Here is a 259478-nt window from a genome sequence, read left to right as displayed (position 1 = left end):
GTAGCTTCCACTACTGTGATCTTAGCTGGCTGTACAGTCAGCTCTTCTGCAGCACACAGAAGGGTGGGACAGCCCAGGAATGGCCTTTATCTGCGGCTTATCGCCGATCAGCACAGCATGGGGAGCAGCCTTCACCAGGCTCATGCGTTTGCTTTATCTGTCTCTGTTCTGCTTTCCTATTGCTGCTGCTCTGTGCAATTGTAAATGTTTTTTCAAGGCATTTTTATGAACGTTGATGTAAACCAGTTTTATTGCCCTTGAGTAACACTGGCACGTACCTCATTCTCACCCGCTGCTCTTGCAGTGCTTGCACTGCCGGTGCTGCTCCCACCCCAGGAGCCCCTGCACACTTCCACCTTCCTGACTCTTTTGTACCCACATGTTCAAACTTTGTATTTTCTTATCATCGAAGCTGCGCTGCCCTGCCCCACTGATCCTGTGCTGCATCTGCTTGGATCACCACTGTGGGTGTCCTCTCCCGTTAGAAGCCACAGGCACAAAGCAGTTGAACCTCTTTAATTCAGACACACACTTTTCTCCTTTTTTTTTTTTTTTGTAAGTTCCCTTTGGGAAGAGCCAAACCCGATGAGAGCTGATCTGCAGGCTGTCCTGGTGCTCGGGGAGCAGCTCTCACCCTCCTGGCTTCCCTCTCCCCTCATCAATCATTTCTAGGGCCTTTTTCCCAGATGCTCACAGCTCACATTGCTGCACAGGGCGCCAAGAGATTCCGAGATAGGAATGTTTGTGTGCTGCAGCAGCAGGTCTGGGCACAGGCAGGCACAGCTGCTGGTGTTTAAAGAGGACAGATAAGAGCAGCCTCCTCAACCCTCTGTCTTTTGTAGAGGAGAGGGAATGGTTTGGTGAAGGGAAATGTAGGTGCCTGAAGGTAGGCCTGGCTGGGACCCTCAGCCCTGGCACGTGAAAGACAAGTTCTGGATGTATTTTTACATTTCCTTTAACCTGTTATCTGCTGGTAGATCTCAGCATGGTGTGACGGGGCTGGAGACTCTTCTCCAAGGCAACTTCGAGGCTGCTGCCCAAAGCAGACAGGCTGTGGCCGCCCCATGCTGCTGAGTGCCCACAGCCACGGGGGGAGGTGCTGCCTGATGGAGAGGAGCAGTGTCACACAGTGGGTGCACGGCTGTGTCTGGTTCCCATCTGTAAAATATTTGCAGGACACATTCATACCTGTGTGCATTTGTGTTCATATGTTTATATTATTTTTTATTCATGTTTAAATACTATTATTTCTGTTGCTAGTTTTCTAAGGGCAGGTTTGTCTCAGTCCCACCCCACCCGAATCTAAGATAACATTCCAGTAGATTCATTTGGCTTTAAATCCTCTCTCAATGGAATGCTGAGGTCTGTGTCAGCCATCTCGTGTGTTGGGCAGCCCAGCACCACTGAATGAAGCCAATGGAAATACCTGCTGAGTGTCTTTCCACTGCTTTCAACTTCAATAAAACCCATCAGATCCCAGTGAGGGGTTTCTGACAGCGGGTTCGGTGGAAAGGAGTTTTTGTTTCTGGCAGCAGAGCCGGCACGGAGCTGCAGGGCAGAGCTGGGCTGGGAGCAGCAGTGGCGGAGGGCCGGGCGCTCAGCAGGGCTGGGCTTTGATCCGCAGCCATGTCCGCTGCCGGGGCTCGGGAGCGCAGCCAGCACTACACAAAGGTGTTCCCTGCAGCCAGCCTTGGCAGCGCCGCTGAGCGTGGGCTCAAAACAGCACTGCGAGGAGGAATGGCAGAGTGCACAAATGGCTCTGCAGGCGCCGTGCGGCTCCCAGTGAAAGTCAGCCTCAGCACAGCTGAAACGTGCATGTGCTGGGCCAGCAGGGAATGTTTGCCCGTCGCTCTGCTCTAGTGCGAGATTGCTTCAAGCAGATCAGAAGTTCGTTGGCATCTCCTCTCCACAATGCTTCCTGCTGCATGGAACTTACCAGAAATCTACTGCTTAGAAACACAGAAAATGCATTTTCCTGCAAGCATTTTTGTGCTTGTTTCATTTGACTGCTGCTACTTTTCACGATTACTGTAGGCCAGTAAATGTGAGTACAGCACTACCTCGTTCAGAGCATTTCCTTCCGTTTCTTCATCGAAGGCAGAGCAAACGAGAGATTTCTTTGTTAGAGCCCTGGGAAGTGCCGAGGGGATGGAGGGGATCAGCACAGCAGTGCTGCGCCCTGAAAGCTCTCCTGCAGCACTGGGAGAGCGGCGCTGCGGGGCTGCGGGGCTGCGGGGCTGCGGGGCTTTCCTCGACCTTCCTGAAAGCTCCTTATGGTGCAGGCGATGATTCATTTCCAGAATTGAGAAACCTGCGCACCCCCGCAGGCCGCAACAGCGCTCTGTGAGCCGCAGCGCCGCGTCACGCCGCACCTCCGCGCGCCCCCTGCAGGCCGGCTGCTGAAGCACAGCCGCGGAGGCGGCAACCCGAGGGCGCGCGGAGTTCGCTGATTTCCGATGGGAGCAGCTCGGAGCTTTCGGTCGGCTGCACGGCGCTGATGGCAGTTCCTCTTTTCGAACCTCTTTGCTGTTACTGCGATTCAGTGCTGTCTGATATCTCAACGTTAGCCTTGTGAAAAATATATCTCTTTTATTACTTTTTTTTTTCCTTAAAAAATATGAGTCTAGCTAATAATATTTTGGGGAAAATTTTTTTTTCTTCCATTGTTTTTTTTTTTAGCAGCACATTTTAGTAATGGAAAAGGCAACCGTGAAACCCATTTTAAGCTGCATTCTTGCATGTGGCCTTCCTTGTTTGCTTCAGTTGTTTGATTTCTCAGGAATAGTGACACCAGAGGAGCAGGGGGCAGAGCTGCTGTGTGACAGGGTGACATTTTGCCTGACTCGAATCTGATTGCAAAGCAAAATGCAGGGAATTGTGTGCTGCCTGCAGAGCAACGGCCCTGAGACGCACCCAGCCTGCGTCAGCCATGCGGTGCTGTGTGGCAGATCCTGCTCTGCTGCTCCGTGTGCTGAGAACCGAAGGCTGAAACACAGTCTGTAAGTCTCAAATGTGTCATTTCACTGCTTTTTCTTCCTCTGCCTACTCACATGGTGTCGATGTGTTCCGTGAGGCTGGGGCAGCTACAGAAAGGATGGAACCTTCCTCCGTCCTGAGTCCCATCCCACCACAGAGCTGTTGTTGTTCCCACAGGAAATCAGAGGATGTACCTCAGCTGCTTGGATTTGAGCCTTCGGATAGAGGGTGTGAGCCTGGGCCTTCCAGCAGGTCAGGGAGAGCAGCCCTAACAGCTGAAATTCATGTTTCAAGAGCTATTACTTTGCACATTGCCATTCACTGCCTGATGGACACTTTGGCTTTTATTGAACAAAATTAGATAGAGCCCTCCTCTAAATCTGGGGGTTGCCTGAATATGATTAATTTCTTCTTCAGCAACCCAAGGGCACACGTCTTCAGATTAACCCAATTTGAGCTTTTAATCACGTCAGGTTTGTTTAAGCTGAACTGTCACATCAACCACTTGGACGTACAGCCCTCACATCGAACACTCTGCGAAAGACTTCCTCCCATCCTTTCTTGTTCCCATAGGTGTCACTCTCGAGTTTAATAAGAACCTGGGCAGGCTTTCCTTCTTCCCTTGTAGCTCATCCAGATCACCTGATGAAGTAGGATGTGCTGTTTTCTTTGGGGCTGTACTGAAGAACATCCCCAAACTGTGAATGTGTATCTCATTTCTTTCACAGAAGTTTGAATATTTGTACAATATCAATACATTAAATCATCTACTGGACACAGGTTCTTTTTGCACTGCAGAAAAGTGAAGTTTTATTAGAGGCACTGTGGTCAGCAGAAAGCAGAGCACCGATGGCACTGCAGACCGTATGGGGATCACAGTGATCGTGAAGAACAACAGAAAGGAAGAAGCAGAAAACTTTGGGAGTCCTGGCAGGGATTCACAGTCACTGCATGATGATGTGTGCAGATGGAGCTGTGCTCCACGCAGGCTCACAGCCTGAGCTGTTTGTTATCCCTGCACCGGGGGCTGCGCAGGTGGCAGCAGGCGGATCGGAGCAGAGCATCGGTGGCATCTCAGCACACTCTTGTCTGCCCTGTGGGAGGAAATAAACGATTACTCTGTTTAATGAGGACATGGAGAGTCTGATGACTGCACAGGTTTATCCATTATTTAAGGGTCCATCCACATGAGCAAGAGCGTGGGCACAAAGCTAGCCAATATGTGTAGATGGAGTTATGGCAGTCTGAAGTTAAGAGACTTGATTGTCAATGGTTTAACCTCTTGTAATTGTGAATGTGGAAGCCATAGCACAATGTTTAGTGTTAACCAGCAAACAGCAGTGAAGTACAAAATATGAAAGCTGTGGGCACAGGAAAAATGAGGATCCTTTTTAGAAGCTGTTTCTTACCTGACTTGTCTCCACCAGATTGTCCGTGAGAGTAGGAAGTGGAAGAATAGGAGTGCGAGGTTCGTCCTCCTCCTTGGGGCATCCTGTAAGGGAAGGGAATGGTGATCAAGGGAACGAGAAATGAATTCCTAACCTGGCACGCTGTGGCATGGTGTGCAATCCGTGTCACAGTGAGATTTTCCCTGGATCTTAGAAATATCTCTTTCTGTCTTTTCATTTCATTCCCTTCTAGCTGCAAGTTATGAGAAGGCCAGAGAAGCATAAACTACAGAGTGCTGTAGGAGTGCAGTTCTCTCACAGCAGCTGAGCATGCCCAGCTGTGGGCAGAGGTCACGACTTGGTCTTGTGCAGTGGTTCCTCTCACAGAATCCACTTTATAAATGGGCTGAAAGGAGCTGGGAAACTGAAATAATTGTAAATGTAATTGATTTGCTTACTGAGCATCCGATATTTGCATTTCAATGAAGATGCTGTGAAAAAATGTTATATCTGGGGTTCAACCGCGGGCTGATAAAACACTGTGCTCTGTCCTCTGCAAGTTTCAGCACAGAAAACATTGCACTCTAATGTATGCCTTATTAACAAACAGAATACATACGCAAGGTCTTGCTGTCCCTCATTGAGCAGCGCCCGGTACTGAGCAATCTCCTGCTCCAGGCGGGTCTTGATGCCCAGCAGCATCTTGTACTCCTGGCTCTGGCCCTCCATCTCGCAGCGGATGTTGCCCAGCTCCTCCTCTACGGCGTTAATCTGCCCCTGGATTTGCTGCAGCAGGCAGCCGTAGCGAGATTCCGTCTCGGCCAAGGAGTTTTCCAGCGAGTCTTTCTGGAGGTGGAAGGCAGGGGGTCAGGACAGAGCTGTGCCCAGGAGGCAGTTTGCCATCCCGAGGAGCCCAGGCTCCGTGCTGCCCCGCGTACCGTGCTGAGCTGCGCCTGCAGCTCGATCTCCAGGTTCTGCATCTCGCGCTTCAGCTCGGTGAGCTGGTGGCTGCTGGTCTGGATGTCCTGGCTGCTGGAGGTGACCTGTCGATTGACTTCTTCGATCTGCGGGAGCAAAGCAGAGCCTTGTGAGCGGGGATCTGCTGCCTGAGAGCGAGGGCGGCAGAGAGCTGCGCTGTGCCGAGGAAGGGGAGCGCGCTGCGGCACTGCTGCGTACCTTGACTTCATACCACTGCTCAACCTCCCGGCGGTTCTTCTCAATGATCTGCTCGTACTCATTTCTCAGGTCATTGAGAATCTTGGTCAAGTCTTCTCCGGGAGCAGCGTTGACCTCCACGCTCACATCGCCTCCAGTCTGAGACTGCAGCTGTCGTAATTCCTGCAGGGTGCGAGGAGAGAAGGCAGGGGCACAGCTCAGTGCTGCTGTTGAGGACAGCAGGTGAAGCAGTGCTGAGATTCCATGGTGATCTTTTGAATGTGGAACTGGAAGTGGATGTTACTCTGATAGGAATGTGCTGATGCTGAGAGATATTACTAAACAGTGCAATCTAATGAGCTCCTGGCTCTAAAAGTCTGTTTTTTTCCTTTTCATCTGCAGCATATCATCTAATGTGGTTGTTTTACTTTTTTGTTATCATAGCCATAAAGATATGCTGCTGTGATTGCAGTTCCGTTCACACCTGTACGTATAACAGCCAGTCTAAACCTATGCTGCCCAAGATAATTTCATTAGATATAAGTAGTGTTTGGTACTGCATAAATAAGTTGATCATACCTCCTCATGGTTTCTCTTGAGGGCAATCAGCTCCTCCTTCAGGGACTCCAGCTCCGATTCCAGTGAGGAGCGTGTGTAGGTCAGCTCATCCAGGAGATTTCTCAGACCATTCACATCAGACTCCACGGTCTGACGGATGGCCAGTTCATTCTCATACCTTTCAGTGCAGAAAAGAGAAGCATGAATTTCGCTACAACCTGTAGGCCTGGTCATTCCACTTGGGAAGGTGCATCATCTCCCACATTAATGAATCTCATAAAATTCATGACAGGGAAGACATGCATGGAGAGCTACTCACTTCATTCGGAAGTCATCAGCAGTCATCTTGCTGTTATCGATGTCCAGAAGCATCCTGTTGTTGTCCACAGTGGCAGAAATGATCTGCAAAAGAAGAGGTTGGAGAGGAGTCAGTCAGTGCTCGAGGTGCAGGAGAAGAAGAAAGGAACCAGAGCTCTGAGAGGGCTTTTGTGAGGATTTTAGGCTCGTTTGCTGCAGCATCACAGGGACAGTGGGAGGCCGTTTGATGTGCAGTGCCAACAGGACTGGTGTGTGCTAGGTTTTGTTTTCCTCAAACATTTTGACCCAGTAATATTTGGTGGGGGGAAGAATAGAAGAACATTTGTGCTGTGAGGTCATCAGCACTTTTGACTTCGATTTTCAGGGCAGCGCTGGTGCGGGAGATGGAGCGGCGGCGCGGGGCTGCCCTACCTGGTTTTGGAGCTGCTCGATGGTCTGGTAGTAGGAGCTGTAGTCCTTGGAGGCGCTGGGAGCTTGCTTCCTGTACCACTCGCGGATGTGGAGCTCGAGCTGGGCGTTGTCCTCCTCCAGCCTTCGCACCTTGTCCAGGTAGGAGGCCAGGCGGTCGTTGAGGTTCTGCATGGTGATCTTCTCGTTGCCGCTCAGCAGCGCGTCCCCCCCGGCGCCGAAGCTTCCCGCAAAGCCGCCCCCGAAGCCTCCTCCCAGGCCCCCGCAGAAGCCCCCGGCGAGGCTGCCGGCGCTCATGCCCCCGCCGTAGCCGATGCCGCACGCTGCCCCCGCGGAGCTGCCGCCGATCACGGAGGAGGCGTAGCGCCGGCACGAGGCGGAGGAGCTCCTGCCGCCGGCCCCGGCGCAGATGCCTCCCCCGCCTGCGCTGCGGTACGAGGTGCTGGATGTCCTCTTGATGCTGCAGCTCATGGTGAGAGGTGGATGTGGCGACAGAAGCCGAGCCTGCTGCGAGCCCGATGCAGAAGTGGAAGCGCTGCCTCCTGCCCTCGCCGGGGCCTCTTTATACCTCACCGGGTGGGTGTCACCTCCAGGCAGTGCCGCTTCCCATGGGGTTTGCCAGCCACAGCGCTCATGCCAAAAGTGATGTGCTAAGGGGAATTTCTTTTGGGACCTGGGACGGCCCTCCCCATAGGTATTGTGTTTGCAATGCTGATTCACACAAAGCGCGCTCTATAATTTGGGGTGGGTGGCTGTGTGTTAGATTTTGTTTCAGATAGCGTGTTGCTGGCTACTTCATGAGTGAAACTTATTTTAATAGCTCCTCTTTGATCCTTGCCATTTTTTTTGTCCTGAGCAGGGGTGCTGAAGGCACCGCTGTGTTACCGTTCAATTTTAGAGTTGGAGAAATATGAATTCAGGTCCCTTAATTTTGCTTTTTTTTTTTTTTTGGAAACAACATCTCTGAGGTTTAGCTGCTGTCCTGCAGTGAAAGCTCATCTTGTGCAGCGTCTTCATGGTGTTTATTGGTAAATCTCAGTAGAACTGCTGAGGAGGCGGAGTTCCTGCTTCACCAAACTGGTTCCATCTGCAGGAAATAACCTGACGTTTTGCACAGAGCAGAGGATGTGCAAGAATGTCATTTTTAAAGCTGTGCTTTTTAATTTTTTGTCTTTTATGTTAGCTGGTTTCCAGGCTATTCTAAGCAGAAGGGGAGGTGTGGAGTTTACACCACTGAGTGTCCTGGGAGAGGACAGTACGCGGCTGCAGCTTTTCACCTTAGCAAACAGAAGGCTGAAACTTGCTGCTATGGAAGGAGATGCTGCTGCCATTTAAAATAAAGACAGTTCTGTTGTCCACAGGGAAGGACGTTGTCTGGCATTGAGTGCTGGAAATGAGGGAAAGCGCTTTGTCCATGGAAGCAAAATGGTTTGGAAGGTGCCTCTTGCCGTGGGAGTTTGATGGCGGAGGAGGCAGCTGTGAGGTTGGCCTTGGTCTGTTATGGGAGGCATTTATTCTTCACATAATGGACTCAGCTGTGACCCCTTCAATCCCCAGTGCCTTCTGGCTTTGGTGCAGTGGCACAATCACAGCATTTGTTGGAGAACAGGGCGGGAAGAACCCTTCTTTGCAAATGGGATTTTGCCATTAAATCGCTTCTGGAGAGCATACATTTTAAGCCTGAGAGGCAGGAGGCTCTGTACGGGAGAGGGAAACTGATGGAATTCATCTCTACCAGTTCTCCTTGTGGGTTTCTTCACTGATGGTCCTCCTTGCTTCAGGTTGTGGCTGGGGCAACATTCTGTCTCTTGGCCAAACCAGTTCTGAAGCCCATAAAATCACTGGTGTGTGCAATAATTGACTGAGAGTCACAGAAAGCCGTTCACCCTCCTCTTGGTACCACTACATGTTTCATAGATATGCTGGAGATAATTTGATACTTTGATCTTTGTAATTAGGGTTGTTCATTTATTAGTAGCTCTCTAATTATCTGCACGTCAGAACCAGTTGCTTTGCATATCTGGGACTGAGTCATCATTATTAAAAAAGAAAAATGATTTTCTCACAGGGTGTGATTCCTTACTCATATTTTCCCCATTAGATTGTTGAAATGCTCTTTTATTCTTCCTTATGAGATGTTTATTGCTGATTGGCATTGATGCCAGAGGTGTTGATTTTATATCTGCTTCTCGGTATTGTTGCATCATAACATCTGACCCAACAATTCCAAACATTTCCCAATGCTGCAGTTTCATGCCACTGACAGAGACCTTTCCTATGGCTCACCGTCCCTCTTTTCCTTTTTTTTTCCTAACACGGTCATGGCTGTGACTGTATCACAAAGATTTACATTTCAGTCCTGTTCTCCAGCTCCTTTCCGTGTCCCACTCCGTTTTGGTCCCACGTGCCGTGGCTCTGCTTTGGGCTGAGGGAGCTGCAGGGCTGTGTTGGAGGCACACAGATGCTCAGCACTCCTAAAAGCACCATTTCCTGGGCTGCCATCGGCATTCAGAGCCCTGCAGTGGCAGGAGGAGGTCGGCCTGTGGCTGCTGTGAGTGGCACAGGGGCTCCTCAGCTCCATGAGGAGACAGTGAGATGCTGACATCGCTTCTTCCCCCGGGGGACTTTTTGCTCACAATCAGAAAAGTTGATCTGAAGTAGCAGTGTTTTGAAAACTTTCTAATTGCTGTTTACTGACTGGTGAAATTGGGCTCAGAGCCACAAACAGATGCTCTGAATTGGCAAAAGAATCAAAATATTCAGTGGTTTTCACAGAAACCATGATGCCATCACTGGATGTGTGTCTTTGGTCTCACAAGGGGAGAGGACGGCCTCCGAAGCGCCTCCTGACAATTAATTGTTCTGCAATGAAAGAGTGCCCTCGTCTTGGTCTGAAGCGCGCTTCTCTGATCTGCTTCAGCAGGAACTCCATCACAGTGACCCAAACAGAAACTCCATACTGCCAAAGCCCTTTTTATTCCCTGCAGCTCTCTGCAGAGCAATACACGTCTCGTATCGCTCCTCGAGCAGCCGTGGCTGTGCTGCAGTGAGAGCCGGAGCAGCCGTTGGGAGGCAGGTGGGCCCAGCCCTGCTGACAGCACTGCAGCGCGTGCTGCTTTCTGCACAGCTCTGTGTGCTCCATCATCTTCCCTGGGATGACTCCTGCTCCGCACCGGGGAGCTCAGCGCCCACCGCGCCAGTGGCCGCACGCAGAGGGTGTCAATGGGAGAACTCAGCCGTGATGTCGTTCTGCTGGCAGTGGCAGTTTATGGGATGGCCATTCCTTTCAGAACATTTCTCACAGCTTCGGTTTTCCAGATGTAGCTGGAAGCTGCCATCTGTTTCACAGCCCCCACACTCTTACAAACTGATCCCGAAACGCTCTGTGCTCCCTAAAGCACTGCGGTGTGGCAGGCTGTAGCTTTGGTCATTGCAATGCTTCTCTGTGCTGCTGGAGGTTTAGAGCCAAACAGAACAGCCTTGCAGTGCTTATTGATACGCATGAACTGGGGCTCAGGTCTCTGTAGCCCTTCCTGAGAAAGATGTCTGTGTAACATCACTGTCTGTGTTGAGTGCAGTTGAGACCTGAGTGAGTTCTGGTAGCCTTTGGAAAGGAAACTCATGTTTGCATTTGCTTTGCATCGCTCTCTCTATTGTTAGAACCTTAAATGAACCCTTTTTCTTTGGAATGGGGCTTTTCTTCATACAAATTCCTGATGCTGGCCTGAAAAAAGTCAGTTTGGCAACCCAGCTTTTGGAGATGAGCAAGGCGTATCTCCTCATTGCAGATGCTGTGAGCTGCAATTATGTTACTGTGATGGCCGAGCCCAGCCACATAGCTACCGAAACAGCACCTAGCCTAAATAACTGCTGAGTTGGTTGGGATGGGCAGGCTTTTTGTTTTGTTACCCTATGGAAACAGTGGCGCAGCCTTCAGTGAAATGGCAGGGCTGGTGGGTGGAGGGGGGAGCAGGAGTGCTCTGAACGGGCTGAAAGCTGCCTCTGGGGAGCTGAAGGGCAGTTATGGATTGAAAAGGGAGCTGCTGCGTCCTTCAGAAAGCAGAACGTGTATAAAGCATCTGTTCTAACATTGCCCTTTCATCCCCAGTTGTATTGCACTCTTTTATCTTCTGAGAGAAACAGAATCATAAAGAAAATACCGTTTGTGGGGGAAACGTGTCTGTGATTCCTTGGAAGGTGCTGTGTCAACCAATGGGTGATACAGACAAAAAAGACTTCTTGGCATTATATTAGTATTTAAGTTGGAATTTCAGCTGTAAAATGTGAGAATGTTTTTGCTCGTGAAACTAAATGAAACAGGAGCATTGCCTTGTTGCCTGCATTTCCTAGCAGAAGTTAGGAATCATAACTTTCTGCACAGTTAAAGGTGTGGAAATGCTTAACGTCATGAAACCCCATCGTACTGCAGCAACCTGGACTGAGTCACACCTTCCCTGGGAACTGTACCTATAATGAACCAGGTAAAGCCAAAGATGAATGGATTCTGATGTGTCAGAGCAGTGGCAATGAGCACAGCTTGGCGCAGTCACGGTTACTTAATCTTCAGAGGTTACCCATCATTTTCCTTCTCCTTTCCTTAGCTCAGTGATGTCACCTGGGCACAGTGGCCATTTTCTTACAGAATGTGTTGTTCTTAGTGTATGTACAGACCATGGCAGGACAGCCTGTATTTTGTTGGATGACTTGATGATACGTGTTCAAAGTTTGTTGAATTAAATTCCTTAGACATTTTTATTTGCATCAAAGAAGTGAAGTTTTATTAATGACAGCATTATCAGCAGAATTCAAGCTTTTAAACAAAGATCCAGTTGACAAGTTGAGTAAGGCCAGCATTGCAGAAGGGAAGGCGAGGCCAGCGATGAGCGCTGCTCTGCACTGCATCGCATCGGCTGCACTGCAGGAGCATTGGGTTCTGCCTCTCGTCCGTGGGTCAGCTCAGTGCATTTAGGAGGAGGATGCCAGCATCACTGCTGTTGCTCTAGCACACTCTTGACTGCCCTGTGTGAAACCAGGGGAAATCATTGACTGAAGGAGAAATCTGATATTTCCAGCAGAACAGAATTTTTTCATCTATCGTGGTGTGTTACCAAAAGAACATGGGAGCAGTTCAGATGGCTGCAAGTGGAGCAGCACTCTAAGCATATTATCAGAAGTGGGTTTTTTAATTTACTCCTATTTTAGTAAGCTTTAATCTTTACGGCTATTATGATGAAGTGCAATCTTACCTGTCACATCACCAGACTGGGATTGAGAGAAGGAACTAGAAGAATATGACTGGGAGGATTTTCCTCCTCCTTGGAAAGCTCCTTGGGAGGCACTGTGAGAGGAGAGCAATTCACCAACAGTTAAGAACAGCCACTGCGTACATGGTCAGAGAACATACAGCTGTTGCAGCACACAAGCAAACTCTAAGAAATTACAGACTCAAAGGATTCACTTCATTCCCTTGCTCTTAATATGGTGTACATACGCAAGGTCTTGCTGTCCCTCGTGGAGCAGCGCCCGGTACTGAGCAATCTCCTGCTCCAGGCGGGTCTTGATGCCCAGCAGCATCTTGTACTCCTGGCTCTGGCCCTCCATCTCGCAGCGGATGTTGCCCAGCTCCTCCTCTACGGCGTTAATCTGCCCCTGGATTTGCTGCAGCAGGCAGCCGTAGCGAGATTCCGTCTCGGCCAAGGAGTTTTCCAGCGAGTCTTTCTGGAGGTGGAAGGCAGGGGGTCAGGACAGAGCTGTGCCCAGGAGGCAGTTTGCCATCCCGAGGAGCCCAGGCTCCGTGCTGCCCCGCGTACCGTGCTGAGCTGCGCCTGCAGCTCGATCTCCAGGTTCTGCATCTCGCGCTTCAGCTCGGTGAGCTGGTGGCTGCTGGTCTGGATGTCCTGGCTGCTGGAGGTGACCTGTCGATTGACTTCTTCGATCTGCGGGAGCAAAGCAGAGCCTTGTGAGCGGGGATCTGCTGCCTGAGAGCGAGGGCGGCAGAGAGCTGCGCTGTGCCGAGGAAGGGGAGCGCGCTGCGGCACTGCTGCGTACCTTGACTTCATACCACTGCTCAACCTCCCGGCGGTTCTTCTCAATGATCTGCTCGTACTCATTTCTCAGGTCATTGAGAATCTTGGTCAAGTCTTCTCCGGGAGCAGCGTTGACCTCCACGCTCACATCACCTCCAGTCTGAGACTGCAGCTGTCGTAATTCCTGCAGGGTGCGAGGAGAGAAGGCAGGGGCACAGCTCAGTGCTGCTGTTGAGGACAGCAGGTGAAGCAGTGCTGAGGTGTGAGAGATTGGCCATCACATGGCATAAGTCTGATTTTTGATATTTAATTTCAGGAACCCTAAAATAACAGCAGGCAGTATCTTGAACGTGCTGTTGATTGCTGGTTCTTACCTCCTCATGGTTTCTCTTCAGAGCAATCAGCTCATCTTTCAAGGACTCCAGCTCAGATTCCAGTGAAGACCTAACCAGAGTCAGGTCATCCAGCATATTTCTCAAGCCATTGATGTCAGACTCCACAGTTTGACGGATGACCAGTTCATTCTCATACCTTTACCACAGACAACAGAGACAAATGAGATGATGGCCATCAACAGCACGTCTTTCCATGACAGTACCCCAATAAAACATGGAGGCTCAGTCACAGCACGTGGTGCAGTGCCTTGCCTGCTGAATTTAAGATAGAACAGATGTGGGGTTCACAGAGAGCTACTCACTTCATTCGGAAGTCATCAGCAGTCATCTTGCTGTTATCGATGTCCAGAAGCATCCTGTTGTTGTCCACAGTGGCAGAAATGATCTGCAAAAGAAGAGGTTGGAGAGGAGTCAGTCAGTGCTCGAGGTGCAGGAGAAGAAGAAAGGAACCAGAGCTCTGAGAGGGCTTTGTTGCCAAACTCAGAGCTGTTTCCTGCTGTATTGCAGGGACTGTGGGAGTGGATTGCGCTCCAGATTTGCTTTTCAAAGAAACTCAGGCTATGCTGCTGTTTGTCAAGTTGGAAATAGTTATCTACGACTTCTGGGGACTGCATTTATCCCTATTCCTGCAATGTGATCCTTCCTAGACTGTTTACTGAAATTTCTTGGAACTGGAATAAGATAGCAGCAAGGGAAGGCCTTGTTCCTTCTGGCTGACTTGTGTGGGAGTGTGCAAAACCAAAGGCAATGCAGGTCTTGCAGCGCAGCTGTTTGGCTTTGTGGGATGGGAGCAGTGTGGAAAGTGTGGAACCGTGGGGATCCAGCGACGTGCTCCAGCGTGGTTGGGCTGCAGGAGGCCCCATGGAGCCTCAGACTGTGCCTCCATAGCCCAGCCGTTCCCTGCCGGGCAGTGTGGGGCAGCCGAGCAGCCCCCAGGACAGCAGCGGGCGGCCCCCAAATGCCCCAGGCTGTGGAAGGCAGCGGGGAGGAGCGAGAGCTTTGGGGCAGCGCTGGTGCGGGAGATGGAGCGGCGCCACGGGGCTGCCCTACCTGGTTTTGGAGCTGCTCGATGGTCTGGTAGTAGGAGCTGTAGTCCTTGGAGGCGCTGGGAGCTTGCTTCCTGTACCACTCGCGGATGTGGAGCTCGAGCTGGGCGTTGTCCTCCTCCAGCCTTCGCACCTTGTCCAGGTAGGAGGCCAGGCGGTCGTTGAGGTTCTGCATGGTGATCTTCTCGTTGCCGCTCAGCAGCGCGTCCCCCCCGGCGCCGAAGCTTCCCGCAAAGCCGCCCCCGAAGCCTCCTCCCAGGCCCCCGCAGAAGCCCCCGGCGAGGCTGCCGGCGCTCATGCCCCCGCCGTAGCCGATGCCGCACGCTGCCCCCGCGGAGCTGCCGCCGATCACGGAGGAGGCGTAGCGCCGGCACGAGGCGGAGGAGCTCCTGCCGCCGGCCCCGGCGCAGATGCCTCCCCCGCCTGCGCTGCGGTACGAGGTGCTGGATGTCCTCTTGATGCTGCAGCTCATGGTGAGAGGTGGATGTGGCGACAGAAGCCGAGCCTGCTGCGAGCCCGATGCAGAAGTGGAAGCGCTGCCTCCTGCCCTCGCCGGGGCCTCTTTATACCTCACCGGGTGGGTGTCACCTCCAGGCAGTGCCGCTTCCCATGGGATTTGCCAGCCACAGCGCTCATGCCAAAAGTGATGAGCTAAGGGGAATTTTGTCATAGGAAAGTAATACGCATTACTGTTTTGCTCAAGTATGTCTGTGTTGATTCACACATGCACTGTAATTTCATGTGGGTGGCTCTTTGTTTGATATTTTGTTGGATAATATAACATCTCATAGCTTTTATTAATCTGACAGTATATCTCCAGTAATGGAAGTTAATGAAGGCTCCGCCTTGCTTGTCTCTCCTTTGGCCTTCCCTGTGGTGAAACTCGGTGTTCCAGCTCCTGCCTTCCTTCTGCAGGGGCGCCCAATGCCTCCTGCCTGCAGCCACCTGCAGGGGGCTCATTGCTCAGTACCGGGTTTGGAATGGACATCAACTATTTACAAATCTATTTTCATTTACTGGAGGACGTTATTCTTTTGAAAAACGTGTTACTGTGTCTCATGGCAGAGAACGTTGCTATGAACTTTCTGCTGTTTCTTTGCTGCTCCCATCAGGGGAGCTCCTGCCCATATCCGATGTGCTCTTCTTCTGTAAGCACAGCAGGCCGAGTTCCCTCCTGTTCTCTGCTGAAGGCAGTGGGGCTGTAGCCTGTTGTGCTTTTAGTCTGTCCTGCTGGCTGCTCTTGCACAAAACGCACATTTTCTGTGTCTGTTCACCATTGGAAGCCATTCCCTGAGCACAGCCCTGCACCACAGTTTAGGCCTCATGCAGTTGGAGCTGTACAGCGCCTGCCCCTGCACTCCCCATGAGTTTCCCTGATGATTGCATGGCCTGAGCTGCTTCTGCTCGCAGTGCCTGGTGGCTGTGCCATGGACTGGGTCTTTCAGTCAGCTCTGAGGAGTTCTGGTGCTTGCTTCTCATTACAAGCAATAAAGCTCTGGCTTACGATCTGCATGCTTTAGCAGCGCTCTCTCCTCTGAAGCTTCATGAAGAAATTCCTGAGATTCCTGAAATGTGCACAACTGCTCTGGGGGCCCAACTCTGTGCTTCATTTCCTTCGATCTTGGAGTTTTTTAGGATGCAGGAGAAATTGTTTTTCCAGCCAAGTCTCTGGAAGTGGGCTTTATCCTGGGGGTGGGCTGCAGTAAAACCAGCCGGCTTTGTTTTGATGATCAAAACTGTCTCAATTGCTGAGAAAGCTGTACTGCAATTGCTTTGAAATAATGAATATGAAGAAACAGGGAGCACGTACAGCTGGAGGTGCAGACGCAGCTCCCGCAGCACAGCCTGCAGGCAGGGGGGCTGAGGTGGGTGGGCTGTGGGGCTGCCTTGGCGTCTGCGGCCAGCGGCGTCTGCAGGTAACGGCTGGATGTGGGTGGAGGAGTTTGTGGCAATGTCCCTCACAGTCAGATCTTCCTATAACCAAAAATAAACACTCTGGTTACTTTCATGTGTTCTTTGTTTGGCACAACTAGAAGGCAAATTCTGCTGTGAATACTAACTTGAAGGGATCTTCTTAAAGTTATGTGAAGTGAGTTATATTCCCTCTCTTCCTCTTTTTTTCCCTCAGTTCAAAAGCAGACCACATTTGTGCATTTCCAGTTGAAACTGATGAGTGCCAGGTAAGAATTTCTGACCCACAAAGCGAAACTTTGCTTCTGTTTCACAGTCCTGGCTCTGTGATGGCTCATGTCTCCCTGTCAGGCCCAGGAGGACACTCATTTGAGGCCGCTTTTATCAGCCGTGCTGCCATTCTGCAGTCTGACTGACACAACTGCAGCCGAGTGTCAGAGCTCAGCTGCACTACTGAGTGCTCCGTGAAAAACAAAGGCACAGCAGAGGATGCTCCAAGAAGATTATAATCTGCCCCAGGTACTCAGAAACAGAGCCTTAACTCTAAATTTCATTAGCAGCAGTTGCAGTGCATTGTCAGCCTTTCTGCCTGGAGGCAAGTGTTGGCATGGCTTTCTGTTTTCTTAAGTGTTTACATTTGCAGAATGGAAAAAGAAATCATAGACACGGGATTCTGGTTGCATCAGACAGAAATGAAGTTTTATTAGAGAAGTTTTTCTCGTACAGAACAACCAAATAACAAACTGGTTGAATCTTTAAAGCAAGCAGTTCAAGTTCAAGTGATTGAGCCCACCAAGCATTCTATGCAGAGGCAGCGCATGGCATGCACAGCAGCTGGCCTGTCAGAGCGGCTCTGACGGACCCTTTGGGCAGAGCAGCAGCAGCAAGGAGCTGGTAGGAGCATCTCCTTTCTCAGGAGCCTGAGGAATGCTGGGGTGCTGGGCCGATTTCTCTTTGACAGGTCTTGCACAGTAGAATCCTCAGTTCTTAGTCAAAGGATTTTCTTCCGTAACCTGTTTGGAGATAAAGAAAGCATTAACTTCTTCAGCACTGGCAGCTGATCTGGCTCCACATGTGGCACCAAAGAAGCTTGGTTATGTGATAGATGACCATAAGCTCTCCCAAAAGCATGAGGGAAAACTTCAGCTCAGTATGAAAAGAATTATAGCCAGGTTTTTAACTACGTGACATGGTGATATTATCCTCAAAACCGAACCAAAACTGAAACTGTATCTTAACCAGAACCAGTCCTTCGCACATGGATACAAAAGACATTGTCATAAAAGTGGATCTAGCACTTTCCAGAAGTGCTTTTTTGTCCTTGCTACTGTTTGCCCGCAGGAGAGGATGTTGGCACAGCGGATCAATTAGTAAGAATGGGACTGGGCAAGCTGTTCCCATGAAAGAGTTCTCACCTTGGCTTTCACCACCGCCCCTGCATGACTGAGACTGCGAAGATGAAGAATAGGAGTGGGAACTGCTGACGCCTCCTGAGGTCCTTCCTCCTCCTCCGCTTCCTCCTCCTCCAATGATGCAGCTTCCTCCGCTTCCCCCTCCTATTCCTCCTCCCATTCCACCACCCATGCTACCACTTCCTCCTCTTCCTCCTCCAGAGAAACCACCACCACCTATTCTGCCGCCTCCCATTCCTCCTCCTCCCATTCCTCCTCCTATTCCTCCTGCTGGGATTCTGTGAAGAGAGAAAACATGAATAACAAGTCAGTCAGATGCGCTGTTGTTTTCAGAAGCACTGCTCACAAGTTTGCACTTCTCCTGTCTGTACTTCTCATTTTTGGAACCCCACACAGATCAAAAGACAACTGAAACCTTTGATTTTTCTCCATACAGGCCTTTTCAAGGTGACTTCCATCTGCTGAACTCCTGGTCCTTTCCAGCACTGGGGTAAAAGCGAGGCCACATGCGTGGCTTCCCTTGTCCAGCCCAAAGCCGGGAGTTCAGAATTTCTGTGCTGATATTTTTCTCAGACAATTTCTGTTCTGAATAGATTTGCCAAGAAATGCATTGTACCTCAAACCTGGGAGGTGATTGCTTAAAAAGGCTGATTATCCTCATTTTAGTTTAAAACCTGTTTTGCAAGTCTAAACTGTGACAGTCTCTGCGACTGTTTGGGCTTTTGCACAATGCTGTGTCCTTTTGTCAGGGTACATACACAAGGTCTTGCTGTCCTTCCTCAAGCAGTGACCGGTACTGAGCAATCTCCTGCTCCAGGCGGGTCTTGATGCCCAGCAGCATCTTGTACTCCTCGTTCTGGCTCTCCATCTCGCAGCGGATGCTGGCCAGCTCCTCCTCCAAGGGGCCAATCATGCCCTGGATCTGCTGCAGCTGCATGTTGTAGCGGCGTTCTGTGTCCTCCAGGTTGGACTGCAAAGAGTCTACCTGCAAGTGGAAGAAACAGTGCAGTGTTCGTGGGAACGTGGCAAACGGACCTCGTGATGGTGACAAAACGGGAGATCTGCACAAAGCAGAGAGGGGTGTTTTTGCTAACACAATCCAGCACCCCGTCTGCACAGTTACACGCTAGTTGTAACCAACCTCCTTTCATTCTAAGGGCGCCTGCAGCCTGTGTTACAGGGGAAGCAGAAGCAGCCACCTTTACTTACCATGCTGAGTTGTGACTGCAGCTCAATTTCCAGGCTTTGGTATTCGCGTCTCAGCTCAGAGATCTGTTGGTTGCTGGACTGTATCTCCTGGCCGCTTGAATGGACTTGTTGATTAACTTCTTCCATCTGAAAAATTGTCATACAAAACTCAGGTCTTTCTGATTGCAAGAGGACATTGTGGTGTTGTCATAAAAGCATTTAGGAAGCAAGGAATATGTATAAATAGAGATGTTATGTAGACTGACTGTGGATTTCCCCCAGGCCACTCTGTTCACCCACACCCAACCCATTTCATTCACCTTGCTCTTGGAACACAGGGATTCCACTTCTTGCCATACCCAAAATCACTTAGCAGTCCCTTGTATAATACCTGATAAGTTGCCTGTGCCCTACTGTGTGCAAACAGAATCTTTGTGAAAGATTTACTGGCCCAAAGAATCTCATGCTTTACCTTGGTTTCATACCAGCTTTCCACCTCTCTTCGGTTGTTCTCAATAAGCCGCTCATATTCGGAACGCATTTCATTTAATTTTTCCATCAAATTAGTGCCAGGAGTAGCATTGACCTCAACATTGACATCACCACCAGATTGCGTTTGCAGTCCTTTCATTTCCTATGAGAAAGAGAAGAAAACAAAACTTGGAAAGGTTGAAGGTGAGAAGAAATGTTGTAGCTTTAAAAACAGGAACAGGAAGGGCCACAGATCCTCCCAGCAGCCAAATCTCATTGCTGCCAGCAGAAGAAATGCACAGGAGATTCTTGGAGTGATAATTTTTTATTAGTTATTACTTTAAAGTGTAGAGAAACTTACCTCTTCATGGTTCTTCTTAAGGTAGATCAGTTCCTCTTTCAGGGATTCAAACTGGGTCTCCAAGTCCGATCTGGATAGAGTCAGTTGATCCAAAAGTGGACGTAATCCATTAATATCACTTGCCACGCTCTGGTGGAGAGTGTACTCAGTCTCATACCTAAATCACAGACAAGAAAAAAAGTAAAACTGCTGCCAGAGCTCTCTGCTCTCTTCATTAGGCACAGTTCCCATCAGTACGCCTTTGGTCACTGGTCCCATTGGTTTGTTCTTAAAAGCAAGGACCTGATTCTCTTTCCCTCTCCAGTAGGATTGTTTGATTTCAGTGAAATCACTCTGTAGGATTTCTCTGGTAAAGTTTATAAATCTATAAAGCAGATATGGAGAAACAGAATGTTTCCTATAAACAGCACTTATCAACAACTTCTCTGAAGCAAAATTCTAACGAGAAACAAATTCCTGCTCACAGTGCTCTTCCCAACAGCCTTCTGTGCTGCTGGAGCCAAGACACTGCAGTACCTCCAAAGACTGGCAATACAAACTTGTGGTAGGAAAGGGACCAAAGACAACATGAGACGAGGAGGAAAAGACTTACTTCAGTCTGAAGTCATCCACAGTCATCCTGGTGTTGTCAATGTCAAGAAGCATCCTGTTCAGGTCCACGTTTGCACCAACAATCTGCAAGGGAGAAGGCAGATGCTGGTCAGCCAGCTGTCTGTTCAGTCTGACACACAAACAGAGGGAAGAAATCCCTGTGCATTAACACATTCCAGAGCATCTCTGAGACAAGCTTGCCCAATCTCCAGAGGCTGCACAGAGAGAGGAGTTCATTGTTTCCAGCTAAAGGAGCGCCTTTCTGTAGAATCAGCGCTGGTTGGTGCCTCAGCTGCCAATTTTAGTTTATGGGTAACCATCAGAAGTGCTATTCTTTGTTGGGAAGAATAACAAAATAAACTCTCCATACTTCCAAAACAGTGGAAATATTAGCCTTGCTTTTGGCATCAGTATTAAAGTAGGAGACTCTGGAACAGCTGGGAGCTGGAATGGGGCTGAACGCTGTGGCCCACGTTAACTCATCCTGTGCATTCACAGTTCCATTTAGATGGCCACTGGAAGCACAACAGAAGCAAACAATGATTCTGTGTCCTGTTCAGGCGAGAGAGAAGCAAATAAAGCACAGCATTGAAAGGAGCCCTGGGCACCGAATGGTGCTTCTGTGTCAGAGCAACATCACACATCAAGCAGAGCGAACGAAAGCTGGGAGTCAGGCTTTGTCATCACAGCTGTCTGCATGCTGCCTCAAGTAAAGAAAGGAATATGTTACCCCAAACAGGAAAATTGTGCTGTAGCAAGTGTGAGGCCGTTCTAATGAGACCCTGCCCAAAGTTTGCCAAATCACACCATACCTGGTTCTGCAGTTCTTCAATTGTTCGGTAATATTGGCTGTAGTCCTTGGAACCCGTGGGACCCTGCTTTTGGTACCACTCCCTGATCAGACGTTCCAGGTGAGCGTTTTCTTCCTCCAAGCCTCGTACTTTATCCATGTAGGAGGCCAGGCGGTCATTCAGGTTCTGCATGGTCAGCTTTTCATTTGTGGAGAGCAGTCCAGAATCTTCACCAAACCCCGCTCCACCAAAACTGCCTCCACCATAGCTGCCCCCACCGAAGCCACCGCTGCCCCCAAAGCCACTGAATCCACCTCCGCTGTATCCACCAGAGCCACCACCAAAGCTGCCTCCTCCATAACCCCCTCCCATGCCCGCAAAGCCACCTCCACACGATCCATATCCCCCTCCTATTCCTCCTCCGTAGCTGCCGCCGCTCACTCTCCCACTATAGCTGCTGCGGCCAATCCTTCCGCAGCTGCCGCTGCTGAACCCCCCTCCATAGCTGCTCTTGGAGCCTCCTCCACCAAAGCTTCTCCCAGAAAAGCCTCCGCTCCCTCCAGAGGAGGTGTATTTTCTGGTGGACACCGAGGAGTATCCGCCAGACTTGCGGATGCCGCAGCTGCTGCCCCCTCCACCGCCGCCACCACTGCCGTATCCGCCACCGCCGCTGCTGATCCTGGTGGTGCTGGAGGAGGATTTGGTGCCACAGCTCATACTGGCAGCAGGCAGGAGTCTAACCACAATCCCGAGTTTAGGTGCACAGCCTGATAAGATTCAGGACTGTAAATTTTCATCCCCAGCACTCTCTATTTATACTTTTGACAGTGGGTGTCACCATCAGGGAGTTCCCTTCTCCCAGGGCATTTACTGGCCTTGTTGTTTGTGCCAAGAATAATTTGCTGAACAATATTTTTCTGCTGATATCTCAGGCAATCTGTCCCACTGCTGAATTTATGGTGATTGTTCAAGACCAAACGCTGTGCTTTCTTTGGGTGGCATTCTTTGCATTTAGCTTTTCTGGTACCGGTGGCCTCCTGCAGCCCAGGTCTGCTTCACAGTGCAAAAAGCACCTCAGCAGGGTCCTGTTGTGCTCATGTGGGAGCTCTGTACAGGGAGAAAGAAGGAAGATGATGCCCGAATCTCTCATGTTAAGGCTGTACAATTATTGATTTTTTTATTCATCTATGTTCCTTGCTCAGGTTTTAGTAGCTGCCATTGTTGGATACTGTTCTTCTCTTCTGCTCTTTCCTACTTTGTGCAATTAAGGACTCTTACCCTGCTTTATTATTGTTATTATTGTTACTAGTACTATTATTCGTGGCAATGTAAGAGTTCTGTAGTAAGACTTGACTACTGGGATTGTCCAACTGGTGCATCCCTGCCAGCACTCAGGAAACATCTTTATGTATGAGACAGCCTTCCTTGCAGTGCGCTGCCATGCATTTTTAAAAGCCAAAACCCTTCCTGTGTGGGAAATGTTAGCCCAGCTCGCAGGACTGAGCTACGACTCAGCTCTCCTAGAACTCAAAGGAAAAAAGCTATTTTTCACCAAAGAGATGTTGATCTAAAATCACATGAAGATTAAAGATGCTTTAATCACTCTATAAAGTCAAAGTAAATTGCAGCTCAATTAGAAGCTTTATTAAGCCAGGCAATGACCTGCTAACCACCGTGTGGGAAGAGCTGTAAGGTTTAAGGTAGAACAGCTCATTGTCTCTATTGTGCCTTACCTTATAGACAACAGAGCAATTGCGTGGACTGTGTGTGTTACAGTGCACAGATCAGTCAGCTTAAAACATTATTGTGAGAGCAAAGCTGAAAGGCTCTCAGCGTTGAGGCACGCAGAGCTGGCGGAGTTTTGGTTGTGAGCACCGTCACCTGCAGAAGTTCGACTTGTGTTAGACTGGTTCATCTTTGCCCTGGGTGTAAGCTAAATGTTTTGGTTCGAGTGCAGATCTGTTCCTCAGCATCAGCTGTCTGCTCTCACATGCACCCTTCTGTATGGCTGTGCATTCTGCTTTGCAGCTCCTCCATGCAGACACAGAGCACAGCGGCAGCACCCTGAGGGACTCTGCAGATGGATCACAGCTGCTTTCCACACTGCTGTCTGTATCCATATGCATAATTCTTTTACAGATTCTACTGCTGCTTCTCCAGGCCTTCTTTTTTCACATTAAATTAAACATTATTTAGTATTTTCTGCCTGGATGCATCATGCTGTGCTTTGGACTGTGCTTCAGTCAATGTTGCTATATTGCTGCTTGTGCAATCTCTTTCAAAAGCTCTCTGATCTTATCTTGCTATTTTATACTCTCAATAGCTGACAGATGATGAAAGCTTTCAGTTGCCTTGATGATGCGATCGTATCTGTGGGATGTGCAGCTGGGGACGGCAGTGTCACCAAACACAGTTTCTGGGATCCACGTCCTCCCGCTGGTGTTGAAAGGCATCCTTCACAAAACAAAAGCATTTGGTTTTTGTGTTGCTCTGTGTGTGGGTCGGGACGGGGTGGTGAGTGGGGCCCTTCCTCACGGATCCCACTGTGGTCAGCTTTCCATCACTGCTGCTGGAGTTGGTTTTTCACAGACAGGCTGAGCGCTCGGTAGGTTTGTTAGTGATAAAGGGCAAAAAATGTTCCGAAGTTACTGCAACAAGAGGAGCAACGTTTGCCCAAAGAGTCTCTTAATCTGTTTATGTCCTTCCTGAGTATCTACGCTGTTTTCTCCTCTTTCTACATGTACTCCCTTTTTTCTGTATGTCTCCTTTTGCCCTATGTACTTGTTCACTGCAGGGACTTGTCGATACCTGAAGGTTTTCCTGGTGAGGGCACATCTCATGGTATGCTTGGAAAACAGCAGAAAAGCAATGAGAGAAAGGAGCCACGGCATGGAGCCGCAGGGCTTCAGATGGCCTCAGCCTTTCATTGTCGTTCTGTGCTCTTACTGCTACACGTGTGCACAGGAGGAGCACCAACAGAAGGTTTTGGTAGCTTTTAAGTCATACACTGATAGGATGTTCCCTATTATGTCGTTGTATTTCCTTCTTGCTGCCAGTTTGATGTCAGTGTTTATGGAAACCTGCTGGCTCTCAGGCCTTGCTGTGTTGTTTGGAGCTGTAACATCCCCCCGGGATGCTTTGTTTCTGTCACAACCACCTCGCAGGAGATGCAGTTTGTCTCTTCCAGTCTCAAACACTGAAGTTGCAGATGTGTGCTGCAGCATGCGCTGTGCTGCGTAACACCACTGTTTCCAAATCGGCCCAGAATAAAGACATTTATGGCCACAGCTGCCAGCATTGCTCAGCCTGCAGAGTGTTTTGACAGCGCTGTGCTGTGCTCAGCACGTCACGTTTCAGGTACAGCTGACATTCCTGACACTCAGCTTTGTCTTCCTTTCCATCAAACCTCCCTGAGCCATATCAGAGAAACGGCTGTGTCCCTTCAGAGCGAGGATGGAGCTGCTGCAGGGTGAGCAAAGTGGTGGCGGCTGTGTGCTGCAGCTGCTGGCTTCACCTGTGTGCTCTCTGTGGGTCTCCATGCCAGAAAACTTACACATCTCCCCTGCACACAGTGCCATGCTGATGCCGTGCCTCAGGCAAGTGCTGCAGCTTATTCTCTCGATCTAATTAATAATCTCTATCGCTCTTAGCAGAAATTTTTGCAAGAAGCGATCTGTATTCATTTGGGATTCAGTGTTCTCTCCCGATTCCCGCTTCATCTCAAAATATTTCTCTGAAATCACAGTGATTTCTGAAGGAATTTAGATGGACCCGGCACAGGACGGCTGGAGTCACGCTGTGCCCTGAGCCTGAGCTGTGGGCTCCTGCTCTGCTCTGTGCCTTGCAGAGGGTCAGGGCAGCTCCTGGGATGCAGCCCTCACAGCTGATGCCTGTTGGTGCTCCACGGCCTGCAGGACGTTTTCCCCCAGCTCCTGCTCCCATCCAGGTGGGCCCCCCTCATCCCTGCCGTCCCTTCCTGCGCCACTTCTGAGCACGGCTCGCTTTGTGCTGGCAGCACAGTGCTGCTGCTGGACAAAAGGGAGGGAAGCAGAACACGTCTGTAGGCAATATGGAAAATGGAAATTCCATCTGTGCGTTCAAACGGGCACAAGAATTGCTTTGGGAGCTCGGGAGCAAACACACAGGAGTGCGTGTGCACGTTTATTTTTGCCAAAGGTTGCTCTGAAGGTCCTGTTCCAACACGCACTGCAATTTTCTTCTCAGAGCACTAATAGCAGGACCAGATAAGTATCCAAATTGCAACATTTTGTGCTCATAAAATTAAAGCTTATTATGCAGATTAATGCCTAACAAAGTGCGTGCAAATGAAACCTGCAGGGCTGTCCTCCCTCCTGTCAGTCCCGCTCAGGCCCCACTCTGAACCCCCCAAGCTGGGACAATTCCATTTTTCTCCAGGCTTTTTCCGATGGTTTTGGTTCTGTGGCTCTGTTCCTCCACACACGTATCTGTCACCGTTGTTGTTGTTACTGCTCTCATAAATATACACTGCCACACCAGTGGTATGAATGCAGATTTTGTATTAAAAAAGAAAAAAAAGAAAAAAAAGAAAGGAAAAATGAAAGAATTCTTAATTTGGCATTTGCTTCCACATTGCGGGATCAGTTCATCCCAGTGCCGTCTCCTTTCTGTCTGCTGTGATGCCATGATTGTCAGGGTTTTCTGAAGTTCTTCAGCGGCTTCTGTTTACTTTGTCACATAGAATCATAGAATCATAGAATCACTAAGGTTGGAAAAGACCTAAAAGATCACCCAGTCCAACCGTTCACCTATTCCCAATAGCTCCTACTAAACCATGTCCCTCAACGCAACATCCAGTAATACATACTGCAAGGAGTAGCAAATAATATCCTTTGAAGTGGATCTGCATGATGGATGCAGGCTCACTGTGTGCAATATAACAGCATTATAACAGCTGTGTTTAAGGAAGGTACAAATTTAAGGTAAGGAAGCAAGTTTGGGAAAGGAAATTTTAGGAGGAAAACAGAACGGAGAGCCCTGAGCAGCAAAAGGAATTGCAGTGTTGCACTGCTTGTCCTGATTACTCAGAAGCGTCTCCTTACTTGTGAGCGTGGTTCTAACACATCCATGGCAGCACACACGTAGCAGCACACTGTGCTGTATCGCAGGCACTCCTGCCCTTCTGTTCTCCCGGGGTCTCAGTGTGACCCCTCTGTGTGCCTCACAGTGATGGGAGGCACCGAGAGCAGCAGCAGGACACTGGGCTTCTGGAAGTTGAGGATGGAGGAGTGGTGCTGTGGCAGAGCAGCACGCTTTGCTGTGCCCTGTCAGCTTATTGCCCTGAGCAGACGTGCCAGAAAGTCATCGCGGCCTGCAAGAAGTGCAGTGAGTGCAGCAAGCAGGGAAGGCCGGGTGAGCTGGCAGTGCAGACATGCGGTGCTGCGATGATTTAAAGGGGCGCAGGTGATTTTGCGGTAGGATGAAGCTGAGAATCAGCACTGCCTCTTTAGCACACGAGGTCAGGGACATCAGTACCTGCTCGTATGTCAGGCAGTTCTTTACGAAGGTTCTCCAGCTCCTGGGTGCCCGCACACACTGCGGTCAGAGGCATTTTATTTTCTTACAGCCGGATCCGTTGGCTGAGCGCCCGGCGCAGGGCAGTGCCATGAATCACCCACATGTACGTGCCTACAGCGCGGGCTCTACGCGTCCCGTTCCCACGGTCTCCCACTGGATCAGCGTTTCTCAACCTCCTCCAGGGGCCGATGCCGCCCTCGGAGTGAGAAAGCAGAGCTCGTGACAGCCCCGTCTTGGGCAAAACCGGGAGAGAAATCCGATGCCAGCGATAAACCTGGGTTCCTTTGGGTTGTGTTGAATCGGGAAAGGCAAGGGGTGAAGAACGTGCCGAGAGTCCTCTGAGTTGTATTCAAGCACATTCTGTGTACGGTTTGTTTCACTAATTGAGCGCAGGGACGTTCTGCACCGTCCCCACACTTTCATTATCCTGAGCAGAAAAGAGAAGCGCTGTATGGGCACAGCACTGGGTGCAGGCTGCAGGAGCCCCCTGCCATTGGGGCCCATCCAGGACATACGGGTGGATATGGGTCTGTAATTAAAGCAAGGAGGAGAGTTTTGCTTGTGCCCCCACTGCTCCCAGCAGTGCCCCTGCTGTGCGCTCTGTGAGCAGCCCTTAACAACCACCTGGGAATCATTTCTCTTGGGCTTCCTGTACTTACAGCCTACCTCTGGGATTTGTAAAAGATTGTAGGTATGGACAGTTTGTCTGTCTGCTCTGCAAAGTATGTGTCTGTTCATCCTCAAACACTGGAAGTGCCCTGAAGAGGAAATACATTGGTGAGGCCAAATATTGCACAGCTGCATGGCTGAGATCAGTACAAGTGGCCTCAATTCCTTCTTTTGTGAGACACCATGGGTGCAGTTTGGGTCACTCATCTCCAGAGCCCATCGGGGACAGCCACCCCCTCCCAGCACTCTGTGCCATGGCACTGCTGGTGGCTGTTCTCACACTGTGAGCATCACAGCACGGCTGGGAGGCTTTGGCAGTTCTCCTAAGTGGTGAACATGCTGCTGAGAGCTCTGGGGTCTTTTGACTAATCTAAATGAGTTGTTATTGTGCATTCCACAGGCAGGGTGTGACATTTGTGACCAATTCATGCAAAAATGAGTGCTAAAGGAGACTGCTGCCAGATACAGCTATCTGGTTGCATCAGAGAGAAGTAAAGGTTTATTAATTAGAGTAATCTTTTTCCCAGAGAAATACCAATCACGGTAGAGATTGACACCGGTAACAGTGATTCAGCACAGAAATTCAGGTGGAGAGGCAGCTGGGGTGGAACAGGGATGCTCCTCTCCTCCATGGCCGGAGCCCCTGGGAGCTGCAGCCATCAGTGCTCAGCCATCCTGAAACTCCCTGGGGAAAGATGAAGGGAAGCAAGAATTTCTTTGAAGAGATGCCGCCTCTGTCAGCCTCTCCTGCCTGCCAAACATTATCACATGGAGGACTGCTGCAGGTCAAACAGAATGTCTGATTGAAGCTTTCTAGAAATGCTAACCTTCTGGGCATTTTCAGCATTTTTAGGCATCTGAGATGCTGTCAGGTCCTGAAGCCTTTCGTGATCTCAAAGTTTTTATGGCTTCGGACACTTCCTCCATTGTGGCTCCTCTCTCCAATGTTTTATTCCCTTCCAGGCAGAGCTTCAAGTTTTCAGCACCTCCTGGAACCACAGCCATGAAGTCAGACACAGAGACCGTCTGGTCACTCTCCATCTTTTGCTGCTTTAGGACTTTTGCAGCTAACACTCTTTATATTTTAAATGTTGTGAGTGTTCCAACTATTCCGCTTTAATCGTGTTTCTCTCTTAATAGCAATTAAGTTTCTAATGTTTGGCTTCAGGATACTTCTGACTTCTCTGGCTCCTTGCTTTCAACTGGGCATTATTTTCCCTTTTCCTCCTTTATTTTCTACTTCTACACCTTGCCTGATTAAACTCTTCATATCATCATTTCAATTTGAGCCGCTTGTGAAAATGAAACCATTTTGATATGTGATTGTATAAGAAATAAATGACTTAAATCATGAATTTGACAAAAAACATAAAAAACACCTCCAGATTTCCAAATAAGGAAAGATGTCTTCATGTCCTTTGCCACTGTTCAGAGAGAAGAGTTAACGGAAGGACACAGGAGGTATTCCTTTCTTCCAGTTCTTACCTGGGCTTTCACAAGAGCTGCCAGACTGGGAATGGGAGGATGATGAGCGGGAGAGGCAGCCTTTGCCCCCTTCTCCCCCACCACTGCCTCCTCCTCCACCTGAAGCTTTTCCACAGCCTCCTCCTCTGCTGCTGCCTCCTCCTCCTCCTCCAGAAGTTTTTCCCCCAGATCCTCCGCTGCTTCCTCCACCTGAGCACCAGCTGCTTCCTCCTCCACTTCCACCTCGTGCAGAACCACTCGTTCCTCCGTGTCCTCCAGAAGATCCAGCACCGGCTGCTCCCTGCGAGGTGCTGTGAGGAGGACAGGGTGTGCATGGCTGAGATGCACAGCAACATGACTGATGCGTGACATCCTACCAACCCCATCGGGCCGCTCTCTGACTGCCTTCCTCTGATGGGAAAGTGCTGCTGTGTGAAACGCGTTCTGTTTCTAAACTATCCTAATCGGGAACAAATTAACTGCTCTGCATCTTAGTTACTCCCCGTGTGCATACCTAATGTCATGCTGGCCTTCCTCAAGCAGTGACCGGTACTGAGCAATCTCCTGCTCCAGGCGGGTCTTGATGCCCAGCAGCATCTTGTACTCCTGGTTCTGGCTCTCCATCTCGCAGCGGATGCTGGCCAGCTCCTCCTCCAAGGGGCCAATCATGCCCTGGATCTGCTGCAGCTGCATGTTGTAGCGGCGTTCTGTGTCCTCCAGGTTGGACTGCAAAGCCCCTACCTGAGAACAGAATGAAAAGTAGTTTCTTAAGGGAACGTGGCAAGATTGGCCCATTCTTGTGACCCAAAAGAGAAAAATCTTTCACACTGTCCATGTGCCAAACATCCTATTTCTAAATGGAAAGCTAGCTTTAGCTGCAGAGAGCTGCTTCCCCTGCCATTGCAGCAACTCACGTATCAGGCTTAGAATCAATCTCTGCTTACCCTGCTGAGCTCAGACTGCAGCTCAATTTCCAGGCCCTGATAGTCATGTCTCAGCACAGAGATCTGTTGGTTGCTTGATTCCAGTTCCTGACCACTTGAGTGGACTTGTTGGCTCACCTCCTCTATCTGAAAAATGAATGTATATTGTTGGAGTTTTTTGGCCACCACAGTTATCACGGAAGCATCCAACTGCACGAGGAGCTGAGGCATTCAATGCTTGGTCATTTACCTTGCTCTCATACCAACTTTCAACCTCTTCACGGTTTTTCTGGATGATTTGTTCATATTCTTGTCTCATATCATTCAGTTTTTTCAGCAGATCCTCTCCTGGAGCAGCATTGACCTCCACATTCACATCACCGCTGGATTGTGCTTGCAGCGATTTCATGTCCTGCAGAGAAAACCCAGACCCAAGGCACACAAACAAAAATGGTGAAATTACTTTGTGAAAGAGATTTCTCCCTCTGGAATCATTAACTATTCTAGACCCTTTCAAAAACGTAGATACTTCTGTGTTCTGGCTATTTTAATGCAGTTGCTTGGCTCTGACTTCCTTGATGTTGCTTGGTGGGAAGCCCTGTGCTAAGAGAGACCCTGGAAAAGTCTGGGCCTGGAGCTCAGCTGTGCTGGGAGGGCAGGAAGGTGTCGCTGGGGAAACCTGCCCACATTCGCGGTGTTGGAAGCGTTCTCATTTGCCTCCACAGCCTGCGGCTCAAGGAGCCGGCTCGTACCTCCTCATGGTCCTTCTTGAGGCCAATCAACTCTTCTTTCAGGGACTCTGCCTGCATTTCCAGGTCAGACCTGGTCAGGGTCAGGCTGTCCAGCAGGGGCCGCAGGGTGTTGATGTCGGCCTCCACGTTCTGCCTCAGTCCGTACTCGGTCTCATACCTATAAGGGGCGATGCAGACAGGTCAGCCCTGATCCTGGGCTCGTGGTTCTTCTCCTTCTGACTTTATTTACAAAACTCAAACTTTAATATGAAAACGTATTTTGTAGTCTTTGCCATCTTCTCCTCTTACTGTAAACTTTGAGTGCGGTTCATCTGCATTTCATTTGACTTTCAGTGAGAGAGAACCACAGTTTGTTTCTCCTTAAAAATAGAACAGTTTTTAAGCTTTTTCTAAAAGAATGATCTTTGTTCTCACAGCCATAGGGAGCATTTCTGCATTGTTACAGAAATAATTAAGAACTTGAAGTCTTACAGGTTAATTGTGCTGTCATGGAACCAGAAGTAGCTGTCGGTTTTGTGGGCTGTTACTTCTGAGGGGAGGTTGAGGAAAGCAGGAGAAAGGAAGAGAGGAAATGGGAGATATGTCCTTACTTTGTCCTGAAGTCTTCTGCAGTCATCCTTGTGTTATCCAGGTTCAAAAGCACTTTGTTGGTCTCCACAGCCGCAGTCAGAATCTAGAAGAGAAGATGATGGGCTGAGGACAGCTTTCACTGCGAACCTCTCAGACTTACAGGAGAGACACACTGGAATGTGATCTTCCCATTGCAGTGTAGGTGAATGAGAGCAGCAGCAGTTCCTGCATGGAGAGGCCTGAGAAGGCCTTCTGCAGTGCAAAGAGATGCCACTATGAAAATAACATCAGGACTGCAAAAAACGCATCTGGGGAATGCAAGCAGGGAGGGAGGAGCCCTGCAGGAGGCCTGGGGCTGTCGCTGTGGCTCTCTGTGAGCCCATGGGCCAAGGGATGAATCAAGTGTCAGATGCTGCTCAGCCTGGAGACTCAGCACTGGCACTTTTCCTATGCTCTGAAACCCACTGCAGGCACTCTGAGGGGCTGAACTCGCTGCTGGCTGAGCGCTGGGAGGTGCACTGCAGAGGATGCTTTGCTTCCCTTCTCATGGCTGATAGTCAGATGTGTGCGTGGAAGGTGGAGCTGAGGCACACGAGGTGCCTTCAGAGCAGCGCTTGGTGAGCACAGCAGTGTCCTGGCTGCCTCTGCTGCAAGACGTGTAAGCACCTGTGACAGAGAACATCCTACCTGATTCTGAAGGTCTTCAATTGTGCTGTAGTAGTGGCTGTAGTCCTTTCTTCCTGCAGGACCTTGCTTCTGGTACCACTCCCTGATCAATTGTTCGAGCCGAGCGTTTTCTTTTTCCAGACTTCTGACCTTGTCCAGGTATGAAGCCAAGCGGTCATTAAGGTTCTGCATGGTCAGCTTTTCATTGTTGGACAGAATTCCCATGTTCTCTCCACCAAAGCCACCGCCACCAAAGCTGCCAGCGCTGAACCCAGCATCGCCCGAGCCAAAGCTCCCTCCGTACCCAGCGCCAAACCCGCTCCCTCCTGCCCCAAAGCCGCCTCCCATGCCGCCGCAGCGCATCGTCCCTCCGTAGGTGGCCGCACTCCATCCCCCTGCATAGGAGCTGCCCCCCATTCCGCTGCTCATTCCCCCTCCGTAGCTGCTGCGCCTCATCCGCCCAAAGCTCGCCGCCCCGCAGCTGCTCCTGGAGCTGCCCCCGCTGCCCGCCCTGGATGCGGTGTATCTGTGTGCTGATGCAGAGCCGTGCTGGCTGCCCCCGCTGCTCCCTCGCAGGCAGCTGAAAGATCTCTGGGAGCAGCTCATGGTGTCGGCAGTCGGGGTTCAGTGAGTGTCAGAGCCGCTTGGGATCATAGCTCCGGCCCCTGCCCTGCCTGGGCTGCATTTATAGTGGGGCCGTGGGTGTCACCTCCGAAGGGAGCACCTTCTTTCCATGTGCAGTGGCAAGCCGTGGTCCTGGTGCCAAGAGTAATTTGCCAAAGGGAGACATCTGGCAGCTCAGGAAGCTGAGCCCACACTCCGTGTTTGTGACCGTTTGTTTATTAGCACAAAGCGTGTAATTTCTGCTGGGTGGCTCTGAGTTAGGCAGCTATTTTCAGAATCCAGTCCACTGACACTCATCTGAATTAAACTCATCCCACTCACCTCACCCCACACACCTCCCAGCACAACGAGCCATCGCAGTGTGACAGCACTGAGTGCTCTGTGTCCTTCAGTGCCGTCCTTCCTCACATTCCTTCCCCTTTGGATGTGTGTCAGGGAATCCCAGCCGTTCTTCACATGCAGGGCTCTCTTCATGCGTTCTGCTGCCCTGTGCTGCACGCTCCTTCATTTCAGGCTTTTACTGCTTGATGCCTTTTGAAGATGTATCACAGGGTGTGCTTTGCAGAACCACCACAAAGAGCCACCATTGCTGCAGAGCTAAAGCCCAGGACTTAATCTTTTATCCTGCAAAGTGGACATTGGCACACACCACCCGTCCACCATTGTTCTGAGTGTGCAGCTGCAGTTACATTTCATTGAGAGCCATTGCAGTATGAAAAGCACCAGAACTGACGTGGAAGGGCTGTGAGGGCAGCGTGGGCTGCTGCTCCGAAGATAATACTGAGTATGAAGGTGGATGTAATAAAACATTTAATGTGTTAGAAAGTTATTCCATCATATTCCATCCACCCAGCTCCTTACAGAGGACGCCGGGTGCACAGCAAACCACTGCTGCAGCTCCACGAGCCCTCTTACTTTGGGCAATCTAAAGACTCTGAAGGAACTCTGCATTTCTTGAGATCTCTTCAGTAAAAGATGAGCACTTTGTTGAAGGAGGTGCATTGTGTGAGCTGTGTTAGGGCTGTGTGCCACAGTTCACTGAAATGGCTGTTTGGGAGATCGACTCTGTCAGATGGACACCAGCACAGCATTTCCCTTCGGTTTTGTTTTCTGTTGGACACAGCATGACCACAATAGGAGCACTGGCCAGGAACGTTGCATCTTCTTATTCTGATGTGGCTGCGACTTTTCCAGACGTGGGAAGCAGAGCTGAGCCCCCTGCACTGCAGCAGCCCGTGCTGCCATCCCCACTGCTGCCCAGCGCTGCGGAGCTGCTTATGTGACACCCAACTTCCTGTATTGATCTGCTGTTATTTTTGCCTCGCTAAGCCTTCAGGATGTTGATTGTTGCTAATGGAGATGCGGTTGTTGTGGCTCATGGCAGGTGTTTGTGGAAACATCCTTTATAAACACCCCTCCCAGCACACCCTCACCCACACACGGGGACACACCTGGAGTTTCATCCTCTGCTGGACTTCGTTTCTGAGCCATGCTGGGAAACCAGGCCCTCCCAGCCCTCACTGCAAAGCCTGGGGGAGTCTAAATCACAGCAGTTTAGCTGCTTCTGGTAAGAAGTCCTTTTCTGTTGAAGTGCTCCTGCACTATCAGCCCCTTTGGCCCGTGACACTGTCATGGAGCTGTCAGGAGTCACCATTTGGCACCTTGAAGGTGTCCCACTCTCAGTGTTGCCCATCCCCAGCACCGAACAACTCTGCTGGGGTCTTTTCTGTGTGAGAACCTCTGGAAGGGTGCCCATGGGAAGCTCCACCCCTCGCAGGATGGGGAACGAGGTGTGAATGGCAGTGCGAGGTGAGGTTAAAACATGGCGCTTGTGAAACTGAGCTTTTTTTTTGTCACTAAGTGACCTGATGGAGAGAACACGCGGTCACAGTGTACCGTCAGCTGAAGGTTTCATGGCAGCAAAAGAACCCACCGTCCTGCAGTGCATGGAACAGAAGGGGGTGGAGGAGAGGAGATGCTCTGAGGGCGGGCGGCACCACGGCTGTTTGCAGCGCGTTCCTTCCCTTTCCCGTGACAAACCTGAGCTGCTGCTCAACAGTGGGAGCTGTATTTAAGCACGAAGGGCTCACATAGAGTGGGCACGAGTTCAGCCCATCAGCGAGCCTGCAGGGTCACGGCCGTGTCTGGTGACAGCAAAGGCTGCGAGAGAACGGGGTCTGTGTCCCCGGGGTGCACATGGCAGGAGGGAGGGCCGCTGGGGCTGCAGGAGGGTGAGGGGGGCCGGCAGCTCAGGGCTGGCGCTCGCAGTGCTGCCCGCTCTGTGCTCACAGCTGCTTCGACCCGCGAGACCAGGAGAGCAATGAGTGCAGCTGTGCCTGCGGCTGTGCCCGGCGCGGCGCCTCCGTCCTGCTTCAGGTCTGTCGGAAAAGGTCCTTTTGCTCAATGTTCGGGTGGAGAAAAACGGTGGAAGAGCTACGTGGAGCATACGAGTCATTCACATAATTGTACGTTATAAGCTAACTCCCATTATATGCTCATCAATCAACTTTATTAGCACCAGATAATCCCATGCGATGGTATTTCCTCATAGTAAATAGGAAACCGGTCCCTGAAGTGTGACTGTGTCGGAGAGGAGCTCTGCCCTCTTCCTGCAGGCAGACGCTGCTCCTCCTTCCCGGGCCGTGCAGCGCTCTCCTCGGGGCTGAGATGTAAACAGACATTTTCTTATCTCTGTAAAATCAGAATGTTGAAAAAAAAACACGAAAATTGGATTCAGATTCGTTGGATCATATTGGGACTCGATCATGTTTATTATTTAATGGCGCGTGAGCTGAGAGTTCTGAACAGCAGCCGATTGCTGCCTAACGACTCCCGCGGCGGAGCAGTGCGGGCGCTCAGCGCTGAGCGGCGCTGCGGGCGCGTCCCGCACGGCCCGGCCGGGTTTGGCAGCGCAGCGCCAGCCCGTGTCTGCGGCCGCCTTCAGCGCCCGTGGAAGTGCTTCGCTCGCGCCGTGGGCAACCGCCGGCCGTGTCTCCTGTTCGTTCTCTTACCTCCAAGCATCTCACAGCGCCGCGGTCCGCGTGCCGTGCCGTGCCGTGCCTGCCGTGTAATTCCTTGCAGTGCCGTGCAATGCCGTGCAATGCCGTGCCGTGTAATTCCTTGCAGTGCCATGCAGTGCCGTGCAATGCCGTGCAATGCCGTGCCGTGCAATGCCTTGCAGTGCCGTGCAATGCCGTGCCGTGCAGTGCCGTGCAATGCCGCGCAATGCCGCGCAATGCCATGCCGCGCAATGCCGTAGCGGCTCCGTGCCGCCAGAGGGCGCCGTGGCTCTCCGAGGGCGGGCGCTACCCGCGGCCGATCGGGGCTGCAGCGGACGGCGGTTTTGCTCTTACGCTTCAGACCCAGTTTAAAGTCTCCGCTGTTGGACTCCAGCGTCTTCGCATGCCTTCGGTCCCGGGTCGTGTTTGTGCTAGGTCTTAGAGGCTCTACAGTGGGTGTGAAATGGGCTTTTGGGCCGGGTGCTTTTCCCACTCGGCTTTTTTGGGTGTTGTTTCAGGCAGCCACGTGTTTGGTGCAGAGCACAGGGTTGCAGAGCCGTCGGCAGCGCCTGTGGGGGGCAGGGGGCGCGGGGCCCCATCCTCAGTGCTGCTGCTGTGCTGAGCTCTGTGCTCAGCTCCTGCTCTGCTGTGCACTGTGCTCAGCATAGCTGGGCTGCGGGAATCAGAGTGCAGACACGGCTTTGTTGATTGCATCAGGCAAAAGCACAGTTTTATTAGAGAAGTTTTTTCACCAGCAGGTACATTAGTGATCCTGACTAACACAAGGAACTTCTAGAGATTGCGGCGTTACAGAAGCAGCAGAATGAGAAAAGGAGGCCCACAGGGGGCCTGGAGATACACGGCAAAGCGTCGCTGAATTCTACTTTGTCTGCACAGAGGCATGCAGTGAACACGGAGTGTTCTTGTTTTGTCTGTGAGTTTCTGTGTGTGTCATCTCCTGGTCCGGTTATCCTCAATCACAGATTCTCCTGCAAGTCACTGCAGAAAAAAGGAAAGCATTATTTTTATTCAGGCAGAGAGAAAGTCTTTCAAAGAGGAACAAAAATTGGGCTGTGCGGGACACTGATTTCAATGACAGGCTCTGTTAAACAAGAGCGGGTGGTGGGGAGCCCAGGAAATCCCAGAAGCTCCCAAAATAATTGTGCTTTGTGGCAAACTGCAGCCGTAGGAAGACAGATTGGCTCTTTGTGCCCATTGCAGCCCGGTGGCTCAGCCCTGCGGGGCTCTCCTGCTTTACATCCACCTTTCCCCTATGCCTCATCTCCCCAGCCTTCTCCTCACACTCCCACATCTCACGTTTTCTTTCTATTGCTCCAGGTTGTGCCCAAGCTCTGTCTAAGCACATTTCTTAGTGTTGCTGCAGTTTTGCCCTGTAGTGCCAGACAGCCCAAACTACAGCACTGTAATTCTCTGAGAATGTATGAATGGTGGTTTAGGACAAAGCGTTGTCTCCTGGCCTCACTGCAAGGAACAAACTGGGCGAAAAGGTGTTGTCCTGGTGTGGAAGCAGCTCTTACCCTGTATGTCCCCGGTCTTGCAGGGCGGGACTTGTGCCTGGCAGTGGGATGCTGTGGTTGTAGTGTAGGTGTGGCTTGTCCTAATGACTCCTCCTCCAACACTGCTCCCTACTCCGATTCCTCCTCCATGACTGATGGGATGCATGTGGGGAGAGAAATGAGCAGCGTTAGAACTTTACATGGCACTACCAGGGGCTCAAAGTGTCACGTTATGCCATTTATAGAGGTTGGAAATGTCACAGAGCGCTTTACACGGTGCTCTTTTCTCATTTTGCTTTCCACACCCCCTCTGGCATGGAAGTGGCAGAGCCCTGCAAATGGTTTTCTTCTTCTGACAGTTGTCACCCATCTGATCACAGAAAACACACTGTGACAAACGAGGACATAACACTGGAAGTTGTGGTGTTGGAAGATTCGGTTCCTCTGCTTTGCAGATCCCAAGGAATGACATTTAGTTCAGAACTGAACACTCGTCGCAGTAAAGCAGCTCAGAGCATCGAGATATCAGAGATATCAAATAATTCCCAATCTACAAAGCAGATCTTGACTGGTTCTGTTGGATTCAGAGATCTACGTACATAAGGTCCTGCTGTCCTCCTTCCAACAAGCAGCGGTAGGTCTGAATCTCCTGTTCCAAACGGCACTTGACGTCCAACAAGGTCTTGTACTCCTGGTTCTGGCACTCTATTTCTGCTCTTATTTCCGCCAACTGCTGCTCCACACACGTGATCTGGTTCTGCAGCTCGCCAAGCAGCGTGTTGTACTGGCACTCCGTCTCAGCCAGGGAGGATTCTAGATTATTCCTCTGATAAACAAAGAAACAACACTCACTCGCATGTCACCGCACCGTTTGCTGTTTCCACGGTGAGAGCAGACGAGCTGCTGCGCAGCGCCTGCATGCAGCTGTGAGCTGTGCACGCACCTGGCTGAGCTGAGCCTGCAGGTCGATCTCCAGCGCCTGCAGCTGCCGCCTCAGCTCGGTGACCTGATTGTTGCACGTCTCCACCTCCTGACCGCTCGTGATAACCTCCCGATTCACCTCCTCGATCTGCAAATCACCAAGGCAGAGCAAAGACCCTCAGAGGATACCTGTGCAGGCTGAACTTCTACAGCACAGCTCACAGTGAGCAGCAGCACGGCCCCAGGTGGGCACGGCGAGCTGTGTGTGCTGGGCGTTAACCACTGCCTTTGGCTGTGTGCTGCTTTTCAAATCACATTAACCTCCTGGCTACCAGGGCTCTTTAATCCCAGCGTGGAAGGTTTCAGTTCCAGCACAGCACCACGAGGCCTCGCGGCAGCTGCTGCCGCCAGATGGGACACAGCAAACTGGTCAGACAGGCCTGTGCCTCCCGCAGAGCACAGCGTGTAAAGCAGTGCTGATCTCAGGCGTCTGTAGAGAACAACAGCTTGTTGTCTCCGTGTCTGTATTCTGAAGTGCTTCTGTGCCCTGATCTGTGCACGTCAGTCTGTCTGGCAGCGGGTTTGCGTTGCTTACCTTGCACTCGTACCAATCCTCAACTTCCTTGCGGTTGCGCGCTATCAGTGTTTCGTACTGGCATCTCAAATCCTCCAAGATCTGCCTGAGATCTGGCCCAGGGCAGGCGTTGACCTCCACACTCACATCTCCAGTAGATTGCTTTCTCAGACAATTCATTTCCTGGAAATACAGCCCGGATTAGACAGCACAAAGGAGCAGAGCTGGCTGCTGAGCGGCGCTCGCTGTGAGCGCTGCCTCCCAATGCAGCTGTGAGGTGCGGAGCAATGCTGCAGATCTGTTGGGTAACTTAAAGCACAGCCTTGTAGGTGAAAAGTTCTGTGCCAGGGCTCCGCAGAGCAGCAGCAGCCCCCAGCCTACCTCCTCATGGTTCTTCTTCAGGCAGCAGAGCTCCTCCCGCAGTGACTCCAGCTGTGCCTCCAGGTCGGACCTGCAGAGCGTCAGCTGGTCCAGGACCTGGCGCAGCCCGTTGATGTCAGCCTCCACGCTCTGGCGGAGGGCCAGCTCCGTCTCGTACCTGAGTGAGAAAGAAGGCAGAAAATGAGAACCCGCTCCCTGCTTATGCAAAGATCTCCTCTTCCCATCTATGTGCTCTGTACTGGGTTTTGCTGTCTAAGCTGAATGCACTGTGCATTAGATTTCTGCGCTGCTTTTGATGTTTGTTATGTGCAAGCTGTTCCTTTTTTTCCACCTGTTTTCCTCCCTCTCCTGAAAGCAGCATCTGGCGTCGTTTGCCCATCGCTCAGCTGCTTTGCTGATCCCAGTCTGCAGTGGTGTGTGATGGGATGCACTGACTGCACCACTGAGGGCCGCTCCCTGCAATGCCGGTCCCTGGCCCTAACCAGCAAACACTGTTGCCAAATGTTTTACCTCAGAACAGTAATTAAGGGAGGGCTGATGACCAAGAGCAAAATGCCTTTCATCATCCCATCCTGTCCTAACGAGGTGTTGCAGTGAGACTCGTCTGAGGTGTCTGTGAGCAGTGCTCTGGGATGTGGGGCTGGGGGTGTGGGTTGGTGCTTGGAGGCACTCACTTCACACGGAAATCATCAGCGGCCATCCTGCTGTTGTCGATGTCCAGAATGATCTTGTTGTTATCAATGGTTGCACAGACAATCTGGAAAAGAGCAGAGCATGAGAACAGCTCCCTTCTCTGCTGCTGTACTCCATGGTTGCACATGTGCTAAGCAGGAGCTCTTTCTGATTCCCTTTTCCCACTACCTCTCTCCCCATAGGTTTGGTCCTTGAGCAGAGCACTTACAGGAGGAGCTTTGCCTCCCTGATGGGCAGGCAGCAAGGAGAAGAGCTGGGCTGTACAGGACTGGGAGTTGGAGAGCTGTGAGATGGGCACTCCCAGTTTCAGGGTCTGAAGACAAGTTCTGGAGATGCTTCACCTCAAAGCTCAGCTGAACGCAGGCTGCCTGGTGCTTGGTCTCAAGCTTAAGGGTTTTCAGGGAGCAGCTGGGAGCTGCCTTTAAGCCTAAACATCTTCCATAACTTTCAGTGGGGACATTCTATTGTCAGGCTCTTTGTGCCACTGCACAGAACGTTTTAAACACCCAGTTTTTCTCACATAGCATTTATAACACTTTGTGTCACCATCAGCTGGGTGAGATTTTCTGTTACTCTGCTGCTCCTTTTGCTCTGCTGTATCCATAACCATTCAGTCAGAACCCAGTGTAACAAGGCATCCTTTTTTCTCTGAGCAGCATTATCCCACTCGCATGGCCTCACAGCACAACCGCACTCAACAACGTCCCGGAGGAAATTGCTGCCATTTATGTTTGCAAGCACATTCTACAGCAATAAAATTACCTCTAACAATTGCAGTAAGTCCTGAATGCAAATTGAAAAAATAGAGAGGAGAGGAATAACTGAAAAATGGCATTACCTGATTCTGAAGATCTTCGATTTCTTTGTAATAGCAGCTGTAGTCCCGGGGCTCGCAGGAGAGGCCCTGTGTAGCGTACCACTCTCTGATTCTGCATTCCAGCTCTGCATTTTCCTTCTCCAAGCACTTCACCTTGTCCAGGTAGGACGCCAGGCGGTCATTGAGATTTTGCATGGTCACTTTCTCATCGCAGGATGAAAGCAAGCAGTCGCCACCAAGGCCACCGACAACCACACCGCCTCCGATGCCGAAACCAAGGCCATTGCCATAGCAGTTGCCACCTCCATAGCTCCCACCAGCCAAGCTACCGACACTCAGTCCCCCTCCATAATTCACTCCACCGCAGTAACTCCTTCCAGAAAAACCTCTGCCACTGCCTATCGTATAGGAAGAAATCCGTGCTCCACCACCACCACCAATGATACAGCTGCCACCACTGCTCCTGCCTTTGCTAGACACAGTAATCGTCTCTTTAATGTTGCAACTCATCGCGACAGCGGCTGGAAATGCAAGCAGAAGCCCAAAGCAAGACGCACAGCTTGGTATTGAATCAGCCTGCGAGTTGTCTGCTGCCACAGGACTCTATTTATACCTTCCACAGTGGGTGTCACCGCCGTTCCTGTTCCCAGAAGGCTGGCTACTCCAGCCATTGGTGCCAAGAATAATTTCTCAAAGGGAAGTTTCCTTTCAAGATTCCCAGTAGACAAGGAAGATACTTTACATGTCTCTTGCTTATTTCAAAAATACATTAGCAATAATGTTTTATGAATCATCGGCTTTTTGTTTATGATGCAAACTTTACAACATTAAGCCAGGAAAAACACTGTCCTAAATTATATACCAGGAAGAAATCATTAAAGGTTATTGCATCAAAGAGCTCTTTATCTCTCATTAATTTATTTTCATTTTATTTTGAGTTGAATAAGCAGGTTTCATGCAAGCTGCTGATGTTGGAATATGTAAGATGAAAACGTATGTACGAAGCTGGATTCTGGAATGATGTATGAAGAATGATGTAAGAACTTTGTGCAGAGATCAGAGACGGAGAGATTAACCTCTAAGTCTCTCCACTGCTGAAATAACAATTCCAGAACACTGCTGTGAGCCGTGATGATGTGCAGTGATCTCTTAATGGACACAGAGGGAAGATTCTTCATGTGTGATCTGTGGCTGCCCAGTGGTTCACAAAGGATTTCTTTCTTTTTAGAGAGCACAAAATAACACAGCAGGGCTTTGAATGCTGTCCTGCTGCTCAGCGAAAGGCGCTGCTGCCATTTTCTCGTAATGGCAGATGAGCTGCAGGGGGAGGTGGGCTTTTCAAACTGAGTGGGGCTGGAAAGACCCTGCAGGCAATTTGTGTGTCAGTGTGCTGTGTGCTAAATGCAATTCCAGACCGCTGCTGGGAGACAGGAGGACAGAACTGCCCACGAAGGCGGTGGAGCAGTTGTTGCCTGGAACAGTCCTAGACTGACTTGGAAAAGGTGGATTAAGCATGAAGTAGAGGTTCTGTTCCTCATGTCTCCAAATCTTAGCTGGGCCGAAAAAGTGAAAACCAAAAATCTTTTATTTTTCTGACATCAACATTCGGGCTGAGCTGCTTTGTGAACACACCGAGCTGGGCTGCTGTGTGGGGAGAACTGTCTGCAGCAGCTGCTGGGCTGGGGATGCATCCACCAAGAGCCACCCTGAGCCCAAGCAGCAGAGCACAGAGAGGTGGAACTCCTGCTCCGTGTCTGGATGGTGGGCAGCTGCTCTCATGGCAAGCAAAGAACCCCATTTACCAAAAGACTGAAGCCTGGCGCTATTTGTGGATTTACCCATCACTTTATTGTTCTTACTCGCCTGCTTTCTCTATAGAGCTGCCTTCTCTTATCTCTCATCCTTGGACATTACTTATGTGGTGCAATGAAAGCCAGCAGCATTCCTGTGCTATCTCCAGCAGGATGGAGACAGAGCTGTGCAGACGCTCAGAGTGATTTATCAGCAACAAGGAGCTGCTGATGCCTGCAGTGCTGCCATGCTGCGCTCCGCTCGGGGCTGAACCAAGAGCAGAGCTGAGAACACGTAAAACTGCAGCAAATAGCGATTGTGCTTAGAAACAGAATATCTGGATTTCGTTACTAGGAATGGGGAGCATAATTGGAGTCAGGGTGTGGTGGTAAGAATGAACCGAAACTGATGTAATGCTGCGTTGCTGGAAGCTTTGCCTTGTCCTGCACATAATGCTTCAGAAGTTTCCCAATCGCTGTCTGCAGCAAGCATCTTTCCTGAGTGAGCACGCATTCCTTCCTCTCCTTCACGGTTATCATTTTAGCACATCAAGATAATGCAGGCAGAAACACGGGGCACCCCTTTGTGGGATGGGAGGATGCCTGTGCGCCGTTGTGGTAATGGCTGCAGCAGTAGCACAGCTCTTGGCCCTGCAGTGGGCAGCTCTCCCTGGCACAGGAATGCCCACTCTCTTGCATTTTCCTTTTTGTCTTCAGGAAATGGGTGCTCTAGTCAGGCCAAGGGAAATTACTGCTCTGAAGGTCTAAAGAAGTCATAAACTAAGCTTCCTCTCCTCCTGTTTTTGTTAGGTGTACTCATAAGGTTCCTGGGTCTGCTCCAACTAGCACAAACAAGTATGGAAATCTCATGGAAATGTAATTTCCAGCCCAAGGTCTGCAGCTCCATAATTTGCAGCTCCCTAATGCATGGTTATTTGCAGGGTGTTTTCTGTTGGGACTGTTTATCCCAAGCTACCTTCTCATAAGCTGCTTTCCAGACGCATCCCAACTCGTAGGCCCGGTGTCTCAGGAGCTGACTGTGCATCCCTGGGGGCTTTCCAGGGGCAAATTCATAACCCTGGGTGATTGCAGTCCTTCTGGCCGTGTCATTAGGTCTCCTTCACCTGTCAGGAATGTAGGGCAGCTCCTTTGTGAAAGTGCCTGCGCTGCTCCTGCGGACGCCTGGGGAGGGTGGGAAGCCTTTGCCATGAGTGCGGGCGCTCAGCTAGATGTCAGCACAGCTCTTCTGCTCCTGGGGCAGCCTGGAGATTCCAGGAGGCTTAAAGCTGGAAGTGTGTCAGTGCAGCATCTTCATATTGTAGCAGTGAGCGAGTGAAGCTATGCTGGGAAAGGACAAGACCAGAAGGGGCAGCAGATTGTCCTACAGCCTGCCTTGGCACTGAGCAAGGCGGGGGAATACAGTGGGAAGGAACACGAGAAGATCTGCTTTGTGGCCCCAGCCCCAGCTCTGAGAACTGGGATGGATGTGCACTGAGGAGTGCAGCAGTGGAACTTCTCCACTGTAACTGCAATGAGTATCTCCTTCAGTCTCCTGGGAAGCACATGCTGTACACATCTTCCATCAAGTCCAAGACTTTCCCTGGCATGGAACTTGTCTTTATAGAAGACTTGATGTAGAGTCTTGGTTTGAAAACACCCACTGATGTGTCATTATCACAGCTGTTCCAATGCTGCAATGTCTCACTTTGCTCTGGTCCCTGAATGCTGGTGGTTCTTGAGTCTGGTAGATAATATAAAAAAGTACCGCTGCTGGGTCTTCTCCACTTCTACAGGAGGAGGGCACTGTTCACCTCCCCAGTGATGGAACCTCTTCAGGCCCTGGCTGTATATGAGCCTTCTGAGGTGCTACTGATCTGTAAGGTTCCATGTCATGGCAAATATATTTCTGTAGAGAAATCAGTTTCCATATGAAGACTGAGGCTGCAGAAGTGTGCCGCGCTGCACTGTGTGCTTTGTCTTTGTGGCCTTTCCCCTCCATGGGGGGTGACTGCTTCATGTCTCCAGCTTGGCAGCAAGGCAGGGGATGCTGTGCTGAGCCACCCATAGGGGAACGTGTGAACATGTGAATGTGACTTTCTGTACCAAACACACGGCAGTGCACCAGGGGTGCAGCCCATGTCCAAGGCTGTAGCTGTAAAGCTGTGGGGAGGAGTGAATGTGTAAAATCATTGCTTGCTTTTCTGGTCCAGCAAACGTTCTAATCCCCAAAACACCCCCAGCTCATACCAGCTTTTCTCTGAATGTTCTCCAAGCCCAGAATGACTCTACAAGCTCTGTGCGGACGCATCACACGATTACACCCCCCAGAAGTGCTGCAGGGCCCCAAGCTGCCAAACTGCTGCACTTGCTCTTTTGTGCAGGTCAGCATCAAGAGACATGGATGCTACTGTGTCTGTGCACACTGACTCCACATCAGCTGCAGGTCATTCTGGGGCCCAGAGGCAGAGGGGCCCTTGCCTTGCTTCTGAGCTGTAAGAAATAATGGCTCTGGGTACTGAAAGACCCTAGCTGATGTTTTCTCCATCATGTTTTCTGTGGCACTGCACATTTTCAGCTCCCCCTGCCTCTGCCAGTTCTTGGAAGGTGTGCTAAGTGTCAAGATGATCTGTCAGCAGTTTCTGATGTTCAGGCTGAAACTTTTTGAAATAGGATGATGTGATTCAGTGGCTACGCGAGAGCAGGTAGGAAATTAACCTTTTGCCACCAGTCCTGTTCTCAGTGGAAAGGTTCCTATAAAACGAAGGGGATGGCTCTGAACATGACAGAAAACCAAACCAGCAGAAACTGCGCTGGTTGTGAAGACCAAGGGCTTCTCTTCCAACCGACCCCACTGCCCAGGTGGGGGGGTTAGGGTTAGAGTTAGGGCTAGGCTTAGGGTTAGGGTCACAGCACGCTGTTAGGAGCTGAAGGACACAATTTCTCTGTTCTGTCACTGCCTTTCAGCCAGGCTAAGCTCACTTTATTTTCCCACATATTTGTCTATAAGTGTGTTTTAGCAAAACATGGAAGCATACGGGCACCACCTGCGTGGCTGCAGGAAGCAGAGTGTGGACACGGCTTTGTTGATTGCATCATGCAGAAGCACAGTTTTATTAGAGAAGTTTTTTCACCAGCAGGTGCATTAGTGATCATAGTACTGGGACCTGCAGCAGCAGTCACGGTGGTTGGGCAGGTGCAGCAATACAGATTGGAAAAAGCAAATAGCAAAATAAAGCAGAAATTGGCCCAACGCTCTGCTTATCCCTCTGGCACATCGCGTAGCATTGCTGAGTAATACAAAGGAGCAGTTCCTTGCTCTTTGCAGAGGCGTGCAGTAAATATTCTCTCTCTTTATCCGTGGCTCTGCTTCAGGGATCTCTCATTGGATATTCTCATTTCTCTGCTTAATCACAAATCCTTCTGCAAGGCACTGGAGAGATCAAAGGAAAACATGAGTTTGTTTAGAGCAAAACCAGATTCTTTCCTGTGCTGTCATTCTGTACACACGATCACCTTAGGAGCCAGCTCAGCTGGAATTTCAGATGAAAACAGCCCTGCAGGAAGGGCTGCTCGCTGCCTGCAATCAGGCTGATGGGACCCATGGTGGCTCAGGCACGCTCTGCCCTTCCCCATAGCAGTGCCAAATGGTGGGAGCTGCAGGCACAGCACTGGGCTGAGCACTGCACAGTGCTCCACTTACCCTCATTCTACTGCACCAGCTGCCACCATGCTCGTTTATTTCTCTTTCAGTTTGGCTGGAAGTTTCCCCCTGAAATGGTACTGGTAATTTTCTACCAAAAATCCCAAAATTCCTGCTTCTCTTTTGGTTTTCAGGGCACTCCTTTCTCCTGCTCGTTCCTTTGCCCTAGATTTCAGACCAGTCCTTTCTCCCTGTTCTCTGCTGTCTGTACCTTGCCTGTATTCCGACTCTGTCCTTCCCTGCCCGTCTGCCCCCTCCCATCTGGTAGCATTGCAGTCGAGCAGAGAGGGCTTGAAGCCCAGCAGAGCTCTGCAGCCCTCACCTTGTATCTCCGCAGCTGCACAGGATGGCATCTGGGCAGACGAAGTGTACGTGTGGCTTGTTCGGATGATTCCTCCTCCTCCTATTCCTCCTGTTCGTGCAACTCCTCCTCCTAGACCCGACAACTGACCAATTCCTCCTTGCTGACTGAGTGGAAAGGAAAAGAAATTTTAGTGAAGGGAATGGCGGATAAATTAGAACTACAGTTTGTGCGTTGACCCTTTGCTCTTGGTCTGTTTTTGTCTTTGGCATAAACGTGGCTGACTCCTGCAGCGAGCTCTCTTCCTGTGACAACGCTTGGGTATTCTAAAATACGCGTAACAAAGGCATTTTAGTGTCCCTTGTCTCAGGTGCACTCACATAAGGTCCTGCTGCCCGCCCTCCAGCAGGCAGCGGTAGGTGTGGATCTCCTGCTCCAGGCGGCACTTGACGTCCAGCAGGATCTTGTACTCCTGGTTCTGGCACTCCATCTCCGCCCGCAGGTCCGCCAGCTGCTGCTCCACACACGTGATCTGAGTCTGCAGCTCACCGAGGTGGTTGTTGTAGCGGCATTCTGTCTCAGCCAGAGAGGACTCCAGGTTGTCCCTCTGAAGGGTGACAGGTGGCACAACAGAAATACGGGCATGAGGAAGCTGCATTTTACTGCAGGATCTTGCCCTGAAGCAGAGCTGCAGCTGTGAGCTGTGCACGCACCTGGCTGAGCTGAGCCTGCAGGTCGATCTCCAGCGCCTGCAGCTGCCGCCTCAGCTCGGTGACCTGATTGTTGCACGTCTCCACCTCCTGACCGCTCGTGATAACCTCCCGATTCACCTCCTCGATCTGCAAATCACCAAGGCAGAGCAAAGTTCTTAAGGGGATGTTTCACTGTAACTCAGGCTAAGGATTAAGCGAAGAGCAGTGGAGGTAGCAAAAAGCATGAAATGAGAACACTTTGGGTGAACTCTCTCAACCCAAAGGGACGCGCAGAGGCAGCATCCCCTGTGGCACTTGGGCAGTCAAAATCAGTGCCAAATACTGTTACAGATGTGTGGATTTAACCTAAGGTAAACTGCTGTGAAACCATAGCCTGGAAAAGTCACAGCTGAATAACTCTGCTCACCTTGCACTCATACCAATCCTCCACTTCTTTGCGATTGCGTTCAATCAGCGTCTCATACTGGCACCTCATCTCCTCCAGAATCTTCCTGAGGTCAGGGCCAGGACAGGCATTGACCTCCACACTCACATCTCCAGTCGACTGTTTCCTCAGACAGTTCATTTCCTGGAGAAACCATATCAGGTTTCAGCAGCAAGGAAAACACCAGGGAGAGCAGGGAGGATCCCAGCTGGGGGCACTGCCGGCTCCCGGCTCCCTGTGCCACCTCCATCCAGCGGTGTGGCAGGGGAAGAGAAGCCCTTTGCAGCATCAGCCAAAGGGAGGGAGAGCACAGGTCCTGAGTGAAGGGAGGCTTTGGGCGGGGGCCATCAGCCTACCTCCTCATGGTTCTTCTTCAGGCAGCAGAGCTCCTCCCGCAGTGACTCCAGCTGTGCCTCCAGGTCGGACCTGCAGAGCGTCAGCTGGTCCAGGACCTGGCGCAGCCCGTTGATGTCAGCCTCCACGCTCTGGCGAAGGGCCAGCTCCGTCTCGTACCTGAGTGAGAAAGAAGGCAAGAGAGAGCAGTCAGCATCCGACCCCATCATCTGCTCTTTTCTGCAGGCGCCTTTCTTACAGCCATTTCCTAACCAGCCTCCCGGGATGCTGAGGGAAGCGGTCTGAGGATCCCCTTCCCAGCTCTGCCCTCAACCCACTTTCTCTACAGCTTAGTGGAGGGGTCACTCTCCACGTTTCCATGCTCTAACAAGGGAAAACAAAAACCTCCCTTAAGAAGCCGAGTGAGCCTGCACTGCTCCCTGTGCAAAACCTGCTGGTGCTTCCTGCACAGCTCTCATCTGCATGCAGAATTGTGCTGTTGCCCAGACACGAAGGCAGCTCTGGCTGCAGGAGCCCTTCTGCACAGCCTGCAACCCTGAGCCGCATCCTGACAGCCTGCTGAGCACCAGGAGCACTCACTTCACTCGGAAGTCATCGGCTGTCATCCGGCTGTTGTCGATGTTCAGAATGATCTTGTTGTTGTCTATGGTTGCGCAGACAATCTGGAAAAGAAGAGAGTTCCATGGTCACTCCTGAAGCCTCTTCCCCATCCCCTCGGGCTGCAGCGCATGCAGTGCAGCAGACCAAACCCCAGGCTCTGAGTGCTGTTGGCTGAGCACAGCAGGACGGTGTGAGCATCCAGCACAGCACTGGGGAGGCATTAAAAGGCTGAAGCAGAGTCTGGGTGCAGACAGGGAGGCGTTATCAGTGCTGCCCAGCGCCTGCTGGGATCCTCCCAACCTTTTAAGTCTAAATCTTACTTTAATGGATAAGAGATATAAAAGCTTTTCCAAGACTTAATTATAGGTCTGTCTCATTCTGTCTGTTTCTTGGATTCCTTTCACTTTCTTCTCTCTGTGTTGGCACCCTAGAAGTTTAGCCAAACACATGCTCTGCAAAAACCTTTTTAATTTTAACTTTATTCTGGCAATGCTTTCTTTGTTCTCACTTTTAATGAGGTGTCCAAACTTCCCAGTTCTGTGTGAAAGAGTAAATGTGTAAATAGAGGAAGCAATGTTTAATTGGAATTCTGCGAGATGAATGACAGAAAAAGCTCATACGGCTTGTTATTTATTTCTCATGCAGTCGTTCTCCTGGCAATCATCCACTCAAACACCTTGGCAAAATGTAACGCAGACAGACTGCTGAGCCAATCCAGATGTACTCCATGCTCACAACACTTTCCCTTTCAAATATAAGCGATGAATAAAAGCAATGGAAACAATCCAAACTCTCAAGACTTTTACGTTTGAGCTCCAGGGCTCTCTGCAGGCAGTTGTCTTAATGTCTGTTTACGAGGAGTGTTTTACAGCAGTGAAATGTTACTCTCAATAGCTGCATTAAGCTGTGAAGCAACCGCGTGGGAGAAGTTTACAAGCGAGGAAGCAGCTGAGAAGTGATGTTACCTGGTTCTGAAGATCTTCTATCTCTTTGTAATAGCAGCTGTAGTCCCGCGGCTCACAAAAGGGGCCCTGCTTGGCATACCACTCCCTGATTCTGCACTCCAGGTCAGCATTTTCTTGTTCCAGGCACCTCACCTTGTCCAGGTAAGAAGCCAGGCGGTCGTTAAGGTTCTGCATGGTGACTTTTTCGTCACCAGAAAGAAGAATGCCATCACCAGCAAAACCCCCTCCAACTACCCCTCCACCAATGCCAATACCAAGGCCACCTCCAATGCCACCACCAAAGCGGGCACTGCCACCGCTGAATCCAATGCCTGAGCATCCTCCGAGGACAGTGGCTCCTAAGCCACCTCCATAGCTCCCACCGACCAGACTGCCGCTGCTCAGTCCTCCTCCGTAATTCACACCACTGCAGTAGCTTCTCCCAGAGAACCCTCGGCTACCGCCTATCCCACAGGTCGTGTATCTTCCAGAGGAGACCGAGGAAATCCGCGCTCCTCCACCACCACCACCACCACCAATAACACAGCTGCCACCGCTGGTCCTGCCCCTGAGAGAGCCGGTTGTCTGCTTAATACTACAACTCATTGTGAGGACAGCTGCAAATCCAGCCCAAAGCGCAAAGCAAGATGCACAGCGTGATACAGAATCAGACTGCAGGTTGGTCGCCGCCGCAGATCCCTATTTATACCTTCCAAGCGGGTGCCACCTCTGGGGTGTTTCTTCTTCCCACGGGGCTGGCTAGTCTTGCTGTTTATGCCAGGAATAAATAACCCATAGGCAGTTTCCCTCTAGAAATCCCAGTTCACAAGGAAGATACTTTACATGTCAGCAGCTTATTCCAAAAAGTAAAATAATGTTTTATGAGTCATCAGCTTTTTGTGTGATGCAAACTTTACAAGAAGTCAAGAAAAGAAGTTGCCCTAGATTATGTACAAAGCAGCAGCATTGGTATTTATAACATCAAAGTCCCTTTTATCTTTTATTAATCTGTATTTATTTTATTCTTAGTCCAGCAAACATTTTTGTATCATGTGCTACAGTAGACTGCGTGGAATCAAAGTGGGCAGTTAATTTAAATTTACACTTCTGAAAAGCGTGAACAATGGTGACCATAGGAGCAAAAAGAGCCGGGGTGTCGCGGTGCTGATGCCTGCCAGCCGGCGCAATTACAGGCAGAGGGCTCAGGAACCTCTGCTGCGAGATTTCTCCAGTCACATCATCCATAGCCCATGCTTCTGTCACGCCAGCCCAGGAACTCAACTTGCTCACAGTCTGCAAAGCACTGGAAGTTCCTGCCTGCCCCTTGGTCCGGGTGTCACACAGACTGAGGTGCCTCTCTGAAGTTATTTTTTGTTGCTGTCATCATTCAGTCTGTGCCATCCATAGGTAAAGAAGGAACTCGCAGGAAAGGCGTGATGGCGATTCATGGGGTTCCCTGTCCCGACTGTGATGAGATCCAGCAGGTCACTGCCATCGCCAACAACCAAAATTGTATTGAGCACAAAAGGAAAAGGAGGAAAGCTTTCCACATTTACTGCCTGTGTTTGTCAGAGCAGTAGTGCGTTGGCCCGACCATCACTGCTGGGACAGCATCTCCCCGGCTGGGCAGGAGAGCTGGGGAGCGCGGGGAGGACTGGCTCAGCCAGCACAGGTGCCTTTGTCCAGCAGACTGCAGTAATGAGAGGACATCCTGCTCTTCGAGGGACAGAGGCTTCTCTTCCCTGCGGCGTGGAATTTCCAGCCACTCTTACTCACAGGCAACCTTCCATTTGAGGATGTCCCGTGCACAGTTAAAGAAGCCGCTGGGATAAATCTGTGACAGCCCACGGGCAGCCCTGAGAGCAGCCGTCACCTGGGCACGAGGGCAGGGGACACCACACCAATGCGCTCCCCCTTCTCTGCTAGTGGCACTGCAGTGACAAATGACCCCAAGGATGTGTAAATGTGATCATCTTCTCATGAGCATACGTTAGGATTCTGCTCTCCAGTGAGCTCATTTATTTCTTTGTTTAGATCAAAAGTGATAAGAAACGCCTACCTAAGGCTGGCAGCATCCTAGAATATTCATTATTCATAGGGTGCAGAGAAATACCTTGCGCTGGAGTCCCTCAGAGCTCAGACTGCCGACTGCAGCGCCTGAAATACGAGTCCATCCTCCCCCTGGAAGCACATCTCCCTGCTCCCCACACAGCCCAGACTCATCGGAGTGAAAATCATGAGCAAAAAGGAGGATAGGGAATAAATTTGGCTTTCGTCAGACATTTTGAGGAATGTAATTGAAGACAGGGTGTGGCTGTGAGAGCCAGCAGAAATTAATATAGTGTCTGGATTGCTTGGAGCTTTGCTTCTGCTGCGTTGGTTTTCAGAAGTTGCCCAGCAGAAGAGAGCAGCGCTCTGGGCTTGGGTCGCCTTTTTTCCCTTTCAGAGTCTCAGTTTAGCAGGCACATTGCAGATATGGAGCACTGCAGCTGGCTCGTGTCCTCAGCCACCAATGGCAGAAGCAGGAGGTCTTACAGCACACGGCAAACTGGTTGGTGTCACTGCTGGGCGCTTTTTATGCATCCTGGCTCAGAGCCCCACGGGCTGCAGAGTCACATTCACCAGCCAAGATTGGATCCATCTTACTACAGGACTCGTACCGGGCTGTAGCTGCACTGCTGTGAGATGGTGCCAAGGTCTGTAAGGGCAGTGGCACTGTGGTGATCCCAGCACACAGCCGTGCATGCCGTGCCACCGTCTCTTCCACATTTTGCTCGCTTTGCTTATCAAACTGATAGCGCTCCTCGTGTCAACAAGGAGACACAAACAGAACTTTGCTTTCATAAGCATTGCTTCAGTGATGTTTGTGCAACCTCTCTGGAATACGATGTTATCTTGTCACTTGTAATTACGAGTAATGATTTGCATAATAGCCATTGGGGATCACTTATTAAAACCTGCTTTGAAGTGATACTAAGCCGGCTCCAGACCTCGCACTCCCAGCTTTCAGATGCAGACTGTGATGTTGTGGGGCTGTGAGTCAGAGCTGCATCCCCCGCGCTGATCGGCGGTGCTGGGAGGCAGCTGGAAGCGCTGTGGGCTGCGGTGCGGCGCTCTGAGAGAGCTGGGGAAGGCAGTCAGTCCTTTCCTGCAGACTGCTCACATCTCCAATTCAGCTCTGGGCTCGTGGCAGCAGTGAGGCTCAGCATGATGCCGAGGTGTTCAGCTGGATTTCCTCCTGCTGCAGCTCCCAGCCTGATCCACACCTCGAGGGCTTTCAGTTCCCTGAGCGCCTGCCGGCCTCGAGCGCAGTGCACTGCACAGCCTCTGCACCACTGGGAGCACAGCCGCTCTTCGGGGCAGAGCAGAGCGTGAGGGAATTCGTGTTGGGCCGGATGGGGACTGATGGCAGCAGGAAGCTGCAGAGATCTCCAGCTGTGACCTGCGGTGCTGCTGCCAGAGCCTGGCAGGTCCTGACAGAGCCCAGACCCCATAAGCAGCCCGAGTGTGGGCTATCTGTGGCCCTGAGAACTCTGTGTGCCTTTATTTAATACTTGCACTAAAACATTGCTACTTGCAATGCGTCTCCAGGGTGTGGGTCTTGCAGGCAGTGTAAATGAAGTTTTTTGGTGCAGCAGGCCAAGAAATCTGCTCGTTACAATAGTACGTTACTGATGTACATAACTCTTTACAAATGTTACACAACCCAATAAACTCAAGTACAAGTTCCATAGACAGTGACAGGGCTGTGGGTGAGGCTCACCTGTCTGTGTGCTTCATGGAACAGACTTTTATGGGGAAATTAGAGCCTGTGCCATACAGCAACTCACGGCCCACGATTCTAACGCCTGCAATCAGTGTCAGTGCGTGTGCAGTGCAGCCCTGCACTCCCGGCTGCTCCCAGCGCTCACTCTGCAGATCTGATTGTCTGGTTTCTTCCCACCGACGTCTCACGGCTGTGCAGATCACTTCTCGGGGATCTGTTGTCGCACTTTGCTGGTGCAGCTCATCCCCTGACCCCCCCCATTCCTGCTGTTAGGGAAGGGGCCACAGCACAGCAGTGAGCACAGCAGCATAACAGCGCGGTTCCTCTGGCTGTTGCCTTTCCTTTCTCTGTTCAACAGACCACCACCACTTTTTTTCTGTCTGTTTACTGCATCTGACTTCCAAAACCTCTTTCTCCCACGTATTAATTTGTCTCGCCCTTTTATCTGCCCGCACGCTGCCAGCAGGTTCTTCCTGCTTGCTTTTTCTTTTTAGATGCTTTCATAGTTCCTTATTTAGCATTTTCTCTTGGAATCGCTTCCCCTGGCAGAAGGGCGGGTCAGGTCCAGCACTGCTTTGCTTTCAAATTACTACTTCAGTATTATTTGGGAAAACTTGTTGTTCTTGATTTTATCCTGTTGCTACACATTCATAATACCTCAAAAGGTGCTGCAAATTGTCTTATATTAGATTATATTAACACACGCCCTCTTTAATGAAAGCTTGACTTTCGCCCGAAAGTCCCTTCCAGCAGAAGGCTGCCCGTCCGGCCGCCCTGCGCTCCCTGCAGCCCAAATCGCTCCTCCTCGTCACCTCCAACCTCCGCTCCCAGCGTGAGCTCTCCCCAGTGCAGACATCCCTGCTGCAGCACAACGATCTGTGTAACGTGTTTCCAAATACCCGTGTAATTCCTTATTTGTAGAAGTTGTTTCTCAGGTTCGGGGCTGTGTCAGTAGTGGCACAGTTTTATCAGGGGCAAGCGCGTGGATCCCGGCACGTCCCAGGTAAGGGCAGCGGGCAGCGCAGTGCTGGGTCCCCTCCGCTTGGTTCCATGCGTACCTCCCATCCCACCGGTGCTGCGCGTGGAGCTGAGCACTGCCCGCTAGTTTGCTTTACTTTTCCTGGGGGTTGTTCTTTGGGAGCCCTCCAAGGGACGTATCCTGTCTGCAGTGTCCTGCTCAGGGACAGCATGGCTTTGTCTGGAGTTTTCTTTGCGCACCCCCCTGTCCTTCTCATACCCCCGCTTCCTCTTGTACCGCATTTCTCCTCCCTCTTTCCCCAAGCATGCTTGTCCCTGGTGAATGGCTTGGGAAGGCCTTGACTCCCCCTGCAGCTCTTCAGTCCCACTTTGGAGAACACCCTGACTGTGGGACCATAGAGTCATTCAGGATAGAAAAGACCTCTAATATCACCAAATCCAGCTACCAACCCATCCCCACAGTGCCCAGCCACGTCCCCAAGTGCCACATCTACACATCTCCTGAGCACCTCCAGGGACAGTGACTCCATCACTTGTAACAGTGCTGTTCACACACTGCAGCAGCTGAGCTTTGGGAATGAGAGCTGACGCTTCATGTAGCTCACATGGGACTGGAGAGCCCTCTTTGGGATACCCCCATTAAAACACCTCCACCTGCGGGGCGCTGGAGGCTCAGACAGCGCCTCTCTGTTTCAAAATCTCAGTGCATGGAAAGCAGGGAAGAGCCAGCTGCTTTGCATACAAATTAAATTTCCCCAAACCATAATTAAAATTGTCGTGTGAAACTGAAAACGTTTAGATAATTTATTGTTTCAGGGAATTTAACTGCCCGTCCCTAATCCTGTCTATCAGTGCAGAGCCAGCAGGACTCAGCTAAATGACAGCTGTCACGAAGCACCTTCCCCAGCTCAGCAGGAGCCGCCCCACAGCGCAGGGCAGGGCTGGCGCAGGCTGACCCCCTTCCAGGGAGAGAAGGAGCTCACGGTCAGACGTTGGTCAGAGCCAAACGCTCAGCTCCTCACGGTTGGCTTCCCGGCCCTGGCTGGAAGCAGGGCTCTGCTGGTTCCTCGCCACTGTGTTCTTTTACCACTTGTATCTCAGGTTTTCATATCCCTGTGAGTGACGGCCCAGGGATGTCACTGTGCCCGGCTCTGCCTGCAGCCTGCATACATGATGTCCTGCTGCCCGCCCTCCAGCAGGCAGCGGTAGGTGTGGATCTCCTGCTCCAGGCGGCACTTGACGTCCAGCAGGCTCTTGTACTCCTGGTTCTGGCACTCCATCTCCGCCCGGATCTCTGCCAGCCGCTGCTCCACGCAGGAGATCTGGCTCTGCAGCTCAGTGAGGTATTTGTTGTAGCGGCATTCTGTCTCAGCCAGAGAGGACTCCAGGTTTTCTTTCTGAGTGTGGAAGCAACAAAAAGGAGGATGGATTACACAGCTGTCACAGGCAGCCTGGACTTCTTATCAAGGGATCCCACTGCAGAGCTGTCCCAGTGTAGCCATCCACACGGTTCTGCTCCTGCAGCTCTCTGCAGGGAGCTGGTGGCCGAGACAGAACTGTGCGTCACTCACCATGGTCAGTTGGGCTTGCACGTTGATCTCCAGGCCCTGCAGCTGGCGTCTCAGCTCCGTGACCTGTTTGTTGCTCGACTCTATCTCCTGGCTGCTGGTGATGACCTCCAGGTTCACCTCTTCCACCTGAGGTCAGAAGGAGCGCTGTGTCCCCTGCCCACCCCACCCCACAGCCCCAGACGTCTGCTTGTGCTGCAGCCCCCACGTGTTCCCAGCCCAGGCCCCACATGCCCCATGACCCCACAGCACTGCAGCTCCTCAGCCACCAGCAGAAGAGCGCTGCAATGGGGCTGTGGAACCAGACTGAGTTTCTCCTAGCTGGAACTGCTGTTTTCCAGACACTGCCAGGAAGTGGAGAAGCACTGATCTCTCACTTCTCCCTCAGCAGGCAGAGGGCAGAGCCGCACACCGCACCGTACCTTGCAGGCAAACCACTGCTCTGTCTCCTTGCGGTTGCGCTCCATCAGCGTCTCATACTGACAGCGCAGCTCCTCCAGGATCTTCCTCAGGTCTGGGCCGGGACAGGCATTGACTTCCACGCTCACATCTCCGGTCGCTTGCTTCCTCAGGCAGCTCATTTCCTGCAGACAGCACACACCGGGATGGTCATGTTCCCACCTGGGGGAAGTTCCCTTCTTCCCGCAGATTTCTTTAGGGTGAGGGGTGTCTGACCTCCTCGTGGTTCGCCCTGAGGCAGCACATCTCCTCGGTCACGGCCTCGCACTGCAGCTGCAGGTCAGCCTTGCAGCTGGCCAGCTGGTCCAGCACAGGGCGCAGATTGCAGATGTCCGCGTCCACATTCTGCCGGAGGCTGCACTCAGTCTCATACCTTAGGCACAGGAACAGGAACTCAACATGCCAGCAAAGCACTGCAAGTGCTTGAACTGAGTGTGAGGGACGAAATTAGGACCAAATTCTCTTGTTTCAGGCACGTGATGCTGCGGGCATTGCCTTGCACAGAGATCTGTGCTTTAATACAGCAGCAGGGCTGGCAGGTTTCAGCCCCACAGCACCTCAGTGCCCACCCCTTCCTTCCCCTATCCCCAACCCAGCACAGGGCTCACTTGGCTCGGAAATCATCAGCCGTCATCCGACTGTTGTCAATGTTCAGAAGGATTTTGTTGGTCTCCATGGCTGCACACAGGATCTGGAAAGAAAGCACAGGGAGAGATTTGGGCTGACAGGTTCTGCTGGCTGCAGGAGGCCTGCAGGAATTGTCAACCCGGAGCACTGCAATATGGTTATTTTCTAATGGTTTCATGTTTGGGGGTTATTAGTCAGTTAAATGCACTACAGCAGGGAGCCTGCATGGCGGGCTGCAGGAGCATCAGCTGTCTGTGAGCGCAGCTGCTGCATTCTGATCGCTGAATGTCAGCTGCTACCTCCTGGTGTTCCAGGCTGCCGCCAGGCATCAATCTGTCCACGTGTGAAAGCAAGGCCCAAAGAAGTGTGAGACATTTCTCGAGATGCTTTACCTGGTTCTGAAGGTCTTCAATCTCCTTGTGGAAGCAGCTGTAGTCCCGCGGCTCACAGCTGGGGCCCACCTTGGCGTACCACTCCCGGATGCGGCACTCCAGCTCGGCATTCTCGCTCTCCAGCAGTCGCACTTTGTCCAGGTAGGAGGCCAGGCGGTCATTGAGGTTCTGCATCGTCGCCTTCTCATTGTTGGCAAACAGGATCCCCTCACCGGCCCTGCCGAAACCTCCGACGCCGCGCGCACACATGCCCCCCGTGCTGAACCCGAGGGTGGAACAGGCCCGCTGGGTGGCTCCGAAGCTGCCCCCGCTCATGCTGCCGACACCCAGCTGCTGCCCGAGCAGTCCCTCGCCCAAACTGCCACCAGAGAAACCCCCGGCTGCTGCCGCGAGCTCGAAGGCTGCGTGCCGTCCTGGGGAGGCAGAGGAGCCCTGCATGGTGCCCGCCCGGCTGCCCGCGCTGCCCCAGGTGCCGCACTGCCGGGCGCAGCTCATGGTGCAGCCGCGCGAGCTGCGCGGGCGGTGCAGGAGCTGCTGCCGGCCTCTGGCCCCACTGCTCCCTATTTATACCGCCCCGTGGATGTTGCCGCTGGAGAAGCGCTGTTTGTTCTTCCTCCTCCCGACCTGGTAGTTCTGTGCCTGGAATATTTCCCTATGGGCGTTTGTCTCCGGCGATCCCACAACAGAAAGATGCTTTGGTTAATAGAAGCGTGTTTAAAAACTACATCAAAAATGTGACTTCCTGAATCATCAGGTCTGACTTGTGATGACAACCAAACAACAGTGACACAAACAGCGACGATAACTGAGAGTGCCTGGGGAGCAAAACAGCAATTACCCATGGGGGGCGAGTCCTACTGGAGGGGATTGCTGTGGCCTGGTGCCACCACCCGGCAGAGCCTGCTCGATCCCCTCGGGGTGCAGCTGCCCCAGAGGATGGGGGGGGACCCCCTGGGCGGCAGCAGTGGAGTGAGGTCCCGCCAGGGCCCCTGGCATTTCACCGTGGAAATGGAGTGCACAGAACATATGGAGCTTGAGAGGTGATGGCTTGCTGTTTCCCTTCCTCCAGCATGCACCATGACATCCCCTTCCAGAGGAGGGACACAGGGTATGTGTTCTGCTGCTTTAGAAGGCAGACAAAACATGCAAATATTTTCCCAAAGTAAAAGAGATAAGGATATTTCCTTTTCTTCCTTAGCTATGGCTATTCGCTGCCAGGAGAGGACAGCCACAGGAGATGGTGCACTGCATTTCTAAAATAGAAGCGTGGAGAATTTTGGGAGCAGTCTGACGCCAATCCTGGCAGCACCACGGAGCTCCTCCAAGCACAGTCTGGGGGAAGCGTGTCAAAGAGACTACAAAAGAAAAAGGATATTCAACATATTTTCAGTCTAGGGATGCTGAATTGAGGGACAGGAGAGATAATTACAATGCTTTGTCATCCGGATTTCTCATTTTGTTAATAATATTAGTGCAGCCAAGTGGTGCCTGTCACATAGCTGCTCTTCAGCATCGTCTCTGGAGTCCAGCTCACCCAGACCTGTCACACGAAGGACGCGCCCGCCTGCTTTGGGGCATTGCCATGCCATTCAGCTGGGTTCATTAGCCTTGGCTTTGTCCTGGCACTGCAAATCCAGAAAACCTTACATGTGGTGTGGGTTGTGTGCGTCCATTTTGAACTTCAGACGTAGCTGTAGGTCTCTGTAGCCAATGATGAATACTACAGCTGCTGTGGAGAGGTATTTCACTCGTGATTGCAGGGGATGTCAGTGCAATTTGTGTGTTCTTCACAGCGGTGTTTTTCCTTTCCATAATGGGAAGCTTTGACGTGCATCTACACCAGGCCACACCTCAAGGCATGCCAGCAGCTGCCATCTTTATTTTACTAAAAGAGATTTTCATTTTTGATGAAGCAGTCTGATAACGATGCTCTCCATGTGTGTAATGGCAGCACTGCTGGAAGAGCTCCCCAGCTGGATGCAGTGATCTGCAGTGGGAACCTCGCCGTCCCTGGGCAGCAGCGTGTGAGTGTGTGTGTGTGTGAGTGTGTGCGTGTGTATGAGTGTGCCCAGCACAGGGTGTGAGTGTGTGTGTGTGAGTGTGTGTGTATACGTGTGTGCGTGCACCTCCACTGGCACTCTGCAGCCCGCCGTGCAGGACTGATGAGGAAACATTACTGCTTCAAGAAGAAATGAGGATGGAAAGGCCTCCCTTGGGTAAGGGCACTGCTCCCACTTAATTTTGTTAAAAAATTAGAAAGAAAGGAATTGTGCTTTGGCTTCCCGTGGCGCCCCAGTGCCCCACGTTCCAAAGGGGGCAGGCACCCGCCTTCACTCCCAAGGGCTGTTTTGCCCCAAGGAACAACCAGGCTCAAATGAGTGAGGAAAATGAGAAGGCAGGACTGGATCTCCCCTGGGAGGAGCCCTCTGTGATCTCGGAGTGCTTCAAGACAGTTTCACCCATGCAGAATCCTTGTGCTGCTGCTTACAGGTGCTCTCTTATCTAAATGTTGACTCAGCTGTCTGTGAAGCTGCCCAGGAGGAGCTGCTGCCCGAGCCCTGCAGCTCGCAGGGACATCAGGGCTGCAGTGCTCTGAGCACAGCACTGTGAGTCACTGCGGGCACTCCTGCAGTTCTCTGGGTTTCAGTTCGATGCTCCATGGGATGGAACAGCAATGGCAGTTATTGCAATAGCAGCTCTCCTTCCCAAGGGTGAAACATGCACTGCAAACACAGAGCCTGCGTGCTGGGGCACAGTGCTGCTGCAGAGGCCAGTCGCTGTGTGAGCTTCTGTCGTTTGCCCTCAGTCTGACGCCGGCACGTCCTTCCTGTCTCTCAGCATCTCTCCTCATGGAATATCTTTCAATTCCTGTTTCCATTTTTTGTTTCGTTGTCCATCCAAGTTTTGCCATTGCTTGCTGAGGACTTACATCTGAATTCCTCGCTGAATTCAGTCGCTGCTTTTCCTGCTCTGGCATCCTGCAGGAAATGTGGAACACTCCTGAGCAGCGTGTCTGTCTCGTGGATGTGGCAATCCGTGCGCATTTCGCAGATGTGAACTGTAGGTGGTATTTTCCTTCTGTGAGATGGCTGTAATATAGCACAGCAGTTATGTGTGCTGAGCACAGGCTTTCATCTTTGTGATCACAGGGTTTGCAGAGCCCTATGCTGAATTTAAGCCTTTTTACTAAAGCATATATGCATGGATAAATAGAACCGTGCCTGGTGCAGTCCTCCCAAGGAAACCAAATGGATTTTCTACAGACCTGGGCTCCCAGCAGCCCCCAGCAACTCCAGGTGCTCAGGCTGGGCCCTGCTGTGGATGGGAGGCTCTGGCGCTGGGGGTCAGTGGCACAGATGGGCTGCCAGGGTGGGCAGCAGGGCTGCTCCTGGCTGGCCGCTCCTGTAGCCTTCCACTTACATTCAATCTGCAGTGGCTGTATTTTTTGCAGAACTCCTTTCTGTCTTTGGCACACGTGGGGCGTTCTGCAGGGAGCTCAAGAGTTCAGTAGCTGCCAGCAGGCACACCTGAGATAAAATCACCGTCTTCCAATGGCAAAAAATAGCACATTTTCAGATAACTCCGGATTTCACTCTGCGCCCTTGTCCGTTGCTATGAAGACAACCTGACGCTGAAGTTTGTTTTCCTTTGATCTGTATTTTATTTTGAGGCAGGCGTAGCTCACGGGGCCGGATGGTTCCCTACTGCTGCAAGGCCTGCAGTTCTGGCAGAGCGCGGCACAGTGAACTCTGCCCTCTGGTTGGTGTTTCACTTCCTATCTTCTGTAATTGCTGAGCGATCGCATTCAGTGATGGCAGCAGGCCCTGCAGCCCCCTCCATCCTGTGCCCATCACGGTGTGCCCGACCCGGCAGCTCCAGTACTTGCAGACAGGAGCCCTCCCACCCTGCATCAGGGCCCCAGTGCTGGGATGCTGCAGGAAGGATTTAGCAGGGATCTGCTGGGTGTCAGAGTGACACCGAGTTACGGCTGCTCATCCCCTGCAGATTAAGCAGTGGTTATTGTAGAGGTATTAAATGCAGCCATCAGCAACATTAATATACCTGTGTAAAGTCTTGGTGCAATGTGCCTAACAGTGTGATTTTAAGGCAGTCAAATGAGGCGGGAGGAACATTTGGATGAGGTTTGCCAGCTGATGCTGTGCTCGTGTCTGTGTGCAGTGCACGTGGCAGCCACGGTCCTGCTGAGCTCTCTGGGTTCCGCCTGCAGGAGGGAGCAGCTCCTCCTGATACTGAGCGTCAGAGAGCACAGGTTTGTGTTTGCTGGCTTCAGTCCGCTCTCATTTGGCACTCTGTCTGAAAACATCATTGCCTTTTTCTCACATCAACATGACCAGGTCACATCTCAGTTCCTGCACCCATCAGCACTGAGTTCCACAAACAAGCTGCCCGGGCTCCTGCTGCTCCAGGCACGCACATCTCCTCCCATGCTCCCAGCTGTGGATTTCTGGAACTTCCCTGCCATGAGTGCCCAGCCCCTCAGCTTTGAGAGCTCCTGTGCCAGTGACAGACAAGTCTGCAGTTGCGTGAATGGAAAACAAAGCTTTATTAAACGTGTACAGAGTGCACGATGGCAGCTGCACGTGGTTAGGGGACATCGGGGGAGAAGCAGAGGGGCGAAGCCAGCTGTGTGCCTCACAGCTCAATCGGCAGAGCCTGGGGCTGCTGTGGGTCCCATTAGCGTGTGGTGAGTGCCACCTGCTCACGGGATGAGACCACCTTCCCGTCCTGCACCTCCTCCACGATGGTGCGCACCTGGCGCGAGGATGTAATGGCTGCAGGGAGAGGCAGAGAGGGATGGGGAGGGAAAGAAATTCCTTAAGACTGTCTGGTGCCACATGGGCTGGAGAAAGACATGGGAAAGTCTGTGGGGTATCAGAGCACACAGCCTGGGACAGCCCTGCACTGGCTGGGAAGAGGGAAGCGCCCGGCTGATGGGAAGGCTCAGGAACACAAAGGGGCCACTCCACGATTTCAGGGTGGTTCAGTTCTTTGTCTCTGTGCCGTGTGGGGACATTGGCTGCTCAGCTACAGGGTTTGTCTGCTGTGAAGCACCCCTAGGATAAAGGAATGCGGGGCATCTCCCACTCTTATAGCTTCTCCTTGTGGTTGCTTTTTATGGGGTGCTCCCATGCTATCCTGCCTCTGCCACTGCCTCAATCAGCAACACCCTGGGGGCTGCCCTTCCCTGCATCACTTTGGCAGCTGCTCTGAGAGGAGTCTCAAAGCTGTGTGCCGTGGGCATGTGGAACAAGATGCATTCTTACCGTCTCTGCCAGAGTGTGAGGACATTGCAGAGGAGTACTGGGAAGAGATGCTGCAAGAAGAGGAGAAAACAAAAGGGAAGTTAGGGAGAAACTCTTGTTGTTTCATCAGCACTGTATGCAGACAAGAGAGGAAAGCAGAAAAGTCGTAGGAACTATGATAACATCTGTTGCACTGGGTGCCCCTGCAGGCTGAGGGACCACCGCTCCTTGCAGCAGGGAGTGCTGACATGCAACAGAGCATGCTTCCACAGGCAGCAATTGGGGAAGGAACCTTTGGGTAACTGTGGTTGGAATGCAAAGAATCAGGAGGCCTGAAGGCTGCAATCAGGATGACTCCCCAAGCAGCACGTTAGGGACTCCCACCAGCCCTTCCCACCGCACCGCCCATGCAAACCCCACGCACTGGGCGTCCTCGCCCTCCAGCAGCCGGCGGTACGTGGCAATCTCCTGCTCCAGGCGGCTCTTGACGTCCAGCAGCACCCGGTACTCGTGGTTCTGGCGCTCCATGTCGCAGCGCAGCTCAGCCAGCTGCTCCTCCACGCTGGTGATCATCGCCTGCAGCTGGGCCAGCTGGGTGCCGTAGCGCGCCTCGGTGTCGGCCAGGGTGCCCTCCAGTGCCGCTTTCTGCGTGCGGAGGAGAGGACAGGCTCAGGGGGGCGGTGGGGAAGGGACCCATCCCCACGCCGGCAGGCAGCGGCCCTGCATACCGTGCTGAGCTGGGACTGCAGGTCGATCTCCAGGCTCTGGATGGTGCGGCGCAGCTCCGTGATCTCCGTCTTGCCGCTCTGCAGCTGCTCCGTGTTGATGGCCACCTCGCGGTTCAGCTCCTCCGTCTGCAAGAAGCCGAGCCGCATGTCACAGCCCGGCGTGGGCGCAGCCGTGGCCGTGCAGCCGCGGGCGTCGAGCTCACCTTGCTGAAGAACCACTGCTCGGCGTCCCTGCGGTTCTTCTCTGCCAGGCTCTCGTACTGCTCCCGCATCTCGGCCAGGATCTTGGTGAGGTCGATGCCGGGAGCCGCGTCCATCTCCACGCTGATCTCTCCTCCCACCTGTCCGCGCAGCGCGTTCATTTCCTGGGCAAAAGGAAAGGCGTGACACACACAGCAGTGACAGCCCTGCTTGTGGACGGCCCCGCGCCCCGTGCCTGACCCCCTCTGCCCGGCTGCACCTTACAGCCCCACTGGGTGCCGGCGCTGCGCTCACCTCCTCGTGGTTCTTCTTCAGGTAGGCCAGCTCCTCCTTCAGGCTCTCGATCTGCATCTCCAGGTCGGCCCTGGACAGGGTCAGCTCGTCCAGCACCCTGCGCAGCCCGTTGATGTCGGCCTCCACGCTCATGCGCAGGGCCTGCTCCGTCTCAAACCTGGCGACATGCACACAGTCTCAGTTTGGGTCCAGCTGATAGCAGTCTTTTTCTCTTCCCTGTCCCTGTTTGTGTATGTCTGCCCGCACCTCACATCAGGGATGCATGCACAGCACTCTGCAGTGCAGGACTGTCCGGACCCTGTGGCCACCAGCAGGCAGCAGGAGCTGTGGGGCAGCTCCAGGTGCATACAGCACAGCGTGGAGCATGCTGCCCTGCCCCTTCCTTTCCCTGAGAGCTTTGCACTTACTTTGTCCTGAAGTCATCGGCTGCCAGCCTGGCATTGTCAATCTGCAGGACAATGTTGGCATTCTCAACAGTTGCAGCAAGAATCTAGGCCAAAAAAAAGCAGAAAAGGGAGTGAAAAAGTCATTACACAAAATGTTGCATGCTGCTGGTGGAGATCTTGTGCGAGAGGACCAGAGCAGCACCCAACTCCTGCCCCCCGGCTTGGCCTTGCACAAGGACTCTGCAGAGAGTGTGATGCTGAGCTGCACCGCTGCCTGGTAGCGCTTGCCCATGCAGGTTGCAGCGTGCCCATGGCACCGCAGGCACTGCAAAGAGCCCAACTGGGAGGAAAAGGAGCTGAGGAGGAGCAACGGCGCCCAAATGGCTGTCATAATTACACCCAAATATTTGTTCTGGGATTTTGAGAAGGATTGGCCATTTAATGAGCAGTAATTTCTGTAGCCACAAGCTAATAAAATGCTCGCAGTGAGTTGTGATGCTCCAGGGGATATCCAGAAGGAATCCAGGTGCAAATCTGGATGTCTTTGCTTCCCAGCTGCAGCGGGGAAGGAAGGATCTGCCCAAAGAACCTCTGAACCACCGACTCCCCATGGCTGGGTTCCCCATGGTTTTTCCTTGCTCTCGTGTTTGCACCTCCCGAAGAACAAGCATCCCATCAGCCACTCCTTTCTTTGTTAACTTCTATCCGCAGCCTTGCACCAAGCTAGAAACTGCAGGATCTGGCTTTAACATCACTGCGTGTCATCTTCAGCAGCAAGCAGTGCCAAGGCCACCGTGTGCCCCCGACTGCAGAGCGCTCAGCACTTATTTCCAGGCATGGCACTCTGTTTTCCCATTTCAGACCAATAACTTGCCATTTAATCTATTAAAAAGTGACGTTAATGAGGACTTTGATTTTCACCGCACCCACCTTGCTGCGCAGCTCCTCGATGGTCCGGTAGTAGGGGCTGTAGTCGCGCTCGGGGCCGGGCCCCTGCTTCTTGTACCACTCCCTGATCTTCACCTCCAGGTCGGTGTTGGCCTCCTCCAGGGCGCGCACCTTGTCCAGGTAGACGGCCAGGCGGTCGTTGAGGTTCTGCATCGTCTCCTTCTCGCCGGCCGGGAGGATGCCATCGCCGCCCCCGAAGCCGCCTCCAAAGCCGGCCCCGAAGCCGCTCCCGAAGCCGGCCCCATAGCCGGCCCCGAAGCCCCCGCCGAGGCCCCCTCCGACGCTGCCGCAGTAGCCGCCCCCATAGCCGGCGCCGAGCCCCGAGACGATGCGGGAGGAGATGGAGTAGCTGCTGGAGCCGCCGTGGACGCTGGGGGCCCGGTAGCCCGCCGCCCGGCCGCAGGACAGCCTGCTGGAGCCGCCCCCCAGGCTCTTGAGGGAGGTGGAGGAGGAGAACTGCCGGACAGTGGTGCTCATGGTGGGGCAGAGGCCGGGCACGGCGGGCTGGCAGCGCAGGCAGCAGTGCGCGCTTCCCCTGCCCGCAGCCCTTTATAGCCCACGCGGGAGGCGTTGCCGCTGCTTCTTTTTTTTTTCTGATGCATTCCCGAAGATTTTCATCACTCCCAAAATCTGAGCCAACTTCCAGATTCGTCATTTTTCCTTTGTTCTGTTCACACTTTTTGTCATATTTCACTCGAAAGCTCTTATCTCACGAAGGGCGTTTTTATGCTTCTTCCGTTTCCAAGTAAATAGTCAGGTGTGATTCAAAGGAGGAGGCTCCTTGCTCAGGGCTACATTTTAATATTCCTTTGTAGCGCTACCTGTGAAATGGATCTATTCAGGCGGTGTTTAAGTGGAGGAATTCAGCAGCTCTTCTGCTGCATCTGCCCCAGCAGCTCAGCCCCTCTGTCCAAGCACACAGCGGTGCCATGGGGCAGCAGCCATGCAGGCGCACAGTGCAGTGCTGTGTCTGGGGCTGGAGAGCTGGGCAGCCAGCAGAGGTGCAGCTCTCCTCTCTTATCTGCGGGTGGGCTTTTCTCTGGCATTAAAAGGAGTTCATCCTTCGGGGCTTGTTTAATTCTTCACTTCAGAGACCACCCAGGAGGGACGGAATATGGAAAGGTATTGAGGAGGAACCTCGCAAGTGCTCTAAGCAGGAGCCTAGCAAGTGCTCCAGAAGGGCAGGGGATGGCTGTGAGATGGAGTAACTTAAAAAACATGAGATTCTCCAGGAGAAACTGCAGAACAGCATCCAGCAGTGGAAGGTCATAGGGAGGAGAGCTACAGGTCCCTGCGCTGTAAGGAGCTCACAGCTGGCAGCGGCTTGTGGTGAAGCTGCTCTTTGTGTGAATGCTCTGAGCTGCTGTGACCAGGGAGGACGGAGCCGTGTGGGACTGCAGCTGGCAGCCCAGTGCCAGCAGGGCTCGGTGGGCACGCAGTGTGCTGCCCCAGGGCGGGGGGCTCAGGGCGCTGCTGCCCAGCTGCGCTGCTGCCGCGTGCGTCACAGAGCGGAGCGGCACTGGCGGTGGTGCAGGGTGTGGAGGAGCAGGAATTTCTCATGTGTGTGCATGGTGAGCTGTCTGACTGCTCCCCGACAGGCCCCGACAGCCCCTTCCAACAGCCAAGTGTTCCTTAGATCATCTGCCAATGATGGGGGGAGAGTTTGGAAATAAGCAGCAAAGGTACATTGCTGAGTGGCTCTGGGTGATGCAATTCCTTCTCCTGTGTGAGGAAAGCAGCATGGGGGGGGGGGGGGGGGTGAGGTGTTCCCTTGGACTCCCATTCCTTGGGACTGGACACAGTATGGGGGCAGTGAGGGGCAGCGACGTGGCCCCAAGGAGCACATCCCTCCCCATTGCCATCAGTACTCAGTGACACCAGCAGAAGTTCCTGCAGAGCCTCGTGTTGACCAGCAGAGCCCTCCAGGAGAGCAGCTCCGCCGTGCCCGCTGTGTGCCTGTCCCAGCACAGCTTTCTTTGCATGGAATTGCCTTTCTTTCATCTCTCGTTTAACCGCTGCGAGTGCCATCAGAGCACACACAGCTCAAATATCTGTGATGCTTTGATACTGCCACACGGCAGCAATTAAAATGATGAGCTGCTAATTAAGATGTAAGACAACAAATTAACAATTCTAAAACATTTTTAACATGATCTCCATCACACACAGCCGCAGTGACTGTGTGCTGTTTTCATCGCACTCTCCTTTGAAGGAAAGGCCAACTATTAACAAGTCAGATTCCCATGCACACTGTAGCCCATTTCTTACATATTTCTGACCCCAAAATGCCCATTTTGTGGTATCACAGCAGTTTCACTGCAGCACACTCCTGTTCAGGTGTGCACTTCTGTCCAACTGCAGGAGGAAAGCAGAGGTGAAAGAAGCAGCTCCAACTACAGCAGACCTGGGAGCCAGAACTGCAGGACCAGAGCGCATCTCCCTCATCTGTCCTGGAACCGCACGACTTCAGTGGGCTCACAAGAGATCAAATTACTCTACAGAGCTTCCATAAAAGGTTGCAAAGCTACACCTTCATTTCTGTTTCCTAAGTGGTCTTTTGTATCAGAGGAATTCAGTGCTGGAGAAATCAGAGCGCCTTTTGGAGCCCAAGCGCACAGCCAGGCGTGCCTGGAGCTGCCTCCTGCTGCACAGCTCTGCGGGGTCAGCGCTGCTTATTGCTGCTTGAGGTGGGACAGCCGACATCTGCTTTCCACACCTACCTCACAATTTGCAGTCACGGGTGTAATTAAAATGGGATTTTGTTAGCAAGCCATTGTTTGCTGTTCCTGTAGCTGCAGGGACGTGCCTCGCTTTTCTGGGAGAAAAGTGGAGCGCAGGGATGGATCGACGTGCAGCTCCTCCGGCAGTGCTCTGCCAGGGGGCAGTTGGGATCCTTGTGGGGCTGTGAGTGGGGCTGTGTCTGTGCCACCCCCTGCTGCAGCCGCACCGAACCCAGCCAGTGCAGGGCAGCCCCGCAGGCTGCACAGCGGCATCCCTCAGTGCTTTGGTAAATCAGAGCTGTCTCATCTCCCCATAGATGCTTGTTGAAAGGGGTCTTAAAACTGTGCAGCCGGCTCTGTTCTTACATACACTGAATAGCACATTCCTGAGTCATCTCTGTGATTCTGTGAATTATGAGGTCATGTGGCAGAATGCAGCCAAGAATGTGTCTGAGCTGCTTTCCAGGAACAGACAGGGCTGCGGGCAGTTCCTCGCAGGAGGGCCCTCACCCGCCTGCAGGGGCTGTGCCCCTTGGGACTCCATATTTCCAGAGGAGCATCACCCCCTGCTGCCCAACCCCTCCCCTGACAGCCCCCCACTGCCCGGGCTGCACTGCACAGGGTGCTCACCAGAGCCCCGTGTCCAGCAGGTGAATAAATGAGAGGCCTGGCCAAGCAGTGAGACGAGACACAGGTGTGCACAAATGCCAAAAGCTTTATTTGACGCCCACACTCAGCACAATGCTTAGAGAAAGGGAATGGGCTGCAGCAGTGCAGCACGAAGCGAAGCTGTGCAGCGCTCAGAGCGCAGCCTGTGTCACCTGCTCACGGGAGGAGATCACCTTCCCGTCCTGCACCTCCTCAAAGATGGTGCGGATCTGGCGTGTGGTCACGGGCCCTGCAAGGGGAGAAGGAACTGTTCTGTATGGCAGTGCTGTGCCACGGGTTTGCTCTTACCCACACCTTAACAACTGTTATTACAGTTGCTCTACACTGATAACCGTCTAGAACGTGTTTTTGGTATATTAGGAGAACAATTCCTGCCAATTCACACTTTGAAAATGTCATGAAATACTAATTGCATTAAGTTAGAGAGCATGGGACTGTGGCAGGAAGGTGCTATGGGTGCATTCTGTGCTTCAGACCTGAGGGGTCCTCACCTTCTTTCACGGGCTGCGAGGCGTAGTGGGAGGTCATGCTGCAGGGGGAAATGAAATAAGGTCAAAAATGGAAAAAAGAGAGCAGACACTGAGACAAAACCATTATTTAAAGCCCTGCCTTCTCTTTTTGTACCAGAATATGCTTATTAGGCCTTCAGGAAACGTTATATATTCAGGAACTATGTTATGTTCAGAGAAGACAGTGTTGGGGTGGTGTGTGCCGGGGACTGGGGCAAGATGGCAGTCCATTCCCAGCAATGTCTGCTGCCTGTTTTGAGGCGCACAGCACTGCAGGACCCCAACTGTGCAGTAGCAGCAGCAAAAAGGGACCCCCGGTGCATGCTCAGCATCATGGCATGGGCACAGGGAGCACAGAGCTTCACTGCCCCTTCACACATCCCATCGCCTCCCACTGTGCTGCCGAAACCCCACGCACTGGGCATCCTCGCCCTCCAGCAGCCGGCGGTACGTGGCGATCTCCTGCTCCAGGCGGCTCTTGACGTCCAGCAGCACCCGGTACTCGTGGTTCTGGCGCTCCATGTCGCAGCGCAGCTCGGCCAGCTGCTCCTCCACGCTGGTGATCATCGCCTGCAGCTGGGCCAGCTGGGTGCCGTAGCGCGCCTCGGTGTCGGCCAGGGTGCCCTCCAGTGCCGCTTTCTGCGTGCGGAGGAGAGGACGGGCTCAGGGGGTGGCGGGGAAGGGCCCCATCCCCACGCCGGCAGGCAGCGGCCCCGCATACCGTGCTGAGCTGGGACTGCAGGTCGATCTCCAGGCTCTGGATGGTGCGGCGCAGCTCCGTGATCTCCGTCTTGCCGCTCTGCAGCTGCTCCGTGTTGATGGCCACCTCGCGGTTCAGCTCCTCCGTCTGCAAGAAGCCGAGCCGCACGTCACAGCCCGGCGTGGGCGCAGCCGTGGCCGTGCAGCCGCGGGCGTCGAGCTCACCTTGCTGAAGAACCACTGCTCGGCGTCCCTGCGGTTCTTCTCTGCCAGGCTCTCGTACTGCTCCCGCATCTCGGCCAGGATCTTGGTGAGGTCGATGCCGGGAGCCGCGTCCATCTCCACGCTGATCTCTCCTCCCACCTGTCCGCGCAGCGCGTTCATTTCCTGGGCAAAAGGAAAGGCGTGACACACACAGCAGTGACAGCCCTGCTTGCGGATGGCCCCGCGCCCCGTGCCTGACCCCCTCTGCCCGGCTGCACCTTACAGCCCCACTGGGTGCCGGTGCTGCGCTCACCTCCTCGTGGTTCTTCTTCAGGTAGGCCAGCTCCTCCTTCAGGTTCTCGATCTGCATCTCCAGGTCGGCCCTGGACAGGGTCAGCTCATCCAGCACCCTGCGCAGCCCGTTGATGTCGGACTCCACGCTCATGCGCAGGGCCTGCTCCGTCTCAAACCTGGCACACAACAGCAGAGACAAAGGATGCTGAGATCGCATCTGGTCGGGACAGAACCCCTTGGCTGCTGCTCACATCGTGCCTTGTGCACAGTGTCACGGCTGGCAAAGCAGTGTCACTTGAGCCCTCAACACAGCCTTGCCTTGTCATTACTGGGCCTTAGTGCTGCTCTGGGCTTTGCTGAGCTGCATGCATGGAAGGTGATGGCACAGCAGAAGCCCAGTCTCACACAAGCAATAGTGAAGGTATGGAGTGCCTACAGGATTTAGGTAACTGGCTGCTTTGGAAATCACATCTTCATTTTGAAGGCTTTGTTTCCAAGCTGCCTTTCTGGGTCTGGGATGGGAATTTTTTCCCACTTTTCATCAAACACCTCTGCAGACCTTGTTCCCTTTTTCCAGGAGATGTGACTTACTTGGTCCTGAAGTCATCGGCTGTCAGCCTGGCATTGTCGATCTGCAGCAGGATGTTGGCATTGTCAACGGTGGCCCCCAGGACCTGGAGGAGGGAGGATGAAAAGATAGCACTGGATGAGCATCAGAACCCAAGGGAGCAATGCACACTGAGGCTGTGGGGACAGGGACAGTTCTGGGGCAGCCTGAGGCTTTCCAAAACCTCTCTGACCTCAGTTTCCAACATTCTATCACTAAGTATTTCAAAAGGCAGCACAGGAGTCTTGTCAGATGTGAGATAACAGCACTGGTTCCCATGCCTCAGGGCACAGGGTGGTTATGCAAGGGTCAAGCAGGAATCACCGCTCCCACCCCAGCACACAGCAGCTCTGCTGATAGGCCGACAGGTCAGCAGGAAGCTCCTGCATGGCAAACTTGGTGCCCTTTGGTCCCGGGATGGATTTGACCTTCTGACTGCAGAAATGGAGGAGACTGCAGAGGACAGGTGCCTAGAGCCTCTGATGTTTGTATTACAAATATAGGAGCAAAGAATGCATGCTGGGAGAAGACTGGAAGCAGAGTTTGGGAGGACATTAGCTCTGGTGCAAAGGAGACAGTGAGGAAGGGGTTTCCCTGCATCCCATGCCAGCATCCCTGCATCTCTGCTGCACGCAGCCTTCCCAGGAACAGGGGACATCAGTCTGCAAAGTCTGACCGAGTGCTTACAAATACCGCCTTCATGTTTACAAATCTCACATCACTGTTTACAAATGTCATCGCAGTGCTTCACAGTTTGCAGACACCTACAACTTTCCCAAGTACTGGTTTGAAAGTATCAAAAAAAAAAGGCACATGATCAAAGCAGACCTGTCCTTAATTCTTCATTTTTGCATTATCTCCTTTTACATCGGTTTCTTCCAGTGAAAATTATCTGTATTTGCATCCAGAAGAATGCAATCAGAACCGTACTGAGAAATCTTTGAATTTCCATCCTGACACCACACAGGTTATCTGAGATGCTCTCACCATTGGTGCTCACTAATGAGAGGCAGCAGTCTGCTTAACAGCTGACTGGGTGTCCCACCGTGTGACCACCGCACCCACCTTGCTGCGCAGCTCCTCGATGGTCCGGTAGTAGGGGCTGTAGTCGCGCTCGGGGCCGGGCCCCTGCTTCTTGTACCACTCCCTGATCTTCACCTCCAGGTCGGTGTTGGCCTCCTCCAGGGCGCGCACCTTGTCCAGGTAGATGGCCAGGCGGTCGTTGAGGTTCTGCATCGTCTCCTTCTCGCCGGCCGGGAGGATGCCATCGCCGCCCCCGAAGCCGCCTCCGAAGCCGGCCCCGAAGCCGCTCCCGAAGCCAGCCCCATAGCTGGCCCCGAAGCCCCCGCCGAGGCCCCCTCCGACGCTGCCGCAGTAGCCGCCCCCATAGCCGGCGCCGAGCCCCGAGACGATGCGGGAGGAGATGGAGTAGCTGCTGGAGCCGCCGTGGACGCTGGGGGCCCGGTAGCCCGCCGCCCGGCCGCAGGACAGCCTGCTGGAGCCGCCCCCCAGGCTCTTGAGGGAGGTGGAGGAGGAGAACTGCCGGACAGTGGTGCTCATGGTGGGGCAGAGGCCGGGCACGGCGGGCTGGCAGCGCAGGCAGCAGTGCGCGCTTCCCCTGCCCGCAGCCCTTTATAGCCCACGCGGGAGGCGTTGCCGCTGCTTTTCGTCACCCCTGACACTCGCAGCCAAATTCCAGAATCATCACTTTTCTCGCCCCTGTTTCACATCTTTTGTCACTTCCCACCAGCATCGCTGCAGCACACCAGGATCTGCTCTTTCCGCTTTCGTTCCCAGCACAGCTGTGATTCAGGACGGAGGCTCCTCGCTCAGGGCTACGTTTTAGCATTTCAGTATTGCACCTGAGACGTGGAGGTGCTCGCTCCAACTCCACCCTGCGCTGCTTCATGAAGCAACAAGTGAATCCCCTGTGACACTGTCCACAAGCACCCGATATCCTTGAAATCTACACATTTCTCTATTTGCTTTTTTAAAGTGCCCGAAGCCAACATAAGCTGCTGACTTAGGAGCTCTGAGCATCCATTATCTGTACGTAGGGCTGAGCCAAAGCCAGATGGAAACCTTCCAGCCAGGACCTCTATCCAGGACAAGCACAGACCTGGCGGTACTTTGTACTGATACTGCATTTGGCAGAACCCTGTAATTCAAAAGAGAAGAAACTGCAGTGGTTTCTGCTGACACAGCGGTGTAGGGCGAATCTCTGAAGAGGTCGGAAAGTCCCCACAGCAATGGGTTTCGGTCACTTACGGTGCAGACGCTCACTGCTTCCCGGTGGCACCTGGGTCACGGCTTCAGACCTGACTGCTTTCCTGCAGCGCCTTTCAGCAGCAGCTGTGGCTTCCGCAACGTTTGTAGAATCAGGAATGCCTGTGTTCCATTCCCTGTGTCTCACTGCTGTGGCAAGGTGCGATGCTCAGGCAGATGAGGTCAGATAAACTGGAACTGCATTAGACACCACTGCCAGGACACATCAGGCATGGTTACCAATACAAAGAATGCGATCGGCCCTTAGCTGTGCTTGTGCCTCATACGGCTCAGTGTTTTGCTGCGAGGCAGCACTGCTGAACTCATTGGGGCAGCACTGCTGAACTCATTGGGGCAGCACTGCTGAACTCATTGGGGCAGCATGTGGGGGCACACAGGAGCAGCACAGAGCCCTGCAGCACCAGGAATGGGGGCTGATCAGCACCGCCCGGAGCTGCAGGACGGGGCCACACCTGCAGCAACACGGAGGGACTGGGTGCCGTGGTTGTAGCAATGTGGCTGGACGGGTCTTAGCCTGAAAGGCGGCAGAGAAGAGGGAAGGGAGACACTGCGCTGTTGTATTCTTTGCTTGGAAAAAAACAATCCCTTCAGTGATGCGGCGCCAGGTGTTGCAGTATGCAGTGGAAAATCGCACACCCAAGCTGCTGGCCTGGCTGGCTCCAGAGATGTCATCTGCGGATAAGAGAAGTGATTCTTGCTTTTAGTAGAGGTTCCTGTGAGGCAGCGGTGGAGTTATGGGGATTAGGCAGCTTTTGTACTTCTCTCCCGCGGTGATCTCCTTCCTTCCCGGGGCCCCTCTGGCTGTTTTCACATTCTAAAGAACTTAACTGATTTTGGAGCTGCTAAAATGTTCCCAGAGCCTCGCCCTCAGTAATTCGGGGTGCCTCCTTCCTTTCATCTATTCCCTGAAGATCACAACAGCAACAACACCTAGCTGCATCCGTGGTGCACCTCAAGGCCTTCGCAGGGAGTTGCACAGTCCCGCAGCAGCAGAGGGCGGTGAGACGGAGCAGCCTGGCCGGGGTCGGTGCAGGACCCCCAGCTGAAGGCTCCGCTCTGCAGAACAGCCTTGGAGTTCATTTGCTCCGGATCTGTGTTTTGATTCCCCACACTGCACACTCTGCAAATTGGGATGGCGGTGCCACGTCCCTCTCAGAGCCGGGGACGGGGCCTGGCAGCAGCAGAGCGCAGAGGAGCGCACCGCAGCCCAGGCAGATGCGTGGCTCTGACCTGCTGCTGGCACGCTGCCCTCTGGCACACAGGGGGGTCGGCGTTTCCCAGCAGTGCCGGTGGCACAGCGCCGTGTGGAGCCGCGCTCCTCGGCCACCCCTGCGCTGAGCTGTGCAGCTGTGCTGGCTTTGCTCACACTGCAGCTCCCAGTGAACACTTCGTGCCGTGAGCGATTCAGCTCCGAGCCCCGGCGTGGGGTCTGCCCTGTGCTCAGCTCTGCCTGCACACTCATCCCCCAGAGCATCCCAAACCCGAAGGTGACAACCGCCACAAAGAGACAAAACTCTGCCACAGCCCCATGGGCAGAAAGACCCGAATTGAGGGCCTTCGTTCGATACCTTTGGAATACAGAAGTTCAGCCCACAGTAAACCCCGCTGCAGCCCCGGCTGACCCTCCCGGAATCCCCTCGCAGCCGCAGCCCGCAGCGCTGCCCTCCCCAGCTCGCGGTGGAAGAATTCTGCCTCCCAGGCTCTCCTGAGACACCCACGGTAAATTCCCCTGAGATAAAAATACATCGCAACATTCGGGAGACGCCGTCGGCGCCCGTTCCAGCCAGAGGCGCGCCGCAGATGCTATCGGTGCGCAGGTGTGCGGCGTGGGATGGGGCTGAGCTGCAGCCGGGTGCTGAGGGCTGCGGTGAAAGGCTGGGGTCAGCGTGCTGCGCTTGCCTCAGACAATAGCACTTAATTGAGCTTTTAATGTAATGAATGAGAGCTAATTAGGAATCGTTGTATTTCCCCTATGGGCCAGCTTCTCCTAAGTGCAATTCGCAGCATTTCACAGCTCTGTAGGAAGTGCTGAAGGACGCGGCGCAGGGAGAGCTGCGTGGAAGGGACAGGCTGTGCCCTGCTGGCAGCTCCGCTCCGTAGGGCTGAACAGCACCAGGATGGGTAACAAATACATCAAGGCGTGGAGTGAAATGCGTTGCCTTTCTTTTTATCTCGGCTGCTGATTCTTTATCGTCTGCTAGGACATGTCCTGACAGCTCCAATACATTATCTGGAAAAAAGCATTCTTAGGTTTGTTACCATGAAAGGAATCTTTATGATGTGTGTGCAGTGGAAACTCCCTGCTGGGCAGACCTGGGGCGTTCAGCCGGAGGGCAGGAGCTGGGAGAGGGGCTGGCAATGAGAGATGGGAGGTGGGCGATGGGCAATGAGTGATGCTCGAGGCCACCCAGCTGTTCTCTGCTCCCGGCGTGCTGACAGCAGGATGGAGCGAGTTACAGGCAGCAGTGGGACCAGCAGGGTGAGGGACTGATGGGAGGGGAGCTCACAGGAATGACTTTAAGGAAGGAAGTCTGTAGCACGAGAGTGGTGAGGCACAGAGAAGTTCTGTGCTGGAAGTGCTCACACCAGGCTGGATGCAGCCCTGGGCAGCCTGCTGTGCTCCATTGGTGCCCCTGAAGGCGCTGCGGTGCCGCCCCAGCCCCACTCAGCTCACATTTAGGGCAGCAGCCGCACGCTGAGCGTCCCAAGGCCGGGAATTCCCTGGTGCAGAGCCCAGAGCTCCTCCTGGGAATTCCTTCGTGCTGCAGTCAGGGGCACGGCCAGGGCTTGGCAAGGGAAAGGCAGGACGACAGAACAGAGCTTGTGTTACCCCAGACAAGAGGATGCTCTTCGTGTTTGAGAAGAGCCAAACTCTCAGGCTATCACAAAGTGTTTCAGCTCTATCTCCACAGCAACCCCCAACCTTCGCAGTTCCCCACATTATTTTTTCAGCATCTGTCTTCCAGGTAGCGAGAGGCTCTTGCATTTCCTCACCCTCGTACTGGCAGTGTGCAAACGCGATCACACCCCGTCTGTTCACCCCTCACCCCGGCACGCAGCACAGAGTTGCGCGCATTCTTTCCAATGCTGACCGCGGGCAGAGCGCGGCCGCTCTCACTCTTTGCCCACAGCGCTGCGCTCGGGCGGCTGTGAATCCCGAGCTGCGGGCACTGCGTTCCCGGGGCTCTCGCCAGGGGAGCCCCAATCCTGGGTGGGCACTGGCTGTGATCCCGGCCCCTTGGAGGCCGTGCGCTCCGAGCCGCCAGCCCCGCCCCGCTGCCGCTGGGTGCCGACGGTCCCCCCTGTCAGCGTGCTCTGGGTTGCCTCCAGCTCGCCGGCTCAGCGCACGCCTCGCAGCCCTTAATGGTTTTCTGTGCGGCGTTCAAAGCGCAGGGCCGCGGGCGGCTGTCTGGCACAGGGCTGGGATCTGCCCGGGCCCGGCGCCGCGCTTGGCACTGTGCTCCTCTCGCCTGGAGCGCGGCCGATCCTCCCGATAAGCAACAGTAATTATCAGTCTCTTCTTCGCATCAGCTCTTTCCCCTGTTGTTGTTGTTTGTTTGTTTTTTTCATGATCATTTATTTGATTTTTTAAAAATCCAAATAACTGCGCTCAGCCACTGCAGGGAAGCGAACCATCGGGGGAGCCCCTCAGCCCGGCACCCCCAGCCGCGTGCTGCCGGTCCGACGCTGCCCTGAGAGCTCCCGGCGGCGGTGGCGGCGGTGTCCCCGGGCCGGGGGGGCACACGGAGCGGGAAGAGATGCGCTGCGGCTCCGGGACGCGCTGGGACGGGGTCGGGCCTTCCCGCAGGGACCCGCTGGGACCCGACAGACCCGCAGGGACCCCTGAGCCCAACGGGGACGCGCTGATGAGCGCTCCCGAACCCCGCGGGGATGCGCCGGGCGCTGCCGGAGGCACAAACGCTGCCCACGGGCGCCCTCCGCTGGTGGCGGAGCGGGACGGGAACGGGGCGGGGTGCGGCGGGGCGGGGCGGCGGCGGGGGGGTGGGGGGTGCAGCAGCGTGCGCTGGGACACACGGAGTGCTCTGGAGCTCACCGGGCTGCGGAGCGGACAGGGCTGTGCGGGGGTACTGCAGTGCGGACAGTCGTTCCCTGCCTGCGGCCCGCACGCAGCTCGGTGCTGCTCCAGGTCGGGCTCAGCGTCCCGGAGCGGGGGCTGCGCTGAGCCCTTCTCGGGCGGAGAGGGGAGGGGACGTGTGAGCGGTGCACACGTATGTGCAAGAATGTGCACGCATGTCTGCGGGCAGCTCTGAGTCGGTTCTGTAGCTGCGCCTCTGCCACAGCCCACGACCCGCCCCAGCCCTTCCCTCTGGGATGCCCCCCCCCGTGCTGACCCCCGCTGTTCTCCCTGCCAGGCCCGAGGCCACCCGGCCCACCGCCGTACGGACGCGCAGCCCCCCGTGGTGGGCCGAACACCGGCCGCAGTGCAGCGCTGAGTGGCATTTCGGCACCTGCTGGCTCAGGACTGTCCGAAACACGGCCGTGTGACACCGTCCGTGGCTGTGTCTGCAGAGCGGGCTGGGAGAGGGCTGCTTGGGGGTGCTGGAGGGATGCGAGAGTCACATCACAGCGCGGCCCCTGCGCGGCCCGAGCCATCCGCAGAGCCGGGGAGCGGCGTTCCCTGTGCCTGGTGACATCCCCGTGCGGGACAGAGCCGGGCTCGGCACCGAGGTGCGGGCAGCACGGGGAACTCGGCCCCACGGGGTGAGCGGCTGTGGGACACGGGGCTCCACAGTGCAGCGGGGTGCAGCCCCGGCATTCTGCCGTTCCCATTCACGCCGCGTGTCCCCACCTGCCCCGCGGCCGTGAGTCATCGCGCCGCGTTCCTGGGGCAGGAGGGGACGGGTCGGTGCGTCACCCGCTCGCTCCCACGCCCGCGGCTGGGGCTCGGCTCCACGCTGCAACTCGCCCGGCGGTAATTACAGAGGACTTCAGAGGGTTTGCATTCTTCCCGGCCCACGCCTGGGAAACAGCTTTCACCATCAGCCAGAGCCTGAGAAACAGCTCTCCACCCGCACTGCTGTGCCCGGGGAACTCGGTGGGCAGATGGACCCCATTGGCCCCGGTTCGGGCTCACCTGCACTGCGGGCAGAACCAGCAGAACCAGCCCTGTGCTGCTGCCCAGGGGTCCCACAGCTCTGGGGGTCTCGTGCCTGCCCTGTCCCTGTGTGGTACCAAGCAGGCCCATCCACCGGCACAGCTGGGCTCTGAGCAGCCAAACCCACGGCTCACAACGCGTGGGTCTCAGTGACACAGAGCTGGGGGCTTCACACTGGTGTCCCCAGGAGATCGGAGCATCACAAGCAGCTGTGTTGAGCCAAGGAGGTCCTTCAGCCCTTGCCCTATTTGGCACGGGTTGGCTCCACAGTGGCTGCCCTGTGCCCAGGCCTGTGGGTGGAAGAGGGAGAGATTCCCCCCACTGTACACAGGCCAGGACTCACTGAGCACCACCAGACATGTGCCGGCCCTCCTGGTGCTAAGCCAGCAGAGAAGGCTCTGCATCTCTCCTGTCCCCTGAGCTCACCATATCCCTGTGACCCTGGGGACCCGTGGGCAGCCCTGGCTCAGCTTCATTGCACAGCTCCACTGACCTCCAGCCACCGCCGTGCTTCCCACCCTGTGCTGGGGACACAGTGCTGGGGTCACCATGCGACTGCCATCCTGACCAGCATGTGCCGCAGCACTGAGCAACACCAAAAGCTGCTGCAGGAATGTGAGCTTCGCTGCAGTGAGGCCTCGCACCCAGCAGCAGTCCCAGGCTCATCTGTGAGCCAGGCCAGCACAGCATGTGGCACAGCCCGGCAGCGAGCCACCCGCTGCGGCCCAGGGCAGGAGCTGGGCACTGTGCACCCGCAGCCATGGCACAGAACACATGCCCGCACCATGGCCGTGCCACAGCCATGCACGGTACGTGGTTCCCACACCTGGTGCTGCTCCACACTCAGACCACAGCTCCGTGCCCGCATCCCTCCCCACCTCTTCTGACGTGATGGGGACCCCAGGTGGCATTCAGAACATCTGCGGGGGCTCTGCAGGGTGCAAGGGGGGACCACCTTGGCCTCCAGCCTCTCCCAGGAGCTGCTGGGAACGTGGCACCAGCGCAGCGCCCGGCCGTTTTGCAATCAGGTGCAGGCGGTTCCCGGCACGCCTGGCTGGCGGCGGGGCGGCGGCGCTGACACAGCGATGGGAACACGCCGGGGGGCCCCCGCCTCTGTGCTCCCCGCCCGGCGCTGGGCATGCCACAGCAGGGCACGGCCGCGTCCCCAAAATGGCTGCCGGGTGAGTGCAGCTGGAGCCCCTCAACCCGACCCTGGGCAGCACCTGCCCTGGGCTGCGAGGCGATGGGCTCAGTGTGGGGCCCAGGTTTGAGGAAGCTCCCAGCGTGTGATGCTGGATGGGCTGCAGCCAGGGTCTGAAAACCAAAGGTTGAGATCTGCGTGAGCCCGTCCTGGAGCAGGGGATGCAGAGCACAGAGGGTTTGCACACTGTGGTGCTGCTGGCTGTGGGGAGCAACTGACCTCAGCCCCATGAGTTTCACCCAAACCTGCTGCCAGCCCAGGGGGGCCGTGGTGAGCGCAGGGCAGAAAGGCAGCAGCTTTGTGGTGGTGTGGCTGTCCGTGCAGCCTGGAGCATGTTGGCCGTTGGGAGAGCTGTGCCCACGGCAGATGTGCAGCTCAGGGTGACAACAATTCCTATTTGGGGATTGGGGCCTGATGCAGACAGCAGCTCGAGTGCCAGCAGAAGGGCAGCGGGAGATGAGGGATGGCAGCGTTCTGCAGGCAGACGGGCACCCTGCTCACTGACTTCTCCCAGCCAAAAGCAGGGACGACAGCCGGGCTTTGGCCGACCTCCACGCAGCCCACAAAAGGTCCCCGTTCCTCTTCCAGGCCGGCACACAACGCTGGCCGCGATCAATGCTCCGTGGGACGGGCAGAGCACACGGCTGCTGCTGTGCCCCGACCCGGAGGGCACAAGGCACAAAGCCGCAGCAGCACGGGGGGCGCGCTGTCCCCACGGACGCCGGGCCGGGCCGGGCGGTGGCCGCGTTGTGCAAGCGGCCGATCCCCGCGGCGCCGGGACGGGGCTGCGCGGAAGGCGCTGGCGGGCGGCCCGTGTTTGGCCCTCGGGGAGTTGCTGCGTGTAGGCGGCGCCCAGCAGGGAGGGGCCGCAGGGCTGGGCGCGTTCCTGCGCGCGGCTCGTGGGTTTTGCCTCGTAAGGGAAACGCGAAGTGGGGCGAAGCAGGTGCTGACCGAAGGCTTCGGCTTCCTCGCCCCGGCCCTCAGCCCAGTCAGCAGAGCCGGGCTGTGGCCCTTTGCCAGGCGCTGCCACCTCCGCTGCCGCCATTGCTGCTGCACGCACCCCCTGCAGCCCCGGTCCCCCCCTCCCCTGCTCAGCAGTCCGGCACCTCGCTCCCATTTAACTGCGTGATCTTTGAGGTCCCTTCTGCTCCGAGCCATTCAGGGCACAGCGCTGTGCTGGCTGCAGGGCAGCTCCTGGCTGACAGCAGCTTTGCCTCAGGCCCCGCTGTGTGCAGCAGAATGGGGCTGAACACAGGGGCACCCACACCAAGGGCCTCACTGTCCTGCCTGGAGCATTGGAAGCACCCCGTGATCGGGCGCTCTGGACAGGGCCCAGACCCAGCTGTTGAATGGCACCAACCTCCCGGGGCTGAGAGCTGCCCAGGGCTGGGCCCAGCTCAGGTCTCCCCATGACCTCTCCCTGGCATACAGTGGGAAGCAGTGTGCTCCCATTGTCTCCGTGCCCCCCAGGAGATGTGCTACAGCCCTGCTGCCCCCCATGTCCCATTGTGCTCCTCTGCCTCAGCCCCAGCCCTGCTGCACCCACTGGGATCTAACTGTGAGCAGCCCTGGCAGCTCAGCCCCTTCTCACAGCACCTCTTTATCACCCTTCAGCCACAGTGTGACCCCGGTGTGTGAGCAGCAGGACAGCGGGCACACCTGGCAGCAGCTCCTTTGCTGACATGTGGGAATGGGACCGAGAGCTGCTGAGCACAGCAGTCCGTGGTGTGCTGCAATGGCTTTGAGTCAGCCCTGTGCCTCTGTCAGGAGACAGCATGAGAACCCGCCCAGCCCCTTGCCCTGCTCCCTGAGCTGCCTTAATGCTATATCTCAGCCTCTCCATAGCAGAAAACCCTTTGACCTCAATCCCCATCACTGAGTGAGGAGGGGGCATCCCCAGAGGTGGTTCATGCAGAGGAATCACAGTGTCCCAGAGCAGCAGCTCTGCTCCACAGCGGAGCTGCACAGGGCAGGCAGGAACAACATGGGGTGTGTTGGGGGCGATCTCCCCATCTCTCCATCCCAGTTGCTGCTCCCTGCTGTGAGTTTGGGCTGCTCTGCTGCTCCTGGCTGCTGCTGAGTGCCCAAGTGAGGGCTCCCAGCACAGCGCTGCTTAGCACCGTCCTGTGGTGTGAGCAATGTGTGTGGGGCTATGAACCAGGGGGGGTCTGAACCATCCTGCTGCAGGACAGCCCCAAGGAGCAATGCAGGGCATGGCTGGGGTGGAAAGGGATTCGGTCTCCTTTTCCGCAGCAAACCCACAGAATGTTGCAGCCCCAAATGTAGGCAAGAGGACAAATGCACCATGCACAGTACGAGCACAGTTCCTTGGTCTGGAACTGCCATCCCTACCCACAGGAGTTCCCCGCCCTCCACCCCACATGTCCCTGCCCCAGGAGGAGCTGCACTGCCCCCATTGCTTCAGGGACTGCCAAGCAGCAAAGAGCTGAGCTTGTTCCTGCTCGCAGCCCAGCAGTGCTCCCAGACAGCCCCGTGCTCAGAGCTCTCCTGGCACCTCGCGGAGAGAGGAGGTTTCACAGCCGGAGATGACAAAGGCTGAGCAGCACGGGAGGAAGGCTGCAGCCTGGGGAGGGCAGGACCTCAGCCCCATGCAGCGGGCGGAGCGCACCCTGCGGGACACCATAGGAGCAGCACAGCAAAGTGCTGCAGAGGGGGAGGCAGGAGCTGAAGGTGCCCGCAGCTGCTTTCAGCAGCACATGGCAGGATGGCATCGGGACACATTGCTGTGTGGGGACAGAGCGTCAGGAGCTGCCCTTCGCACGGCCCAGTTACGGTGCCTCCATCCCAGCAGCACCCAGCAGACAGATGTGTTTCACTGCACGCCCCACAGCCCTGACCTCGGGCGGGCAGAGAGCAGCACAATCGCCCCGTGTTTTTCCGGGGTTTGCCACCTTTGGGATAGGCATTCCCAGGAATGCCCACGTGCAGAAGGGGTGGTGACCTTTGGGATTCCCTGCATGACCTTTGCCCCATAGCGCTGTGCTCACAGCAGCCGTGTTGCGGTGCGATCCAGGAGCACATTTATTGCTGGTGCTGCTTTGCTGACTGATGGGATCAAATAGCGCACACCAGAAATGCAGCTCATCCTGAATCCAGCTCCGTGCAGTCACACGGAGGCTGCAGGAAGGATGGAGGAGAAAAGCTGGTTTCTAGGAATGTCGCAGCCACTGCAAAACCGCCGTGCAGGCGGACGGAGCAGCATTGCCACCTCGCGGGCAGCTCGGGGCCCGCAGCTCCCTGCTCCGATGGAGCCCTGGCGGTAAAAGCGCTCCGTTGGCAGCGCTCTGCCGGTCGAGGTGCGCTGACATCGTCAGATTCCTCCTCTGCTGTCCGGCGGGGCGGTACGTGGCTGCGGGAGATGATTCCTGATCCGGGAGAGGGGAAATTGAGCAGAAGCAGAGGGGAGGGAAGTGCTGTCTGCTGGGTCACGGCGGCTGTGGAGCAAATCCACATTTTAATGACAATTTTAGCCAGTGCTCCAGCACATAACGACACGGAAAAGTAACAGATGCTTTAGAAGCACCAGAGAGACGCTGAAGTACAGCCAAGCAAACGATCCTTCTCCCGGCAGAAGGCAATGAATGGGGATATCTCAATCAAAGCCCCAGGAACGAAGTGTCCCCACCGTGCGACGGCTGCCAGGGCCGCAGAGGCACGGCGCGGTGCCGATCGTCCCTCGGAAATGAACGGCACCACGGCGGGGCGCGGACGGCCGCAGAGGAGCGCTGGCTGAGCGGCACAGCGCCGTGCGGCTCCGTCCCCGCGCGGCCCATCGGCGCCCAGAGGCGTTCGAACCCCGCACGAACCTCACGGCTTCTGCCCCATTCTCGCCTCCCTCCGTACCCACACGCTGCTTCAGCACACCGCAGGGCTGCGTGCGATGCTGCCTGACGGCACGCGGCGCTCAGCAGCCGATCGCACCGCTCTCGCAGCGCAGAGCCGGGGCCGCACGGCGGGAGCCCTGGAAGCTGCTCTGAGCGCGTCTGCTTTAAGGGACCTCCGGCCCATCGCCGCCCACGGAGCCCCCGGGCAGGGGCCTCACAGAGCCGCCCAGCCGCCTCGGCGCGGGGCGAGCGGCCCGGGGGGCTCCGCGGCACCGAACCCCGACGTTCACGGGGCGGGGACGAGGGCCGGGCGGACCGCAGCCATCGCGGGGCCTGGAGCCGCCACTGCGGGGAGCGGATGGCACGAAGGGGGCGGCAGGCTCCGCAAACGCGAGGACAGCGCCGAGCCGAGCCGAGCCGAGCCGAGCCGTGCGGGCCGCCGGGAGCAGCGCGGCCGCAGCACAGCGCGATCGCCCGGCCAGGCGCTGCCCGAGGCCCCGCGAGGCGCCGCCGTACTGCGCGTGCGCCGCACCGCGTGCTGCTGCCCCCCCCACCCCGCGCGGCTTAGAGTTGCGCATGCGTACGGCTCCCGTCGCGCCAGCCGGGGCGTGGCCGCGTTCGGCCGTACGTCGTGACGCCCCCGCGGAGGGGCCAATCGGCGCGCTCGTTTCTCGTGCGTGCTGACGTCACGCGGAGGTGGTATATAAGCGGGCGGCGCCGGTCCCGCCCCCGTGACAGCGTCCGCAGCCGCCGCCGCGAGAGCATCCTCCGTCTCAGCCGCTCGCGCCGCCGCCGCCACCCGCCGCGTCGCCGCCTCCGCCGCCGCCCGCCGCCGCCGCCTCGCCGAGGGAAGGGAAGCGTATCGTATGTCCGCTATCCAGAACCTCCAACCCTTCGGTGAGGCCTTTGTGCGGCGCTGGGCCGGGCCGGGCCCGGCGGCCCCTCCCTGCGGCGGCTCCGCCCCGTGGCGCAGCTGCGCTCCGGGGCCGCGTTGCGTCAGCCGCGGGGGGGCGGGGGCGGGGAGGGGGTGGGGGCGGAGGGTGACAGGCGGGCGGGAGGGCCAATGGGAGCGCGGCGGGGCGGGGCCGGCGCTGACGCGCTCTCCCCGCAGACCCCTTTGCTGATGCAAGTAAGGGTGATGACCTGCTTCCTGCCGGCACTGAGGACTACATCCATATAAGGATCCAGCAGCGGAACGGCAGGAAGACCCTCACAACTGTCCAGGGCATCGCGGATGATTACGATAAAAAGAAACTGGTGAAGGCGTTCAAGAAGGTGGGCTGTGGGACTGTGTGGGGCCGGGGGCGGTGGGACACGGGGAGCTGTGGGGCTGGGGTAGCAGTCAGAGGTTTTGTCGTCCTGAAGGAGCCTTCTTCTTTCCCCAGAAATTTGCCTGCAATGGTACTGTGATCGAGCACCCTGAGTATGGAGAAGTGATTCAGCTGCAGGGCGACCAGCGCAAGAACATCTGCCAGTTCCTCGTCGAGGTAAGGCTTAATTGCTGAACTGGGAGCGGAGCAGAACCTGACTGTGTGCAAAAGAGCAGCGGAGGGAGGAGACTGCTCCTGTGCTTACTGAAACATTTGCTGGAGAAATACGTTATTCTGTGAGATTTTGCAGTTGCAGTCTTGTTTGCACTCCGTGTTTTGGGGCGAAGCAGGAATTTGTCAGTTCTGCAGTGCAGATGGTGTATGAATGCTCACAGAGGTTTGAGTGGTGTGAGGTGCTATGAAGTGCATTTTTTTCTTGCAGATTGGACTGGCCAAAGACGACCAGCTGAAAGTCCATGGGTTTTAAGTGCCCATGGGCCACTGAAGCTTTATGCAAGAAGATTTCCTTACAATGAGATTCCCATCTGTCCCTTGTCATAAGTTTAAAACCAGTCGGTTTGTGTAATGTACCATTCTTGGGTCCACTGTTCAGTCTGGACTGGTGTAATTCAGTGATGTAATAAACTGACAAGAGCCCATGCTATCTCGTCTTGCTGTCCCTCATTTAACAGAGGTAATTTGGGCGTTTAGCTTCAGGCTGGAAAACGCCACAAGTGCCCTGCTGAGCCCAGGGCCTGCCCCCAGCTCTGCCCCCAGCTCTGCCCTCCCCTTTCCATGGGCAGTGACCATGGGGGCCCTGCAGCAAGGTGCCGAGCTGTGGCACGGCCAGGGCAGACAGGACCCCTCTGTAGGCTGTCATTCCCAGTGGTAGAGGGATCTGGGGAAGCTGAGCAAATGGAGTGACCTTAAGGCTGGGTGCCTGCAGTCCTGGCCTGGCAGGTGCTGATGTCACACAAGCCCAAAGAGCGTGGGCTGCTGTACCTGAAGGAACATCGCCTTGGGTTAAACTTCTGACAAGGGATCAATCTTGGACTAATGTAACAAGTATCATTGTAAATAGAGCTGCAGAGCTTACGTGTTACTAGCGACTGCTGCCTAATGCCCTGTGAAGTAACAGATTTTTGGTTTCATTTTTAATGTTTTATGTAATGTATTTAAAGTCTTATTTAAATAAAAATGGTTTTGAAAAGTGTTGGCTTGGTGGATTATTCAGTTGCATTTTGAAGCCAAAATGCTTTGTTTCGGTGAGGCTGTGGCACAGCACTGAGCGCCGGAGCCCCGGTGCTGCGTGGAGCTGCTGTGCTGCGCAGCTGTGAGTGCAGTGCAGTGCGACCCAGTGCAAGAAGGGGAACGCAGAGCAACTGCAGTGCTGCTCTTCCTCATCCCTGGCCAAAGTTGAAGTAAACGGCCCAAGGGCGGAGGTTGAGTCACTCCCTCGCTGGACTGGGCCGCACGGAGCCTTGCGCCAGGTGCCCCCTGCTTGCCCATAGGTGTGCGGGCTCAGGAGCTGCAGGGGAGGGTTCTGTTCCTACAACCAGGCTTTGCTGCAGGCCGGGCTGCAGCTGGAGGTCACTGAAAGTGCAGGGGTGGAACAGTTTTGCAACAGGCCTGGAGATGTGGGTCTGCAAGTGCAGCACAAGCAGGAAGTCTGTGTGCTTCCCTCTGCAGCACTGCAGGCAGCTCCATCCCAACCTGTGGCACCGCTGGGAGCTGTGGGGGGTTGGCAGCCCTCAAAAAGCGTGTTCATCTACTTGCTGCTGTGGAAGGCCCTGACTTTCAGCCTGGTTTTCCCTGCACTCAGCTCACCTTGCTGCCCTGTACTTCCCGGTGAGACCTTGCTCCCGGAAAGCAGTTTGCTGCAGTAGCTGCCTTCCACCCATCAGCAAAGGCACTGCGTGCCAACACTGCTCAGAGCTCCTGCCTGCACTGAGGGACGTTGTGTGGTCCCTGTGTTGGGAAGGTAAAGAAGACAGCCCCGCTGCCTCTGCACACAGCCAGGGCTGGAGGAGCTGAGCAGTGCCTGCTGCAGGGCCAGACATTTACCTGCTGTCTGCGAGGTGTCCGTGCTGTCCCTGCTCCCATGGCTGTGGTGCAGTGCTCTGATGGCACAAGGACACAAGGACGGCCCTGTGCCCATGGGCACTGCAGCCCCACGTCACAGCCCCACATCACAGCCCCACAGAGCGAGGGCTGCAGGGAGCAGCCGCTGTGAGCCCATCACAGCACGGCTCATTGGGCCCAGACTGAGCCATTAAAAGCCCAAAATGACAAAACAATTTGTTTGTTCTTTGTAAAAATCGCTCCCAAGAGGGATCCATTGATTGCTGCGGGCAGCGGAGGAGCAGGGCACGCTGCCTCCTGCCCATCCAAAGCCCATTTGTTTGGGGCTTATCTGAGGATTGGTTCCCCTCTGCAAACACGGCCAGGGCCGGGGCAGATGTCAACACGTCACTGCTGCATCCTCTATTGAAGGGATGAGGCAAATGTTCCCAAACACTGCGGGATGAGGGTCAATACAAGAGGAGCCGTGGCTCTGTGAGATAACGGCAGCCCCAGCGCTGTTCCTCCGAGCACAGAGAGGGGGCTGAGCCGCCCCGGGAGTGTGGGGATGATGTGGGGGGAGGAACAGCTCTGTGTCTGTGTGAAATACAGCTCTGCTTCACAGCCACTCGTGGCTGTACGCTCATTCTCTGCGGCTGTGCAGCTCGGCTCTGCCTTTCTGTGAACCTTCAAAGGCAGACACAGCACTCTGTGCAGCTGAGCCGTGCAGCACTCTGCCTCTACAGAAATACTGTGTGTGTGCCTCTGTGTCTGCTGCAGTGTGTGTAAGCACATGGAAATGTAAGTACATCTATCTGCGCAGACACACACATACCTGGTATGCATACATACACCTGTACACATATCTGTGTACCCACATCTCTGCCTCTGTGACCGAGTGAACACACGTGTATCCATGGTCCATGTACAGGTTTGTGTCCAGCACCACAGTGTGGTTTGTGAAGGGGCCCTGCAGCTGCTGCAGCCTCTGAGTGGCCCATGGACCCCTGCCCCCCACGTCCTGGTGTGGGGCACAGAGCTGTGCTGTGGGGCAGCTCGGAGCAGAGCTGGTGTGTGTGTGAAGGGATGTGTGTGCATGTACACATATGTGCACGTGTGTATGGATGTGTGTCTGTGTGTGTGCGGATGTGTGCACGCACAGATGTGTATGCATGGATGTGTGCACCTGTGGGTAGATACGTGTGCATCCGTTTGTGTGTGCGCTGCATGGCTGCATGCATGTCTGTGCATCCATCCCCCGTATCTCTGCGCCCCGAACACCGCAGCGGTCGGAGCCGCCCCGGGGCGGAGCGCAGCGCGGGCGCCTTCAAAAGTGCGGACGGAGCGCAGGGAGCCGCGCGGAGCCCCGGAGCAGCAGCGTGAGGTGAGGAGGGGCGTGCGGAGCGGCCGGGAGGGGCGGAGGGGCGCTGGGGTCGAGCACGCCGCTGCCCATCTCTCGCTCCGGTTTGCTGCTGCAGTCTCTCTCTCCCCTTCCCTCCGCAGCCATGAAGACGAAGGTGTTCCTCGGCCTCATCCTCAGCACGGCGGTGACCGCCTGCCTGTGCCGGCCGGCAGCGAAGGTCCCGGGAGGCTCCCACCGCCCCCCCTCCAGCCCGGCCCGGCGGGATTGGCCCGAGCCCCCGGCCCAGGAGCAGCAGCAGCGCTTCATCTCCCGCTTCCTGCCCCACGTCTTCGCAGGTACCGCAGCTCCCGGCTCTCTCCCCGCCAGCCCCGGCCCCGGGCGGCTCTGACCCTCTCCCTTCACCTCCGCAGAGCTGAGCGACCGCAAAGGCTTCGTGCAGGGGAACGGGGCGGTAGAGGCCCTGCACGACCACTTCTACCCCGACTGGATGGACTTCGGCCGCCGGAGCGCCGAGGATGCGGCCGATGCTGCGTAGCCCCGCGCGGAGCCCCGGCACTCAGCCCACCTCTGGTCCCACAATAAAGCTTTGGCACTCCCAGCTCTGCTGCTGCTGTTGTTGGAGGTGCGGCTATGGGGGAGACAGCGAGCTGCCTCAGGTGGTCGCGTTTATTCCATAGAGATGGGGCACAGCTGCAGCGCTGCTACATCTATTTGTGGGGCAGAAAAGAGTTTAGAAAACACCACTTTAAAACCGCCGTTTGCTTTAGGAGTCAGTTCGGGTCCCGGCGGTGGGGGCTCAGCCCGGCACGTGCAGCCGCTGCTCCTCTCCATCCGGTTGTGCCGCCAGCAGGGGGGCCGGGAGGGAAGGAGGCCGGGAGGCAGGGAAGGGGCCGCTTACTGCAGAGCTCCGCGTTCTGCCGCTGAGATAAAGCCCCAAAAGCGGCTGCCGGGCTCTGCGCTGCCCCAGGGCGGGTGATGCCGCCGCGCAGTAGTCGAGGGAGCCCAGCGCTGTTCGCCCGCGGCTGGAGATGAAGAGAGCGGAGGATTCGTTCCGTCCCGCGTGCCGTTGCCGTGCTCTCACGTGGGCGCATCGCGCTGCTCCCGGCGCTCCCCGTCCGCGTAGCACCGCTCCCCACGGGCCACCACCCGGTGCAGCCCCAGGCGCAGCAGCTTCTGCACGAGGTTCCCGCTGAAGATGCTGCTCCGCGATGCGGGTCCCCGCTGCCCCTCCTCCGCAGCGCAGGGCTGGTGGGTGAGCGGGGAGGCCCTCCTGGTGGGGGCCGGGAGCAGCACAGCATTGATGCCGCGCAGCAGCACGAGGCGGACGAGACCCAGAGGGGAAGCGGGGCAGTGTGCCGGCGCCGGGCAGGACGGCCGCAAAGACTGGGAGCTGCGGTTCAGCCCCTCAAAGGGCCCACAAGAAGGCACGACCGAGTGATGCAGACTGCAGGGAGAGAGAGGAGGTCAGCGAGGAGCAGCGGCAGGGCTGGGACCAGTGCTGCGCGCTCACTCATCGTGCATGGAGGGCAGGTCGGGTGGTGGTGTTTGGCTTTTGTTTTTGCTAATGCTGTGAACTCCAGCTCACACCAATGCCCTCCACTCCTATTACTGCTTTGCAGTAGGGCTCAGCAGTTAAGGCGCCCATTCCTTACTCCATCCTGAGCCCAGCAGGAAGGCAGCAGGCTCAGCTCTAGCCTCAATGCCTCACTCCTTCCACACAAAGCTCCCCCCCGAGGGTGGGGGGAGAACAGGCAGGAGGGACAAGGGGAGGCAGCGGGGAATGGTGCAGGTGGGGAGGGAGGCACATACCTGGGGATCACCGTGGTGAGCTCAGTGGTGGGGTGGAGGATGTGGCAGGTGGTGATGGTGAAGGTGGATGGGGTCTGGGGGAGGTTGTTAGCAGAGAGGAGCACTGGAGGGGACAGGAGACGGCGGGTTAATGGGACATGGAGGGAAGGGCACAGAGAGCAGGGTGGGGGTAGAGAGTGGCATCAGTGTTAGGCTGGAAGCTGTCACAAGCAGCAGAATCCCACACCCAGGGAGCAGAGCTGGCTGTGCTTCAGCTCTATACAGCTCAGAGGAGACACAGAGTGCCCAGAGTGCTCCTGGACCCTCCTTGGCCATGTGCCTTCATGGCACCAGGGCAGCTCTGTGGGAATGGACAGGCGGAAGGGAGGGGAGAAGGAAGAGCACAAGGGGGAGCACGGGGCAAAGAGCACAGGAGGGCAGAGAGGGACTGGGGGCCACGTCCCCCCCATTTCTGTGCCCACCGCTCACCCCCGGGGCGCTCCATGGCTTTGGCAGGCGTGGAGGTGGGCAGCAGCTGGAAGGAGGCAGCCTCCACTTCATCCTCCTCCAGGTCGGTGAGGCTGTACACCTCCTCCAGGTCGGTGTCCAGCGGCCTGAAGTCCTTAGTGAGCACCCCAGGACGCGGCACCAGGATCCCCCCCAGGTTGGGCTGCGCCAGCTGCTGCCAGTGGTGGAGCGTCACTGAGCCTGGAGGGAGGATACAGGCGTGCAGAGGGGCTCAGCTGGGAACACAGGACCTTTCTGGCACTCCCGGGGCTGCACGACGTCCCCTCGCGTTCCTCACCTTCCAGCGGCTTCACGATCTGCAGCTTGTCAGGCAGGAAGCTGAGCGAGCCCAGCGAGAAGCCAGAGGCAGCGGTGTGCTCAGAGCCCCCCGAGCAAGTGGTGCCGGCGGACACAACGCTGCCGTCGGGCGTCGGGATCCCGCTGGAGCCGTCCTCATCCCGCAGCCGCCACAGCTTGCGCTCCCGCTCCGCATCGAAGAAGGAGCGCTCCTCCGAGTGGCGCCGCTGCTGCGCCGACAGCCGCTGCACCGCCGCCTCCAGATCCTGGCGGCCGGGAGCTGCCCGCGGGCCCGCCGTCCTGCAGGGGCACGAGATCAGGGGCTCAGCGCATTGCGCGGTGCATTGCACGGCGTTAAAGGACCCCCAGCCTCTGCCCTGAGCCAGCCCCCCTCCCCTCCCATACACACTCACTGGGGACCCTCTGGACTGGGGTGAGGAGTGCTGCTCCCCCCGGAGGGAGCAGCCGATGTCTGCTTGGAGCCGGGTGTGTGCTGGGGGGATGCGGAGCTCGACCGGGCTTTGGCCGCGTGGTTCACTGCCTTCACCGTCTCGAAAACACGCAGACAGCTCCTGTGGGCAGGGAGCAGGGGGAGTGTGCACGGGGCACACAGAATCGCTGCCGTCAGATCATCCCTACCACGTCCCCAAGTGCCACATCTCCTTTCTTAGGCCAATCCCCCCCCCCCCCGGGCTCAGGTCATCAGCCCCCACCTGTAGTCTGAGGAGGACTCCGTCCCCTTCCTCATCGTCCCCTTGATCTCAGCAGCCAACGATTCCTGCAGGGTTGGGATGCAGCGTCAGCACAGGGGAGCTGTGCCCCCCACCCCCACCGCACCCCCCCACACACACCAGGGGCAGGAGGCTGCTGCCGGCGCCGTAGCGGCTGACGGTGCTGTTGGGCAGACTGCGGCTGCGAAGGCTCTTCACCTCCTCCTGGGCCTCCTGCAGCATCCCGCCGCACTCCACGTATTTGTCCTGCAGGTCCCGCAGCTGCGGGGAGGGGGCACCGCTCAGAGCACAGCCCCCACCGGTGGGACCTGCAGCCACGCTCCGTCCCCAACCTCTCACCTCCGTCCGGAGATGCTGCTGCACCTCCTTGGCCGCGGCCAGGTGCTGCTGGAGCTCCTCCACCTCCGTGCCGTACTGCGGAGCGGTGGGCGGGGAGTCAGAGGGGGCTGCGTGCTGCGTGCTGTGTGCTGCGCCCCCCCGGGGCCCCTCAGCACAGAGCAGGGGAGGGAAGCTCACCGTTCTGCACTTCTGCTGCAGCTCCACCACCTGTGCCAGGAGCTGACTGATCTCCTCCTGCTGCCTCGCTGTGTCCTCGGCCTTGCGGGCCAGCTCTTCTGACAGACAGGCAACCTGCTGGCTGGCTGCAGCTGCGGGGGAGCACCATCACCATCCTCCCTGGGTGCTCCCCAGCACCCAGCAGGTGCCCCCCACCTTCCCCCCGGCTCAGCCCACATACAGAACTGCTCCACGCAGTCAATCATCAGCTGCTGCTCCTGGTCCTCGTACCGGCTGGTCTCTGTCACAATGGTGGTGGCCTGGAGGAGAGGACAAAGGCTGTGCTTGATGATCAGAGCGTTTCCCCCCCAGCATCACCACTGGGTGCCCCACGCTGCCCTCACCTCCAGGCGAAGCTTCTGGTTCTCCTCCTCCAGGATCCGGAGCTTCTGCTGCAGAGCATCATACTGGAAGAACTGCTGCAGGGACAGTGAGGACTCATTCCGGCGCAGCCTGGGGACAGCAGGGTGGGCGCTGAGCACCTGCAGTGTGGGCAGGATGAGGGCCTGCCAGCCCCCTGACCCACATCCATGGGGCAGCCCCATAGAGCCCACTCACGGTGTGATGGGGGCAGAGGTGGGCTCGCTCTCCTCCGTGTTGGTGGTGTAGAAATGGAGCAGATCATCCCTCATGGAGACCTCGTGGCGCAGCTGTGCGATCTGGGGGGACATCAGGGCTCAGCTCAGGGGCACAGCCTGCAAACCCCCCAGCACCAGGCCGAGGGTGGTACCTCCTCCTTGGCCAGCTCCAGCTGCTCCTCCAGCAGCTCATTGCGCTCCGTCAGGCTGCGGTTCTGCTTCAGCAGGGACTGCCCAATGCGCGCCGCCAGCTCCAGGTCTCTCTCTTTCTGCAGGAGGCAGGGGGAAATGGATTGAATGTCAACCAGGATTATCCTCTCTGGTCCCTGTCCCACAGCCCCAGGTCCCCATGCACCAGCTCACCTCATCCAGCAGGTTGGTGACAGCATCGATGTCGTGGTACGTCTTGGTGATCCGCACGGCACGCTCAGTGCACAGGACTGGGGGAGAAGGGCGAAAGCTGAGCCTGGCTGTGCCTTCACACAGGGCTACAGGAGGGGCTTGGAGCTTCCCTGCTGCCCCCTCCTCTTGTGCTGCAGCTTGCAGCTCACCCATGGGCAGGCGCTGCTGCCCCTGCACGGTGATGGGCGATGGCTGCAGCAGCTGCACTGAGCTGCCCTGCACTGCTTCCATTTGCTGGGCAGCAGCAGCAGCACAGTGCAGGCAGGGATGCTCCTGTGGCACTGTGGGGCACACACCAACATCACCCCACATCTCATTGTGAAGGGGAAGGTGTCAGCGTCCCCCCATCCTGATACAAGGCACACGGATGGGAAGGAGGGGCCGAAGGGAGGTGATATCTCCAACACAAAGCCAGGCTGGAAGCACTGGCACAAACAACGCCATGCAGCACTGCGTGAAGTTGAGCTGCAGGCAGCGTCCCCCCAGCCTGCCCCAGCCCCCTCCCCCAGATGTCACTGCAGGAAGCCAGCCCTGCCCTAGTTTCTCCATGGGGTCGCTGGCTGAGCACAGGGATCTGCTCCAGCCCATGTTCAGAAGCAAAGGGACAGAGCCCAGAGCATCCCAACCCCACAGCCACAACGGGGCCCAACAACAAGATCTGCCTTCTTGGGGTGCTGCGCCCCCTGCCCACCCAATGCTGCAGAGAGCAGTGCCTGTGAGCAGCAACGGGAACACAAGCAGCTGCAGGAACAAACACCGAGCTGGGGGGGGGTCACCTCCTCCCCATTATATCTGGGGATCTGGGGCAGATGGGCGACACAAGGGGTGTCCACCCCCAGCACCGAGCCGCCACCTGCAGAGGCAGCCAGCAGTGAGCACGAGGCCCTGAGCTCTGCCTGCCCCAGGACTGCCCGCACCCCACAGCCGCTCACTGTGCTCACAGCCCTGTGGCACCGTGCCTCAGTTTCCCCAGCAGAGCAGCCCAGCAGTCTCACCCTGCAGCCCCCACCCCACGCACTCCCCCAGGTGGGCAGACAAAGTGGGTTAACAGGGGAGGCTCAGCCACACAAATCCCATTATGCTGCCCCAGATGGGATTGTGTAATGGCGCACATCGCCATGGCGATGCCCCCACTCACCACCCGTGTCCCTGCCCAGAGCGCAGTGGGTGCATCTATGAGGATAGGGGGGCCAGCCTCAGCCCCGGCCCCCTCCCCTCAGCAGGGCCTGCTTCCCGCAGGGTCTCTAACTGCACTTCGTCAGGCCACTGAGCCGTTAATTGGAAATAATTGGAGCATGAGCATCTTTATGGCGTGAGCCAGCAGCGGGCCCTGGGAGCCATACGCTGCCCAACACGTACACAGCAACCACCACGGCCGGGCCAGCACGGCATGGGGACCCGCACCCCATGGGAGGGCTGCCCCCAGCCCCACAACCACACAGATCCTTTCCCATTTCTCTGCCCACCACCACCATGCGTGAACCCCTCCTGAGATCGCAGTGATCCCCAAAGGGACCAGATAGCAATGAGCGGGTGGGGGGGGCTGCCAACCCCAAGGGAAATACACAGACCGGGAGCCGTGGGACGGCTCCTAAGGAGCCCCCGGCCCCGCACCCCCACCGCAGCCCCGGCCCCGCCGCAGCCCCGCGCCCCCCCCACCTTCCTCCAGCTCTCGGGCGATGGGATCCGCGCCGCCGCCGCGCTCCGCGTTCCCGTTCAGCTCGTCGTAAGCGGCGGGGCTGCTCCAGATCTCCATGGTGCCGTGCCCACCGCGGAGCCGTGCCGAGCCGTCCGCTCCCGCCCCTATTTATGGGGTCGCTCGGCGCGCACCTGCCCGCTGCGTCCCGGGGGCGGCGCTGAGGCCTGAGCGGGGCGGGGGCGGCGGGGGCGGCGGGGTCGCGGGCTGCGCGCTCCCCCCGGCTCGGCACAGCGCAGCGCAGAGCAGCGCAGCTCGGCCGGCAGCAGCAGCTCTCTGTGCGCTGTGGGGACACGGCCCCCATCATGCACCCACGGCCCCATCGTGCACCCCGCAACCCCCATCAGGCAGATGATGAGAACCACGCTCGCCATGGGGATGCGCTCCTCACAGGGGATGGTTCTGGTTCCCACCTCTCAGCCTCGCATGGACACGGGGTGGTCTGTGCACTGCATCCCCCAGTGGGAGCTGCCAAGAGGGGACGCTGAGGGGTTACCGGTCCCTGAACAGCAGCCATATAGGGCTGACCTCTGACTGGCAGTGCACAGACAGCGGCTTCTGCCCTACTTGGAGGGACCAGGAGGGCTCTCAGGTCCCTGAACTGAACCTGGGCTGCGTGCAGGGCTGGGGGCCCAGTGACACCCAGTTCACAGCACAGTACAGCTTTGCCAGAGCTGCATCCCGCTGCCTCTCACCTGTCAGCCCCACACCGCCCCAGGCTGCGCCGTCTCCCTGTCACCCCCACAGCACACAGCTGTTGCCATCCTCAAACTGCCTCACTCAGCAAACCCCCTGCTTTGAGCCAGCCGTGGCTGCACTGCTCCTGTCCCCCACGCGCCCCATCCAGGTGCACCCCCTGCTCCTCCACCAACAGATTTGAGCAGAGGCAGCACTGAGGCAGGGAGAGCTGAATGAATCACACTCTGCTTATATGATGGAGCAGCTGTATGGCACACTGTGCAGGTGCTACTGGCAGGGGGCTTTGGGTGGGGAGCGGCGGGGCTGCTCTCCATCAGGATGCCAGGAGTGCTGATATGCACAGTGCCTCCACCACCACCTGCCCCAGGCCTGTCCTTGTTAGGACTGGACTAATCAATGAATCGATGAGGCCGTGGCTGGAGCTGCCCTTCAGCAGCACACGATGCCTTTATTTGCCCGCTGGACTCCCACCCATGGGACCCTCCCTGCAGCATCCAGGATCCTGACCCCTCTCCAGTTCTGCCTCCTGGCAGGCACAACACCCTCCTGGCTCTGCCTTCTCGCTGCTCCCTGGATGCTGCAGTTTGTGGGCAGGCACCCATCCACGGGCACCTCAAGGACGCAGTGTGCAGGAGCTGCTCCCTCCTAATCCCCGCCGGAGCTTTGCTCCTTCATGCAGGTCTCTGCATCTCTGCACAAGTAGATTACAGGGGGCTATTTCTGATGGCAGCTTAACGGTCTGGGTGAGGGGATGAGGGAGTGGGGGCACAGCACACACAGATGGGGCACTGAGAAACGTGACATGGAGTGGGAGTGGTGACACACTGCTGAGCCACACTGGGCACACAGGGCTGGGGGCTGAGGCTGCAGGGTGGGGGGCTGATGGCTGAGGGGGGCAAGAACACCACGGGGCCACAAGCACAAGCATGGCACAGCCGGCGGTGCCCTCAGCCCCTCATGCATGGGTGGAGGCAGTGAGGGTGGCAGCGGGATGCAGCCCTGTTGCGCCAGACCTCCATCAGCTCCCCGCTCTGCTCCTGCCCCCAGCACACCTGCACCAAGGTCCAAGCGGGGCACAGACCCCTCCTGTGCCCCCCCCCAGGTCCCAACCCCATGGAGCGCAGTGTATGGAAGGGGGGGCTGCACAGGGGTTCCCAGGAGATGCTGGGGCTCTCTGCACACGTCTGGCTCAGCTCAGCAGAATTAGCCTGGGATGTTCTGGCCCAGGAAATCCACTCCGCCAATCCCGTTAGTGGCGATTAGCTCCTGCACTGCCCTGTGACCCCACCCTGAATCCTACACCCCACGGCCCCCACTCAAACCCTGCTGCCCCCGGTCAGCCCCATGGCAAGGGCCGGGCACTCACGAAAGTACCACAGGGTCTCCTCGATCTGCTGCGGAGTCAGGGGGGCTGTGGGCTGCGGGGCCGGGGGGGCACGCAGCCAGTCCTCATGATCGTAGCCAAAGACGGTGTCGGCACGCAGCGTGTAGCGGGGCAGCTGCTCACCCAGCAGGGTGACGATCTCCACCTCGGGGACATCGCCGGTGCACAGCTCTGGGGATACGGGGACAGCGCGTCAGTTGGGGGCTGTGGGCACCCGGGGTCGGAATGGGGGCACAGAAAATTGGCGCTGGAGGGCGCATTGGAGGAGAGCTTCCTGCCCCCCCTCTGCCCCCGTGGGGTCCGGGATTGGTGCCCTGGGCAGCCAGATCTCCCCAAAGCCGCCCGTGCCCCGGGAGGGCGTTCCAGCGCAGGGCGGCTCACGGGGACCCACATCTCATCCTTCTCCTCCTCCCCTCCGCCTCCTGGGGAGAATCCCTGCTGCCACCTCCCGGCGGCACTGAGGCACCGCGACACGGGGCGGGGGATGCCGGGACGCGCGGAACGGTCGAAGCCGGGAATTTCCCGGATCCCTCCCTGACCCCCCGGCCCGACCCACCGGTGACGGTCGCGGCGTCGCGGCGGTTGCCCGCGGCGTGGGGCGGGGTCGGGCCGGGAGGCGGTTCCTGAGGGGCGGCGGGGTCCAGTTTGGCGTCACGGGGGGGGCCCGTCTGCCATGGGCTGTGCCTCCCCCCCCCCGGATCCCCGGAGCAGCGCTGGGAGCCGCAAGGTCCTTCCTCTGGCCGAGCCTGGAGAGAAGGAGCCGTCAGGGCGATGCCGGGGACCAGGGCCGCATCCCGTCCTCCAGCCGTGCGGGGATCCTGAGTGTCCTCAGTGCCCCCCCCGGCAAACCCCTCCCTGGGGCAGCATCGCACTGCCGCTCTGGGGATTGGAGGAACTCGGGTAGCAGCGCCGGTGCTCGGGGCGCGCGGGGACGGAGCTCCAGGACGGGCCCGGCGTGGGTCTCGCTGCCCTGGGCGATGCGGGGCGGATCTCGGGGCAGCGTACCTGCTACGCGCTGCTCCACGCCGCCGGGCCGACGGCCGCTATGTGACGCGGGGTCTCGGCACCAAAGCACATCCCTGGTGACATGCGGGTGGTGAGGACGCTCCACAGGGGCCGGGCGGGATCCCGCTCCCCATCCAGGCGCCCGGCAGCGGACAGACCCAGCCGAGGTGCCGCAGCTCTCGCGGGAGCCCTCGGGAGCCGCACCTCGCCGGGCAAAGTTCAGCTGCCATCCTCCACCCCACTGCCAGTGGGATGCGGGGTACGGGGCCGGGAGTACCCGAGGAAGTGCCAGCGCGGCCATAAACACATCACGAGCCCGGCCATAAAACCAGCACCATCACGAATCCGGCCATAAAACCAGAACTGCTGTGACGGCGCGGGCTGCAGCTGCGGCACCGGCACCGCTCCGCCCCGAGCCGCCCCAGTCACTGGGGGACGCAGCACGACAGATGCGTGTGCGCCGTTCCAGCAGATCGCTGCCGGAGGAGTCGGGGCTGCAGGGGTCGAGCACGGCACGGCGGAGACGGGCATCGAAGCGGCGGGACGAGGGCAGCGCGGCCCGCTTGCACGTGCAGCTCTGTGCTCGCCCTGCCCCTCCGCTGTCACGCATCTCCTCCTCACCTCCTCCGTGCTCAGCTCACCCAGAGTCCTCCCCCACCCTGCGGAGCTGAGCGGGGTGCGGGCGGCTGGGCTCGCTCCGGGCTGTTTTTGTGCCCCCAACTGCTGCGGCAAAACTCGAGGCTGTGAGGGAGCAAGGAGGCAGTGCTGGGGAGAGGCGGCCAGAGGAGCTGGGTGCGGGATTTGGGCTGGAGGGGCAGAAGGACGGGGGAGCTCCCTGGGCACCGCGTCAGAGGGTGACGCAGCGCCTGGCGTGGCTGCAGAGCGGTGGGGAGGAGGACAAGGCCGATGGCTCAGTCCCTCAGAAATGCCCTCTGCAGTCTCCTGGCAGTAGCAGTCCTCCCCGCCCCGCTCCCACACTTCCTGCTTCACCCGTCGGGAGCCACGGAACGCAGCCGGAGCTCATTCTTTCTCTCCTCCTCCCATCTCTGCGGCCGGGCAGGGCAGTCCCTGCAGGGTGGGATGGCACCGCCGGGCCCCTCCTGCTGCCACCCGCGGGGCCACGACAGCCCCCGAGGGGACGGTCCCACGGGGGACGGGAGAAGCTCCACGGGCGGAGCTGAGCGCTCGTCCGGAGCTCGGAGGGTCCCGCTGGGGCGCGGAGCGGCGGAGCTGCCACCAGAGGGCAACAGGCGGGACGGGACGGGGCGCTGCGGGGACTGAGGGCACTGCGGGCGCTGGGGGGGGCCGGGTTCGGTACCTCTGCCCCAGCAGCACCCCCGCTCCCGGGATCCCGGCCGAACCCCAGCGCGAGCACCCGGCGAGCAGCACTCGGAGAGCGGCACACAGGGACTCTCCGGGCCCAGGGCATCGACCATTGCCCGTCACTGCAGCAGCTCTGTCGGACGGGGCTCCGCAGCCCTCCGGATGTGCGCTCCTCGCCGCCCGGCTCCCACGGCTCCCGGAAGACAGCTGTTGTTTTGCTCGGCTCCGATCCTGGCACGGGACAGAGCAGGAAGCGGGGCCGCATCCCTGCTGCACGAGGCTCGGCCGGGCCGCGGGGCTGAGCCGAGGCAGGCCTGGAGCCAACCCCGCTTCCCCGTTCCTTTCTGCCTTCCGCCCCAGCTCGGGCCTGCAGGCGTAAAGCTCAGGGCACGGACACGGCCCCGGGCCGCCCCGGGCGCTGGGGGACGCAGCACGACATCTGCGCGAACCTCCGCGTCCCGTCCCTCAGCCCCCTCGAGCGGGGCATCGCATCTCCCAGCAGCGCCCACCCCGCAGCGCCCGGCTGAGCTCCCCGTGCCGAGCCGGGGGGACGCGGGGACGCGCAGCAGATGGCACCGTGAAGGTCGCGGGTGACTTTGGCAAGTTTCCACCTCTCAGCGCGCTGCCAGCCTGGCGCCCGGAGCCGCTTCCACACCGCTCGCAGGGAGCGGCTGTCGGTGAGGCCTCCTGCCTCCGTCTGCGCCGCCCGGCTGCGGGAGGTTGGATGGGAATCGATCACCGCTTTCAACCTCACCGCACGCAGCTCCGTCGCGGCTCCGCTCGGCCGCGGTGCGCCTTCATCCCCCGGAGCTCATTAAAATGAGCTTCGCACCACAGCAGAGCTGAGACGCCGGTGATGCTGCTTAATGAACAAACATCTTAATTACCAGGAGCTGCTGCTTCCTGGCAGAGCAGACACGGTGGGCATGCAAACGACCCAGTGAGTACCTGATGATGCCCATCCCACCTCAATGGGACCCAAAATCCCCCCGGGCCGACAAAGAAGAGGCTCACGACAACCCGGGGCTGGGGGGGTTATTTTATTCTTTACTTTGGTCTATACAAAAACAACTTATAGAAATAATAAAATCTCCCCTTCCGGACCCACACTGCAGTAACAGTCTGTCCACTGCCAGGCGGAGTGTTAGACCATCAGATCCAGAGCCTCTTCAGAAAAGTCATCAGATAAGGAAAGGGGACGGAAACACACCACTCACCAAAAGAAGGGGAAAGGGTTAAAATGTGCAACAGGGGTCGGTACAAGGACATGGTTCGTAATGCTGGAGTCACTCCTCCATGGGCGCTGCGGGGACAAGTCAGCTCCCAGCAGCAGATCTGAGACCCACGGCAGCCCCAGGGCTCCGGGTGCAGCTCCGTTTGTTCTCAGCAAACCCCGGGCTGCCTTTCTGACAGCAGAGTTTGCAGAAAACAAAGGGTTTCTCCCATCGGATCCCTTCCCTAGAACGTTAACGCGCAGAACAAATCGTGGGGACGTTAGAAAGCACAAACTTAAAGACGGCAAAAGCCGTTGGCACCATATTAAAAATAAAAAGGAAATATATATGTATTCATAGAAAAGACTATTCTGCCAATGAAAGGTTGGTAAAGATGCGGAATTTGTGTGTTTTAAAGCTTCAGAAACAGTATTTGGATGCTGGATGCGGCAGTAGGCGCTCGAAGCAGTCCCAGGAGGAAGGACCTGCACAGACCCACAGCGAAGAGAAAATAAAACGGAAAGATGAAACCTCTCGTGGGAATGGGGACGTTTGTCTTCAGGCACTTCTGTCTCCCGAGTCCTTCTCACGATCGCTCAGCTCTGAGGCCGCCCTCGGCACGGAGGAAACGCCTGCATGGAGGAGCGGGTGTCACTGTGGGCTTCGGGAGTGGGACGCAGCCCCCCAACCCCCGGCCCCCCCCACCTGTTGTTGTGCGGGCGGTCAGGCGAGCATGTGGTCGGCGAAGGGCGCGCGGACGCCGTCGCTGTAGGCGTCCATGGGGTAATCTCCATCCATGTCCATGTGCATGTCGATGGGGTCCAGGGGGATGTCACCCGAGTACATGGGGCGGTAGCCGGGGTCCAGCTCTGCTGGGGGACAGGGGACACTCAGCGCCCGTGGGTGACAGCCGCCCTCCTGGCTGCCATGGTGCTGAGAGGGACTGAGGGCCACACGGCCTGCAGGGCTGCACTCACCGTCCGAGTAGGGCTCATTGATGGGGATCATGCTCTGAGCCTGGGGAAGAAGGTGGCACGCTTTGAGATGTGGGGAACGAGCACGTGGCACCCAGCATCCCCATCCCATGAGCCGGAGCCACCACCTCCCCTCCGCCCACCCACCGCTGCCATGCAGGCACAGCTGTGGGGGCACAGTGTGGCTGCCCCCCCCCCCCCCATCCCCACATGCTCACCGCCTCCCAGGCCGCGGGGTCGTGCTTGAAGAGCGAGTTGGTGAGCTCCACAGACACACGCTTCCTGTAGTCGGGGTTCTTGTCCTCGGAGATGCGGAAGAGCACAGCGGCCGCGTAGGTGGCTGTGGGGGGACAGGAGCTGAGCTGCTGTGGCAGGGCTCAGGGATCCACCTCATCCAGCAGAGCCCAGCACGGGGCCGGGGCTGCGCTCACCTGTTCCCTCATTCCTGGAATGCAGCAGCTCCATGAGCGGAGCTGAAGCCCCTTCGGCATCAATGGCATCGGCAGCCTCCTTGTCCTGGGCCAGCTCACACAGCACGCCGGCTGCCACGCGCTGGATGTTCTCCACCGGTGAGTAGAGGAGCTGCCAGGAGAGAGAAGGCGGCGTGGGGCTGTGAACCCAGTGCTACATGGACACGTGTGCTCCCAGTAGCTGGGAGGCAGCATGGCACAGCCCCATGTCCCAGCCCCTACCTGCACGAAGAGGGGAATGGTGTTGAGCCGGAAGATCTCCATGCGGTTCATGAGGTCCCGGGCCAGGATGTGCAGCGCTCCTGTGCAGCCCTCCACAATCTCCTCCATCTTGACGCCATCCTGCGAGGGGATGGGCACTCAGATGGGTCCCCATGCCGTGGTCAGATGGGTCACCGTGCACTGAGCATGGGGACAGACCCCGCCAGCTCGGGGACACCTGGCTGTGCCGGCACTCACCGTGTAGGGCTGCTGTGTGCCGGCTGCCACGTGACGCTGTGCATCCTGGTGAGCCTTCACCAGCAGCTGCACCAGGCGTGGGATGACGGCCGCCTCCTGCAGCGGCCCATGGTTGGCCGGGCACAGGGCCAGGTTGCGGATCAGCCCAATGGTGGCCTGCAGCGAGGGCACGGAGATTCATCAGACAGGGACCAGAGGCACAGGGCACCCCGCAGCCCCCCCGCAGCATAGGCTGCCTGCGGCTTCCTGCATCCTCCCACACCGGATCCTACACCCCCACGGCGGGGGGTGAGGATGGGTTTCGCCGCAGCAGCACGAGCAATTTCCTCCCATTAGCAGCCATTAACTCGACGGAAACGCAGCAGCGGACGCACACGGCTCCAGCTGCGGCCCCCCCGCGGTCTCCCCTCCTCACCTTGACCAGCGGCCACTGGTTGGGCTGGTTGAGCAGCTTGACGATGGCGGGGATGCCGTAGTTGAGCCGCACGGAGTTCTGCGCCATCTCTGCCTCGGGGTGCCGGCTGGTGAGGTGCCGCAGCGCGCACACGGCCGGCTCGGTGATGTCCTCCTTGTCGCCCGCCCGCAGGATGGTGTGGATCAGTGCCTCCACCCCGTTGGACTGTGTCACCAGGGTCTTGTTCTTGCTGTTGTTGCAGGTCAGGTTGGAAAGCGTGCCGGTGGCACAGGTCAGCACATTGACATCATCAGAGCTCAACTGGTTCACCAGGATCTTGAGGACTCCATCCAGGCCCTCCTGCAGTAGCACAGACAGGGGTCAGAGCAGCTCCTCCCCCCAGCCTGACCCTGCATGGCTCCCAGCTGGGCTCCACCCAAACCCTTCCTGGGGGCTGCAGCTCTCAATGTGTGCAGAGGGGCTGCTCCCCCAGACCCCACCCCGTCTCCCCCTTTGAGCTCCAGGCTCTCATCTCCATAGCCACCAAGGCTCATGCACCCCTGGCTGCACCCCAGTACTCCTCAGCATCACTTTGGCAGCACAAGTGGCAGTGCTCAATGTGCACAGCTTTGCTCAGCTTAACATCCCCACCAGGCTTTTCCTGCTGGAAACACAGAAACAATACAACCCCGGCTGCTGGGACTGATGCAATGAGCGAGATTTACCAGAAGAACCCCACAGTGACTACAGTTCTGGCCCCAGCTGTGCAGGCAGCACCAGGAAGGGGTTAAAGTGCTGCAGCCAGAGCCAGGGGACCCGGCTGCACGCTTCCACCGCCAGCACAAATAGTTTCCACACTGCATCAGGCGCTAATCTGCAACCTGAGCACATGGGGAACACATCAGGAGGTGACGAAGGGCTGGAAGAGCTCAGAGCTGAGCCCTGGGCACCCCTCGGGCTTTGCATCCTCATGGGGCTGGGAGCTGGCGGGCAGCTGCACGATCAGGGTGTCTGGGGATGCTGCCACAGCAGGTCAGATGCAGAGCAACTTAAAGGCAGCACTTCGGGATCAGCCTGGCACGGGCATGGAGCTCCCCAAAAAGCTGAGCTGAACACAACACGGCAGCCCCCAGACCCACCTGTTTGGTGGCCACGTCAGAGAGGTTCCGCAGGGTCCAGAGACAGTTCTGCACCAGCCGGGGGCTGGAGCTGGTCAGGTGCTTGCCCAGAGCCTGCATGCCACCTGCCAGGGACACGAGACACTGTGCTATAAATACTGACACACAGCTCCCGGCAGAGAGGAAATGGAGCCGCAGCACCGCGCACAGTGAGCACAGGCTGGGTGCCACCCGGCTGCCGCCTCCAACGCACCACGTCGCCGCGGCTCAGCAGAGGCTGACTGCTAAATGTGGAGCAGAGCAGCTCCTGCCCGCCAGCCAGGCTGGCTCCTGCCCACACACAGCCCCAGAAAGTGCCTCAGCAGCCGCAGACCCGGACACGGGTGGTGGGACCTGGCGGCTCAAGGACTGGCGTGCCCCACAGGGCAGCTGTCCATGGGAGGGCTGCAGCAGCACCGGCCTTTTCTTAGGGCCCCGGGGGCCACACTCAGCACCCGGCGCATAGGGGGGGTGTGGAGCAAGCAGCCAGGAGCAGTCGGTGCTGCGGGAGGGCGAGCGGCATCACCCCAAAAGCCCACCGACCTCAGGAGGCGGCCCCAGAGCCCTTACCGGCCTCGACGATGGCGGGTTTGTTGCTGGGGCACACTGACAGCACCTTGAGCACCCGGCTGGTGGTCCACAGCAGCTTCTCGTAGTTGTAGCTGCGCATGATCTGCACCAGGGCTTGGGGGCCTCCGTTGGCCAAAATGATCAGCTGCAAGGCAGGCGGGCAGGGTCAGGGCCACGTACTGCAGACCCTCGGGATGTGCAGCATCACCCACCCAGGGAGCAGATCTTGCGGCCCCGCAGGGCTGCAGGGGCTCATGCATGGGAGGAGAGCAGCAGCCCAAGCACAAAGACAGAACCATGGCTCTGAGCAGGAGAGGCAGAACCAGCCATGCCGAACTGGGCCAAACTGTTTGTGGGACAAACTGGGACTGTTTGCACTGCGAGGGGTCAGGCTCGATGCTGAGGTGGTGGCAGCCGTCCCCTCCCCAGGCCCCCCAAGCCAGGGGCTCACCTTGCTCTCCTGGTTCCCGTAGGCGAGCAGCTGCAGGCAGTCGGTGGTGATGGCCAGAAACTTTGGGTTGTTCTTGTTCAGCAGAGGCACCATCTTCTGCAGCCCGTCAGCCAGGCGCACCGCCATCTTGGCACCCTCCTGGTAGAGCAGCAGGTTGTGCAGCGTGGTGATGGCGTAGAAGAGGACTGACTCGACCGGCGAGCTGCGGGCGGCACGGAGCCACGTCAGCACAGTGTGGGCACCCCCGGCTCTGCCCCCCAGCATGGCCCCAAGCTCCTGGGGGTGCTCGACGCTGCTCCTCCCCATGGGCACCGGAGGGGAGGAGCATCTCCCTGGGGTCCATTGGGACACACTGCCAGCTCACAGACACCCTGCTGGCCACCAGGACCCCCAGGTCCTTTCTGCAGAGCTGCTCTCCAGCAGCTCAGCCCCCAGCCTGCATTGATACTTGTGGTTATTCCTCCCCAAGTATAGGACTCTACATTTGCCCAAAGCCCCACCCTGCCTGGCCTCGGTCACCCTGAGGGGTAGAGCACCCACAGCTGCTCCGGAAGCATCCCAGGACCTAACTGCTCTCACGGTAAGGGATTTCTTCCTTTTACCTAATCTCAACTCATCCTTTTTCAGTTTAAGCCCATGCCCTCCTGTCCAGCCCCCTGTACCTGAGCATCCTGACAAGGGCCGGGATGCCGCCAGACTTGAAGATGGAGAGCAGTCCCTCACGGTGGTGGGAGAGGTTGTGCAGGATGCTGGTGGTGCAGCGCGCCGTGTCCAGGTCGCTGGTGCTCTGCATGGTGCGCACCACAGCCGCCACGATCTGAGATGATTGCATCAGGGCACGGCGGGATGCTTCCTTCTTGGAGAGCTGGTTCACAATCATGGCTGCTTTGCTGACAACCACCTGCAGTGGGGAAGGGAGTCAGGGGTGGTTGGGGGTCCTGGGGCACAGCAGGATTCCTCTCCAATGTGTTGCCCTGCGCCGAGGCTGCTGGTTTTAACAACTCGTTCACCCTGCTCCAGGAGCTGCACTGCAGCATGAGGACAGACCCACAGCACAGAGGTGGGAAGGAGGTGGTGGGAAGGAGGTGGTGGGAAGGATGTCCCAGGAGCCCTGAAACTCAAAGCCCAAGCAAAACATGCTTGCTTACCGGGTCCTCGTCATTGAGCAGCTTGGTGAGCTCTGGGATGGCGCGGGTGGCCAGCTCAGCATCATCCTGGTAGTTGATCAGGTGCACGATGGCCGACTTCAGCATCTGCGAGGGCTCTGCCAGGCGCTGCACGTTGGTCTGCTGCCCTTCCACCTGCGTGGTGATGAGCAGTGAGCGGTCCTCCACCGTCTCGGGGTACATGGCAGCACGGACACGCTGAGCCCGGGTCATGGCCAGCTGAGCCTCCATGTCGGCTGTGGGGAGTTGGAGAGACAGTGTGAGGCCAGGCTCTCCTGCAGGAGTGCTCCCAGCGCTGCTTCCTGATTGCAGTGAGCCCAGCATGATGCCACCCGCCCCGTCAGCAGTCCTGGCACGTCCTGCGAGGAGCCATCGCTTCCAGTGTAAACAGATACGGCAGTACAGAGATAAGGCAACACTTAATTAGGCAGTATGATTAAGCAATTGTCACACAAGGCCTGTTAATTAAAAAATTAAGGGTATTTTCAACTTGAGACCAGCTGGCACTGGGATTAGGAAAAGGACACAGAGCCCTCCAAGGCCGAGGCTGCAGGAATGGGCACAGCAGGAGCAAACCCATCACAGACCCACGTTCCCCCCAGCGCAGGACAGGCACCAAGCAGAGCTCTGCTCCCAGAGAACTGCAGCTCTGTCCTCGAGGTCCCACCTCCGGGGGGGAACCAGCACAGCTCTGCCCTCTTTTTGGGGACAGGGTGAGGGGAAGCGTCTCCTCCGTCACCGCAGGCTGTGCCCACGTGGCTGCACCCCGGCTGTCAGGTTTGTGGCACACACAGGCAGCTCTCAGCCGCGCCAAGGCAGCTTCCCAAGCAGGAACACCGGAGCAGACGCCGACCCGTGGGCTGGGACCTGCTGCTCTCCCCAGAGCCAGCCAAGTGGCTGCAACATGTGCTCAGCTCAGCACGGCGCGGGGCTGGCTGCGTGCCCTCGGTACAGGGAAGGAGGGCAGCAGGAGGGGATTTCAGGCAGCAGCAGCTCACAGGAAGGCTGTGTGGAGCAGCGCCCAGCAGGAACACAGCAACAGCCCCGGGAAGGCAGCAGCAGAGCCCCCCGCCCCTACCTTGCGCTTGGCCCTGACCCTGGCTCCCGCCCTGGCAGTAGCTGGTGGTGGTGGTCTTCTTGATGGTGTACTGCTTCCCGTACACCTCGTCGTCGTCCCCCATGCACTTGCTGCTGACGGAGGGCACCTGGGTGTTGACACCTGAGTGGATGCCCGAGTCGTAGGTGTAGGTCTGCTGCCACTCCGTCACCTTGATGGGCTGCTCCATCATGTTCATCACCTCCATGGCTGCACTGCGGGGCAGAGGGGAGCGTCAGAGCCCGGCCCCGCAGATCGCTATCTGCTCTCCTCCCCCAAGCGAGATGAAAGGCAGCCCCGCCATGACGAACCCACAGCCATGACGAACCCACAGCTCAGCACTTTGCTGCTCCTGTTCAGACACGAACCGCGGCTGCAGCGGAGCTCAGCCAGCGCCTGCCACGCAAAACCGCGTCCCAGCAGCAAATGGGCCTCAGTGCTTACAGGCTGCTTCCTGCGACGGAGCTGAGCTCAAGGCTGAGCCCTCGATAATAAAGTAAACCTTCTGAGCGGATGCTCCTAAAGCCCCTAAAAATGATCAGGCAGACCCGGCACAACACAAGGGTGCCCACAGCATACTCAAGGCTGGCTCCTGGCAGCAAGGGGCTGAGGGACACCAGCGCGACCCCCACCGATTCCCCCTCCCATGAGCAGCTCAGGGAGCAGCAGGAAACCCGGCACGGAGTCCTGAGGGGGGAGGGCAGCCCCAGCAGCACCGGGTGCAGTTATCGCAGCGTGGCGTGGTGCTGGCACAGACCCAGCACGGAGGCTCGCAGCGCCGGGGGGGCAGCGCTGGGAACTATCCGGGCACGGGAACCCCGCACCCAACCCCGACACGGGAGGCTCCGAGGGCAGAGGGCGAGCCGGGCCCCACGGGAGATCCCACGTAGACAGGAGCAGCGCCCGCCCGCAGCCGCCCGCATGGCGATGCTGTGAGTCACCGCGGGGCTGACGCTGCTCCTCGGCAGCCTGCAGCAGCTGTCGGCCGGCAGGGAGTTGCCGAGGGAGGTGCCGAGAGACGAGCCCTGGGACGAGCCCTGCTCCCAGTCCTGCTGCCCGCACTGGGGGTCGAGGTATTTCGACTTCCCCAAACGCACTGCTGGGACAGAGTAGCCCCAAACCCCCACCAATGCAGCCTGGGCTTACTTTAGAGCACGATTTGGTGGAGCGAAGGGTGTCACAGCTCCACAAGCACAGGGGGCAGGAGGCTGAGTCACCGACCCCACGCAGCCCCCGGCCCGTCGCCACGCACGAGGCCGCACGGAGGAGATGAGTCAGAGCTTCAGACTCGAGGAGCAGCGCTGCCCAGCCGAGGCGTAACCGCCACCACCTGAGCACGCAGCACCCGGACGGCCACGGGCCCCCGCTGCAGCCCAGAGCTCGGGGGGTCCCGCAGGTCGGCTCTGCCCGGAGCGAGGGGCGGCAGGAGGAGCCCCCGGCCCCGCACCGCCCGGCTGAGTCAGGGCGTCGGGTGGTGCCGGGACGCGAATTGCGCACGGGGGGGGGGGTTGGGGATGCCGGGCGGCGCGCACGGGCTTGGCGCGGCTCGCCCCAGCGCTGCGGGCTGTTCCCAGCAGAACGAGCGGCACAGCCCCACACTCACGGGGAAAACATCCCGGCCAGGTACGGAAAACTCCTTCCTGCTGAGCGGCTGTGGGGCGCAGAGCCGGATCGCTCCGCATGCCGCCACCCCCCCAGCAGCCTTCCTGGAAGCAGGGCAGGGTGCTGCTCGTCAATTCGATGTTTTCCGAGCTGCAAAGGAGCACTCCGCGCACTCAGAGCCGCCCCGACTTTAATGGGTTGTGCATAATGCATGTTTTTAAAGCAGTGAGAGACAGCCCCGCTAATGGAGGCTGTTGGGGGGGGTTATTCCCACGGCAGGGGCTGCGCGCTCTGATCAGTGCAGCAGAGATGTGGGGGTGATGCTGCACTGTGGGGCCCAGCACCCAGCCAGGACCCTGCAGCCAAGCCCCCAGTGCACACAGGAGCTGTCCCCATGTGGTCACTGTGGCCATGAACTTGGAGCCCCCAGACGCTGCTGGGAGCCTGATAAAGGCAACACCAACACAGCCACTCACCAACGGGTCCTGGGGGGCTCATCCCTCTCCCCCTGCAGCAGAGATAAGTGCAGGGCCTGGTGCCATTCGGAGCAGCTGGCACTGGAGGGCTGCACGGTGCCCACACAGCCCCATAGCAGCACACAGAGCCTGGGCAGCAGCCACAGGAGCCCACCAGGTCCCCACAGCCCCACACAGAAAGTGCCCTGGATGGACAAAGCCAAAAGTGTTAACGCTTCAGAACCCAGATCCCACACATGGCACAGAGCTGCTAAGAGGGACCAGTTCTCATCTGCACACAGCCAGTCAACCTGCAACGCTGCTCTGCAATTACTGGCATATGATAGACACTTCATTTCCCAAGCATTCCTGAGTCTGGCTCAGACACCGACTTCTTACACAGCAGTTCATCAGACACACGATGCAGTCCCCCCCTTCCCTGCACTCCTCCCTGTCTACACCGTGACACCCAAGGTGAGCTGAGCTGCTGAGATGCAGGATGAGCTCAGGAGATCTGATAGGGACAGCTGCAATCAGGAGAATGGGCCCTCGCCAATGAGCACAGGCTGAACTGACAGCCCCACTGAGCGCAGGGAGGCACGGCTGGCCCAGCACCACCCCAGCGATGGACACTGCAGGTTTGCTCAAAGCCAAATGGGTGAAGCCGATGGCACACAAAGCAACGTTTTCCTGAGCCCTGCAGCACACATCCCACTCCTCTCTCAGAGGGGCAGGCACCAGACAAGTTTTTCCTGTCCCCATTCCTCAGCAGGGACCAGAGGCACCTGCTGACACTACAGGCAGGGAATGGCAGCTTGGCCCTCCTCGACCTTCATTGTTATCTGATCACTGCAGCCAGTGTTGGTGCCTCTGGTGCTGAACAGCTTGCAGTGGAGCACAAGCAGGACCCTCTGCCCCTCCTCCCCCCCCCCCCCAGCTCAAGAGTCAGGAATAGGGCACAGAAGGACTCAGCAGCTCACACAAGGAGAGGAACACCTGGGGCATACAGTAGCTCTGGAAGAGCACAGCACACAGAGGCAGGCGAGGACTGGGGCTGGGAAAAGGTTAAACCCTCTCCTCCTGCTTCCTGGAGCCAGGCATCCTGGTGAAGAAACAGGGGAAGCTGCTGCACAGCCCGGCCAGAAGGCTCCTCCAGGGCTGTTTGATCAGCAGCCAGACAGCATCGTCCCCTCCCAGCAGCCCCCCCAGACCGTCTGCAGGGGAAATCTCCAGTAAACACCTCCCCCCCCCCCCTCCCCCACAGCCCCTTCCTGTGGCTCCCGTGACAGCAGGCAGGACAGACACAGCAGCACCCACAGCCGGTGCTGATCTACAGCCGAGCTGCCCAGCACAGCAGCAGGGATGCAATAAGCAGAGCCTCAAACAGAGGTAAGGGCTGCCTGGGCTCCCCTCACCTTGCAGGGCTGCATTGCTCAGCGGCCCCTGCAGCACCGCCTCCCATGGCAGATGGCTCCGGCACCCCGAGGATTTGGTGGTGCGAGGCCCCGACTGGGGACAGCAGCACTGGGGCTGCTGCCCCAGCCCCACCAGGACGCAGAGCAAAACACAGCACCGGAGCTGCACCGTGCACCAGCAGTGAGCTGGGCTGCAGGAAGCGTGTGAGCAATGGCAGCTACAGCCACCGAGGCTTTTAAAGACAGGAAAGAGGCGAGTAATGCAATTCAACGACTACAGTGTAAGAAAGGGCAATTTCAGAAGCACTCCTGCTGCACATCAGTGACCTCTGTCCTTCCCAGCTGCCCAGACAGCACAGCAGTGCCAGAGCAGCCACATCCCACGGCTGGCACCACTGCTAAGAACCGGGCCAGAGCTTCAATGGGCTTTAACAGGATCCATCGGAAGAACAAATGGCAAACGAGGGAGAGAAAGGCACTTCTCAGACGTTCCCGGGATCAAGGGGCTGCGTCACAGTCAGCTCTGTGCTGGCACCGGCTGCTTCCATGAGGGCTTTGCAGCACAGATAACTCGAAGGGTTGAAAGGGAATGAGAGCAGAGTGAAGTTTAATGAGGAGCGGCCATCCCGGAGCCGGGCACCGCAGCCCTGCCCTTGGCTGCCCACAGAGGAGCTGAGCACGGCCGCCTTTGTTTGGTGCTCAGCCCCCCGGCCCCACTGCCCACCGGAGCCCCACATCTCCACCCCACAGAGCGGCTGCTGACAGCTCCAGCGCAGACAGGAGCGGGCTGTCACGTTCCGGCAGTGCGGGCACACAGGGACAAGGTGCTCTGCCGCACATTCCTGTCATGACAGCACGCACAGCACCGCCACGCATCAGCTCTCGGCACAGGTCTGTCTCTATTTGTCTCTCTATTCACCACGAGGCTGAGCCGGTGGCGCGGCACCACGCAGCCCCCCTGCGTGCACTGCGGGCAGAGCCCAGCTCCCACCCAGCAGCACCCAGAGCAGCGCTGCCACCACGGCACGCAGCCACCGTACAGAAGCGCAGCTCCCAGCACAAAGCCGGCCCCCCCCTGCCAGCTCCATCAGCACCCACACATCGTCGACCCCCGCGGTTCTGCCCACACCGGGGACCCTCACACCCCACGCAGGACCGCAGCCGCTCTCCTGGCTCCTTCCCAGCGTAGAACAGCCCTGAGCCTCCCTCCGCCCTCGGAGCCAACTCCCGTCCCCTGCCATGAGCAGGAGCCGCTCCCGCACGTGGAAGCCGCCTCCCACCGCACCCTGCCCCACCTGGGAACCGCGCAGCGATCCCACACTGCAGCCTCGCCCCTCCGCCCCCCCAACAACGTGGCCGACGGGGGAGGCGCCCCCACCGCCCACAGCCCCGTGGAACCCACGGCCCGGCAGGGCGCATCCCCTCAGCACGAAGAATTCACGCATCTCGTTAGGAACACGGGAGGGGAGGATGGGAGCTCGCCATTTGCCTGTGAAAAGGAGAGCTGGCACAGTGCAATTAATCACAATAACTCCATCTGGATAAGAAAAAAAAATATTTTGTTTTAAAGAGCACCAAGAACAAATTGTCCTTTACGAACACGATAATTGCAGGCTTTTAGGATTTCAGCTTGGAGGCTCACATGTGTTTCCAGCAAGAATAATGGTGTCTGTCGGCACAGGGCTCTGCCACCCGGCCCCAGGTCTGCCAGGAGAGCAGGGCGAGAGGGAGGGAAGCAGGGCTGAAGGCTGCTGCGCCCCAGCTTAATTTCCCCATCCAATTGCATTACATCTGCAAAGTTCAAATGTTTCACGGGGAATTATCGCCAACACCCGTCAGCACACAGCCTGTCGGAGCAGGTTAATGATTTGTCACCAGGGCTCGGCCGGGTGTCACTGTGATTACAGCAGCACTCTTACAGCAGCCAAAGGTCTCTGCCACCAGCAAAGTGAATGCGCCTGGCCTGTGATCCCGGCCCCATGTCTGCACAGAGCAGCACAGCAGCACATCCCCGAGATTGTGGGGATGTGGATAAAGGAGCAGGATCACTGCTGGCACCGAGGTGGGGATTGGCACAGCCCTGCCAGCATGGAACAGCTGTGCCATCACCCAGCAGCACAGGCTGCCTCAGGTTGCCAGGGATTCATGCTGCTGCTGGAGGAGCTCAGCTCTACACCTGCCCTCCCCCCAGCAGACCCCTGCCCAAGGCACGGAACGATGCCACAAGGCTGATTCCAGTCCCAGCTGCAGTGCTGCATGACCCCTCTTGTGCGTCTCCGCAGCACTGGGGGAATGGGTCAGGTCAGCAGCTATGGGATATTCAGAGAGCACTGAGCATCCCACAGCAGCCCCCAGCACAGCTCAGCACCCCGGGCCAACAGGAGCTCTGCTCCAGCACAAGGCGCCTGCCCTTTGCGTAAAGGGATTTTAGATCCCAGCAACTCAAGCATTATGAAATGCCTCCAGGCCTGTCAGCAGCTGCAGAGAAACCAACCAGGGATGGCAGATTCGGAGAGAGATCTCAAACCTATCTAATTAGAAACATCTTGCCCCTCACTCCTCCTTCACTCCCCTCACCACCCTTACAAAGCACAGCACATTGCACACAAGGGGGAAGCACAGCACCTCCAGCACAGCCAGCTCTCACCCCACCGATGCAGGAGGATGCAGTGACCCAGCAGCCTCCTGAGCCCAAAGCCAGCAAACGCTAAGGACAATCCATAGGAAGCACAGCAAGGACTGATGCAGCACAAGGGGGGAGTGGGGGGGGATGAAGCACGCACAGACCCAGACCCCAAAGCTTTGGGTGCACCACACCACCCTTGCAGCATGTGGGACTTGGGAGCACCCAGCAGAGCAGGCAGCAACACGCCAAGCATGGCATTCAGCGCTGTACTGGGCCGTCCTTCAGCTGGCAGCACAGGATGCAGCTTTGGAGCATTCTGCAGCTCAGTGCTGGCCAGCAGCACTGTAAGCACAGATGTGTTTTTAAGCTGCTTAGGTCAAGTTTTAAGACTTTTTTGGCAGCCTCTCCCACACACAGACAGCATGCCTGCTCCATCCCCAAACACCCAACCCCATCCCTGGGAAACGGGGTAAACCCAACCCTGGTGGAGCTGGAAATGCTGCATCAGCTCAAGCACTGCATCCTCCAGGGCTGACTGCGAGCCAGGCGCTGCCAGCAGGGCACAGCCCCGCTGGGGACACCCCGGGTCCCAGGGGACCAACCGAGACCCACAGCTGCCACCCAGACCCCATTTGCTGCTGATTCTGGGCACAGTCTTAAAGCACCGAGGTGGGAAAGCACCACCTGAAACAAAGGTCAGAGCTGGCAACTGTGCCACAAGAGTCTGCCAAGGCAGACTTGCACTGCTTCAATAGAAACGAAACTTCTTTTTAACTTTTGCTAATTAGAAGCCAGCCTAATTTAAAATTTCAAGACCAGCGTTGAGCTGTGGTACAGACACTTAAATTAGAGCCCTGCGAGCTCCCAATGCAGCCCCCGTGCTGCAGCTGCACAGAGCAGCTCCTTCCTGCAGGCTGCCACCGGCACCCCATCCGGCTGGGGGTCTGATGGGGGAACAAGGAGGAATTCACAGGAGGAGGGCAGCACCCAACCTTAATGCTAAAGCACAGCACTGGGACCAGAGACAAAACTCTCCGCGGTCCCCAGCTGCAAACAGACCGCAAGCAGCAGCGCCGCCAACGCTGCCCACCGGGACCCGCACGGGGACGGGGCGCGGGCCGCTCGCACGCCTGCATCCCCGCCGCCCCCAGGGAGCGGCCGCAGCACCAGACAATGGAGTGGGAGCCATTGTTTGTGGCGGCGGGGGGAGAGCGGCCTGCAGCCCCCCCACGCTTCCGCCAGCGCTTCCCCACCGCCGGATTTGGGCAGCTGCAGTGCAGCTCCCCCCCCCCCGCAGCAGCTCCTCACTGCCCGGTGAATGGCACCAGGGCCGGGGATAACTCGACCCCCGGCCGTCGCCACCCGGGTTTCGCGCAGGCGCGTCCCGCGCCCACCTGTTTAAGCCGAGTTCGCTGCCAAATGGGTTTTTCGTACCACTTCGTGGAAACCCTCCAAAGCGGTGAACAACTACAGCCTTCAGAGGTGGAAGGACACTTAATGGCTGCTCCCCTCCGCAGGCTGCCCCGGTGCACGCCCACAAGGACACAGGAGGGGACCCGCGCCTCCTCCAGGCCCGCAACGCACCAGACCGCGGGCGGGCAGGGGACAGCGCGGAGCACAGCGCGGGGCCGCAGCCCCGGCACGGGGGCAGATGGGTCCTGGGGAAACCGCCGCGCAGCACCAATGGGGCAGCGGCCGCCCGCACCACCCAAAGCCGGCAGGACGCGGGGACAGCGCTGAGGTCAACGCCGCTCCTCCCGCCCCGGGCTGCGCCCCTGGAGGCGCCCACGCTCCCACGCGTCCCCCCGCGCGCAGCCCACGCCTTCCTCCGCGGGCAACTCCCAGCACCAGCTCCGCGTTATCCTTTCATCTGCCTGATTAATTAAGCTAATCAGCCGGCGAACGCAACGAGAGCGCTCCCCGCGCTCAGCGAGTTCCGCTCCCCCCGACGTTCGCTGTCAGCACCCCGCGGGGCGCCCAGTGGGAGGAAGGGCTTCTGCTTCTTCTTCTTCTTCTTCTACTCCTCCTCCTCTTCCTCCCCCCCTCCCGCAGCATGGACCGCTCCCCGCAGGTTGCACGGGGCAGGTGCGCGGCTCTCTCGGGCGGGGCGCGGTGGAACGGCCGCCCCGGGAGCGGCGCCCACTGCCGGCCCCGGCAGCACCGGAACCGCACGGATCGGCCGGGCCGAGCCGAGCCCTGCTGGGAGCGGAGCCCCGGGGCCGTTCGGGACCGGTCGGACGGGATGCGCGCAACCGGGCGCGGCGGCTGCCCCGGAGGGGAGCGGCACAGCCCGCCCCGAAACAACGTGCGGCGCCGGGAGCCCCTCAAACTGGCTCAGCCCCGCGACGCGACGCAACGCCCCGCACCGCTCCCGGCCCCGCACGACCGGAATCCGCCGCCCCGACCCCGCCCGCCCCGCTCACCTCGCACCGCTCCCCGCGCGGGCACTGCCGCCCGCCCCGCTCCTGCCCGAACAAAAGGCGAGCGGCGCCCCGCCCCTCCCCGCCCCGCCCCGCCCAGCGCTGCCCGCCTCCCATTGGTTCTGCTGGCCGTCCGTCCTCACCGCTGCGGGCCGGGCCCCGCCCCCTCCCCGTGTTTATCCGTTCGCCATTGGTGGAGACGCGGCCGCCCCCCGCGCGCCGGGAGGTGATTGGGCGGCGGGGCGGGGCGGAGGCGGGGCGAGGGAGGGTGGGGAAGGGCGTGCTCGCACCAAGGGCCACCTGGGTGACGTCAGGGGGCGGCGCGGCTCCACCGCGGTGTTTCGCCCGGAACGGAGCCGGGCGGGTTGGGCGCAGGGCGGATCCGGAGCGGCTCGAGGCACCCGGGGGTCGTTTCGGCCGGAGCGATCGCGGCGAGCGGAGCGCAGCCTGGGGGACTCAGCCCCAGGGGGCGGCGCTGCGGACCGGAGCGGGGAAGCCCTGCAGGCGGCGCGGGGCGGGGAGCCGCCAGCAGCGCCCGTCCCTTCCCTGCCCCGGGGCCGACGCCGTGATTCAGCCTCTCGGTTTCAGTCTTCGCAGCCAAGTCCCGGTGCGGAGCGGGGCCGCGTGCTGCCGGCCCCTCGACGTCCGCAAGGCGGAAAGGAACGGGGGGTCTGCAGCCCAGTCGCCCACCGCTCGGCCTGGGGTCCCCGCCCCGACCGCCACCCCCTTCCCCAGTCTTTCAAGCTCTCCCCGGCTTTGCAGGGATACGCAGCACTTCTGCGTGCCCTCCCGAGGAGCCATGGGCAGAGGCAGCCGTCAAAAGACCGGTCCGGATTTTATTAAAAGTTCAGCACCAGTACATTTAAAATACAAAACGAACGAACAAAAAAAGCGAGAAGACGGGAAGTATTAAATTAACGGAGCTTAAAGCTATGGAGGGCTGGTGTGGAGAGAGTTGAAGGCACGTGTGGGGCAGAGGTGGTGACGGATGCTCCGGCAGAGGGATGCCGTGCCCGGGAGCACCGCTCAGCACCGAGCCGTGGGCTCCGGGGGGGAGAGGGGTCTCTGGACCTGCCGGTGGGGGTGGGCTGCTGCCAGCACAAGAGCAGGAGCCCCGACTGAGCTCTGAGGATGTGCAGAACCACCACCGTGCCCAGAACCCACAAGGCAACACAGCAGTTTGGTGCCGGCCCCCCTGGTCTGTGGCGCCTGGGGAGGAGTGAAGGGGTGCAGCAAATCCCGGTGCTGCTACCGGGCACCGCTGCCAGGGCTCCAGGGGCATCGGGGCCGGGGGGCTCAGGGGGCACCAGACAGGTGGTGTCACTGTGTTGTGGCTGCTCCTCCGATAGGAATTAGGGCAGCGACGTCCCAGTGGAAGGGGCAGTCCTGCTGGGAGCACTGGGCAGGATCGACCCTTCTCAGTGAACCTGTGTTCCTGTGCAGCATGGAGCAAGAGCCTGGAGTCCCCAGGATGGCATCACAGCCATTCTGTTCTGTCAGGGCCAGGATCCCCCTCTCCTGGCGCATCAGAGGTTCTCTGCAAACACAGGGGATGGTGGCACCACGAGGCAGCAGCCCCCCCCCCCCCAACTTCACATCACAGCACCCAGCCCCAGCGTCAGGAACCTTCATCGGCTTTGTCCCCCTTGGTGTTGGGCTCCTGCCACCACTCTGCAAAGAAGCCCTCCTCGTAGTCCCCTTCGCCCTCAAACTCGCCGTCTGAGGGCAGATCCTGCAGGTCTGGCTCCTCACCATCATCCACCTCCATCTGCAGCACAGGGTGGGAGGAGGAAGCAGTGCAGTGATCACAGTGGTTCTTCCTGCGGGGCTGCTCAGGGATGGACCCCCACACCACACCCACGGGGAGGGGTCCTGCTTTGGGGTACCCACAGACCCCAACCGCAAGGGACCCCGAAAAGCAGCCGCCGAAAGTGGTCATCACCCACCTCGTCGTCAGCCTGCAGGAACTGCCTGGCAAACTCCAGCATCTTCTTCTGTGCAGCCGTCCTGTTGTAGTAGCGCACGGCTTCCTGGGAACGGGGGGGTGGGGAGCACATCAGCCCCACATCAACTGAGCCCCAGGGCAGGGGCTGGGGGGGCTCTCACCGGCCGGGGCTCAAAGTCCTCCTCCTGCAGGTGCCAGCGCTCGCGGTGGAAGCGATAATAAACCAAGTTCTGCTGCATCACCGCATCATCCGGGTCGAAGAGCATGTAGCTGGAGACGCTGCGCACCGCATCCCTCACATCATTCACTGCAGGGAGCAGAGTGTGACACGGATGTGACACCCTGCCCTGGGACACCCCAGGGGCTCAGCCCCCAACTCCCAGCCCACACTCACACTTGTAGTAGGCGAACTGCAGGTAGTGGTACATGGTGGCCACGAACTTCTCCACAAAGTAGCCGCCTACGTTGGGGGTCAGCTCGCTCTCGCAGCCCACCTTGCAGCGCAGAACGCTTACAAAGTGGTCTGGGGACAAGATAATGTCAGGCATTGCCCCACATTGCAACCCCCCCCCCCCCCCCGCCCTCTGCCCACCCACCTGCGATGGCCGGGTAGAAGTCCTTGAACTCCTGCAGCTCATAGGCGCCCTCGCAGCCAGCCAGGCAGTCCTCGTACGCCTTGTAGTACTCAGCCAGCGCCTGCTCCATGTCAGCCGCGCTGCTCCGGAAATCCCCGTTGTTGTAGAGCTTCACCGAGCGCACAAAGATCGGCTGTGGAGGCCAAGAGGGCTCTGCTCACCTCCCCGCTGGGTTCCAGGCCCCGTGCCCAGCCCCACAGCAGATGGCTCAGCTCTCAGAGCTGCCCTGTGCTCGCCAGACACAGCTCCATCCCTGGCACTGGCCCCAGAGATGCTTTTTGGGGCAGGAAGTGGCTCTGCTGGAAGGGCTTTTGGGATTTGGGATGGGCTCTGCTGGACATGCAGTGGCCCTTGTGGGATGCTCCTCTTCCTTCTCTTCTCCCACCCAAGCCCATCCCCTCCTTACCTCATAGGGCTGAGCCTCCAGGTCCACGAGGTATTCGTCCACGTCCACCATCGTCCTGTAGTAGTTCAGGTACTTCAGGGTCATCTCGTGCTTGGGGTTCTTCTGCAGGAAGGTGTGAGCAGCCGACACCGCCTTCTCGATCTTATTGGACTGCGGAGAGAGGGGGGCGGTGCGTGGGGCCGCAGGGGCGACGCTGGGATGCGTCCCAGGGCAGCAGGCGATCCTCGGGACGGGCAGCCCCAACGCCCATCACTCACTGGCAACGAAGGATGGGCAGCGTGCGGGCAGGGGGGGACGTCCTGCTGATGGAGCGGTGTGCACTGAGGCACACAAAGCTCTCCCCGAGCCCACGGTGGCAGCACGGACAGCGCAGCCCCTCTGGCAGTGACCCACGTGGCACAGGTTTGTCAGACTCTCCTCCAGCCCCACTGCCAGCTCGGCAGTTGTCCCCACTCTGCTGCTGCTTCTATGAGCTCTCAGGTTGCAACTTCCGAGAAACAAAGCTGGAGGGGCTGGATGAACCATCCCTTAAATGGATTTTAGCCAGAGCAACCGAGAGGAAAATGCATTAAGTATCCAGGTCAGGCCATTCCTCGTCGCCGCAGGGTGAATGGGGCCACAGCACCGAGGAGCAAAGCAGCAGTGGTGCTGCACCCACCCACCCAAGCCACGCTCCACTGGCTGGGACAGCCCTGTGTCCCCCTCCTCGGGCAACGTTCCACACACCCAGGGGGCCTTGGGGACAGCAGTATTGAAGCAGAGGCAGAATGTAGGCACAGCAGAGCTGGAGAAATTCCATCTGTCCCTGGAAAACTTCTCCATGTGGACCAGGGGCACCCACAGAGCTGTGCTGGGGGATGTCTGTGACCACAGAGGGTCGGGGGACACGGGGAGACTCAGAGAACCCCCAGCAGGGGTTGTGGGAGGGGGGAGACCAGGGCACACGGGGCTGGAGAGGGCAGCCACTGGGGCCCCATCCCGGGCACGCTCCTCACATCCTGCTGCTGCTGACGTGCAGCGGTGCCGGGGCAGGATGGAGGAGATGGGGGGAAGGGGGTGCAAGATGGGGGGAGCAGGAGGGGAGAACACATGGCAGAGAGATGTGGGAGGGATGGGAGAAGGATCTAGGGGTGCAGAATGGAGGTGAGGAATGGAGATGTGGGATGGGGGGACACGGTATGGGGGTGGCAATGGGGAGATACAGGGTGGGGGGCACAGGGTGAGGGGGGCAAATGGAGGAGTGCAGAGCAGAGGAAGTCAGACAGGGGTACAGAAGATGTGGGGTGCACGACGGGGGACGCCCACACCCCCAGGTCAGGGCAGCCCCTCACTCCCCACCCCCGTCACTCCCGGCGTTGCGCAGTCTCACCTTGAATAGCGCGTAGTGCAGGTACTGGTAGGGCAGCCGGCGCTGGAAATCGCGCAGCGTCTGCGCGGGCGGGTAGCGCAGCTGGAAGACGGGCAGGCCGCGCTTACAGGCACGCAGGCAGCCTGCGCGGCGCAGCAGCCGCCCGAAGAGCTGCAGCTCCCGCTCCCACTCCCACTCCGCGCGGTCCCCTTCGGCGGGGGGCTCCTCCGCGGATCCCCCCTCGGCGCAGCGGCGGTGGCAGTGCGCCTCGCTGTCTCGCAGCAGGCGGTGCAGCCGCAGACTGGCCTCCAGAGCCCGCGCGCTCTCCGCCCACTGCGCGCTCGCGTACTGCGCCAGCGCCCGTGTGTAAGCGCGCTGCAGCGGCTCCAGAGCGGCCGCGGGGAATCCGCGCACGCTGTATTGCTCGTACTGCGCCGCGCACGGCCCCGCCGCCAACAGCAGAAGCGGCAGCGCCAGCGCCGCGCAGCCCATCCCCGCCGCCGCCGCGCACTGCCCGCGCAGCGCCGCGCAGCGCTCCGCGCAGGAGGCGAGCGGGGGCGGAGGGGGGAGGAAGGGGCGGTGCGCGTCGGGAGCGCAGGGTCTTAGTGCGGCTCTGTGCGTTGCGCGCAGGGCGGAGTTGGCACTGAGTGATGCTGACCGGCCCGGATCCGCTCGGAGTTGCGGTGTCGGGGGATCCCTCGAGTGCGCTGCGCTGCGCGCTCGGCGCTGCGCTGCTTCTTCCCCCCGCCCCCTCCGCCCGGCAGCGTTCAGCGCTGGTTTCGCCGCTGGCCGTGGTCAGCCGGAGGCGGATCCTTGCGCTGTGCCAGAGCCCAGAGCGCAGCGCCCAGAGCGCAGAGCCGAGGGCTGCGGCTGAGCTCGCAGAGCCAGGCACGGCCGCGCTGGACACGGCCCAACCCACGTCCGTGCGGGCGGAACGGGCAGAGGGCTCCCCCCGCGGCCCCGAATGGTGTGAGGGGGTGAGGGGCAACGCGTAGGTGCGCTCTGTGTGCTGCTCCGATCCGTGACGGTCTGTTACAGGGGCGGTTGCAGGGGTTTTGATCACTGCCGTTCAGTAACAGCAGCGGACCGAGGAGCGGCCAGGGTTATCCGTACGGGCGTTAATTACGTTAATTACTCGGATTTACTCTTCCCGAACGCCAGAGCCTGAGCAAACCGGGTCGCAGGCAGCGCTAGGACCCGGCGCTGCACAAAGCCGCTCCCTTCGCACAAAGAACCGCCCGCAAAGAAGAGAACGGTTTTTTTGAAAGTTCCATCGCGGAGTTCCGCTGCGCCGCGGCTCTCCGCCCGGCCCATCGCAGGGAATCACCGCCCCGGGCCTGGGGCGGGGGCTGGGGGGGCCGGGCCCGTTCCACGTGTACAGAAGCGCGGCGGGGCCGGGCCGGGGGGGCTCAGCTCCCGCCTCCCCCCACCGCCGCTCCGAGCCATGGCCGCGGGCAGCGCCGCGCTCCTGCTGAGCCTCCTGGGGGCATTGGGTCTGAGCGACCCCGGCCCGCTGGAGGACGTGGTGATAGAGCGCTACTACATCCCCAAAGTCTGCCTGCGGGAGGCCCAGATGGGGGACTTCATCCGCTACCACTACAATGGGACCTTTAAAGATGGCAAAAAGTTTGACTCCAGGTACAGCCCTCGGCCCGCTCCCGCTTCACGCGGCCCCGCGGGGTTTTCCCCCGCCTCCCCCGCCCCCCCGGACCCCTCCCCTCCCCCCCCATGGACACCCCGCCCGCCCCGCACGGCCCCGACTGACGGCGGTGCCCCCCGTCCCTCCTCCCCGTGCTGCGCTGTGCGCGGCCTCGCAGCGATCCGGGGGGAACCGATCCGAGGGGAGCAGTGGGCGGGGGGGGCGCAGAGCCGCGCTGCGCTCAGGACGTGTCCGTGCGTGCGCTGCGGGAGGAATGCGGGCAGCGGCGCTGAGACGTGGCAGCAGCAGCCGCTCCGAGGCGGTCCTCGGCCGCGCGCTGCGCCCCGGGGGTCTGTGGGGCAGCGCACCATGGGCACCGATGTGAGCGGGGTGGGGGCAGCGGTGGGGGCTCGACAAAACACGGGAACAAAAACTTTCAGCCCCTGAAAAGCAAAGGGATCCCTATCGCGGTCCAGTGGTACTTTTCTCACAAAAAAACGGATGGGAGAGAAAGTGAAGGGAGCACGCGCTGCCCCTGCTGCTGCTGTGAGCCCCAAAGCGATGGGAGCTGCTAAAATATTGCTGCTGAAATAACTCTTTGTCCCGAGGACGGCAGCACGCTTCCAGGAGAAGCATTCACTGCACATTACAGGGGATGAAGGATTTCCATTTACCCAAAATGGCCCCCAGTTGCTTCTTAGAGCCTGTAGTTTAAAGATTTAAAAATAAAGAGAAATGTGCAGTCCACAAATGAGGCCTGGACTGCCTTCTTTCCTCCTCCCTGCGTTTAGAATTGCCAGGAGGCAGCAGGAAGCCCTGTGTGCTGCACTGCTGTGCCAGGTGTGGGGAGCATCTGCAAGCAGCTCCCGGCCCTCCGCCCCTGGCTGCCCGCACTCAGGGTGTCTCCCCCCAGGCAGTGAAGCTTCAGCCCCACACTGAGCGCTGCAGGGCTGAGCGGGGGGCTGTGCCTGTGGCAGGAGCCCCAGTCCAGACAAAACCTCAAGGCAGGGCTGGAGGACGCCTCACTGCTTGTGAGCTGCAGCTCTGCAAGAGAGCAGAACAGGGGAGAGGCGGCTGCCCCGTGGCCGTGCAACCCCCAAGCAGCCTTGCTGTGCTTTTCTGTTGAACAAAGCTTACTTGCAAGGCTGGAAACTCCGCATAGATGCTCGGGGGGAGATGGGTGCTGCTCAGGAACCGAGGTACCCTGCAGCCCCCCTGTGCTACGCGGTGCTGACGGCTCTGTCCTTTCACAGCTATGATCGAGGGGCCACAGTGGCCGGCGTGGTGGGCGTGGGGCGGCTGATCACCGGCATGGACCGCGGGCTGCAGGGCATGTGCGTCAACGAGCGGCGGCACCTCATTGTGCCACCCCACCTGGGCTATGGCAGCATCGGCGTGGGTAAGGGCTGCGGGGCCGGGGGTCCTCAAAGCACGCGGTGGGGGGGGACGGGCGATGGGCGCCCAGACAGGAGAGCTGGGGACAGATGGATGTGTGCTGGGACACTGAACAGCAAACACAGGTGGGGTCTGCACAGGGCTTTGCAGACACACTGCACACACTGTGTCACTTTCCATGGTGGGCACGGAGGGCTCACATCTGATTCCTCTGCAAAGAAAATCTTATGGGGTGTTCGGGGGCCCCCAAATCCCAGCAGTCCCTTCCACAGACACCACAGGCAGGGCTTGGCCTCAGACCTGCACAGGTCAGGTCCCCATCCAGCACTCCAGGCAGAAGCTGTGGGATGGGCTGTAGTGAGCAAGGACCCTCCCTGCCCCATCCAGTGGTGCCGCATGCGCTGCAGAGCTCTGTGTTCTTAGCACTGGTCGCTCCTCACCCTGTTCTGCGCTCTGTCCTCATTGCTGCTGCTGTAGCGGGGCTGATCCCCCCTGACGCCACGCTGTACTTCGACGTGGTGATGCTGGACATCTGGAACAAGGATGACAAACTGCAGATCACCACCCTGGCCAAACCTGAGCGCTGCAACCGCACGGTGGAGAACTCAGACTTTGTGCGGTATCACTACAACGGCACTCTGCTGGATGGAACCCCCTTTGACTCCAGGTATGGGGACAGCGCTCACCACAGCGGGCGATGGGCAGGGGGGGCCTGGGGGTGGCTTTGGGAGCCCACTGCCGGGCGGGGGGGGCTGGCACAGCCCCAGAGCCATTCTCCTCATTCCTCCACATCAGCTACAGCAAAGACAGCACCTACGATACATATGTGGGTACTGGCTGGCTGATCAAGGGCATGGACCAGGGCCTGCTGGGCATGTGTGCCGGGGAGAAGAGGAGCATCATCATCCCACCATTCCTGGCCTATGGGGAGAAGGGCTACGGTGAGTCGGGCATCGCCCACTGCCCCTGCCTGGGTAGCGGGACCCCCGTGTGGGCTGACCCATCCCCTCCACAGGGACCGTGATCCCACCACAGGCCTCGCTGGTGTTCAGCGTGCTGCTGGTGGACTTCCACAACCCCAAGGACGGCGTCTCCCTGGAGCACCTGGAGGTGCCGGCGTCCTGCAGGCGCAGGGCTGTGACCGGAGACTTCGTGCGCTACCACTACAATGGCACGCTGATGGACGGGACGCTCTTTGACTCCAGGTGTGGGGGGGATGCTCACATTCGCCCCATGGCCAGCAGCGGGCTGCAAGGAGAGGTTGGGGTATCCAGGGGGAACTGGGAGTGGAGGGCAGTGAGAAGTAAGAAATGGGCCAAAAAGGATTTTACCTACCTGCTGCATCCCTGGAGGAGGTTTGGTGCAGTGGGGGATGAGCGCACGGAACAGTTCTGTTACCTGACAGCACCCTGCGCTTCTCTTGCTGCAGCTACTCCCGCAACCAAACCTACAACACCTACATTGGGAAGGGCTACATCATCCCCGGCATGGACCAGGGCCTGCAGGGCGTCTGTATCGGCGAGCGCAGGCGGGTGGTGGTCCCCCCACACCTGGCCTATGGCGAGAACGGAGTGGGTAAGGGGCTGCAGGGGATCTGCGTGGCCAGGGGGAGCGCAGGGTGGAGAGGTGTTGGTTGGGAGCTCTGATGGGGAGCGTTGTGGGCAGGTGGGGGGGAGTTGGGTGGGCTGGGGCAGAAAGGAGCGGAGCTGCAGGGCCTGGTGCTGCGAGCTGTGGCAGCAGCAAGAAGGGCTTTACCGGCTCTGTGTGCTTCCTGCTCAGCTCTTCCTGCTCCTCTTCCAGGGAACAAAATTCCCGGCTCCGCTGTGCTCATCTTTGATGTCCACATCATCGACTTCCACAACCCGGCTGACCCGGTGGAGATTGAGGCCGTGCACCGACCCGAAGGCTGCAACATCACCGCCCGCGACAGGGACTTCATCCGCTACCACTACAACTGCTCCCTGCTGGACGGCACGCGGCTCTTCTCCTCGTGCGTGGGCTGGCGGCGCTGGGTTGGAGGGCGCGGGCTCTGTGGGCTCTGTGGGCTCTGCAGGGCTGAGGTGTGGGCTGCAGCCTGATGGGACCGGGGAGTTTTCTCAGTCGCGCCATTCTCTTTGCGCCCCTGCAGCCACGACTACGAGAAGCCCCAGGAGGTGACCCTGGGGGCCAACAAGGTGATTGAGGGTCTCAACAGCGGCCTCCTGGGCATGTGTGTGGGGGAGAGGCGGGTGCTCATCGTCCCCCCACACCTGGGTCACGGCGAGAATGGAGGTAGGGATGGCACAGCAGTGCCTACAGCATGTGCTGAGGGCTTTCTGGAACCCCGTGGGGCTCCCACACCTTGCTGGAGAAGCTCTCACCTCTGCTCAGAGCCTTTCTGAGCTCCCCAGCAGCCCTCACTTGCTTTTCAGCCCGGGGAGTGCCAGGCAGCGCAGTGCTCCGCTTCGAGGTGGAGCTGATCTCCCTGGAGGAGGGGGTTCCCGAAGGATACCTCTTCATTTGGCACGGGGACCCTCCTGAGAACCTCTTTGAGCAGATGGACCTCAACAAGGATGGGCAGATCCCTGCTGAGGAGGTGCCTGCAGCACGGGTTTATGGGTGGGGGGGGACACGGAGAGCACAGGGACCCACCCAGGGAGCAGCACCCGAAGGACACTGCTGGCCCCGGGCGCTGGGGAAGGGCTGAGGTCGGGTGGGAGGAATGGTCTGACGCAGAAATCACGGCTGGGAACAACGGGGCTGCAATGGGGACCTCGTGGATGGCCCCGGGTCTGCCCTCACTGTGCGCGCACCCCATCCTCTGTCCCCGCTGCAGTTCTCCACCTTCATCAAGACCCAGGTGGCGGAGGGGAAGGGACGCCTCTTGCCCGGCTCCGACCCCGAGAAAGTCATCGCCGACATGTTTGGGAACCAGGACCGCAACCAGGACGGGCGCATCACGGCCGAGGAGCTGAAGCTGAAGTCGGATGAGGACCGAGAGAAGGTCCACGAGGAGCTGTGAGACGCAGCACCGCCGTGCCCACGCCTGGCGCTGCCCCTCGCCGGCCCGGGAGCCGTTTTCTGATGATTTTTTCCCCCCTTTTATTTAACTGCGGTTTTTTTCTGTCGTTCCTCACGGGCGCAGCTCCGCAGCCCGCAGTCAATGCGCGCAGGCAGGAAGGTGGGAAGCGGCTCCGGGTGCCCGCAGTGGGTCGGGTCGGCGCATTCCCCCCCCCCCCCCCCCCCCGTACTGCACCCATCGATCCCAGCAAACCAGCAGGGCCCGCCCCCCTCCTCCCCCCCCCCCCCCAGGGTCCTCCCTGCCCTCCCACCTCTCCGTGTGCCGAGCTCAGCCCCGAGCCCAACTCCGACATCTCTGCTCCTTCGTCCTCAGCCAACGACTGCACGGCCTGCCGGGCCCCACGCAGGGACAGGGGAGCTCCCCGCTCCTCTTTTGCAGTATTACTGTAGTTTAGGGATTTTTTGTTCATCGTGGGTTAGTTTTAAACACGCGCATGTAAAGTCCTTTAAAGGAGAAACGGAGCGGCCATCCCTGCTGCTGCCTGCTGCAGTTCCCAGGAGCAGAGGTTGAAGGTGGCTCAGAGCCCCTCGGCTGCTGCAGAGCTGCATGGCTGGGACCAGAGCTGGCGCCGGGAGCAGCAGGCCGACCCTCCTCATCCTCCTCACAGCAACAGCTGCCGGGGGGTGCCAGAAATCAGTCCTGGTTGGTTCCGATGCCAAAATGCAAGCCATTAACTCGGTGCTCTCAGGTTTGTGCCCAGCACATCCCCTCCACCTTCCCAGCAGCTCTGGAAGCTTTTGCACAGTGTGACCTCGCAAAGAGAAAAAACGCAGGAGCAGAACTGTGCAAAGGGCCAGAGCAAGCCCCTCAAACAATGACTTCTAAGTGGCACCAAATAAACAATTCCAAGTGGTTTCCAAGACGTTTCCCTTTGTGTCAGTTACTTTGCAATGGAAGATTCATTCCTGTCTGTCCCCAATGGTCTGTGGAGCAGAGGTGGACTTCAGACAATGGCATCTGCTGCATTGGGCAGGAGAAAAAGGAAAAGAGCTCCGCTCCCAGGAGCCCTGCAGAGGGGTGGAGGCAGGGATGGGGCACAAGGGATCAGGGATGGAGAGGACACTTTGCCTGGGGCACTGCGCTCTTGGTGCAATGCACACACACTGCAGCTTTTGTCAATGATTTTATTGCAAAGAAGCAGAGATCTGCACTGCCCAGAAGTGACATTTAGCAGCCCATGGTGTGGAGGGCGGTGAGTGAGCTGCAGGGTGAGGGCTGAGGTCAGAGCCCATGGGAACCCAGCAGAGCTGCCCACCATCCCCAGCACCCACCTCCCGGGGCTGCAGGACCACCCCACCCTGCTCCCTCCCCACAGCTGGGGCTCAGCCTGCACACCTTGGGGCCACAGAAAACAGGATAGGAGCAGCAGTGCTCATTTCCTTAGACAGGAATGCAGTAAAACCAAACAGCTTCAACTCAAACCAGCCTGCCCTCAAGCCACAGCCAACAGTCCCTCCTTCTGTGCTCAGCTGCTGGACAGAAGCACAGAACGTCCCTCCCCAGAACACAAATGTTTGCTGTGGCCCCGGTGCTGCTGGAGGCTGAGGAGGATGCAGAGTGCAGGGCAGGCTCCTCGCTTCCTCCCGATCAGCCCTTCAGCTCCAAACTGACCAGAAGAGCTGTGAGGTTTGGGACACAACAGCTGGGGCAGGGGGAGCCCCGGTATGGGGGTGGATTCAGGCAGGTACCAGGACGCCCGTCCGGCTTTGCTAAGGGCACTCATCCCCAGCACGCGGCTGACGGGCCGGGGTTGGGGCGCTGCTGCCCGGCTCATGTCTCCATGAGGACGTACCGCAGAATCCCATTCACCACATCCAACGTCTCGTCGCTCTCCAGCACGATGTCATAGGCATCCAGGTATTTCCCCCGCCGCTCCTCCACCTGCAGCGAGGAGAGGAGCTCAGAGAACTGTGAACAGCTGAGAATGAAGGCGCCGTACCCACAGCCCTGCATCTCTTGATGCTACAGAAAAGAGGGGACAAAACCAGCCGACCGTGCCCAAAGGCGGCTCCGAGGGCCCTTATGCAAACCTAGAGCCCAGCAGCGGGCACTCAGCCCTGGGAAGGGCTGGAAGGCAGCAGGAATGCTGCTCCCCACACACCTTGTCGTTGAGGAAGCCAATCTTGAGGATGTTCTCCACACTGGGAACGCCATCTGCCATCGTCAGGTCGCCCATGGAGTCCCCCAGAAGGATGATGCTCGTCCGTGTGCTCAGCTGCTGGAAGTAGGGAGTGCCCTGCAGCACGCTGTTGTTCTTGTTGTAGGTGTGGATTAGAGGGCTCTTGAAGCACTTGAGGACTCCCTGTGCAAATGGGACAGGTGAACTGATCCTAAAGCAATCCCTACATTGTCCTGCAGCCTCAGCACCCCTCAGAAGGGGGGAGAGGTGAGGGGCAACACGACAACAGCTCTCATCACTGTAGCACCGCCCAGGAACCCCAAAATGCATGCAGGCCATCCCCAAAGGTCTGCTTTTGTCAGGGCAAACCCAGACCATAGGGTGAGAACAACCCCAAAGCATCTGGGACATTTCTGCTCAAGGGCCACAGAAAGTCCAAGGAGCCCCAGGGCACCGCGCAGCCCTTGCAGGAGTCAGGAGTCAAATCCTGAGGACTGTCTGCCCCAGCACCCCCCTGTGGGAATGGAGAGCATCACTGTGCACAGCATGCCATATGCTAATGAGAACTGGGACCTTTTAGGCTTCTGTTAACTCCACCCCGACCACATGCCTGGGCTGGGCATGGACCAGCACCAAACCTCGACAGACAGAACCCACTTCTGGCTTCCAAAAGTCAGTCTGAAGGGTGAGGTGCTCACAGGACAGAGAGCAGACGCTGGGCTGCTGCTGCTTTCTGCCCGCAGGATCCTCCCAGGGCCAACACTGTGCACTCCCCAAACCCCAGCACTGATGTACTGCAATGGTTCTGCAGCCCACAGCACCAACACAACCAACCTCCCCCCATGGGCTCCCTGCACACTCACACTGTCATCGAAGTCCATGTAGTTGGACACCACGTTGACATTGGGGTAGAAGACGTTGGCCTGACGGATAATCTCCTCAAGGATGTCACCAACACCAGCAGAGAAGATGAACATGGGGACGTTGTACTTATGCAGCTGATCAAACAACTCATTGAATCCATCCCTAGGACAGAAGTTGTCGTGCAGTGTCACGTTTCCCTCTCCCAGCTCTGGGCACTGTGGGCTGCGACTGCTCTCAGTGACAAAGCTCAAGTTTCTGCCTGGGACTTCCCAAGCAGAAATAACAGCAGTTACTCACAGCACAGCACCTGGCTGCAGCTTTCACAGCAGCTTTTGGTGCCATATTTTAGTGCCTGCACCCCTCATCCTGCCAACCACAAAGGCTCAGAGTTGCTTGGGGACCCTCTCCCCACCAGGACCAGGGGTGGGCATGGCTCCAGAGCAGGAGGAGCTCTCTGGTGGTTAAACCCAAACCCCAGGAAGGGAGATTTGTATCTGCTGCACTGTGAGGCTGTGTGCAGATCAGAGAAGGTGAGCAGAGCTAGCAGACACCAGCTCAGCACCCCCTGCCTACCTTCAGGCCCCAGAGACATGGGCAGCAATGGGGTGATAGGAGAGGAAGGCCTTGGGTGTACCTCAGCATCACATCCGACTCCCTGACAATCTGGGCAATGTCTCCCTTTTGGATCTTCTGCTGCGACAGCAGCTCGTGGGCCCGGGTCCACCTAGAGAATGGCAGCGAGGTGAGCATCACATTCCAGGCCATCAGAAGAACAGCAGCCAGGCACTTCCTACAGGAGCTGAAGCCTTCACATTGCCATCCCAGCTGCCAGGAGGAGGCCAGGGGGGCTGATGTGATCTGTGCCCATGTGATCTGTGGTTTTTGCTTTTGGTTTGCAGTGACTCAGAACTATTCCTCAGCTGTGCTCACCAGCCACGGTCCAAAGCACCACACTGAGCGTCTGGGCCACGCATGTGAGAAATGGGAACAGCCTGCGTTAAAAGGGACCCTACAAAGGGTTCTCCACGCTTGGGCCGGGCCCAGGGGCGCTTCCTCCCATTCCCCCTAATGCTCACCAGGGGTCAGGGCGCACCAGCACAGCACTCACCACTCCACCATCAGGGGACGTTTCTCTTCCAGGCTGCGGTTGGGATCGATTTCGATGGGGTAGTAGTGATGCAGCAGATCTTTTAACTGGAATGTTATAAGAAAGAAAGAAGAATTCGGATTGAACATTGAGCCTACAGAGACTGTAAACAGCAAAATGAGTATTTCTGAACTCCCCCAAAGCATCACAGTCCATAACAGAAACACGACCAAAACAACTGAGCGACTTCACTCTGAGCCAACGCGGGGATCCCTGGGGCCGTCTCTGATAGCTCCGCTGAGGCTCATCTCAGCAAAAACGCTCCCAGCAGATGGGCACACAAACCTCCTTCCTGCTCTTTTCAGAGCACAAATTGCCTGCAGCTACGCATGCAAATTAGTTTCCTCTTTTTAATAAACTTTCCCATTGGCTGAAATGCAGCCTGGGACCTCGCTCTGCTCTCTGCCCCCGCAGCACTGCAGGGTTTTTGCCCTCTGACCTCGTTGCAAAGCCCATGGCGACGGCTGGCAGCAATGGAGAGCTTCACAAAGCAGCACCCACCTTCTTCTTGCCATCCTCACTGATGACATGGCTGTTGTCGAGGATATCTGCAAAGACAACAAAATGCCAATGTTACAGCCCATACAGAAAGGCTGTGAGCTTCAGGGTGCTGGATTGAGGCAGACAAGGAGCATCTGAGAGTCTTGGTGGCAAAGCTGGAGCACAGACACCAGGGGTTGCCTCCTGCCACGGGCTCTGGGCTGCTGGGAGGAGAGTGCTGCACCAGAGAACAGACACGGAAAGCAGGAGGGCCACAAAGCAAAAGCAGGGCTGAAACTCACTGTGTGACGTTGGGCAGCGCCGGCCATTGCACCCAAACCTGCTCAGCGTCATGTCGAAGTCAGAGATGACCTGAAGGGTGAGAGAAAGATAACCTGTGGTGACCCAGCGCTCTGCTGGGTGCAAGCTCCACATGGGTGCATCCCACACAGTCTGCAGGGCTGCAGTGAGCAGCTGGCAGGCAGGCACCCAAAGGGGCACAGCGCACCCAGCTGGGACCGGGCACCTTCCACCCCCACCCCAGCAGCCTTATCAGCACCACAGGGCCCATCCCTGCCGGCTCATGCTCTGTGCAGAGGGCGATGTTTGGAGACCGGTTAATGTTTACAGCTTGCAGAAGACGGAAGCAGAAGGCCAGGCCATGAAAACCGCCTGGCTCTCGGTCGTCCCCCCGCTCCCGCTGCAGAGCACAGCACAGCACAGCGGAGCAGAGCACAGCGCACGCGGAGCCGCGCGGGCCGTACCTGTAGTTTGCTGCTGCCCTGCTCCTTGATGGCGCGGATCAGCCCCATGACGCGCTCCGGCTGCTGGATGCGGACCGTGGTTTTCTGCAGTTCCGGCACCTGCGGGCACAGCGCTGTTTCGGACCCCCGCAGCTCCGCCGCGCTCATCTCCCCCTCCCGCAGCGCAGCGCCCCGCTCACCATCGTGCCGTGCCGCGCCGGTGCTGCCCAGCCGCGGGGCGGAGCAGCGTGGCTGTTCGGTCTCCGCCCGGCGCAGCGCCTCCTCGTTCCGGGGAGGCCCCGCGGTTGCGTTTCTTTCGCCGCCCGCTCTGGAGGCGGAAAGCGAAAGATTAAAAAAAAAAAAAAAAACAGAACGACGTGGCGGGAGCCGATGGCAGCCACTGCCCCAACCCAGCACCGCCACGGCGCTGCTGAACGGAACAAAGCGACAACCGGCAGCGGGGCAGCGCCCACCCGGCACCGCGCCGCGCTCACGGGCACCGCCGCGTGGAGACGCGAGCAGCCCGAGGGCTCCGAAAGGCTCCGAAGGGCTCCGAAAGGCGCCGAAATGCTCCGAAAGCCTCCGAAGGGCGCCGAAAGGTTCCGAAAGCCTCCGAAGGGCGCCGAAAGGCTCTGAACCCGCGCTGCTCGCTCACCGCGCTGCGTGCCGGTGTTCGTTCGTCCGACGTCCCGCTCCCGTGGGAGCCGTGCGAGCGCCGTGCCGGCATAAATGGCAGCCAGGAGCGGCACCCGCCTGCAGGCCGTGCACGGGGCCCTGGCCGAGCCGCAGCGGTGGCCCCGAGCATCACTGAAAGCTCCCCAAACCAAAGCACAGTTCGGGAGAAGCTCGCGGTGGTTTCTTGCAGCGCTGGTGCGCGCAGGGTGGAGATCGCCGGGCAGCCATGAAGAGCCGGGAGCACGCCCAGCGCCACCAGTGTGACCTCACTGGGGGGCCGATTCCAGACCCCCTCGGGGGAATTCCGGAGAAGATGTAGGAGGACGAGGCGAAAGCGGCCCCCGCGCACTCCTCCCGCCGGCCCGGGCTCCGACATGGACGGCAGCGCGGCGCACAGCGGCTGCTCCGCCTCACTGATGGAGAGGAAGATGAGCGCGATGGCCTGCGAGGTGTTCAATGAGCTCCGCCTGGAGGGGAAGCTCTGCGATGTGATCATCGAAGTGAACGGCTGTCAGTTCAACGCGCACAAGAACATCCTCTGCAGCTGCAGTCATTACTTCAGGTCGGTGCTTGGGATGCTCTATAGTGCGAATAGGGGCAGGTGACATTGCCCGGTCGTCCTGTGGTGCCTCCGGTGCTACAGCCCGAATGTGGTTGCAGGGAGGAAGGTGTATGGCATAGTGGGGTGGGGATTTAACACAGAAAAGCCATTTCTTCCTCCAGCATTGCTTTGCCTTTTTTTTTCTTTTGGTCAGGGCTTTGTTTACCAGTGGCTGGAACAACACAGAGAAGATGGTGTACAAAATCCCCGGCGTTTCCCCCGAAATGATGAAACTCGTTATCGAGTATGCCTACACCAGGACAGTATCGATCACTGCTGAAAATGTGGAAAGTTTGCTGGGCACGGCGGATCAGTTCAACATCATGGGCATCATCAGGCTGTGCTGCGAGTTCCTGAAATCACAGCTGTGCTTGGAAAACTGTATTGGCATCTGCCGGCTCACAAACCATTACCACTGCCCTGGCCTGCGGCAGACGGCCTACATGTTCATCCTCCACAACTTCGAGGAGCTGATCAAGGTGTCCACGGAGTTCCTAGACCTCTCCATTGACGAGCTGACAGACATAATTGAGAAGGACGAGCTGAACGTGAAGCAGGAGGAAGTGGTGTTCGACGCCATCCTGAAATGGATCACCCACGATCCCTGGCAAAGGAGGCAGCACATCCCCATCCTGCTCAGCAAGGTCGGTCCGTTGGGCTCACGGAGCTCTGCACAGCTCTGCCACCGCTCCGTCCTCAACGCTGCCGCCTCGTGGCGCTGCTCACTGTGTGTCTGCACTGCTGCGAGCTGCTCTCAGGGCGTGCAGCTTAAGTGCGTTGTTTCTTCGCACTTAGAGCTTATGTGTAATCACCCCTGGGTGTAAGGAAGAGCCCGGCTCACATGGGGTGAAACACTACTTAATTTTCCACTTCTCTCATAAGCCTTAGAGAATACTCTAGCCGAAAATCCAAGCCATCCAGTGTCAGACCCGTCCACAAAAGATAACAAAATACAAAGCACCAACAATAACCTTTTACTTTTCAGGTCCGGCTGGCACTGATGGAGACAGACCACTTCATGAACAAAGTCAAAACACACGATTACGTGAAGGACAACAGCGAGTGCAAACCCATCATCATCAGCACTCTGACGGCCATGTACAACCTCAGCACGAGCAACGCGTTTCTCCCCAACTGCATCAGTCCCCTGGCCCGGCCCCGCCTGCCCTACTCCATCCTGTTTGCTATCGGGGGCTGGAGCGGGGGCAGCCCGACCAACGCCATCGAGACGTACGACACCCGCGCGGACAAGTGGGTGAACGTTACGTGCCACGAGGAGAGCCCCCGTGCTTACCATGGCGCTGCGTTTCTGAAAGGCTTTGTCTACATTATCGGAGGATTTGACAGCGTGGATTACTTCAACAGCGTCAAGCGGTTCGACCCGGTGAAGAAGACGTGGCAGCAGGTCGCTCCCATGCACTCCCGGCGCTGCTACGTCAGCGTCGCTGTTCTCAACAACTTCATCTACGCCATGGGGGGGTTTGACGGCTACACGCGGCTCAACACAGCTGAGCGCTACGAGCCGGAGACGAACCAGTGGACGCTGATTGCTCCCATGCACGAGCAGAGGAGCGACGCCGGTGCGACCACGCTGTATGATAAGGTAAAAGGCCTGGGAGATCTGCGGCTGCAGTTGAGGTCGAAGCTCGGTGTGCAGGGCAGGGAACGAATCACAGGGCGTGTTGGGGCAGTTTCATAGAGCTCAGCCTCCCACTGAGCTCCGTCCTGGATAAACACAGCTACCGCCCAGGGCTCCTCATCTAGATGGGAAAGAGGAGCCAGACGCACAGCAAATGCTCCTTTCCATCAATCTTTCCAAATAGAGGAAGAAGGTTTGTGTAAACCTTACTCATCAGATCCTGGAATACAGACAGAAAGCTAAGAGGTGAAACTTACTGGCGCAGACAGCAGAACTCTCTTAAAACCTCTTGCCACCAACAGCAGCTTCCTGCTGGAATACCGTGCTGGTGTGCTTCATGCAGCTCAGGAAATGAAGGGTCAAAATCCCACTTCCCTGAGTAACTCCCTTCACTTTCAACCCAGGATGACAGCAGTATCCCCTTAAAGAAGAAAACCCCTCCAGCCAGGCCATTTTATCCTCAGCACATTCTCCCACCATCAGCCACCCTGCTTCTTTTTCCTCCTGTGCACAGGTGTATATATGTGGTGGGTTCAATGGGAACGAGTGCCTCTCCACAGCTGAAGTGTACGATGCTGGAACAGATCAGTGGACCTTGATATCCCCAATGAGAAGCAGAAGAAGTGGAGTAGGTGTGATTGCATATGGAAACCAAGTGTACGCGGTAAGGATGAAGTGGCAGCTCGGCCATAATGAACCCACACTGCTGCTGCTGTTTGTTTCTTTAATGCAATGAAGTTCTGTTAATCTGCATTTCCTAGACTAATTTTCACGCTGGCCATTCACTTCTAAGTGAGATTTAGGGAAGAAAGGCAAGAATGGCTGAAATCCCCTGTAGAATACTGTCACCCTCACATTCTTCATTATGAAATAAGTACAAAACATGTAAAGAGTTGCAGCAAAGAAATGATTCTGCTGCTGATAAAAGCGTTTAGCAGCACAGTGCTGCTTGGTCCTGCTTATCCACATACTGCGTTTAAGTTCAGTGTAAATGTAATGACCAAAATACTTTTGGATGCTCCAGAACGAACAAGGGAGCAGTCTGCCATAAGCAAGCATTGCATTTTGTCAGTTGAGCGGCGCTCCAACTCACATAGCAGAGTAGGCCAAGTTAAAATCTGACACGTGCACAGCACCATTCAGCTGCCTCCCAAGGGGGAAAGGCCTCTTTCAGCGCTGTGCCTTTGGCATTCACAGGTAGGAGGATTCGACGGAGTCAACCGGCTCCGCACGGCGGAAGCCTACAGCCCAGCTGCCAACACGTGGCGCGTTGTCCCCACCATGTTCAATCCTCGCAGCAACTTCGGCATTGAAGTGGTGGACGACCTCTTGTTTGTGGTCGGTGGCTTTAACGGATACGCCACGACGTTCAACGTCGAGTGTTACGACGAAAAAGCCGACGAGTGGTTTGACGCTCAGGACATGAGCATCTATCGCAGCGCGCTGAGCTGCTGCGTGGTGCCAGGGCTGTGCAACGTGGGGGATTACGCTGCCAAGAGAGATTAGCGTGGAGCCCTCGCAGCAAGGGGAGGTCGGAGGCACTTCTTCACAGAGCCCTGCCTGCACAAACAGCTCCAGTTAGCCAATAAAGTCTTCTAAGCAGCAAAAGAATGCATTCGCTTAGTCTGAAAGAAGACAGGATTGATTCTCACTAAAATAACTAATAACTGAAACTTTAGTTCCATGGCACACACAAAAAAAGACACAGATGTGATTTAGAGGTGTTGGTTACGCCTTGTTTAGCAACTCAAAACCAGTAACAGGGTGCGATGCACAACAGAATGCTAGAGAAATAAAAGGTTTATTTTTGTTAGCTCACTTCTTACAATAAACTCTAGTACAGTGCATTGTATGTGAGGAACATCACAGCGGGAGTGTTTCCAACAGCCTACACAGACACTACTTTACCTTACTGGAAGTTAAGTACAGGAGTGCTGCTTGCCCAAGCATTCTCTTGAAGTCTACATGAACACTGAGTACAGCTGCCTTGATCCACAGTGACACGGACCTATGAGGAGTATCTTACTATTAATGGCCTTCAAACATCGAATTAGCCCCACACTTTACATTCATGTTAGTAATAGGATTGGATCCTCAGAAGCACCTGTTCTATCAGACTTCCACTTAAGACTGTCAGATCAGAGATACCACTTATATTCTCAAATAATTTGGGCACAGCTGAAAATAGATCCAAGCCATCCAACAGTTTGAGCTCAGTGAGTGCTGCAACGTGGGATTAAACGCTGTGATAGAAATAACCTAAGAAGCTGCTACTCTTTGTGACCCACTTTGTTAATAGTGACCAACCTAGGACAGTTTTTTATAAAGCATGCTGGAAAATTGGCATGTTTTCTCTATTTCTGGAGTAACCCTACTGTGTGAGGAAATCTTATTAAAATATATATACAAAACTAGCATAGTAACAGAATATCCAAGTCCTTATAAAACATATGTACATCTATGGCACCTACCTAGGAATGACTGCAGGGAGCACGCAGTGCCAGGCAGCACGTGTCCTACCTCACTGACAGCTGGAGCAGACAGATGTGCAACATGCATTGTGTGGCATGTGTCCAATACAGCTATGATTGTCTTAGGGAGGAAAAACACCACCTGATGTTCCTTTGCAAGGACAGAAATCAGCCTTGTAGTGCTTCACACACACTAGAATCTTACTGACATTAACTACCCACTACACATGGAAGGATTCCCAAGCTGTTGCTTATAGGATTACTTTAAAACAAGCACTCAGCAAGCTACAGCACTGAGGGCCAGAATGCATCTGTTACACGAGTCACAGGTTAGTGAGCAAAATTACAGCCAGATTCAATTCTTCTCAACACCTACAGGTGAGGCAGCAGACAGTGGGACTCGTCAGTTACAAACTGTGTAATGCAGCTGGTCAAGGCTATAAAAATCCAACCACTGAACAATTCCATAGCGTTGGCCTTGCACAGGTTAAAGCAAACCAGTGCTGTCGCAGTGCCATCACTCCCCATGCAAACAGAACACAGAAATACAGTGCATCACATACAGAACCATGGCTGGCATTCACAGGTTATTAAGTTGTTCTGATGCCTTTCGGTGGAATGTCTTTAGGAAACAAGATAGCTCGTATGTCAGATTGAGGTCCTGCTGAGTGCAGGTATTGGTTTCACTTAGAAAAAGACCGCCAGAAATTTCTTCCTGCGCCCAACTTAGCTGCACGCTGCACCGCGCTGTTTATATTCCAACCGAACCACAATTTCAGTGCTTTCTCCCATAAATTGTCCCAGATTTGTTGTCAGAGTGCCTAAGGGCTCCAATGGAGCTGCGGTGGGCTGACAAGGTCGTGTCCTTTACTCATCATCTCCCTGCAGTGAAGTCAGCAGGGAGGGAACACATAAACTGTTCTCACTGCTTCTGTGCAAAGTGCCTTAAATTCAGCTCCCGCTGCAATTAAACCGTAATTCCAGCATTGAAGCTGTGAGGCATTTGCACACAGTCTGCTCACAAACCCTCCTATGGGGGCAGTAATTCTTAACCTACTCCAGCCAAAGCAGCCAGAGCTCATGGGCCAAACTCCATGGATGCAGCCCTTCCTCAAGGGCCTGCAGGAGCTGATTTGGCAATGGTCGTTACTGAACATCAGCCTTAAAGCTCAATAAGTTTAACCATTTCCTCTCTTGCACTAAACCAGCCCTGTACAATTTAATCTGCCACTGCACAGCAACGTAGCAGGCAAATCAAATACAGGATGGTTTCTACTGAGAAGTAATTTGAAACGAACTGTTAAGGTTTTCAAGATAATTTTTACGAGGCTGGGTTTTTCTCCCTTACAAAAGGACTGCTGATGTCAGAGTGGCAGGTGAACTAAGAGGAGCATCAAGGATATTACAGACCACAGAAACCTTTACACGTTATGCGACTGAAAGACTTACCCTTACCCAGGGTCTCAGATATGATCTAGGTTGCCTGCTGAATTGGAAAATGAGAAGGATCAGTTCAGAAAGCTAAACAACAAAAAACAGAAGCACAACAAAACAAAAAAATGTTCAGACCTTTTTCGAAGGAGTTGCCCGCGTCAAAAGCCCCAGAGAATTATCACAGGAACCACAGACTGCACACAGCTCCTCCACTGTTTGTCAACTCAAACTTTGCAGCGCCCTGCTGGCACCTCCCTTCCCTTCCATTCCCTTCCCTTCCCTAATATCCTGAGTTGGGTCACACGTGAAAACCTGGAACACTGAAACAAAGGGAAGGACGAGGAAGAAAAGGAGGTAGGAGGGATGCACTGAACCAGTAGTAACAGCTGTCCTGGAGCTCCTCAGATCAGGGAGGCGCTCGGCAGGACAGATGATTCTCCAAAGGAACGATTCGACCTTCTGTTTCCCAGGGGTGCAGCACTTACAAACCAGAGCCAAGCGGGGCACTGACTGATGGAAAACCACAGCACAGCACCTGTAATCAACAGAAATGTTAGCCTCTAAAAATATTTAGAGACTGTACAATCTCCAGCTGCATCTCGGAGTCTGCATGCCATCCTCAGCAGTGCCCCCCTGAGAACACCGAGCACTGGTTTGTTGAGGAGCACTGCAGCACAGCTACTGAGAGTCCCGTGGGAAAGACACTGAAGGCCAGAGGTGCTGATTGTCAAAGACAGGCTGCAAACAGGCGTGTGGGGGTTCTTCCAAACACTCCTTCACTACAATTAAATGCGTTCAGCATTTGAGAAAGCACTGACAAGTAGCTCAAGTTTCAATCCGCTCCTGTGGGATAATGGCATTCTTACTAATCCACACAGACAGAAGGGACTGACTTTGGTCCATGACTGCTCTGCTGGCTCTCTCCTTTGAAGCTCCTAAGGAAACTCAAAGCCTCCCCAGATACGCCTGAAAAAGATCACTGCCTCGAGTTCTCTTCTAGCAAGTGTCTGACGTTCTGCTCATCAACCATTCACAAATGAACACACAGCCTCTCTACAACGTACAGACACACAATATTCATTACACATAGAAACATCCTGAAGTAACTCCACAAAGAGAGATTGTGCTTTCATTTCCACATGTAGTTATTAACTACTGCACTCGCCTCCGACTTGAGAAAGCCAAGTACACTAACATTGATTACAAGTGTAGTTTAGTCACTGAGGAGAATCAAAGGAATGTCAACATACTGAGTGCAAATAAAGCAGGTGCTTTCAGCACACACGAATGTAACCACTAAATTATTAGAGAGAGATCTTTGATTTTCAAAATAGAACTGTAGGAGACCAACTCCACAGAAATCCTTGAAAACAAAGATCTGTGTCACAGTCTGGTACAGGAAAGCAGCTTTTTCCTGGGCACTGTTAAGTAGTATTGTTGGATTCAGTTTCTCAATTCCCATTCATCTTCAATTTCTGACCTTTGTAACTTTCAGTATATAAAAGATGCCACTTTTAGATGTCAAACCTACTCAACGCCCTGATGTCTTATAAAGGCATAAAATGCCTCGCAAAATGGTTTAGCACAGTATTTCCTGAACTACCTTCTCAAGAGTTGGCAACCCAGAAGTCAGCACTCAATCTGTGAGCGTGGCATTCTTCGCAAGCTCAGGGAGTGTCGGTGTATTTCCTGCATCTGCCTTTCCTGCATCTGTCTGATTCTGTCTTTCTGCCACATGAGGTTCTGCGGCATCGGGTATCTCTGCGTGCCCTGCAGGCACCTGAAGGGGATTCTGACGTGGCAGGCTGTTGCCCTACAGCGAGGCTGAGGCATGGGAGGCAGAAGCATCCAGCGCTTCCTCTCAGCGCAGTAGCGATAGGCCTCCTTCCTGTACTGCTTGTCAATATCATCACTGTTCTTCCACCCCCCAATGATGAAAACATCATCTTTATAATAACAAATAGCTGCCCCTTCAATGCTAAGGACCTCCGGGGGTAAACTTTCAAGTATCTCATCTGAGGCCCTGCCAGAGATCTTTACCTTGGCTTCCTCGTTATCTATAGGGTAACTCTTGGGGCAGCAGGATGCTGTATGGTAAAAGTTTGTGTTTGCAACTGACATCTGAAAAGAGCAGTAATTATCAATGAGCGGCAGAGACTCTACGTCCTGCCACTGCCTTGTTTCAGCATCGTATCTGATAATAACTGCCCTCAATCCATCTTCACTATCACTGTCAACCGGGGTACGAGCAGCAACATAAACAAACCGGTCTTCTACAGAAACAGCTTTGACGTCACGAAGGATCTTTGGTGCTGACTCCAGGTTATGCCATTTGTCTTGCTCGGGATTATAAACAGCTACATCTTTAAAGCCAGGACTGAAATTGCCATGTCCACCGATACTGTACAAGTTTCCTTTAACTTCAGTAAGGCCAAATGAGTGCTTTCTGGTTATTAAATTTGAGACTTGCTCCCAGATATTTCTGTTTGGATTATACCTTTCTACAGTCTTGGCAAATCCCGGTTCCATGGAGCCAGCCACATAAACATAAGACTCTGTCACAGCAACAGCATGCCCATCGAGATGGTTATGGATGTGCGGCAAGTTTACCCACCTATCTTCATCGATGAAATACCCCACGCACTCACTCAGGTAATCTCCTCCCTCCGACACACCACCGATCACCATAATGACGTCCATGTTTTGTCCGAAACGCGGCAGCAACGCGGCAGGACAGGCGGAATGCTGCAGGTTACCAGACTGCAAGTTCTCAGACCTCAGCGCGTGACTCTCCACGGCGTCTGACACCAGCCTGACGCAGGCCTCGTTGCTGGACACCAGCCTCTCGGATTTGACGTGGCGCGTGAGGTACGTGGGCTTCATCTGAGACAGCCTCAGCAGCTTGAAGAGTTCCTCGAAGTACCTCTCCCTTTCCTCGGGATTCCTCTGAACCCACTTCAAGACGGTCTCGAAGAGGACTTCTTCGGAGTCCACCGTGATCTCCGAGTCGGACAGCCAGTCCCTGATGAGGTGGAAGGGCAGCGTGTAGAACTCCTCATCCTGGATGACTCTGTGGAAGTTCCTGCGGATCATGTCCTGCGCCCGCAGCGCCAGCTGGCTCAGCGAGTACATGTGCGCCAGGCTGTGCACTGCCACGCAGTTGGAGAGGTTCAGCTTCTTCTTGAGGAACTCCCCGCAGAACTCCTTCAGCCGGGTCAGCAGGAACCTGCGGGACGAACGGCACAAGCGGCGCGAAGGCCGTCAGGCGGCGCCCGCCCGCCCGGCCCGCCCGGCCCGCCCCGCTCACCTGTCGGCCATCTCCAGCACCTCGTGCACGTTGCCAGGGCCGACGCGGATGGCGCCGGTGTACATGAAGCCGATGACGGCCTCCACCGTGTCGGGGTCGGGGCCGCCCTCCGAGCTCCACTTCTGCAGCTCCACGCGGCCCGAACGCGACTCGGCGAAGCCGCCCGAGAGCAGCGGCGCGAAGTATTCGGTGGCGGCCGCCAGCACGGAGCGGTGCGCGCGGAACTCATGGAACTCACGGGCCGCGCCGGGCCGCCCGCCGCCGAACGCCAGGGTGATGTCGCAGTACAGGCCGTGCCGGCGCTGCTCGTTCTGCCGCCAGGCCAGGTCGGAGCAGTGCGCCGGGCACCCGAACTCCTCCGCCTCCGCCTCCCCGTCCGCCCCGCCGCCCCGCGGGCCGCCGCCCTCCTCCTCCGCCGCCGGCGGGCCGGGCCCGGGCTGCGGCTGAGGGGAGGCCGCGGCCGCCGCCATCTTGTCCGACATGGCGGGCCGCCGCCGCGCGCCTGCGCGGCTCTACGCTGCGCCGCCCCCTAGCGGCCGGCTGCGCTCGGGAGCGCGGAACGCGGGCGGGGCGACGGCGCAGTCCGCGCGGAGCGGCGGCTCTCGGGCCGAGGGAAACTTGGGGAGGCTCCGCCTCAACCCCGCGCCCGAGGGAGGCGGCCCCGCCCCGCAGCAGCGGAACGCGGGATGCCGGCTGGGCACCGCGCCCTGCGCTCCCCACCGCCTCTCTCCCCGTTTTCTCTCCGTGACGTTTCGGCTCTGGGGCCGCGCTGAAAGGGAGGCAGGGGAGCTTTGGCTGCTTTTACGCCGCAGTCGCCGCTCAGGAAGCGCCGCCCAGCCGAGCAGTAGCGTCATTTATTTGAGCTCGTTACAATACAGAGAGGAGGCTGAAGTCACTACCGAGATCGGGTGAGGCGGAGCCTGGCGGCCCGCAGCAGCTGAGCAGTAAATGAGGAGTTACATAAATACAGGCACTGGAATAAGTGTAGTTTCACAGTTTAACAGCAGTATATGGTACAACTTTACATCTTAAATTACTACACTGCAGGTTGAGTAACAGAGGTTATAGAGCAGCAGTGGTCCCGCTATTCAGAGTACAATTAGACTGATGAACACACAGTAAACAAACAGAAACAGACCCCGAAGCCCGCACTGAACAATCCACAACCCTCAAATCAGCACTTATGGGAACTTCCCCCGCTATCAGGAAAAGCTCAGGACAACTCTGAGCCCCCAGAACCATGAAAACCTTTCCTGGAAACAAAAATAAAACTAAAATTGAAAAACAAAAATAAAGGGTGAGAAACAGTATTAAATACAGCAGGTAACACGGAACAGCACACGTTTTGGCTTTCGATTAAGTTTCTATTCCCACAGAACAGTTGCTTTGCACAGTTTACTAGGCAGCTCCTTGTCTGTACCAATGGCCTTCATACATCAAAGTCCCATTTCTGGCTGTCCTCTGTGCAGGTTCCCCCCGCTGCTGAGCAGCACTGAGGATCACATGGTCATGTGCTCCGGCAAAACGTAGGAGATGTCGTCCCACGGGTGACGGTACAGACCTTGCTTCAATCTCTTCTGATCCAGGTAGTGTCCTAAAAGGAAAGTCTTTGTTACAGCGCTTCTGAGCCTCCTCCTCCTCGGCCTTGGAAGGATTTTGATTTCTGGACTCCTACGACCGGTATTTCACAACTGCCAGCCCACACCTCCACCTCTGCCTCCTGTTCATGGCAGCAGGGCACGTCCCTGCAGAAACCACAGCAAACTTACCGATGAATCCCATGCTCCTGCCTAGTACAAAGATGCCATTAAGAGCTCCTATATCAATATATTCATCAGCTTCCTCCCTGGAAGAAAAACAAAGCAACTACTCAGTGTTTGGAAACCCTGGCCCCACACAAGCTGGCAGTATGGCTCCTATTGTTAATTACAGGAGCACAACCCAAGGGAGAAATACTTACCTTGTAAAAGAGCCACAATGCCTGAGCACATCAACAAAGGCAACTCCAATAAAGCCATCTACATTCAGGATAAGATTTGGTTTCTGAAGGAAATACACAGACAAAGATGTCAACAATGGGCAGTGATGTTCACCTGTAATTTCCACGCTCGGGGTAGTTTGGAGGCTGCCATAGCTGTGGACATGCACACCAAGTGATATAGAAGGCTGACTGTGAGCAATAGCTGTACTTGATGCACATAACGGCCAAGCAGCCCCAGCCAGGTGTGTTTCACTTCATCCACAGAGATTCTCACCCCTCTGCCAGCACCTGTGTGCTACCCACAAGGATCTGCACTTCCAGACCACGCCAGGTAACTCTGATAACAGGTTTTGTTCTGCTCAGTGCTTTCTTGCTGTCCAAATGTCTTCAGCCTTATTAAACTGTAGCTGCACTTCAACAATTTGTTAAGCTCTGCCATTAAAATACAGCATTAACTCCTCCCCCAGTAAGAAAAAGTGCTTGTGAGCAGATAAATTCCAGCACATTTCACCTTGGAAGTTGTAATTTTTTCCACTTCGAGCGCATAATCCAACAGCGGAGTGGCAGGGAAATGCTGCTTCACGTAGTCCTTGAGAATCTGAACTCTCATGTCTGGGTTGTTTATCTACAAGTCAAAAACAAAGTTAGCAATGCATCTAACAGGCGTTTCATGTAAGATCTGCAATTTGTAGCTTCAGAGCTTACAAGTCCTGAGAATTCTGCCTAACGCTGCCTCTGAGAGTTGCTGGTTTCCTTGCCTTCATTTCCTCCCCGTTTTTATAAAGAAAACCAGAGCATGCACAATAAAAACACCTCCAATATGTACTAATAGTGCAGTTTGCTTACAGATTTGACTCTGTGTCCAATGCCCATGATCAGTTTCCCTTCTTTCTTCATCTTATTCACAAACTCCATAGGGATAATCCCACTGTCAAAGGCCTTGCTGAACACTTTAGCTGCAGCATCCAGCGCTCCACCAAACCGGTCACCCTGGGTTCAATACACAAAGAGAATTACAGCAAGAACTCCACAAGCAAAGGTCCAAAACAAGCACAGGATCATCTTCCCCCTCCTCCACATCTGCCAGTGTGGCAATTATGAAATTAAAGTTGGGCGGGCGCCTGGGACAAAGTGTTTCATAACTCAAAGAAGCGTCAGTGCACAGCACAGCACCCCCACTGCAGGTGGCAGAGGGGAGATCCAATCTGAATCATGACTTGTCAGTTCTAGAGGACATCAGGCAGCCGTGAAGGGACAATTCTGACAGCAATTTGGCTCCTACAGTCTCACACATGAGACAAGATAGTCATGTTCATGGAAATATGGACTAGATGTCAAACCTAGAACAGAAACTGAACAGTAGGCTTCTTCCAGTAGATTTTCACTTTCATCAGCTGTAAGCGTGGAATTTGGCAGAAATTCAGACTATGGATGTGCAGACAGGAGCTAGTGCTTAGCTTGCAGCTGTTCCAAATCCCAGCTTACTGGTAATAAATCTAGGACTCAGTAGCATGTAACAAAATTGAATCTGCAGTGCTTACAATAGTAAGAAGGCCTGAAGTGAGACTTGACACAAGATCTTTTCCAGCTCTTGCACAGACAATGGTGTTGTGGGCTCCAGACACAGCAGGCCCGTGATCTGCTGTTACCATCAAACACATCTCAATGAACTGGCAGGCATACTTTGGTAACCTGAGCAAGAGAGAGACTGAAGTCATTTACTGCAGAGATCAGAGTAACAAAACGCCCAGCGTTGCTCTGGACAGTAACTCTACTTTAAGACAGAGGAGCAGTGGGATCACAGCAGCCATCAGTGCATCCCAGCACCTGTCTTCTCAGAAATGAGTGGAATTTATTCCCTTTCCACTGGAAATATTGAGACTGTAAGACTATAAACTACAAGGCTTCAAGCTAAAGGGTCTGGGCTTCCACAAAAGCTGCCTCACCTCCTTTGAAACCAGAGCAGGCCCAGAACGCCTCCAATTCCCATCTCTTCTTTGAAGACTTCAGTGATTGGCATGCCAGCATAGATCAGTTCCTGCCCTCTCTCATCACAGATGCTTGTCATGAAGGAAGCCGGCTTGCGGATCAGACCCAGCTCCTGGAATCACAGCACAGAGATGATCCTAAACAATCCTCTTCAGAAACAAGGGGCAGCAAGACTTAAACTTGCCTTCAGGGCAGGTTCCACAGCCTACAACCAGCGCAGCCAGCAAGCGCACTGACAACACAACAAAGCCTGAGCCAACACCACTAATGCTGGACACTGAAAGGACACCAAACATCTTGTCTGGTGCCTATGGAACCAAGAATCAAGTGAAGTAGCATAGCTCACCCGAGCCCAGGAGTAATCCATTGGCACAGTTGGAGGAGGAACTTCCTCAGCTGGCTCAATCACTCTTTTTGCCACAAGATCCTGATAGACAGACCTGGGGGAGAATCCTTTTGTTAATTTAAGTCCTTTTGAATGACAGAAGAGATGCAGCCTTAGTCCAGACCTCGAGAGCCCAGACTAAGCAGGAGTACCAGAGCAGGAGAATATTTCTCAACCATTTAAAGTCAAGCACCCTAGGAGTTTTCATCTCCTGCTTGAGCAACTTACTGAATGACCTCTCCCAGCTCATCAAAACTCCGGGGAACAAACACACCAGCTTCTTTCAGGGCTTGATTCTTTGCAACAGCAGTTTCAGAAGCTTGGTTTGCACAAGCCCCTGCGTGGCCAAACTGCACCTACAAACAACAGAAGAGACAGGAATGCAAGTTGGACTGGCTTACAGGTAAACATAACTGAACAGGAAAGTGGTCGCAGGAATAGCAGTGACTGCACAATCTGCCTTCTTGTTTGGCCTGACAGAACTCTTGGCTGCAACTGGCTGCTCTAGGATGCTTGGGCTGCATCTATGAATGCACTGAATTCTTTGGAGCCCTCCAGTGGCAAATTAAATAAGCACAAAAAGCTTTTATTACTGATACTTCTGCATGCATCTCTGCTAAGGCTTAGGTGGGAGGAGCTGGCTTTCTTCCCCTCCTGTCACAAATAAATATACCCCACTTCTGCACGTACCTCTGAAGAAAACATGGTGGCACAAGTACCAATACACCAGCACACCACTGGCTTGGTGATGCGGCCTTCTTTAATACCCCTACAGATCTTGTACTCTTCTGTGCCTCCAATCTGTAGGGAGAAAGAGAGTTGAGCTCTTTCAAAAGCTTTGCTTTTTTTGTTGTTGTTTGAAACCAGCTCTGAGATGCACATGGAAACACTTCTTGGCCCTGCTGCACTGAATAATGGCTTCAGTCTCAGAATAAAGTCTGTTTTTAAAGTGAGACTGTGTTGAATGCATTCAATTTCTTCTGATTAAAGAAGCAGGAAATAAAACTTCAGATTTCTAATAACAGTACAAACAGCTGCCACTTAGTTATAGCTGCTACTTACTATTTATTCTTGCTGCTAGGTCAAACTCAACTGCTCAGTTCTGGAAGCATCCTTCTCAGATAGCAGAGAAATGGCCCCACTCACCTCTCCAAGCACCACAATCATTTTCACTCCTGGGGTATCCTGATAACGCAAGACGTGATCCATAAAAGTTGAACCAGGATATCTGGGTGAAAAACAGGGAAGAATGAGAGAAGTTCATTTATTTCTGGAAAAAACCTATGAAACAAGACAAGTTAGCAGCCAGCCTGCCCTTCACCCCAGTTGACACTGACAGTTCAAGAAGCTGCTTCTGTTCACTGACATGGAAAGCAGCTTCTTTGTTAGACTCCTACCTGTCTCCTCCAATGGCCACCCCTTCATAGACCCCATCAGTGGTTCGGGAAATTATGTTGTTGAGCTCATTGGACATTCCTCCAGACCTTGAAACATAAGCCACGCTGCCAGGACGGTACAGTTTTGATGCTAAGATATTATCAAGCATGCCTCCCGTGTTGCCTATTTTGAAGCAACCTGGTTTGATCCCACCAACCTACAAGAAAATCACAGAAAGATGTAAAGTCTTTTAAGACAGACAGGAGACTTAGGAATGTTTCTGCAAAATGGCCTTCTGTCAGTGTTGATACAAGCAGTGAAGAAGGTAACATGACCCTAAAATGGTCAACTAACACCTGCTTTGTATGGCTACACACAAGCTGGGTGGTAGGATATACTTCATCCCTCGGGGAAAATGATGTGAAGATTAAGACAGGATTAACAAGGAGGGAGGTCTCAGTTCTTACAGTTGCAGGCCCGATGATGGTGACTCCTTTTTTATCAGCTGCTTTGATCAGCTTCCGTGTCAGTGCCTCTGGAATGCCCTCAGCAATGATGGCAATGGTGCGGATCTGCATCGGGACAAAAAGAGCCATCAGCACCCCAAACAAACTCTGCAGGCTGCTGGGTAGTTATGGGGCAGAAAAGCTCAGTGCACAGATCCATAACCTGCTGCAGTCCTCTCAGCAGCCTCACTGCATGGTTTAGATGATTTTCTTCCCCTTGCACATCAGGGAGCAGCACTGTATTTCAAACAAAACTGATCACTCTCAGACAGAGGTGCTGAGTTTTCCTATAACCTGCAAGCCCAGCATTAGGATTTGCTCTACAACTCCAGTATCCAAGAGTTCACAAGGAGTTCGAACTGAGGTATTTATTTGGAAGCTGGGACACCAAGTTGGTTTGCTGATATCATCATGGTTTAAGAAACACTGGTACCCTGTTCCAGAAGCAGCAGCACAAGGTTTAATTGGTCTTCCTTGAGTTTCTTCTTCCTCCTCACTCACCTGTGGATAATTCATCGTCTCCACAGTGCTGTCATAAGCAGAGCGTAGAGACGCAAAGTTGATGAGAACATCCACCTCTGGGTGCTTCCTCATGGCATCAGACATGTTCTTGTAGACTGGGATCAAGATTTCCTTGTGGCCCCAGTAGAACTTCTGCCTGTGGTCACCACTATGAAGGGGAAGATGAAAAAGCCCTGACTTTTAAGGCTTCTGGGAAAACAAGGGATACAACGCATGCAGATAGAGAGGAGTTTACAAACCCCAACTCTCAGACACCAAGACTGACTGCGAGACACTCACTAGGAAGTGAGTACATGTGGGGAGGGACCATACTAACAGCAGAAGGTTCTTCAGAGTATAGAACAGAGCAGCGTATGGAAGGAGACGAGCTAATGGGGACAGAGGCATCCAGCAAGATGAATAAGCTCTCCCACAGTGAAGTTACCAGAGCCTTAATTCTACTCCAAGCTGGAAGACAGAATGAGGCACAGAAAGAGTAATGAATGAGATGCATGCAAAGCTGCCTTACTGGACTGGAATGAATACTGGATTAGGGGAAGACAGGAAACCAGCATCTGTGGCCAGCAGCCAGGACAGCAAGGTAAGGGCCAGTCAATTCCTCTGCAGTGGGACTGCCCACCCTGCTCTGCACATGCTGGGGGAGAGGCATCTAGGAAAGCTCCTACATGTTGTCTGCTACATGTGGTGGACTAACTGGGACTCCTCCAAGTCTCTACTCAGCCATTTAGGAGTTCAGAAATACTGGCCATTTCCACACTGTTACATTTGCAACAGAATGTTCCAGCTTTTGGCAGCTTGGCTTGCTCCAGAAGGTCAAGCAGAAACAGCTGATTAATAGATAGCCTTAAGCTTTTTATCCCTATGGCTTCCTTTCATTAAGTGACTGCAACACTGCAAGGGGCCGCTGCTCATCAGCAGTAGCTACGCCTGCAGTTCATCTCAGCACCCTGAGGTCTGCATTTGTTGAGAAGGTATTTCAGAGCTGCAATCATCATCAGAGCTGCAGACCAACAGCACAACGGACAAGAGAGGCAGTACTCTGCAGGAGGGAGGTTGATCAGCTATCAGCTCTCCTGGATGTCTGTAAATACCACAGAAATTAAAACAAGCCTCTTCCCCTTCCATGCTCTCATCTGTCTCAGCAGCAGGCCAAGTCAGTCGCTCCTTTTCTGTTCAGCACTCGCTCTGTTCAACAGGAAGGCTTTCCCCACCCTTCACATGAGGGGCAATGGAGCAGCTTATGCATCATCTCAGCAGCCATGGAGGAACCTCCTGGGGTCAGTCTGAAACTAACTTCTAAACCCATTAGCTGAGGGGATAAGGCCAAAGAGGGTAAATACCTCAGTGTGATGGAGTTCTCTTGAAGGACCCACACACTTCCTGCCTGCTAAGAAACTGCAACTAATAGAGGAGACAGTCAGAATCAGGATCTATTTAAATAATTTGACAGGACAGATTGCCTTAGCCTGATTAGCAGAGCTGCTCTGACTCCAGCTAATATTTGAAGGTAAAAAAAAAAACCCACCAACTGCAACAGGTACAAATCAAGGTGTCAGACAAGTAGGCAGCAAACAGAATCAGCAGAAGAGCCCATATGTGTCTTTAGTGCCTCTGCTAAGCTAGTCAGCTGCTACAAGAAAGTCCAACTAGCAAAACCTTCTTCACTTTGGAATGAAGGAACAGAACTTGGACACCCTTGGAAAGAGCATGATGTGGGGCCTGAAACAGCTCCATGTTAGCTGTACAGCATAACTCAGAGCAGCCTGAAATCAGTGACTGAGGGAAGCAGGAAGCAGTCTGCAAAGCCAACCTGATGACAGGGAGCAGAGGAGAAAGTGTAAAAGCAGCAATGAGAACTAGGGCAGAACTACACTAAAGAACAGAGGCTGGAGGAGGAGAAAGCTAAGAGGAGTATCTGAGGGGTGCAGTCAGAAAAACACCGACGTTAACACAGCTACTTACGTGAATGGATAAACCATGGCAGCTACGGAAGGTTCGTCCCGGGAGCAGATATAATCAAAGTCCAGCATCCCCTGCACAGCTCGCGTCTGCATTCCCCAGATGATGGCTTTGGTGTGACGGCTGAACAGGGTTGTAGCTTTACCTGCTCAGAAAGAGAGCGGGGGGGAAAAAACACCAACACACCCCGAATGTATATTTGTGCAAGACAGAAGTTGAAGCTTTGCTAATGTTTGCTGAAAGCCTCCCAGATCAGCATATCCCCCCACCCCAAACTAGTTCCAACAGCTGAGCTACAGGATGTAGTAGACACACTGCCCAAATTAAGGAAGAAGCTGCAGAAGCAGCATCCTCCTCTTCCCAGGATTCTGAACACAGCAGCCAAGTTTTGGGTTTCACAAAGTGGACAAGTGCAGAATCACAGGCTGGGAACTGGTGTAAGGCTGGAGAGACGTGAAGTGAGAAATGCCTCCTCCTCACATCCCTCCCAGATGGATTTATTCTGCAAAGCTGAAGAGGAAGGGAACTTCTGTTGCATATGGCCTTCAATCTGCAAGAACCACGGGAGGTTTGCTTCCTGCATTTGTCAGGGTGCCATACCAGCACGGTGGTAGGAAACAAAAAGCAAAATGCAGAAAATGAAAGAGACACAGCAAAGGAGCACTACATTACTCAGCTTTTGTTTTCAGTTTCTGATATCAGGATCCAACCTGATGGCTCTAAAATTGTATTTATAGCCCAAAACTTTGGCTTTGAGGGGCAGAGTCACAGGAAAGGCAACAATTCAGCTAGTGAAGATGAATTATTTAAGTACATTTGCACCACTTGTCTCAGCAAGATGTTGAGTTCCTCCCTTGGACTCCATACAGAGATCATTTTAAAACTAACTCTGAGCTGATCCATCTGCTGATCTCAGCGAGTCTACAGCTGATTTCTTTTAGGCTTCGAATAAAGGTAGTCAGCACGAGGGAATAAATCAGATGGTGTTCTCCCAGCATTAGCAATACATCAGTCCCTATCTTCTCCAACACAACACGTTCATAGTAAAGATGCACTGCTATGCAACTTGTGCCTAGGAAGCTGCCCACCCTACAAACCTTTCCAATTTATCATCTTGCAGGTGCCTACAAGGAATAATATCAGTAGCAACAGGAAAACACAGGATGCAAAAGGTGGTATTGTTTGTCCCAATTACACAAAGAAGAATGAGGGCCTCATTCTGCCCATCTCCACTCTTATGGTAGGGAAAATAACTGGAAACTTCACTTTGCTTCAGAAGCTTCTCATCCAGCACTGAGCTTAAAGTTCCCATAATTTCACTGGGCGCAAGCTTTAATGTCTTGTTGAACCAATAAGGCAACAAGAACCTTTACTTCATTCCTTTACTTTCTTGTGCCCTCAAGGCTCATAAGCAGGACAGCTGCTCTTCTACGTTTCCCTTTAGTTATTATTCAGCAAGTCCTTGCTGAAAGCAAAGGTTGCTTTTCGCAGTGTGCAGGGCTGTTTTTCTCTCAGTGGTTGTGGGAGCAGAGGGAAGGAGGAGAGAAGCAACTTTGAAACTTGTCCTCCCATCCCCGGGAGGAAACGCGTATTTTGTGCAAAGGCATCTGTGATCTGCACTTCAAAAACAACTGGAAGACTGTGCGAGCTACAACTGCTGGCAGGAGGGAAGGGAAGGACTAAACAACACTGCCAAATTTTGGAGAGAAAAAACAGCAACAAAAACTGAGAAGTCAGCTGCCAGCAAGGCCAGACACACTCAGGTAGTCACACATGTCCTACCTGCACCGGGTCGTGGAGCTGGGACTGAATCTGTTGAAGAGAGAATCACTCATGCAACAATATGACACAGTTGGCTGCTGTCACCCCGCAAGGCCACGTGTGGCACAATGCTCACTGCAGCTTCCCTCCTCCCCACAGCTCTCAGAGCTTTTGGGTTTTGCTTTTGTTAAAAAAAACACACAAAAATCCCACACGCAGACTGCAGCACTTCCTGCTGTACCTCCTCTCCCAATCCAGTGTTCTCCACACCACAAGATCCACAGCTCACATTTTCAAAGCACTGCTTATGCAAAAAGTTCTGCACGCCGTGATTAAGAGAGCAGTATTTCTATTTGGGTGCTGTGTTCCAGTGGAGTCAGATCTGAACCCCACTGTCATCACACTGTTCTGCTGCCAGTGAGATCTCCATCTCCTCACACTCAGGGGAGCAGCGGAACAGCTCCATATTCTGTCCCTACCCTCCAATGCAGTTTGCTCTTACCCAGAAAGGCTTCCAACAAATACAACCAGAAGGCCCCCAAAGCTCAAGCATGTCACCGTGCTAAAGAAGCCTCCTACAAACTTAAAAACAAAAACAACCAAAAAAAAAAAAAAAAAAAAGCAAAAGAAATCCCACCACAGATAACAGAGGAACCCCAGATCCTAAATGTTTCATTACTGCATCACAGCTCCTACTGAACTGACAAGGCTCTCAGTGCTGTCTGGAGATGGCTCATCCTGAAAGCTGCAACACATACCAAGGACTTGGTGCATACCCACACTGCTCCAACAGTGTTCCATGTTAACACCCCAGATAACTAAATGGAAAGCAGACCTCAGTGCAGCAGCCACAGCAGAGATGCTACACTGCTGTCTGCTGGCCTCACGTAAGGGAACGTGGCAAAGCTGCAGCTCTGAAGCGGTGGCGATTGCTTGGAAAAAAACCATCACCACAGATGAAGGTAGCTTTGACTCACCTTGTGCACGAGCTAATTGCACAGCAAGGGACAACATCCTACAAGCACTTAAAAAGGCAGACAAATACTGCAACATTACTTTTGTTTGTATCCAGAAAAAGACCTTAGTCAAGTCCACATTCCTTTAGAGAGGAACAGAACTGCTAGCAACCATTTCTGGACTTACCAAGAGGTGCTGTAGGCTTTGCCTTCTTGGCTGGAGCAATATCATCAGGTTTGGATTCAGAGAAAGAAGCTGTTCTGCTTGGTGCTGGAGTCTGAAAGATTCAGAAGCCAAGTCAGTAAAGGACAGCATACCAGATAAGGCTGCCCAGTATCAATTTCTGGGGCTTCTAAAAGGAGATGGTCACTTTAACTATGCTACCCCCCAAAGAGACAATTTATAGATATAGATTCTATATATAGCATAGAAATATTTCAGGCAAGAGGGAATACTCCTAAATGACCAAGTTCCCAGTAGGTAAAGGAGTCCCATTCTTGCTGTTGAAGGATCACATTTTCTGCATAAGTGAATACCAGATGGCCCTTCTTGGAAAATCACGCAAGCAGTCACCAGTTTGCCCTCAACCTTTTAACTGCACAAGCTGACAGTGGCTAACATCTATGTCTGACCCAACCAGACAGAGGAAGCTGCTTCCAGGAGGCCCCTCACAAGCATTCCCTTCCACAAAGGGGGTGGAGGAGCTCACCGATGGGCTGCCGCTGGCATTGAGGAGGAAGTTGGCAGTGTGGGCTGCAGTGGGTGGTTGGTTGGGGATGGGTCGATGGCCAAGCGCCATCCCCACAATCGCAGTCATGTGAGTCTCTGTGCCAAAGACATGGATGGGGATCCCAGTGGTCTTCCCTGCACACGAATACAAGAACAGTCAGCTTTAGGCAGAGGAAAAGGAACCAGCATCTGCCAGAGCAAAGTATTGAACTTCAAAAAGACTCCAGCCAAAGCAGGTGGAAAAAACAAGAGAAGAGAACAACACGGGAGGAAGTGGATGGTCCTTACCAACTTCTCCCATGACACGCAATCCTTCCTGGTAGTTCGGGCCTCCTCTCCGCACAAAGATCCTCACCTCATGCTCTTTCAGAGGGCCTTGGTAGTCCTTAATTGCTCTAACAATGCCCTGAGAAAGAAACAAAGGACAGGTGAGCTGGGAAGCCCAACATTAACACCGTCCTCCTCATCGTCTCAAGCACTACGGGAGATGCACAGCCAGAATTGGCACAACGTGACCTGGACAGAATGGTTTGGGGCTGCCAACACTCCCAAGTTGTCACACACCTTAAAAGTGGCTGCAACGTTGGTGAAGTTAGCAATGCTGCCTCCAATGATCAGGATTTTGCCTATGAGAAAAAAAAACGAGCATAAATAAAACAGCATTAAGAACACGTTAAGAACACAGTGCACCTACTGTAAGACCATGAAGCACTGCAGGACTGAGAGGAACAACGCTGTGGTTCAGACTAATTAACAGTTTGCAGTAGGCTGTGTTTAACAGAGCCTGGAAGATGAGTTTTGCATCAGGCAAGAAACTTTCTGATAAGAATCTCTTCAACCACATTTGTGCTCTTTGGTACATGGAAAAATACAAACTGTACCCCTGAAGCAAGAGCTAACAGAAATCCATCGCTATCTGACTCAGAAGGCAGAAGTATATTAAGACTCCCAGGTAGCTCTAAGCATAGCAATGCTCCAGATTGTTTAGTTTTTCTCCTATATACTTTGAGCTGTACATCCTGGCTAGTTAACTACAGCCCCAGTCCCAGGTCTTACCTTCAGGGTGTTTCTCTCGAGTCATGAGGGAGAGAATAGTCTTGGCATAGTCATAGGTCTGCTGCTCACTTGGGGCTCCTGAGTATTCGCCATAGTTTGCCAGTTCATTCACACCCCCCAGGTCACAAATAGTGTCACTATTAAAGAACAGAAATAATTTAAGAGACTAGTTATAATTTTTGTGTCACTACAGAACATCCCAAATTCCTGTGAAAGCACGACTTCAGGAGGTCACACATCCACTGAGAACAAAGCTGTTCTCTTGGTGCCAGTCACGATTAGCCTTGTTAGACATCCTGCACGTGATGGGAGCCACCACAGCAGCCACACGAACATTAGGAGCTTTCAGCCAGTCTCTTTCCCAGGTGAAGAGAAGCTTAATTCAACCTCCCAGAGTCAAATTATCACTTCTAAATGACACTGCGTTCCACATCCTAGGGAGACACCTGCACAGCACCTTCATTCCAGGCAGGTCCCAAGCAGTCACAGCATGGCAAACAGTCCCTCCCCAGAGGCTCATTTCCATTGCAACACCCCCTGCACCCCAACCCTGGCTACGATACCTGTAAACCACAGAGGCACCACCACCAGCCACCATGGTCCAGATTCTGCCTTTAGGGTTGAGAATAGTAAGTTTCAAGCTGGCTCCGCTCTTTGCATCCAGATCAGCAATGTAGGCTTCCTGCAGACACACCAACAAACATTATTTAAGCGCCTTTCTGGCTTTCCTTGGCTAATACCTGCATGCTGTTCTTTAAACCACAGTGCTAGTGGTGCTGGGTCCAACTTCCGGGCATGCAGAGCTGCCCCATCTTTTTGTCAAGCTGAAGGAAGAATGGGACTGCAAACATCTGCTCTGACCTCATCTGCAGACCGAGACTGGGGAAGTACAAAAAACAAACCCTACACACCCACAGCCACCTTCTCTCCAGCTGTGCTAAGAATGTAATCACCAAGAGAGCTGTAATTTGGCTCAGTGTGGTACTCCTGCACCACAGGGTGCTCGCCTGTTGTGAAGCACTTCACTGGGAGTTCATTAAGATTCTCAAAGACACTGAGATAGTAACCTTCACAGTGACTTGCAGAGGGATGATTCAGAGAGACAAAAGCTGAACTAATACATTTAAGTGCAAACTGAGTTAAGTGTTGGCATCCAGCAAGCTACATTGAGGGAAATAGCTAAATGGATTTCTTGGCCATGTTACAAAAACCTTTTCCAACTGATGCATAATTATAATTAATGAAACAGGAAAAAAAAAAAAAAAAAAAAATCAGGGAAAATCATTTTGAGGAGTAGCAGAACCCAAATAAGTAACAGAACAATTAAGAAGAGAGTTCCAATAGTTCCAACAGTTGTTAAAGCTGGAGAGAAGCTACATATGGAGCTACTGCAACTGGCAGTAGAAACCCTGACAATTCTGAGGGAAGACTCAGGCATTTCAAACAGCAGCAAAACCCTACACGAGAGAGAAGCTTCACTGCTACGGACACACAAGCAATGAAGAATTAATCCTGCAGTCCACAAGGGAGGAATTTTGGCCAGAGCAGCTGGTTACTTGCCTCTGGGTAGGCTTCCCTGCCGAAGGGAGGGGGAAACTCCACATCCCCCCATTTCACTTTGCAGATGTAGTCAGCAGTTGCATCGATCTTTGCAGCCAAATCAAGGATGTAGACACCATCCTTAGTCACGACTTTGGAGAAAAACAAACCAGGATTAGCTGTGCCTTGCACAGAGGGACACGCCACCCATTTGCTCACAAAACCCAACACCGGGTAGCATTAAAAAATAACGAGGCCCCCTTTGATCTCCTTTCTCCACATCAATCATTTACATCTATTCAGAAAACCCAGAGAGTTCACTTCACCATGAACTCGTGATCGCAGTGATCTGGTTCAGGTGCTGTTCTATCCTGAGCCGTTCTCACGTGCTTCACTTCTACTTCCCAACCTTTCAAGGTATTGTTTGCACTAGGAGATCAGATAACAGAACACTGCCTCCAAGCTCTTTACATCTCATATTCATTCAATTCATAGCTCCAAGACAAGTCACAACCACCTCTGTACCTGTTTTGCATATGCCACTGTCATGAACTACACACAATGGAGAAGGCTAATCCACACCTTTCAATATTTTAGTACAGATAATAGCAGGTCCTACATGTAGGCTCCCAACAGCTCTGGTTACCTAATGGATTGATCTCGAGGTACGTGAAGTACAGATCTTCGTAAAGATTGAACAGGCCACAGATGAAGCTAGCCAAGATGCTGCAAAAGAAAATTAATTAAACTCATTAAAGCAGCCAAATATGAAGTACAGCCTGCTGTGCCTTATTTGTATTAGCCTCAAATCTACTCTGTACCAATTTATTTCATTCTCATTCATCTTCTCTGGAAGAAGCCTGGATGATGACTCAAGGAAAGACAGACCTTGGTGACTCATCCTCATTACACTCCAGCAAACTCCGCTGGGAACACATTTGTGAGCAACTGTCTTGAGCTGCTCCGCCTGCTTAATCATCCTGAGACAGAAGTGCATCCTTGTCTCTCACTGACAGATATGCATCCTCGTCAGAACTAAGCCTCCTGAGCTGAGATGGGGAGCAGACTGCAATAAACTATGTTAGTGACAGGCTTCTACATGGGCACAGAGATCAAAATTCAGTGTGCATCTCCACCTCCTCAGAGGTCAAAGCTTCAGTAGATTTAGAAGTGCTCCTGTCAAATGAGGGCTGGAAGCACCAGGAACACTCACTCTCAGTGCCACAAGAGGCTCGGCTAAGGTCAAAGAACTCAGAATTAGAATGCATGGAAGATTCCTGAGAGCTGCAAGAGGGGTAGGAGAGCAAGTTTTAGGAGGCAGCACTGTGAATGGACATTGCAGCAAAATGAAGATGAGCTTCTGGGTGGCTGGCACGGGAATTGGGCATCTGATCCATACTTACTCCTTTTTATCTGCTGGTGCGTGCTGCAGGAGATGCTTCTTCACGTCTGACTCATTAAGCTTTTCATCCACTGCTACAAGCAGTTTCTGAGCTTTGGCATCAACATCTCCCACATCCACACCTCCCTCGTGGTAGAAGAGGACATAGTCTCCCTCCCGGGCAGCATAAACGCAGACATAGAACTCTTCCTCCTGCACCACAGAGCCAGGCACAGCAATTAGCAGTCACACCCAGCAAACACCTTGACGAAGAGGAGCTCCTATCAGCACCAGCAAAGGAAACTGAGCACACTTGGAATGCTAAGCTTTCCAGCACTGCCCAGACCCCTCCCAGGAAGCTTCATCCAGGGACAACATTCTCTATTTCTGGAGGAAAACGCTCCTATCTCACACAACCGGATCCTTTCCTGGTGCAGTGAAAGCACCTGCAACCAAGGTAATTATACCCTTCCCAAAACCGTGGCACAGAACAAAGATTTCACCAGCACAAATTGAGACATCCCACACAAAGCGAGATGGGAGATTCAAGGATCTGCCTTCTGCCTTCCAAATGGGTCCCTCTGCTGCGATTTGTAACCTCCTCCCAGTGGAGTAAGAGCAACCATGGCTATTAATGACTCTTTGCAGGGACTAAAGCTGTGCCAGCATGCAGCTTTGACAACATGCATCACTGTCAGCTTAATAACCCACTCCCAAGCTCCTGCTTTTGCCTCTGTACCAAACCATCTAAGCCACACACCAGCCAGAAAAGATTGAGAAGTGCTTTTAAAGCTTTAATTGCTTAGCCAACCTGTTTGTGGGGGACGAAGGGTTCAATCAGAAAATTCTTCAGGATTCCCTTTGCATTAGCAATCTGTAGGCAGAAAACAAGGCAGGCACCAATAAATACTTGTCCAATACTCACATTTATGAGACCATAAGGCAAGCTTAAAGAATTAACACTACCCTAATGAACCAATTCCTCCCAAACACCTTTCCACCACGTTTCCAGGGAACCCACTCCTCCCCATAGCAAGGTCTCAGGAACCTGCAGAGGTGCTTTCCTGCCATCCCAACCCAAAGCATCCCAGCACAAGGGACGTGGCTGTGGCAGGTACCACTGCTTCAGGAACCAACATCATTGGTCACAGCCTTCCCTTTAGATGCAATTGCTGCATTGTGCAGAACAGCAATTTCAACACCCATCATTTTTCTGATGGGAGGCACACAAGATGCAGTTGCCTGCTGTTTCGTAATGGCCTTCAGGCAAGTCTCACTGGCTCAGCTGCCCAGCCTGATGCTGGAGCCAGCAGCAAATCAATCACAGCAGAGCAAGGCAGCTGCTCCCTTGAAGCAGCAGAACTCCTGAAACACAGAAACTTGGATGGCAGGCATTTCTTTATCATTAGCATTGCAGTAGCATTCCCAGGGCAATAAATATTACAAGACAGCACCACACTAAAAAAGGACTTGAAGTAACACCCAGAGAACAACCAGAGCACTGCCTGGCTACAGTAGGAGGACAATTTTATGACAGCTTCTACGCTTGTCTTGTTAAAACCTCCTTAGATATTAAAGCAAAGCAGCCATGCCAATTAGACACAGCATTCGAGCGATCAACTTCTGATTCCCCAGAGCAAGGGATTTTCAGAGCTGTGCTGACTCCTGCTGAACTGCTACACGGGCCCCCGACAGCAGATGGTAGCAGGAGCACCAAGTTAACAGCACGCCATTAACAGCGCTTATTTACCAGGAGGTTCACACACAAAACAGTTCCTTATTTGTCCTGGTGTCAGCACAGCACGCCCTTCCAACCCCGCAAGGCAGAGCAATACCTGCAGACCTGTTGCCAAATGCCACTCACCGTGGTTTCTTGGCCCAAACGCTGCTTGAGCCAAACCTTCACCTGATCCAGTGTGAGGTTAATTCCAACCAGCCCCAGCTTCCCACGCCGCTTGATCAGCTGATCTGGCTTCACCACTAAACGCTGCAGCATTGTGCAAGAGGGATTAAAGAAAGAATAATTAGAAAGAGAGTTGGGTTGAGAGATTCTCTGCAGATGGCAAAGTGAAAAATTCAGTTAGTTTAATGCAGCAAAGTCCTTGCTGTGTCCCTCAGTCCTTTGTTTTGTGCCTAATGTGTTGTAGCAGGAGATGCATTTGCTTAACAACTGTAACACACCTGCCTTTCTTTTCCTCCCATCTCTGCACTTTGAGTAGAGCTGCTTTGTTTCCCCTCAGAGAGGACTGTAGTCAGCTCAGTCTCTGCTGATCATCAGTTCTAGGTTTTTGATGGTGGTGCTTTGGCGTGGCTTTTTAGTGAACTAAGTTCTTCCAATGTAACTGTTAGGATGGCATTTCTGTAAAGCTTCACACCAAGTAGCACCCAGCACCCCATCCACCTGTAAGCCTTTGTGAGATACACCATGACACCAGCGTTCCTCCACCAGCAGAGGCACACATGGAGAAGCCATCGGAGGTGTGGGACGCCAAGCACAAGCACATCACCAGCTGCTTACAGTGGCACAATGCTGCCACTCCATCCTCCGCATGCAAGACTGGCTGGGTTCAGTGTCACACACATTTTAGTCACTTGACAGTGCTTCTTCATGCTATACCTACAGGAGGCTGCTCCCAGGTAACAGGCTTATTCCTGCTCCCAAGTTTTGTTGTTGTTGTTTGTTTGTTTTGGATAATCAGGCCCTGTTGAAGGTGATAAACCTCGCTTCAAGGGTGTTGTGCTTCTTCACCAGGGTCACAAGCACTGCAGGGCAGCAGCTACGACCAGCCCTTCAGGAAGCACACAGGGAGCCCTGCCTGCCCCGGGGAGGCACAGCACAGCCCTCACCTCGCTCAGCAGCCAGGGGTGGTCCTGGGTGAGCCGTGCCCAGTCGGTGTCCGGGGTGACGCGGGCATACTTGAAGCGGTTCTGGATGGCAGAGGACGTGCAGATGTACTTATACAAGAACTCCTTCCCCGTCTGCTCAGAGATGGCTTTGGCTGACATGGCTGCCTAGACTGGATTGAAAAGCAATTTGTCAGAGAAGTCATCAGGAGAGAGCGCTTCGGCCAAGGGGTCACAGCTGACAGAGGCTGGAGCGGCGCCTTGTGCTGAATGTTGTCACTGCTCCCCACGCACAGCCCTGCGGCAGGGAGTAACAGAAGCACCCTGAGCTCCTGGCAGAGCTGCAAGGCACGGCCACAGAAATGAGAAGCTGCTTAAACTCCAAAGAAAGCAAAGCATCTGAACAAGCCACTGAAGGCCAACTGACCGCCCATGGTATCACAGAGCAGAAGCCCCACTTCTGGCCATAACGCAACACCGGTAGACAAGTGCTTCTCTGCCACAGCTTCCTCAAAGGACAGGAATTCTGAACAGAAGGCAACAAAGCCTAACACTACACCAGAAGCAAAACACACAGCAGTCTCACAGAGAAACAGTCTGTAATATGCAAACAGAAATGGCCAGCCACATCAAGAACCTGGGTGTTGAGCGGCCTGCAGACATGGCTTCCCTGCTTACAGAGCAGTTAGATATTTACTACACAAAATCCTACCCACTGCCAAGTCCTTTTTTCTTACCCATCTTTGCCCCGCGAATGCCACAGAACTGCAGGAGTGTAAGCTGTGCTGCAATTGCACTGAAAATTAAAGCATTAGCAGATTTGTTTTGACTGCTGAACCTCTATAAAAAGACAGAAGGTTCTGCAGGAGACAGAATAGTTTAACCACCAGAAACAAACTACAGTTTGCTGCATCCAACTAAGAAGAATCTCAAGCTGGTTACAGAGCTGGTTCACAGCTATCCTTTGTTAATGACGGATCAATTTCACCTTATTCTGAGACAGCTTTTTTTAATCAAAAAGGACCATGTGTGCACCAGAGAAGCACTGACCAAAGGCTCACAGCTTGGTTACATGGCTGGCCAAAAGCTAGCTGGGGAAAAGGACTGTCCAGAGCTCTAAAAGCAGCTGGATGTTGGGCTGGGAGGTGGCACAGCTGTAGAACACACACCTTACTCTGCAAACATTCAGTTCCCTCAAACAGCATTCCACTACCTCTGCCTTCACAGCTGCACACACATCACTAAGCCATCTGTACCGCAGCGCTCAGAACTTTTGATTACAGTTTTCAGTCTGAAGCAGCGTTATTTCTGGGAGCAAATCCCTCCCCCCAGTTACCTGCAGCTATTAATTTTGCCTGGCAGGAATGCTCTCGCTTCCACAGCTCTCAGAAATCCATCGGCTGCTACCAGAACAGCACAATAAAGGCCAGTCCCAGAGGAAAAGCAGCACATTTGACTGCAGTAAGAGCATATGGGTTAATAAACGTTTGCCATTTGTATTTTATCCTGAAGAAAGAAAACACAAACCTATGGATTTTGCATTTCTCCAAGGTGACACAGAGTCCTTGAACAACACTGCAGTGCATATTACAAATTAATCAAAAGCTGGCATTAGTTATACCAGTGACCAAGATGAAATTGTCTGCAATAGTAGAGAACCAGACCCAATGACCTCAGTCTTACTAAAAAGAGAAAACCTAGAGGATTATCGAATAGGAACAGATGAATGTGACAGATCTGTGTGTGTCATGCTGGCTGTCCCAGGCAAGAGAACAGCCCATGGTTTTTTACACTTCCCAACGCATTAGTGAGTCTTTAATCCCTCACGCAGTTCTTCCATGCTCCAACTCAGCCCATCTCATGGGACAGACAGCACGAAACAATGCCTTCATTCTGCTGAACTGTTCAGCTAAAAGATCAGCAGATAAAGGTCCGACAGGGCATCAGCAATTCTGACCCGTCTGTGCGTGCGCAGCTCCTCCATCGGCCAGAGGGGCCACAAGCACAGCAGCTCCACCACCAGCCGCACTGCTGAGCAAACACCGAGCAGAGCTGTGACTGCCGACCTGCAGGCAGCTGAGGAACAGAAATCCCTGCAGGTCCCCACAGCGAGGCAGGGCTCAGCTGTCCTGGAGGGCTTTTCTGCAGCTCCAATTGATGCCCACAGATGTAATGGCTGCACCGCTGGAGGACATCGGGGTGGGGTGGGAGAGCAGAAGGCTCCTTTCCCTACCCCAAATACAAACTATAACAATGTTCTCTCCTACTGACTCACTCCTGAGATGCCGCTCTGTTTATGAATCATTCATTAAGTCCAAACTGCAGTTTTCCTGTGACTTCAGGTCTCAAATCCTGCAGGAGCTCTGCTGAGCAGAATCACGTACCTGGCTGTGGGTTGATGAGAAGATCACAGTAAAAGTTCTTTGTGGATGTACGAGCAATTTCCACTAATGATGCGTGTTTGTTTACTGAGGCTCTAAAACAAACAGTTTACCTGCAACAAGTCAGAGACCTTTCTGAAAATCATCCACAGCCAATGACGTAAATGAGTGCAGGTTTTCAACATGCCTGGAGCAAGTAAAAGAAATGGACTGGATCACATGATCAAGGGCTCAGAAGTACCTGTTCCCTCACAACACAGTTTGCCAAGTACACAAAAAAGTTACTCTTTAAAGTTTCTCAAGCGTATTGAGGAAAGAAAAGATACTCAGTGTGATAATGGTAAGGCAGACAAAGGTTACAGAGCAGGATGCTGTTGTGTTTGTGTGACAGCTGATCCATCCGCCCCAACGTACCAGTGATCAGCTGAAGGCAAAACAATAAAAACCAGAGAGGAGATGAAAAAAAAGATTTAAAAAAAAAAAAAAGGCATTGTTGGCAATAGAATCAGTGTAAAGTCCCTTTGAATACTGAACAGAGCGGATGGTGGGTGAGCACAGCCTACCCATATAAGAAATACCTTTTAAAGAAAGGACTGATTTATCCCCTTAAGCCCTTTCTGGTCTCAGAGGTGTAACTCAGTGAGCCTCACCCCTTCACAAGCACACAGAACAGGGCTCCACACGTGGAATTTGCTTAGCCCCAAATCACTCAACTCCACTCATACCCAAACTGTGCTTCCAAACAATTCCACCCACCTGGAGAGATTTCATCCTCTCTCCTCCTGAGGATTTTAAGTCACGTAGTAAAGCAGTGTCCTCCCTTCATCCCAGGTCATTTATTAACACAGCTCAAGATCAGTCAATATTTCCTGCCCACAGCAGCACAAACAGTTACGTCAGCACCCACCTGGCAAGCACGCTTTCATCAGATGGCAGAGGGGCTCCAGAGAGGCCCCACAGCAGCCAATTTCATGGGTCAGAAGCCTCAAGAAGCCTCAGTGCTGCACATTGTGAAACTCCTGGCACTGGGCTGCTGTGATGCAAGCTGCTGTCATTCACTAAGGTGGTGGGAAACATGCTCTCTACAGACTCTGAGCCTTCAGAAATCAAAATGCAGCCAAGGAAAATAGCAGACCACGAACCAATTTAAGCCAGGTTAACAGAGAGCTGAAGACTGGCTCCAGATGTGCTGGTACACGCCGGGCATCAGCAATGGGATACCTGGAGTTCTATCTTTAAAAGAAAACTTAACCTGAAACCCCATGAGCTTCTGCTGTGTGGGTTTATTCCCCATCACCAGGGATTAGACAGCATTAGACAGGAGAGCAACAGCCTGAGTTCCAAACACAATTAAGGAAACAAAGCAACTGCAAGGATCTACAGCAACATATTTAGAATGCACGCAGTTTTTCAGTCGTTGGATGCTCAGCCAGACGGCAAATGTAGTTTAACAGAGGGAAACGTGAACCCCGTGCAAAAGGAAGAGAACTTCCAAAGCTGCAACACAAACAGATGCGTGCAGGTAGTGAACAATGGGCTGGAAAGCGGCCACGCAGCGGCCGGGTCTCAAAGCCGCCCATGGAGCACAGGGCAGCCCGGGGCTCCTCACACCGCTGTGACACGGGCTGAGAACGGAACGAGAACCGCAGGCGGGGGGGAGGGCGGCCTGCCAGCGAAAAGGTATTCTCGCTCTGGAAGATGCGCAAACGGCGGTGCTTTCGGGCCGGGCTGCCTCCGCCCGCACAGACAGAGCTCAGGGCGCGGGCGGGAGCCCTTTCTCCCGGCTCCCATCAAACGCCGCCCAGCAGCCCGAGCCCGGCACGGCGCAGCGGAGCTCCCGCATCCCTCCATAGAGGGCGAACCTCGCTGCGGCCTCAAGGTCAGGGCGGGAGCGGACAGCGCGGGGCCGCGGCTCCCAGCGCCCCATTGTATCGCCGGAGCCACAGGGACGGCCGGGCCCAGCGCCGCCGGGTCCCTTCAGAGACGGGCGGACATCCCCGCCCAGGCCAGGCACGCGCCCCCCGCCACCGCGCCCCGGGAGATCCCAGCGCCCCCCAGGAAGAAGCCCAGGGCAGCCCAGCCCGCCGCGCGGAGCTCTGCCCGCCACCACTCACCTGCGCCCGCTCCGCGCTGCCGCTCCCCGACGGCCGCCGCCTTTTGTTCGCTGTGGCGCGGCACTGCCTCCCCGGCCCATCGGCCTACGGGCGCCGCCGCCGCCCATTGGCTGCCGCCGCCGTCACGTGCGCGTTGCCTGAGCGGCGCCCGCGCTCCTATTGGTCTCCGCCGGTGGGGCGCGCCCGCGCGGCCTTGTGGGAGTCGTAGTTCCGCCCCTCCGCCCGCCCCCGCCTCCCCAGCCTCCCCCCCTGCTTTCGTCCCCCCCGCTCTCTGCCGTGAACCCCGCACCGGGACGCGGAGCTGCCGTCAGCCCCGAGCACAGAGCCGCGCCGCCTCCAGCACCGCCAGCTCGCTTCCCCGCCCGGTTCGTCCCGCCTCTGCTGCTTCCCACTAGCGCTCAGCTCCCGGCAGCTTTTTTCCTACAGACCCTCTCAAGCTCTTTCCCTACGGCAGAGGGTTTGTCGGACCGCCGCCTCCCTGGGACGTGCCGGGCCGTTGTGTCACTGCCCACCCCCGGCCCCGTCCCGCAACGCCCCGGGAGCGAGGCGCAGAAGCAGCGGCTTTCATCCTCCCGAGATGAGTCCGGGCTGCGCTGAGCGCATCGCACGAAGCCGCGCCCGCTCTGAGTCATTTCGCTGGAACAAATTGCTCCAAACATTCATCTTGTCAGGGCCTCATCCGAGGCCAAAATAAAGTCGAGACGAAGGCTGCTGATGGGAGAACCAGAACATTCTCTCGTTCGTCAGCGCCGCTGCCCAGAAGGACTGGATGCTGCAATGTGCCGCGAGCTCACAGCGCGATGCTGACCGCTGTCCGAGGGACCCCGCAGAGCTGCAGAGCGCTCTGATTAAACTCTGCACTCCAGTCTCTTTATGGCCACGCAGCTGTTTGCAAACAGCCTAAGCACCAAACCCGAGCCGGCAGCCGATCCCCGCAGGTCGAACAGGTTGGGTCAGTGAGGACAAAGCGGAACAAGGAACAACGAGCGGCGGGGATCGGCTGCACGAGTCGTACGAGCAACGCGCTTCCTGCCTTTCGAAGCGGGGCACGACGCTCCCCAGCTCTCTCCTGCCGCCCGCGCACGCTCATATCGCCCAGGGCCGGCGGTTTTTTCCTGCCGGGACCTCGCCGAGCTGCGCGGCGCGGCACGCCTCGGTGACGTCACGACGTGGGCGGGGACTTCGCGCGGCGCCGGAAGTGACGCCGTTGCCTAGCAGCCGTTGCTAAGCGACGACTCAGGCCGCCATGGCGGAGGGCCCCGCGCCGACCGGCACCTTCCCGGGCTTCATGAGCCAGGGCGCGCTGCTGTACCGGCGGGGCGAGTACGGCAAGGCCTTGGCCTGCTTCAACAACGTGAGGGCCCGGGTGGGGGTCGCGGCCTGGGGGGAGGCGAAACCGGGGGTTCGGCCTCATCCGCCACCGCGATCCGCGGCCGCTCTGCGTTCCCGGCCCTGCGCTGCACGCCGCGCTCTTCCTTGCAGGCGCTGCAGCTCAGAGCCGCGGACAAGCACGGCCTCGTGGCCCGCTCGCGGTGTTACCTGAAGCTCGGAGATGTGCAGAATTCCCTGAAGGACGCCGAAGCTTCTCTCCAGAATGACAAAACGTTCTCCGAGGTAAATGGCGCAGAGCTGCAGGGCGGCGGTGCCCAGGACAGCTCTGCTGCCTGTGGGGGCGGCGGTCCTTGCAGAGCCCTCAAGGGAGGGATGTGCTGTGATATCGGCTGACGCCAAATTGCAGCGTGCTGAGCTCCTCTGCGGTGCGTCCAGAGAGCTGGAAGTGCTCAGCCGATGAGGAAGGACCCAGGATTGGATTTTATTGTATGCAAACTTGGCCGTATGAATAGGGCTTTCACTTCTGCCCAGGAGAGGATTGTTTGGAGGTTCTGAAGCATAGTTTGTTGGCTTTCTCCCCTTCAAATGTCTTTTCAGGGCCTTTACCAAAAAGCTGAGACGTTATATACCATGGGTGACTTTGAATTTGCTCTGGTGTTTTATCACCGGGGCGGTGAACTGCGCCCGGAGCTGCAGAAGTTCAGGCTGGGCATCCAGAAATCCCACGAGGCGATCATCAACTGTATTGGAAGTAAGAAGTTCCCCTTCATGGTGCCTGCAGGCACAGCTGAGGCTGTTCATGGTGTTCTGTCATCAGCTGCTGATAGCTGATGGGTGTTAATATTCCAAAGGACCAAGTAACAGCAGAGTTCCTTTTGCTTCTGGATTCATGAGCTCTATAGCCATTCTTATTTGAAACCAAGAAGCGCAGAAAAGACCACATCCCCACCGTCTAATAGCTGTCTAATAGCTAATGATTATGGGAGTGAATTATGACCCTGGCACTTACATTTCTAAAGTCACCATAAAAATGTTCTAAATAATATAGAACAGCAGTACACCTACTTATGGCCCTACTGATTACAGAATCTGTTTTGAGATCTTTATCCTGGTGTTAAAAAGTTTGTAGTGAAATCTGCCCACCTGAGACTGGCCTTCCTGAGATTCTGATTTTCCTCCAGTTTACATTGCATCAGAGCAGTGAAACTGTTGCAATGGAGCGCTGCTTTCATAAGTTCTGGCGTAAATCAGAGAACTGCAAGGGACAGGAAAGGCCAAGGACCTGATGACGTTCAAAACCAGTGGAAAACTTTTCCCTGACTTTTTCTCCTAGCAGTGCTCTCACATGCAGGCAAGCTTAGTCAACACCTGCACCCGCTCCAGGCTCACACACATGCTCAACTGGGGCTGGCTCTGTGGCTGAGTGGCTTATCACGTGCAAAGAGAACCTGTGCACAGCTTGCAAGGCTGCTGCAAAACCTGCTGGGACAGTCAGAAACTGCTCAGGTGGATCCTCCAGCAGCCTGTCCTGTCACAGAGCCAGGGCACACCCTGCCTGCCTGCCCCACACACCTCGATCCCACAGATAACACAGCTACCTCGCCTTGAGATCGCTTTTGGAATTGCAGCCCACCTCCAGTACTGCAGATTGGCTTCACGTCCCAGCTGTGTGAAGGCCTGCAGCTCCTCCATGTGTGACACTCATTTAAAATGGCAGACAGAGCAGTTTTCCAGACCTGCTTTGTTTTTCTCTTACTGCTGCTTTCTTAGTTGGTGCAAACACCAGGACAGCACAGCCCTCAGTGGAAACTCATCTGCTTGACGTGCTGAGCTGAATGCTTTGAATGCCTTCAAGCACCTGGGCTGTATGCAAACGAACAGAATAAAAACCATGAGGTGTTTAAACATTTGGCAGCTCCTCGATGCAGGGGAAATGAAGCAAGGAAATAGATGAGCATTAGTTCTGGCTGCTTGCTGTGTGCAGATATGTTAACAGGGCACATCCCAGCTTTACTGAGCCCGTGTGGCAGACCGGTGCTGTCAGCTCGCTGCTCTCGGCCCGCTCACCTCACCGGAGGAAATTCTTCCACGAGGGCACTTGAAGCTGCTTCCTCCCTTCTGACCAGGCCCAAACAAAGAGCTGTTTTTCACCCTTGCTTTCACTGCGAGAGCTGTGCTCTGAATAGCAGAAGTGAAAATAAAATGGGGGTTTGTGTCAGGGCACAAAGACCTTAAAGTAGTTCTCTGGGTTGCTGCAGATGACCGCGCTTATGAGCTTTCCTTCCATTTTAAGACTCTGCATGTGGGATAGAGCACATCTCTGTAGGAAACCTGCCTGTGGTGGTGCCATGCAAACATAACAATCACAATTCAGGAGCTGCATCTGTGAGCTGTAATTCCTGCTTAAAGAACTTACCCATATCCACATACTTCATACAAAAGAACTACTAGAAGTCCCGATTTGTAACAGGACATTTTCAGCTTAGCACATTTTCAGCCGTTTTAAATTCTCAAGCTTTTCTAATGCCGTGTTTTCTCTGCACTTGCAGGTCCATCCTCAGTGAAACTGAAGAACAAAGAGGATCTCTGCTTTATAAGCCAGCAGGCAGAGGTACAGTGTGAAGAGCTCTTAGAAGCCAATTGGAGTTGTTTTAACACTGTTACATTCAGAAACATAGCAGCGCAGGGAGGATCAGTGGTTTCTGCAGCAGTGTGCTGGGGTCGTGGCTGCTCCAGGGCAGCACATCCTGAGCACAGGACCCAAACAAACCCAGTAGGAGGATTCCAGTGTACCTGCCTTTAGTGCAGCTGTGGCTGAAGCCACACAAAGTAGAAAGGAGAAGGCAGAAGGGCAGGGAAGAGCAACGGATGGGAGACAAAGCCCCCCTGAAAGTCCTCTCCCAGCCTGACCGGTTCCTGCTGCTGCTGCTGCTGACCCCCATTGAAGGCTAATGAGTAACAGCTCTGCGGTCAGGGCCAGGCAGCCTTACCTGCAGTGTTTGCTTTGCTGTTTGAGGTTCACATTTCTGATAATGGACACTTTCTCAGCTGCTTTATTTCGGGGTGCTCCACTGCTCTGTTGCTCTGAGATGCTGCACCACGTTTCCCCCTGAAGGCAGGGCAGTGAATGCTCATTGCTTTCTTTCAGCTGGAATTATGGGTAGCTTGCAGTGAAAATAATTTGCACGCAGAAGCCTAAAAGCTCTTTGTGAGACAGGGACTTGCTTTTACTTAAGGGAACTTGGCCTACACAGAGGGTGAGCAGTTCTGGAAGCCAGGCCTCACTGATAATCCCAGGTTCCCCAGCAATCCCGCCTCACTTACTCTATTTTTTTCTTGCTGTAGAGCAAAAAAGCAAATCAGAAACTCCAAATCAAACTGACCAAGGACCAAAAGTGCACAAAGAAACAGGAACCTGCAAGGAATCAGAAAACAGAGCGGCAGCTTCTTGGAGAGCTCTATGCTGACAAGGCCTACCTAGAAAAGCTGCTGAAGGATGAAGGTTTTCTCCATTGTTTTCAGTTAAATGTTCCTTCAAAGCAGGATCTTCTTTCCTTCTTTCATATTCTTATTACTGCTCGTGTTTGTCTCACAGCTCATGTAGGGCTGGCAGTGTCAGAGAGGCAGATGTCTGCAGAGTTCAGGTGTCTTTGGAGTCAAATCCAATATTCAGAGCTGCCTCTGAATGTTTCCTCCTTTCAATCACAGCCATCTGTGTTGAGGAAGTCAGCATTATAAATCACTCCATTCCTGACATGATGTTGATTCCACTAACATCTGCATTAAGAGCAAAGCATTGCTGGTGGCACTTCCTCACCTGTGGCTTTGTTAAACACACTGTTAGGAACAAGATACAGGATTCACAAAGGACCTCATTTTAGAAATAGGCAGAAAGGTGATTTCCATTTAATCTTTTTTTTTTCCTCCTTCTAGGAAACCGTTTACTTGGTAACAGAGCAGTAATTAAGAATTTAGTCTAATCATAAGTTTTATGCTATTGCCAGCATTAGTATAATAATACATGAGCCATCTAGTCTCCAGGCATGTAATGCTCCTCTCCATCTCCCCAGTGTTTTCAGTGCCATCTGAGTGCAGGTGTCCCATCCATGTGCTCTGCCCAGGACAGGCACACACCACAGCCAGCCCCAAACACAGCAGTTTTTGCTCCCAAGGAGAATTTCTGGAACTCCCCTCCCAGTCAAACCCGCTCTGAGGAGCACTGGAGCCTGAATTTCCAGCTCTCTCTGTCACAGCAGGACGTTCACGAGCCCAGTGACCTGAGGCTTCACCCGCTGTGTACACTGCGCTCTCCTCTTCTGCCCCCCTATTTTCAGATTTGATGAGGAGCGTCACAAAGCAGGGCGTCAAAGTGGAGGACGTGGTGCTGGGCGGCATCGCCTACCTGGACGCGCGCGCCGAGTTCTGGCAGCAGCAGAAGCCCATCTACGCCCGTGTGAGGGAGCGCAGGCTCAGGCAGCAGAGGTGGATCCGGGAGAAGAAACCCAAACCAGCCGAGGTGGCCAGATTCATTGTGCAGAGCATGGAGGACATCGACATGTGTGCGTGTCCTGGCTGGAAACAGTAAGAAAGTGATGAGTGGCGCTTGTGGCCACTTGCTGTAGCAAATACAGACCAGAGCTGTGGTGCGACACAAGCGTTGTCACACAGCAGCAGGGAGTTCCTGCAGGCTGAATGAAGGGTTGCAGGATGTGCCTGCAGAGCGAGGAGCTGAAGCCCTTCCCAGGCTGCCTGTGAGGCTGACAAAACTGCTGGCCTTCGCTCCCCGTGTCGCTGTGTCTGCACAGCTGCACTCTGCTCCTCTCTGTCCTCAGTGCTCACTGGAGACTGCCCCAAAGAGAGCTGCAGGAAAGCTGAGCGTGTGCTGAAAACGATACAAGGATGGTCAGAGGATGAAGTTCCCAACAAGAAGGAGCTGATTGGGAACCTCCACAGCTGCATTGGGAATGCTCAGTTTGAGATGGGGCGGATGGAGGCAGCCCTGAAAAGCCACAAAATGGATCTGGAGTTTGCCAGGCAGAAGTAAGTGCTGAGAAATTCTGATGGGGGAGGAAAGTTGCTCTGTTTTTAGCGTCAGGTAGCGTTGTAATTCTCATCTGAAGATGTAGCAGGGCAGTGCATTCGGGCTCTGCCCACACACAGGGGTCTTCACCATTTCAAAAACAAATGACTTAAGCAGATTTTTAAAGGCTCCAGCACACGTGGCGTGCCAAAATGCGTGTTGAAGCAAAGCAAAACAGCACAAATCCCAGGCTCAGCACTGCAGCCCCATTGTGCGCTTCCTCCTCGGGAAGGTCAGACCCGGGGCAGCAGCGGGCAGCAATGAGACGCGTGGTGCTGCTTTTTCAAGCCCGCGGAAGGCTGCTCTTGTAGGACCGGAGCGCAGCCGTTGCCGAGCAGCATTCGCCCTCTGGTGGCTGTTAAGGAGCGGCAGAGCAAACAGCGCCGCGCTGCTGCTCTGCTCTCATCAGCTTTTTCATTTGTACGACACAGATGGTCACGGCAAACCGGTTCCAAAGCTGGGAGTGAGGACATTTACTTTGGTTTGATGACTCCCAGCCTGGCACTGGTCCTTCACCTCTACTTCCCAACCCTTTATGTTATGCTGGGCACTGCAGAATACAGACGGGTTGAAGATCAGGCTGCCAGCAATAAAGGCTGCTTCAACCCCTGCAACCTCTCCCTTTCTGCACAGCAATCTCCCTGACGCCGTGTCCAGAGCCCTCGACAACATTGGCAGAGTTTATGCCAGGACTGGCAAATTCCAGCAAGCCATCGACACGTACGTTAATCAGAGGAAGGCGTAAGGTGGGGTTTCAGTTAAATACTGTGCTTTCAGTTTGTTCTGCTAGCAAGATAGCTGTGAATGTCCTCATACCAACAACTGGAGCCCTTTGTTTATAGATTCTGTGACTGGAATGATAGCTGCACTAAAATCTGTCTTTCTTACTCTCTGCTTGAAGCTGGGAGGAGAAAATCCCATTGGCAAAATCCAGCCTGGAGAAGACGTGGCTGTTCCACGAGGTTGGCCGCTGCTACCTTGAGCTCGGGAAGGCAGAAGAAGCTCAGAACTACGGAGAGAAATCCCTGCAGTCAGCGCTGGAGGCGGGGGATGCGGAGTGGCAGCTCCACGCCAGTGTGCTGCTGGCGCAGGCTCAAGGTATGGATGTCAGGGTGTGGAAGCTGCCGGCCTGTTGGGCACCTGAGTGAAAATGGCTCGGGTCTCTGGCAGGAGCCCTGCTTGTTCTCTGCTGTTCTCTTTATCTTGGGTTCCAATCGATGTTTTCATTTGTTTGATACAGAAAAATTGAAGGATTACCGGTCTGCAATTGCAAACTTTGAAAAAGCCCTTGAGAAGGCGAAGCTGGTGCACAGCGCCGCTGCCCAGCAGGCCATCATTGCTGTAAGTGGGGCAGAGCTGTAAGGAGGCTGTCCTGCAAATGGGTGCAGATGAGCACAGACCTGTTGGGTGTTCAGAGCCGAAGCAGCTCCTGTTCTGCCAGAGGGAAACAGCAGTGAGTGAGAGACGAAACCTTCAGGGGAGGAGGCATCTGGTGCAGGTGCTGATAGCTGGAATCGGTGCAGAGTGTGAAGGCAGGGAGGGAGCAAGCAGGGACAGCAGAGCTCAAGGGAAAACGGGAGCAATTTGCACGCTGTGTGCAGGGCCTGAGAAGCCACATCACTTTTCAGGCTTTGGATGACGTGAGCAGAAGCTTCATCGAAGATCTGAAAGAAAGAGAAAGAGAAACGGAGGCTCACGCTCTGCAAGGTAATTGTGTCAAATTCTGCACCGTGTAACGTGAGAATTCCCCGCTTTCCTTTCCGGGGAAGGGAACGGAGCCGTGCGGGAGGTGGCAGCAGCGCCCCGCGCTGACAGGGCTCCGAACACAGCGCAACTGTGAGACAGAAGGCAGCGCTGATGGGGGGAAAAGGGGAAAAGCCTTTCTCCTCGTGCCCCACTGGTTGCTCAGTGCTCGAACTCACTCCTAGATTTCACTCCTCTCCCCCCCCCAGATCACGATTTCAGCGGTGAAAATGCAGAAGACGACAAGTCTGAGGGACGGGAAAGTGAGCAAAGCTCGGAGAACCAAAGGGGTGAAAAAGAAGATGCCGAGAGCAAAAAGGAAGAAGGAAGTGAGAGAGAAGAGCTCGATGAACAAGATGAAAAAGAGAAGGAGAGTGAAGAAGAGAGGAGCAAAAGAGAGGGGGAGGAGAGCGAAAGAAAGGAAGAGGGGAGCGAAAAAGAGGAAGAAGAAATAGGAGACGACGAAAAAAAGCAGTTCGATTTCCTGAGCGGTTAGAATAAAGCCGGGCAGCGGCTCTGCTCTCACACACGAGCCGCAGCTCCGCCGCACCCTGGGGCGCAAGCAGCGAGCCCCGCGCCGGGCACCAGCGGCACCGCCCGCCCCGGGCAGGCGCGGCCACGGGCGGTCCGGGCGAGGGGGGCGAGGGGGGGCGATGCTATGAAAGGGGCCGCGGTGCCGCCCGCCCCAGAGCCGCTCTCCCGCTCCGCACCGGCGGCCGCCCCGGAGCCGCTGTCCTCACCATGGTAAGTGCGGGACGGGCGCGGGGCGGCGGGGGGCTCTGAGCCGCGCTGCCCCTTCGCCGCCCGCTCCCCTCTCGGGGCTCCGTCGGAGCGCTGCGGGGAACGGAGCGGCCGCGGGGACGGCGGGGCGTCGTGATCGGAGCGCCGCTCAATCGCGGATTGTTCGCCCGCGGAGCCCCGCGCCGCTCTGTGCCGCCTTTGTCCCGGCGCGGCTCCGCGGCATAAAGGAGCGCTTTATCCCGGCGTTGGCTGCTGAACAATGGGGCCCGGGGGTGTTTTCTATTATTGTTCTTTTGTTTGCGCGTTTGAAAAGCGGCTCAGTGCCGCCCGCCCGCAGCTGCCCGCAGAACGGCGGCCCCGGGCACCGCCGAGCCCCGCACCCACGGCCCGAGCGGGACGGGGCGGTGCGGGAGCGGCAGAACCGGAGAGGAGTCGCAGCTCCGCTTCTCGAGGGGCGATGGGAGCCCCAACCCCACCGGGGGCGGCGGACGGGGGCCGGGGGCGTCGCGCCGTTCCGCTCTGAGCGGAGCCCCTCCTGAGCCGCGCTTTGCTGACGGCTCCGCGCACCCCGCACAGCGGCCGCCCCGGGGCAGGCGGTGCTCCGCGCCCGGTGGGGAACCGCTCCGCACCTCCTGACCCCGAAGCAAAGGATGGAGGAGTCACTGCTGAGCGCCGCACGCGGCCGCTTTCACTTTCGTGTTCGGCGGCGGCAGCGCGGCCGCTTTTGCCGGAAGCGATTCGTGCCGCTCCGCGCTGGCAGCAGCCCGGAGGGGCGCTGAGGGCGCGGCGCCGTCCGTTCGAATCCGAACCCGGAGCGGCCGTTCCCGGAGCCCCGAGCGGCGCGGGTTCCGCCGCGACAGCCGCCGTCAGTGAGTCTCGATTCGCTCCTGCAGGCGGAGCTGCGCCGTTTCGCACCTCGGGCTCAAAGCGGCTCCTCGGGCCGCGGCCGCTCCGCGCTGCGGCGGTGACGTTTCCCGTTCCCTCCGTGCCGGGTGGGGGGCGGTGCGGGGCGCGTCGGGGCCGCTGCGATCCGGGTTCCCCCCGTCCACCCCCCCACCCCCCCGAGGGCACAGCAGCGGCTTGCAGAGCCTACAAAGCGGCGTTTTCTTCTCGAATTTCAGAACAGAGGTTTCTCCAAGAAGAGCCACCCGTTCCTGCCGAAAATATTTCGAAAGATGTCCGCTCAGTCGGCCAAAGAAAGGCCCGAGAGCCTGCGGTTCCCTTTCCTCGATGACGAAGATACCATCGCCACGCTCAAAGAGTCCAGAACCTTCTTCATCCTGCGAGGCCTCCCGGGCAGTGGGAAATCCACGCTGGCCCAGGCGATCCAGGAGCGCTACAAGGACGGCTGCAAAGTCGTCGCCGCTGAGAGCTACAAAATCACACCTGCCATAAGAAGCGCCGTGCCTGAAGAATACGCCAAAGTCGATGAGGAATTAGTTGACTATTGCAAACGAGACATCAGCGTTATCGTTTTGGACGACACTCACCACGAAAGGGAACGACTGGACCAAATCTTTGACATTGCTGACAAATACCGCTACAAAGTCATCTTTGCGGAGCCCAAAACCCAGTGGAGGATGGATTGCTCGCAGCTTAAGGATAAGAATCAGTGGAAACTGACGGTGGAAGACCTGAAGAAGATGAAGCCCAGTTTGGAGAAGGAGTTCCTCCCCATGTATTTCGGGTGGTTTTTGAGCAAAAGAAGCTCTGAGATCCTGAGGAAGGCCGGCCAGGTGTTCTTAGATGAGCTGGGAAGCCTCAAAGCCTTCAAAAAGGAGAGCAAATTCTGTATGTATAGAAATAACTTACCTGCTTCTTACTGCTGGTGCGACCTTAACTTGGTGCAGCAACCTGAACAGATTTGGTCAGCTTATAAAGTGATGCTTTTAGTGAAGGTCGGCAACAGGAACCGTTCAGGGATCCCCAGCCCTGTTTTTTGAAGTCGTTTTTGTAACTGAAAATGAACGAAAGTTTCCTTGAGGGTCCGTTCAGCTGTGAGGCTGCTGGGGGGGGGGGGGGGGGGGGGGGGGGGGGCAGCGGTGCAACCTGATGGTTTGTGAGGGTCAGATGCAGCCTCCCCTCCCCTCCCCTCACCTCCCTCCTCGTGGGGTTTCTGCTCTGCCACCTGAACGTGTTTCAGCTGCATCCACGTCCCGGGTGGAAGGAGGGGTTTTGTATCGCCCTCTTCCTTTCCAGCCGTAAGGAGGTGAAGCACAGAGGACAAATAGGTGAAGAAAGCTGAGATGGGGCTTAAGCTCCGGTGCTTTTTCAGGGATCCTTTTGTCATAATAACGTTCTTCTACATTCGCAGTCACTTCTGAAGATCCCAAAATAAAAATAGATCTCACCAGCTACTTTGTGAAGAGGCCGCCCGGGGTCTTGCACTGCACCACCAAATACACCGACTTCGGGAAGGCAGCGGGGGCTGAGGATTACGCACAGCAGGAGGTGAGCGCTGCGGCTCCGCTTCCCGGCCTCCCATCCGAGTCCTTCCCTGGCCGGGGCTCTGCGTGCGGTGGGGGGGGGGGGGGGGGGCAGCTTTGCTCACAGCTGAGAGGGAAACTGCAGGGCTGCGTGCGCCCACGGCCCGCCTGTAGGAACGCGGTCAGCACGGGGCAGCCCACGCCGCCTCCTGTCCGCTCCCAGGAGCGCCTCCCTCCGCTGTCGTCTCCCGTAGCGTGGTTTGAATGACAGTAAATCGCAGGTTTACACTTCCGCTTAAATCGCTTCCAAACAGCTCAGGTAAATCGGGGATCGGGGAAGGACGGCGGCTCGCCGTGCAGCTCTGTGTTGTGTTTCAAACGCAGCCAAGCGAGACCTGCGGCAGCCGGGACCCAACGAAGCCGCCCGCGGCGCTCCGACCCCCCCAGCTCCGCTCTGATTCTCCCCCTCTCTCCGCAGGCTGTGAGGGCTTCCTACGGCAAGGGCTTCACTCTGTCCATTTCTGGTCTGTTTGTCACAACCAAAACTGTCGGTGCTCGCGTGGAGCTGAGCGAACAGCAGCTGCTGCTGTGGCCCGGGGACGCCGATAAGATCCAGGCAGCCGACAGCCTCCCGAAGGGCAGCCGCGCTCACATCACCCTCGGCTGCGCCAGCGGCGTCGAAGCCGTGCAAACCGGGCTGGATCTGCTGGAGTTCGTGAAACTGGAAAAGGCGGGGAGCAAAGGGGAGGAAGTGGGGGAAATTGGGGGAGGGAAACTGCAGTATTTTGGTAACGGGATGTGGATGCTCGTCCTGTCTAAAAAGATCGACGTGAGGGCGATTTTCTCGGGTTACTACGGAAAGGGAAAACTGGTGCCTACACAGAGCACCAACAAACGGGGCTCTGCGTTCAGTTCCTGCACCATCATCTAAGAGCACGGGCAGGCGCCGCCCCCGCTGGTTTTTAAAAGGAAAGTAACTCGGTAACCTTTAAAACTGTAAAGAGAAATAATTCTGCCTTTACTAAGCAAGCCCTTCTGCCAACCTCAGACCGAAACATCTCTGGGGAGGCATTTATTGGCCTCGGTAGAAAACAAGCAGCTCCAGGAGAGCTGTCACATAACCCTCGGTAACCAAAGCGCTGCTGAGTATTTCTGATGGGAGAGTTTGGGGAGAACCAGCTCTCGTGGGGCCCTGCTTGTTTTCTTCCTCAGACGAGGATCTCCTGTTGTCTTTGATAACTTCCCTATGAGCCACAATCGTTACATCTGTACACGTCAGCGCTCCACAGCTGAGCGGTGGCAGAACAGAGCCTGTACAGAACTGCTCTGAGGCCCAGTGAGCTGCATAACGGACAGACGGACAAACAGCAGGAGTGCTGCATTCATGTGAAAACCAGACCCCTTCTGTCCAGTGCAGCAGCTCCCGGCCGCTCTGCCCTTTAGGGGTCGTGCGGCAGCCGCCAGAGCCACGCGTGTCCTTCCCCATTGCGCTGCTGGCGCGCAGAGCTTTCAGCGCAGAGAAGGGCTGTGCTGATGGGCAGCGCCTCAACGTCTGTGAGCCAAACACTGCAGACATGGGGAGAAAATCACAGCAAGGAAACAGCTTTGAGGAGCTGCATTCGGTTCCTGTAACGGCTCCAGTTGCTCAGGATGGGCTGCATTCAATTCTGCCAGCACCACCGTCCTGTAGGGAGCAATCCTGCCTTGGCGGGGAATGGAAGAGATGAACTAACATCTTTTCCATCTTATTTTGTAGACATTAAATCGTGTCTGAAATACAGAACTGTACTTCAAGCAAGATTTTACTAGCTTTAGCTAATGCACTGAACATAGGCTGGAAGTAACACTGTAATTTAGGAAGTAAAGGGAGGTATTGTAACTGCGTAACTCAAGTCTGCTCCAACCCCGATCGTGGGCTGGAGAGAAGTTAATGATCGAGCGCTGCTGTTATTAAGCCTGTTTTATTAAAGCTGATGTTTCTGCTCTTAGATCGTTTGCCAGCCCGCAGACCCGCGCTCACTACTTCATAACACAAATCTCAACTAACAGACCCAGGTCAGGACAGCAGCCCCAACTCCTGCCACGGCTCTGCGCCTGGTGAGCTGCATTGTGCTTAACCCACTGTTAATAAATGTAAACTCTCGCTGTGTTCCCCACCTGTGTGCTGGGTTCGTGTCTGTAAAGGGCTCAGCACTGGGAGAAGCATTCCTCCTCCTCAGACCAGCAGCAAGGAGCGCTATGGGAGAGCGCAGGCAGTGCTGTGTGAGTTCAGCAGTGAGAGAAAGCACTGCCTGCTTTGGAGGATGGCAATGGATTCCCATTCTAATGCCGCCCAAAGAATCCACGTCTGCACCCCCAGTTCCATCCGCTCCTCCCTTCCCACGGCTGAGCGCAGGCAGCTGCACCAGGAGCGCTGTGAGCCCCGGTCTCCCATCCCACCTCACAGCACGCAGCCAGCAGCTCCTGGCAGCACACAGAGCCGCGCTAAGAACAACAGCAACACCGTCCTCATCGACCTTTTTATTAGTTTGTACATCATATACAGTTTATAATAAAGTAAACCAATTGCATACGGTTTTTGCTTCAGTCTGTGATATTCTCCATATAAACACAGCATTATGAATTATGCCTAATGAAGTAAACAACAAATATTCACATTGTTACCGTTCACATCCTAGAAAGGTAAAGGTCCAAAGAGGGACAGCGCTGGCCCCGCTGTGAAGCCGCCCTGGAGAGGCGTTTGGCAAAGCGCTCGGGGTTCGGGTGCTCCATGCAGGACTCCTTTCCTCCCCCAGGAAAGGTTTTACACCGAGGTAAACATTCAGAATTGGGATTTGGATAAATAGGGCGGCCCTCTCCAAGTCGGCTTCACATCAGTCTCTGCTTCTGTCTCGGCTGCTCCGAACCGCTTCACAACAAAGCACGTCTGCATGCCGTGAAGCTGCTCGGGCTGCTGCACCCCCAGCGCCGCCTCCCCTGGTTTTCTCCTTTGAAGCAGGAATTTGTAAATTTGAAAGCGGGGAGCGAGGCAGAGTAACGCAGAAAGGTTGGCTGTGCCAGAGCTGCAGCTGAATCACAAACCCGGGCAGAGGCAGCACGCACAGCCCCCACAGCCCAGCGCTGCCCCCACAGCCCAGCGCTGACGCTCTCCCTAACGCAGCTTCGCACTCCGTGCCTCTCAGCGCCCTCACGGCTCCCGCAGAGCTCCTCCATCAGCTCAGCCCAGCACAGGCACAAACTGCCCAGCGCTGCTCCGGAGATCCCACATCCCCATCCCCTCCCCGGCCGCAGCGGAGCGCATCGCGTCTGAGCCGACACGGCACCGCTCCCGGGAAGCGGCTTCCCTGAGGAACGCCCCGGGTCTCAGCTCCGGGATCGGGGACGCCCCTCGCACGACTGGGCGCAGCACTGGTGCCACGGAACACACAGCCCGCAGCACTACTGAAGGAACTCAACGGGGGCCGCGCACAGCCGTCCTTTTCCCTACGGGGAGGGGAGGGTACAAGGCACGCGTTTAAAGCCCATCCACTTGAAGACAAGTGAACATCTCAGCTATTAAACCGAGGAAGTGAACTGGAAGGACCGGCAAAGCCCTGCGCAGACCTTTGGCCATTCCAGAGCTTTCAGAGCGCCGCAGAGCACAGCCCCCATCGCGAGGCCAGGGATCTCCTGCTGGGAATGAGCAGAGCCGGCCGCTGCTGCTCTGCATCCCGGATACAGAAAGCTCCGGGGGACTCACAATATTGCACAGCTATTTCACACTGCTGTCCCCAAACCGTCTCCACTCACCCAGTCTGCACTAACGCAAGTATTTACAAAACAGTCAGAAGCCATCAGCACACGAGATCCAGCTTTACAGCAACACTTCCAAGTACACAAACAAAGCCATGTGCTTCCCTAGGTAGCATGGATAGCAGACAAGTAGAAAAGCCTGTCAAAAGGGGCAGCCAGAAGCAGCGGGACGGTTTCCAAAGCCAACTTCAGGTCCAGGGTCAGCACCCCAAAGGGACGCGCAGCGCTCCGTGCAGAAGCTGGAGCTGAAACTGCATCAGATACTGAAAGCAAATCTCACAGGGAAATGAAATAAATAAACACAGCAGACCCGAGGGCCTGGAGGTCAGCTGTGCACACATGCAAGCATCTCCCAAACACCAACGCAGAGATCTGGAGGTCGCCCCGCAGCACCCACACCTGCAGCACTGCAACACGGGGCGAGGGCGAACCAGGGGGGCTGCAGGAGGGGCAGAGCCTTTCTTCAGCTCCATGCACACAGCAGCACTCCTCAGAGACGCGTTGGCACTCACCACAGTAATATTTAACTATTTCAAATCATGCATTCACCTACAGTTTCATAAACATCTGCACACATTCCCTCGCTCAGAGACGAAGCCGTTTCACTGCTGCCCTCTGAGGAACGGCCTCAAACCCAGCTGGGAGAGGAGGGCACAGCAGGGAGGCAGAAACACCAACAGCCATCGCAACCAGCGCAGTGCTGAACGCAGCGCGCATCCCTGCGTGCTGACAGAGGGCCGAGCTGTGCAGCAATTGCTGACACACAGGACAACGCACCGCAAAGCCACGCTGAAATCAGTCCTGCAAGCTGTGACTGCACAGAGCTGCGGGAGCCGGGAGGTCTCAGTGAGCACAGGCAGCGTTTGGGGTCCCTGCTATTCATCTGAAAACTGCAGGATCTCGTTTTGCTCTCAGTGCAACCCGGGTCAATCCGTCACCCTGCACCGACACGAAGGATGCTCAGCAAACATCTGTTTTTAGGAATATTACTTCACGTTGGCTCACTGCAAAAGCTGCCTCCAGAGCGATTGTAAAACGCTGCCTTTATTCTGCAGCACTCAAATTGAAGCCCTTAAATCTTCCCTCTGTGAGAGCAGATTGTCAGAAGTTCCAACCAAACCCAACGCACTCAGCAGCACCAACTGCTGAAGTCCAGCCAGCAGCCCAGGGCACGCGCAGCCTCAGCGGGAAGGAAGACAAAGATGTCAGCATCTGAAGGAATCATTCTGTGCAATTAATTGATTGCAATTTTTGCTCCTGCAGTAGAAGCCGAGGCAGAGATGATACAACAGCGTCAGGTTCCTCCTCAGGGAAAGAGCTCGCAGGCAGGAACTTTGCTTTCCCACCCACACCAACCTCAGCTCTGTGCTGCTCAGCCTCAGCTCTCACTGCATGCAGCCCTGCTCAGCCCCTGCAAAGCACAGCACCGCCTGCAGCCCGAGGCGCCCAGCAGCACCCAAGGGCTCAACAGAGCGCCTGTGGCAGAGATCCTCTGCTTTCCAGGGAAGCGGGAAGAGCTGTGGAAGCTGAGCCCTTCCCCAGCAGAGCCCACAGCAGCTGTGCTGAGCGACAGAGCAGCGCCACGCCAACAAAACCACGTCCAGCTCCTGGCTGTCAGCTCTGCGCTGCAGCACCCAGCCGAGAGCTCTGCACACGCCATGCAAGAGAAGCAAGGGGCAGGCTGCCAGCCCAGGGGGGGACTTTGCATTTTCTTGCTCCTTTGGACTATTGACGTTACTATTTGAGAGCCACTCCACTGCTTTGTCATAAGGCAGAGTCCTTGTGACGGCGATGAGAGCGCACTGCTGCACAGGAACCACTTCAGCAACGACCTGAACATCACTTCGCGTCTCTTCAAGGCTAAGAGGAGTTCATCCACACTACGGATCAGCAACACAAAGTCTAACGTGATGACTTCAAACCCAACAGAACCAAGTTCACAGCGCGGCTATGAAGAGTTCAAGTGGATTAATGGAAAGGAAAAAACACACGGTGCAAAAATTCAAGCCCAGAGCAAATCCCACATTGTCTTCAAGAGGAAAATCCTGGCGCAGGACGCAAAGCCCTCAGCCTCAGCTGCACCACAGGCGCTCCCACAGCAGCTGCTCTTTTAGATCCGTTTCTCTCTGACACACAACCGCTCAGCTCACGCGTTACTGACCGAGTCCAAGCGACCGTTCTGGGAGAACCACGGCACAGAAAGGAGAGCAGGAGAGCTGGCCGGCGAGAGGCGATCGCGTGAGGTCTGAGGGAACGCTGGCAACGTTTTCAGAGAGGTAAGAGAACGGAGAAGCTCCTACAGAGCTGAGATGCTGCCACGCTGTGCTGTGCAGCCAGAACAGAGCATGGCAGAATTCCACGAGGACTCCGGGAAATCCTCTGTGCTGAGGAGCAGCCTGAAAGCACGGGCCAGCATGGAGGGACCAACAGATTCAAAGCTTTATTATTTTCTTTTTTAATAAAGTTAACAGTAAAACAAAATCCACAAGCCTTCCCTTCCCCGAGCTGGTTTCCTCTTCACACACAAACGCACACAAACTGAGGTCTCCAACCGAGAGAAATGAAACTGCTCTAAGTACAATGAGACATGATGGAGGAAGGAGTCTAAGTATGTCCGTATTGAAGGCTAAAAGCAGCAGAGCAGGTGTGTGTGTTTTAGCCAAACTGGAAAAAGAAATTCCCAGGCCCAGAAGCTGAAAAAGAAAATGAAAGATGTCAGTTCAAAGACAGGCTGGTCGAACAGCAGGCTGCAACGGCTCGATGCCAGGCCAGTAACTGAACAAAGCCATCTGGGCAGGTAGGGGAGATCCGACCCACGCATCTCCAGCAGCTGAATCCCAAGGGATAAGAGTGGACCGCTGACAACACGGGTGAGGGAGGCTCTGCAGGCGAGCTGACGAGGACGAAAGCAAATGGTGCAAGAACCATGCAGGACTTCCCCAAACACACAACAAAACCTAACAACGCACAGCTCCTCACATGGCCTAATGACACTGGGAAAGTGCTGAGAGCTGCGCAGCGCTGCATGAAGCCCGACCACAGCTGAGGACTGAAGGGAGCTCAGCAGCACGCTCCTCTCCGTCAGCACAGCAAAGCTGGGGAGCCTCTGCTGCCGGGTGAAGCAATCTGAGCACTTACCAGCTGCAACGCCAGCAGCAGGGCACCTCCACCTACCTTCAAAACTGAAGCCTCCCGGCCCTCCAAAGAAGGCCTTAAATATATTATTTGCATCGAAGTCTGTAGGGAAGAAAAGGAAGCTGTAAGATGAAGTGAAACAGAGTTGCAGTTTTCAGTTTAGAAACTGGCTCTGAACTGAGAGCCCACACTGCGTTTCACAGAAAGCCATGGACAAGCAGCCTGCTTTGTCCACTGTAAGGGAGCAGCACAGCACACCATGGCACCGTGCTGCACCACAGCACAGGACACATCAGTGGCACAGAACAGGTAAAAACAACATCTCTCAGGCCTTAACTCACAGAAGCAAGCTAAGGATTTTGGATCAGCCACATTTTGGGACCCACAGAATTTGTGTGATGGATTTGTACACCCTGTGAAAGACAGAAGCTTCTGCAGATGGCACCTACTGTCCAACAGCTCAGTCAAGGACAACGTCCACCACACAACCCTGATTACCTGCAGCTCTCGACAGCAACTGCCATTCAAATACTCCCATGGACCAAACAAAGCCCATTTATGGGGTTGTTACAAAAGGGAGGATACCACAAAAACTACCTACCTCCCATGTTCAACCCATCTTCTTCTAGATCCTGTCCGCTGTCATAGCGAGCCTTCTTCTTGGGGTCTGACAAGATGGTAAAGGCTTCACCAACCTCCTTGAACTTCTTCTCCTCTTCCTTCTGTACTTCTGCACTCGCCCCACTGTGGCGGTCTAACAACATGAAACCAAGCAGGAAAGAAACTTTAGGTTCCTATTGTGAAAGGGAAGCTGCAGGCAGCCCCAGCTACCACAGGAGGCATTTTAGACGTCCTGGGGTCACATCTGCCCATGCATTCCCCCTCCCCTTTATTCCCAGCTCCCAGTGATGATTGCAGGTGGCTGTGCAGGAGAATCGGAGCAGCAAGGCATGCTCTGAAAACACCTGGATACCTGGATGATGCATCAGTGCTCTTTTCCTGTAGGCCTTCTTGATCTCATCTTCGGAGGCATTCTTGTCGACCCCAAGGATTTTGTAGTAGTCTTTCCGTTTGCTTTTTTTCAGTTCCATCTGTGCATTCTTTAGAAGCTGTTTGTGTTCTGCAAAGCCCAAGGAAAGCAGCCTTAGTGCATCACACAACGCCCTGCTCCCACAGAGACCAACAGACCAAGACCTGGGGTGGCCTGAGCTGCAGTAATTGGGTGCCACAAGCACCAACCACTTGCATTTCCACTCAGGCAGCTAACTGAAGCTGAACCCTGCACCGAAGGCTGTTCCAAACGTAGGTGAAATCTCAATGCTACTGAACCAGTATTTATCAGACAGTGAACCACAACAACTAGAGCTGCTCCGTTTCATTTCAGGCTACTACGAAGGATGAGGACCATATTCAGCAACAAACCATCTGCCTTACTCAGAGGAAACATGCACAGAACACAGACACGTTTACCTTTTGTTTTTTCTGTCTGATAAACCTTTTCATAGTCTCTTACAGCATCTTCATATTGCTCTGTGTCCATGTAACTGTGGGAACAATGATTGCCAAGCTGTACTTCACAGAAAACATCAAAGAAGGGGCTCAGTCACAACTTTTCTGGGTAGATAGGAATTAAGGGAAACAGACGCATTGGGCTGCAGAAAGAACCTGCAAAGGGTAACAGCTGCTGGAGGCCATGGGAAACCTGGCACAGGAACTCTGGGCTCCAAACTGAGGCTGCCATCTCGCTTGCTGACACACATTCTACTTGAAAGGCCTTATAATTATTGATCCAACAGCAGGAATTAATGGCAGCCACAACATTTTGAGGAAGCTGGTGCAGAGCTGCACGCTGACAGCCCTGGTCAGAAGTGACAACTTGGGCGCCTCAGAGAGGACACTCCTGCCTGCTGGCCTTTCAGCCCCACTCACACACTGACAACTCGCTGTGATTCAGCAGTCCCCATAACAAACCCTGCCTAAACACAACAGGCAGGCAGCCTGGACACGTGCAGGCAGGACAGACCACGTGCTTTCCCAACTCCCCAGCACCACACAAAAGAGGTTTGTATGGACCTCTGAAGGCATCGCCTTTTGTTCATGTAAGCTTCAGATTTGTTGCCCTGTCACCTATTGCTGTGGGAAGGAGGTTCCCATCTCCAAACCTGCCCAGCACGTCCAAGACAAACACCTACTTACCACTGTGCTCTCCTCAAGTACGCCTTAATATACGTCTCGTCCAGCTTTACTGCGTTCGTGCAGTCATCTATTGCTTCTTCGAGTTTCCTAAGCTACAAGGTCAGACAGAAGTGAATCCCAATCAGAGAAAAGCAGAGCTGCTAAATAGTGTTAGGATTTCAAGCAAATGAAAGCACGATCTCCTCATTACAAGGAAGGAAACAAACAGGGATGCCTTCACACTGATTAAGATAAGGCCACACTGCATTCCTTCTCCCCCTCCCACTCCAGGCAGCCCAAGCATTTGAGTTTTGTTTCTTTAGGCGTCCATTTCTTCAGCTGCTTGGAGCAGATCCAATTATTGTGCAAGCCCAAGAACGGGAAAACTTGCTGACAGCACTGGATGGCTGCAGCTGCCCCAGGAGAAGTGCATGCTTCTAGCAAGCAACCTGCTGCTTGTCAACTACGTGCTGAGGAACAAGACCTACATGAAAGGTCACCTGCATGATGACCACCTCTTACCTTGGAATTAACCGTCCCCCGGTTGCAGTAGAGTTTGGCATTTGTTTTTATGTTATTAGGATCTATTCCTAGTGCTTCTGTGTACAGTTCATAAGCTAGTTTGTAGTTTCCTTCTTTAAATGCTTTATTCCCATCTTCCTTCTTTGCTTTAAGTGCTTTGGCATTCTGAAAGACAACACATGTGGGTAAGGACAGCAGCTGAGCGTTCAGAGGAGCCTTATCTCCCTGGCTAGGACTCCCCAGCTATAGCCATTCCAATCTGCTTCCTGACACCGTTACAGGACACAGCAGTCACAGACTCACGGGGCAGAGAAAGGACTGCTCCAGCAGAAGAGCCTGTTCAAAGCATCAAGCCCTGGCAGTTTCGTGGTCCCAGCCCCAGTGCCCACAACTTACACGGCAGGCTAAACATGCTTTCTCGTGGTCAGGAGCCATTCTGAGTGCCTGGACGAAGAACTGCACTGCCTTCTCAATGCAGTCCTCATAGTAAAGGCAGAGGCCGCGGACGTACAGAGCATCTGCGTTCGTCGAGTCCATCCGTAAGATGTCACTGCGACAGACACAGATCGTAAGTCACTACAGCACTCTGCCTGCCATCAGCAGAAGCACTCTTCTCCTGCTGAGATACTGAGGGGATTCATCAGATCTGTGGTAGGGATATAAAACAGTGCACGAAGATGCTCAAGCAAGACTGCTGGATATTAAATAAGCTTAAGAAGAGTTTCCCAGTGTGATGAATTGGAAGAAGGATGAATTCATGTCAGCTTCTTTGTCATCATTTGCCTTGAGGATTTTTTACATCTCCCATTGTTTTAGGCTCTGGGAACAGACAGCATGCAGCACACACCACAGGCTGGTTCACGATTTCAAGACCTTAAAGATGCCTACCTTGCTACAGACTGTGCTTCTGGGTAACGACCCAGCAGTGCTAAACATTCAGCCTTGAGGATTTTGAATCTGTGACAAGCAGGAGCAAACTCCAGAGCACGATCCATGCAAAACACAACCTGATGTGAGAAAAGCAAACATCCAAAGGTTTAGTTTGAAAAACTGCATCATTACCACACGTGAGATTCCCTGTTTGCCTTTGAGCAGGAAGGGAAGGGTGCAGGTTCCTCTTTTCTGCTGGATCCATGTTTCATTCAGAGCAGTTTTTGGTGGTGTTGTTTTTCTTTGCTTTGCTTTGTTCTAAGAAGAGCTTCATGGGGTACGTGGGCCCTGCTTTGTTACCATGACAGAGCACTGGGCAGAAAACTCCAGGAACACCTGTAGTTCAAACCCCTTTAACTCCACTGAAATTGCAGGCCCCAAAGAAAAGGCCAAGGAAGACAATTCTGCCCCTGTTTCCCGTGTTACAAAGGAGTGTGGGAGGGACAGAAATGCAACAGACTGGGACAGTTTGGACTGGACAGAACACAAAAAAAGTACAGAGCAGGGACTGATCTTAGACTGCCTGACTGCAGTGGGCAGGGTGATCTAATGGGTCTTTTTCCATCTCTGCCCCTCTGGCAGGGACATCTGCAGGAGAACAGGGCGATTGTTCCACCAAGTTTCATCTGCTTTCCCGGCCTGTGACATCACGATGGGCTGCTGTGGGAAGCACTGTGCTTCAGACTGAGAAGCCAAAGGCAAAGGGTGAGAAAGGAGCAAGAACAGCTCTCCAGAAACAAAGATCACATTTCATGCAGGTCTTCCCAGTGAAGTGAGGGGTAGATGCAAAAGCCCAGAACAGGCAGCACAGGCAGGGTGATTCCACCACATGCAATCCAGACCGACCCCACACCCCATCTGCTCCTCGTAACAAGGTGGTGCAAAGCTGGAGTTTCTGTTTGTAAAACACTGAGCTTAGCTAAAGAGCCTAACACATCAAACAGCCTCCTTTCCACAGCCCTTACAGGCATCTATGACAGTTTCATGAGAAGTGTTAAGTGCCTTTCAGATTTCATGCTGTCGCTTCTTGTTGTATGGGGTCAGTAATGGCTGCACCCATTGCTGTCCACAGCAACAAATGTGAGGAGGCTGTACCAGAGAATGCCCAGTGTGGATCTGCATTACTCCTTCACTGACTCTCTGTGACACTGACAGGGAGAGCCCAGCTAGGAGGAGGCAGGGGGATGAGATGTGCATCTAACTGACCTGGCCAGGTAAGACAGTCTGCTCACGATGCTGCAGGAAGCCATCAAGTTCATCTTACCTTCCTGAAATCTCGCTTCTCAAAATCCACTTCTGCTATTTTTTCATACTCCAGCACTGTACTGGCATTCTTCAGCTAAAGACAGGAGCACACAGTAAGTGTTTCTTACAGTCATAAGCAAAAACTGTCGCAGACCACAGAACAGGTTAGGTCAATATTTCTGCCAGCATTAAAATCAGTTTGAAGTCAAGTGACCTCACTGGTAGCCCAGGATTACCATCACTCTCCCCTAAAGTGCCGGTGAAAGACCAGCTTAGCCTCCATGCTTTCCTGCCACGACAACCACACACAAATAACTGTGCCACTAATTGGTCCGCTGAGAAGCAGATAAGGAGATCTCAGCACCACCTCATTGCTTCTCGTCGTATCAAGGCACGCAGGCATCACTAACCAGCTCAATCCCTGCCTTTCGGCAGCGCCTCCCTTTCTCACCTCTTGCTGTGCCTGAGTGTTCTTGTGATCCAGTTCTAAAACTCGTTGGAAGCAGCGGCTGGCAGCCATGGCGTTCCCCAGGGAGAGGTGGCACTTCCCTTCCCGCAGGTGGCCCTGGGGAGACCATTAGAAGGGAGCTGCAGGAGCAGACGAGCATTCAGACATACAAGAAATAAGATGACCTCCACATACCCTTACGAAGCTGTCGTCCAATCTGACAGACTGCTGAGCATCTCCCAGCGCTTCTCGGAATCTCCCCAGCATCATGAGGGTGGCAGCTCTGTTACCATAATAACTGGCATTGTTAGGACAGGTGTCTGGAGGAAATGGGAGAGCACTTGCTGTCAGTGTAATGTAAGCAGCTGGACAACTTGTAGAACGCACTTCAAAGACATTGTGGGTTCCAAAGAACCACATTCCTTCCAATTTATAACGGCACCAAACGGCTTACAAAGATGCACGATGGTTCAGAATAGAAGCCATGAAACCATTGCTTCTCACACTGCACACAGGCTTTAAGCCACACAGAATAGAGGTCTGCAGCACTGAGCCTGACAGCACTGCTGACCCTGCACTGGATGGAAAACTGGATTGGTTTCTTGCTAAAAATATCTTGGATAGAAGAGAAATAAAAGACTGCAGCAAATCACCCACGTTAGCACTGACTTGCATAATCAACCCAGGGAAATTCTGCAAAGTAATTAAACCAACAAAGTTTTCATACAGTCTGTGCTGTTAGAAACCCTGCTGGTATATCTTAAAATCAGTAACTGGCTTTGATTTTTAGCCATCGTGCTCAGCAGAGCTCATCACCACCGCCACCGCTCTCACCTATGGCTTTTGTGTAATAGTTGTACGCTTCGTTGTAATCCTTCTTGGCGTAGTAAGCGTTCCCTTGCTCCTTGAAGGACTCTGCTTCTCTGAAGGAAGAGAAACGAGGAGGAGCATCAGCACACATTCTGACCACAATCAGGTTTGTGACCCCCGAGCGACCTCAGCATTGCCGGTGGTGTTACAGGCACCTGCAGGGCTGACTGCTCGGCTCCAGGAAGGAGCTCAGCGCTGCTCTGGCTCTCAGCTCAGCACCTGACGAGGGCCAAAAACGTGGAAACGGCCACCTTGGCTGAACAGCAAGGAGCACAGCACAGAGCGAACTCACCGTGAGCAGCGCTCTGTCTCAGCGCAGCCGTCTCTGGAGCTGAGCAGCTCAGCTGCACACGGCTGCCTGACAGCTGCTCCACGAGTGCTGCACAGCCTCAGCAACCAAAGAAGTCAAGAAACTGAGTGCTGACTTTCAGAAGCAGTCCCACATATCTGAGAAACGGGGCCAAGAACAAGTTCTGTGCTCAAAGAACTGAATCAGGGAGGAAGACGGGTGCTTCTCCTTGAGGCTTTGCGTGGCACTGCCTTGGCAACAGGTCCAGAAATAGTCCTCACACTCAAGAGCGAGCGTTTGCAGAGACAATTTAGGACATTAAAAACATACAACATATGGTTTAAAGCTGCATCCTTTAAACTCTTGAAAGCAAAGTTTCCTGTAATGGAAATTAAACCCTTCCCCACCTCCTCTTGTCTACCTTCACCATTTTATATAAGCAGCCCAAGACGGAACTCACATCACAGTGCTGTGAAGTTTAACTCAGTTTTGATGAGTTCAGTGATATCACTCACTTGCTTCTCCTCAGCCAACTCCAAAGCAGCACGGCCCTCACTAAGGCACAGCATTAATACCTGCATCACGCTTCTGAGCCGGCAGATACTGCCTGCCCACTGCCCAAAGCACCTGCACACAAATACATCATGGGAAGTGCAGCTGAAGCTGACCATCACTGAGCAGCTTGCTCCTCACTGACTGCCAGCTGCTCCGAATGGAGCCTTTGCTGAAGCAAATGAGCAGAAGCCAAGGAGGCTGAAAGAGCTGTGCGAGAGCCTGGCCTGGCAGGGCACAGCTCCACTTGCAGGCTCAGACACAGGCTGCTTCCAGGCTGGGCTGGAACGCCAGGCTTCAGCATTTTCGTGTGAGAAGGGCCCAGAAGCGAAGGCGCCTTCACATCACCTACAGCAGCAAAGCTACTGACAGGAATTCCAGCAAACACAACCAAACCAGAGCAGAGCAACGTGAGACAGAGTGAAGAGTCGCGTGCTTTTTATGCACAGCTTCCCCACACAAATTCAGAACAACCCTGGAGCATCAATGGATCCCAAGGCTGAGCAGCTTTTGCTCTGCACAAGGTTACCAATACCGGCACTCCATTGATACAAAGCTGCCAGCCTGCACCCCTCCCAGGGACAGACCCACACCAGGGCCTGGGCAGCTCCGCCAGCCCAGCAGGGAGAGAACAAAGGGAAATGTGTTGAAACCAGTTAACATGTTTGTAACCTCGTTCCGGGCTGCCATTGGCCATTCCCACACAACTGCCTCATGCAAAGGGTTGTTTGCACAGAAGAGCCACAGTTGTGCCAGCTGGCGGGACAATAGACACAGGGTGCTGCTGCCCAGGGCCTGCGGGGCCACAGCGGGAAATGGCAGCGCGGCACAAACTTGAAGTTTCGCTGCCAGCTGCAGCCAGCAGAGCCCTGCTGCAACTCTGCAGAAGTCAAGCCATGGAAGTGGAACTCTGTGTGTTGGCACGTTGACGGGCAGCAGGAGGTGGAGGAGCAGCGGGGGCTCAGCAGCACCCAACGCTCAGCCTGTGCTCCATGAATTTGTGCGGCCGAGGCGGGAGCCGGCGCTGCTCCATGGCTGCGGCAGGAAGGCGCTTACTCAGCAGCCCTGCTCTCCCAGGAGCTGCCATGCGCTCAGTGCTGCTGCCAGCACAGCTCTGGGCTCCTCTGCCGTGAGGGCTGGCAGCAGTTCTGTGCTGGGTGGATTTGTGCTGCTGGTGGTGGGATCCAGACTTTGTAGGACTACAAACGGGCCCCAGAGCGGCGCTTTCTGTTACAGATCACACGTTCATAAGCAGTGCAGAAGAACAGCTAGCAATTCCGCACTACCTTGGCAGCAAGCAGCTTAAACAGAACTTTATTCTAATTTCTGTAATACCAAATGGAGAAGAAAATCACAGATCTCGTTTAAGCTTCACTCAGAAGCTCTCTGTTGTAAGGCCTGTAAAAGGGATGAATGGCACGAATGGAGAACTGACCCTGAGCTGCTCCAGCAGCACACAGCCCACCCGTGTCCCTCAGCAGCATCACCTGCCATCGTCACACCGCCGTCAGACACAGCAATAGGTCTGGCTGCTGGAGCTCCGTTGGCCAACACTACTGGGAAGAGTTGGGGAACGGAAGGAGGAAAGCAGATGCGTGGCAAAGCAACCTCCACAAAGCACAGAACTGTGAGAGCAAAGGTGTGAACACAAGAATTACTCATTTCTACTCTTTTCTTGGTCTGTTTCCCTTGTAAGCCTTTAGCATAACACAGATCCATACACCAGCAGCTCACAGTGCCTCAACGGGGCAGAGAGGAAATACACGTGGATTTCTATTGCCCACACTGCTTAAAGCCCAGTGATGGAAAAAAATCACGAAAGGAAACCCAGAATCTCCCCCAAAGCACAAAGGCAAAGCCAGCTGCTGGAAACGCAAGGCTTGTGGCTTCGGGTCCCAGACACAGAACAGAAGCATCTCTCCCCAGTTGTGCTCCATTGACACAGAAAGCACACTGAGCAAACAGTCCTTGTTTACCACGGTCTTTGGCTACAACAAGAAGAAATGCAGATCTCCTGATATCACTGGTAATTGTTTCAATCCAAACAGATGCTGCAGCCTGAATGAGATCATTCTGCATCTCGCACTGATGTAGGCTGCATTCCCCACTTGCTACTTTTGAAGCTGAAGAAGAATCATGCTTTGCTAAAAATATGATGCAGGCTGAATGGAGCGCTTTGTTCCCAGTGGGCAGAGCCTCCTCAGGGCTCTGTGCAGCCAACACAGAAGACAGGGAAGAGTCGCACCAGGACCTCGGGAAGAAGCTCATCTTTCATTGCGTGCAGGCAGGGCTCACGAGCAGGGGCTGTTTGCTGTAACTCTCCCTACCGGCTCGCCGCCTCTTTCCCCTTTCATAACACTCGTCACAGCCTCTAATCCTTCCCCCGTCCCCCGGGAGAACCTGTCACATACAGGCAGCAGCCACAGCTCCCATGCTGCAGCAGCACCCTCCTGCCATGCCAAGGCTCCCTGCTCACCGTGCCCTGCTGACAGCTCAGCCCTGCTCTCTCTGCAGGCAGCAGAGCTGTGAGGCACATCCGTCCCATCCCACAGCAGAACCCCACAGCTGCTAACAGCCTCTGCCTCCTCCCCAGCACTGGCAGCCCCCACACCAGTTGCAGCTTCCCCTCCTGCTGCAGCTTGCAGCAAGGAACACACAGACCTGCCTTCCAGCACAGCTCACCCTCCCAAGCCACCAGGAGCTGTGCAAGAAGCAGCTGGCAGGTCTGGCAGTGCTGGCACAGCCCCCTCCAGTGCTCTGTGCACGCAGGTCGGTGCCTGCAGAGCCGTGCTCTCAGCTCAGGCACACAGCACGTAGCAGGCAGCAGCATCACGGCTGCTCAGCTCAGGAACACCTCTCCTACTTCATCTCCTGCCTCCATTGCAACACACTGACATAAAAAATACACGGGATTTAAAGGATGCTCTGAAATCCCTGCCAGAAAACATGAGTACTCATGGTCACCAGGGCAGTCTGAAACCACCAAATCCAAGGGAATGGGAATTTTAACTGGGCCAGTTTCTGCCTGCGAGGCGTCCAGAGCCTCACAAACCTATCAGCCCCCATCTCCTTCGGGATGCCCAAAGGGCACAGCTGGCTTCTCTGAGCAATTCTAGCACTTTTCCTTAATAGCACATGGTGCCTCCATCCTGCAGTTCCCCTGTTGGATTCCAGACGAGATTCTCAGCTGTCAGATGTTACTCAGCTGCTTGGATAAAATAAGTTGGGTGATCTCAATACAGCTTACATTGGGCAGATGTCTAGAGCTTAAAATTAGCTGCTGTGTTTCCCACCGGACGTACTGCAGCCTTGCCTCCTTTCAGGGCACAGGACTGAAGCCAGGCAATGAGCACACGCCTCTTCCAGGCTGGGTTGTACTTTGTAACCGAGGAGCTCCAGTGAAGGGAAGATGTATCTATGCTACTCTGAATCTGGCATGAAAGAAGAGCACAGGTGCAATGCCAGCTCACCAGGTACAAAACACAGAGTCACATAAAACACACCACGACCACCCTCAGCAGGTATCCTCACACTGAGCCTGTGGCAGTGGGGGCAAACAGGAAGCAGAGCAGCACGGTGCTCCATGCACACATTGCTCTGCACATCAGCACCCCCCGCTGAGCGAGCAGTGGGTTTGCACCCAGCTGCAATGCAGCAGTGAGAATGAAGACATTCACACGCAGAATGATTTAGAACCAGGGAAATCTCAAGGCTGCACACAGACATCCGCTTGGATAGCCTCACCAACTGAAGGGGCTGCCCTGGGACCCAAGGCTTCTGGGAGAGCAGTCAACAGAAAAATCACAGACATTTAGTCCAGAGGGTGCACAAAAAAATCCATGCTGTCCTCTACATACAGCCCAGAGCACAGCCAATACCTGAGGACAAACTCAGCCACAGCAGAGAACAGGAGCACAGGAAGGAGCCAATGCCCCCTGCAGCACTCGGTGTGAACAGCCAGATGAGCCCTGCACGTTAATTACGCAGTTATGTAATGCACCTTGCTAGCAGAGCTCACCATTGACCCACTTCATACCCACAGCACCATTGCTGATGGCAGGGCTGAGTCTCAGTGTTTGTGAGAGCCCACAGGAGGCCCAGGACCACGCTGAGCATTGGCTTCCATGAAGGCCTGGATGCAGGAAACAGCCCACCTGCATGGTAAGACAATGTGAGTCACCCTAAAAAAGATGATCTGGAGTTCAAAACAAGCTTCAATTCCAAGCACCAAACACCTTTTCCAAGCTGTACACAGAAATTATCTCGTCAGAGTATCCAGATGCTCTGCAAATGCATGGGAGATTAAACGCCAACACGAGGAGCTTCTGCCATTCCTCATATCACCCTAAGATGATAATTACACGTTCACAAAACAGGCTGGATCCACAGCCTGGGAAACTCCAGTGCCCAGTGAGAAGCAGAGCAGGAATCCTGGAACAGCCCATACCCACAGCCAGACCCCTACAGCCAACAACCCCAGGGCCTGGCAGCGCTCCCTGGAGAGGCGGCCCAGGACGTTCATAATTAGTGGGGCAGCCGACTGGGACGCAGCTATTTTCATGTAAAACAGCAGCAGAAAGAGCCTTCCTGATCATCCACACCTGACAGCCTCCAGGCAACATCTGTCGGACTCATCATGACCCGAATTAAGGCCAGGTCTGGAACCTCCTCTTTGATTTCTGCGCAATTTACTTTGCGTGGAAAATTTCACACTCGTTGTTTTATTGAGGTTAATGACGATTTCCTGCAGAGGCATCAACACGTCTGAATTCTGCGGCAAAAGCACCGTGAAAGCAGCACTCCGTCCAGATCATTTCACAATATTTTCCAAATGATTGGAGATACCTCCCAGAAGGGGCTGCCGCATCCTCCAGCGCTGAAGAAAGGGGAGAAGGATCCAGTCCTGAGCACAGCGACGGAACACAGAGCTGCCAGGAGGACGACAAAGAAATGACGCCCAGCAGCACCGCGCTGCTGGATCAGCTGGGCCAAGGGAGGGACGGATCCCAGGGGCCAGAAACCATTTAGGAGAAGAAGGAAGAGACTTCTGGGGACGGATCTCTCCCTGCCTGCAGCGCAGCCCCCACCCAGCAGGAGCTGCAGCTCCCGCACCCCCACCCAGCAGATAAAATTAATGCACTTACATCAACCCTCTTCCATCAGGACCCTCACAATTCATGCTGCCACAGCCAATAATTATCCCATGACCACGCTCTATTCCTGTCCCTTGAGCCACCGGTGAGCGAGCAGATTGGCATGTTTACAGCTGTTCAGAAATCCTGAGCTCCACTATTACCACTTTTATTTTTATTAAGCCGCAGAGAACAGAACTGCACATTTAGCTTCGTTGCTTAGGGGCTCACCCTTGTCTATCTGTGCTGCAGTTCCTAAAGAGAGGTACAGAACACAGGAGGCTCGGGGCTGACTTACAGCAGCAGTTCAGTAAGGCTTTTCATTTATTGTTGCTGCTTTCTAACAGAATCTGGCCCAGTCACATCATAAAGCCCACGTTAAATCAGATTCCAGAGAACGCCCGTGCAATTAATGCCAAGTGCCTGCAGAGCCCTTGCGTGGTTCCTGATGTTTTACAAACATTAAGCACCTAATTAAGCCTCCAGCCATCCTCCCTAATTTGGTGACTATCACCCTAATTTGCATTAGATCACTTGAGAGATAGAACTCAAGCAACCACTGCAAGCCCCGAGGGCCGATGCAGAGCAGAGATGCCATCCCCAGGACCCTGCCCTGCTCCACTGGTGCACACAGAACATCACCTCCCGTTCACACACTTCTTGAATCCCAGCAACAGAACAGTGTGAAAACACCGTAAAAGCCCAGGATTGCACAGCAATGCCCACGAGCTGCAGCACCGGCCTCATCACGTCAGGAAGTGCCTGGTGACCCAGGCTGGCTCTGCTCCTCGTGGCTGAACCCCTCAGAGCGGGGCAGGGACCAAACCCCCACCCCAGGGCTGCTCCCTGCACCCAGCAAAACTCGGGAAGGAGGAAGGAAGGGTAATTGATGTCAGAGCCTCCAGCACGGCTCTTACATTTGGGTATTTTTAACATTTTGGTTGTCATCTCTAATCAGACCCAGGGAATGGATCACACCAGCGGGCTTCCCCAGCTCCACAGTTTGGCAGTGCTGCACACACGAGTGCCTCCTCAGCAGCTCTTGGTTCCGCTCCTCAATGACATCACCAGGAAGCTCTCTGTCCCAGCACCGCTCCTGGAGCCATCCGGTCCTGACGGCACATTGCAGCACGAAGCACCGCAGGCTCACTCTGAAAATTGCACTCCTCAGAGAACACTTTCAGTTTTGTTTCTCCTGATGATTTCATCGACCAAAGAATGGTAGGGAGCAGCCGCCTCCCCACAGCAGCAGCTCCTGGGAGGTGACGAACATCCAGACCCACACCACAGAGCGCAGCTGTCAGACGTTCCCCACCGCATCAGAACGCGGCGCGGCAACGGCAGCACCGGGCCCCGAGGAAAGCACGCAGCCCGGGGAGCCCCGCAGCCCGGCCGTCGCTTGGCCGGCTGAAGCAGAGCGCTCCAAAACAAGGACGATCAGCACTTTAGGAGTTACCCGGGGATGCCGTTTAACGGCCTCAGAACGACTCTCCCCGCACACAGCGCTGCCGCCCCGCGTGTCGGAAAGCACGGCGGGCAGGGAGCACAGACGGAGCGCCGCGAGCCGGGCCCGAAGCCGCCTCCCCGCTTCTCAGCGACGGGAAACGCCGCTCCGGGCGCGGCGCTTGAGGCGTCACCCGACCCCGGGACGCCCGGCTCGGCTCCGCGGACGGCAGCGGCCGCCGCTCCCTCGCAGGGGGGCACGGAGCGAACGCGGCGCGGCGGACGCGGCGCACGTACGGCTGGGGGCGGGGCTGACGGAGCCCACCGAGAGCCGCAGCCCCGCGGGGCCGGCCCGGCCGCAGCGCCCGCCGCCAACGGAGCGCGCCCCAATGCGGCGGGGTGCGGAGGACGGGAGAGAGCGGACGGGCCGGGCCCGGAGAGGCTCCGCCAAGGCCTCGCAGCCCCCGCTCCTCCCGCCCCGCTCCCGGCCCCCGCCGCCCGCGCTACCTGCGCGCCTCCTCCTCGCTCTCGGGTTCGCCGGGTCCCTCGGGCGCCGCCATGATCACATCGCACTCGGCTGCCGCCGCCATCTTACCGCCGGGCCGGGTGGGGGCGGGGCGGGGCGGGGCGCGCGGGCGCCGGAAGGGGCGGGGCTTCCGGGACGGCGGCGCGGGCTGCTGGGAGCGGGGCGGGGTCGGATGCCGCGAAGTGCCGCGTTCCGCCGCCGGAGGGCGCTGTGGCGCCGCCCCCCTTCCGCCGCCGCGCAGCTGGGGTCCGCGGCGCCACCCGGCCGCCCCGACCCGCGTCCCCCGGCGGAGCCCTGCGCGGTGCCGCCCCGGCGCCGTTCGTTGGGCGGATCCCCTGCGCGCGGCTCCGGAGCGGCGCTCAGGCGGCATGGGGAAGAGCTGCAAGGTGGTGGTGTGCGGGCAGGCCGCGGTGGGCAAAACCGCCATCCTGGAGCAGCTGCTGTACGGAAACCACGTGGTCGGTGCGTGCCGGGCCGGGCGCGGGGCTGCGCGGTTCCGGACACCCCGTCACCCCGCTGTCCGCCCCGCAGGCTCCGAGATGATCGAGACACAGGAGGACATCTACGTGGGCTCCATCGAGACGGACCGCGGCGTGCGCGAGCAGGTCCGCTTCTACGACACGCGGGGGCTGCGGGACGGCCTGGAGCTGCCCAAGCACTGCTTCTCCTGCACCGACGGCTACGTGCTGGTGTACAGCACCGACAGCAAGGAGTCCTTCAAACGGGTGGAGCTCCTCAAGAAGGAGATCGACAAATGCAAGGACAAGAAGGAGGTGAGCGCTGCTGCCGTCCTTTGGCGGGGGGCTGCTGTGCTGGGCGGCTCTTTGCCCTGATTCCGCGGCTGCTGGGCGGAAGGGCCGGCCGTGAAAGTGGAGAACAGCGATCTGCTGCTTCGGTTGCTCCATAAGGGGCTGTTGGTCTTACTGGTGTTGACTGGGATCTCGGCTGCCCAGGTGGGACTTTTCCTGCAGGGCTCTGCAGTGCTGCATGCACTCGGTGGGCCCTTCCAGTTTGCGGCTGGTTTGAAACAAACCCAAGCAGAAGGGTGAAACTGCCCAAAGAAAGGTGTTGTGAAAGGGGGAATTGTGCGTGGGCAGGGCCTGGCACTGAAGGCATTGCCAAAGCAGCACTGCTCAGCTCTGCTTTCATTACCGGCTGGGCTTTTTTCTCCCCTGTTTGTGAACAGGTCACTATTGTGGTTTTGGGCAATAAATGTGACCTGCAGGAGCAGCGCCGGGTGGACCACGACGCAGCCCAGCATTGGGCCAAGGGTGAGAAGGTGAAGCTGTGGGAAGTGTCCGTGGCTGACCGGCGCACGTTGATTGAGCCCTTCATCTACCTGGCCAGTAAGATGACACAGCCACAAAGCAAGTCTGCTTTTCCCCTGAGCCGCAAGAACAAGGGCAGCGGGTCTGTGGATGGCTGAGCCTTGTCTTGCTCTTCGATGCCACCTCCTGTCCCTCACCTCTCTCCTTCCCTTGCGCGTACCTCCTGCCGAGCCTCTTTGGTGCTATGGAGCCTGCAGGAAGCCTGGTTGCATGAGGAGTGGGCTTCCCAGGGCTGGGGATGGTCTTTGAGGAGGAGAGAGGTGACCCATCTCCCTGTACTGACACAAGAGCTGTTTTCACTGCCCAGGCCCTGCCGGTGTTTAAGGCGCTGCAGGAAAGCCAGGATTCACCAAGTGCACCCCTCTGCTCTCAGGGCACAGGCTGACACCTGGGGGCTTCATGCTGCCCCCGAGGAGCCCAGCAGCCTGGGATCAGCTTCACATCTGAGTACAGCCAGGCCATAGGAAAAGATTTCCCCCTCTCAAGAGCTGCTCTCTTGTACTGATCCAACATGAGAAGAACCCATTTGAGGGCTGTGCCTCCCCAGTCTCCTTGTCCGACCCCAGCTGGCCCTGTGGTGCTGCAGCTTTGTGTCAGCAGGTTGCTCCTTACCTGGCCGTGTCTTCTGCACCCCGACATGCAGGAATATTCAGTCCTTGGCCAAGCTGCATGCAGGTGAGCCTCCTGCCCCAGGAAATGCACAGTGTGGAGCAGGGCAAGGTGCTGTTCCTGAGGGCAGGCTCAGCCCCCACATCTCACAGTGCACTGCACACTGCAGTGCTCTTTTGCTGAGGGCAGACCCAGTCCTGACCCAGGAGGTGTGGGGCTGTGCTCGGCCCATGCACACACAGGGGCAGCTCTCACCACCCCACGGTTGTGATGCCTCAGAACCACCATAAGACAAAAGGATGCTGTCCCAGTCCTGCCCAGCAACACTTTGCTCCCTTTGGCAAGTCTGGATCTAGGGAAAAAAAATGATGAGAAAGCCCTGGCTTGTTTATACTTGTTCCTTTTATTTACTGAGTACCACAATAAAGCGATGAGATTCAATTATCAAAATATTTTCCTTTTTTTTTTCCCCAACAGTTATAGTACATCAAAAATATACAATGAACATTACAGGAGGGGTACTGGCCAAGTCCCTAGAGTCTGTTATTCCATTTTTCTGTGTTCTTTTTTGTTGTTTTTTTTCTTTTTTGGAATCAAACTTCACATCACTCCAAGGTTATTTACAGAGGGGCACGTCTTACTGAGCGCTATGGACTATGCCCTACTATCTAGCACAGCATATGCTAAGTCAAAGGCAGAAATGCTTTGGATTGCACGGAGGCAGGGAGGGGTTTGTGGAGGCGAAGGGGATGCGATAGAGGCAGGATGATCTTATGCAGCTCACTGCAGTATTATTGTTATTAGAAGGAATGGCTTTCAAGGGTTAAAGTGCCAAGTGTAGGAGTGTATCAGGACTCCACTGGTGGAGAGGTGACAGGAGCAGCCACTGCTGGCTCCAGCACAGGCTTTTTGAAACGAATTGCAGGGGAAGCAACCCAGTGGTGCCCAGCTGCTCCTGCAGGCTGCAGCACGGCCACCGCTGCAGCCAGAGCTGAGAGGAGGCCTGGAGAAGAGCACAGTGAGGCGGTGGGGGCCTGGGTGGCTGCAGGCTGCTTGGCACTGAGATGCTGTCAGAGCCACATCCTCCTGCTGCCTGTGGGCCCAGCCAGCCCCCGTCCTGTCCTGGGAGATGTGGGGTTGTCTCCTGGTCTGGGCCACACGTGTCCCCCAGGCTGGTGGGCCCCGCTCCATCTCCCTGCTGAGGCCACTGCTGCAGTAGCCTTCTACCCACAGCTGCTCTCTTAAGCAGGCCTCCCCGCCACCTCAGGACCTTGTGGCTACGATCTTTCCATACATGATCCCCCCTCCCTTGGTGCCCTCTCTCCCCGTCCTTCCCTGAGGTAGAGGGAGATGCCCTGAGCAGATAAATCCATACCCACATGCTCGTTTGTACTCTTCTGCACAGAAAACACAGCAGCAGCACTCCATGGTTGAGCACTGCCCATGGTGTGAGCAGAATGCCTTCTGGATGTGGGAGCTGAGCTCTGTGCCAGCGGGACCCAACGGCTGCTCCCTCCATGCAGCGGTCCCTGCTGTCACCCGAGGTTCCCAGCTCTGGGAACAGAAGCATTAGGTGGCAGCAGGTCCCCGTATGCCTCCAAGACCTCATCCTGAGCACTGGTGGTGCACACTGGGCAAAATCCTCCTGAAATCCACGTGTTGCTTATGGCCAAGATGTCAGATATGTGCGCTTGTGCGTGTGGATTCCTAGATGTGCAAAACCACCTCATCCCAAGGGCTGGGCAAGAACACAGCCGCATGCCGGGATGCTGCAGAGGTCTCTGTGCCAGCACCCGGCCTGGGGATGGGAGGGGGCAGCACGGCAGAGGAACCACCTGCACAGAGCTGAGTGTTGCTTTGTGTCCTTTCTGCTCCAAACAACACCCCCAGCCCTACAGACTGAGCACCAAAAATGTAGACAGCAAACAACGAGCCAGCTGCTCCCGTGGGATTGCATAGATCGGGGTGGGTCGTCACTCCGGCATGAGGTCCATTTGGGTTGTGACTTTCCTGCAGGTTTCTATTTACAGCAGCACTGGGAACGCAGAGAGCTGCAGATACAGTTTTCAGACCAGGTCCTCGCTGGGCCTTCTGAGCACAGTGAAAAGAGAGCATCTGAGGGAGGCTGGCAGCGCCTGCTCCTTCCTCCCTGATTGTCTGGGCTGCCAGGACGCCTTCGCTTGGCAGAGTCACAAACTCCTTGGAAGCTCCTAATGGGGATGGGGTGGATGGTGAGCAACGACAGCGCCTTCCTCTGGAGAACCAAAAGTGCTTTGGGGACATTCACGAAGCCTCACAGCATCTCCCCTGAGGTAGGGGCGGGATTGTCCCCCCAGGGGTGGGACTGAGGTGCAGGGCTCAGAGCACAGCGTCCTCTCCTTCCCACCTCAGGGAGCGCAAACCAGATGGGAGCAGAGCCTGTGCCCAAATTCTGTGCTTCTCGGGATGCCTGGGAGAAAGGCTGTGTGCTTTCAGAGGGCAGAGGAGGGAGTCCCAGGCTTTGCCTATTGCTCTCGGAGTGAGGATGTGACCACCATGGCCGATGGCTCTTTGGCGTGGGACAGATGAGACCAGCGGGGACCAGGGCTGCTCCACCCCCGGGGGACCAGCCAGCTCCTCTCCTCTCCTCTCGATCTGGGAACTGGGAGGCAGACAAGAAGCACAGCAAGGTCCTGGTGGCTTCAGCACCATCCTCACCCCACATGGCCCAACTGCTGCGGGGCCAGCATGGGTGGGGGGAGCGGGGGGGGCACGGTGGGGCTGGGCTCCGGCGGAGCGTCGCACACCAACGGGAGCCAGCTGGAAGCAAAGGGGAAGCCTGGGTCGATGCCTACTGCTACGGTTTCCCATCAGCCAGGAGAGCAGTCGGTGCCCCGTGCAGCCCCATGGCACGGCCGATGGACCCCGGCGAGCGGCTCTAATAGGGTGCAAAGACGATGGGGCCCGGCGTGGTGCGGACATGGGCTGGAGGCGTTCGGAATAGGGCTGGTCCGAGGATCGGGGCTTGGAAGAGCGTGGTGGCAGCGGCCGGGCGCAGGGCGAGAGGCCCAGGCATGGCGCACACAGCTGTGGTGAGCGGGCTGGGCAGGAAGCGCGTCGCCAGCGTCTTGGTGAGGTGCTTCTGCAGAGCCAGCTTGGACTGCGGGAGGGAGAGGAGACCTCATGATGGCTGCAACAGCTCAGAGCAGCCCCTGCAGCAGCCCTGCGGTGTCTGCAGCAAACACAGAGCGCAGCCCCAGCACTGGGAGGCCCCAGCCCCACACTCTGCCCCGGCTCCCCCTGCCTGCTGCTCCCCGACTCCTAGGCTGGTATTTCTGCCAGCTCCCCGCCACACCAGGCAGGGAGCCCCAGGTCTCTGCAGATAAACGTTTGGGCTCGGTTCAGCTGAACTATGCCAACCCCAGGCATTCAATCAGCTGCCAAATGTGAGCCAGGTGGAAGGACCCCAAATACCGCAGCTGCTCAGAATGCTGCTGCCAGAGGGCTGAGCTCTCCCTGTGCTTTCCATCACAAGAAGGAAAACCAGAGCCTCCTCTCAGCTCACAATCCTCCCACAATGGGATCCGTGGGGTGCAAGGAACGGAGGCTTTGAGAACAACAGTGTGTCTTATAGCAGGAGATGTGTCATGCAGTTGGGTGTTGCAGGCAGCCAGCAGGTGGGTGATTTGCTGGGAGACAAATACCTTGAGAATACTCACTGCGAGGGCAGCGTTCTTCTGCAGCTTGTTGTAGGGGCTGTACTTGGGCTTGGGTGGCTTCCCGGCCAGCCTGTCTTTGTGCCGCCGGCTGCTCATGTGCTGCAAGAGGACGAGGGCCAAGCGATGGGCACCACGGGCACAGCTGGTGCCCTCTGACCCCCACCAATCCACACAGCAGAGAAAACCCACAGGGTTATGGCGAACACATGCAGATTCCCCTTGGCTTAAGGGAGGGATTTCAAAGGGATGAGTCCCATAAAACCCAGGACTTAAGAGATGCTCCTCTCCCATGGGCTTCGTGCTGACAGATGCTCCCCGAAGCTCTGCGTTTCCCAGGGGAAGCGCACAGCTGAGGCTCAGTGCCATTACCTGTTTGAGTTGGGTCTCGGAGTTCACGTAGATCTCGCACACTTGGCAGTGGAACGCCTTGTTCTGGATGTTGATGCTGCCCTTGTTGCCGATTCTCTTGGCTTTGTGCCCTGCCCGGGCCAGCAGTTTCCCCCGGCCGCGCCGCAGCTGGGCGCTGTGTCCTTCCAGCATGGATTTGTGCTTGGCACCTGGGGACGGAGAGGCGCTCAGCAAACATCAAACCTTCTGTCCCTCTGCAGCAAGACCCCGTCCCAACCCATCCTGGGATGCAGCAGCCCATTCCCAGCCCCTGCCAAGCTCCAGACCACAAATCAGCCGCTTCCAGAGATGCCTCCCCCCAACTCCTTCCACACGTCAGACCTTTGGAGAAATGGCTGCTTTCAGCGCGTCCGGGAGCCGTCGCCATCCCCGAGCATTAGCACAGCACCTGCGCTGCGCCCAAGGTCAGAGCGGTGCCGGCACAGAGCCGGGATTTGCTCAGTGTGGCCCCGGGGGGCAGGGAAGGAGGGCCCCAAATCCCGCACACCTGGGGGCGGCGCGCTGCGTCCGCCCCTTCCCAGCGAGGGCAGGTAATTCAAGCTCCCGCTAATTCCTTCTATTTCTTAAGGCGTTAAGCAAGGAGCCTGAGCTCGGCGCTGCGTGACAGCCGGAGCAGCAGCCTGCGAACATTTTGTTTGTTTGTTCTTCCTCCTCAAATCAGCGCCCGTCTTTGTAACCGGAGCTGACAAAAGCCAAAGGACACGTTTGCAGCTAAGCCCTGCGGCGGGGGCTGCTGGCTCCCAGCTCCCGCTGCGGCGGGGGGGCTCCCCCCATTAGGATCGGGGCTGCTCGGGATGAGTATCGCGTGCAGATGGAGCCGGCGCTGCAGAGACTGCGGCACTGCGGAGCTGGGGGGAGCGGGGGGGCTCTGGGGGCTCGGTCGGGGGAGCCGCGCTGTGGGGCTCATTCACTTCCCCGCGTGGCTCCCAAAAGGCCGCCCAGCCCCGGGCTCCGGGCAGGTCCTGGCACTCCCACTGCTGTCAGGTTAGGGCTGAACTGCAACAGAATACAAAGCGGCCTCCAATTGCTTCAATAAGTCTATCTGAAAAGGTCTTTAATTAAGCTACACGAACAATGAGGGAGCTTCTGATCTTGCTAGAATTCACTTCTTAAGCCGCAGCGTAGGTAAAACACCGCCGCTTATGTTTGCAAGCCACCTTAATTCAACCTTTTTAATGAAAACAACATTCATTAACTCGCAAGGCCGCGTGGCTCTGCGCGGATCCCGCACCCGGGCTCTGCCCTTACCCGTGTTGTGAGCCTCCAGCTGGGACAGCGAGTTGACGGTCACCTTGCACGTGGGGCAGTACAGGTGCTGTTTGCCCTTCCTGCCCTCCTTCTCGCTGTCGGGCGCTGAGCCGCCGCTGCTGCCCGACTCGGCCGTCTGCGCCTCCGCCCCGTGCGCGGCCGAGGAGGTGATGCTGGCGGCGTCGGACGCGGCCTCGGACGGCTCGGAGGGCGGCGGGGAGCCCAGCGGGGCGGCGCTGCCTGGCAGCTCTGCGGGCGGCTGCTCGGAGCCGGGCGGCAGCGCCACGTCGGGGCCGTCGCCGTCCGCCTCCTTGGGGTCGCTGGGGGGGGCTGGCGGGAAGGGAGGGAGAAGGGAGGGAGGAGAAATCAGCCGGGGGCGAAAGCTCTCTTTTCCTGAACGGGGATTTCAGGCAGCAGCCCCGAGCCTGGCCCAGAGGCTCTTCTCTGCTCTGAGCGGGGGGTTCTGCCCCGGTGCTGCATCACAGCTTTTATCTGCAACAGCCCTGAGGGTGTGTGCAGGCACCTGCAGACTCCGCGGTTGGGCAGGGAAGACTTTGTTGCCACAGCCATTGTCTGTGTTTATAAACATCACCCAGAAAGACCAAACACGGGGAAAGCTCCAGAGCACTACAGGGTGGGAGCTGCAAACAGGGGCAGGCCGGATCCCACCCACAGTCCCCAGGCAGGGGCTCAAGGCGCTCCTCCCACAGCGTGCAGTGCTGCAGGTGCACAATTGAGTGCAGCCTCTGCCTAGCATTCCCATCCCAACACCCAGCAGCAAGCAAACACAGAATAACTTGAAACCAAAGCCACACTTCAGCTGCAGATCACTGAGCAGTGCATGGACAAGCCAGCACTGCCCTCTGTCCGCAGCCAGGCTGTGACCCCGAGGTGGAAGCAGGCCTGTGACACATTCACACATCCCCGTCCCTCCTTGCGCTCTGCAGCTGACGGCTGAGGGAAGCTCGGGCACACAGTGCTGCCCCAAGTGCGTTGGGTTCCTGCTGCACCACCAGGAGCAGAAGGTCATCGCACAGCGCTGGGGCTGCGCTGCAGCCCTGCCCATACCTGCACCGCTGGGATCCTCACCACCCTCCAGACTGGGGGTGAAGTCGGCCGTGCTGTCCCTGCCCACAGCCCCCACTGCCTTCTGCTTGCTCTTCATGGCTTCAATGGCTTTCAGCCTCCGGGCGTGCTTGTGGCCTTTGTAGTGGGCTTCTGCCTGGTTCTGTGGGAAAGACAGAGGGGGACACTGCATCGGTGCTGCAGATGGACAGAAAGATGGACAGACGGACAGCTCAGACAGCCCCCAGCACATGGCCGGCTGCGCAGCGCCCAGTGCCACCCACCCCTGGATGTGACACACTTGGCCAGCTGTGGCACAGAGCTTCTTTTCCCCTCTCACACCGCTCTGCACACACGTGCATTCAAGGCATCACTGTGCTAAGCCACCGCTGCACTGCAAGGCCAAGATAAGGATCCCACTCTGATTAAATGCACCGAGCCACTTCTGAAAGAAGCCTTCAGATAAATGCATGGCTCCAGAAACATACAATGCACGGCAAGCTGTAAAAATAAAATTAAAAAACGCATCGGTGGGGAGGACACATCTCCCATTGTAACCCAGCGGGCATCTAACATGCAATTTACATTCACGGGCTCCTTTCTCCCAGAGAACGCTGAATAATGAAGTGCACATCGATGGGTCCACGCCTGCACGGAGCAGATAAAAACATCCACAAAGAGAGGAACCCACACACTGGTGTACTGAGCGGTCACAGACAATGCTGCATTGTCGCCGAAAACAACCGCAGTTGGGCAATTTATGGAAGCTAAATCCAACGTGAATTAAGACACTGCCGCTGAGCAGCACGGATTAATTTGCTCCCGGCGCCCGGGGAGCAGCTTTGCCCACCGCATCCCGAGGGCAGGGAACGGCGGCTGGGAGCCGGGCGGCGCGGGTCCGTGGGAAAGAAAAAAGGCCCATCCAAGCGCACGGGCCGAGCAGAGCCTCATTAGCAAACACAATCGACTTCCATCAGATAACGCGGTTCGGAAGGGGCCGGGCCGCAGCGCAAGTAGGTCAGCATGCAGCGGCCGCACACGGCCGTCACCCCGGGCCGGGGAACCCGAGGGAAGCGCAGCGCAGGAGCGGCCCGGGGCGCGGGGTCAGCGCGAGCAGCGCGGGGGGCTGCGGCGAGCATCGCCATCCCGCACCTGGAACGGCAGAGCTCCTCCCAGCAGAAAGCCGCTCCCCGCGCCGCTCGGTTGCCAGGCAAAATAATTAAGCCGGCAGAAGCTGACTGTGGCTGGAGGAGCAGCTCCCGCAGCGGGGCTCTGCTGAGGCAGCGCAGCCACACGGCGCCCATCTCTCCATCTCTCCGTGTGCAGCAGTGGAACTCGGAGCCAGCTCAGTGCTCCCCGCTGGGTGCAGCACCCATGGGTGCCGTGGGAGCAGCTCTGGCTCGAGCAGATGAACCACAGTCAGAGCCTTCTGCCTCATTCCCAGCCCTGCGCGTGATGGAGCAGCAGCACAGATGAGTAGAACAGCTGACTATGACCTCTCTGAAGCCACTCATTCCTGCAAACCATCCCTCCAAACCATCCCCTTCTCACAGGGATGGGAGCCCTCAGGGTGTCTGGGTGGCCAGGGCAGAGCACAGCACAGCGCCAGCCCAGCAGCGCAAAGCTCAGTCGCCGGATCTGCCCATTAACACACAGAGGGGCTCTGAGCTGCTGCTGTGAACCTCTTCTCCAGGTGCTGCTTGGATCTGAATGAGAATTCCCTTTCCAACTGTTTAATCAGTTCTCACCACAAAAGATCAACTGCGTGCAATTCATTACTGCAGGGATCAATGAACGTTTCCTTCCTTCCCTCTTCAAGGTGGTTGATTTACTTTGAATGAAGGGATTTAGGGAAGAAAAAAAAACCACCCAAACCACCTGTGCAGCAGAGTGCTGGGAGGCCAGCACAGGGAGAGCGCATCCAGCTCCAAGGAGCAGATGGGAACTGCATGAGCTGATGACACAGCTGGAGCACAAACACAGGAGTAAGGCAGCAGGGAGCAGAGCTGCACAAAATGACGGGGAGCAGGAAGACAGAAATGGGAATGGGAGAAGGGAGAGCTGCAGCCGCAGGGACACCGCATGGCAGAGCTGAGGGACAGCAGGCCATCGCAGCCCGACTTACCGCGGAGTTGAAGCGCAGGTGGCAGATGTTGCAGGAGATGAACTGCTTCTTCTTGAGCGGGGCAGGCACGCCAAAGGTGTGGCTGATCACGGCCTTCTGCACCGGGTCCATCTGCAAAGGGAAGCACGGGGTGTTGTGGGCTGGCACCAGGGCTGCAGTGCTGCGCCGCTGTGCTCACCGGGGGCTCCTGGCTTCCAGGAACAGCCTGGGCCCAAGGATCAACCTGTGAGCTCCCTTCACGTTCATGACCTTGTGTGTGCAACCTTATTTCTGGCCTCTCCACGGGGTGCTCTGTATCATCACTTTTCTATGTCTCTTATTGAACCATCCTTCACACCCCACTGAGCTGCAGGGCCCAAACGCCCACTGATGTCTGGCAGAGGGAAGCTGGGTGTGACAGGCTGTCACTGGGTGTCACTCTGCCCGTGCAGAGCCAGTCCCCCGTCCCCACAAGGCACGTTCTGCCTGACACAGTCCCATTACAATGCTACCAACTGCACTGCACCTCAGCAGCCCCTGCAGCCCCAGCACTTTGCAGGACACCTGCATGGGGAACAGCTCCAACGATTGCTGGGAGCGGCGTCTTTCCTCACTGCCATTCAAGGGCAGAGCGGGGGCTGCTGCCAGGGGCTGCCATTGGGCCGATGCGTGCGGGTGCTGACAGCCCCCAGGCAGCCCCCACCATTCCTGTCCCTCCCCAGTGCTCAGCGTCATCCCTCCGCCGAGCCAGCAAACTTGTTCGAGGAGCCATAATTGTTTTAAACAAAATGCATTTATTAAGGGGGGGAAATAAGAATAAGCTCTTTGTTGGAGCGTGGCTATAATCTATAATGCAAGTATTGTTCCACTACCCCGTGGCATAGGAAGATTATCTTATCTGAGTCCTGCTGTCAGTGGAGGCCGGGGTTTGAGGCGATCGTATTTCTCTGCAGAGCTATTTAGTTGCTGAGACAGGTGCATCAGTCTTCGAGGCACATGCCTGGACAACAGAGCCATTATCAAGACCCCAAATTCCATTCCAGAAGTGAGCAGAATGGTGAAGGCGGGTGATTAATGAAGAGCCTCTTTGCTACGAGGTTTTGCTCACTTATCTGGAATATAAATGAAGAGGATTTGGGGTTCAGTGGCGAAGTGGAGCAGTCTGCAGATGGTGAAGATGCTGCTGCACCCGGCAGCCACATTGCAGCCTGCAGCTCCTTCTCTTCCAGGCACAGATGGGAAAAAAGCCCCAACCTGTGCAGCTCTGGGCTGTGGGATGGGGCTGATCAGAGGCCGTTCTGCCCCCTCCCACAGGGATGAGTGCCAGAGAAGTCGGTATTTAGCGAGGAGGGGTCCTTGCTGCTATGTGTCAGCCATTTCCTGTTAATTAACACTAAACTGCAGCCTCTCAGGGAATTTCACTTTCTGTTCTGATGCTTTGGGTAAGGGAACCCCACTGGCGTCAGTACTGGGGGTGATTGCTCTGTCCCACACATTGGAGCACCGCAGCCCCCTCTCCTTGCTGGGCCGCTCAGAGCCCTTCGCTGCTCCTCCCACCTGCCCAGTGCTCAGCACCGATCCAACGTCTGCCTCCGCTCTGCCCCACAGCTCCCTCCAGGCACTGCCGCTCTGTGCCCCCCAGACGCGGCTGCGCAGCTCCGTGGCCTTCCCCGCTCCCCACGAACGACTGCAGGCACCGCATCTCCAAAGGGCATCCGGGGCACCGCACCACAGTGCTGCCCACAGCGCCCTCAGCTCCCCCCGGGAGCCTCTGTCCTTCCCTTCGGACGGAACGCAAACACACCATCAGCTCCTCTCCACTCTGCTATTTCCAACCAGCAGCAGCCCCCCCCCAGGGACCCCGCTGCATCCGGGTGCTGCGCTCCTACCGGCTCCTGCGGGCGCATCCCTGCCCTCAGCTCCGCAGCGCTACCTGGGAGCGCCCGGCTGCCGCACGCAGAGCAGAGATGGGTCGGGCACGGCTTTATAGCCAGCCCTCAGCGACTCAGGTTGCCTTCTTTATCGCTGTGTTCCTACCGGTATAAATAGAGATCTCTGAGCCGAACTTCCTGCCGGCCGCCGAGGTCGGCGCGGGAAGGCGTGGGGACGGAGCGTCGGTTCGGGTTGCGTCTTCTGCTGTCTGCAGGGCGCTGCTGGCTCTGGCGGATTTGCAGCATCGCAAGGGCTGCAAAGTGCCTTTCAAGCATGAAATGTGCCTTCTGCATTGTGCTAGGCTTTTTTTCTTTCTTTCTTTCTTTTTTTTCCTGTTGTTGCTTTAAGAGCTCAGTTTAGAAAGGTTTTGCTCGCTCCAGAGTAAAACATCTGCTGGGTTCATGAGAGCTGTGTGACCCGCTCCAAGAGCGCAGCTCGGCTGCAAACAGCTCCTGCCCTGCGCAGCAGAGGGGTGAGGTTACCCAGCCCTGCTGATCCCAGCAGCACCGGCAGCCCTGGGCTGAGCACGGCGCTCACGCAGCCCGCTGTGACACCGCTGCCCTTCTGCCCCCTCCCCTGCAGCCCCGCGTGGCGCTCAGGGCTCAGCCCCGCACAGCACCGCGGCTCCGGCAGCGGCTCTCCAATTTCTTCGGGTTTTTTTGAGCTCTGCAGAGCACGTGCCAAGATGGGGGCAAGCAAACACTGAGCAAAACGGAGTCTGCTTCAAGTTAAATCCTGACCCCAATGAATGAAAACAAACACAGACAAAGAGCAGCCATGGTAATGGCATCGAAACGCCCTCCCCTCATGTGCGCCTGCCTGTCAGCACGGGGAGAGGCAGGGAAGCCGAGGTTTCAAAACGATTTAGAGGAGCTGGGTGCCTGAGCCCCACTCGGCAGCAGCACAGATCTGGTACTTCATTTCTACGGCCGACTTTGAAGATCTCGGTGATAATTTGCACCTTCGGAGCACGTTTAATCACAGAGCACTGACAGAAGGGCGGTGAGAATCAGTGATCGGTGCAGGGCGGGGGGAAGAAGCAGAAGCTGCAGCCGCACCTCAGCCCTCTGGGACGCACACAGCTGCCCCTGAGCTGCCCCTCCTCCTTTTTTCCCCTTTATTTATTTCAAAACCAAAAACCGCTCTCCACAGCTACTTTATTACTATCGATTCCGGGAGCAAACCCATCCATCTTGGTTTAGACAAACCACCTTCTTAATTTTGCTTTCTAAGAGCAGCAGATGGGGCAGGAACCAGCCGGGGGGGGGTCATTACCGCTGTCCCCTCACCCCACTCTTTGCTCTGGTGGAGGGACAGGCACAAGGCACAGCCGTGCTGCCCTGCAATTAGGCCACAAATCACCCGGCCGAGTTGGAAGAGGGATCTTCAGGAGGTGCAGGGGAGGAACTGCCCCCTCCCCCCCCCCCGCAGGCACTCACCGTGTTGAAGTTGGGGAAGAGGTTGAGCGGGGATGCGCCGTTGAGGCGGAAGGTCAGGAAGTGTTTGATGTCCAGCGGGGAGTGCAGCGGCCGCCCGGGGATCGGCAGCGATGCGAGGAGGGGGCTGCTGTGTCCAGAGGGACCTGGGGGCAGAGGGAGAGCAGCGTCAGCGCGGGGGGGGTACGGCGTGCGTGGAGACGGGGCACGGGGAGCACCTGAGTGCTGCAATAGGGTGGGGGGTTATGGCCCACGCTGTGCACAGGTGTGGGATTCGGGGTGCCCCGGCTCTGCCCCTCCGCTGCTATATTGGGTGGAACCCCCCCGCGCCTCCCCGTGCAGCGCAGCCGCCCCCAGGCTCAGCTCTGCCGGCTGCCTCGCATCTTCCCCCGCACCATTGTGAGCTCCGGCTGCCAGGTAAAAATAGAGCGGGTATTAATAATATTCTGTTTTAAAGAAAACACCATGGGGACGGGGGGGACCTGGGGGGACAGCAGTGCCCAGACAGCAGCTTTCTGTGCGGCCACCCCCAGCCCTGACCCCTTCCTCCCCCCACCGTGGGCTGGGATGGGGCTGAGGAGTGGAGGAGAATCAATACATCAACAAAAGAATAAGACAAAATGAAATACATTAAAAAAGGTTTCACAACGCTGTGATCCATAAAAGCCCATTCGCATCCCACCCAGCCCCACACCTTCTCCCTCCTGCAGCCCATCTCACAGCCTGGGCTGAGGACAAGGCAGAAATTATGGTTTTTATTTTCTTATTTCCTGCTCCTTTTCCGCCCCATCTTTGGGGCTTTGCTCCACTGGGGGTCACAGCTCTGTGCTCAGCCCTCCCACCCTTACAGCAGGGGAAGCAGAAAGCTCTGCTAGGAGGGGATGCATCAGGAGAGGGATGGCAGCGTCCCTCACCCACCACCCCCAGCAGCTCTTGGTGCTCTCTGGTGGGGAGCAGGCTGGCACCGAAATAAAAATCTGAAATTCAAAGTTTGGGTGATTTTCTGAATTTCCGAGCAATGCTTGCAGCCCTGAGGGCAAAAACGACCTCTTTCTGGGAGAGCGCACACGGCCGCTCCTTCATCTGCGCGGAGCAGCCCCTGAGTCAGCCCTGACTGCGGGGGAAATTCACATTTTGCTTCATCAGGCGTGCATTGATCGAGTTAATTCCAGAGTCACCCAGAAGGGAAATCTGTGAAACTGCCACAAATAAATAAATAAAACAGCAGAGGCAACGAGGGAGCAGCAAAAGGCAGCGGGAGCGGCTGAGCGATGCATCATTAACCTTCTGGGCCACGAAGCCGTACTTCTGCCTCACATCCCTGGGGATGCAGAGCCCCACGCTCAGGACCCAACCCCCGAGGCCCCCAGAATACAACACGGCCCCAACTGCGCCGCAGCAGCTGCTCCATGGAGGTGCTCAGAACGCTTGGCTTTGTCAGTGCGCTGTGCGTTGGTTGTGCTGGTCCTAAGATGCACCTGACATGGCATGTAACACTGGGGCCAACAATGGGGAGTGAACCCAGAGCCTCAGCCTCACTGCAGGCAACGGAGCAAGCGGGGTCTGCAGCTCTACCAGCACCAACAGTGCCGGTGCAACCCATGTGCTGGTGACAGTGAGCTCAGCAAAGCCACAGTCCCAAATGGGAGGCTAACACAGGTGGGACGGGGGGAAGGTCAGGAGTGAAAGAGATCGGGAAGCCCCAGAGCCCCCGAGATGGGACCCGTGGGAGGAGCAGGAGGGATCGCAACCTTCCATCCCCAACTGGAGCAGCAGCACCCCAGGGAATGGCAAACAGCTTCAGACTGTGCTGTGCAGCACCTGGTGAGGAGTGGGGCCGTGTGGGAGAGGGCACGAGGCCATGGTGGCAATGGGAGCAATGGCAACACCCAGCAAAGGCAGAGCTGCAGCCGGAGCTGCATTGCTGAAGAAGAGAAAAGAGGAAAGTAATCACAGTACATGGGGACAGAGTCACCGCCAGCTGCAGTCTGCTAAAACCTCAGGGGGTCACAACAGCAGGAGGGCTGCATGCATGGGGCAGGCAGGTGAGCAGCACAGCTACAGCTCCAGGGTGAGCACAGCTCCTGGGCCCGACCCGGGGGCCCGCACAGTGCTGGGGTCACTCCCCCAAGGTCGCAGGGCCGCAGCTCTCACCTTACCTTTGCTGCAGGGCAGATTCCAGCAGCAGCTGTGGGCTGTATTTTTAGGTATTAATTAGACACTCAGTTAAGGGGATTTGCTTCGGTGAGAGCAGCGGGACCTTCGGGTCTGTCTAGGGTGACACGACCTTACCCGAGGGGACGGGCACGGCCGTGGCAGGGGCTGGCAGCCCTGTGCTCAGCCGGCAGCTCCGAGCGGCACCGTCCCCAATGAGCGCCGAGTTTCTGCCTCCCCGGAGCGGGCAGAGGACGCCCGCAGTGCGCGCTGCTCCTCCTGGCGCTGCTCGGGAGCGCTCCCAAAGCGCCGACGGAAGGAGGGCAGCGACGTAATCCTGGTTCCCAGCACAAACACCAGAGAGAGGCTGTGCCCCGCTCCCCAGCTGCATTTCTGGGTGTAGCGCTGAGGACCTGCAGCACCACGGATGCCGGATGCCCTCAGAGCCCCCCGCGCTCCTCAGCACCGCCCCTCGGAGATGGGAGCCCCGGCAGGGGGGGGAAAGGCCGGGCGCTGGCGCTGCATCTCGGGGACGCGGCCCCCAAGGCAGCAGCGCTGCCGGTCTGTTCCCACCGCGAGGAGCTGCCGAGGAGCCGCGGGATGGCAGCTGGCGCGGGGTCTGCACCGGGCAGATGGAGACAGGCGCTGTTCGTTCGCACAGCAGCAGTCTGGCTCCCGCTGCCCTGCTAGGTGTTCTCAGCAAATTTCGGTGGCGTCTCAAATTCCTCACCCGGGGCTTTAAAAGCTTTTTGTCTCCGGCCAAGCGTGGACTGAATGCGCTCCAGCTCTTTCCAGGGGCTCGCCGGGGAACGCACGTGAGCGCTGCCGGTGCCAGGGCTGCAGGCAGGAGAGCGGCGAGGGATGCGGCACCGCCTCGGCCCGGACTGCGGGAACACGACGGCGGCACCGCGCCCGTCTCCCCCAGCACTGAAAGCAGCAAAGCTGCGCAAACCGGTGCTGCCCCCACCGTGCGGGGCTTCTGCCCCCCGACCCACAGAACGGCCCCGCGAGCTGCAGCGTCACAACGACGGGACGCTTCGGAATGCTGCTTTGAGTTTGTTGCAAACGAAAATCACCAAAAGCATCTTTTCATCCCATCCCTACAGAGACACCCCTCTAAGTTAAGTCAAAAACAAAGTTTTGCTCACTTATGGGTGAGGAACGGGTAAGAGCAAAAGCAAATAAATACACCCGGGCTGAGGGTTAAAGGACCCCTTTCTGCACGGCTGCAGAGCACTCAGGGCACAGTGGGCACTCCTTGCACAACGCTGTTTTGAAAAGAGAAAGGAATTCACCACGGGTTCTTTTTGGACCCCACTCGTAACTCATTCTGTCACTGTTAGATATCTTTAAACGCTAAGAAAGTCGTGTGGGAACTGCTGAATCACGGCCTGAACCTCTGACTGAACACAGGTGCAGGCAATTCAGCTGTGCCACCGGAGCGGATGGAGCCTGGCTGCACCTCTGCCAGACCCCGCTTAAGAGCTGACTGCCAGTGGGGAAGGATCTCTGCTGGAGGTGGCTCCTCTTGGAGTTCTCTGTGTGAGCCCAGGACAAGGGAAGGCTTTCCATTCATTCTTCTTTGGTGCGCTCACCTGTTTAGCCTAGCTTTCCTGTGTATTTCTTAATTATAACATCTGTCTATTCATTGATATACAAAAGTTAAGGTAGATCTTTTAATATATATTTATATATATTTTTATATATATCTACATACACGTATGTACAAATGATGCATTTAAGAGTCACTGTTTCCTCGGCGATCACAGCATCATCGACATCGTTGCTTCTGAAATGATCAGGACTCGATGCTGCTGTTGAAACGTGGTGCTCTGTGGTGAGGACACCTACGAGGCAGCACTGCGCCCCGCGGGGCTTCGTGCAGGGATGCACTGCCTTCCTGCATTCCTCCTCAAGGCTCCAAAATAACACACATCAGATATTTTTGCAGAGTATTACAGAAAAGCTGCCAGGAACTGTTGTGCAAAGGCAATGTGAGCTTGAGAAGATCTGCTTTCATCTCCGATCATAAAACGAAAGCCAAAGCCCCGGAAAGCCCTGACAGCGTGGTGGGATGTGAGCCGTGGTGACACCAACAGGAGCCCCCCTGACTGTAACGCCTGGCCAACCCAGATGTGAATTCAGGCGATGAAGGAAGGGGCGGCAGTGGGACCAGCATCTGGTACAAACGGTGGTCAGCACCTCTGTGGTGACGACGGCGCGGCGGTGACGCCTGGGGCTGCTGTAAGGCTGGCTCCTGCCTGCAGGGCTCTGCGTCCGCTGCCCGCCAGTCACTTCACCTGCGTCTTGATGAAGCCGGACTCCCTCATGCTCTCATAGTACTCGATGGCCAGCGCAAAGTCAAACTCGTCGATGGCCGGCCCGTCGATGGCGATCTTCATGAGGTTGGAGAGCCCCTCGTCCTTGGTGCGGCGCGACCGGCCGCGCTTCAGCAGCTCCCGGCCCCGGCTGATCTTCTTGGCGAGCACCGAACCCAGCGGCAAGGCCAAGGCAATGGCTGCGAGGACGGCGAAGTCCGGGAAGAGCTCGTGCATCTCGGAGCTGCTGTAGACCAGCTTGACACAGAGGTCCCTGAAGGACAGCTGGCTGAGGCTGAAGACGATCCGCTTGAAGAGGGGGAAGTCGCTCAGCGCCCTCTCGCTGACCACCACCTGCGAATACGCCTGCAGGAGGAAGTTCAGCTCGCTGACCCCATAGGCGCCAATGTCCTCCAGAGTCTGGGGGTAGCACTTGGGGTTGAAGATGGCCGAGAAGGAGCTGACGGCCTCCAGGACGCCGCTGGGGAACCTGTCCAGCAGGCTGCCCCGCACGCTCTCCAGGTAGGAGTCCTTCAGGTGCTCGAAGTGCCTCAGGTGCCCCGGGGAGCAGTTGGCCAACTCCACACCCTTGTAGTAGAGCCGGCTCTCGCCCTCCCGCTCGCCCTGCGGGTGCTCAGTCATGGCACTGAGGAACTCCTGCAGGTTCTGGCCACTGGAGCCCTTCTGAGCCTGCAGGGTGGTGGCCGTGGCGGAGACGATGGGCTTCAGGATGGAGAGGTCGAAGTCCTCGATCTGGAAGAAGCGGCTGAGCTTCTGGAAGATGGGGAGGACGTCCAGCAGGATCTTGGTGAAGGCCACAAAGTGGAACTTCTTGAGCTCCTGGCAGAGGCCGAGGGCCACGGGCGACCGCTCCGCCTCACTTTCCAGCAGCAGCACCAGTGTGGGCCACGAGGAGTCGATGGCCTCCACGGCTGGGAAGATGGAAGTCCAGCAGATGGCCCTGGGGCTGCCGAGGTCAATCTCGCAGAGGTTCAGAACGCTCCACAGCTCCTGCAGCCCACTGCTTTCCCCCGTGGGGCTGGAGTAGAGCCTGTAGATGGCGTCCACCGTGGTCTCGTACTTCTGGAGGTACTCGATGCTGAGGCTGCTGTGGGTGGGCAGCAGGGAGCTGCCGTGGGACAGGCAGTGCATCTCGGTGAGCAGCGGGCAGAGCGAGCTCAGCGCAGTGCCGGCCCCGCCGCGCCGCTCAGCCCCCAGTGATGCGCTGTGGGCACTCAGCCAGGTGAGCTTCACGGCCGGGATGCCGAAGGCACGCAGCACCTCACCCACTTTGCCCGTCACCGTGGCGGCCTCGCCGGCCGGCAGCTCAAAGCTGCCCAGGAAGGTGGCAGAGGTCTGCCCGCTGCAGGGGGACACGGTGGTGCTGAACACGGCCAGGCTGCGCTGCTCCATTGCGTCCACCGTCTCATCCACCACCAGCCCGACAAACGGCGAGGCCTTGATGCGGTGCCGGTCCTCGTTGTGCAGGACCTTGGCCATCGCTGCCTGAGGCAGTGAAGGGTGCGCAGGGCAGGAAGGAGGGAGAGAGAAATACAAATGATCTTTAAAGGCACGTGGGAGAGGCACAGCGCCTGTAGCAAAATGAGCTGCACGGCATCCGAGCTGGGATCGCCCCAAAGGCGATGGGAGCCCCAGCACTGAGGGCAGCCACAAGCACGTGCTCGGCTCCCGCTGGCATCAAAGCACCTGAGTGTGTGCCTTCAAAGCCGAGTGCTGCCCAGGGGAATCGAAGCCCATTTGCTCACAGTTCAAGCTGCTCACTGATTCAGACAGGGATCTTAAACTCAAGTACCTAAAAATTGCACTCAAAACCAGAATGCAGATATTGGCAAATTGTGTTTTTTTAGGAGAGAAAGTCAATGGGGCGTTGGCATTTTCAAACAGCAACTTCAAACACATGCTTGAAAACGGGGTGACACAGCACCTTGGTCCAGATGACAGTATTTCCCTAAACTGTAGCTTAAAGCACGGGTAACTCATTGCCTGCAGCCCTTTGGCACAGGAGTTTGGAGAACAGCTTTCTGGTGGGACGAGCCATGGAAGCATCCCTGCCAACATCACAGACAGGCCGTGCTCCCATGCCCCCACATTGCTCACAACTCAGTGGGGTTCATTTTCCCTCTGTTCCATCCAAGTGCACAGCAACAGCACTGTGACGGCCGCTGAATCGCCCTGCAACAGCAGGTTATGTGACACTGCTGTCCGCAGACCTCAGAAGCAATTTCACTGTGATAATGCTGTGCAAGTTGTCCGTGCAAGTCAACCCCCCGCTGGCAACAGCTTTCTCTGTTCTAATTTGCTGCCTGCCCTTTCCTCTGGCTGCAGCCCAAGCGCAGTTCAGCTCTGCAGTGCTGGCCACAAGCAGCCCCTCGATGCCCACCCTGCTCCCACCCCACATCCTAAGAGCTCCGAGGCCCTGCCTGCCCCAGGAGCCCACTGAGGCACCAGAACTCCACTTCTTCAGCTGCAGCTCCGTCACTTCTGTGCTTTACAGGCAAAGCATGGTTGGGAGCAGCAATAAAACTTCACAGCATCCCTTCCTTCACTCCATTTTACCCACTTGGTGGAAATGCCTCTGCTTTGTGGGGAGGACTTCATTACGTGCGCAAACACTGAGAGCTGTGCTCCAGGCCGAGAAATCTGATGAGCAGATTTAGCCAATCTGCAGCCAAGTAGCTCTTCCTATAACTAAAAAGCCTGGCAACCCCCCCAAGCTTCACTAAAAAATTAATTTGATTTTAACAGGCATGAAGCGCTTGGAAAATTAAGAAAATCCTCTCTGGCCACTCAATCTTTTTGATCACTCAGTTTAAGGCAAAAAAGGAAAATCCCGTGCGTTCCTGTGCTGACTGAAGTCTGCGCCTTCCCCCTCGGCGCTGCCTCGCAGGGGCCGCATCTCTCCCTGCACACATGTGGCCACGACCTTCAACAGCCCCACTGCTTTCTCTAGGCTCTCCATGCCCTGCTTGGTCACAGCAGGGAATGACGTTAACCAGCCGCGTTAATACACAAGGATGTAATATGGAGGCACCGCCTGCAGTCTGCACCAGCAGCACCAGGGAGCAGGAGTGCTGCCTGGCTGTGCCACCCGCCCCTGGGCAGAACACACGAGGAGCAGCAGGGACACGCTCCAGCTCTGTGAGGAGCGCCGGCACTCTGCACGGCCTCACGTGAAGGCTGCTCCCTGCAGTCCCTGCTGCAAAAACTTTTGCCTTTGGTGCCGGTGGGCAGAGCCCGCATCTGCCTCAAACCCTCCTGTGGGACGGAGCACGTGCTGAAGGCTCCTGCCTGTGCACATGGCACGAGGAGCCGCGGGCGATGCTTGGTGCACTCAGGGTGCCGCACAGCTCCTGACGCGGGCACTGAACCGCCCCGTGAGCACGGTGGGCAGCCCCAACACCACGGGGATGACGCAGGAGACCCGTGCTACACACCTGCATGTCGCGGAGGCTGCCGGCGTGGTAGCGCTCGCTGTGCTCGGAGGCGAGCAGCGCCTGGCACAGGTTGAACTTCTGCAGGTCCAGCAGCGAGGAGCACTTCTCATCCAGGATCTCCTCCTTGGCCATCCAATACACCGTGGTGAGGACGGCCACCTTGGCCGGGTTCACCTCCACCTTCAGCACCGAGCGCAGCTCTGGGTGCCCGCGGGCCTCGCAGGGCGGCTGCTCCCGATTGACGGCCAGCGCCTGGCGGTGCGCACCTGACGTGACGTGCCGCAGCAGCGCGTGCCGCTGGAAGTTGTCCGTGCCCACGGTGAAGGCGTTCTCTGCTTTGCCGTGTTTGTTCTTCACCAGCGCCTGCCGACACTCTACGCAAAACATGAGTTTCCTCTCATAGTCAAACTCCAGCCAGGTAAACTCTTCCTTCCAGTGCTCATTGAAATAGCGCTTACACTTTTTATTGGAATTGGAAGTTTCCCCGGCCGGCTTTTTCCCCGGAGGCACCATGCTGCTGTGGCGGGGAAACCAAAGGCTACGGCTGAACTGAGACGTGCCTTGGAGGAGCAGCCTCTACATTTAACTGGGTAAGGAAGGTCTAGTACCACTTTCCTGGTTTGACTGGAGATGAAAGAGACACAAGGGGAAAGGGATTAGGGCCCTCACAGTGCGCAAGCTTTTGGTAATTGTTTGCTCTTGCTGGAGAACCAAAGTTGGGGAGGAGGGGGGACACAGACATTCCATGGTGAGTCATCAGTGCAAGCCACGAAGTCAGCGCAACTCACTGAGAAGCCCGTGAGGGATTTGGTTTATTCCTACAGAACAAAACCCCCGTGGGCTGGAGCCTTTCCCACAGCCACCACAGGAAGCACCGAGATTTGGGTGTCAGAGCTCCTGGGTGCTGCAAAACATCCTTTATCCATTGGGCGAGGAAGGGCTGAGCTGCCTCCTGCCTGCAGCGCTGCCAGGGCTCCCAGCAGGTGCACAGAGCTCCACGCAATCACCTGCATCACGTTGCTGCTGGCCCCACACAGTCCCCAACATCTGCCCCAAACCAGGCAGGCATCCATCCCAGCGCCCGGGTTGCGCCGTCCCTCTGACCAACGCTGCACCCACACACCCGGCCCAGGAAAAACTCCTCCCGTGGAAAGAGAAGCGCACATCTCCCAGCGATGAGCCCTGGAGGCGCAGCGCCGTGGGGCAGCGCGGGGGGCGGTGCGGGGGCTGCAGGAGCCGCGGCCACGTCCCGCCCGGCAGGCAGCGGGGCGGCCCTCGCTCAGTTACGGCTGCGCTTCCCCAGGAGGCGGCGGCGCTGGGGCTGTCGGCACCGCACCCCGCTGCTGCACGTGCTGCTCCCCCAGGAGCGCCGGCCGCAAGGAAGTTCGGGCAGGGTTGCGCTGCCAGCATCACTGCAGCGACGCTCGCGGCCCGGTCCCGCAGCCCCGGCCGTGCCCTACGATGCCCGCCCGGCTCCAGGCAGAGCTGCTCCGAGTGCGAGCAGAGCCGCATGCAACTCCCCCGGCCCACGGCCCCGCACACCCACCGCCCTCTACAAATACGTACCATGGAGCCGCTGCCATGAGCTTTGGGGCGAGGGGGGTGGAAAACTTCCCAGAATTTGTTTTTTAAATAGGAGAAGACAAAAAAATGCAATTAAAAAGAACAGACGAACAAACACAAAAACCAAACAACGCTAAGCCAAAAAAAAAAAAAAAAGGCAAAGAAGGCGAAGGAGGCCCCGACCCCGGCCGCGGGACGAAGCGGCGCAGCCCCCGCCCCGCCGGGTTCCGCTCGGTGCACGGGGCGGGCGCTGCGCGGCCCCGAGCGCGGCGGCTGCGGGAACAAAGCCGCGGTCACGGCAGCGCGGCAGCAGCCATCTTGCGGCGAGAGCCGCCCGCTCTGGGAGCCGACGGCGGCAGTGGCCACTAGCGGCGGCGGGGACGGGAAGGCCTCGTGGCGGCGGCCGTGGCGGTGTCACGGCGATGGGCCGCGGCCCCGGGGTTGGGGAACGGCGGGCGCGCTCCTGCGGGACCGATGGAGCGGAGGGGCGGTGGGCCGGGGGCTGCGCGGAGCGGGGCTGCGAGCGGCAGGGCGGGCGCGGCGGCCCTCGGGCCCCGCGGAGCACCGGGCAGACGCGGGCGCGATGCCTTCGCTCACGCCGGAGCTCCGCCGAGCCCCGTTCTTGCTGCGGAGCCGCGGGGCGGGGCAGCACCCAGCCGAACCTCTTCCACCTTCGGCACAGGTGCAGCTTAAAACACCTCAGCTTCTCCCCAAAAAAGGATTCTCTGCCACCCTCTCTGTCCCCAAACGTGACTCCGAAGAACAGAGAGCCCGCAGGGCCACCGAAGGGACGCCCTGTGCCCGGTGCGCTGAGGATGCCGTGCAGTGCGTCCGGATCAGTGCTGCTCTGAGCACGGCTGCAGCACCGGGGAGGGGACGTCAGGTGAATTCCTTTCCCCGGGCTCCTCACGGACCCCGCGGCAATTCGCTCCTTCTGCGCCCAGGACATTCCTGCCCGCCGCCGTGGCTCGTTAATGCTCACAGGAATGGGGTGAAACCGGAGACCCGTCTTCCGGGCTGAAATATGCACTATTTATTCTTGCGCTAATGCAAGAGTGAAAAGAGGACTTAAGGTTTTTAATCAGTTTTTAGGCACCAGGCTGCCGCATCCCTGCTTTGCGGTGGTCGGAGCCAGCCCTGCTGGCGGGGATGCGCGGCAACCTGCGGGTCGGGCACTGACGTCCCATGGGCAGGAGCAGCAGTAATTGTTTTGCCCTTTGGTTTTGCATAGGGAGTGCGGGGGTCAGAAGTCAATCACGATATTTTCATTCCCTCTATGAAGCTACAGAGGGCTGCATTTAATGCACTCACTGCTATTTTCTCCCTGTGACGTCCAGGCTGGCAGGCAGGTGACCCCTCCGGCAGCCCCACTGCCCATCAGATGGAGCTTCCATCCTCACACGGAGCCCGCAGAGACAAAACCGAACCAAAGTGCCCAACAGAACCAAGCATCACAGCTGCTGCTGGGCTGCGGGGCGGACAGGGCCAGCTCCAACCCCACGCCCTGTTGCTGCTTCCCCTATAGCTCTCTTTTCTCCTGCAGCTTTTTCCTTTTCCTTTTTTTTCACCTATAAGAAGCTGAGCAGAAGAAACTGAAAAACCAACCGTATCACCCCCGAAAGATCTTAAATCCCTGGGGCCGGGCACATGTATGAGATTTTTATTTCCTTCTATGCGTTAAGATCTTTAAACTCATCTCTTGGGAATGACTCGTGCCTTGGGAGCGGGGCAGAGGAGCTGCTCGTGCTCCCAAAGCTGCCAACAGCAATGAGCTCCAACCCCTTTGGGAGCCCGGCCCCGTGCCCCCGATCCAACCCCAGCCCTGCAGGACCACGGGGCAGAGGGCGAGGAGCCCTGCCGCTCCCAGACCCCCCTCAGCAGCACAGCACTGGGACGCAGCCCCAGACCCCCCCTCCTGCACAAGGCACTGGGATGCAGCCGGGGCCCGGGGCAGCAGAGCGCTGAGGAGTGGGGAGCGCTGCAGCATCCCTCGGCACCCGGAGGTGGTGACAGTTCAATTTAATTTCTGCTGTGCACGGAGGAGGAAGGAAAGCTGCAGAGAAGCCTCGGCCTTGTGTAGGAGCGAGCCACCCCTGCGAGGGAATCGGCTCAGAGCCGTGTCAGCTCAGACAAATGAGGAACTCGCCTGTAACCCCAGGCTGTGCCCTGGCAGGATCCGCGCTCTCCCAGCATCACTGCGGTGGGGCTGAAGGGTCACAGGAGGAGCGGGCAACTCAGCTCAGGGCTTCGCAGTGTTCCCTGCTGTGCCCCAGCCCCCACAGCGCTCAGACACGCAAGGCTGCGGTTCTCCTGTCAGGGCACTTGTAGCACTGCTGTGGGCACCGGGACCTCGCAGGAGGGTCTGGGTGGGTTGCTGGGCCCCAGAGAGCAGCACGAGGGGCTGGGAAGCAGCGGGAGCCTCTGAGCTACCCACACAGGGACCCACAGCCCAACCTCTGCAGCCTCACGGGATGCCGCCTCCTTTCCTCATCACAGCTCCTGCTGCCTGACTCGATCCAGCAGGGAATGAGCCTTGGGGTGAACCCAGCTGACATGGCTGCAGTGTGTGGGAACGGCCCAGACGGGCGCTGTGTCAAAGGGAGGACAGCACTGAGTGCTCCCACCACCCCCAAACAGCTGGAGAAGGGGCTGGTGGTTCCAAATCCAGCTCAGGTGGATGCCCAGAGCCCCAGCTTGGTTCAGCCTTTATTCTGGGCACTGCTCACATCATAAAAATCCCAGCTGAGCCCAATTCATTACAGCCAGGGAGCAGCTGACAGAAACAGAAAGGAAGAAGAGATGCTCAAATTGATGCTTTCCCACCGTTGCAGCGAAATAACCAATTTGGAACAAATCATGGCCTCTCCTCTGCCATTTGAGCTGCCTCTGATCAGACTCACATTTTTCATCGCATGGCGCTTCCTCTCTAGCAGCAATTATTAAGATTTCTATTAACAAATCACCTGCCCGGAGGCACCCCACCCCTCATGTGCTCATGACCCTTCACAGCACCGAACGGGCACAAATGGGAGCAGAGGGATGGGAGCTCAGTGGGGTCAGAGATGTGCCCAGAGCACCAGTGGGAGGCGGCAGAGCCCGAAGTGGGGAAGAGCCCGCACTGCCCTTGGCACCCCATACTTCCTTCCCTTTGATGAAGGTCAGAGCCCCCAGCCCCCCCCTGCTTTCTGCTTGCGGTGTTGTTCTGTAGCAGCCCCAAAACGGGGGCCGTCGTGTCTGCGCTGACAGCTGCAGAAGTGCATAACTCTCCTCTAAGTCTGCCCCGGGGCGAGCCTTGGTCACAGGCAATGTTTGGAAGCAGACGCACTCCCGTCATTATTTTTTAATTAGATTTTTATTCCCTACCGCTTGTATTTCACTGTAATTTCCGCCACTCCCACCCAGGCCGTGCTAATATAGCCACTTCGGGGAAGAGTGGGAACAGGCAGCCCACGTGCCCCAGCATCCCGCGCCACAAAAGGAAAAACGGCGACCTGCGAGCAGCTCAGCCCCTGCACTAATTACAGCTTCGGGACATCGGAGGTGCTGGAACGGGCCATCAAAGCGCCGGCGCTGGCACAGAGGCTGCAGGAGCACCACCTGCATGGGAACCTCCAGAAGCTCACATCGGCCCGAAGCGCCCCCAGCAGCCCAGTGCTCCAAGTGAGCTGAGGGATGGTTACAAGCACGGTTTGCTTTCTTTTGGCTTTTGAAAAGCGAGCTCCCCCAGCTCAGTGTGGGACACAGCAGGGCTCCCTGCACACAGAGCTTTGCTCACCAGGATTCAGGAGGAGGAACCCAGCTGGGGCCCAGCACTGTGCTGCGATGGCAACGGCTGGGAGCAGCTGCAGATGTTTTCCCTGGGAGATTTCTGAGTGAACCCCTAGGAATAAAGCAACTGCTGCACTGCTGGGAGAATTCACCCACAACACCCTCAGGAGAAGCAAAGTTCCACCATCTGGTGGAGAGGGCCCAGCACACAAAGCGTTCCTTGCTGTGCCACTGATGCACCCAGATCGGTTCTCTTCCACCAAACCCCACCATGATGGCAGAGCAGCACCCAATGCCCGCTGCTGGAGGCGGGGACTTCCAGCTCCCAAGCAGAGTCAACACTCCAAGGAGAGCCAAGAGACCCTGCAATGCTCTCAGGCCGCAGTGCTCATGGCCTCGGAAGCAGCTGTGGGTTTGTCCCCATGGCAGGGGCTCCCGGAGCAGGGAGAGCTGCAGGCATGGACCGGAATGTGAGGAGAGCAGGGATGGGAAAAGCAGGAGGGCAGAATCCTGATTTAAAACTCAGCTTGCACATAACAAGAAAATAAAGAGTGGTGTTTAAATGTCAGCAGTCCCCTGAGGAAGGGAGCACTTTGCACCCTGACTGCGCACTGGGAGCTGCCATGGCTTCACAGCACAGCTTCTCTTTGCTCAGCGCGCAGAAATTCGGGGCGCTGTGGAGCTTTTGCTCATCCCCTGAGGCATCTGACCGTGGGGGTGGGAGCTCCCCAGGCTCCCCAGCACACACCTCTCACACTGCTGGGAGGCCCAGCGGACACCGGGCTGCTGGGGGGCTCCTTCCCCAGCTCTGCCACGGGGGTGCTCCGCAAACACACCCAGATGCTGTGGAGGAAGGAAGGAGAAAAAGCCACGTCAAATGAAATGCCCTACTATGGGAATGTGTACAGCCTGCGTGCGTCCCTCTGTCTCTGCTGCATTTCAGAGATTAAAATTAAAGCTTTTGTGGCTTTACAACGTTTCCTACATATTTGAGACCACGCGGCTGAAAGCAAGCTTTGCTTTTTTTCCTTGCCTTCTTTTTTTTTTCCTCAGTAACCCGCTTTGCCCAAGGAATGGTGTTCCAGATCCACACCCCGAGTGCTGCTTCGCGTTGCAGGAACACAGGGCAGGGCAGCGCACAGAGGAAGGACTGTTTCAAACTGTTAGAAAGATCAACGATCCGTCTGAGACAGCCGACAAGCAAAACCGCGGAGAGGAGCAGCCCCGTGGCCGAGCGCTGCCAGATGCACCGGGTCCAGAACTTCTGCCCTTCCGCTGGACTCGCTGCCCTCAGAACGCCCCAGACCCGCCGAGCACGCGCCTCGTGTATATTAACACACACACACGTGTATATTAACCCGGGAACGCGAGTGCCTGGCGCAGGGCAGCAGGGGCTCGGCTCTGGGACCTCCACACTGCGGTAATGACGGACCCCAAATCCCCACCCACGAATCCGTGCACAGAACGGGTGCGAGAGCAAAAGCGCTGCGCTTCATCCATCGCCGCGGCTCGGCTCGGCAAAGCCGAGACAGCCAACAACCATCAGAGAGCCACAAACAGCACAGAGCCCTGCTCCCCCCCCCCAAGCCCCGCGCCCCGGGAAGGCAGCGGGTGAGACGGGGCTGAATGGCCAGCAGCCGGCGCTGACCCCGCGCACGGCAAGGACAAAGCACAGCCGTGCCAGCCCCAATCTGCTCCTTCCTCTGTTTCGCAGCCCTGGGAAAAATCAATAAGATGCAGCGAATCCCACTCAGCTTGAATCCCACAAGTAATTAGGATTAGCAGGCTGAGAGCTGAAGAAACAAGGCTGCGTGTGTGTTGGGGCAGGGGAGCGGCGGGGCTGTGCGACACGGGGCTCGGATGCTTCAAAGGAAAGAACAGCTCTTAAATGGCGTTTCGGGCAGGATGGAAATGGGGAACAACGAGGATCTGATTTGCTTTGAAAGAAGAAAACGTAACGATGGCAATTAAGCGCGGCAAAGTCCCAGTGGGCGCAGCAGAGGGCATGGAAAGGGCCCTGCAGGTGAAGAGCTCAGCCTCAGCCGCCCCTGAGCCGCGGTGCCTGAAATTCCACCTATTTCTGTAGCTCTCTCCCAGCGGTAAATAATCCGCGTCAGTTTTTCACTACTGGGAGTTGAGCCTGTGGACAAAATGGCAAAGGAGGGGGGGGGGGGGGGGGGAAGACAATCCCTGCTCCACAGCCTTAGCAGAGCAATAGAAATAGCCTTAAAAAAAAAAAAAAAGAAAGAAAGAAAGAAAAGAAAAACAAAAACCCGACGTACACCGTGACTTATCTCCATCTGCTCAGGAAGCTCCGCCAAAGGCAGCGCCGGCACAGCGCTCCGATCCCACCCGCACAAACGGGGTCACCACCCGCACCGCACCGCACCGCGGGACGGACCCAACGGCCCCGCACCGCACAGCCGGCGGAGCCCGGAGCGACCCGCAGCGCTGCCGGGGCCGCGCACAACGCACCATCCGCTTCCCTCTCCGCACGGAGCCCCGCACCGCTCCCGCCCGCTGCCACGCGGAGCGATGGGAGCGCGATGCCGCGCCGTACCCACCTAGGAGCATTTTGGATCCGCGTCTCTCCGCGCCGTTCCCTCCCTGCGCTGCGCGCTGCTCCGCGCGGCTGCACGGCGGCGGGGGCCGCGCTCTGAGCCTCGCACCCCGCGGAGCTCCGCGCCCACCGCCCCGCCCGGCCGCAGCTCTGCCGAGGAGGGCCCGGCCCAGGGACGGGATTCGCGTGGAATCGGGTGGGAGGGAGCGCGGGAGCCGCGCCGCGGTGCCCCTCTCCCCGCTGCTCCTCCTCCCCTTCCCCGGAGCTAAGCACAAGTGCTCTTTTCTTTCCAAGCCTGGCTCAGAGTAAACTCCAGGGCTGCCAAAGCAAAGAAACTTGGAGTGGAGACGAGGATCCTGCAACCGCTCGGCTGCGCGCCCCCAGACGCGCTCCTCCTCGCCCCCTCCGAGTGCCCGGGACCGCCCCCCCCCGCAGACACCGCTATGGGAAGGGGTGCAGCCGTGCCCGTCTGCTCGGGGAGGGGGCGATGGCCTCGGCAGCTCCGGCTGGGAGCCCCCAGAACCTCCCCAGCCCCCGGGGGCAGCACGGCTGCGCTGCGCGGGCTGAGCAGGGCAGCTCCCCACAGCAGGAGCTCCTGTGCCCAAAGGCCCACCACGTCCTGCATGCGTCCACGCACATCCCTCTGCCATTTTCAACCTGGTTTAGACCCCGAGCAGCTCCCGCAGACCCAGGGACACAAGGCTCACCCCACACCAGCACTCACCCCTTTTTGTTATCCCCAAGGGCCACCCAGGCCCCCACCCTGCCCAGCACTGCACCCCCAAACCACGGCTCCCAGCCACACCTGGACCCAAGCTCCTCATTACCCAATTCTCCCTTAAAGGAAAAATAAAGGGCAACTCTGCATGGGAGTCAGTGTGGTGGGGCTGACGTTGGGGATGAGCCCCCTGAGCAGTGGGTTGGGGCTTCCCCAGCTCTGCATGAGCCCCACAGCTTACTGGTCCACCGCCCCATTTTTATCAGCAAAGCTGGGGCACAGCAAACACCCCCCGTGCCTGGGCTGAGCTCACAGCCTCAGCAGCTGCTTGGGAGGAGAGCTTCACAACCTGATTGCACAGTGCCTTTTAAAGGGAGAAACGATGAAAAAGCTGCTTGTGAAAAGAGGAAAGCAATCTTGTCAGCCCCCGTACAGCCCAAGGATGAAAGGAAGGAGAGAACTGGGAGGAATTTAAATACTTTCCTCATGCAGACAATTCAAAGCTCTGGGCAGAAGCGTGTCTCCCTCAGGTAGGAGCAGAGCAGGAGCACAAACAGCAAAACGCCCCAACCCCAGGTGCTGCTGCCCCAGCGGGCACTTTGGGGCAGGTTCTGATGTTTCGGTGCTGTGGCATCGCGCTAGGCACAGGGTATTGCTTTCAGGGTCATTAGCAGCAGTAAGTTTAGCCGGGCACTCGCTAATCTGGAATTGACAGCTGGGTCCGAAGCGCCCGCTGCCAACTCCCAGCAGGCTATTTAAACCTGATATTAATTTGTTTAATGTCAGCAGCAGTTTGGCGTTACTGCCAGCGAGCATTAGGCAGAGGGAACACGAAGGTGTAAAGACCACGAGGACAGGGCTGACACCCGATGGGGGGGAGCTTGGAGTCGCCCCCTGCTCAGCGGCGCCCTGCAGCCCAGCGCCAGGATTCTGCCCGGCGATGCGACCGACCGGCGATGCTCTGCTGGGCGCTGAGCTCAGCCCGGCACACGGGGGGGACCGGGACACAATCGATCACCGAGCCGTGAAACAAAGGGGAGGGAGAGAAACGCGGCGTGGGCCGGCGCGGTGCTTTATGGCTGAGCCTCTGCGGCCAGCTGGAGGAGATGCTAATTGCAGGTACTGATTACAGACCACTGCTATTAACGCCTCCTGCTCTCCCCTGCCCAGCTGCAGCTGGAATTCCCCCACGCACAGCCGTGGGTCCGGCCTGCATAGCTTGCTATATTTGTATGGGGCAGTGACACATGTCCTCCCACCGGGTCCCCAACCTGCTTTGCCCGGTGCCGGCGCCCAGCAGAGCACAGCATGGAGCTGCTCCTTCCCCAACAGGCAGCTGCTGTGGGACGGGGTGCTCAGGGCTTCTCAGTGGCTGCAGAAGGCCAAATAACAGCAGTGCCCCGGATAAAAGCAGTGCCAACAGGCATTGCTGCACCAGGTGCAGCACCTTCTGGCGCAGATTGTTGGCCAAATTCTGGGCCCTAATGGCAGAGCGTGAGGAGGAAGGAGTGGTGATGGAAGCCTGGGCCTCATTGCAAAGATGTGGGGCTGCATGGGGGGCCGCTTACCTCGCTGCCTGTGCTGCAACCCCCACAGCATCCTCCCCTCCCAGTGGCCACGTATAGAGCAGGGGGACTTCTCCTGGCTCCAAGGACCCAGAACAAAGATGCTCCTCTACTTCTGTCCCATCTGGGCAGGGGTGGCCCTGGCGGCACGGCTGTCAGCAGGCTCTGGGTGAGGACAGACTCCAGGAACCGCTGCTGAACCCCACTGACCTCAGCATCGCTGCCTGGTGCATGAGTGGGACCAGCAGTTTGCGGTCTCCCAAAGCAGCCTGGCAACACCAACCCAACCCAGCAAACAGCTTCTAAATAAATCAGAAAGGAGACAGAGGGATAAAGCGCCAGCAGGAAGCTTCCCCCAGGACTGACGGGGCTTCCTGGCCAGCTTTGTTCTCGAGGATTTAGGGTATAATTTGGGGGTGAAAGACGCCAGATAGGATCAGCACCGATACACCTGGAGGACCCGTATCAGTTTTCCTTCTGCTCTGTAATTTGAGTGCAGCCATAAGCGGAGCGGCTCAGGCGTGCAGCGAGTGGCGGTGGGTGCAGGAGGGCAGCGCTGACCTTCCTGCTCCCGGCCCCCCAGGGGGAGATAACAGATTTGGAGGGCTGAGCTCCGCTGGGGGGTTTCCACACAAAGAGGAGGGGGTTTGCTGCCGGTCAAAACTGCAGAGGTTGTTTTTAAAACTGGGATCCCTTGATCCTTTAATGAATTAAGTCATTAATTGACTTTTTTAATGAATCCTTCCTGGAGATTTGTGCGTGCACTCATCCAAACAAAGGGCAAAGTGACGCAGTGGGGCAGCACTGCCGCCGACTGCAGTGGAGCCGTGGCCAGGATCAGTGCGAGAGCTCCACCACAGTGCCATGTTTAACCCCAGCTCTCCCCACAAAGGCTCTCCTCCTGCTGCCTGTGCCCCCAGCACGCACCTGGGCTGAGCTTTTCTCTGCTGCTTTCATCTGCACCGTGTCAGGAGCAGACAAAACATCGCCCTTTCATTAATCCCAGCTCCTGGGAGAAGTCTCAGCAATGGAAACACTCCATTAATGCTCTTTTTGTTGCAGCACAAGGCATTAAATCATTATTTTCCTCCCGTTTTAGTAAGGATTCATCTCAAAAAAGAAAAAAAAAAGAAGCTTAAAATCTCTGAAATAGGTGCTCTCACAACTTCCTCCCTGTACCAACAGGATGGAGCAGAGCAGTGCAGAGGGCTCCCCGTGTCTGCTGCCATCAAACTGGGGCCCCACGCAGAGCCACCCAAACAGGGGACAGAGATGGGTGCCCACACAGAGCTGTGGGTTCAGCCTTTTCTGCCCCGACCGCTGCGTTAATTCTCTCCTTTCAAAGCGAGATGCCTGATTACAGAGGCATCCAGGACAGGGCTGCAAATAGGTGGAGAAACCGATGACCTAAAACTATTTAATTACCAGGAGCAGGCGCGGAAATTATACCTGAAGGGTTTCAGAGACTGTGTCATATTTTCCCTTTGATTTAGGAGGAGAGGGACCCCCCACCCGCTGCAGACTGGGGCCGTCCCTGCAGGAGCAGCTCCTGAGCGGCGCAGCCCCCGCAGCCCCAGGCAGCACTAAATCAGCACTTGGCCCAAATCCCCCCTCCTTTCAGGCCTCCAGCTTTGCCACGGCCTCATGGTGATGCTCTGGGTTCTGGGTGCACTGGAGCTGCAAGTCCTGTAACACTGGGAGCAACGTGGGGCAGCGGGAGGGAAGGAGACCTCAGTGCAGCACAACGAGCGCGGTTCAGCGGCAGCCCTGCTGTGAGCAGAGGTGCTGCACAGGGATGAACCCATGCGGCTGTGCACAGGTGCTGTAATTACCCCAGGGCCATCAGTGTTAATTACAACGCGCTCCCGCTCCAGGCGAGCAGCAGAGCAAACGGTGCCCCAAAGCAGCCGCAGCACTCAGTGGGGCAGGGGGTCCATGGCAGCCCCAGAACCACCACGCAGACCTGAGCGGCAGCTGCCCCCCGCCTCGTGCCCCACAGCTGCGCTGCCCTGCTGTGCGTCGGGTTGCTGCAGTTCCCTCCAATCGCCCCGATCCGGATTTCTCCCCTGCACACGCAGCGTCTCACAGGAAGGAGAGATCACCCCGGGAAAATGGCATACAGCGTGACGAGGGGAGATCATCTCTTCATGGAAAATGGTCTATTGCTTACGACTTACTGTCTGGGAACATAAACCAGCTCGAGCAGCCGGCCCTAAATCGCACTGACAGCTTCACGCTACCCACAAGTCTGTGCTCGCGCAGATCCTGCTCCGTCCTCCCCACCTCTCGCCAGCGCTGCTCTTGGTTTCCTCACAGCTATGTGTGCCCCGCTCTTCTCTCCTGCAGAGCAATGCACAGAGCCCACACCGCTCCCATGCATCAGCTGTGCTGTGCTCCAGGCTCGCTGCGGCCATTGCTATGTTCTCCACCCAGAATAAACGCCAGGATTCCCTCTCCCAAATCTGCTGAGCTCCGTGGGAGACCAAATCGCTCTGTGGCCACGCATCCCCATCGCTCCTAATCTGCTCCTCATTAAGATCACGTGTGACGCATCCCCGAGCTCAGTAGCCATAACACCATTTTGTCACAACTCAACAGCAAACCACATGGAAGAAACTTACATCAAAATCCAAAATTAAGGGCAGTGGACTCCCAGGAAACGGTGCTGAAGGGAGCAGCCGGGCGCAGCGAGGGGCGCTGTGTGCGTTCGCCTTCGCTGCGGTCACAGAAGCTCAAAGTCTGAGCTCTGTTTGTGTGGTGCCATCAAAGGGCACAGCGCAGCCACAGCCAAAGGCCAGAGGCCCTTCCATGTGCTGGGGGCCCCGAGGGGAGGTTGGATGGGGAGTGAAGAGGTACATAAGATATTGCATATAAGATGTGTATGTGCACAGATGTAGGTACAGATACTTGTACACGTGGAGGTCCGGGGGAGGCAGCAACGCCCTTCCATCGCCCAGCAGAGGCGGAGCAGAGCCCGCCGTGCCCTGATCTCTGCAGTTAATCCCATCAGCTGACGTTACCATCACAGAGGCACTGGGCCATGCCAACAGAGAGAGCTGCGAGCGCATCTCAGGGCCAGCTGTACCCTTTGCTCTCCCTGCCAAATTTCCCCTAAAAGATCCCAAAGCGGGAAAAGGCAGCGAAGCCCCACAGGAGCTGGAGGACACAGGAGCCAACCATCCCCTCTGCAGCCTTGTGGTGCGGCTCTGAGGCAGCACCCCCCCATGTCAGCACTAACTGGGAGCTCTGCTGGCCCCTCAGTGCCCGTCCCCCTGCATGGGGCTCTTCAGAGCACAGCAATGCATGGAGCTTCAAGGCTCCGTTCTCCAATTAGGCTCAAACAACATCTGAACATGCAGGATTAAAATCAACGCACCAGATTTTATGGCAGATAAAGCAGCACAGAGCGTGGCCCTGTTTATTAAAGACAATTAGAGGATTCCATGCATAACGTGAAATAAAAAAAACAATGACAATCAGCTCAGCACCCATTTTGTTGGTAACCAACAGCTGAAGAGATCTGATGGCACGGAGCTGCAGGGAGGAGGAGGAAGCGCTGACCTTTGGGGTGCAGAGCAGCGGCCGCTGCCCACAGTCAGAGCACGGCGTGGCACTGCTTCTCCAGATGGAGATGAGCAGGGCTCTCTGGACCCGACTGCCAGCAGGATTATCCCAGCCCAGCAAAAAGCACAGCTCTGAGCCAGCCCTGTCCGCTCAGAGCAAAAGCCGCAGGGAACCTTCATTTGCTGGCTCCCAACGTCTCGCTTCGAACCGGGAGAAGTGGCACCAGACCAGCCAACCCCATCCGCCCAGCACCGCCCTGACCTCGCCCGGGGCTTTTCCCTGCGGTGCAGCGCTGTGTCACTGCCGGTTCGCCCAGCTCAGCTCCGTGACCTGGGGTCGGTGCCGCTGTCTGCCTGCTCTCGGTCATAGGCAGCGCACCGAGCCCCCGCACGTCCCCAGAAGCAGCACCACGTTGTGCAGCGCTGCCAATCTGCCGTCCCAGCCCCCCCCGGCTGACCCCCAGCCCCCTCGCCCCCCCCAGCGGCCGTCCCCTCTGCTGCAGAGCTGGAGCGATGCTGAAGCTGTCACAGCGATTTCTCTGCGCATCTCAAACCCTTCTGCTCTGCAAGCGCACGCGGACAGACATGGCAGCAGCTAATTGGGGAAACCTGAATTCTTTTGCTTTGTAAGGAAAAGTTATTTTGGTGCTGTGCTGCTGAGGCAGGTAGAAAGGCACCCAGGGGAGCTGCAAGGAGAGCTCTGGAGCGAAGCTTTGGGGCTTTGGGGCACACAGTGGCACGGAGTGTCAGCGGCCACAGCCAGACCCCAGGGTTGGCCCAGCCCTGCCACCCTGCACTGCACAGAAGCACATTGTGCAGCCTGCAAACATGTGGGTGGGGAGGTGCATCTTTACACAACACCAAGAACGATGGGGTCTGCTCCTTTTGGGCAGCAGTGACAGCAAACGGAGCAATCTCAGGCACCTCTGACAGTCCCAGGCAGTAACTAAAGCACTCGTGACCCACTTGGTTTGAGCTGGCATCTGCAACATGAAAACATCCTTCATCTGTGGGCATCCAATCCCTCATTACTGCCTGCTCAGCAATTCAACACAAGACAACAGAACTGTGATTTGCTTTGTTGGAAAGCGCCCCACAAACAATAATTTGTTTTTAAGTTGGGGGTCTTTCCGGCATAGAGCTAATAAATTGTAATAACACTGATTGCTGCATCTGTCTGCCAGCCACGCTCCTCCCCAGCTTTGCTCCACGCACTGTGAGTGATTGCAGCCTTTGCAGAAAGAACTGCTCAGAGCCGGGGGGAGCAGCGCATCTCGCAGCATCGCTGAGTGCTGCCTTTGATGTAGCTGTGGATGTCAGCACGAGACGGAGATTCCAGCTCAGAGGAATATTCTGTCTTTGTCTAACTCAATTATATCACTTAATGCAGCGCCTTTAATAACCGGCCCCTTCCCCCGGGCTGCTCGGGCTCTGGCACTTCAGCCGCCCTCCCCCAGCGTGTGCCAGGGCGCTGCGGGTCATTGTGGGCAGGGTGGCACTGAGCTCTGGGATGTGGGCATCGCATCAGTTCGGTCCCGGACCCAATTTGTCATTCGCAGCCACGTGCCCTCATAGGCTCACGCTCCAGGAGGTTGGGAGAGGTTGCCAGTGACAAAGCTGGAAGTGACATTTCTAAGCAGCAGCGTGGAGGAGAAGGTCGGCTCCGGATGAGCGGGCGCAGCACAGAACCCTGCTGGAGACAACTGAGGGCTGGGACGGAGCAAGGAGCAGATGCTGCTGCAGTGCCCTGCACGAGCGAATGTCAGCCCTGCACCAGCACTTTGGGCTTCACCTGGCATGCCAAGGGCAGCACGCAGCGACATTCCTTGGCTCGGCAGGAACGCGCCGGTGGCATCTGCGCACCCAGCCGTAACCGGGCCCGGGGCACAGCCTGGAAGCTGCAGGCTGGAATTTATGAGCTCCGCTCCCATTAACATAGCAGGCAATATTTCCATCTGTCAGTAAATGAGGATAAGCAGAGCAGCTCCTTTGCATATCCGGGCCTCGCTCAAACAAAACCACCACCGGGGAGCGCAGGATTTGGCACGCAGATGACAGCTGCCATGCTAGGAATTTATGGCTGCAGCCTGCATGGTCTTTAGCAAGAGTGGGAGCAAGAATCTCTGTGGGCTGTTCCCCAGGGTCTGCACTGCAGCCAGGCCCTCACCCACAGCCATGCCCAGCACTGCATCCTTCTGCCCCATCTGTGGGCCAGCCACAAGTGACGGATTTTACCCCAGAGCCCAGTCCTTGCTGGTTTGTGTTTGTAAAAGCTTGGCATGTTGATTTCCCAACAGCTTAAATGTTATTAAATAAACACTTCCTGGCAGAAAAATAGGACTGGTGACTTCTTACTGCTCTTCAGAGCAGCATCTCCCAGAGGGGTGACACCACACGAGCAACAGAACCGCAGCAGGGCGCAGCCATGAGATTGTGGTGCTAAAGAGCTCAGCGCTGCCATCCTCTCAGCACAGCCTCACTCTGGGTAGAGGCACCACTCAGCCACTGAAGCATTTGGGTGACCTCAGCTCATTAATCCAATGAGTAATGAGACCATAAGAAAAGGAGGACAGTCACAGGAAGCAGCCCAGGAGGCTGCAACTCAGTTCCCAAATGGTGACGGAGCCCCAGGGATGCCCCGCACTGCCCCAGCTCAGGGCTATGGGCACAGCCCCAGCACCGCCAGATCCTTTGGTTTGCTGTTTAACACACACAAACCCTCAGATGTAGTCAACCCTCATTGCAGGGTGACATTTATTGGCACATTTTGCTGCTTTCATGCAGGAAAAAATCCTGCAGCAATCAACCGTGGAGGGAGCAGGTCAGGAGAATGCCAGCAGATGGCAACGATTCCTTGCAAGCTCCCATCCCACCTGCGTGGCGTGCCAGGTGTGCACAGCACTGCTGCATCCCTGTGCCACTGCTGGGCCGGGGGACAGGCACTGCACAGCGCCTTCTTGTGTGCAAGGAACGATCCCACAGAAATAATGACAAACAAACCCCAAGATGCTCCTGGCCCACCGTCCAAGGAGCCAAATCCGATGAGGACCAGCAGTGACAATGGGGTCAGGAAGTCCCCACAGCTCAGGGACAGCAGCAAGCAGCACCAAGGACACAACGCAGCATCTCCAAGCCGTACCCACGGAGCAGCCAGCCCCGGGCAGCACCAGCCCAGCTCCTACCTTGGGCCGCCGGCATCTTGCCCTTGTTGAGCTGCTTGAGGCGCTTCTGGTGGGATTTCCCGTTGTAGTGGATCTGCGCCTGCGCGGCTGAGTTCAGCTGGATGTTGCAGACCTCGCAGAGTGTGAACGATTGGTGCTTCTTCTCCCGCTTCATGCGCTGCTCGGGTGGGCAGCTGGACACCTCCAGCAGCCGCAAGCCGCTCTCAGGGCTGTGGGATGGGCTCAGGGGTCGCTTCATGCCTGTGGGGGGGAAGGACAGACCCGCCATCAGGACAGATGGACCAGGATGGACCGGGGCGAGGTGAAGAAACGCAGCCCATGTCTGTTAAAACCTCTTGTTCACTGCCAGACAGCACCATAGGCAGAGCCAGATGAAACCAATACAGCCAACAAACTGAGCTGGGGGAGCTGTGCGCCGCCCCACAGCCCGTCCTCCCTGCAGGCACCGCTTCCTTAAGCCCTTTTTTGCCCTCATTGAGTAGATGCCTGTCGCAACTAAACGGGACCTACGGGCATCGGCAGCTCAAGCCCTGCGTGGGGACGGCACGGGGAGGAGCTTCCCGTGGAGCCGGGGGGTCACCGGCGGCCGCCCTTGGCTGTGCTCTACAGATGCGCCGTCCCCAGGAGATGACCTTGAGGTGGGAACAGCTGGGACACCCAGAGCAGAGCCCTGGGGAGACGGAGGTCACCCGAGCCCTGAGATCCCGTTACCGCAGGGAGCCGGCAGCTGCCCATGCCGAGCGCACCAGGCACGCGGCTCCGGCGCCGACACCCGGGGCCGCCCGCAGGGACGGGGTGCAGGGGGCCGCGAGCTGGGCTCCAAAGTCACATTGCGCAGCGATGTGCGAATCCGCAGCAGAGGCGGTGCTCAGAGCGGAGCCGGGCCGCAGAGCCGTGCAGCTCCAGCCCGCAGCCTCACGATGGCGCGGCCGCTCTGCACTTTTTTCACCTCCGATTCGGTCGAAAGTGGTGAAAAACGAGCGGGGGGGGGGGGGGGGGGGGGGGGGGGGGGCGAGGCAGCGCGCAGCTGGACGGCTCCGCTCCCTGCCCGTCCCATCGCCGTGCGTGGCTGCCCCCCATCCTTCCGCCCCTCCTCGGGGACGCGGCCTGGAAGCGCCCCAAAGTCGAACGGAATCCCGCAGCCCTCGGCTCACTTCGGGAGCGGCGCGCAGGACCGGGGCTGGCTGCGGGCTCCAGCTGTGCCCGATCCGCCCGAGTTGTGCCGTGATTGGCCAAAGGTGTCGCCGATAAGACCCTCAAGCTGCTGCCTCGCCAGCTAAAAATGCTAAGCAGAGCATAAAAGGAGCTTTACATTAAAAATAAGTAAATCTACTTCTTGGCAGAAGAACCTGTGCAACTCTGGGTTCCCTCTAAAGATCTTGGGATTTTTCCCCAAGCTCAACTTCAGCTCCAAAAGAAAAGGAGAGAAAACACACTTCCCTTGAGTGAAAACACTTCCCACGAGTGAAAGCACACCGTCCAGCCAGCAAAGGCTTGAGGAGGAAGGAATGCACAAACAACACCAGTTTTATTTACAAAACAAGCGAAAAACGCTGATGTTTTTAAATGAAGCCCCTTGGACTGGGAGCCCCATCCACCCAAAGCCTCTCATCGACGGCGCCTCCCCGGAACGCACACCGGTAACAGCGCCTGGATGGAGAGCTGCGCGGCTCCTGCCCTGGGGGCACAGAGGGACACGGCAGCAGAGGTCCCTGGGCGCGGGTATTTTTAATGCAACTACATGCGGGGATGCAGAGCTATAATTGGAACATTATGTGGACAAAGTATCCCCGAAAGCCCCTTCGTCTTATAAAAAGGAACTGCTGTTGCTTTGATTAGACTGAGGCTCCCGGGCCGGCTCAGTTGCAGCGTTTAAAAGGTCCGTCCTAATCGCGTCAAGCACCCGGCTCATTCACTTAATTTCTCCTGCGCCTTCAGGGCCTGTTCTGCTTCTCAGGTATCAGGACTGTAACTTCGGCCCTTCGTGGCACAGACAACCACGTGCGTTTGCAGGGAGCCGAGTCCCCGCGACTGATAGCAGCACTGGGGGGGTTTTGCCCTTCCAAAGAACCTTTTGGAGGCCCTGGCAACCCCACGAGGACCCCCGGGGCCCAGACCCCACACTGCATCTGGCCGGGGTGCTGAGCCCTGCAAAAAGAACTGCTTTCACAGAAGGGAAACCAAGGCACGATGCAGGCATCACTGCTCCCCACTCACCCCCCCCCCCCCCAAATGCCCCATCCGCGCTGCCCTCCCCACTGCTCAGAGCCACTGAGCAAGGAGAGGGGCTCCTGACGGGTGCAAAAAACTCCCTGACAGATGTCTGAGCCTCCCTGAAATAAAAGAAGGTCAGAGCAGTTCGGGTGTCACCACGGCGGCGCTGCCTCAAGCTCTCATCCCTCCCACATGAAGTGTTCCCAGTGCTGCCCAGCTGGGCCGCACAAGCCCCCACCCACCGCAGCCTCATCCCCCAACCCTGAGCACCCCGTGCACCGTCCTGGTCTCACAGCTCCCCGCTCTCCCAGCCCAAGGGAGCTTTCCCCCTCATCAGCCTAATTTTTATCATTTTTTAATTGCTTGCAGTCATTTGGAACAACAAACCTCCCATAAGTCACGGTGCTCTGACTTCAGCCCTCAGCCCAAGCCGTGCAGCAGACTGCAGGCACACAGCTGTGCTGCTGTTTTATTAACTGAGGGCCATCTTTATGCTCCTGTACCACAGCCCATGACCTCAGGTCTCTCCCCCTCCTTCTTTAATAACCCCATAACCCTGCGTTGCAAAAGGCCGTAAAGCGGCGACAGACATTAAATAACTGAAATCCAGACATTAAATATCGGAAATAGGAAATGCTGTTCTATAGCCAGCAGGAATCACCTCCATCCCAAAGGGCATCGATGGGGGCAGAAAGGAAGTGATGGAGCAGAGCCGTGCTGGAACACACGATTTCATGTGAGCAGACACTGACTGCGCAGCTCAGCCCCACACAGCTCACCCTCCCACCACCAATTTCCTCCCAGCAGCAAACCCAGGTGCGTGTGTGCAAGCTGCCTCTGCACCTCGCAGGAAGCCGATCCCCACCGTATTGATTTGGGATTTAATGATGGGTGAAATGTATGGAAATGAAGGCTGGAGCAGGCAGTGCAATAAAGCCCTCCTCCCCTGCATCCCATTGCACCGCTCTGCCATTGACTTCTTCCCTGCACCCTCAGCTGTTCCAGCTCTAGGAGCCAGGGCAGCTGGGTCAGAGCATTGTGATGCTGCCAGCTCTGTGCTGTCCACCAGGGCATGCCAGTGTGCTTTGGTTGGAGCTCAGAGCAACAACACTCCTTAGGCCTCCAGCTGTGCTCCTGAACAGCACCTGAACTCTTCCAAAAATACAAACTCCCTCGCAGGCTCCAGACACAGGAAAGCAAGGGCTGCACCAACACGTGGCTGCCATTCTGCATGCACATGCACTGCCCAGAGACACCCAGACATGGAGCTCCAGGCCTGGCACCCCCTCCAGCATCTCACAGATGCTCCCCGGGCAGCAGGAGGAAGGGAAGTGATGGGGCAGCACCAGCAGCACTGCACAGCAGTGACACCTTTATGCACTCCGGCCTTTAAGTGAGGAGCTGTAGCCCAGAGCACGTGGCAGAGATGTTACCACTCACTTGCTGTGCTGGGGCCTCCTGAAACCTCCAGAATTGCTTCTCCACAGCGCAGGGAGCAAACCTTGCATGCAGGAAAGCAGCTACACGGGTTAAGTCATTGAAATGGTAATAGTTTGGCCAGCTGAAAAACTGACAAGAGATATTTGGTCCTTCGACTCAATTCTGATGTCGATGACCTGAGGACAGCTCTAACCATGCTGCCCCTGGCTGTCACACAGCCCGGTCAAAGCTCTGCATGACTGCAGCCCAAGCACCCACCCAGGTGTGTATAATCAATGGATATCAAGATGTTACAACCACAAAATAAACAAGACAGTTAGGCAAAGTGGACTATGATAACAAGAGAGAATAAATGGAAGGCTTACCCCTATGCTGGGCTCACCACAACACACCAGAAGGAGGGACCTCCAGATGAGATCCTTCCCCACTGGCAGCCAGCTCCTAAATAGGTCTAGGAGGGATGGAGCCAGGCAGCACAGCTGAATTGCCTTCACCTGTGCTCCTCTGGCTGACTCACGGCTCGCCTCAGGTGATCAATCAGAGGTTCGGGCCGTGGCTCAGTAGTTCCCATACACAGGTGTTACAGCCTGAAAGATGAACATGGTGGAAAGGCAATGCAGAAGTGAAATAGCAGAAGCGACGAACGTGAGTGGGATGGTGCTGTAAAGGGAAAAGTGCTCGCCCATCTCTGAAGGTCTGGGTTCACAAGGAAACTCCACAAGGAAGGGATCTCCAACAGAGACCCTCCCCCAGTGGCAATCAGCCCTTAACTGGGGCCTAAGAGAGGTGCAGCCAGGTTCCACCCCTGCTGGTCACACAGCTGCATTGCCTTCACCAGGCTCCTTCCTGCATCCCACTGTGGTTCTGTGAGCACAACCGACAGCACAGGAGCAGCCACAACCTCAACAAATCACATCTGCCACGGAGCCGAGCGGCGCACGAGGCCGGTGCCACCCAGCAGTGCAGGATCAGAGCAGCAGAGCACCTCGCCCTGAAGCTTGGGTGAATTTGCTAAGAGTAAGAAAACAAAAGTCTGATTTGAGTTCCCATGATTTCATAACCTTGAATCCGCTTTATCTGTGCTTGAGGGCATATAATACTGAATAAAAGCAACAGAAATAGCACAATTAGCATGAAAGTCACCCCAACAGCTGTCACCAAACCCCCCCGCAAGCAACAACCTGATTTGCAATCGCCCCGCTCGGTTTTGCAAAGATCTGCAGGAAAGCCAGGAAACAAACACCACAGCCCTTCACCAGCAAGAAATCACAGCATCACGTTTGTGCTCGTTGCTTTCAATGCCCGACTCAGCGGTGCTCAGCTCACACCCGGAGCTCACTCGTGCCTCAGCCCCGCGCTCTGGGGCTGCCCTACGCCCAGGACAAGGCACTGTGCTGCCCACCCCGGGAGCCCTTACCTGGCTGGAGCCGCAGCCCTGCCCCGCACGGCCGCTCGCTGTGCGGCTGCTCCGTGTGCGCGGTCGCCCCGGCGCTGCCCGCTGCGCTGCCGACGCTTGGCTCGGCTTCCGAGGAACACTTGGTGAGCGGTTCGATCGCCACTAAATCAGCCCTCATCAGCAGCTCAGTGCCTGTGTGAGCACCGGCAGCTCAATGCCTGCTCTCAGCAAGTTCCGCACGGCCCCGGGCGTCACGCGGGACAGCAGGTGCCAACTGGCAGGGGGCTGTCGTTGGGGGAGTTACCTTGAGCCAACAGCGGGCGAGTGCACCTGACATCAGCTCTATTTGTGAATGAGGAGACAGGGAAGCTTCCTGGGCCGTCTCGAAGGACAGACCTTGACAATGCCCAGCAGCTTCGTCGGGAGGTGCCAGGCTCAGGCAGGGGGGCGGCCGGCCGTGCCCTGCCCTGCCCGCGGGATGCAGAGGACAGCAGAGCTGCCAGCACAGAGGTGCTCGGACAGCCCAGGCTACGGGCTGAGCAGATGGGCTCTGATCGCAGAGAGCCCTCGCCGCGCCCGCATCACACTCAGCGTTTCGTAACATGGCATAAAACCACCCCCACCCTCCCCACACGCCCAGCATGCGTCCTGCTAACGGCGGGGCGAGGCACATTTTGGGATCGGCGCAAAAGCCACCGCTGGTCAAAGCGAGGATTACCCTCAGCTCGGGGCCGGCTGCTGGCACGGGGCACACGGGGGATCCTCCACACATCTGAGTCCCCCCACCATCGGACAGCCCTCGCAGCTCCCGGCCCCATTCGCACGTGCTGAAGGGCGGTGGGAATCCCAGCGCCTGTCCTTTCATTTACATGTTGGCATCATTAACGCGGTGCATTCCTGAGCCAGCGCGTCGCAGCCCTGCTCCCGAGGACAGCCAGAGTCCGAGCGAGGGGCAGGAAACGCAAGCTGTCCCACAGCAGCACTGCAGGACGTGCCCACCCGCCCTGGGAAACAAACAGGAGCACTGCTTTCCTATCCCGGGGTCACGCAGTTTGTGCTCGGTATCTCCATCGGGTTGATTCACCGGCTTCACCGGGGATAGCAGTGGGGCAAAGAGGGAAGACGTGCAGGGAAAGCAGCGGGGTCACTCTTCTTGAAATGAATCAGATGAAGCCGTGCCCGGTGAGCGCACAGCACTTCGCTCCTGTGCCTGGCCGGGTCCGGGGTCTCGTCCGTGCCCGCCAGGGATCCCAGAGGTGCCCCCCGCCCACTTCCAGCAGCGCGGATAAAAGCAGAAGGCGGCACCCGCGCAGACCTGACCTCGTGTCCCCGGGGGTTTAGCTGTAACTTCGCACCGCGTAAGAGAGCAGCAGGAGAGGAAAGATTGAAGAGAGCCATTCATCATCCCACCCGGCTGCCGCCCTCCCGGCCGAGGAATTTCTGGCACGGGACTTTCGGGATCGTGAAATCCTTCGGGGTTTCTTCAGGGCAGAGCCGTGGATGCTGCGCCCGCGGGAGCTGAGGGTCCGCTCCGCCCCACGCGGCAGCGCAGAGCTTTGGCACCCGGCGCCGCGCCAGCAGAGTGGTGGCACCTGGTGCCTTGGAGGGCATCTGCACGACAAGCCATGTCCTCCGGAAAGCAGCTCGAACCACAGGCACTCAGTGCGCACGAACACGGCGCTGGGGCTGCTGTCGGAGGACCCCCTGCAGCCCTCGCTATGTTTCCACCCCGAGTTCCCAAGCCTTTATTTAGCGGCTGACTCAGCCCTGGCAGCGGGGCACGACGGGAGCAGGGCAGCCGGGCAGGACCCTGCGATGGCCGCAGCGCTGGCCTCGTACCCGTGCGGGATGCGGCAAAGGGGGGCAATGAGCTGCCCGGGAGCAGCGGTGCGGGCACAGGTTGGTGCCGGGCAGGGATCTGCAGAGTTACACCGGGACAGCAGCACAGCTGCCCTCCGTCTGCCTGCTGCTGCTGGAGAGGAGCTGGGCTGGCAGGCAGCTCTGCTGCTGTGCTGCTTCCTCTTAAAATAGAGCAGGAGCGCAGCCCGGCGCAGGGCTGGGCTGAGCTGCTCCTCGCTGGCTCTCCGTGGTCACTGCCGATTTATTTTGTTATTTTACCCCAATCCCCCCAGATTAAATCCAGGCACTGCCTGTGCAACACAGCTTCATCCCCGTGTCAGCAGGGCACTGCGGGGCTCTGGGTGCCACGCGCCCGCTGTCTCCATCCCACGGCCCCCACCCTCACCTCCAGCTCCCCACCACAAGTGGGCAATGTGGAAAACCCACTCAGCTCTCACAGACTACAGGTCAGAGGAGGATGATTTGCCATTTTGCAGGATTTAGAGTCAGATTATCGCATTAAACTTTCAAAGTCTCGGCTCAGGAAGAGCCCCAGCTAACACAGCACGCTCAGCAAAGCCAAACCCAAACTGCTACAAGCTGCCTTTTGTGCCACAGCCTCGGAAAGCAAAGCCCAGGGGCCTTGAGTTGCAGCACGCACAGCGACCCACGGGCTCTGTCTGCCCCTCTGCCTCATTTGGGTCACGAGATTTTGCAGCAGAGTTTGGTTTTTAGGCATTTGTGTACAGCTGCAAACATGGGACGGCTCCAGTTTAAGTCGAGCTCTTGCAGGCTGCTGTAATACAATCTAAATTAATTATTTCATAGTGCTAAGCAAGTGACATTTGAAATCCAGACATTGCAGTGGTATCAAATAAAGATATTTGCAATGTGATCTGCTGAAATCCGTGCAGCTCTGAATCAGCGCATCAAAGCAAACTCTTTATTAGAGGAAAAGTCACCGCAGGCTCAGCCCGAGCGCAAGGCAGGCACTGCTGACCCCCACCACAGAGCGTGGCTTCTGCAGCAACGCCCATTATTCTGCCTTCTGATTTCAGACCCTCTGTGGCCCCAGGTTGTGAATTTCACCACCAGGACTGCATCACAGCGCCCGGATCCCTACAGAAGTGTCCCATCCCTTCCCCCCGCATCTCAGAATCACACAGAAGAGTTTAAACTCATCAACCATCACAAAAGCCAGAGTGAACCGAGAACTCCAGAAGGGCCTCTCCACTGTGACCTCGCTCCACATGCAGGCTGCCCACCAGGAACCCGAAATGCTGGAGGGGAAGGGATGGGAGAGGAAACCTGCCTGGGTTCAGAGCCAAGCGCAGCATGGAGGGCTGCCCCATTGCTGACACTTCGTGGCACCGTCTGGTGATGGCTCTGAAGCTCCCGACTGCGGGGAGGAACTTGAAGAAGCCTCCCTGGATGACAAATGAAAGGAACCCCAAAGTTATCAGGCTTTTTTTAGAATTTAGAGTGGGAGGAAGAAAAATGGGACGACCCATGATTTTTTAATGCCTGCAGTTGGCAGTTCTGTAGTAGGCAATGCAACACAGTTCCATATTTAATGCGACAGCATCCCTTTAAGACAGGCACGTTTGTACACAGGAAAGAAAACAAGTTGGCAGAGCAGTTTGCTTTCAAGCCCACCCCACATCTCCCTGCACAAAACTCTCCTGCAGCCACAGCGGAGCCGCAGGGCCGGCGCTGGGCAGCGGTCAGTGAGGGGCTGAGGATCACCAACCCATCTGCTAATTCTGGCAGTGGTAATTTATCCCAGACACAGTACAAAGAGAGAGTGGAAGAAATAATTCACTGTGTGTGAGATGGAGAGGAGACGCGTTGTCATGTTCTCCCACTGACAGCCCAACACAAACAGAGATGCTCGTTACAGAGCCTGAACCCGACGTGATCAAAAGAGCTGCTTTATTTGGGGTAGGAAGAAAAAACTGAGAGAGAGAGAAAGGCAAAGCAGCGCTGAATCAAAGTCTGTGCTTGTTGCTGCTTATGGAAGAAACTTATGAGAAATGTTTTCTGTGCAGCAATTAGTAACTGGGCTCTGCGTGCAGGCAGGACCTGAGGCTCACTGCTGTCCTCCTGGGGAGCACCAGCCCCATGCAGGGGCCCTGTGCTGATTTCAGGTGCCCTGACAAACCCCCCCACACCTCACAGCCACCATTTGCTGGGTCAGCAGGAGCCGGGCTGTGGGAGCTCAGCACCAGGGCTGTGTATTTGCTAAAAGGGAGCGGGCAGAAATGGGCTGCAGGAACCACAAGAGTCTCCTTTGGTTGCCTCCAAGAACAGCATGCAGGGCTCCTGCAGCCATGGTCCTCCCTGCTGTGCTCTGAGGACCACAGGAGCCCTACCTCTGTGTTGGGAGCATCCTTCAAGGAAGCAGAGATCACAGTGTCAGGATGAAGCACGTGTTCAATTAAATGGAGAAATCTCTGCTCTGAAAGGGCTGAGAGGAAGCATGCTGGCTGGCAGCGCTGGTGGCAGCTCCAATATTTGTTTGGGCAGCACCATTAACGTTATTTAATGAGCTCTAGCAGTTCACATTTCCTGTCTGAGAGGGATCTGTAAATGGGTTCATGAGAAGTTGCTCATCTTCCTCCACAGCAAACACGGGGCTGCGGGCAGCCAGCACAGCGTGCGCCATGGGGTGCAATGGGGCAAAGGAGCTGGGCTGATCCGTGATGCTGCAACACCACACAGCACAGAAGTAGCATCTCACACAGCGCCCCACTGCAGCACTGGAGGCAGGAGGAGAGACAGGGGCATTCTCCACTCCTCTGCATTGATTGCTGCCCACCAACAAACCATGGGGAACACGGTGGCGAGGTGACGCAGGCAGAGATGCTGGCAAGGCCACATCCTGTGATGTTTGGGTTCCAGACAGCCTCCCGCCTTGGCCAAGGGCCACGAGTGGGCAGGGAGCCACCCCACAGATGGGAGGGGAGCAGGCAGCCAAGGCACAGTGTGAAGTGAGAACCCCAATGCCTGCCCCGCCGCGCAGCCCTGACAGGGATGGGAGCAGGGCTCCATGTGTCACCACCCTTACAGCACTGCTGCTGGCTCTGCCCGCACGCACAGCAGGACAGCACGGCGGTGCCTGGTGCAGCCCGTGGGCACCCAGGGCTGCAGGCAGAGGATGGAGCTGAGCTCTGTGCTGCTGGCAGCTGGCGGGAGGTGGAGGCGTCACTGTTATGAAAACATGCGAGGGCTGTGTCTGAAAACATTGCAAGAAGCCAGCTACACAAATAGGCCCTTTATGGCTCTCTCCTGCTCGAAGACAGGCCCTTTCACCAGCGCCTGGCTCCGGCACGACAGGGCTGCTCGGCTCAGGAAGGTCTCCGTGTTGGCTGCGGGGGAGGCAGAGCAGCAGCAGCACGGCAGAGCCCCGCGCCCAACAGCAGCAGCACCGCCTGCATCTGGGCACGGCGGGGATGGGTCAGGGGGCTCTTTTCCAACACTAACGACCCTGTGATCCCACGAGCGGCAGTAGCAGCGCTTTGCTTCCATCGGCTGCAGCCGTTTAACGCCGCAACGCTTCAGTCCGTGCCCCAGAGCTGCGCGGCGGCGTCGAGGAGCGGGTGACCGCGGCTCAGCCACCACTGCGCCCATCTCAGCGCCTTTTTTAGCGCCACGCGGACGGAGCTCGGAGCGCAGACCCCCACAGGGCACAGCCGTGGCCCCCACCTGGTGGGACAGGCAGCCTCGGTGCCACACCGTGCCGGCCCGCAGCGCCTTTGTCACCATCGCAGCGCAAAGCTCCGCCCTCCGCGGCAATCGATGCCCGCGAGCACCGGGTGCCGATTCGAAGGTTCGGGCCGGAGCTGGAACTCGGCTACCGAACAACCTGAAGTCAGGGCGGCGGGGCGACCCACAGCCGTGCCGGTGATGCCCAGCACTGCGCCCGGATTCGCCCCTGCAGCCGCTCTGCTTTCACCTCCCCACAACGATTTCGCATTTTAGCCGATGGCGGGGCTGTGCGACCTGCCTGGCTTTGAGAGTCACTTGCCTTGTTCGAGCAGAAGAAAATCAATTCCCTTCTCACTCGAGTCTTTCCAAGAGAGATGAACTGAAAATCTCTCCTGCCTGAGTAAAATATTTATTCAGCCTGGGAACAGATTTACTTCTGAACCTTCTATAAATACAGCTGAGGGCAACGTTTAATCCCTTACCAGAAGACCCAATTTTACTTGTTTTATGTTTTAAAATACTTCTCCCTTTTCCAGTGCCCTGACAGCAAGTGACTGAGGGCAGAGGTGCCGGCACCCCAACGGGTGATGGGAGCGGGGCTGCTGATGGGGCACGTGCAGCCACACCAACTGCTGCTCGCTCCTTTGCTTACACCCAAGTGCAGCGGCTGCTGGGGACAGGGTGGGCCGAAGAGAGGCTGAATCTTGCACAGAGGCACCTTTGTCCCCACTCACACAACGTTTCCCTGTGCTCAGCCGCTTGGGAGAGACCCCCAGCCCCACAGCTCCATCCAACCCCTGTCCACCAGGGTTCAGTGGGCAGACCGTGCCCACCGTGGGGGATTACATCCCCCTGTTCCATCCATAGCCAAGCCGGGGCTGTTACAATGGGCGCTGTGTTGGGTGACCTCCAGCCAGCCCCTCTCCCCGCTCCTTCCCCATGCAGGAATGCACTGAGCAGAGCTCTGCTCAGCTCCAGCCCTGAGCCCCAAAACTGTGCAGCGTCGCTCCCCTCCCTGCCCGCGCATCCCCCTCACTGCCCAGCAGCGCAAGAAGAAAAAGCTCTTCAGGTCTGGGTTAGAGGGTGGAGGAAATTGCTTCTCAGCACCGCTGTGAAATGGGAGGAGGAAATTGAGCAGTGTGCCAGCCACAAGCATCCGTGCCACCACCTACCTCCCTCAGAAAGAGAGGGTTTGAGTGGGAAGGAGGGGAAGCACCTGCAAGGACAACGTGATTGAAGCGGCCAAACGCAGGCAGTGCTGCTCCTCATCCCACAGCCCCATTCCTGCAGCCCCACCGCTCTCTGAGCTCCACTCAGCCGCCAGCATTGCCGTGCCGTGCTGCAGCAAGGAGCCGCTCACATGAGCATCCCGAGGTGCAGGTGGCTGCTGGCTTGCTGTAAATCCTTTCGACTCATCCATTGCCTCAGCAGGAGCTCGTGCTGCCCCAGGAGCTCCCAGCCAAAAGCGCACTGCAGGCACCAATGGAGTGTGGCGATTCTGCCCCCTGGGAGGAGAATCTGCTCGCTCCTTCTACACCGGGGCTGAAGGAGGGGCTGCCAGGGTCGCGACCCCACGGGGCCGGCAGCACAGTTGCACAGCCCAGCCCAGCAGACACGGACCCAGATCACAACCAGGCGCAGCATGCCGTAAACCACGAGTGCCTTTCTAATTCGACACACTTATTAAATTGCTATTATGCCTGCTTGCTAATTACCTCCTCAGGAGAGTAGGGAGGACAGAAATTTGACATTGAGAGGTGAAAATCTGCAGACCTAGAAATGCAGAGCTGCTGGCCGGACTGGCGTGCCCAACTGTTCTGTGATGTCCTGGGAGCAGGACATCAGGATGGATGGAGGACTGCTGCTAACACGTCACCCCACAGCCGTGGCCACAGCCCCATAGGAGCAGAATAGAGAGTGGTGACCTCAGAACCCTCCTCGTGCCCCCAAGAGCACCCCCAAAGTGCTCGTTCCACGCACTGGGCCTCAGCAGCAGAGATTAATCCGAGCACGCATTAATCCCTTAAAGCCCTTTCATAATGATGCTCAGAAATAAGCCTGCAGAGTTCCTAATACTTCTTGAAAATTTGGAGGTGGGATATTTACGGGCTTTGCCTTCGTGTGGGCTCTGCTCTGGGGGACCCAAGGCTGCAGATCTGTGCCCCTCCCGGTACCAACGCAGCCCCGGCAGCCGCCGGCTCAGCAACAACCTGCTCTTGTCAGGGAGTTTTTTTCCCCTCCCTCTATAAACATTTCAGGGTTCCTCAAAAGAAACTCCAGCCGTGTGGCACACAGCACATCTTCTGGGCTGAGCTGCTTCCAGCACTTCAAACGGATGCAAAGCAGCGGCGCTCCCGACCAAACCAAACAGGGCTGCGCCTTTCCGCTCCGCGCTTCTTTGGGATGCAGCGCGGGCGGGGGGGGGGGGGGGGGGGCGGACGGCAAACAGAAAAAGCGACACTTCAAAAAAGTACAAATATAAGAGGCCTTGATTCAGCAGGAGCCTCGCGGATCGCAGCCCCACCTGCCCTCGGGTTGTTCCCTCCTGCCGGCAGCTCGGCGCTGCTCCCGGAGCGCTTCCAAGAGCTCGGCACGAGGTCACGGCACGAGGAGCCGCGGCACCTCCGGCTCAGCACCAGGAGGAGCAGAGGGAAAAACCCCCGGGGCTGCTTCCCCTCTGCAGGTCGCTCATCAGCTGGTGGGGGATGAGGCCGCTCCGGGGCTGGGAGCGGGCCGGGGCAGCCCCTGCAGGGCCACGCTGGGATGGCAGCGCGTCCCATCCTCTGCACCACCCGCGGTGCCCCGACCTGCCCCAGAGCAAAGTCTTTGGGGTTTTAAGCACGTTGATTCACAGCTGCTCTTCCCACCTCCCTTTTCCTTTCCATCTTTGCCACTTGCAGATCGACCAAGGAGAGAGCAGAGGATGGTTCTGGTGGTGGATGAGGGAGCACAGATCTTCCGTTGCCCCACTCACTTGGCTGCAGCTCTACCAAAGATCCGCTGATACCAAAGAGCCACTGCCTGCGCCCACAAGCAGCAGCAGCAGCAGCAGCAGCAGAGTGGGGCTGTGCAGGCCCATCAGCCCCCAGCGCTGAGCTTTCACTGCAGCTTTGCTGCAGCAGTCCAAGCAGACAGGGGCTCTCCTGCAGCTCGGACCCCAGGGCTCCCAAACCACTCCTCAGTTGCCACTGAGGTCGGGTCAGCAGCCCCCCCTTCTCATCCTCTGAGAGGCTCAGAACAAACCCCCTAGAAGTCTCTGTTCTCTGCCACGTTCACAAAGGAGCACCGTGCCGCGCTCCACAGCGCCCATCCCAGGTCAGAGGCAGCAGAGTCCCAAAGGCAGCGGCTGCAGGAGCCCCCCGTCTCCCCATGGCACTGCGCACCCCCCACACCCGCACCTCCTCCAGCCCTCCCGAGCTCCGTGCAGGAGGAGCAGCTCCTGTCTTCAGGCAGATACAGCCATGGATGAGGACTTAACCTCAAATCGTTTCCCTTGCAGTTTCCAAGCGATCTTTCTTATCAAGTAATTAAAAAATTTCCATAATTAGGCTGGAGAAAATCGTGGCTTGGGAATGTTCAAAACAGCCCTGAGCTTTGTGCAGGGTGGGAGCTGGGCCCCCCGGGCAGCACCAACCTCACTGCAGATGGGGCTCACAGTCCCTGGGCTCAGGGGGTGCAGCTCCCCACCGTGCAGCACAGGACTGCTTTTGCAGTCATGGTTTGAACTGCGTGGGCAGCCAGGAACCCCAATGTGCCCCCAGTGCACAGCTTGCTCCCAAGCTCCCCAAGCACACAGGTTCCCTTTTAAAACTTGCCAGTAAGTTGTTGCGGCTCCAATTAGAAATGAGCAACTGTTTCCATGCAGCCATGGACCGACTTTCCTTGAGAGCAGATACATTTATCGACAGGGGCTTCTTGACATACAAATAACGACACTCTTTTGGAGGCAGTCTGAGAGCATCCTGCTAAGAAACAGCTTCTGAACATCACAATATTGTTTCTGAATTGACAAACAGAGCCTCCTGGGCTTCATTACTCCACTCCAAGCACACGCTTTTGCATTTTTCTTTCCTCTGGGAACGACGAAGGGTGTGCAGAAGCTGGGGGCTCAGAACATTCCGGCACAGCTCCCAAACAGGCCGAGATATTGGGACAAGGGTTCGACAGCAGCAGAGCTGAAGCAGCTCCCACCCCTCTCCTCCACGCTGTGATTCCAGGACCTGCTTCCCACCCTGCAAACTCCGTAGCATAAAGCAATTCAATTAACTTTTCCAGCGCTCTGCTGAGAGCATCCATGCACAGATCCTCATTTATTTGATGTCAGCTTCGTGTCACACTCCTGGAAGCACACAGATCTCCCCAGTGATCTCCCAGTATATCAGCACAGGGTGCAGGCTCTTTTTTCAAAGCATCCAAGCAGACACCAACGCTGGGGAGCACATCATACAGAACACGATGCAAGAGCTGAGCATGGGCACAGAGCACACAGCACAGCACACCGGGAGCTCAGCGCAGAGCTTTGCACATTTGCACGCAGGATTATAAGAGCTGGTTTTATAAATGCATGAGGCGGATTACAGGACAAGGAAAAAATCCCACAGCACACATTATTGCCAGCCTGATTCTGAACTCCACACATGGCGAGAGTTCATCGTTAGCAGAGTTCTGCCGGCAGCCAGCAGGGCGGTTCCTGTCCCATCCAGAGCCACAGAAAAACACCTGCGAAGCAGCAGCTGCCACACAGCAGGCAGGTCGGACGCACCGTCCCGTCCCATCCCGGTGGGCAGGGTTTGCTCCCAGCCCAGCGCAGCACAACTCGGGCTGCGCTCCGGAGACAACAGCGCTGCTTCGGGCTTACAGCAGAACACGGCGCTGAGGGCTGAAGGCGCGGGCAGCCCGCCGGGTGAGGAGCGTCCAGCTCCCATCCCACCCCACCGCCCTCCCGGCCCGTTGCTCGACTCACTGACAAAAAGCGTTCTGTGGGCCTTCAGGGAAAATCCTTCGCTTTAAAAGCTCCGACCCAGCGCCGACCCCGCCGCGCTCCATCGCAGCCGGCACCGCAGGCAGCGGCACTCAGCGGTTGCGCCCAGCTGTGCCACGCGGTGACGAGCGCAGACGGGCGGCCACAGCCGCGGCTCCATACGGGCCGCGCCACCCCCGACGGCTCGCGGCCACCCCGGCACGCGGCCCGCAGGCCGAGCTGCTGCCCGCGGTCACGGCCCCGCGTGGGCAGCACGCTGCGTGCCCGATGGCCGCTGGGCGCACAGGGACTCCGTGACCGGGGGACGCTTCACACCCCGCGGGTCGCGGACCTGCGGTGAGCCGAAATAGCACGAGGAGAAGGGCTGCAGCCGGGGCTCTTGCCGGGCTCCTCGGAACAAGTTTCCCTTTCGACCCGGCGCCTTCCGAGTGGGGCAGCGGAGCTGAGGCTGCGTCCCCGCTCTGCCGCCCCGAGGCACGGCGCTGCCCGCTCCCGGGCGCCGGGGGGACGGCCAGGATGGAGAGGGGCAGCGGAGCGGAGCATTGCGGCGCGGGCACGGCGCTGGCCCCGGCACGAATCCGGCTCTGCTCCTCGGAGCCTCCCGGCGCATCCCCCTCCTCCCACAACTTCGCTCTGGCCACAGCTGTCCCGACCCCGCGCCGGATCGCGGCCCCCGCACCGCCCGCCCTACCTGCCCAGCCGCCCGCCTCCGTCGCCGTTTGCAGCATCCTCCCGCCGGCTGCTCGCTCCCGGCTGGGCGAGCGCGCTCCCGGAGGAGGAGGAGGAAGAGAGGAGGAGAAGGAGGAGGGGGGGATGAAGGCAGCGCGCGCGCCGCCGCGGTCCCGTCCCCCCGCTCCCCCCAGCGATACCGCGCGCATCCCGGGGCCGCATCCCGCACGGTCCGGGCGCCCCTCTGTCCCGGGGTACCCACGGAGCTGAGCCCCCCACCCACCTCTACCGCTGCACATCGCCCCCAAAGGGTTGGGGACAGTGGGTGCCGGGGGGGCGCACAGAGAAGGGTGAGCGGAGGGCGCCCAGAGTTGGGGACAGATGGTGCCACCAACACCACGCACCCAGGTCTCGGTTTTGCTTTCCCCATCACCCCTGAGAAAAGGCTCCCTCATCCTGTAGGTGTGAGCATCAGCAGAAAGCTCAGCCTCACATAAACTTCACACCCCAGGAGCAGCGGAGGTGGCACCAGGGGAGCTGAGGTTTTGCTGGTGGCTCTGACCCGGAGCGCGGAGCCATCGCTGTGCATCACACAGGGTGCATGGGGGGGGATTAGGGTTCAGGTGCTCCGGGAGCACAAAATGGGGCTGCTCCTAAGCCATCGCTGCTGGAGTGCAAGCACCTGCAAGGCAAAGGCTGCTCTGCTGACATCCAGCTGCCTCGTGCTGAGATCAACATCGTTCAGAGTGTGAAAGCGTGTTTTCCTATCACTGTTGCCATTATTAATATTTTAGCAGCTCCCAGAACCTTTAAGCGGGGCTGCACAGTGCTGACACGGGAGAGCAGATTTTTAAAAGCCCCGCTCCCCACCCCAAGGAATAGTCTGTCTAGACACGTTATGTAACCACATTTTGCCCTCCTCCAGGACATCGCACAGAGGATCTCAAAGCACTTCACGAACTGCTAATTAAGCTCTGCAGCCCGGGTGAGAGGGAATTGCTCTGCCCCGCAGGGCTCCCCAGCCAGGAGCTCTGAGCAGATGCACTCAGGGACTCTCATCTCCAGCAGCTCTCACCCACACACTGCTTTGCCATAAAAGCAGAACCGATGCCAGGACAGAGATGTCCGATGGGCCCTGGAGCTGCCGGCAGAGGGGCTGAGGACTTTTGGGTGCTGAGCTCTGCTGAGCACACAGTGGGTGCTCACAGGCCACCCTCAGCCCCAGGAGGTGCGACCCATGGGTGCAGAGGCAGAGCCCTCAGCAGCAGTTTCTGGGCCTCAGACATCAGGCTGCGTGCTGGTGGCCCAGCAGCACTCAGCTTTGCTTGGTTAGCCCCAGGTCCCCTCCCTGGTCACCACCTGCATAGCCACCCCCTCCAAGGAGCACACAGGGCCGTCGCTCCAGCATCCTTTCTTTGCTCACATTAACCCTCACAGCCTCTTCCTGCCCCTCTCCAGCACAAACACACAGCTGGAAATCCCCTACCTTCCAGCCATGGGCTGCCCTGGGAACCCCCAGCTTCCACGGTAGCAGCAGGACTGAGGACTGTGAACACACCTGCAGCTGGGGGAGGCCTTGTTTCAAGGCAGAAGACCAGGTGGCACCAATTACTCTTAACAGGGCACAGATTTGCACCAGCTGAGGTTTTGAGTGGGGCTCTGCAGGTGCTCTTTGCCATTAAACAAATGGGTTTTGCTGATTAAATTCTTCACATAAATGTTTTCACTGGAGTTATCCTCACAATCTGCTGTACTTCCTGCACAGTGCAGCCCAGCCGCATCTCCTTCCTACTCGACTGGCTCAGAGCAATCTCCAGCCTACGGCACCAAAGCTTATTCTGCATGGCACAAAGAGGAAGGGCAAAGCAGCGCAGTCCCCACCACAGCCCGCAGGCACAGGGGGACACGGTGCAGCCAGCAGAGATGGGGAGTCCTGCCAGGCCCTGCACAGCCGTTGCCCTGGGAGGAATCGGTCCCAGCTCCACTTTCCAGGAAGCCTCCCTGGCTCCTCAGTGGCCGTGCAGAGCCGTGCCAAGCTGCTCCAGCAGCTGCCGCGGCCATTCAGCAGCTGCTAAGCCTATAATTGCTCCTTGAGTCATAAATATATTTTTTTTCTTTGGTGAGAGCAGCTCTGTCAGGGAATTAAAATCTTTGCAAAAAGCCCGTAAAGATTTCATACACGTTTCAAATCCAGATCGATGCATCTTCGTGGCTGGGAGAAGGGGGAGGCAATGGGGAGACCAGGGGGGGTTGAACTCTCCCAGCCATCACGGGTCTTTGGCATCTTTGCAGGGCTGCAGGGTGCACAGGGCCACAGCTGGGGGACGCCGTGGTGGAGACGCAGATGGGAGGACAGGCGCTGCTCCACCGGCGCTTGGCAAAGCAGCGCATCAGGATGGGACGTGTGCCGTGCCGGGGTGCTTCGTGCCAGCCCAGATCAGGACATGGATCCATTGGTTATGCAGCAGAGCACAGCGGACAGTTCAGAGGCTGCTGCGTGGCAGGGATGCTCTGTGCCCACAGCAGGGGACATGGGGTGCAGTTTGCCCCCTCCTGCCCCACAGCAGCTGGAAGGAGCAGAGGGCATCGCGTGACTTCAGAAAGAAGCACCGGGGACATCACTGCCGTGTTTACAGGGTTGCTCAGCACCACTCACTCCTGAGGCCACCCCCACCCCCACTCCATCCCGTGCACTGACTATTTTTAGGTGCCAACCCTGCTCTGATGATCCCTGTGTTAATACTGAGAAATATCCAGGCAGGAGGAGAGCGGCTCTGTGCCCCACTGCCCTCTTTGCCAGACCCCCAGGGCTGCACTGCTGCTGGCGGCCGGGTGCCATCCCAGGCCCCACATCCATCCCTGAGCCCCACATCCATCCCTGAGCCCCAGCTGCTCACCTGAGCACCCCTGTGAGCACCAAGTCCTGCTGCTGGGAAAGGTGCCGGCACAGAAGGCAGGGATCTGGCAGTGCATGGCAACGAATGGCAGCGCACAGCAGTTGTTCTTCCCTTCCCCCTGTAACTTTTAATTAAAACCTACAAAAGATGAGATAACCAGTCCTGCTGCATAATTGCAGGGAGTAAATTTTATTGTATAGAAAAGCAGTTTAAATTTTTAATAGACTTATATTTAAGGAAGAACAACACTTTGAAGGGATCGGGTGGTGTTATCAAAGGCAAGGGGAAGAAGAAAGATGGGTTTATTACATGTTCCAGACAAAACTGTTGTTTTAGGGGAGTTTTGTGCTTCTTCCTAATGAGAGACGAATCACATCGGCTTCAGTTGCTGTAGGAGGAAAATTAAACCCAAACTGCCAGGAGGCCCAGCCCCTGGCTCCCAGCTCACCTCCCAGCCACAATGCAAAGCTCACAGGCATTTCAGAGGTGGGACCCAATGGCTACATTAAATATAAATAAATTATCTATGCTTAATGTTTAAATGAAATTCCAGACCAAGCTTCCTGTTCAGAAATGCATCGGCACAGAAATGTTGATGTGGGGGGGAGTTGGGCTGAGCGGGGCAGAGGGACTGCTGAGCATTGAGACCCTGAGCATTGAGACCCCGAGCATTGAGACCCCGAGCATTGAGACCCCGAGCCCAGAAGGGCAGAGCAGGGCAGGGCTGGGGGGGCACCTGGTGGGGTGGTGGGGCACAGCTGCTTCCCCCAGTTCCCACTGCTGCCTGCCATCTCCTGAAGGTTACGGCTGCCTCTGCAGCTCAGAGAATGTCACTGAGGCCAACGCTGCTCCAGCGATAGAAATAGCCATCTCCCTGCAGAATAAGCCTAGTTCTCGTTTTTCTTTCTCAGCACCCCTCCCCCAGATGCAGGCTGCCCTCCCTGCAGGCTCCCCACCTCCCCGCAGCCCCACCTGGGTCGGGGGCAGATGCATCCCTGCTGTGCTGGATGCTGATGCTGCGGGTCTGTGCTGGGGAAACAGAGGCACAGCTCTGCCCATGGACGCAGCCCCACTCTGTGCCTCCACAGCTCTGCAGGCTGTGCATCGGCTGCAGGCAACCCCAGCTGTCCTCAGGCCCCGCACGGTGTGGACAGGACATCGCTGCCCCATCACAGCTTTGCCTGAAGCCACCGCAGGAAGCTGCGTTGATCACCCAGGTTTGCTGCTTAGCTTGGCCAGAGGAGACGTTTTTTATGCTTTAATGCAGCTGGAGCAGGGAAAGAAAATCTCGACGGGCCCATGGTGTAGAGAAATAGTAAAAGAGAAGAAATAAAAGGTGATGGAAATTGTTGAGCTCTCATTGCAGAAGAGAGGGAGCGGAGATGCATCCCCTCCCATGCTGGGCTGGGCCCTGGCAGCCCTCACCTCCCCATGCCCACAGCATCCAAGAGCAGGCCGAGGGAACGGACCCACAGCCGGTGCCAGACAGAGCGCCTGGCAATAAATAAAGGGCACCGGGATACAAACCCTCCTGCCTCCTCATGCAGCCCTTCCAGGAGAGCATCACAGAGGAAAGCATCCCGCCCACAGCGCTGCCCAGCTGTGTGCCCACTTGGCCGCCAGCAGGAGCTGAGCAGCTGCTCGCTGCGGTGGGGCAGGAGGTGCAGTGGGGTCACCTTCGGTATCTGCACAGCCCTCACTCCGCAAGGAGAGCCGTATCTCATTTCTTCCTCAATTAGCTCCTGATTATCAGTGTCCCAGGGCCCCTTTCCAGTCTCTGTTTAATGCACCATTAATAATTCATTTCTCAGATAGCAGGAATGCAGTGCGAGGTTAGGGCTTTGTGACTAATAACTACCAGAGCAACCCTCATCTCCAAGGGACAAATGAAGGGAACAAAAAATAAAGTGAAAGAATCAAAGATAATGTGTTTCGTGGCCTTTAATCAAACACTGGATAAAGACTTTGATTACTCAGGTGAAAAACACACAGGTACACGTGTGCTCAGCAACTGCAGGCTGCTCAGCTCCCACACCTCACTGCCACCACCACAGCCTTGCTGGCACCACCCATCCCAATCCCCATCCCATCTCATCCCATCCCCATCCCCATCCCCATCCCATCCCATCCCATCCCCATCCCATCCCCATCCCATCCCCATCCCATCCCATCCCCATCCCATCCCATCCCATCCCCATCCCATCCCCATCCCATCCCATCCCATCCCATCCCATCCCATCACATCCCATCCCATCCCATCCCATCCCATCCCATCCCATTCCATCCCATCCCATCCCAGCAGAACTGCTCCCAATCTCAGCACCTCCCAAGGGTCCCCCTAATTTATGGTGGGCAGGGAGCCAGGGGTCTGCAGGACTGGGCCCTGCAAAGTTTGAAGGAACACATTTCTGTCCTTCTCCTGCAAACAATGAATCAGGAATGCAGTAACATACGAAGCTCATTTACATCAGCTAATGAATGGTGTCAGTACACAGAACATCCCCATCACATCTTCTGCTCCTTGCCTGGTGGAACTCAGGTGGGTTTACTGAGACCGGAGCCCAGTGCACTTCTGGGGATTTCCTGAGCTCTCCTGTGTGGGGGGATGCTGTGATGGGGCCAGCAGGAGCTGCAATGGGTCCCCAGCACAGGCTCTGCTGGCCGGGCAGCTCCAGGCTCCCAGGATGGATCCAGCCCACAAAGGGGACAGGAGAGGGGGAATCCAGCGTCAGCCTTGAGGTGCGGCATGAAAGCACTGCCTTGGTGGCAGCTGCACGTTATGTGTGATGGGTTTTTGACAGATCCAATTATGAAGCCAGGTCTCAGCAGAGTCACAGCCAGATATTTAGTGCATGAAGTCTTGTGTGGGAATTATCTGATATTTCTGCTTTGTGTTCCTGGTCCTCTCCAGAGCCCCGGGCTGTGTGGACTCCAGCGGTTATCTCTGGTCACCACGGCTGCCTGCACTGCTCTGCTGAGGCTCCAACCATCTGCAGGTGCAGCCCTGCCCTGGAAATACCCCTTTCTGAAGGCGCCCTGAGCACAAGGCTGGAGCCACACCACTCCTTTTTGTGAGAGTTTCCCTTTAATTTCATTTTCTCCATAGCGGCCGAGAGGGCAGCGCTGACTGTGGTGCAGTGATGGCAGGTGGAGAGGAAGGTTGGGATGAAGCTGGCAGCGCCGCAGCCGTTGGAGCGGAGCTGTGTCATTGTGCCCTGGCTCTGAAATCCGGGAGCTGCCAGGCAGACAGATTTGCCTTTGCACCTGCAAAGCTGCTTCATGCTCTGCCGGCCGCAGCTGAGCCTGGGCACGCAGGAAACTGCAGGGAGCAAATTGAGCTCTGCTGTGGCCCTTAAGCAGCTGCTCCTGGGGCTCCTTGGGGTGCCCACCGGGGGCTGCAGCCCCTCTTGCCCCCACTGCACGTGTGAAAAGAGGGGAGCAAGCAGAGTGAAGAGGGGTGCTCGATTTTGGGGTTGGAGTTGCACCACTTTCCAGCAGGCTGGAATTTCCCTTGCTGCAGAGATTTCCCTCACTCTGGCTGCCCCAGGAAAGGTCACCTCTGCGTTCCCAGGCTCAGCAGAGCGCAGGAGCTTCAGGTGTGCTGGAAAGCAAAGCTCAGCCCCTCGCCCCCTGTGCCCACCGGTGCCATCAGCCCAGCCCTGCTGCTGCCCATCATCTGCCAGCACCGGGCAGAGGGACGGAGCTGCCGGCCCAGCACTGCACTCAGAAAGGCCCCCCAGCACCCCTCTGGCTGCAGACCTGCAGGTTCTGAGTTTCCATTTGTCTGACTTTATCTCCAACCGTTCGGTTCTCATTATTCCTCACTCAGCAAAGTTAAAGGGCTTTTAATACCTGGCACTTTTCTCCCCAGGAAGGTGCTTGTGCGCTGCAATCAAGGCACATCTCAGGCTACTCTTCGATAAGCTAAATAGATTGAGCTGTAAGTCTCTGTTAAACACCCGGCCTCAGGAAGGGCCAATCTGAGGCGCCTCCAGGCAGAGGGAGCAGAGCTTTTTGCAGCTGGTGCACTGAGAGGTGAATTGTCGCTCTGCGATGTGCCAGAGATAAATGAAATGGGCTGAATAAAAATAAATCCTTGCATTGTCCTCGATCAGGAGAGCTCTGTGAGCACGCAGTGCTGTGGGCAGGCGCTGCTGCAGGGCGCTCCAGCACTGTGAGCCCACCCCATGCAGAGCCCTCACCTGCTGGGCTGCAGGAACTCACCTGCAACAGAGCGGATAGAAAACACCTTCATGGCACTTTTAGCCACAGAATTTGCTGCAGCAGCTGTTTGCTCCGGGTCTAATGGTGCCTGACTGTGCTTACAGGCAGGGAGTGATGATGGCCGGGAACGTAAGTGCTTTGGGGAGCTGAATAAGCAAAGATGCTCCAAGCCATGGGCTCAAATCCAGGGGTTATTGACAGGGATGTGTCAGTGCACAAGGACTGGTCCAGCAGCCCTCGCTAATGCCTGCATATCGACAGGGCAATTGTAGTGATGAAGTGGGGCTCTCAGTCTGTTTTAATCACAGGAGAAGCCTGCCCGGGCCTGGGCTGCACAAGGAAGGGGGTGGCAGGGGGACGTGGACCTGGGGAATGGAGACCCTCAGCCCACCGTGTCCCTGTGGCTCTGAGGTCAGAGCACGAGTATGCTGCAGACCAGGCGGGTGGGGGAGTGACCTGAACCGCTGATGGGAGGGGAGAAGCCCCCCGCCCCACCCGGAGGTGGCCGCCCCAGCACCAGGAGAATGGAGGGCAGAGCTGCTGGGGGGGGTGGGGGGGTGGGGGGGTGAGGGGGAGGGAGGGTACAGACTTCTCCCTCTGAAGGACAGTGGCTCTGAAGGACCAGCCAAGGTCACAGCAGCAATCGCTGTCGCTCGGCTGCTCTCTGCCACTGCACCCAAGGTGCCCGAGCTCCAGGGAGGGGGCAGCCAGGCAGGGCTGGGGGTAAAGCAGGGATGGGAGGAAGGAGCAGAGGTTGGATGCAGACCATGAGCTGCCTCCAAACCCCAC

At 56.4% G+C, this 259478-nt stretch overlaps 24 protein-coding genes across 37 annotated transcripts; 7 read left to right on the top strand and 17 right to left on the bottom strand.

Annotated features, from left to right (window-relative positions):
- Window positions 1-4090: 4090 nt before the first annotated feature.
- Window positions 4091-7386, bottom strand: LOC125684347 (keratin, type I cytoskeletal 16-like). Its single transcript, XM_048926481.1, has 8 exons — window positions 6807-7386; window positions 6397-6479; window positions 6099-6255; window positions 5541-5702; window positions 5303-5428; window positions 4984-5210; window positions 4386-4468; window positions 4091-4095 (listed from the first exon to the last, which is right to left on the bottom strand). The coding sequence occupies exons 1-8, from the start codon at window positions 7272-7274 to the stop codon at window positions 4091-4093; spliced, it is 1311 nt and encodes a 436-aa protein (XP_048782438.1). The 5' UTR covers window positions 7275-7386.
- Window positions 7387-11624: 4238 nt separating this feature from the next.
- LOC125684749 (keratin, type I cytoskeletal 16-like) lies at window positions 11625-14916 on the bottom strand. 2 transcript variants are annotated; one of them, XM_048927190.1, is made up of 8 exons: window positions 14275-14916; window positions 13527-13609; window positions 13204-13360; window positions 12852-13013; window positions 12614-12739; window positions 12295-12521; window positions 12050-12141; window positions 11625-11822 (listed from the first exon to the last, which is right to left on the bottom strand). In XM_048927190.1, the coding sequence occupies exons 1-8, from the start codon at window positions 14740-14742 to the stop codon at window positions 11803-11805; spliced, it is 1335 nt and encodes a 444-aa protein (XP_048783147.1). In that variant the 5' UTR covers window positions 14743-14916; the 3' UTR covers window positions 11625-11802. The 2 variants fall into 2 exon arrangements, with proteins under 2 accessions (XP_048783147.1, XP_048783148.1); XM_048927191.1 differs by lacking the exons at window positions 11625-11822; window positions 12050-12141 and having other exon boundaries at window positions 12331-12517.
- A 1835-nt stretch (window positions 14917-16751) lies between these two features.
- LOC125684745 (keratin, type I cytoskeletal 13-like) lies at window positions 16752-21712 on the bottom strand. Its single transcript, XM_048927182.1, has 8 exons — window positions 21017-21712; window positions 20206-20288; window positions 19614-19770; window positions 19254-19415; window positions 18803-18928; window positions 18352-18578; window positions 17597-17871; window positions 16752-17194 (listed from the first exon to the last, which is right to left on the bottom strand). Exons 1-8 carry the CDS (start codon window positions 21710-21712, stop codon window positions 17169-17171), a joined length of 1752 nt encoding a protein of 583 aa, XP_048783139.1. The 3' UTR covers window positions 16752-17168.
- A 6357-nt stretch (window positions 21713-28069) lies between these two features.
- LOC125684346 (keratin, type I cytoskeletal 19-like) lies at window positions 28070-32201 on the bottom strand. The gene is made up of 8 exons (XM_048926480.1): window positions 31617-32201; window positions 30950-31032; window positions 30360-30516; window positions 29858-30019; window positions 29629-29754; window positions 29199-29425; window positions 28706-28995; window positions 28070-28209 (listed from the first exon to the last, which is right to left on the bottom strand). The coding sequence occupies exons 1-8, from the start codon at window positions 32199-32201 to the stop codon at window positions 28070-28072; spliced, it is 1770 nt and encodes a 589-aa protein (XP_048782437.1).
- Window positions 32202-35882: 3681 nt separating this feature from the next.
- On the bottom strand, window positions 35883-40730 carry LOC125684746 (keratin, type I cytoskeletal 13-like). Its single transcript, XM_048927183.1, has 8 exons — window positions 40143-40730; window positions 39286-39368; window positions 38612-38768; window positions 38252-38413; window positions 37679-37804; window positions 37335-37561; window positions 36757-36887; window positions 35883-36217 (listed from the first exon to the last, which is right to left on the bottom strand). The coding sequence occupies exons 1-8, from the start codon at window positions 40629-40631 to the stop codon at window positions 36192-36194; spliced, it is 1401 nt and encodes a 466-aa protein (XP_048783140.1). The 5' UTR covers window positions 40632-40730; the 3' UTR covers window positions 35883-36191.
- A 5558-nt stretch (window positions 40731-46288) lies between these two features.
- On the bottom strand, window positions 46289-49553 carry LOC125684752 (keratin, type I cytoskeletal 14-like). The gene is made up of 7 exons (XM_048927194.1): window positions 49316-49553; window positions 48969-49231; window positions 47983-48065; window positions 47406-47562; window positions 47032-47193; window positions 46626-46751; window positions 46289-46519 (listed from the first exon to the last, which is right to left on the bottom strand). Exons 1-7 carry the CDS (start codon window positions 49551-49553, stop codon window positions 46289-46291), a joined length of 1260 nt encoding a protein of 419 aa, XP_048783151.1.
- Window positions 49554-54827: 5274 nt separating this feature from the next.
- Window positions 54828-57232, bottom strand: LOC125684751 (keratin, type I cytoskeletal 19-like). The gene is made up of 6 exons (XM_048927193.1): window positions 56738-57232; window positions 56327-56409; window positions 55935-56091; window positions 55682-55843; window positions 55263-55388; window positions 54828-55088 (listed from the first exon to the last, which is right to left on the bottom strand). Exons 1-6 carry the CDS (start codon window positions 57230-57232, stop codon window positions 54828-54830), a joined length of 1284 nt encoding a protein of 427 aa, XP_048783150.1.
- Window positions 57233-61296: 4064 nt separating this feature from the next.
- LOC125684747 (keratin, type I cytoskeletal 14) lies at window positions 61297-72040 on the bottom strand. Of its 4 annotated transcripts, none has more exons than XM_048927185.1 (8): window positions 71326-72040; window positions 70245-70327; window positions 69673-69829; window positions 69381-69542; window positions 69178-69303; window positions 68875-69095; window positions 62023-62072; window positions 61297-61530 (listed from the first exon to the last, which is right to left on the bottom strand). In XM_048927185.1, exons 1-8 carry the CDS (start codon window positions 71818-71820, stop codon window positions 61433-61435), a joined length of 1392 nt encoding a protein of 463 aa, XP_048783142.1. In that variant the 5' UTR covers window positions 71821-72040; the 3' UTR covers window positions 61297-61432. The 4 variants fall into 4 exon arrangements, with proteins under 4 accessions (XP_048783142.1, XP_048783144.1, XP_048783141.1 ...); XM_048927187.1 differs by lacking the exons at window positions 68875-69095; window positions 69178-69303; window positions 69381-69542; window positions 69673-69829; window positions 70245-70327 and adding exons at window positions 62426-62646; window positions 62730-62855; window positions 62933-63094; window positions 63225-63381; window positions 63632-63714 and having other exon boundaries at window positions 71326-72037; XM_048927184.1 differs by lacking the exons at window positions 68875-69095; window positions 69178-69303; window positions 69381-69542; ... (1 more) ...; window positions 70245-70327; window positions 71326-72040 and adding exons at window positions 62426-62646; window positions 62730-62855; window positions 62933-63094; ... (1 more) ...; window positions 63632-63714; window positions 64541-65087.
- An 11433-nt stretch (window positions 72041-83473) lies between these two features.
- On the top strand, window positions 83474-84677 carry EIF1 (eukaryotic translation initiation factor 1). The gene is made up of 4 exons (XM_048926630.1): window positions 83474-83605; window positions 83820-83983; window positions 84094-84195; window positions 84461-84677. Exons 1-4 carry the CDS (start codon window positions 83575-83577, stop codon window positions 84503-84505), a joined length of 342 nt encoding a protein of 113 aa, XP_048782587.1. The 5' UTR covers window positions 83474-83574; the 3' UTR covers window positions 84506-84677.
- A 2716-nt stretch (window positions 84678-87393) lies between these two features.
- Window positions 87394-87989, top strand: LOC125684466 (gastrin/cholecystokinin-like peptide). Of its 2 annotated transcripts, XM_048926634.1 has the most exons (3): window positions 87394-87463; window positions 87583-87777; window positions 87853-87989. In XM_048926634.1, the coding sequence occupies exons 2-3, from the start codon at window positions 87585-87587 to the stop codon at window positions 87975-87977; spliced, it is 318 nt and encodes a 105-aa protein (XP_048782591.1). In that variant the 5' UTR covers window positions 87394-87463; window positions 87583-87584; the 3' UTR covers window positions 87978-87989. The 2 variants fall into 2 exon arrangements, with proteins under 2 accessions (XP_048782591.1, XP_048782590.1); XM_048926633.1 differs by lacking the exon at window positions 87394-87463 and having other exon boundaries at window positions 87534-87777.
- A 26-nt stretch (window positions 87990-88015) lies between these two features.
- On the bottom strand, window positions 88016-94114 carry HAP1 (huntingtin associated protein 1). 2 transcript variants are annotated; one of them, XM_048926631.1, is made up of 15 exons: window positions 93960-94114; window positions 92262-92338; window positions 92051-92167; window positions 91879-91979; window positions 91665-91773; window positions 91502-91580; window positions 91282-91412; window positions 91105-91179; window positions 90886-91026; window positions 90748-90812; window positions 90448-90606; window positions 90036-90334; window positions 89720-89938; window positions 89252-89354; window positions 88016-88886 (listed from the first exon to the last, which is right to left on the bottom strand). In XM_048926631.1, the coding sequence occupies exons 1-15, from the start codon at window positions 94054-94056 to the stop codon at window positions 88520-88522; spliced, it is 2139 nt and encodes a 712-aa protein (XP_048782588.1). In that variant the 5' UTR covers window positions 94057-94114; the 3' UTR covers window positions 88016-88519. The 2 variants fall into 2 exon arrangements, with proteins under 2 accessions (XP_048782588.1, XP_048782589.1); XM_048926632.1 differs by lacking the exon at window positions 89252-89354 and having other exon boundaries at window positions 88726-88886.
- A 5319-nt stretch (window positions 94115-99433) lies between these two features.
- On the bottom strand, window positions 99434-114935 carry LOC125684669 (junction plakoglobin). Its single transcript, XM_048927015.1, has 15 exons — window positions 114880-114935; window positions 106341-106573; window positions 105245-105498; window positions 104759-104997; window positions 104097-104298; window positions 103646-103790; window positions 103058-103161; window positions 101940-102278; window positions 101525-101680; window positions 101288-101407; window positions 101027-101177; window positions 100814-100935; window positions 100599-100638; window positions 100327-100490; window positions 99434-100253 (listed from the first exon to the last, which is right to left on the bottom strand). The coding sequence occupies exons 2-14, from the start codon at window positions 106564-106566 to the stop codon at window positions 100345-100347; spliced, it is 2244 nt and encodes a 747-aa protein (XP_048782972.1). The 5' UTR covers window positions 106567-106573; window positions 114880-114935; the 3' UTR covers window positions 99434-100253; window positions 100327-100344.
- A 771-nt stretch (window positions 114936-115706) lies between these two features.
- On the bottom strand, window positions 115707-119738 carry P3H4 (prolyl 3-hydroxylase family member 4 (inactive)). Its single transcript, XM_048926629.1, has 8 exons — window positions 119232-119738; window positions 117863-118012; window positions 117418-117589; window positions 117216-117344; window positions 116983-117128; window positions 116823-116906; window positions 116503-116644; window positions 115707-116413 (listed from the first exon to the last, which is right to left on the bottom strand). The coding sequence occupies exons 1-8, from the start codon at window positions 119700-119702 to the stop codon at window positions 116403-116405; spliced, it is 1305 nt and encodes a 434-aa protein (XP_048782586.1). The 5' UTR covers window positions 119703-119738; the 3' UTR covers window positions 115707-116402.
- Window positions 119739-120532: 794 nt separating this feature from the next.
- On the top strand, window positions 120533-125455 carry FKBP10 (FKBP prolyl isomerase 10). The gene is made up of 10 exons (XM_048926798.1): window positions 120533-120848; window positions 122103-122248; window positions 122722-122911; window positions 123040-123185; window positions 123260-123449; window positions 123674-123819; window positions 124045-124234; window positions 124373-124515; window positions 124656-124819; window positions 125060-125455. Exons 1-10 carry the CDS (start codon window positions 120655-120657, stop codon window positions 125243-125245), a joined length of 1695 nt encoding a protein of 564 aa, XP_048782755.1. The 5' UTR covers window positions 120533-120654; the 3' UTR covers window positions 125246-125455.
- Window positions 125456-126407: 952 nt separating this feature from the next.
- NT5C3B (5'-nucleotidase, cytosolic IIIB) lies at window positions 126408-132103 on the bottom strand. Of its 2 annotated transcripts, XM_048926809.1 has the most exons (9): window positions 130859-132103; window positions 130680-130778; window positions 130218-130287; window positions 129937-129983; window positions 129397-129482; window positions 128923-129012; window positions 128288-128450; window positions 127407-127607; window positions 126408-127186 (listed from the first exon to the last, which is right to left on the bottom strand). In XM_048926809.1, the coding sequence occupies exons 1-9, from the start codon at window positions 130859-130861 to the stop codon at window positions 127076-127078; spliced, it is 870 nt and encodes a 289-aa protein (XP_048782766.1). In that variant the 5' UTR covers window positions 130862-132103; the 3' UTR covers window positions 126408-127075. The 2 variants fall into 2 exon arrangements, with proteins under 2 accessions (XP_048782766.1, XP_048782765.1); XM_048926808.1 differs by lacking the exon at window positions 130859-132103 and having other exon boundaries at window positions 130680-130826.
- KLHL10 (kelch like family member 10) lies at window positions 132089-135079 on the top strand. Its single transcript, XM_048926816.1, has 4 exons — window positions 132089-132578; window positions 132920-133537; window positions 134088-134237; window positions 134771-135079. The coding sequence occupies exons 1-4, from the start codon at window positions 132126-132128 to the stop codon at window positions 135077-135079; spliced, it is 1530 nt and encodes a 509-aa protein (XP_048782773.1). The 5' UTR covers window positions 132089-132125.
- KLHL11 (kelch like family member 11) lies at window positions 135025-141267 on the bottom strand. Of its 3 annotated transcripts, none has more exons than XR_007373302.1 (3): window positions 140786-141267; window positions 135482-140704; window positions 135025-135133 (listed from the first exon to the last, which is right to left on the bottom strand). XR_007373302.1 is itself a non-coding variant. In XM_048926794.1 (2 exons), exons 1-2 carry the CDS (start codon window positions 141265-141267, stop codon window positions 139108-139110), a joined length of 2079 nt encoding a protein of 692 aa, XP_048782751.1. In that variant the 3' UTR covers window positions 135356-139107. The 3 variants fall into 3 exon arrangements, 1 of the variants encoding a protein (XP_048782751.1); XR_007373303.1 differs by lacking the exon at window positions 135025-135133 and adding an exon at window positions 135181-135198; XM_048926794.1 differs by lacking the exon at window positions 135025-135133 and having other exon boundaries at window positions 135356-140704.
- A 356-nt stretch (window positions 141268-141623) lies between these two features.
- ACLY (ATP citrate lyase) lies at window positions 141624-164398 on the bottom strand. Of its 2 annotated transcripts, XM_048926781.1 has the most exons (29): window positions 164267-164398; window positions 159775-159944; window positions 158792-158914; window positions 157739-157801; window positions 156950-157140; window positions 156193-156272; window positions 155564-155698; window positions 154571-154685; window positions 154008-154144; window positions 153516-153577; window positions 153240-153357; window positions 152932-153086; window positions 152409-152499; window positions 151287-151316; window positions 149508-149649; window positions 147525-147693; window positions 146985-147089; window positions 146538-146734; window positions 146287-146368; window positions 145831-145941; window positions 145369-145496; window positions 145102-145195; window positions 144713-144867; window positions 144308-144458; window positions 143613-143756; window positions 143278-143391; window positions 142746-142828; window positions 142555-142631; window positions 141624-142379 (listed from the first exon to the last, which is right to left on the bottom strand). In XM_048926781.1, exons 2-29 carry the CDS (start codon window positions 159931-159933, stop codon window positions 142285-142287), a joined length of 3306 nt encoding a protein of 1101 aa, XP_048782738.1. In that variant the 5' UTR covers window positions 159934-159944; window positions 164267-164398; the 3' UTR covers window positions 141624-142284. The 2 variants fall into 2 exon arrangements, with proteins under 2 accessions (XP_048782738.1, XP_048782739.1); XM_048926782.1 differs by lacking the exon at window positions 151287-151316.
- A 1093-nt stretch (window positions 164399-165491) lies between these two features.
- On the top strand, window positions 165492-172921 carry ODAD4 (outer dynein arm docking complex subunit 4). Its single transcript, XM_048926797.1, has 12 exons — window positions 165492-165620; window positions 165749-165880; window positions 166196-166349; window positions 168148-168209; window positions 168944-169100; window positions 169933-170157; window positions 170431-170638; window positions 171312-171398; window positions 171580-171776; window positions 171919-172019; window positions 172307-172385; window positions 172631-172921. Exons 1-12 carry the CDS (start codon window positions 165513-165515, stop codon window positions 172915-172917), a joined length of 1797 nt encoding a protein of 598 aa, XP_048782754.1. The 5' UTR covers window positions 165492-165512; the 3' UTR covers window positions 172918-172921.
- A 139-nt stretch (window positions 172922-173060) lies between these two features.
- Window positions 173061-178163, top strand: LOC125684581 (2',3'-cyclic nucleotide 3' phosphodiesterase). 2 transcript variants are annotated; one of them, XM_048926805.1, is made up of 4 exons: window positions 173061-173165; window positions 174284-174953; window positions 175477-175613; window positions 176067-178163. In XM_048926805.1, exons 1-4 carry the CDS (start codon window positions 173163-173165, stop codon window positions 176517-176519), a joined length of 1263 nt encoding a protein of 420 aa, XP_048782762.1. In that variant the 5' UTR covers window positions 173061-173162; the 3' UTR covers window positions 176520-178163. The 2 variants fall into 2 exon arrangements, with proteins under 2 accessions (XP_048782762.1, XP_048782764.1); XM_048926807.1 differs by lacking the exon at window positions 173061-173165 and adding an exon at window positions 173442-174031.
- A 3634-nt stretch (window positions 178164-181797) lies between these two features.
- Window positions 181798-196741, bottom strand: DNAJC7 (DnaJ heat shock protein family (Hsp40) member C7). Its single transcript, XM_048926804.1, has 14 exons — window positions 196629-196741; window positions 188670-188758; window positions 188031-188155; window positions 187839-187952; window positions 187407-187481; window positions 186101-186219; window positions 185609-185762; window positions 185213-185377; window positions 184712-184803; window positions 183986-184059; window positions 183489-183635; window positions 183117-183269; window positions 182555-182617; window positions 181798-182073 (listed from the first exon to the last, which is right to left on the bottom strand). Exons 1-14 carry the CDS (start codon window positions 196709-196711, stop codon window positions 182036-182038), a joined length of 1491 nt encoding a protein of 496 aa, XP_048782761.1. The 5' UTR covers window positions 196712-196741; the 3' UTR covers window positions 181798-182035.
- Window positions 196742-196884: 143 nt separating this feature from the next.
- On the top strand, window positions 196885-199034 carry NKIRAS2 (NFKB inhibitor interacting Ras like 2). Its single transcript, XM_048926813.1, has 3 exons — window positions 196885-197109; window positions 197179-197420; window positions 197834-199034. The coding sequence occupies exons 1-3, from the start codon at window positions 197016-197018 to the stop codon at window positions 198071-198073; spliced, it is 576 nt and encodes a 191-aa protein (XP_048782770.1). The 5' UTR covers window positions 196885-197015; the 3' UTR covers window positions 198074-199034.
- Window positions 199035-199474: 440 nt separating this feature from the next.
- ZNF385C (zinc finger protein 385C) lies at window positions 199475-251859 on the bottom strand. 3 transcript variants are annotated; one of them, XM_048926799.1, is made up of 9 exons: window positions 251591-251859; window positions 235322-235561; window positions 210479-210621; window positions 207129-207239; window positions 205007-205166; window positions 203939-204268; window positions 202652-202839; window positions 202268-202381; window positions 199475-201723 (listed from the first exon to the last, which is right to left on the bottom strand). In XM_048926799.1, exons 1-9 carry the CDS (start codon window positions 251775-251777, stop codon window positions 201502-201504), a joined length of 1695 nt encoding a protein of 564 aa, XP_048782756.1. In that variant the 5' UTR covers window positions 251778-251859; the 3' UTR covers window positions 199475-201501. The 3 variants fall into 3 exon arrangements, with proteins under 3 accessions (XP_048782756.1, XP_048782757.1, XP_048782758.1); XM_048926800.1 differs by having other exon boundaries at window positions 202283-202381; XM_048926801.1 differs by lacking the exons at window positions 235322-235561; window positions 251591-251859 and adding an exon at window positions 226298-226390.
- Window positions 214352-220287, bottom strand: C25H17orf113 (chromosome 25 C17orf113 homolog). Its single transcript, XM_048926796.1, has 3 exons — window positions 219969-220287; window positions 218403-219026; window positions 214352-216453 (listed from the first exon to the last, which is right to left on the bottom strand). The coding sequence occupies exons 2-3, from the start codon at window positions 218913-218915 to the stop codon at window positions 214921-214923; spliced, it is 2046 nt and encodes a 681-aa protein (XP_048782753.1). The 5' UTR covers window positions 218916-219026; window positions 219969-220287; the 3' UTR covers window positions 214352-214920.
- Window positions 251860-259478: the final 7619 nt, after the last annotated feature.

This window comes from Lagopus muta, chromosome 25 (genome assembly GCF_023343835.1).
Source record: "Lagopus muta isolate bLagMut1 chromosome 25, bLagMut1 primary, whole genome shotgun sequence".
NCBI lineage: Eukaryota > Metazoa > Chordata > Aves > Galliformes > Phasianidae > Lagopus > Lagopus muta.
This window is presented reverse-complemented; position numbering and strand designations above follow the sequence as displayed.

What these genes read in the sequence shown, in the direction of transcription:
- P3H4 (XM_048926629.1), bottom strand. Translation starts at nt 119,702, where the DNA reads ATGGGCTGCGCGGCGCTGGCGCTGCCGCTTCTGCTGTTGGCGGCGGGG. An exon ending in CTTCTACCCGGCCATCGCAG is followed by an intron (nt 117,345 to 117,417) that starts GTGGGTGGGCAG and finishes TCTTGTCCCCAG; the next exon opens with ACCACTTTGTAAGCGTTCTG. An exon ending in GCAGTTCGCCTACTACAAGT is followed by an intron (nt 117,129 to 117,215) that starts GTGAGTGTGGGC and finishes TGCTCCCTGCAG; the next exon opens with TGAATGATGTGAGGGATGCG.
- NT5C3B (XM_048926808.1), bottom strand. Translation starts at nt 130,826, where the DNA reads ATGAGCGCGGCGGAGCTGCGGGGGTCCGAAACAGCGCTGTGCCCGCAG. An exon ending in GTGAGGATGGCAAGAAGAAG is followed by an intron (nt 129,483 to 129,936) that starts GTGGGTGCTGCT and finishes ATAACATTCCAG; the next exon opens with TTAAAAGATCTGCTGCATCA. An exon ending in GAGTCGGATGTGATGCTGAG is followed by an intron (nt 128,451 to 128,922) that starts GTACACCCAAGG and finishes CTTCTGTCCTAG; the next exon opens with GGATGGATTCAATGAGTTGT.
- C25H17orf113 (XM_048926796.1), bottom strand. Translation starts at nt 218,915, where the DNA reads ATGGTGCCTCCGGGGAAAAAGCCGGCCGGGGAAACTTCCAATTCCAAT. An exon ending in GCAGCCTCCGCGACATGCAG is followed by an intron (nt 216,454 to 218,402) that starts GTGTGTAGCACG and finishes TCACTGCCTCAG; the next exon opens with GCAGCGATGGCCAAGGTCCT.
- LOC125684346 (XM_048926480.1), bottom strand. Translation starts at nt 32,201, where the DNA reads ATGAGCTGCTCCCAGAGATCTTTCAGCTGCCTGCGAGGGAGCAGCGGG. An exon ending in TCAAGAAGGACCATGAGGAG is followed by an intron (nt 30,020 to 30,359) that starts GTACGAGCCGGC and finishes TTTTCTCTGCAG; the next exon opens with GACATGAAATCGCTGCAAGC. An exon ending in AAAGTTGGTATGAGAGCAAG is followed by an intron (nt 29,755 to 29,857) that starts GTAAATGACCAA and finishes TTCATTTTTCAG; the next exon opens with ATAGAGGAGGTGAGCCAACA.
- FKBP10 (XM_048926798.1), top strand. Translation starts at nt 120,655, where the DNA reads ATGGCCGCGGGCAGCGCCGCGCTCCTGCTGAGCCTCCTGGGGGCATTG. An exon ending in GGGACGCTCTTTGACTCCAG is followed by an intron (nt 123,450 to 123,673) that starts GTGTGGGGGGGA and finishes CTCTTGCTGCAG; the next exon opens with CTACTCCCGCAACCAAACCT. An exon ending in GGGTCACGGCGAGAATGGAG is followed by an intron (nt 124,516 to 124,655) that starts GTAGGGATGGCA and finishes CTTGCTTTTCAG; the next exon opens with CCCGGGGAGTGCCAGGCAGC.
- LOC125684746 (XM_048927183.1), bottom strand. Translation starts at nt 40,631, where the DNA reads ATGAGTTGCAACATTAAAGAGACGATTACTGTGTCTAGCAAAGGCAGG. An exon ending in AGGATTGGTACGAGTGCAAG is followed by an intron (nt 37,805 to 38,251) that starts GTAAGCAACGCA and finishes GGTGATTTGCAG; the next exon opens with ATCGAGGAGGTGAATCGGGA. An exon ending in GGAGGACAGCAGGACCTTAT is followed by an intron (nt 36,888 to 37,334) that starts GTACGTAGATCT and finishes GCATCCCATCAG; the next exon opens with TCATGGAGGAGGAATCGGAG.
- KLHL11 (XM_048926794.1), bottom strand. Translation starts at nt 141,267, where the DNA reads ATGTCGGACAAGATGGCGGCGGCCGCGGCCTCCCCTCAGCCGCAGCCC. An exon ending in GTGCTGGAGATGGCCGACAG is followed by an intron (nt 140,705 to 140,785) that starts GTGAGCGGGGCG and finishes TTCGTCCCGCAG; the next exon opens with GTTCCTGCTGACCCGGCTGA.
- LOC125684669 (XM_048927015.1), bottom strand. Translation starts at nt 106,566, where the DNA reads ATGGAGGTGATGAACATGATGGAGCAGCCCATCAAGGTGACGGAGTGG. An exon ending in GGGTCAGGGCCAAGCGCAAG is followed by an intron (nt 105,499 to 106,340) that starts GTAGGGGCGGGG and finishes AACTCCCCACAG; the next exon opens with CCGACATGGAGGCTCAGCTG. An exon ending in ACCCGCCATCGTCGAGGCCG is followed by an intron (nt 103,162 to 103,645) that starts GTAAGGGCTCTG and finishes TGTCCCTGGCAG; the next exon opens with GTGGCATGCAGGCTCTGGGC.
- ODAD4 (XM_048926797.1), top strand. Translation starts at nt 165,513, where the DNA reads ATGGCGGAGGGCCCCGCGCCGACCGGCACCTTCCCGGGCTTCATGAGC. An exon ending in TTCCAGCAAGCCATCGACAC is followed by an intron (nt 171,399 to 171,579) that starts GTACGTTAATCA and finishes CTCTGCTTGAAG; the next exon opens with CTGGGAGGAGAAAATCCCAT. An exon ending in GGAGGCTCACGCTCTGCAAG is followed by an intron (nt 172,386 to 172,630) that starts GTAATTGTGTCA and finishes TCCCCCCCCCAG; the next exon opens with ATCACGATTTCAGCGGTGAA.
- ZNF385C (XM_048926799.1), bottom strand. Translation starts at nt 251,777, where the DNA reads ATGCGCGCGGTATCGCTGGGGGGAGCGGGGGGACGGGACCGCGGCGGC. An exon ending in ACCTGCGCTTCAACTCCGCG is followed by an intron (nt 205,167 to 207,128) that starts GTAAGTCGGGCT and finishes TCTTTCCCACAG; the next exon opens with AACCAGGCAGAAGCCCACTA. An exon ending in CCGAGACCCAACTCAAACAG is followed by an intron (nt 202,382 to 202,651) that starts GTAATGGCACTG and finishes GTCCTCTTGCAG; the next exon opens with CACATGAGCAGCCGGCGGCA.
- LOC125684749 (XM_048927190.1), bottom strand. Translation starts at nt 14,742, where the DNA reads ATGAGCTGCAGCATCAAGAGGACATCCAGCACCTCGTACCGCAGCGCA. An exon ending in GCTGATGACTTCCGAATGAA is followed by an intron (nt 13,361 to 13,526) that starts GTGAGTAGCTCT and finishes TCTGTGGTAAAG; the next exon opens with GTATGAGAATGAACTGGTCA. An exon ending in TGAAGAGAAACCATGAGGAG is followed by an intron (nt 13,014 to 13,203) that starts GTAAGAACCAGC and finishes CGCACCCTGCAG; the next exon opens with GAATTACGACAGCTGCAGTC.
- LOC125684347 (XM_048926481.1), bottom strand. Translation starts at nt 7,274, where the DNA reads ATGAGCTGCAGCATCAAGAGGACATCCAGCACCTCGTACCGCAGCGCA. An exon ending in AGCAGTGGTATGAAGTCAAG is followed by an intron (nt 5,429 to 5,540) that starts GTACGCAGCAGT and finishes TTGCTCCCGCAG; the next exon opens with ATCGAAGAAGTCAATCGACA. An exon ending in TGCAGGCGCAGCTCAGCACG is followed by an intron (nt 5,211 to 5,302) that starts GTACGCGGGGCA and finishes TTCCACCTCCAG; the next exon opens with AAAGACTCGCTGGAAAACTC.
- HAP1 (XM_048926631.1), bottom strand. Translation starts at nt 94,056, where the DNA reads ATGGAGATCTGGAGCAGCCCCGCCGCTTACGACGAGCTGAACGGGAAC. An exon ending in ACCAGAAGCTTCGCCTGGAG is followed by an intron (nt 91,581 to 91,664) that starts GTGAGGGCAGCG and finishes CCTCTCCTCCAG; the next exon opens with GCCACCACCATTGTGACAGA. An exon ending in TGACTGCGTGGAGCAGTTCT is followed by an intron (nt 91,413 to 91,501) that starts GTATGTGGGCTG and finishes GCTCCCCCGCAG; the next exon opens with CTGCAGCCAGCCAGCAGGTT.
- LOC125684466 (XM_048926634.1), top strand. Translation starts at nt 87,585, where the DNA reads ATGAAGACGAAGGTGTTCCTCGGCCTCATCCTCAGCACGGCGGTGACC. An exon ending in CCTGCCCCACGTCTTCGCAG is followed by an intron (nt 87,778 to 87,852) that starts GTACCGCAGCTC and finishes TCACCTCCGCAG; the next exon opens with AGCTGAGCGACCGCAAAGGC.
- ACLY (XM_048926781.1), bottom strand. Translation starts at nt 159,933, where the DNA reads ATGTCAGCCAAAGCCATCTCTGAGCAGACGGGGAAGGAGTTCTTGTAT. An exon ending in TCGAGAGAAACACCCTGAAG is followed by an intron (nt 153,578 to 154,007) that starts GTAAGACCTGGG and finishes TTTTTCTCATAG; the next exon opens with GCAAAATCCTGATCATTGGA. An exon ending in ACGTTGCAGCCACTTTTAAG is followed by an intron (nt 153,358 to 153,515) that starts GTGTGTGACAAC and finishes TTTCTTTCTCAG; the next exon opens with GGCATTGTTAGAGCAATTAA.
- DNAJC7 (XM_048926804.1), bottom strand. Translation starts at nt 196,711, where the DNA reads ATGGCGGCGGCAGCCGAGTGCGATGTGATCATGGCGGCGCCCGAGGGA. An exon ending in TCAGACAGAAAAAACAAAAG is followed by an intron (nt 183,636 to 183,985) that starts GTAAACGTGTCT and finishes TGGGCTTTGCAG; the next exon opens with AACACAAACAGCTTCTAAAG. An exon ending in AGATGGGTTGAACATGGGAG is followed by an intron (nt 182,618 to 183,116) that starts GTAGGTAGTTTT and finishes TCTTCCCTACAG; the next exon opens with ACTTCGATGCAAATAATATA.
- LOC125684745 (XM_048927182.1), bottom strand. Translation starts at nt 21,712, where the DNA reads ATGAGCTGTGGCACCAAATCCTCCTCCAGCACCACCAGGATCAGCAGC. An exon ending in TTGAAGAACTGCAGAACCAG is followed by an intron (nt 20,289 to 21,016) that starts GTATGGTGTGAT and finishes TCTCCCTTGCAG; the next exon opens with ATTGTTGGTGCAAACGTGGA. An exon ending in TGCAGTCACAACTCAGCATG is followed by an intron (nt 18,579 to 18,802) that starts GTAAGTAAAGGT and finishes TTCCACTTGCAG; the next exon opens with GTAGACTCTTTGCAGTCCAA.
- LOC125684751 (XM_048927193.1), bottom strand. Translation starts at nt 57,232, where the DNA reads ATGAGCTGCGCCCGGCAGTGCGGCACCTGGGGCAGCGCGGGCAGCCGG. An exon ending in TCAGGGCGAACCACGAGGAG is followed by an intron (nt 55,844 to 55,934) that starts GTCAGACACCCC and finishes TGCTGTCTGCAG; the next exon opens with GAAATGAGCTGCCTGAGGAA. An exon ending in TGCAAGCCCAACTGACCATG is followed by an intron (nt 55,089 to 55,262) that starts GTGAGTGACGCA and finishes TTCCACACTCAG; the next exon opens with AAAGAAAACCTGGAGTCCTC.
- LOC125684747 (XM_048927185.1), bottom strand. Translation starts at nt 71,820, where the DNA reads ATGAGCACCACTGTCCGGCAGTTCTCCTCCTCCACCTCCCTCAAGAGC. An exon ending in GCCGATGACTTCAGGACCAA is followed by an intron (nt 69,830 to 70,244) that starts GTAAGTCACATC and finishes GTTGTGTGCCAG; the next exon opens with GTTTGAGACGGAGCAGGCCC. An exon ending in CTCACACTCTGGCAGAGACG is followed by an intron (nt 61,531 to 62,022) that starts GTAAGAATGCAT and finishes CTCTCCCTGCAG; the next exon opens with CCATTACATCCTCGCGCCAG.
- LOC125684752 (XM_048927194.1), bottom strand. Translation starts at nt 49,553, where the DNA reads ATGAGTTGTAGTATTAAGCAGACAACCGGCTCTCTCAGGGGCAGGACC. An exon ending in TGAAGAAGAACCATGAGGAG is followed by an intron (nt 47,194 to 47,405) that starts GTAGGCTGATGG and finishes TGGTTTCTCCAG; the next exon opens with GAAATGAACTGTCTGAGGAA. An exon ending in TGCAGGCTCAGCTCAGCCAG is followed by an intron (nt 46,520 to 46,625) that starts GTGCGTGCACAG and finishes GTCACCCTTCAG; the next exon opens with AGGGACAACCTGGAGTCCTC.
- EIF1 (XM_048926630.1), top strand. Translation starts at nt 83,575, where the DNA reads ATGTCCGCTATCCAGAACCTCCAACCCTTCG. An exon ending in TGGTGAAGGCGTTCAAGAAG is followed by an intron (nt 83,984 to 84,093) that starts GTGGGCTGTGGG and finishes TTCTTTCCCCAG; the next exon opens with AAATTTGCCTGCAATGGTAC. An exon ending in TCTGCCAGTTCCTCGTCGAG is followed by an intron (nt 84,196 to 84,460) that starts GTAAGGCTTAAT and finishes TTTTTCTTGCAG; the next exon opens with ATTGGACTGGCCAAAGACGA.
- LOC125684581 (XM_048926805.1), top strand. An exon ending in CAAAAAGGAGAGCAAATTCT is followed by an intron (nt 174,954 to 175,476) that starts GTATGTATAGAA and finishes CTACATTCGCAG; the next exon opens with TCACTTCTGAAGATCCCAAA. An exon ending in AGGATTACGCACAGCAGGAG is followed by an intron (nt 175,614 to 176,066) that starts GTGAGCGCTGCG and finishes CTCTCTCCGCAG; the next exon opens with GCTGTGAGGGCTTCCTACGG.
- KLHL10 (XM_048926816.1), top strand. Translation starts at nt 132,126, where the DNA reads ATGGTGTACAAAATCCCCGGCGTTTCCCCCGAAATGATGAAACTCGTT. An exon ending in TCCCCATCCTGCTCAGCAAG is followed by an intron (nt 132,579 to 132,919) that starts GTCGGTCCGTTG and finishes TTTACTTTTCAG; the next exon opens with GTCCGGCTGGCACTGATGGA. An exon ending in ATGGAAACCAAGTGTACGCG is followed by an intron (nt 134,238 to 134,770) that starts GTAAGGATGAAG and finishes TGGCATTCACAG; the next exon opens with GTAGGAGGATTCGACGGAGT.
- NKIRAS2 (XM_048926813.1), top strand. Translation starts at nt 197,016, where the DNA reads ATGGGGAAGAGCTGCAAGGTGGTGGTGTGCGGGCAGGCCGCGGTGGGC. An exon ending in GTACGGAAACCACGTGGTCG is followed by an intron (nt 197,110 to 197,178) that starts GTGCGTGCCGGG and finishes TCCGCCCCGCAG; the next exon opens with GCTCCGAGATGATCGAGACA. An exon ending in AATGCAAGGACAAGAAGGAG is followed by an intron (nt 197,421 to 197,833) that starts GTGAGCGCTGCT and finishes GTTTGTGAACAG; the next exon opens with GTCACTATTGTGGTTTTGGG.